The 288,358-nt window shown below is 39.7% G+C and overlaps 1 protein-coding gene across 2 annotated transcripts; it reads right to left on the minus strand.

Annotated features, from left to right (window-relative positions):
• Positions 1 to 16,291: 16,291 nt before the first annotated feature.
• Positions 16,292 to 173,465, minus strand: BEGAIN (brain enriched guanylate kinase associated). Of its 2 annotated transcripts, XM_086613562.1 has the most exons (9): positions 172,539 to 173,465; positions 133,866 to 133,894; positions 94,148 to 94,237; positions 80,183 to 80,344; positions 78,513 to 78,569; positions 72,725 to 72,791; positions 25,349 to 25,456; positions 20,943 to 21,026; positions 16,292 to 17,665 (listed from the first exon to the last, which is right to left on the minus strand). In XM_086613562.1, exons 1-9 carry the CDS (start codon positions 173,463 to 173,465, stop codon positions 16,292 to 16,294), a joined length of 2,898 nt encoding a protein of 965 aa, XP_086469688.1. The 2 variants fall into 2 exon arrangements, with proteins under 2 accessions (XP_086469688.1, XP_086469690.1); XM_086613564.1 differs by lacking the exons at positions 78,513 to 78,569; positions 94,148 to 94,237.
• Positions 173,466 to 288,358: the final 114,893 nt, after the last annotated feature.

Here is a 288,358-nt window from a genome sequence, read left to right on the forward strand (position 1 = left end):
CAACGATTTTGTGTAGTGCTCATATTGAGCATGTGCATGGCTGTCTTCAGAGATGTGCACGGGAGGGCAGGAGGGCAGGGTGGCAGGACACCGTAAGAAGCACAATCTGTAAAGCTTTGTAGAACAGGAGGAGATTAGAAGGAAAAAGGAGCATGTGCTTGGAGGCTGAGTGGCAATGTCAGGTGAAAAATAGCATAAGAGAAGATAAGAGAAAGGTGAGATGAGAGCAGAGGAGAGAGGTAGTCAGAGCCGAGAGCTTTTCTTTGGCCCATACTGCACCTGTCTGTAAAAGACAACATAAATTTGCCCTAAGTTTGTGGCTGTGCTTGCAGGACTTTAGTTCTCAGCTAGTAAACTCTGGTGCTGCTGTAGCAGTCTGGTCACGGCTGCTTCAAGGTCAGGTGAGTTGCAAAATTCAACTGCAGAGAGCTGTGTACTTCCTTGGGTAATTGGCATTTTGAGAGCTTTACAGAGAAGGCAGCGGTGACATTGTGTCATTATTAAAATAAAGACAGTGCTTTTGGGATTCCAGCTTCCCATATAATTTGCATTCGGACCCATGGTCACTACTTCAGAAATGCAATTTTTATTAATATTTTTATTAATGATGTATAGAATGTTTTCCTTGTTTGCCAACATACTGGCTGGACTACAATGTTAATTATGCGCCTAGAGGGATTTTTGCTGTTTGGTGCATTTTGAATGTCCTTCAGAGAGAGGGAGGGTGGCAAGTGAGAAGTCTGATAAGGTTTCTCTGAGAGAATCAGCAATTTCTCCTCTTACTTTTCCAATTGCTTATGTTAAGTTGCATGTTCTCTTTGGTGCAAATGAACTAAATGCCACTGGAATGACTGAAAATATGTCCTTTTTTACAAAATAAAATGTAACCATGGCGTAGGCAAAAAACCATCCTTGCCTTAAATACTTGTATTTTGGTCAACACTTATGGATAGAATCATAGAATCATAGAATCGTTAGGGCTGGAAGGGACCTTAAAAGGCCATCTAGTCCAACCCCCCTGCAAGGAACAGGGATATCTCCAACTAGATCAGGTTGCTCAGGGCCTCATCCAACCGGGCCTTGAACGTCTCCAGGGATGGAGCATCCACCACTTCTCTGGGCAACCTGTTCCAGTGTTCTACAACTCTCATGGTAAAAAATTTTTTCCTAATATCCAACCTGAATCTACCTCCCTCTATTTTAAAACCATTACCCCTTGTCCTATCACAACAGGCCCTCCTGAACAGCCTCTCCCCATCTTTCTTGCAGGCCCCCTTGAGGTACTGGAAGACCGCTATAAGGTCACCCCGGAGCCTCCTCTTCTCCAGGCTGAACAGCCCCAACTCTTTCAGCCTGTCCTCATAGGAAAGGTGCTCCAGCCCTCTTATCATCTTCGTGGCCCTCCTCTGGACCCTCTCCAACTGGTCCATGTCCTTCTTATGTTGGGGACTCCAGAACTGGACGCAATACTCCAAGTGAGGTCTCACGAGGGCAGAGTAGAGGGGGAGAATCACCTCCCTCGACCTGCTGGCCACGCTCCTCTTGATGCAGCCCAAATACTCAATACAGAAATCCTGTAATCAAATCTGGATGTGCTCATACAAATACTTGACATGCAAAGTGACCTTTGGAAAGGGCCACTGAATGAAAACTCTTACTTTTCTTCTCCAGTATGACTGTTAGGTGAGTTTGGGCCTTGGCACTGAAGAGATTGCTTTTCTGTTCACCTTATGTTGCCGCAGGAATGAATAACAGGTAGCCCTGAGATGGATTCCTTCCCTCCCGCTTTTCTCTGCCCTCTCATTTGCCATATAATTTAAAGGATGTTGAAAAATTCCCCTGGGGACTGCAGTCCTAAAAAAAAAAATGAGGATATTGACCTTTTCAATGTGTTTTAAAATGCCTTTTACTTAGGTGTCTGTCAAGGGAGACCTTTGAGAGAAATCACATTCTTCACAATCTGCACTGAGAGCTGATGGTAGCATTTTTATTCAAGTTAGGAAGCCTATCGGTACTTAATTTTCTACCAAACTTCTCTAGTTTAATGAATTCCCATTAGTTTTGCATTAATTATTCCTGAACCTGAGATCTTGGAAGGTGGCAACAATATGAGGGAAAACAAAATAATTTTGTAAGAGAACTTGTCAGAGGAAAATTTTTGGCAGTAATTTGAGTAAATTATGGCAAAAATATCAACGGGCTCTTCAGATATTTTCTACAGGGATGTTATTTTTCTTCATAACATAAGGGCTCATCATTTGCTCCTGAAATTAATAGCTCTGTTTTTATTTTTAGCATTCATAATTAGACATTAATTTGCTGTCTGAATGCTTACATTTCAAATTCTGCAATCATTCCCTTTTGAGCAAGTACTACTCTAAATCTGTGAGAAAAATTTGTGACGATTAAGTGCATTTGAAGTGTCACTACATTATATGGGTGATTTATTTTTACGTTTACATGGGGTACGGTCCAATACATGCTGAAGTCGCTGTCAATCACAGATGACTCAACAGGAATTCCAATAAAGGCTTCCACACAACGTCACTGCGCAGGTCTAACCCTCACAAGTTCCTACATGAACCTCTTCTTTCTGCTTTTAATTTCTGCCACATATCTCGCAAATTGTTTTAAATTGCCCCGTGTTTTCTTGTTATTTTTTCCCTCTGCTTCTATTGTTTCTCTGCTTGTTGGTCCTTAACGACTCCTCGGGACAAGGACTGCCGCACTGTTGGATGCCTGTAATGCACCCGTCCCATCATGGGCACAACCACTAAGAAACCTGATGCTGAAACACTTTCAGCTGTTGGTTTGTCTGGCCCATAGAGAATGTGCTAAAGCATGGTGGCAGTAGCTGTGGCTGGGAATTTATTAAGTACATATCAACACAGCAGCAGCGTTGATTTCTCTATTTTGAATGCCATCTTTCATCAACCAAATAATATGATGATTTGTGAAAAAGGGATACATGAAACAAATTCTTTTCTGTTCACCCAGATGTGGTGCCTAGTACTAGCTTTCAGAACAGCCTGTCATCCAGGCAGCTATTTGGGAACATTTTCTAGTGTTATGACATGCATCAGTGAGATGGTAATGCTCGTTTTTTCTTTAATTCCTGTTTGACCTATTGATGCATCTAAGACATAGGTGATAGGCTGGAACCTATTCTACTTTCTGTCTGTAACACACTGTGAAGGTAGAAGGCATATGTTCTTTTTATTATATTGTTTATAAAACAGGAGGTCCTGAAGTCTTGCTCGCAGAGACTTCTCTCTTCATAGGAGAAGACTTAAGGGTGAAAAACGCATAATGCACTTACCACGTCTCGTAACTTCCTAGGAGAGCCCCAAGTGCAGGATTTCGTTTCAGATCCCTTGTGATCAAAGGCTGTGTACCAGAGCGGTGTCCTCTTAACGGCAGAGACCCAGCTCTGTCTGAGCAATGTGTCCTCCCTGGAACGGACAGCTCTTGCATGGCTCCTTGCCTTTGTGCAGAGCCCTGTGCAGGGAAGGGGGAACCAGGGGAGGCTGGAAGGTGCAGTGAACATAATTTTTGCTCCAGGAAGGCTGACACCTTTGAGTGCTCAGCCATCGCCTGCATCCTCATGCAGCTGAAATACCCTCCATGGGGCTAAGCTGAAGGCCTTCGTAATTGAAAGTGTTTCTGCCATATTTGTATAGGGCTTCTCAGACTGTATTTTGGAAATTGCTCTTATAGGGTTTTGGAAGATGTTTTAAAAGTATATGCAGGCCCTGCACTAAACATTCAGCACATATTTATGTGTAATTTCAGAGAGAAGTCTCACTGGCATTGGTAATCCCCACTAGTCATGTAGTCTGCAGGATCCTAAAGGATATGCATGCCATGGGGTATTTACATACATCATCTTTAACTGAGAGATTGATCTTTGCCCCATCAAAGCCTCTGACAAAACCATTCCTTTGCAGAAATGCTGGGAAACATAAAACAATCTAGTATTTGGGGAAGAAAAGTGAAATGCTATGCACTTTTGTATATTAGTAGCATTTTCAGGCAGTGTTTTGAACACTTTAGTGCAATAAACAAAAGAAGTAGAGGTTGCCTTGCACCTTTATTATGAAGAGGGAAATAATCAGTAGATCTCATACTCCAGGAAGCTGAAGACATCAGGTGACAGTCTGACATAATGAAATCTCTGCTGTGGGCTGCACAAGAACCGCTCTGCTACTGGCAACCATGTCAGGTAAGATTGCCTTCTGCAAGGAGAGCAGTTCAGGGGAATGAGTTCCTCATCTTTCAAGGAATTGCACTGCTTAATCAACACATTTGTGCCTCACTATAATGTTATTGTACAGTTTTGCATACTGGTTATATTCTGTCTTTAAATTGGGCTTTTATTGGTGTGTTAGTGGCCTGCATGTAATGTCTCTTCTGTGGCTGAGGTAAGAAATGTACATCTAGGTTCTATAATGCAGCCAATTTGCTTCTTGGGTTTCAGATCAAATGCTATTTCTGTAGGCCTGAAACTCATCTAAATTATTAATAGAAGGTTTTTAATAGTAAGGAAATTGTCTTTATTTAAGTATCAGGAATAATACATGTAAGTTTGCAACCTCTATGTAGAAAACATCTTCCTCCTGATCAGGATGTGGGTGCACATGCAAAGATAAACAGGCCAGCAAAAATCTCTGCTGTTTTTCTAGGCAAACAATACAATACAGCAGTTAAATGGAAATTTGTTTGTTAAATAGAATTCAGAGCAGGCTGCTGTAGCTGCTGGGGGGTTATGCTGACAAGGATCGAGATGGGTAGTTTGTCTGCAGTGTGTGTTCTAATTTGTCTTAATTCCTGAATAATTCTAATGTGATTCAGATGTGTAAGGCAATTAAATGTGACACTCCACAGCCAGATAGCACAGTCTGTGTATCATCAGTAGGTTTAAAATGACCCCTAAAGCCTTTATAAGATTTGGTGTGTGGGTTGTCCTTAGGATGGCTAGAGGCATGAATTGAATGTACTCTAAATAAACTATGTCATGAAAACTTTCACTAGTGTCCAGAGAGGAGAGAAAATGCTGATGAATGTCAAACTGATAGCATTTGAATGCAGTTGACAACTCCTGCCTGACGCGCATAGGGCTGGAGCAGGGGAAAATGGATTAATTCAGCCAGCATGATGAGGGAGAAGCCTGATTCTGACACCACCATGAATTATGAAAAATTTTGAGAGGTAAGTCAAGTTATATGTTTTTTTTTTTTTTTGTCTATGTTCTATGTTTCTGAGGAGCTGCTGGTGCCTACTCTGCGGATATGGGACTACGACACAAGGAGGCACAATGGTTTTCTCATGTCTGCCCACAGACTGACAGTGTGTGGGAAAACTCAGAACTGATCCTCTCTCCTGATTTCCAGGTTCTATTACCTGCACAGCAGGCAGCAGGCTCAGCAATGGTAATGGTACATCTACCTGTAGCCTGGATTCTGAGGGTCTGGGAGGTCTCCAGGTCTGGTTGCTGTTTTCTCCCTTGTTCTCTGATGTGGCTCACTTCATTCTGGTGTTTGTCACTATACAATCCTAAGCTAGGGTTGTATATACCCCAAGGCATGAAATGTAAACATGGCTCTTTCCCTCTTGCGATCTTGCCTTATTTTTTTACTTTTTTGTTTGTTGGTTTGTTTTTCAGTATTCACAGATTTGCAGTCCCCTTCCATTATGCGTGCTACAAATGCCAAAACCTGCCCGGACAACCCCTGGTACCTTTATCGCTGATGTAATGAGCAAATGTTGATGTGTGGAGTACAACTAATGCTACATCTGTACAGCAACTGAGACCTTTAAAGGAATCGTCTTAGATTTGTACTGGTGTAAATGTGATCAAAATCTGGCTGTCTCCAGCCTCTGAAGGAGCTACTGAAAAACAGCCTTTGCTTGTTGCCATCTGTCAACAATATTACATTTATGAGGCTTCTTCTAGACTCTTGCTAGTTAGCCACCTGCTGAAGAGAGTGAGTGTGCTCCGCAATGAAGTGGGTACCTCTGGAAAGTCTTTCTCAAATGATGGGTACTTCCTTGTTGTCTTGTTAATAGCTGTACCTGTGCAGTCCAGCCTCTTTGAAGCCTTCCCTTTGTTTTTTCCAGGAAGAGCTATTCTTTCAACAGTTGTGTGAAGCAGTATCCACTCAGCAGGAGAATATTAAAAGATTCAAAGCAATCCATAAGTACTGATGTCAGGCTAGCGTGGCTGGCACTAATGGAAGAAGGTGGAGATGTGTCAAGGCAGTTTGTGGCAAGGGTGGTGCCTTTTTTGAATAGATCTTTTGCGTGGATTGATAAATAGCTTTGGCCTGCAAGCAAGTGGAAAAATAAGCTGAAAAGTGTTAAGAAATGTGATACAAGCAATGTCAGTGATACATGCCTGTAGAAACGTGAGGTGGAGCCCAGCTACTCGGTAGTAATTTTTGAATACTGTGCGTTGAGATGTGAGCTCTGTTTCAGTTGAAGGGCTTTGTAAGGAGGAAGAACTGGCCAGAAAAAGGGACAACTCACAGTAATGGACTTTCTGCAAGTACCAGAGGGCAGTCAAAAGCCAATGCCAGATCCCCTGGCTCTGAGGAGCTCTGGCTTTCATCTTCTGCTAAGCTTAAAGGACTGGAAGGACTGCAGTTGGGATCATAGGGGATGGAGCGATTTCCACAAACACTCTCTAGAGACAGGAAGAGTTTCTTGGGGGCACTGGAGCGAAGTGTAGGCAGCCACATGCACATCAAACAAAATCATGCTGTCTGAGGGGGGTCTGCGAGAGAGGGGAGCGCACGTGTAGCTGATTGCCATTTTCAGACATAAACAATATACTTGGCCTTGGAAAGCTGAAAGTCTACCATGTCTGCTCCTGATCTTAGAGAAACGAGGGGGACTATTTGAGCTTCATCCAACGTGTGATGTATGCGTAGCTGTGCCATGAGGTATTGTAGCCCAGGGACTGACCTATGAATCAGAAATTTTAAGATTTCACATCCAAAGGGAAAAAAAAGCTAAGGATAAGAAAACATGGTATTTGGTAAAGCTAGGCAGGTAATGCAATATGCGTGGCCTATGCAATTACAATCAAGAGACTATTATGTCAAGTACTGTATAATCAAGTAATAAGAGACAATCCATCCTTCATAAGCTTACAGGATACAAAGACAGAAGAATTATCCTAAATTTTCGTAAGGATAAAATACAAATGTTGGATAAATTAACTATTTGACGGGGCTTGAGAATTGTGTGTGTATTTTCATGAGCTGCCAGGTAGACTGTCTGAGTGGGAGCAACACTTTCTCTCTGAACGGAGCAGAAATTAAAGCTCAAAACAAAATAGTCTTAGAAGTGAGAGATAAGTAGAGTTATGAGGAGCTCAAGCAAGAAATCAGGTTTAATTGGTGCCTTCTAGAGTGCCAAAAAGTGCATTTCATCTTCATCATCAATAGAGAATGAAAGAAAAGAAAAAAGGCAGTCTAAACCTATTTTAAATAAAATACTTGTTCGGGGTCTTTACGAAGTGTGACTTCAATGGTTTTGTTGTGTTTCCACACCCTGGCTTTCTGGGCTCTGAGATCTCAGTACTGAGCTGCTTACTGACATTCTTTTCAGTTAGACCATTTCTCCTTGAGTAACAAATGTTCTTCTGTTAAACTGATTGAATCTCAGGATTGTTTTTTGATACTGACACAAGTCAGGTCATTGTAGGCAGGACCGACAGCTCTAGCAAAAAAATCCTATATCACAGTAGCTTGCAAAACATGATTTTTTTTCTCTTTAAAAAGAGGGAGCAAAAAATGAGAATGAAAGAAAGTAGTCTGTGTTGCTAAAAGCCTTTTCCTAGGACTTTTTCATAATGTACCCTAAAGATCAGGGGAACACTGTAAATGCTGTGACTGGAATGTTTTATTGAATTTTATGCTGACACAGCCATCACCCTTGCTCTGCCTCCATTCCCTTATGTATCTAACTTGGCAGAAAAATTCAAGCTGGTCCAAAACAGCAAGCTGCAAGTTCTGAACTCAGTTACATACTTCCTCTGCACAGCTGTGTTGTGTATATTCTGTGGGCAAAATACAAAAAGAATCTGTTTTATTGTACATTGAGCACTAGCATCTTAGAAATGATTTGACATTTTAAAGGTTTAGATGTACAGATTCATTTCCGAGTTTTCTTTCTTCCAGTTTCAGGTCTTGCCTTCCTCACCTTCAGGCTATTGTGGACTCTGAAAACACAGGTAAATGAGGATGAACCAGAAAACGATGATTCCGTTCCCGTGCTAAGACTGGGCTTGAGAGATCGAACTTTCATTTTTTATCTATTTCTCAAGTTATAACATACGCATAAGGCCCAGCTCCTTAAAATCTGCTCATCTAAAGTAGCTAACTCCTCACTATCTTACTGGGATTAGGCATCTCATCTTAGTAGAATCTGCGGGCTTTGGGGATAAGAGCATTTCCTTCACTTGTGGAGGATAAAGACCGTGAGGTGCTGAAGGTCCATTGAAATAAATTGTCAAATTATGGTCAAGTGAATCAGAAACCCTGATTTATCTCCCTGCCAGAAACAATCCTCCAAGACACTCATAATTTCTCAGTTAGAAGTGCTGCTACTGTTGTCCCTACCTCCTTGGGTTGGTGGCACAATAACTTCCTTGTGGTGAGAGGTTGCATGCTCTCTGGCTATTCAGTATAGGCTTCCTCCTCATATCACCCTACACAATTGGTGTCCAGAATGAGAGGCTTTCTACTGTAGGAAAAAGCTAAAAGAGGGCTAGACTGGTAGCCCAATGAAATTCATAACCCTTCTGTGCTATGAATACTTTTTATTCCTTGTGATCTGTTTTAGAACGTCACATGTGAGGAACTGGAACGGGAAAGGATGCTGACTGACATTGACATTACAAATTTAATTAATCTAGAGCTTGTGGCTGTTTCTCTTCTAAATCATAGAGCTGTCATTGCTCAGCTAGGTACAGTAGATATTGCTGTGGCTCTGCAGCTCATATGTGTTTCTGGTCTGATTCATAAACTACAAAGAAAAAATCTAAATGGGTGGATAAATTTAAATATGATTTTACTAGAGCTGACTTCAAAAATAAGAATTTGTCTGAATAATCATGATTAGAGTATTACTGTATGTATGTCAGTGTTGGGCGTGCTGCTGAGAAGGTATTTAACTCCCATCAGTGATCTTTTCCAGTGATTGCTTCTTGTATCAATCACAGTTTTGACCCTTGCTGATGAAGACATTCTACCTACTCTGGGATGTAATAACTGTCTGCAGGGATGATCCTTGCCTCATCAAAGGAGGGGTAGGGGTGGGAGGGACCTTGTCACTTCCCACAAGTGTAGGATGTGAGGCTGTTGGCAGCCTTGAGGAGCTCCCGTCTGGCGGAAGGCAGAGTGCACTTCTCTGCAGCATGGATGCAGCAGCATGGGTGCTGCAGAAGCCTGGAGAAGAGAAAACTCAGGAGGCTCCGAACAGGATCCTTCCAAAACCTGCAAGGAGGTTATCAGGAAGACAGAGCCAGGCTCTTCACGGTGGTGCCTTAGACACTAAGCTGGTGTCTAAGCAGAACTTTTCGGGTACAAAGCTGTCTGGGGATGGCTGATGGATGGTCACCATCTGAGCCTTCTGCCCAACTCTGTTGCAGATGCACGTTTTACTCCTGTATCTCTCTGGGACTCTGACTTGTATGGCTAGCTGCCATTTAAGTCACACTTTTCAAGGCTTTAGGAAACTTTGTCATCTTTACTGCCATCTAACACTAGGACATTAGGATCCTGTTTCCCTTGTGATTCCTAGAAAGGGTGACATTCTCATCTGCTCTGTCTTGCTAATCAGACCTTTCTGGGGATTTGGCTTTTGGGTATTTAGAGATGTTTTATAAGGCAAGTTACATTATAAAGTAAGACTTTATAAGGTAAAATCTTAATAAATCTGTTTGCACTTTGAAACCTAAATTGAAGACCTGTTTGTTTGTTTGTTTGTTTGTTTTACTGTGGGGAATGTCATTTTAACACTTTTGAGGCAATTAAGAGTTTATGGGCTTTTGTAGTTAAAGTGCAACATCAGTGTAGCTTGACATGAAGATTGTTAGTAGCTATTAATTAGAGACAGAATATATGTAAACCTAACTACTGCTGTAAAGGATTTTATTGCTCATACTTAGGCAAATTCTCATGGCACATAGTGGATCTACAGATCTACAGATCCACTATGTACATACATCCTCTCCAGCCACATCATATAGCACTTTGTTCAGCAGAATACTTAAGTACACAATCCTGAGGTCAAGTTTCTTCTCAAGCACTTATTACTTCTTTTAGAAAGCACATATGGAGGAATTAAGACAGACTGTGAAGTGATAATTGTGGCTTTGTAATGGAGACAGCCCTTGGATCCAAGTGTTATAAAAGATCCTGCACTGAATGTGGAGAATAATCATGATAGAAGCTTTCTCAAGCAAGGGGAGAGACAGACATGTTTTTCCACAGAATAAAAGTGTAAGACCAGCCAGTGAAAAGGGCAAGATTGAATGTCAGTGGAAGTGCATTCACTGCACAAGCAACAAAGCCTTTCATTGTGTGAGAATTCAAGTTATTCTTTTTAGCTTCAGCTGAACAAAAACTCTCAGCAGCTAAGAATAACTTTGCTGACAGTCATAAGAAAATACCAACGAGAAAACAACATGAGAGAGGAGCTGGAATGAGTGACAGACTGTTAAAGAATGACTGAATTGCTAAAGTTGTTTTAAAACAATGGGGTTTTTAGAAAAGACATGGAGGAAAGATTGGGAAAACAATGAAAATCTTCTGATAATGTTGATATAAGACCACGAGACAGGAACATGCCATGATTTAATGCATACAGATCAGCATGTCTGGCTGATGGTCATCAGAAGCTGCTGCTTACACTGAGGACTGTTGTTAGACCCAAGGTACTATTGAAAAGCTGCCTTAGCCCTTTTCTAAAAAGTGACATAGATCTCTAAGGCTAGAAATGGAACTGCTGTATGAGGGATACAGGCTTAGAAAACATGGTACTGAGGAGCATCAGATCTATTTATTTTGGGAGAGACATTAGATCCTAACCAGCCTGCAACTGAAACTCTGTGCAGGACTTGAAAACAGCGTAGCTCAAAACAGATCTTCAAACTTACAAGTAATGGAAGATGAAGATTACAAATCAACCCTACATGAGCAAACCCAAAGTTTCCTCATGAACATCCAGTTTATGATGCCTAAATGCTGAAGAAATTACAGACAACATGGAAGGGAAATATATTAAAAATACTTTTCAAACGCACTGATTTCTAGGAGACAAGCTGCCGTTCTGAAAACATGGCCTGGAATTCTTTGCATCAAAATTCAGATCTTTAAATTCGGCTATATGAAAGTACATTTTTGTTTGAGTGAGGCTTTGCTTATGGACTCTCTGACCAACTATGTAGAATTATTGAGAATTTCGGTGCTGGGAGCATCACATAAGCAGTGTCTCTGATCTGCGTAGTCCCCTCTTTTCCTTGTACTGCTTTTTTTGTACAGTACGTTTGAACAATTCAGAGTTCATGTTAAAATATTCTCCTGTTCAGCAGTAGAAAGGTGGGCAGGATATTCCTTGAAAAGAATTAAAAACAGAGCCCTGAAGGGAGTTTCTTCCAAGGAACTGACAGGACTACGCCTGCACAATTTAAGCCACATTTAAGAACAGATACCATAATAGTCTATAAGGATTACAAGATTATAAATATGAATGGGGGATAAGAATTTTATACAAAAGTCCAGAGGATGTCAATTACTATTTAAAGTTAAACAAGGGGAAATTAATCTAAGTAGCTGTATAATCATGCTCTGTGATAGATGTTGGAGTGGAAATTCTTTTTAATTAAAATGCTGGAAGGGGAAAGGATTAGTTCGATAATTTTTCTATTTTGGAGGAAGTTAGAAACTGTTGAATTGAATCTACCTATTTTGTGGCTTGCTATAATTTAAACTTAGAAATTTTAGCTGTTTCTAGGCTTCCAAAAAGTTTAAAAGAAAGTAATACATGTTATTCAAATTTATTGAGATTTTACTTGTTTTAAAATACCTTAATTTAGAGTGAGAAAACTATTTTCACATCTCAAAAAATGCATTTACTCTTCATGATTTTGTAATACTCATGCACTGTTGTTCGTAGTGAATTGTATCCTATTTCTCTGGTACCTTTTTTGTATTCTTATCTCTTCAATATGTGATTTGATATGCCTCACTCTGATCTCTTTCTGCTCCCTTTGTTTTTCCCTGATCAGTGTTCTGTGTCATGTACATTTTGCTTTCAGTTTTCAGCCATTAAAATGACATTTCTCATCTTCCGCTTCACTGCACTGTTGAGGACTTGCCACTTACTTTCCTCACCCTCTCTGTTCTTATTCATGACAAATGCAATAATTAATCAAAGCAAAACCACTCTACAGGTACCTACAAACCCTGCATACAGAATTTGACTACTTCAGATGTCACTTGGGAAAGTGAGGTTTTGTGGCAACATGGAGACACTTCATCATTTTTATAATGCTTAAGAGAAAATTGGGCATTTACATCCTTGGGAAAAGGTATTTTGAGGCAAATTCTCAGCCACTGGAGTAGAGGCATCTGCAGCCCTTTTCTTTGGCTGAAGATTTGTTGTTTTGCATTTCTGGAGTCACATTTGTCATTAAATGAGCATAAGAGTAGAGCCAAGTTCATCAAATCACACCTACTTGAATGAAAAATATACGTAAGCTATTCTGAAGACAGTGTTTCAGATGCTGCTCTCCATGGGAAATGTCCTGCAGAAGGCAAGTGCTCTGAGGAACACTGGAGCAGACAGGTCTACCACCCTTTTCACCTGGGTCAAAGCATATCTTCTTCTGAACAAGATATTATTGATTTGTTCGCCCACCCTTTACTATTTTGTCTATTTTTAACCAGGTTAGATCTCCTAAAATATGTACTCGAGACAAACAGGTTGGCTGGTGGCACAACAGAGTCCTCCTAAAGACACAGTGCACAACGATGAGTCTGGAGAGGCCAAGTGAAGAAAAGTGAGTGGTTGGTTTTAAATATCTCCAATGACATACTCCAAAAAGCTTCTCTGTGACAGGATTTTTTGGATGATTTTCTCTCAGTGTGAAAATCAAAGGTAAGTAAAAAATTAATACACCATCACAGAGAAAATGTAAATCGATTGTAAAAACACTTAGTATCTTTCTAGTCTTATGTGATTATGTAGTCTCATACTATGTCTTATGTAGTCTCAGATCTCTCTCTGTGGTTGTCTCAAGAAATCAAAACCGAATGTGCCAAAAAAAGAAGCGATATTTTATTACAGTCTTTCAAAGGTCTTTTTGTTTTGAAAAATTAAACCAAACCATAGTTAAACCTGTAAACCAGAGAAAATTTTGATGAATTATTTAAACTATTTTTTCTCATGTTCATAGAAAATATGCAAACTCACTGTCAGTTTTTATGATTATGGAGAAATTAAAATCAACACGTTGAAGTTGAATAACTTTTCTAGCCATTTTGATTGATTCGGTGGAAATTCGTTACAGAGCTACATATTGTTCTGTAACACAATTCCTTACAGAAAAATGTTACAAGGTCATAGGCTATTTTACAAGGAAAACCCAGTATTAATTGGATGGAAAGGCTGCTTTTGATCTACATATTGGTGCACATAAGCTGGGAAAAAGAATAAAGTGAAGCATAGAAGCAGACTTTGAAACTGCAGTAGTATGAAAGAACATAATAGAACACGATGTTAAATAATCAGATATATAATATCTAGCAGAAACTTAATTTTGTGTAATTGCCAAAATAGCAGTTTGAAGTCAAATAATGAATGCTATTATAAAAGGATTAGTCTGATACTGTGTTCCAGTTCATAAATGTCACAATTTATTGTTCCATAGTTTACATATTTTCTAAGGTGAGATAACAGTTAATTTTCACTTCTTCCATACAAATCCTTGCATTCATTGACCAGAGAAATGAATATCTTGCTTTAGAGATTGTCTAAATTTTATATACCTGAATAAGTCAACAGGAGATTTTTTCACATCTGTTTTCTGTCTGAGTGTTTTGAAGAGGAAATAACTTTTCTGGATTTCCAAGTCTATTTACTGCAGGTCAGATTCTGCCATAAGAAACAATTTGCCTTGGGGAACTTTATTCTACGTGTTTTATATGGACTTTGTGGAATTCTTTGTGGCATGACCTGCCACTCACACTCACTGTGAGCAAGTATGGGAGCATAAAAGCACAAGGTGTGTTACAGCTTTTGTACTGAAATAAGCCTCACTTTAGAGTCATGTTGTGCCTTACCTGTGTGACATTATTAGCTGCCATTGTTCTCCACAGTGCTGCTACAGATCTCGGAGGTACTGTAGGCACTGGATGCCATATCTTCAAAACAGCACAAGTACTTGCACACATCGATAATGGTAAGATTTTTATATTATCCTGAAGAATAGGGGGAGCAGTGGGAATTGATGCCAAATGCATCGAATCCGTGGGCTCATGATTTAAGATACTTATGTGGGAAATGAGCAGTTTTATATTCCTGGTTCATAGTTACTTGCCACGTGACTACTTTCAGAGAATCAGCAGAAAATATGTATTTTTTTAATAGGTATCGAATATGGTATCATTATTTTGGCTTTATAAGGAACTATTTTAGACTTCCACAGTGATCTCACTGATTACTACCACATACTGCACTAAGTAAGGTCTTTCCCCATGCATGAGCTGGTCAGAGTCAGTATTTCAGGTATAGGATATGTGTTCAATTAATACATCTTAAAAGAATTATTAAATACTTATTGTTGTATCCTGCCAGTAGCCAAGCAGCAATACTGAAGCCAGGAAGGAAATCCACAGGATTTCCCTTTCTCTCTTTTTTGTTTTTCTCATCTCTCCTTTTGCTCTTTCCCTTCTGCTGCTGTCCAAGTTGTACACTCCTTAGTGGTGAAATGGTGAGAAACAGAAAGCTCTATGGAGGAAATGCAAAAACTACAGGTAAAACTATGGCTTCTCAGAGCCAGGGGTAAAATTCTCATAGGCTACTGAAGGCCAGGCTTTCCTTAGGCTTTAGAAATAATCTCTTTGTTATAAATACTACATATGAAGCTACATATGAAAAAAGGGCAACTGTGGAAGGTAACAGTCCCAAAGTTCTGAAAGACTGTGCCAAGTACCTATGTAATGGAGGAGGAGCTTAAGGCACAACTTTCCAAGTAGTTTTCAATCTTCTTTTCAGTGTGCAGAGCCCTGCCTAGGGAATTCAAGCCTGTTGATAAACAGTTTGTTTTCCTTGTTTACTTTTCACAGCTGAGGAGAAGCTGCCCTTCCACACCCAGGGGCCGAGGAGTGAGAACCAGTGCTCTGGAGCTTACAGAGAAAGAGAGACTCCTTTAGAAAGCAATCTAAACCAGGAGCTTTACTCATTAACTTTTGCTGGACTGATGCCACCCAGAGCAATCGCGTGTTCTATTGTCCAGGGTATGTTTTAATGAAGTAAAAAAACTACCCCAAAATATCTCCACTGGTGTCTTTTATTAAGTAACGCAAAATACAGTATTAATTATGACACTGCATGCACTTTAGACAATATAAATGCAAGCCTACAGAAAATGTGACAAAGAAACCCTCAATTATTTTTGAGGTAGTATACAAGGGAAAATAGTAAAGCAGAAACACAGTGGATTAAAAGAACAAAATATTAGTATCACTTTGTGCATACATTAGTCACTCATAAATACATTTGTATGAAATAAGATACAATTCCATTCTTGTTAAAAAATATACTTCTTCAAATTCACCATTCTTGTTTGTTTTGTTTTCACATGACATTTTATGGTATTTTTTCAGGTGGATTTATTTTTTATCACCGCCGTCATGATTTTACCCTTTTCCTCCAAGAGTTTAGGCACAGATGGCCTCATGCACAAAAATAAATAAGAAACCTGCTTGAAGGGAAAAGAATTCTGCTCAAATAGCTTAGGAGAGTCTAATAAATACCATTTTGTTTATAAAAATATTTCAGGTTTATAAAAGAGGGGAGGGGACCTTCTCCCATGTGGAAAGGATGTTAAGTGAAAAGTGCTGTATAACATTTTTGAAGAGATTTTTATTTAAACATATAGTACCATTATGAATATATATTTTATAATAATCCTGTTTCTTAGAACCTCATTGTTCACTAGAAGTATCAAATGCTGTTCGCTTCCTTTTGTTTGTTGTCTTATTGCCATTTTGGAAGATGCCTAGTTCAGAAGGGTTCCGTATAATTGTGCTTTTGTAAGGCTGTCCTTCCGACTCAAACCAGTACTCCCAGTCCGTTGAAACTGCTGCTGTTTGCTGTGAATACCCGAATGGCTTCCTTGCTCCATGGAAGACTGGTGGATTTCTGAAGCCTCCATTGAACTCTGATTGAGGGACTCCGCTGAGCTGTTGGGGCTCACATCCACGTATTCTCTTTTCAATACTGGGCTATTTTCGATGTTTTTGCTACTGCATAACTGAACGGTGATCCTTTCATTTTTTTGGTCTCTTGGTTCTTTTGTTTTGTAAGTCGGCAATTTTTCCTGTTTACAGCTAGTGCTGATGTCAATATTCAGGCCACTGTCTGTTCTCAGGAAGCAAGAATCCACAAGTCTGCTTTGGCAGATATCGTCTCCCTCCGAGCAGCTATCTGCTTTGTAACTAGCATAGATGGGGCTTGTTCGACTGTCTCCCTTCTTAATAGGGCTGCTGTAGTACTGCTCTGAAAAACTACAGGGCGACAGCCTGTCAGTGTTCCTGTAAGAGTACGCACCAATGTCCTCCACACTCAGTTGCCTCCATCGCCCAGGCAAGTCTTCTTCTGAAAGCTGGGTGCTCCTGCACTCGTTCCTCATTTTCTGATTTGCTAAAGCCTGCTGTGGTGTTATGGCTGAGAAATGAAAAGGTTCGTTTGCATAAGGAGGCAGAGTCCTAGTAAAGGTGGGCGAGTTCTCATTGTCGTCGGCAAGCTCCATGTGCTGCCCAGGTTTGGACTTGGCAAACCTGGGACTTCCCTGATGCTCGTAACCTGCAGGTGACTTTCTCTCAAACAGTTCATCTCGGTTGCTCATGTAGATTGCTTGCTGAGAGGCTGTCAGAGTGTTGGCTTGGGCGTTCTCCTTCTCCTCAGATGTGACGCTGAAGCTGGAATAGGAGCTGGAGGTTGGCAGAGAGGTAATGTACTCTGGGAAGGCTTCGTGAGAGAAGCTGGAATGGAAACCGTCTTCTTCGACAGTGCTGTCCGTGGAGTTCTGGGACCGCAGGAACCCCACGTCTTTCACTTGTGTGTCCACGCTCTGCCTCCTCTCCCTCCGCCTCTCCTCGGGGCAGTAAAGGGCGGTGTCACTGCAGTAGATGTCCGACTTGTACTGAGGCCTTTGTCCGAGTTTTCCAGCAGAGTCCTGAAAATTGAGATCCCTCGTAGATGGGCTTGACAAGTGTGAAGACAAGCTGTTCGGATCCGGTTTTTCCAGTACTTTGGCAATGACGCAAGTGGGTATGGTATCAGCGTAAGACGTGTGGCACAAGGGGACAGAAAGGCTGCACCCGTGTTTTTCCAGATGGATGCTGACTCTTTCCTGAAAGTCAGATGGCAACTGTAACATAAAGAGGTGGCAAAGGGAACAGGAGAAAAGGGTGCACATCAATACCAGTGTCTGCTTGGGCTCATGCAACATTGATGGATGGGTGCTGTTTATGACATTACGGAGCTCACTGTATATGGTTCTTTGATTACTGTGATGGCCACAATCTTTGTGCATTTCTGAAAACGAATGTAATCAAATGACTTTCATTTATTAACATTTAGAAATCTTCATCTGCTTCCTCTCATGGAAAACACTGTGAAATGGAAATGTTTCCTCCATGTTAACTCAGGTTGGATAGGAATGATGTAAAGAATGTACTAAACAACAATCTTAAATGGCAGGTAGGGAATTAGAGCCTTCAGTAAAACTTTCCAGACTACATGCATGGGTGTGATTTGCAGTTGGAGTGTGTGATGCAGAGGTCTCTGCCACGGTGAGGAAAGAGAAGGAAGAGATCAGACCTATTCTGTTCTTCTTTTGCCTTTCTTTGAGCTTGTCTTGCATCCAATCTAGTGCCAAATTGGCTCCTACCCTCCAGTGTTGCATTTGATGAACAATAGCATTTGAAGAGGCAGGAAGTTGGTTTCCCTGATTCTTAAAGCAATGGTATCGGCTGCTGTGACAGGAATGTTCCTGTGCTGGGAAGAAGCAAATCAAACTGGCTACCTTGCCCCAGCACTCAGACACTGCTTGTCAGATCAACCATTCATATAATCCTCAACATGTTCCTCCTCTTTTCTAGCAGCTGCTAGCTGACTGCTTTTCTAGTTTCTTATTACACTGGCAGAAATAAGAGCTAAGACCTCAATTTGTATTATGATTCCTGTGACAGACTGGTCAGAATTAATCGATAAGTCTGGCGTGCATCAGAAATCACAGTTTTTGGAGAAAGTCAGGATCAGCTCTGTGGTTGGTGGTTCCACCTGCCATTCTGTCATGTGGACCAGAAGAGATTGAGAGACTGCATGCCTCGGTGTGGCTCAAAAGTCTGGTAGGTAATGCCTAGGCAGGTATCGCCAAGCATGCTTGCCAGTCCAATTTTATCAGTCTGCCTTGCTCATTTCAGATCTCTATCAGTGATCAAACAGGGATATGAGGAAGTGACGCATGACTGCTGTCTCTCAGTATTTTGTGCTGGAAATCAAAAGAACTCATGTTTGGACTAAGTTTTGAGTTTGTGACTGTGATAGATCCTTTGATACCCGTGTTGATTTACGCCACTTAGGAATTTAGCCCTTCAATACTTGGCTGAACTTTGATCTACTCAGCACTTTCTTCTTATAACTAGAAATCAAGTTGCTCTTTACCAAATAATCAATGGTTAGCCTTCTAGCCCTAACAATCTCACTCACTCCTTAATTTTGTTTCTCTAGAGGAGCAAACCTTACAAATACTGAAGTGCCCCCTCCTCCATTTCAGGCAAGAAATATTTAAGGTGCCTGCTCCTTGTAATGATCTCACATTATATAAGATGGGGAGCTCCTCTTTTAGCTTCACTGGGAAGTTTTAAAAGTTGGTTTAACCCCCAAAACTCAATGTATTCAAAATATGGCATGTTGTGAAATGGCATTCTTGTTAATGTGGAGTAGGATGAGTGTTTTTTCAACCAACAGTCCTTCCAGGATATTTTGGACTAATCATTACGTTCTTAATTAGCTCATATATCTTCCATTGGAAATAAAGAGTATAATATTGCTAATCTGCTGGCAGACAGCAATATTAGTCATAGTAAGTACAGATGCAACAAAGATTGAATAAAGAGGTTGTAAAATAGGGCTGCTGTAAACTGCCGCAGAAATGAGGAAAAGAAATACAGTTCATTTAACATGAAACTGCTGTATGGGGCAGCTATTATTTTAGTACCCTGTAAAACCGTTCGATCTATTTTTTTTTACATAATTTAGATTATGAAATGCGTTAAGAAAAAGAACACCATTTTCTGGGCAGTGCACTGGAAACTGAAGTTACTAAAACGATATCGCCGTCACATTACTATATTGTACTATAGTTTAGGCTTCTGGATAATATACAATATTTTGCCAGGCAATATTTGCATTTGTAAGGAAATTATTGGCTGTGACAGAATATTCACTCTTGCTAAATTAATAAATACTTGGACTTACGAGTGGAGACTTTGCCTATTTAATTGAGTGTATGACAGTCTGGGAAATTGTGGGGACATCCCACATTTGTGATAGTTTTCTGCAAGTGAATCACTAAGTATTTTTAAGGTCCTAATTCTTGCTAAAAGGTAGAGTGCTTTCAGGTGTAAGTGATGTCATGATAACTCCTGGGTATGAATTGCTAAGGCAATTCAGTTACTAGGAAAAAATAGCAGGACCAGGATAATGGTTAATTTGTAAGTTCTGTCTCGGTTCCAGAAAACTATTGCCCATTTGACAGAAGTGTCTTGCTTTATCCTTATTCACCAGGGATGTTTAATGCTCTGAAGCAGTCTACTAGCTTTGAATGGTTTATGTGTTCCACATTCAATTTTGCATTATTCTGTTGCAGAATTGCACAAGAGAGACCATTTGAGGTGACATTAACCTGCTGGAATTGATGAAGGGAAGGCTTTTCTCCATGGCCTTCACCAAAGCAATACACATGAGGAAGGTGCTATTGCTTTGTGAAGGGCATGCATCCCTACACAAAGGGAACATAGTGAGTCTTGCTCACTACAATAATATTTGCCTACCCTTTAAGGAGTCTGCTTCTCCAGCCTAGTTTCCTTGGAAGCAAGGATTATTAATTAAAGTTTACACCTTGGAAATCAATCATTCAGTGCTCTGGTTGCTTTAGAAAAAGATATTTGTTCTGTCAGTCCGTTTTAAAATCCAGGTTTAGAAATTAGCTGGACTGGAAAATAGCCTCAGGAGGAATATTGATTATATCAGAATCTCTGATGCCTGCAGCTTGCCAATTCCCTGCTCTGCTCTCACCCCGCCATCCCCTCCAGCATTTTACAGCCTGGAGTTCTCAGCACTTTGGCTTCACTAAAACCTTTATTTTTCATGTGATCAGCGCAATCCCATTCTACTGGATAGCCGAGATTTTGGGGAAGAGAGAGAACCTCCAAGTTCCATCACTGGCTGTGATTTTGTCAGCGCCTCCCTCAGCTGCACAGAATACCAGCACGTGCATGAGCCCTCCTGTTGCTTAAAGGTGGTGATGGGGAAATCAAAGCCTTAAGGGCAAACAAGTTCTGGAATGGATACATGTAAAATAACCTGTTTTCCATAACATATTTATTTCTTTGAATATTCACCAAGTTCAGTCACGTTACCTCAGAAAGCTTATGTGCCCTGTCGTAATTCTTGCTGCACTGGAGCAACTGAGCAGCTAAATTGCAGTCCTTCCTATAGAGCTCCTAGAAAAACAAAAAATAGCCTGTTTTTTAAAGCTTGCAAATGGCTTGTGGCTTTCAGTCTTTCTCCCATGCCTGAGTAATCTTTTAAATTGACTTTGGGGAAATTTGGAGCATACTTTAACTTTTAAACAACACGTGTTTCTTGCATGGTCCTGAGATGTTTGCCCCTTTTCTCTGTGGGGGCTGATAAAATTACTGAAAATAAGATTTTGAGAACTGATACTACAGAACAGTAATCTGAATTCCAATAGGTGAGTACTTACCGTTAGGAACTGGACTTTATACTGTAAACATGCATGGCGCTATGAAGGCTAAAATAAACATGATCTTTTAAGCAAAAAGAAAATTTAAGAACAGACAATTTTTACTAAGCATGATCCACATCAGCACTAAAATACTACTATAGGAAATGCTGAAATAAACTTATTAGACTGTGGGAGAAATTCACTGCAGAAATAGACATTGTATTGTTTTTCAAAAAGAAAGCCTTTGTCTCCTCATGAAACTTTCTTGCCAGCTCCTGGCTCCTTTCATATCTTGCAGAACGCAGTTATAAAATATAGTAAATCTCACAGCAAATATTTAATGCTACAGAACAGGATATTTTTACCGGGTAAGGAATTACCATGAGAATTCCACACAGGGAAAAAGAGAATTTAAACAAGCTGCTTATACTATTTTCATATTGAATAGCTCCCACAGCCTATTTAATGGGAAAGTTCAGTACATACATTTGCCCTTCATCTAAATTTAATTTAACATGCATGACTGTAACTATATCCTTCAAGTAGCATCTTTGGGTCCCTGGAGGTAAGAGTTGTATGTTCCTTCTCCTGATCTAGGGGCCATTAAAAACAAAGTTGGCTTCAGAAGTTGACTTTATAGGTGACACAGATGAGATAGACAAAGCATAAAGCTGCTATGGACACTAGGCTGTGTTAACCTGTAAAAATTAGAAAACTTTTAAAGAGAAAAAGTGTTGAATACTGAAATGATTTGAATTTTCTCTAGCACTAATGTTATAACTTTATTGCATGCAGATTTTTACTGTTCCACTTGTTCTTTTAAAAACTGATAAAGAAATATTTTATGAAAAGGAAAGGTGGAAATTCCCTCTGTTTGAAACACCATTTTAAAGAAATTCTGTAATAACAGGTGCAAAAGATGTTTCTGGGAGTCTGTGAGGCATGGGATTAGTAAATGTAGTTTTCCTCTGATCATTAGTTCATTATATCTTCATATGCAAAAGCATTTAGATACTCTTGGTTTGTGTTTTGGTTTGGTTATTTTTTTGTGTGTATGTCTGTGTTATCTTTTATACATACCACTTCTTCCTGAAATGTACTGAGGAGATACATCGATTTACGTAGGACTTAAATTTTATGTTAGTACACACTATTTTTATTCCTGAAAACAGATGCAAACAGTAGGAATCCAAGAATTCAATTTAGAAGCAAAATCTTTTGTATGTGCATTCTGACATGTTACATGCACGTTAAACACATAATTTATTGCTGCACAATGTGGAGCACAGACAAGCACTCCAAGTGCCATGTGGCATTGCTAGGCACACAAAAATGAAATCACTCCAAAATCTAATCCTTTCTTCAAAAGCTGTGATGCTCTGTTTCTGTGAAGCGGTTGTCATGGAGAGTACAAAAGGCATTTCTGACACTTTATTTTTAGCAGCTTTAAAAATTACTACAGAAAAATTACATGTGAGTTGAATGTGCCATGTGTACTTTGTTCTCAACACGTGGAGACAGGCCGTGCCACTGGAGTGACTTTCTGCCCTTTAATGTTCATCTCAATAGAATCTAGCCACCTCCGTGGCAACTAGAGGAATAATTGGCAATTAATGCCAAAAGTTCGATGGTTTAAAAAATGTTTTTGCATGAAAAGCATTGTTTTACATATCTATTAGAAGAGTAAGGGGAAATATTAGAAGAAAATAATAGAATTTTACATATTCTATTACAATAAATATAATATTATATATTATAAAAAATTAGAATAATTATATATTATAAAAATAATAATTATATATTATAAAAATAATAGAATTTTACATATTCTATTAGAAGAATAAAGGGAAAGGGACGTGGGGGTCCTGGTGGACAGCAGGATGACCATGAGCCAGCAATGTGCCCTTGTGGCCAAGAAGGCCAATGGCATCCTGGAGTGTATTAGAAGGGATGTGGTTAGTAGGTCGAGAGAGGTTCTCCTCCCCCTCTACTCTGCCCTTGTGAGGCCGCATCTGGAATATTGTGTCCAGTTCTGGGCCCCTCAGTTCAAGAAGGACAAGGAACTGCTTGAGAGAGTCCAGCGCAGGGCCACAAAGATGATTATGGGAGTGGAACATCTCCCTTATGAGGAAAGGCTGAGGGAGCTGGGTCTCTTTAGCTTGGAGAAGAGGAGACTGAGGGGGGACCTCATTAATGTTTATAAATATGAAAAGGGTGACTGTCATGAGGATGGAGCCAGGCTCTTCTCACTGGCATCCAATGATAGGACAAGGGGAAATGGATATAAGCTGGAACATAGGAGGTTCCACTTAAACATGAGGAAGAACTTCTTCCCAGTAAGGGTAACAGAACACTGGAACAGGCTGCCCAGAGAGGTTGTGGAGTCTTCTTCTCTGGAGATGTTCAAAACCCGCCTGGACACGTTTTTGTGTGATCTGATCTAGGTGGTCCTGCTCCGGCGGGGGATTGGACTAGATGATCCTTTGAGGTCCCTTCCAATCCCTACCATTCTGTGATTCTGTGATTCTGTGAAATATAATCAAAGGTAGAAATATTGGTGAGACAAAAACTTCCTATCTCCATGTAGGATTCTTCAGTTTATCACTCTCTCTACTTATTGGGTATAATAATGATGGTTTGTTTCAAGTTATTTTAAAATTTGAAATTTAACCTTTAATTAGTCATGCTACATAACTAAGGGTAGAATTTTGTCTGTGAATTGACCTCATGTATGAAGAAGTGGTACTGTTATTTGAAGCTTCTGGGCCATGCTCTAATGTTCAGAGTAGTTCAGAATAATTCTTGGAAGAAGAATACTCCATACTCCATCTGGTCTAAGCTGCCTTTTAAAAACTATGAATATTGAAACATTTCTTCAAATATGGGCTCAGACCTGACTGAATACTTATTGGGATAGTTTTACAATTCCCTCCCATCCCCCGTTGTACATCTGAAATAACTCCCCTGTTTCAGCTGAATTATTCTGGATTTATACCTGTGTTTCTAAAACCTAAATTTAGTCTGTTTCATTTAGCAGGTTCCTTTCGTTACAGCTATTAGAGTTATGAGGTAGCCATTGTTTCAGCACAATTTCTGTAAAAATAAAGGGTCAAATTGTGAACTCTTTGTTTCCGTTGGAAAGCTATTAATCACATAGGCACAATTCACATCAACAGGCATATTAATGGAATCAAATGCTCCCTGCTATGATTAAGAGTTCATATGAAATATGGGAGGATTGAATGTAAGATGCTGAAAAATAAGTGCTAAGAGAAATATGTCTTCTGTAGATGAATTTTTTATTAAGTATCTAAGGAATGGCACAATAATGAACTAAATGCCTGAAATCTTCCTTTCTTTGCTGGCTGTTTTAGGTTTGTCCCTGGAAGGTTTTCATGAGCTTGGTAGCTAGCTGAAGTATGCCTGCCAGTTTTCAGCAATGTTTAATGAGATGCAGGGTGACAATCACCAGAGATGTTCCCTGTTTCATTCCACACAGAAATAGTTAGTTACACATGAACCACAGCTGGAAAAAACCTGGCTCCAGCTCCCTGCAATGATCTGAGTGACTAGGTTGGGTCCATCTTGTCCTCTCCTAGTAGAGCTCACTTGTGCTGGACATCTCATTTCAGTAAGCAAACACTGAAGGATCAGAGGAGCTACAGGAAACGTAGGGCTCTACGTTGTGCCTAAAATCCTTGTGATGAATCCTCACTCCATACATGTGTTCACGCAATAGCTCTGAGCATGTGCTTCCACCAGTTTGCTGTACTAGACTGAAACTGATGGCGAAATCGATGTGGCAATACTGCAATTTCTTAGAATATGTTTTTCATCAGTTTTAGGTTAGACATAGGAAAAAAAAAAATCAAGGAAAAGTCTCTCCCCAACCCCATACCATAAGGAGAGCTGAATTTACAAAATGATGGGAACAATAAAAGATGAATTTTAAATGTCGAGGTTATAAGTTACAGTTTATGTAAACAATAAGAAATTATTCTATAATCTCATGGGAAGTGCATGGCCTAATTTATTTCCAAATATAACCTTAAGATGTATCCATAATTAAATACTTACATTGTCTTCTGACAACTTATCTATTGTCACCTTGGCCTCTATTAAGTGATTATTGAGTGCAATTATTTCATGGCTCAAAGCCCGTTTTTCCTCTTCGTAATGTTGACCCTGTGTAGAAAATGGAGTAGTCAGTATTTTTTCTACTGTCAGAATATTTCAGAAAAAGGTTCAAAGGTTGATGTCATTCTCAAATCCAGGGAAAAACATGACAGACCAATATATTTTTTTTTTTTTTTGCTATTTTCCCTCAGCAGATGAGGCAATTTATTTTGAAAATATGGAGGTCAAATTGAGCTCACATTAGGAACCTTCACAAAAGGCTGTAGCTAGCCTGTGCAAAACATTTGCTTGAGCATCAACTATTCCTTATTCATTACAAAGCAGGGTTTCTAACCTGGAAGTGACTTGGGCTGCTTTTGGCTTTTGCTACAAGAATATTTCACTTATGCCATTAGCTCCCATTCTCACCAGGGAGGAACAACAATATTTAAAAAGGAAAGTAGCTGTTTGAGCCAATTTCTTTTTAGCTGTTGACTGTGCTGGCTGCTTTAAAAACCTTGAATGAGGTTGCTCATTTCTCAAGATGAATGTTTGCCTGATTGTGGGGTTAACGCTCACTAGCAGAATGTGACCCACCGTGGGATAACAGGAAAATAGTCTGATTCAAACTGCTTGCTGCCCGCTACTTTAATCTTGTTACCAGTGGGCCGTAACTCTTTATTATGAATGCAAGGAAAACAGCAGGAAATGCAAAGTGCCACTGGCCCTTCCCATAATGTGTCCCATTTTCATATTGCAGTGTTTATTGCACCACCTCATATATAAATAATTATTTTGTAGTTATCATCTATAACCCTGCCTCCAGCCTTACGTTAGTATTATAAAGCATGGTAGCTTCTGAATGCTCCAGCTGAGATCAAGGCATCTTCCTTGTGCTCAGAGATGTACAAGACCACATGACAAGAAGGTTTGCCAGTTATCCAAAGGGATCTTTTAGAAAGCAGCATTGCAGTAAGAACAGAAAGTAGGGTAAACTGTAATGTACATCTATTTTATTTTGCGAACTCAATCCAGCGACAAATTCACAATCTCACTTCCCATTCTAAAATTGTTAGACTAATTTGTGAAGGACTTTCTCCAGCAGGATAATCGTATCAGCAACTGAAATTTCCCAAATGTCATGTTGCCAGGGTCACACAAAAATCTTCCATCAACGCACAGTTGGCACTGTCAGCTAATTGACAGCAATGGGAGTTGTGTGTTTTGAAGTCCAAACGAATATCAAGGTTAATTATCCAGCTGCGAAGCACCAGGCTATATTAAGGAAGGGTGATTAAATTGGAAGTGGCAACTCTCATCCTAAGTTGCTATTTAAAGAAAAACACCTTCTCAAATGGTTTAAGCAAACCCACAGCTTGCTTTAAACAGAGCAGATATGATTGAATGTCTTTGTGAAGGTCTGGACTGGCCTGTTTTGATCTCAGCTTTTCTACGGGCCATCTGTTCCTCACCATTGAAAGACCTTCATCCTGACAGCCCAGCTCTGCCTGGAGGCTGGTTTGGGCTTGACACCTTTCCCATCCTCATTCCCATTGATCAGGTGCTCCTGCTAGCTGCCTGGGGACCGTATCACGGAAAGCCAAAGCGTAGTTTTGAGAGCTTCCAAGAGCTTCAGTCTCACTGATTTTAACTAGACATGATCTTAGGGGCTGTGTTTTTTAATTAGGCAGATCGACGTGGTTTTATATGAGGCCTTAACTGTCATTGATTTTATTGTGAACTAAACAACTAGGGACTGTAAACCTCCTGGACATCTGTGCATCTCTAGAAATCTGCTTCCTTTGAGAGTATGACTGAAGATTACATTTTCAAAGGTATTTAGCTGTGTAATGAGGTAGACAAGTGCTATGTTGGGATCTCCAGCTACATAAGTATCTGAGAAAAATGTGTCCCCTCAATTTTCCAAGTAATTTCACACTTTTGAAAAATCCAGACCCATTGAGTACAGACTTACTCTTCCGAAAAACTGTTCGTATTGAAGATTTTGTTAATCCTTGTATGATAAGTTGTCGTCAATGCCAGTGCAGCTGATTTGTAGGACCGCCTTTTGCTCTAAGTCTCTCTGATCTCAATGAGTGTTGCTCTTGCCTAACCAAATTGAACATGACTCAATATATTTTACAGTTCAGGAAATATCATCTGATCAAGGATTCATAGTCTTTGGCACAGAAAGGATCTCATAAATAGGGAAGCAGATTTAGGCTTTGGAAGCAGTACTTTCCATTGCAAAGTAATGCTGAATGTGACTGAATTACGGTTTCATTTTATTTCAGTTACTGATAACTTTTGGGCTGATATTTTCTAGACTTCATATCTGACCAAGTGTGACTTTAAAAAATATTTTATATTTGTTGAACTGTAAAATTTGCCTCAGTCCAAATTTGTACTGTACAGGTCAGCAGATAGACACCAAAGTCATAAACATCTCAGCAGCACTGTGGAGGAGGGGAAATGATAAAGAAAGGCCATTTCCAGTTTTCTCCACTGGTATACATTGGCATCTTTCTCTTGAAATCATGGTTGTTGATATCAGCAAAGAGTCTGTCCCACTATGACAAAACGAGGGAGCCTAAGGGTGGACACGACCCTGAAAGACTTTGGCATATTGACTACATACTGTGTGTCCATCTTAAAAAGTTCAAGGTTCCAGCCAGATGTTACTGTGGTTCAGTGTGGCAACAACAGGACAGAGGTTTAATCCTGACACCACCTTGGGGAAAATGGTGCAGCTGGAAGACATGGCATGGTAGTGCTGGATCACTGCATTAAAAGAATTGCTGGTTACCAGGGACTGCAACTTTGACCTCTCCAGTTGCATTCAGACAATCATATTTTTAGCATCAGCTACAGATGACAGAGAGGGATGAAAGGAGGACAGGAATTACAATATCAATGCTATGACTGTGAGTTGCAAATAGAAATGCTTATTTTACTTAAACTACCTTTGGCAGACCTCTCTATATCTGGTAGTAGTTTAGATGCTTGGTCCTCCTGCTATTCCATAAGGCTGGTGACCTCTCCTCTCTCCTGGCACTGATTTCTGCTCTGCAGGTGCTAACAACCTGTCTCTCAAAACTCAGTAACAGATGAAGTTAATGGTGTTATTGATATGCCAATAGCTTGCAGCTGGGCATTCCATTCCAAAATTCCATAGTTGTAGGCTGCAACGGGCTAAGCTTCTGGTGGATCTTTGTTCACAAGTCCTTGTTGCATCAGCTTGGTGCATTTTGCCCCTGCCTTCTACCCAGCACAGACACATTATAGAAGAATGCAGCTCCATAATGTCTGACAAAGTCGACAGAACTGCAATCATGTGCCCATGACTGAGTCAGATCAAATTCTTACTGCTGGGTGACTCCAGCAGTGCACAGCACTGATGTTAATGTTGGGGGAGCCAAGCGCTTGGAGGACGGATTTAACACAAGCCTCATTACTTTCTTCTCAGATCTGATGAAGGAATTGGATATCTGCTCTTCACAATGGGATCAAATGATATAATAAAAGATATCATCTCTGCCTGGAACCTTGTTTTTCTTGTAATTTGTGTTTATCACAGTGACAACATCCCTCATATCTTCACAGATCCATAAAAATATAGGGTGCGACTTTTGAAAGTGTTTGGTGTCATCTAGTCCCTGCACCTGTTTCTGTGGCATGAGTGAGGTGAAAAGAGTTTTGGTAGGTCAGTACAGCATGAGATAATTAATAAATTAGTGTATTTTGGAAAGTAACAAATGCTGGATGAAAAGATCTGCTTTTCTTGTGTACTAGTGGATCCTACTCTAGTCCTTCAGCAGAAATGGAGCAGCTTAAAAGTCGACTGTCTTGCTAGTAATGTTTCAGTCTCCTTTCAGTGCTTTCCAGTAGCTGAAGAGTGTCCTACCATAAAGCAGTGTCAGCCTATTAGTCAAGGCTAGGCTGCTTACTGTCATCTCTACCATCCTGCGGGAGCTTTGAGATATGTGCAGACCTTTTGAAATCAGTCTCAATTTTGCAAATGAGCAGTGCTGATCTGTGGAAATGTCAGCCTTTTCAAACATGGCAAAGTAGAGCTGTTCTTGGTGTTCCTGTAAGGAACATTTCAATAAATATCATTTCAACGTTAGTGTGAGAATAATATAACGGTAGTAGTGACCATCAAGACAGGCCAGCAGCATTCCTTTGGAAACATCTCTTAATAAGTAACACCTGAATGACAGACACAAAGAGAGAGAGACTTGTTCTGTTACAAATACCTCTGAAGTGGCACTGGTGTCCCATCCTGAATGCCCAGAGGTTTACTGCAATGTTTTTCAATGCCGAATTCAGGCAGAAATTACAACAAATACAACGTCTGTATATTTTATAATCTCATTGAAATAATCCTATGAAGGGTAAAACAGCAGTTGCAGATGATGCAATACTGGGAGGAGTGGCTGGTACACCAGCGAGTTGTGCTTCCATCCAGAGGGACCTCGACAGGCTGGAGAAATGGGTTGACAGTAACATCATGAAGTCCAACAAGGAGAAGGGCAAAGTCCTGCACTTGGGGAGGAACAACCTCATGCACCACTGTATGCTGGGGGCCACCCAGCTGGAAAGTAGCTTTGCAGAAAAAGATACTGATGGACATTAAGTTGAAGGTGAGCCAGCAATGTGCCCTTGCTGCAAAGAAGGTCAACGGTAACCACAGCTGCATTAGAAGAAGGGACGTGATCCTTCACCTCTACTCAGCTCTGGTAAGGCCACACCTGGAGCACTGTGTCCAGTTTGGGCTTCTCAGTACAAGATGAATATGGACATACTGGATATAGGGTCCAAGAAATGGCCAGGAAGATGATTAAGGGATTGGAGCATCTCTCTTATGAGGAAAGGCTGAGACATTTGGGACTGTTTAGCCTGGAGAAGACAAGGTTCAGATGGGATATCATCAGTGCATGTAAATATCTGAAGGCAGAGTGCAAAGAAGACAGAACCACACTCTTTTCAGCGGTGTCCAGTGACAGGACAAGAGGCAATGGGCACAAACTGAAACAGAAGCAGTGCTGTCTGAACATCAGGAAACACTTTCACTGTGAGGGTGACTGAGCACTGGCACAGGTTGCCCAGAGGTGTTGTGGAGTTTCCATCCTTGGAGATAATCAAGAGCCATCTGGACATGGTCCTGGACAATGTGCTCTAGGTGCTTGAGTGGGGATTTGGACCAGATGACCTCCATAGGCACCTTCAAACCCCAATTATTCTGCAGTGCTGTGAGTTCTGTAACAAATTATAGCTACGATAACCCAATTGACTGCTGTGATAACTTGTATACAGCATTTGGGGTTGTCATGATGTAGGGTATTTTAAAATCCTGTTATTAGCAAATACTGACATCTTCCATAGAAGTAAATGCTTCTATTGTTATGCAAAGATGTTTTAATATATAATTAATACATGTCTAGGTCCTAATAAGGAACAAGTATGCATTGAATATGATATGAATTCGCTTAGGTTTCTCCCTGGTATTCCATCAGGACTTCAAACAGACCTCAGGTTAGACTTGGTGCATGTGAAGGCATGTCTTCTGGAGTCAGTGAAGCAGCATCTAATTATTACTGATAATTACACTAATAATGGAGGATGATGAGATTGTATTATCTATCACAAAGAAAAGGCACTCAGATGGTCCATGCATTCTCAGTGACTGTTCAGTGATAGTACTTCAATGATTGGTGAGGATGTATTTGTTTTATAGCATCTGTCACTGCATATCTTATATCCTGGTGAGAATAAATAAAAAAAGTCATCCTTTATGGAACTGAAGGTTGGGAGAGTATGCAGTAGTCTTTCCCACCAGGTGTGGAAATGTTCATTGTTGCAGAGGGTAATAATATAGCTTGGTTCAAGCTTATGTGCTTCTTCCCGTCCAGGTGTGCCACGGTCTCTGCTGAGCAGGCACAGTTTTGAAATACAATGTTTGAACCAAGAGGCCTCTTAGCTTGCTAACAGAGTCTTAAATAGAAATTAGGGAGGTAGGGGGGATGACTAGGCCATGGGCATATCCAACAATGTAAAGAAAACAAGAAAGAGAAAACTTGTGGTGGAAATAAAACCTTTTTTTCTATTGTAGCTCTTAGAGTTAACAGCTTTTCTATTTACAGTACTTCCTCATAGCCCATATGTTTTATCAATTGGTTCATAAAAAAGTTAAAATATGGTTTAGATTTGCAGATATTACTGGGTATTCTCTGCAGTAATTCATGATTTTAAGCATTACTGCATGTCAGTTTCTGCTCTGCAGAACTTCATGTTATTATGCCAGATTACGCATTTGGGTGTGTGCATGTTTATGGATGTGTTGAAGCTATGTGAGTTTACCTGCCAGTTAAGAGCCTACCTATGGATATCCCCTGCTCCCACTTGCTTGCACCCATGGGCAGATACTGTAATAAAAACAGTGAATTGACAAGATGAGGACAAGTAAGAATAATGAAAGACATTTCAATAAATAATGAAACCGTATGAATTGGTGCCAGTTCATGATGTGATCCTTGGGATGCGGGATTTGATGCTGATTGTTGCTTGAGAGCATCATTCAATATGTATTGCATTTTTGGTTTTACTTCTTTGTTTAACAGTCTTATTCGGTTTAACAACAAAATGAGTATCCAAAGGAGCTATTCACTTACAGACTCACTGAACCCACAAGTCTGTTTAAGAAAGTGCATCTTTACCAGCAACTAGAGCAAAAGAGCCAAACATTTAGCTAATTTATTAGGTAATTCTTTGTCAAGTTACAAACAAAACTGCAGGAACCTATAGGGATGTATATAGAGTTTGTGGCAGCATCCTGGTTGCACTCCATGATGTACCACTGTCCCATCTTTGCTTCCTACTGCAGTAATCCCCAGGACATTCATCCTTATCTCAACACCTCTTCATAATACCAATCGAGCCTGGCTTTCAGGAATGCTATTACATTACTGTAAAGAGTAATGACTAATTCATTATATTTATTCTTTGGTATATTAGATATTTATTTAAAGTGATTTTCTGTTTCCAGGCTGCCAAGGGCACAGGAAAGGGTGTGTTCTTCAGAAACAAATTTGTGGCATTAGGGATTTTAAAATACTCACTTTTCTGGGACAGTCAGAGAAGATATGTTGTTGATGTGTCTTGTGCCAGGGGCTTGACCTACTGTAAAAAGCTATGTCATGCTGAAGTTCTTCCACTTAAAGAAGATAGTGGCAAGAACATTATTCCAATGTGACAGGCCTTTCTTATGATGAACTTATGGGATAAAAGAAAGTGACAGCTGTATGAGCCTTGGGTTGGCTCAGGAAGAGAGTAGATTGTCTGCTCTTGCCATAGCTTAAGGTTTTTTTTTTTGTTTTGTAATTTTATCCAGGAGCACATCAAAATAATTAAAAAGAATTATATGGTCATAGTGAAATGAAAGGAATAGAGACTTCAACTGATCTACTAGTAAGGAGGAAAATATTTTGCAAAGATGAAAAAAAGTTATGTGAATGGGTGGCAAAGGAGAAGTACTCTTACTCCAGGCCACACAAGGTAGGCTCATCAGGCTTGCAGCTTGAAGCTATCACTCTAATGACTGATTGTGTGATGCTCAAACTTTCTAGCCACACGGGTTCATCTGTGGAAATGGAGAAATTAGTGGACACACGATATTGGTTAGACTCTGCTTAAATGGACTGGGAAGAGAAAGTTGCATTAATTTCCCTCAGTAAAGCAGTAAATGGCCTAAGAAGGAAAACATGGAATTCCGAGTTTTGGAATCTTATATTCATTCATGTTAATTTCAGATCTTTTTAATATGCAAGTGAATTCTAATTAGAATTGACTACTTAAGCACGGGCAATTTCCCAACCAAACAACAAAACTAAGGCTAGAATCTTTACAATACTTTGCTCTTAAATACTTTGTTCTGCTCTATGAATTTTAAAATTCACATTTCCTGTCATCTTTTGAAATTTTTTCTTAATAATTAGTTGTGTAGAAGTAAAATGAAACTCCCCTCCCCTTCCCCTTGTAATTGCTCTCTTAAAATAACTGTTTAGCTAAATGCTTTCTCTTGGGAGTTAAGATATTTCTTTCTCAGAAAAGTTTGCTCTGATTTATCACACTCCTGCGGCAAGTCTGGCTTTTCCTCTCTGGGTTTATACTTGCACTTGAGTGCACAAGATCCGCTTTCGGCGTGAAGACTTGTGCTGAGCCAGATTTGTGTCCAAGCCTGGCTCGGCGGTGCCTGGCCAGCTCAGAGTCAGGCACAGCAGGGCTGCTCTCCCTGCAGCGCGTGTCGTGACAGTAATCCTGATATTAGTCTGGCTGCTGTGTTATTGTTACCCTGTAGGCTTCTGCTTCCTGACCACCCCAGTTCACATCCAGGACTCTTCCTCTTGTTGAAACGGATCCTTATAGACATATCCACATCCGATGCACGTGTGCCTTTATATTTTGCTCTTCTGTACTGGTTTTGGCTGGGATAGAGTTAATTTTCTTCACAGTAGCTGATACGGGGCTGTGTTTTGGATTTGTGCCGAAAACAGTGTTGATAACTCAGGGATGTTTCAGTCATTGCTGAGCAGTGCCTACACAGAGCCAAGGCCTTTTCTGCTTCTCACACCACCCCGCCAGTGAGTAGGCTGGGAGTGCACAAGAAATTGGGAGGGGACACAGCTGGGACAGCTGACCCCAACTGACCAAAGAGATATTCCATACCATATGACATCTTGCTCAGCAGTAAAACTAGGGCACATGTTGGCTGGGCATTGGTTGGTTCGTGGTGAGCAATTGTTTTCTTTTGCATCACGTCTTATTTGAGTTTATTTCTCTCTATTTGTTATTTTCCTTTGCATTAATTTTTATTATTATTATTATTATTATTATTATTATTATTATTATTATTATTATCTTCACTATTATTCTATTTTATTTTTAATATAAACTGTTTTAATCTCAACCTATGAGTTTTCTCACTTTTACCCTTCTGATTCTCTCCCTATCCCACTGCAGGGGAGTGAGCAAGCAGCTGGGTGGAGCTTAGTTGCCAGCTGGCGTTAAACCATGACATCTTCTTGTCTCTTAGATGTATTTAATATACACTGAAACATCAACTGGGATATTGATTGGAAAGATTTGGTAAGCTGGCTGAAAAATTGCAAGTGTAGTACAGGGAACAGCCATAATGTAGTTGTGTCTTTTCTCTGTGAATTAGTCTGTCTTTTTTTTTCTTAAAAAATATCTCTGCTATTTACTTTGTAAAATCTCATGTTGGGTAAAGCAATTTAAAGTTTGGTAGCTTTCTTCCCCCTAATCAACCCCAGCTCCTTGGGAACATTGTGAGAAAATCCCTATAAGCTCTTTTCAAGGCAGAGCAGGGGAAGTTCATTAAAGTAGAATGCTCTGTTCAAATATGCAGCCCCTCAGACCCTGCCAAACAGTGTCATCTTGGCAGCATCCCAATTCAAACTGCCATAACCAAATCTAATGACTATATTAAACAACTAGTGCAAAAGAAGTCTAAAAAAGAAAAGAGTCTTTATGTAAATTACTTGAACAAAGGGAGAATTTTGCTTCCAGTCCTGCTAATGTGTTACTCAATCTCCTCTGCCTCCTAACACAGCTCTCTGCAGAGCTGTTTTGGTGGTTGTTGTTGTAGTGCTTTTTTATATGGGTTTAATCATGGGTGTTTGGAATTGCTGAGAAACCCTGGGTGGAGGGAAAGGCAGGTGTGTTCTAGCGAGCTGGAGTGAAGTTTGCTGCATGGTTGTGGTCACGTGAGGCTTTGCTAGATATTGTCACACTTGATCCTCATACACAGGCCACTGTTTCTGCTGACTAGTGTTTGAGGAGTAAACGCTCCTGGTACGAGGAAAGGCTGCAGAACGGATCTCTCAGTGCACTGATTAAGCTTTACTATGAAGGAAGTGCAACATTTCCTCCCCATCTGACTGCTGGGATCAAATCCAAAGAAAATAAAACATGAATATATTTTTATGAAAGGATTTGTTCCTACAAGCAGATAGGAAACTCGCTGCTCTATGTTCCTTACATTGCTGTTCAGGGTGGTCACTTGAACCGTTGTATCCAGAGTTTGTGTAGCTGAGCGAGACTCTGCCTTTTGGTCAAGAGAAATGTCATAACCTTTCTTTCGTGTCATAAGATGATTGCTATATGGCTCTACTGTCTTACTCAAATCAGCTCTGCACTGTGCCATTTCAGAGCTATGCTGGAATTCCATTTGCCTCCTCAACTATTCTGCATTATACTGTAACTTCACAGTCCTTTTTTTCAGTGGTGAATCTGGTTTAAAAGGCCTTTGCTGCCACACAGCAGTTCACGGCCCCATCAGCTGTGCTAGCACAGCTTTGTTGCCATCCTGAAAGCTAAGCTGGTGAAAAATAACCTTTTAAAATGGAAAAAACCTTTGTTTGGGAAAGAGATCCTTTAGGCTGTCTTTGCCATTAAGGAAAGTGTACACTAATTCAATACCCCAGTGTTTCCTTGTGACATTCAGAGATCTGGCTCACAGTCTGAATATTATCTTGTTGTATCTCAAGATTCAGTTTTCTTTCACTCTCGAGCTTTGCAAAAATTTGAACACTGTGATTTCTTGATACCATTTATCATAGCTATTCATATATCTCCTAATAATATTAAGTCTCTAAAGCATTATTTTCACAGCAGCTTATAAATATTTATGTCCTCTTCAGCAGAGGTTAAGGCAGACCTTCCCTTATTTATATGACTAGAGTGTCGTTGTCCAAGTCTAAGCCAGTCACCTTCCTGCCTTCCTTCAATCAGCACAGAGATGTCTTCAAAGAATTAAATTCCTTATTGTATAATGATTTTTCTGAGAATTGTCAGGGGAACAGCTCTCCAGCAGTGCCTGCTTCTCTCCACTGCTGTTAGAGATGCTGAGGATAAAAATGCTTCAGACATTTACATGCTAAATAGACATCTGGCTTTTAGATACCTGAAACTAGGTAAAATTAAGCTTACTTTAAGTAACTAGCTCAATAGCATACAAATCATGTTTGGCAGAGTCAAGGACTGAAACTATATCTTCCAGGACATAAGTCTTGTAAGTTGCGGGAAGCTCACTTTTCTGGGTCTGCAACTGTCCCCAGGGAAGAGCAACATGAAGGGGTTTTGCAACTAATGTGAATCTAGCTGAGACAGGCTTTCAGTAAGTTGATTGGAAATGACCCGTTGCCAGTTTTGATGGGAAAATGTCAAGGAATGGACAATATGCTACTTCCCTGTGTAACAGGAGCTCTATGCCTCTGCATTTGCAAACACTTTTCCCCATTTGAACAGTCCTGGTTCCTGCATGTAGCCATCATTTGTGTTTTGTCTGATTAAAAAAGCTGTCTGATATTTAGCATTTTCTCCCTGCGAAGACATTTATATGTCAGACGTCTTTCTTTGCTACACTAAACAAGTGAGCTCCTTGAGTCTCTTGCTGAGTCATATTTTTCAGTTGTCAGTCAGCTTGAGTGATTTTCTATGCTCTTTCAAAAAATGTAAATATCAGAACTTCATCCACCGTCTTCAAACTGGATTTTCCCTTGTCTGAAACTGTGGTGAAATCACCATTCTACTCCATTCACTTTTCCCATGGTTATACAAATACTACGTTTGTCGTCTTTGTCATGGCATACTGCTGGGAGCTCATGTCGGATTGTTCAGCCAGCGTGGCTTTCAGAGTCACTGACCTATCCTGAGTCACTGCTTTCCAGAGCATGGCCCACTCCCTCTGCTTCCCTCTACCCATTTTTTGGATATAGTCTGCAAAGCATCTCTGTAGATTTTATGCTTCTAGTTGTCTGTGGGAAAACATATTTTGACTGAATGGGCACTTCCTGATCACCATTTAACAATGTTGCTAAGCCTTTTTATCTCATTTTATCAGCATTAATTTAATGTTTACCTTTAGAATACTGTTGAAAACACTGATTAGTGCTGAGCACTGTACCAGTCACTGGGCTGTCCTGATCCAGCCCTTTGAAAAAATTCTTTTGTAATGGAAATACCCTGATGCCAGCTATGTTTTGAGGTGGCTTTTAGTCATTTTGCAACCCATCTACTGACTGTATTTGATATTGTATAATGGTAGGTTTTTAATCAGAATCCTATGAAGTCATACTCATCATGTCTTACTATCCAAATACATCTACTCAATTGCCTTTGCTAAAGAAATTGTGGTTTATTTAGCAATTTTTCATTAAAAAAATGTTGATTTTCATTATTTATACTCCTGTGATTTAGTTTTCCAGTAACTTAACATGATATGCAATCACTTTGTATTTTGTATAACCTCTATTTACCCCATTCTATGCTTGACCTCTTAGATGTTAGTACAGATGAGCATTTTTTTTCAACCCCTCAGTATTATCTCAACATTCAGAGACTTATTTAAAATAAACATCAGCTTAACACATTAGTATGTATTTTTCATTTAGCTTGGAGCAGGAAGCTGGGAATCTGTTCAGCCAGTTCTTTTAGGTGGAAGCTTATGCAGGCTGCTGTTTTTTGAAAAAAGTTCTTGAAAGTGTTCCCTAGGACATATCACTCAACATCGTGTGTAGTTTCCATTGAATTTAGTAGTTGGATTGCCATCAGTAGTAAAAAATGTTCTGGCTTAAAGCAAAGTGTGGCCCAAGAGCTCTGCCTCCTGCTAACAGCACCTGAGCGAAGACAGAAAGATACTCATCTGGTTTCTGGCCCATGTGGCAAGGCAGGACTTGAAGTGGCATGAAATGCCCCAGTTAAGTCAGAAGAAGACATTTTCCAGCACAAGCAGTGGGGATGGTGGCTTTGCAAAGCTTTTGTAAGCACGTGACAGTTACACTATAGTCAGGAGGGAGCTGCTTCACATTTGGACAACACAGGGCCACAGAGACAAGGTGGGGGGACTTCGCCCAGCAGTATTGCCTCTGAGTTTTGAGGTACCCCACCAGCAGAAGCATTTCGTATATCTCTGGGTGTTATACCAAGTGATTTTGAAAAACTCTTCTGCAAAGCATCAGAGATGGAAACTCTGTGATGAGCTTTTCAGTCTAACCTTAATGCACTTGATTTCGTTTTTTAACTATGGTGTTTGTTGATTGACATTACTCTGAAAGTTAATTATTGCCTATAATTAATTCATTTTCTTTCAGGCACAGTTTTCTAGGGAAACGAAAAACCAAGACTCAAAACCAACCCAAAACACAAAACTTCCTGGTAAACACACAATGTTAAAACAGATCGATTTTAATTTTCTCTTTTAGTAATTTGGTTGGTTTTTGGTGGTTTTTTTTCGTTCTGGTTTGGTTTTTTTTTTCCCTTCTCTAAGGGATGGTCCTTCAATCATGGATGTTGAAATCATTGGACAGTGACTTCCTTCCTGCCAAGGGAATATAAAAGGTGCTGGGACCCTGTACGTAAACTATTCTCTGACATTTAGAAAATTAGATTTAAATGCCATAACCAAAGCCTCTCTCACTTTGAAGAGTAAAACTTCATTGGCTTATGGAAAGGTAAGTTTTGGGCAGGATGTTAGACCCCCGAACCTGTCAGAAAAGGAAGAAAAAAGAATACATTTGTGCTTGAGAACAGTGCTGGTTGATGCTTATGGGTTTGAACTTAGGAAGGAACTTTAGGGGAACTCTTTTTAATCATAAAGTTTGGGAAGGAATGAGAAATATTTGTCAGAGAACAGTGCCACAAAATTAAAGGTTGGAGGTGAGACCCAAAGTCACCGTTCTAGCCAAGTCCATATCCTTCTCCTCCTGTTGCTTGCCTTCTGATTCATTCCACCCTCCACCTCACTGTTGTTCAAAAGTATTTCTAGGAACATAATTTTAAATTCAGGGAAACTTTTCATCTAATTAGTCTGATTTTGTCCTTAACTTTGGGTTTATGACTTTTGTTTATGGCTTGGTTTATTTGCTTTCATTTTTCTTATGTTTCCACATTATTCTGTTTGAATGTATCCTCCACACAATGTGGTACATTGCATGTAGTAGTTGTCTTCAGAATTGACATCTAAGTTACCGGTCCTTTTCTAAGGCTTCCTGTCATAACATTTTATGCTTTAAAAGTAGATCTGTAATTTGCTTTTCAGCTACTGAGGTCTGTTTATTGAGAGAAACGTTCTAATGTGGAAGGGCACTGAAGAACTGTGCTGATTCTCATTGCTGATAAGAAATTTGTCTCAAGGCTTTAGACAAAATCTCTGATTGTCGAAAGGGCTCTTTTATCCTAATTTTTAGCTGTGGCTTTGAATCTTAACAAATGTCCCTTAAGTTTCGCCACTCCAAAATAAGAGAATGAATACTCTTCCCATGCATGAATATATTTGAGGCGATTAAGATGCTAAACTTCGGGCAACCTGACTGCTAGAAACTAATGTTGGATGCCTCTGAACTAGTCTTAAGGTTCAGCAGAAGTCATTGGAATCATTCTCAGAGGTGAGAAGGTCAAGTGCATTCTGGATCAAAATTGTTTAAATTCCCTTCTCTAACCTGCGGTGGTCTTTGTGTGCTCCATAATCTAGCTCTAGTAAATGGCTTAAAGTCATCACCCAAACTACAGCTTGATTCCTTCTTAATTTACTTGGTATAGCTGTAGGAAAAAATAACCTAAGACAGATATTTTTAAATATGTTAAAATATAATTTAATATAGGTAAATAGGAGGAAAAAAACTTTCATTGCAGGCAACAGGAGATCTACACTATTTAAACCTCGTCACAACCAGTACTAACTGCTTGTGGTGATAAAACTAGGCACTATTGGAAAGTACAGAAATAATTCCTACCACTCTGGCATGATTTCAAAGTCCACATTTTCCAGCAGATTAGATACAGGAGGTTGATTCTAAGCAATGTCCTAATTGCTATTTGATAGCTAACAAAAATGCAACTTAAGAGCTGGCATGAGGTGCCATGTCAAATTTTAGGTTCTCTAGATCTGTCTTGTGTGAAAATCCAGGCATTCATAAATAATTTAGCCAACCCAGTCAAAACAACATGGTTTTTTTAATAGCTTTTCTCTGCTAGTAAGAAGACCACTGCGATCAACTCATCTGATCCACCTAGCTCATGTCATAAACATTTCAATCAGCAATTCCCGTGTTTGAAGAATGCATATTTTTTTTCTATTGGCGAGTAACTGCTTGAAGATCCTACTGGCTGATGGAAGATGAGCTGGCTAATGCTCATGGCCCAGTTGAAGAAGGCTTAGTCTATACATGTCCCCTGTGTGTCCCAGTGCAGCAAGAACCACCCTAGAGAGGTCTCACTGCTCCACACAGCTGAAGGACATTACCAGAGCAGCCTGTCTGCTCCTTGGGTTTGGCATTTTGTGAAAGCTTTGAGCTGTGGTGGGCTGCCCTGAAAGGCCACATGAGTCTGTCCAGTCTTCCCTGGCAAAACCTTGGCAGGGATCACCCCCCATCAGCCTCAGTGAGAAGACTGCCATTGAATGGGGCCTAGAGTCAGCTCATTGACATGAGGGTGAATGGGAGTGTGAGGACTGTATGAGAAATGGAAATGAAAAATGAAAGTAAAACAGTGAGATCCTTCGACTTTACAACATGTTAATTGTCAGTATTTATCACTGTCAAGTGACCATGGATCTGTTAGAAGTTTAGAATTGAAAACCTTAATGTATTCTTTATAGGAACAAAACCTCCTGAATTATGCAGCAGCCTAAAATGTTCCTATTACAGGTGACCCAGCTTCTTTATGCATTATTTAAAGAGTCCTACGATATCAGTCTGCTGCTATGTAACTGCAGTCTATATCACCCTTTTTCACTGGCATTTTTCTACAAATCCCTAATTTTAATTGCAATCATTGGAAACAGTCCTACTAATGAACTTCTGCAGTATGCATTTATCTTCATCTAGCTTTGTGGCTGTCTCCAGCATATATATTTTAAATTTATAGTAGCACTGATGGTGACTCCTTTCTAATTTTGGAGAATGAAAGCTAGAATTATATTTGCATTTCTAGTCTAAGAAAAGATATTTCAAGAACATCTATGCTGGAGGATTGTCTGGAAGATGTGGAGCAGCATCAGAACAGTGGGTTAAGATACTCAAGTTCACTGTGAATAGGAAGGAAGAGGTGGAAGCAGCACTTTGCAAGTGTTTAAACTATCTGTGAAGACAGAGCCTTATACCATGACTCAGGTTGGCGTTTTAATGTTAATGTGACGCAGACGCAGAAAAATCTTGAGTTATGGCTTCTCTTCAAGCTTCAATCAGAAAACCACTGACCAGAAACCACATATCTCATACCACTTCAACAACTTCTACATCTCTGGAAGACGTATTTTTATATTATCTTGGTTTTTGTAGTGCTGCTTAAATAAAGTGATCTGAACATTTAAAAATTGTTAGATTCCCTCTAAGATTCACTTTCCATTATTCTGTGTTACTAAAAGATTTTCTTCAAATTATCTCTATAAAAACTCTCTTCTGTATTTCAAAATGCAACGGACAAAACAGAGTGTTAAAATAGAATTTGCTTTCCAGGCTTAAAACTGAAAAGTGTTTCTCTGTGCTCCTAACATGAATGACATGCACAACGTTTCTATTAAAGAAGGATTAAAATCCAATAATCTCATTGGGAAATATTATGGTGTCAAAACAGAGTTGATGAGAGAACCCTTTTACCACTTGTTATGAGAATGAACAGGAATTTCCAAATTAAAGAGCCAAGCCTGCGTGTGTGTGTGCAAAATCCCTTCAGCCTGAACCTTTTCATAACATTGGTGTTCTCTCTTCTCCCAAATCTCATTTTTAAAGGCACTTTTAAATTCTTCTGAAAGTGGGGAAAAAAATGTGATTGGTTGTTTCTGTAGTGATTGCAGAGGCTGCCACCTCCTGACTACTGGGAAGAACTGCTGGATAAGAGTCCTGAAAATTGAGTCAGAATAGAAAATGTGTTTGTTTTTCAGCTCAACTACATACAACAGTACTTCTTGATGATATTTACTATCAAGACCCATTCTCAATGTCACTCGAAGTTACTCTGTATATTAACTTGTGCAGGATTCTGAAAGCCCCACTGTTCTGGCATTTCTAACTATGAAAAATGAAGGGTTAACAAGTGCTGAATACGCTCCTGCTCCCTCAGGTTGAGCATAAAGGAACTTTAGTGATTAAATCTGGAAAATGAATGGCCTGAGAGTGCTGAGGAACTGCTTAATGCTCCTACCTTCTGAAATGCCTGCTGAGATTAGGACAAGTAAAATGTATTCTGCCCTTTAGGAAAAATTTAAAATAATGTCAATTATGACAGTAATACTGGAAGAAAAAAATGCAGGTGCCATATGGTGTTATGGCATATATAAGCAATGCAAGTATGATCACTGACTGAAATGAATAGGAATTTACTGCTGGGATGTTTTTGCGTTCCCTAGTATTGAAATAGTGCCTGGGAGCCTTATTCATGGAGCAGGACCCCAGTCAAGCGCAAATGCCATGCAGAGAAGAAAAATGAAGAGATCCCGACATCGGTGGGGATCATTGTAGGTCTCAACCGCCTAAACATACCTGAGCCAAATCCTATATTCTTGTATAAAGCAGCCTGGTTTTGTTTGTTAAGAGAACCCTTTAGGACTCATGCTGTTACATCTGCATCATCCCTTTGGATTCATCCTTAAAAGATGATTCTTGCCAAAACCACACAGTTTTCAGACCTCTTCAGCTGCTGGAAAATCTGGCAGGTTTCTAATATGTCAGCTAATATAGACAAATTTTGTATGAACAATGCTTAAAGAGTGAGGGGTGGGGACTGCTGCATTGCACAGGAGACGCTGTCACAGAGATGCTGATGCTTACCTAAAAATGTGGTAACATGGTGGTATTCAGAAGAGGAGAAATTACCTTTTGTGTTCTATTTTAGGCTCTGTTTCTGTGTCTTTGTCTGGATATAATAATTCTGTGTCAAAACTGAGTATGTTGGTAACTCACAGTATGTCCTCTTAGCCTTTATCAGTGCTTTGTTTTCTGGCCCCCCACTACCTGCTCTTTGCAAACAACCAGCCCCTGTCGTTTTTGCCTCAGCCAGACTCAGTCTGCAGCCAGCTGCTTTTCAGCTGACTCCCTGACTTCTGTGAAATCTGTTTCCTCCAGTTTAGATTATTTGGTTGTAAGCCTTTGGTATCCTTTATTTTCCTTTCTGGCACAGAACATGGCCCCTGAAAGAGCATATGATAAGAACGAAAAGTTATCATCTGCTGAAGAACAAACACATTCAGGAAGATGTATCCCAGAAAACTAGCCCTATGACTGCAGGCTGCTTCTGAAAATTTGGCCTTTGTCTCTGCAAGGCACAAAAGTCTTTGAAAATCTGGCACTACACATATAAATACATTGAATAGAGTGTAATGCTGAGAAAATGCTCAGTTCACAAAGAGAAATGCTTGAGGCCAAAGGGGCACTAGACTAAAAAGGGCCTTGTGAGACAATGAGTCCCGCTCCTTGCCATTGCAGGCAGCTGTGCTGGAAATCCTAACTGTAAACTGTTCACGCCTCAGCATCAATGTAACTAAGCAGTGGAGCTGCCCCTAATAAAAGTTGTTCTAGTCCTCCGGGAATTTGCAACCTTTATCTAATATTCAGGCTAAATTTATTAATGGCTAGTGTCTATCCATTTGTTATTGTAGCAGCAGTGTCTTTTAGTTTAAATAGCTCTTAGCCTCTGCTAAGTTTATAGAAACTTAGACTGATGAGTTTATAGAAAACAGTCAGAATCCCCACTACCTTTATTCTCTTAGTCTGAACAAGCCTGCATCTTTAAATCTCATTTCAGAAGATAAATTCTTAGTTTCCTTGATTATTGTAGTCCTGTTACAGACAGAATTAATCCTCCTTGCATCTGGGTGCTCAGGACTGCATATTGTATTCCAGATGGCCTCATCATGGCCTTGTTTTCTAAAAATGCCTCACAAGGGACATCTCAAACCGAATGAATTTTACAGCTATGATTGACTAATCAAACTAGAATTTTCTTCCTTTCTGGCACCTCCAGTGGGTGATTCCTAATTTATAACAGATTTTTTTCATTAGTTTGAGGGCATAGCTTTGTCCTGCCTATGGGTGAGCACATATCTGAGCAAACTGTTGAAGCATAGGGCCCCCGCTGCTCATGTAGTCAGTGGATTAACATGGCCAGTTGCTCCAAGAGACCGATTTGTGTTCTAACTGATGCTGCAAGTGCCCGTCTTTCCATGTTGACTATAGAAGGAACATGAGAATTTCATGGTCCTAAGTTATGTTACTTGGTTAGGTGGGCTGAATCTGGGCCAAGATGTGCAGCACGCACCTTGTAGTGTGCACTGCAAAAGTTCATCTTGTTCCTAAGACTCGGGGGCATCCATTCTCTCATATGCTTTCCAGTTCCACCAACAGCAGCAAAACTACTGGAACTGATGTAGGACAAGCGATAACTGATTGTCAGTCCAGATAAATATTCCTCTTAATTTATATGAATTCTACTGTAAAACCTAAAAGTCAGAGCTGCACATACAAAAGTGACATTACTCCGTCTCTAAGGTATCTCTCAACAAAGTGTTTTTTCTAAACATTAATTTAATTCTTTAATGATAACCATGTGAGTGTTTCTGCAAGTTAGTACTAGCTGAGCTTCTCAAACTACCTTTCCATACTGTAGATCATATTACATTTACAGGTTTGTGAACCTTTTCCGTGCACTGATCCCATGGTGCCATAATAGTGACTAAGTAATCTCCTTTAATTGCACTCTATGCTCTGTGTGGAAAATGTCTTCAACAGATATTCCGATAAAAATTAGTAACAAATAAGGAAGAAAAGAAATAAACTTGTGTTCTACTGAACTTCTAACTATGGCTCTAGCTGTTTCCCTGACAATGGGTGAACTTGTTCCAACCTAAGCAGTACCCTACATTTCTATTTACTGGATTTTGCTTACTTTTTTGATTTTATTGGGATAATTATGGAAGAAAACACTTATATCATGGGAACTGTTCTTCCAGGCAATTCACTTCACTATGGAATGAACAATTTCTCAGCCCTCTCTCTAAGTTCGCAAATACAGCTCAGATGAAGTTGTATCTTTTGGCTTGATGGGGAGGGAACGAAATAAAAAAATAGGTAGTTTTTACTCACATCTCATTTATCTAGCTAGGTGACTTTCAACTAGGCTAAACTAATTGCCTTGAAATCACAAGGTGCCTAAGAGCAAAAGAAGTTAGAAAGTGTATAGATTTACTTACTGGGTTTACAGTACTATCCACGGCAAATGACTATCTCACCTCTATTTTTCCTTACAATTTCTTACTCAACTGGGCTCTTTCCTTAGGCATATGCGGCTGTCCTAATACACCAGAGACTGGGTAGAGGATCTTTAAAACTCAAGACCTGAGTGTCGAGATTGAGCTAAAAATCCTTCTGTACAGGTAAGGCCTGGAGCAGAATGGTGACATACAGCAAATGCTGACCACTAGGTTTCAAGTGCTCATTTAAAATAAACCATGGGTTATGGGCTTTGGCTGACAGCTTATTTGGCTGACAGTTTAATTGCTCTGGTGTGCTCGCTTGCATACTCTTTCTCTCTCTCCTCTTCTCCCTCCTTCCTCTCCTCCTTTCCACTGACATTAAAGCTAGCACCTTGGGGATCCATATTTGATCACCCAGCCAAACTTCGGTGAGACATGTTTGATTTCTTTCACAGTTTATATCTTGGGATGTTTGGCTGAAGGTAATTTTAGCTCCTTGAACCATGTTAAAGCAGGGCTGGGATTTCAGCTATCCTTGTAGGAACTAATTAATAGGTAATAAACATGTCACTGGAAGCAAATGTTTACCCTTAATTTTGAAAAGAAGGTAAATTTGGAGATTTTTTCATCCTCATAGGAGGAAAAAAATCTGCTACAACACCAGTTCTATGTACCTTTTAATTAGGTTATTTAATCAAAATGCTTTTGATCTGAACATTATTGTTCTGTATTGCAGTCTGGAGGGACTGATCAGTCTGAGATTCAGCTTCCCATGGATACCCAGCAGCCCTTGGTTGCAAAGCAGGATGATCTCTTAAACTACCTGGAAAATTCTCTTAAGAGCTGCCTCAGAATATGGGGATTAATCTTGACTGTGTATTTCAGCTCCATTTCAATTCTTTAACTGTTTGCTCACTGGAAAAGAAAATAAAACTTTACTGCCATTCTGAAGGGCTTTTATGCAGGCATCTGTGCTTTCAAGCACATAGGAACTTATGTAGAATACAAGCCAGTGATTTAAATAGGGTTGTGGGAATAGCACTGGGAAAGGCTGAACAAATAAAATGGAACTAGTTCGTTCATCATTTTAATAGCATTTAGCTTGCCTCATAAAGAAAGTGGCAGCTTTTATTGCTCGTACAAGGACTTATGCCACCATTAAAGAACAATGTTTCAGCTACTTCTGCTCTAAACTGCAGAGTGTGACAAACCTCAGTGAACTGAATTCTGTTTACTACATAGTACCTAAATGCTAGCTGATAAAGCCAAGTGGAAGGGCAGTGTTTGGAAACAGCAATTGAGATATTTAAAACCTCATGGTAGGGAGAAGAATAATACCTTAAACAAAAACATTTGGCTCAGTGTGTTGAGATGTTAGATATTTCCAGATTCAAATCTGTTGACTTTTATGACTTCATGTTGCATTAAAACAGCACAATGTACTAGGACTAAAGCTTCATCAAAACACAACTTCTGCTCTAAAAAGTTTAGGTGATGTGACTCTCGGTCACTGTGCAGAAATCTTGGCAGATTCACTCCTAACTCTTCCTATAACTGCCACTGATTTTTACCCAATCCCTGCACCCAAAGTTTTAAAGGAAAGTCTGTCATCACTGACAAACCATTTAGGCTCCCACAGATTCAGGGCTTGTGCTGCAAAAAATGAAGGATGAGGGAGAGAGGTGAACTCTCTGTTTTTGGCTCAAAACGTCATTTCAGAAGTGCTCCCTCTGGAGAACTGCAGTGTAGATAGCTCCTGCATGCTTCTGCTTTGTGAGATGGGATCCCTGGACTGCTGATGTATTCTGTAGTCTATTTTTGCTCTGAATCACTGCTGTACCTCGTGGGACCTGCTGTTCATTCAGGACAGATGGTGAGACAAGGACCCAAATGACAAATCCCTGAGACACTTTGGTGCCATTTCTGACAGAGTGTTCAGTTGAGTTTGCAGTTACAAACCAAACACCTTTCAATTACTTTCTAAATGAAAAGTTGAAGTTTGCCCTTAAAAATCTGACACTATCTGAGACAAAAAAAATCCAACCTCACCATTTTGGATATCAAACAGCAGACTGGGTAATTTTCCACTGAAAAAGAGTTAAAATAAAACTTTTCTACCAGTCTTATAGAAGGCCTTCTAGACTTTTATTCTCTGTTTCTACTAAGTTAAAGTTTTCCACTCCTCCAAAGAGCAATATGAGTGTCTGTCTGTCTTAGATGTTTCTAAATAATTTCCAAACTCTGATTAATCTTTACTGATACCTTTACTTCCGTGTTTCCCCCTTGTGAGTAGCTGTGGATAGCTCCTAACTTACTGCTGAGCCCCTCAGTATAAATGGAGTAACAATTTGCTGACAGGCTATGTAGAAAAGGATGGAGTAGGAAAAGCTGTGGGAAGTGGATATAAAAATATCTAAAGGTATCTAACCAGGACAGAACAAAACACAAGCTATTCCTCTCTCAGATTTATTTTATTATCATGGTTTACCCTTCTGACCTATTGGTTGCATCAGCTTACATTTTCCAAACTAAATATTTTACTGAAACCAATAACAGGTCTAAACTACGGAATTATACTAGTCAGGCCAGAGGTGCATGTAGCCTACTATCTGTTTGAAAGCAGACATGCCCAGAGTAGTGTACAAGAACAGAGCAAGCACAGAGTCATAATTTCCAACAATATATTCCCAGCCTCTGGTCATTTGCAATTTAAGGACTTCCTTACTTATGGGTGATACTACACCAAAGTAGTATCTTCTTATCAATTTCTTAATCCAAATGTGATTTTAGCATCCATAATATCCTGTGGCAGGAAGATCTTTAACTAGATGCTGTGTGGATAAGTGCCTCCCATTTTTATTTTTGAATGTGTCACTTGCTCCTGTCATTTGATGCCTTCTGGTTCTTTTATTGGCTGGGATGAGAAATCATTTTTGTTTACTTTCTTCGCTTTCCCATGGCTTCTCAGATGTCTTTCCTGAGATCTTCCTCTGTCATTTCTTCTACAAGCTGAAGACTCCTGTTCGTGTATTTGCACTTTGCATGGAACACACTCCACAGTTTTCTCATCCTGTTGCTCTTCACTGTATTTTTCTATTTCTCCTATATCCTTTTTGATATGGAGAAAACTAAGCCACATAAAACAGTCAGCTTATGGATATACCATTGCCTTTTACGATGGCATAATGACGTTTCTCGTCTGTTCTTCTCGGGTGTACTGGTGGATGAGAAGCTGGGCATGGGCCAACAATGTGTGCTTGCAGCCTAGAAAGCCAACCGTATCCTGGATGATCAGGCCCAGGCAGCATGGGTTTATGAAAGGCAAGTGCTGCTTGACTAACCTGATCTCCTCCTTCTATGACAAGGTGAGTCGCTTAGTGGATGAGGGAAATGCTGTGGATGTTGTCTGCCTAGACTTTAGTAAAACCTTTGATACCATTTCCCACAGCATTGTCGTGGAGAAACTGGCCGCTCATTGTCACTCACAAGAAGGCTTCAGCTCCAAAGCAGGCTGATACACCTCCAGCACTCAAGAAAAATGCCCTGCTTTTAGGAGGAAACACCCCACCTTAATTAATTACAAATCCATATATATCACGTGGCTTGAAAGATGGGTCAAGGCTATTGGTCGCTTGACCATCCACCTCCCAGAGTGATTGGCTGAACGCTACGACACCTGTTTCAAAACAGCTTTCCCAGTGTAACAAGCTACAGGTGTTTCTCAGCCAGCCTGCATGGGGAAAGAACTTTCACAGGATGCTGCAGCAGCTGGAGAATTTCTCTGCTTCTAGCTTTTTTAACATCCACAGCTCATGGCTTGGACAGGCGTACATTTTGCTGCATAAAAAGTGACTGGATGGCTGGGCCCAAAGAGTTGTAGTGAATGAAGATAAATCCAGTTGGTGGCTGCTCACAAGCAGTGTTCCCCAGGGCTAGTGTTGAGGCCAGTTCTGTTTAATATCTTTATCAATGATCTGGACGAGGGGGATCGAGTGCACTCTCAGTAAGTTTGCAGATGACACCAACTTGGGTGGGAGTGTTGATCTGCTTGACAGTAGGAAGGCTCTACAGATCTGGACAGAAGGGATAGATGGGCTGAGGGCAACTGTATGAGGTTGAACAAGGCCAAGTGTCAGGTCCTGCACTTGGATCATCACAACTCCATACAACGCTACAGACTTGGTGAACAATGGTTGGGAAGCTGCCTGGTGGAAAAGGACCTGGGGGTGTTGGTTGGCAATTGGCTGAACATGATCCAGCAGCGTGCCCAGGTGGCCAAGAAGGCATCCTGGCTTGTTTCAGAAATAGTGTGGCCAGCAGGACTAGGGAAGGGATTGTCCCCCTGTACTTGGCACTGGTGAGGCTGCACCTCAAATACTGTTTTCAGTTTTGAGCCCCTCACTGCAAGAAAGATGTTGAGATGTTGGAGTGTGCCCAAAGAAGGGCAATGAAGCTTGTGAAGGGTCTAGAACACAAGTCTTATAGGAAGCAACTGAAGGAACTGGGGTTGTTTAGCCTGGAGAAAAGGAAGCTGAGGGGAGACCTTATCGCTATTTATAGCTATGTGAAAGGAGGTTGTAGCAAGGCGGGCGTCAATCTCTTCTTCCAAGTAACAAGTGACAGGATGAGAAACGGCCTCAAGTTGTGCCAGGAGAGGTTTAGATGGGTTATTAGGAAAAATTTCTTCACCGAAAGCGTTGTCAAGAATTGGAACAGGCTGCCTAGGGAAGTGGTTGAGCCACCATCCCTGGAGGTATTTAAAAGACGTGTAGATGTGGTGCTTAGGGACATGGTTTAGTGGTGGACTTGGCAGTGCTCGGTTAATAGTTGGACTTGATGATCTTAAAGGCCTTTTCAATCTAGACTATGATTCTATGAAAAGAAGTGTGGCCAGCAGGCTGAGGGAGGTGATTCTACTCCTCTACTCCACTTTGGTGAGACCCCATCTGGACTACTGTGTCCAGCTCTGGAGTCCTCAGCGCAGGAAAGACATGGAGCTGTTGGAGCAGGCAGAGGAGGGCCACAAAAACGATCAGAGGGCTGGAACACCTCTCCTGTGAGGAAAGACTGAGAAAGTTGGGATCGTTCAGCCTAGAGAAGAGAAGGCTCCGGGGTGACCTTATAGCTGCCTTTCAATACTTAAAGGGGGCTTATAAGAAAATGGGGACAGACTTTTTGTAAGGCCTGTTGCAATAAGATGAGAGGTAATGGTTTTAAACTAAAAGAGAGTAGATTTACGCTGCATATAAGGAAGAAATTTTTTATGATGAGGGTTGTGAGGCACTGGAACAGGTTGCCCAGAGAGGTGGCAGATGCCTCACCCCTGGAAACATTCAAGATCAGATTGGACAGGGTTCTGAGCAACCTGATCTAGTTGAAGATGTCTCTGCTTATTGCAAGGGGCTTGGACCAGATGACATTTAAAGGTCCCTTCCAACCCAAACTATTCTATGATAACATACAGAATAATTTTAAGCTAGTGTTTTATTCGAGGTATCTATAATAACTCAAACCCTGAGTGGTAATAGCTAGTTCTGAATCTCTCGGGGCATGTGTGAGGTTAGAGCTGAGTTTCTGACATGCTGTCAGACACTGCTCAGAAATCCTTCTGCAAATCCCATGACCTTGAGTAGCTCACTTCTGTCAGGGAATGCTCCCATTGCACTAGTTGTCTGCCTTTTACAGGTCTTCTCTAAACATGTGCAGGGGCCTTCTGTACCTTTTCTACGTGGAACATATGTCTAAGGTACAGCAAGTTTCTAACAACAACTTCTATGCCTTTATTCTGGTTGCCAGTAAGCACTGCAAGGGACATACTGTGATTTCTACACTATGCATTTCTGGTGCAGACAATTAGAAATAATGAGCGTGAAGATATGAATCTGGAACTAGCCAGTTTGTTTAGACATGTAATTGTGTCATATCTGTCTGTGTGTCATGTCCATGTCATCCTGTTATCTCCCTCCTTTTTTTTATTGTGGAGAAGTTTTGTCTTTAGCTGTTGAAGACAACTGGGAAAGCAAAGGCTATGACATTGCTCCTGGACCCATCAGTCATCTGCTTGGTATCCCATTCTGATTAAGTACGTGCACTGCCAACTCGAATGCTCTAATTTTCATGTTTTGCTTAGTGTTTGGTTGGAGAAGAAGTAGGAATAATTGGCTGTAATAATGGACTGTGCATGCCTGCAAAGTAAAATGAACACATTCATGGGATCACTTCCTTCTGCTGTTGGTGCAGACTGCTTTATTCAAGCTGATTTGCAGTAGAAGGCTTATCTCTAGGTTCTGGCTGTGAGAGGAAAAGTAAATAAGCCTAAGCAATTAGAGTAATGTTTGTGCAGGTGCAAAGAGCCTGCACAAAGCTCTATTTACTCTTCCCTTCAAGCCCCTTTAATCATCATTGCAGAGCTGAAGTTGTACATGAGGCTTTTGTATGGTGTATTTCCCACATAGAGCATTTGAGTGTTTCTATTTCACTATAGAAATTCTCAGCCCTAGAGACATATCTGGTACCAAAATAGCTCTGAGCATCTTCTCAGTCCTTGATGGAATGAACTACTTCAGTAATGAGTGGACAAGCTGTAGAGTGTCCAAGGTCATTCAAAGGCTTATAGTACTGCTATAGTAGCACTGTAAAAAAGAATAATAATTCTGATCTGTGTAATTCTACAAACAATAGATAAAGATGGGAAATATAAAATGATGGGAATCAAAGGCTTTTGAAAAACATCCTCACTACCTTGCTAATTATCTGCACATCAAATGAAGTGTAAACCCCTGTGGAAACTAATATACTACTGGGATTGCCTGTTCTGTAACTTAATATTTTTAATATTTTTTTTTCTCCGATAGTGGAATCTCCTTTTGTTTGCTTGCCCTACCGCTACTTTAAAATTCAGCAGTTAAAACTGTGTTGCAAGGTTTTCCCAAAAAAGCTTTACTCATATTACAGAAATTCACAATAACCACTTCTTTCTTTCTCTTGTGGTTCATCCTAAAATACCAAAGCACAAATGAGCAATTTATCTGTTTAGGTTACATTAGTGGTGGCCTGAGGGGATAATTTCAGGTAGAAATTCTATAATATTTTCTGCAGCAAAGCTCTTCCTTTAAGAGCAGAAAAATCACAAGGCTCTTGAACCTATGCTTCTATTCTCTGGAAAACTATGACAAAAGAGCAATTTTAGCCCATTTATTAAGAAAAGCTTTAAGTAAAAGCAAATATTTGAACAATGTGTACTTTGTTTTTGGATAAAGGATATGTAAAATTGACTGAGTCATAGATATTAGGGTTTAAAGATAATGTTAAATCAGCTAATATAATCTCATTTATAAATTAGTTCATTGAATTCCAGTCTTGCTCTAAGACCAATAATATGTGTTGACTGAGGAACATCTATAATGTATGCAAATTTGGTTGTACCTCCTGTCAAAATACTCCTTAGTTTCTTGTGTGTGTTTATCTTTTCTTTGATTTATTGTTGTTGTTGTTGCCCCCCCAACGCATGATTGATCTCAGACACAGAACTTAAAGGTAGCTGAATATTTTGGGCATTTATCATCATCCCTGGTCAGTTATCAATCTTTAACTCCATCTGCTATCACATCTCTTATCAGTTTTATTCTTCTGTGAAAGTCTCTGTGTATCTGTTTTTCTGTTGGTGTCTTCTCCTCCCAGACTGACAGGATAACACTTTTTTTTTCTCCCAGCCAGGATATTACCAGGAGGAGAGAGGAAAATACTTTAAAAAGGGAGTTGATGAAATAAGGTAGAAGAGCCACCATCAAGCCAGTCTTTTTATTCACTTTTTCCTTTTGGGAACTGGAGGCCAGCCTCATATCTGAGTGGCAAAACTGGCGCAAGCATCTCATTGAGATAGGTCATATTGGGATTTTGAAAGAACTGTAGATGGTGGGGTAGAAACAGGCAAGGAGGGAGGACCCACACAAGAGTCTTGGGCTCCTACCCTTTTTCCCTAATTCCTCTCGAGTATAAGACTTCATCTCTTCTCACTGCCATGTAATTGACGATCCCTACCATTTCCCATAAGAACCACCTTGGTCTCTCTCCTTCTTTCCAAAGTCCTGGGAGAGGATAAGGAAGATGGAGGAGGTGAAGGCCAGGGCCTACTGTGAAGAGAAGGAGAAAGGAAACTAAGGACAGCACTGGTGAGTCAGGCTTTCTGATCCTGATACTATAAGGAGCAGCAGGGACATACAGTTACTTGAGAGATATATTGGCTACTGTTCCACGTCCTTCCCAGGCCATACCATAAATGTATGCTCTTCATGTTGTCTTCTGTTTCATATGCTTATGCCCTCCTCCTAAATCAGCAAATTTAAAACCTTTTCTAGACAGAAAAAAGTTTTTCTAGACAGAAACCTTTCTCAGGTTTGCTAATTTTGCAGTCAGTGGTACTAATTTCCAGGAATGATGACCGAAAGATATGAAATAGTAATTTTGAAAATTCATTTTTACTGTGTCCATTTTCCATTTCCTTCTTATTTCAGTAGTACGTATATGTAACTTCCTTCTGTTCCCTGTGTGGAACATATCTGGCACCTTTTCTTTAAGACAGTTTTAACTTCACTTCTTGTTTGTATGTCACGCAGTCATTTTTTTTTTCCAATGACTTTTGTGTCTACCCTTCCACCCAAATCTATCCTATTCCAAACCTATCACCCTGCAGGCCCATTCTGTCCTTCTTGTTTCATAAGGAAAAGGTACATCATATGCCTGAAAGCCATGTGTATCTCTCAGACACATTTCTGTTGTAATTCTTGCTGTTCTTCACTAATTAACTGTCATTGTGTCCTGCAAAATCACTAATTCTGCTTCTATGGGTAGAGATACTCAGTGTTGTCTGGGTTGCTGTATGCACATGATAGCAGAATAAAATACATACTTGTGAGTAGAGCTGAAGGTAACGGGATCCAGATCTAAAGAACACTAGTAAAAGCACCTCACTGGTAGGTGGTTCTACATTCAGTCCATGACTAATAGCTGAATCATTCAATACTTGCTTGAAGAGGTATAGAAGGCATCCGCTTTAAGGAGTGAAGGATGGCCTAAGTCATGCACCTTTTTGGTAGAGCCTTAGTTGGTCTGTGCTTAATGGGTTCATATATTTTCCCAGTTACATGTTCATGCTAACCTGACAACTGAAATATAAGATTTACTTGTCCTTTATTTTTAACTTTTGTACAAATATATCAGAATTATCCTCTTTTTCATAGTGCAAACGTAAGGAGTTTTTTCAATTATCATGAGAAATTAATCTTGTAGATACCTGGCTGATGACTCTTGAATTATTTGACTTTAACACTTGTTTATTAAAAAAGCAAAAATTATGTATTAAATCCATCAGCTATTTTTTTGAGGAGAGATATGGTGGAAAAAATATTTGAGAGTTGCGGGGTTGGCAAATGCAAGAAACTGCCCTTTTCCATGTTGGACATTTTTCATTCTTCATTATAGCAAAGCAGGTGTTGGAGTTTCAGCCTTAAACCTAGAAGATTGCTGCAGGCATACAGCCACTCACTTATGAGTAACTGCTATTATACTTTAAAAAAAAGGTGAAGGTTTTGTATAGAACACATTTAACAAAGGCTGAAGTACAGCACTGTCTAGTTGAAAAGTGATGAGCAAGTTGCATTTTTTCTTTGGGAGCATATAGCAGTTGGAGAGATCTCTGGGACGGAAAGTTGATGGACACAGGGAGAGGTGGAAGATGGCTGGGAGAAATAAGCCTGGAGTCCATGGAGGACAACCACACATGGTAACTTAGGAGTGAGGCTGTGGTTCTTCAGATCCAGTTAAGCACTTTGCCACTCAGCACCCACACTTGGAAATATCAGAGATATTCAAAATAAGAGATATATCAAATATCTCTTATATTTGCCATCCAGAGGGACCTCGACAGGCTGGAGAGGTGGGCCTGTGAGAACCTCATGAAGTTCAGCAAGGCCAAGAGCAAGGTCCTGCACGTGGATCAGGGCAATCCCAAGCACAAGTACAGGCTGGGCGGAGAATGCATTGAGAGCAGCTCTGAGGAAAAGGATTTGGGAGTGCTGGTGGATGAGAAGCTCAACATGAGCCGGCAATGTGCACTGGCAGCCCAGAAAGCCAACTGTATTCTGGGCTGCATCAAAAGAAGTGTGGCCAGCAGGTTGAGGGAAGTGATTCTGCCCCTCTACTCTGCTCTCGTGAGACCCCACCTGGAATACTGCATTCAGCTCTGGAGTCCCCAGCAGAAGAAGTACATGGAGCTGATGGAGCGGGTCCAGAGGAGGGCCACAAAGATGATCCGAGGGCTGGAGCACCTCTTCTATGAAGACAGGCTGAAAGAGTTGGGGCTGTTCCGCCTGGAGAAGAGAAGGCTCCAGGGTGATTTTATTGCAGTTTTCCAGTACTTAAAGGGGGCCTACAAGAAAGCTGGAGAGGGACTTTTTACAAGGGCATGTAGTGATAGGACAAGGGGCAATGGCTTTAAAGAGGGGAGATTTAGATTAGATATAAGGAAGAAATTTTTCACTCTGAGGGTGGTGAGGCACTGGAACAGGTTGCCTGGAGGACTTGTGGCTACCCCATTCCTGGAAGTGTTCAAGGCCAGGCTGGATGAGGATTTGGACAACCTGGTGTAGTGGAGGGTTTCCCTGCCCATGGCAGGGGGGTTGGAACTAGATGATCTTTGAGGTCCCTTCCAGCCCTAACCATTCTATGATTCTATGATGAATCTCTTCTCTGGAATGCATTCTGTAGCCCCTATTTATAGGAAAAGTGCTGCTGAAGTCACACGTAGGATAGCAGAATTCTCAGACTGGATTTAAGTGAAATAATGTTAAAACCCCTATGAAGTGCAAATTAATTGGAAAGAGTTTAATTGGGATCACTAGTTTATTGGGATATCTCCCAAGGAACTGCTTCAGTCTAATGAGAACGGATGGCAGTATCTGCTGATTAACTGGAAGAGCGTTAGCATATGTTGAGCTTAACGGGAAAGGCTCTGGCAAGTTTTAAAGCATGTTCAAGGTTTTTCCTAGCTCAGAAGGGTAAGGTCTACTTTGTGTTACTATTGTCAGAAGAGATTTTATTTAGGAATGAATCTTATCCGGACTGTTTTGCATACAAACTCTCCCTTCCACCAGCAGATTCCCCAGCTGTGATATAATAAGGGAAATGTATATTTTTGGAAAGTCAGACCATCTGTCTTCCTACAATGAATATAATTAGAGATAGCTATAAGGTACCTCAGCAGAGAGAGGAAAAGAAATTCTGCTGTCGATGGACACAGCAGACAAGACAGGATTGATAGATGCTTGTGATATTTTAACAGCTATGTCCCTAGACTTTTACTCTGTCTGCCTCAGTTGGGTGCTAAAAAATGATTCCTACTTTGATCACTTCAGGGACTTATTATTGTATTTAGCTAATATGCTTAGCTTTATATAATCACTGAAAGCCCAGTTAGATCATGAATAAAATGTTGCCTGTAAGTTCCTTTAAGTGCTATGTCCAAGATACATCTTCAGTCCTTTGTGCTTATACTGACCTTTCATATCATTTCTCTGTGAAATAGTCTGTGTTCCTCTAAAATTCTTGGCATCCTAATTTAACATAATTCAGAATTTCTTCTGCAGTGTATGTTTTAATAAGCTAAGCCTTAATAACTATTGATGTTGCCCTCCTTATTTGCTTGTATAATGTCGCTTAGGTTAAGAGCTTTTACTTTGAGTTTAAAAACTCTTTCTTTGTACAACAATATCCTGTAGCAAGGGTTCTGATTTTAAGACCTCCCTCTCTTTAACTTGGCTCATGCTTAAATATTTGTACTGCTGAATTTTAATTCTTTGTACTGTACCCAGGGATTCAAGACAGAAAACTTTGAGTGCAACAGTAATATAAAAGATTGATACAGCTTCTATCAAGGTTGCCAAGCTTGCTAATCTCTATATTTGCAATGTTAATGTTTTCTATAAAATTGTCAGTTAACTTGTCTATTATGGTATTAATCCTGTCTGCCAGAGCGAAGCTGTGCAGAAATCAGCTACACAGTTATTAAACACATTAAAGTAGAAGATACCAACAAAGAGCACTTTCCCTTCCTCCTGGCACCTTTAATTTGATGCAGGCGTTTGATTGTATTTCAGAAATTCTTGGAGAAAATACATGAAAATAAGTTATTCTCCAGCATCCTGTTATCCCATAAAGACAGCAGTTTATACCACCATTTTGCCCCTTCTTCATTTCTGCTGTCAATTCCTGTTACTTCTTTCTACTTCACAATCTATTTCACTCTTCCCATGTGAGACCGGACCTCCCACTGACAAACTGTGGACATGGAGAAACCATTCCTCTTTTCTCTCTAGCCATCATTTTCCAACCACCAGCCTGTTCCCATTAAGGCTGTCAATCATCTGAAGACTTCTTGGATTCAACCCCCCTGCCTGGACTCAAAGCTTTCTTCCCTGTCAGTGATATCCTGTTCTCTCCTCAGCCTGCTGTAAGCATGATTTCTTTACTTTTGTACTGACACCACCCTCTCTAGGACAATAGCTGGTCCTGTTCTGTAACTGGGCACCTGCTGAGGCCACTTTTCTTGCGCACCTCATGCTCTCGCTTCAGCTTTCTTTTCTGCTCAGGTGACTCTTTATGCATTACCAGGACAAATATACAGCATACATTTCTAATCTAGGGGGAATGTGTTTCCTACTGCATAAGAAGTAGTTTAAATTTATAAGAATTTACAGACTTTTTGAGTCTATACAAACAAACTGCATTGTCAAAAAAAAAAAAAGACAAAAAACAACAACCCCCTGCCAAGAACCCCTCAATCTACTATTTTCTGCAGGAGCTCTATGCCAATAAAAGCATTTCATACTCCAGGAGAGATGTGGGGTGGAGTTTTGTTTTTTGAATAGAAAATCATGGATCTCATCAAAAGGAAGTATTCATCCAGCTACTGAGTAATTTTCAACATGAAAAAGTTGCAGCTAAGAGTTGACTTTGGTACCTATATCTGTCCCGCAGAGTTTTGCTATTGAATTCTATGGATGTAAGGTAATACTTCAAAATACTGTTACACTTATACTATGAAACCTACATTTACATTATTAAACCTGATCTTGCCACTCTTTCTCTTCAGGCAAATACTTGCTTGAAACTCACTTGAGAGTGTAATGACGCAAACAGAAAGTCTTAAGAAAGTCACTCATTTAGAAGACAGAATCTGTAATCTTGGTCTCTCCTAATGGTGTTAGCAAATTTTGATACCATGAGCAAGAACTTTCCATCCTGCAGTATCAACAGTCTCTGCAGAGTTACTTAGGGCATCTGTTGTTGATGCAGGAGGAAGGAACAGAGGATGGGAAAAAATACGTGGACACACTGCAAACTCATCACACAGCATAGGACTACAACAACTCTTCAAAACCCATTATGCTGCTACAAAGCTGAGCTGGCTTTAGTGTGTTTGGCAGAAGGAGGATTGCAAGCAAAGGTGAGAGCAGGTGGAGAGGCTCAGAAAATTGTAAGAGGATCTTTGTAGAAATTACCTTCCTCTGAGGCTTTCTCCAACAGTTGAGACCTTAGGAGAGGATGATCTAAGCCCTTAGAGCTCATCAGATTTTGATTTAGAAACCCACAGGCTTTAAGCTACCAGGACACCCTTCAGGTTGAGCAAAGGCTTTGTTCACTTCATGTTAAATCTGATCTCTTTATAATGAATCAAAGCTTTTATAACCCTTAGGCTTTGGTAAAGGAACTGTTTTGTTTTAAAAACACTATTGTAACAACAGGAACAACTAAGCCAGAAAAGAACAAAGATGAGATTTTGTACCCTGCTAAACATAGAGTGATATTTAGGGATGCTACTTGTACAGGCATCTATACGAGACCATATTTCTCACCCCAACATACTACCAGTTATTAACATTGAACTTAGAGAATCATGCCTGGAATGTAAGTATAATGTTTAGATAATGTATGTAAAAACAAACCATCTGAAATGCTCATCAGAAATACCCTAGCACTGGATAGCTATCCGCTAATTCTGCAGTGCTCTTGGCTTAATAGACCACAGTAAATATGAAACCCATATTTAGAAAAGCAAGTATGCTTCAGGCCCTTGAGGAAAGCTCTGCATATTTAAGTAATGATTCTTGACTTGGTTTTAATAATTATTTTGCTGTTCTTCCCAGTTTGATACACTGTTTTCAAGAAAATCAAATTTAATGGCCCGACTTTTTAACGGATTGGGATATCTCTTTTGTGCTCTATTTAAATTTTTGAAGTCTTCAGTCTTTTTTTCTTCTTAAGAAGGATTATTAGGACACAAAAGAAGAAACACAGATATCCAGGGTGAACATGGGAAGGGATTCATAGGTTCGACACCATGAGTAAGAACTGGTAATCATCTCTCAGGACTTAACCTCATCTCATCATCTAGAAGTAAGGCACTGGATGAAGCTGCTTATCTAGTTTCTAGTCAGTGCAAGAGATGTGTCTGAAGGGTGTTTATGCCCGTGTGCTTAGACACCTGTTTTAAGAAGATACAGTCACACTGTAGAGGTGTTTCTATCTCTTATTTGACTAGAGAGGAGCCCAGGGACTAGCCGAGCCCTTATACTTAATTAATAAGCTAAAAGTAGGTGACATGAAGCACGTATTTTATCTTAAGTTCTGATTAGTGCTTCTTGTATTAACTTTGTTGATAATCTAGTAGGTGGCTGAGAGTGAAGCTCTTAGGAAAAAAAATAAGACCTCTAGTTCACTGCTCATTGCATTTCTATTTTTTGTATAATGGCATACTCGTTTTCTTTCAATCTTCTGGAAATTCTCCATGGTTCTCAGACCTGTTAGTAATACATATTAAAACCTGAAATGTATGTTTGATGTGGTCATTTCAAAACTAGAAACTGCATCTATAAAGATATATATTTAATATCATACCCACTGACTGTCAAAATACAAAATATTTTGTCATCTCATGATATAAAAATATCTTTCCTGAACACAAAAAGCTTATTGACTTTGCTTCCATTATGGTACTAAAGCCAGTGTGCACTCCATCATGTCTAGTATGTAAAACATCCAAGTAATTGTTCAAATTTCTCCTACTTATATGAATTTCAGCTACATTATTATACCTAATGGCTTACAGATTCTTTTCTGTATCTTTTTGCTTTCTTTAGCTATTCTTTATATTTTAGAACATCTTTGGTATTAACTGCTATCAGTTTTTCTTTCCACTTGCTACTTGTACAATTTTCTTTCTACGTAGCAATTTTTCCTTCTCTTCAAGTTTTTTAATCATAGCTTTCTTCCCTTTTGTTCCTAAATGTGAGATCTGTTTTTAGCAAAACAATGTGAATGGTGATGGATAAGTGTATAAAATCTTGTCTCCCAGGTAGTTTGGCTCAAAATAATTATCAGTTTTGCAAGATTCACTCTTTCCTTTTGCATTAAATGTGTGTATCATTTGGATTTTATTCTATGTACAGATATCAAAAGTAATAAATTCATCATGTCTTACCCTTAAGCTACAACTCATTTTGGTTCAAAGATGAGTCCCTGTATTTATCATAGGTGAAGAGAGAATTCCTTCATGTTTAATGCAGCATTTTCATAATCAGGAAATGGTCATTATAATTTTTTTTTAACCACTTCTAAAGAGCTCTGTACTGGCTGTGTATGACCATCAGCATAGGTCATTAAAGGTAAAGACGATAGCACTTTTTTCCTCCTGTATGCTGCAAATAGCTGTTTGTAGAGATATTGCACAACTCATTGCAGTGTGATGGTCTGTAGCAGACACAGAGCAGCATGTGATCTGCCTCTGCCTTCTATTAATAATTCAGGAATATTCATAAGTACTATTTTAGAGTTGCCAGGCACAATACTGAGTGCCATTCCCAAGCTCTGCAATCCACGTGATCTATCGCAAACAAGCTGATTTAACCATTTTCATTGCACAAGCCTTCTCCATGAGCTTCAGTTACAGTCTGGCACTGATGCACACACATTTCTTCCAATACTTCTTGTTTATTACTGGATTCTTTGTGGTTGCATATAGGCAGATAGAGAGTCTCTTTTCATACCCCTTGGTGACTGGATTGGTTTTATCCTTGACACCTTGTTTTTATGGCAAATGAGAACACTTTATTTTTTCCTTTCAATCCCTGTTTTGTTGTTTAGGTTGATGTCTGGCTGGTGCAGCTCGCCACTTCCGCAGACTGTACTTTCCTATTCACTTTAGCAAAGTACAGCTAAACTGAACAGCTTCTTTTCCTCATGGCAAATGGATCAGTAGTCCACAGAGCCCAAATCCTCTGCCTAAAGCCACATGCTAAGTTAGTAATTCTCTTCCTAAGCATTCTGCTTTTTATTTTGTTTTACCTGTAGGAGAGGAAGGCTCTCTGAGCAGGAGCTATCTGGATGACTCCTGTCTTTAAGCAGTCTACTGGGAACTTTTCTTCTGGACACAACAAAGCTAGCTGGCATTAACCCCTGTGGGGAAAATATCAATAACATTCCTCATTCTAACCTCTGACACTTTAGAATTGTGTTAAATCAGTTTGAGTATATGTAGTTAGAAAGTTGGAAAAAGCAGTCAGATTCATGCTCCTTTACCACTCTCTTCCAAAAGGGCTTCTGGCCTGTGTTTCTTCTTCCTCATGCAATACATGATACTCTTTGTTTTCATCTCTGACTATTTACCCAGAAGACAAATTCCTGGAAGCTGAGCAATCAAAAGCTGGGCAAGACCATGTAGTGAGGGTTTATCAAAATCTCACTGCAGCAGATAAAGCCAATTACGTGTGGCATCACGGAGTAAAAATAAGCTTGTTCAATTGCATTTTCTCTCCATGATGTTATATTTACTGAGCTCCTGTGTCACTGCAACTCTGAACCCTGAAATGTAAATACATCAATATAACAGTATGAAAATTCACAGAGGAGCAGAGCAGGTACCGGGTGAGCATCGAACAGGGAGATAATTCTCCAGTCACCCTGGGAAAGGAAGAGGAGGCAGCTGCTTTCCTTGGCGCAGGGTGTCACGCAGAGCTGTCGGCACTTTTCCTTCCTACGGACTACTTCCCTCCCCAGTGCATTCTAGGAAGAAATATGTAACTGGGGAAAAAAAAAGAAGTGGTAGAGTGGAGACATTCAGCCTGAGGAGAAAAAGTTCTGCTTCCTGTGACCTGGTGGCAGTACCCAGCACAGGGGTCTCTCCTGCTTGAGGGATGGGCTTGTCCCAGGACTCTGGCCAAGGACAGAGGTGTCACCGCTCCTGGGGTGGCTCCAGGGGAGGGTTTTGCTCTCAGTTTCCTCCTCATGTCAGCCCTGTAAAGCCAGATGTCTTGAGCTTTACATGTGGGAAATCTTAGTGCAGCAGGTGGACATGGCCATATTTTGCACTCCCTACATTTTCTTTCTAGACTGTTTTTGGAGATTTAACAAAACTGAATTCCTCATTGAGACACCTCTCATTAGCATCTTGGGTTGAGTATTTAATGGTTGCACCCTATTAGAAGGAATTAAATCTATCTTGATAAGGTAGATTTAATAATTGATAACTTAGACATCTCTGATGGCCTTTAATCTGCTTCCCTGGCATCTTGCATAGGAATTAAAGTTTTCCTTCATTTGATGTCTTTTGTCTGTATATGCACTGCATTTTTTGATATCTCTCTGTATCCACACTAGAAATTTGAAAGAAAAAATTGCTAAAATAAAAGAATCAGGTAATTTGAGACAAAAGTGTACTGTATTGTGCTCTCTTCAATTAGTCTTGCAACACAGAAAACTACATTTTGTGACAAAACAGAATCCATTACTACTTTAACATCAGCCAGCATTGGAACAAACTTCGTTAATATTTCTACAGCTGGTGCATAAAGATTCATTCAGTAAATTAGGTTTTAAAAACTGCATTGAGAGACTTGGGCTAATGTTATTAGAGGTTTTAATTCTGATTCTCTGTCTAGTAGTTGGGTAACTGTAAAAGAACTATTTATTAATTTAAAGCTCATACAGCTGATCGATGCATGCTAATGCAGTTTAGATTTAATAATCACATCTTCCTTAATTGAATTGTATTTGCTCAGACAGAGCATATAATTAAATCAAGTCCTTTCTAATCCTTCTCATGCCAGATTATTCTATGGTACATTGGGGGAAGAATAGTCAAAAGCACGCATTTAGTTAATTTAATCTCATTGAAAAAATCTGTTGTCACATTGTGAATGATTGGGATATTAATCATTTTCCAAAATAAAGAGATTTATTTTTCCATACGTATCTTCTGCAGTAATTGAGAAGTCTATAGAGGCATCAAGACTGAAAATACAGCTAGGAAGGAAATAGTTTCAAGAAAAACCAGCAAATTTATACAGCAGATAGATAGTAAAATCTGTATGCCACATGACCAGCAAGCTATTTCAGAAAATTGCTCTCAAAAGCTGTTACGGAGAAGGAGAAGGTGCTATCACTCGGGAACGTTCACTTGCTTCTGATGATGTAGAATTAAACAAGGCTATCAGAGAGAAGACATAGAAAAAAAAGCCAAGACATAGCTAAGAAGTCACAGAAGAGAATGAGAAAATGCTTAACTGAGACACTCTGATGTGCTTGTGTATGCCTGGTCAGTTGTTTCCAAGATGCAAGTTCAGGATCAAGGGAATTCCAAGACATAAAGGATTAAAAAGCCTGACTTGAATGAGAGGGAAAAGTCATTAAGAGTTGGAGATGGATTTATCTGTCAGCTGAAATTGTCATAATCCACTTTGCCCCTTTACTAAAAGAGATGTAAGAGGAGAAGGGTACAGTTTAGGTATACAGAGGTTTACTTTTTTAACACTTTTCTCTGATTGCTATGGACCTTTTGATAAAAGAAAAATGCAAGAATATAATTCTTAGTGGGATGTTTGAACTTGGCATTTTCTTCTTTTTATGATAGCTCAGAGGAACTGGATATATAGATGTGCTACCAACACATCTTCTGTATCCATAACACTTTAAAGGTTTATTCTGCAAAATAGAGCTATGTAAATAAGCAGCATCTTTTCTCTGATGAATGATGGATTGCCTCAAGTCTAAATTACTGACCTGATTAATTTGTCCATCAGATTTAAATTATAGAATTTATCCTTTTTAATAAACAACACTGGTTGTTGATTAAAAGATGACCTGCAGCACAATCTGGTTTCTCTTCTTGATTTCCAAACAGTATAATGTTATTAAAGACAACATTGCAGGGCCATAGTGTTTTTTCTGAGAATTTTGATCTCATGCTCTATTGCATTTCACTTGAAAAATGATTTGCTCTTAATGTCATATTCAACCTTGTACTAGCAAAGGTCTTATAAAGATTTGTTTCCTCGACTACTCTGTGTCACAGGCTTGAAATTTAATGCCATGGCAGTAACAGAAAAAAAAAAATTCAAAACTAGTGTATAATTAATAACATATCACAGAAAGAAATCTGGTTAGCGAAATGCTGTCAACGTGCTGCTTGTGAAGTAAAGGCATGCTTTTCTTTGCAAGTGATTTGTAAAACATATGCAGGATGGTGATTGTCTTCCCAGTACAAAAAAGTACTAGTGTTGATCTTTAATGTTTCTTCACGTGGGGCAAGCATGCATCGACTGAGGTCAATAGGAATACTGACTTTCTGAGCAGGGATATCGGTTCACAGGGCTTATCACTGCCTGCTTGTGATAAGGGGTAAAAAAAAGGGGGTTGCTCCTTATTTGAAATAAGGCCAACCTACACAGCATACACCGTGTAAAAGGACATTATAATAAAATCGCTTACATCTACATCTCTTGCTAAAGGTCTTCTTGTCACAGTGTCATCCGGAAATATTTCTGAGGTTTTCGGTTCAATGAACACCCCGTGTTTTACATGAGTTCAGGGTAAAGGCACCTGTCACCTCCTATCCAGCTCTTTTGGAACGAAAATCTGAGCAGCAATTTCAGTTAAAAACAGGGATAGGTTATCTAAATTCAATGACTGCAAACACACATGGCTCTAGGCCGGGGATCATTCCTGGCCTGGGTTCTGCTTAGATGTACTCTTTGATATAAAAAATGGATGAACAGAGTACCACTGCACACGCTGATTACTCCTCTAAGCATGAATTAACTGGCTGCTCATCTTTTTCAAGCGCTCAGGACTTTACTCCAGGCACTAGATATCTTCTGTGGCAAAAACTTTCTTCCGAGTTTATAACTGTTTTATCCTGCTGTCTTAGGATGAGTTCTTTAGGAAACCAGCAGATGCTGTTTATAATTGAACATAATCAGTTCGTTGCCTAACCCCACTGACAGCAGGACCATCTTCGTGGAACCCAGAGGGGTGGTTTTACTCGCCATTACCTTCCTTGGTCTCCCAGCATTGCAATTATGCTTGAAAGAAAAATCTTACCTATCAGGTTATTAAAAGCCTTTCTAAGATGGTTGGCCAGCTTTACAGCCTGTGCTCTTCCTGCCAGCAATTTAGATGAAGCTGACAAAACGTGCTTACAGTCTTTCTATGTACCTATCGTCTCTCACATTTCGCATCAGTGGCATGCCTTGCCAGGGTAGAGCTCTGCTGGATAATAAAATGCTAAATAAATTATAGCTGGAGGGAAAAAAGATGGTGTTGATTGATGCTAATTCCCAGAAGTCGATGTAATAGTATCTTCTGAGGCTGTGTTAGTGACAGCACATTGAAAGAAGAAATGTTTGTTTCTGGGGGAAAAAGGAAAATAAAAAAAAGTAAAAGATTACATATTACATCTCTAGCAAGCAAAGAGGACTCCGCTGGAGGTACATGCCACTCGTGGTAACAAAATGACTGAAGATTTTATGATTTTGATGATCCTACACACCTGAAGTACTGTTCTGTGAGCATAAAGGATCCAATTAGAACAAGACAATATACAAATCAGTCTTTCTCCATCTCTTTTAATTTTCTCTCCACAAAAGTCATTGTCTTCTTATCTCAATTAATTCCACACTCCCTCCTGTACAGAAAAAATAACATGGTTTTGAGTTCTGTAGCTGCTATACTACTTCCAAAAGGTAATCTGCTTTATTTAAAAATAAAATAGATTATAAATGACAGAAATACCCTATAGGCACCCAGACTAAATGAACCAATACTTTGTTTGTATATGTTTCATTCTCTTTCTTTTTTTTTTTTTAAACTGTGATAAACCCTATCTTTGCTATTTATTTTGTAAACAAGAGATAAGTATCTGACATCATAAACCAGATCTAAGATGATCTAGGAAGTCCTTTGATCCTTTTTGTAGACAGTGCATTTGAACAAAGAGACCTAGGAGTTATTTGGATATTTGCTTCTTGCTTCCTGGTGACCTTGGCCAAGACACTTCACTTGTCTGTGCCTTGTTTTCCATGTTCATAGATGACACCAGCTTCGTGAAGGACTCTGAGATGTGAAGTGCGTGCTACATGACACCTTTTCAGACTTATTCTTACTTTTTCTTCCTTTCCCTGCTTTTGGTGACTTGGCATATAATCAGGCACTTACAAGGAAGGCACAGGTCAAAGACATCCACACCCCTGAAATATTTTTGTTCTTTTTCTATTTTCACTATTCTTTGTTCTTTTTTTTGGTGAGTCTCTTGGAAAGAAGGATTGCCCTGCCAGTCACATGATAATGGGATAACAATGGGAAACTAATCTCTATTCAGAGAGAGAGAAAGGACTGAGGAATGTCTGAAAGCCTGTGTACACTTCTGTGCTTGTGCAATGTGGAGTCGTGTTCCCAACATACCCAAGAGGATTCATTTATTTGACTGCAAAACTGACGGATCTACTCAGTCTGAGCCTGTGTGTTAATGTGTGTGGGTTTAAAAGTCCGGTCTTATTGCCCATTTGACAATATTTTTTGACCTGGGAAATGAGCATGAAAAGAGTTAGTGAGAGATGGAAATGTTTAGTACAAAACGCCTGTAAGCATAAAAAGATGAAACCTAAAGGCCTCTTAGAAATGCATTTTCACAACCACTATTTTTATAAATTACTTGTTTCTGTAGCATTTATGGTCATTTCCTTCCTTAGAAATGTTGTTTTGCAGTTGTTTTAGTCCACAAAACATGGACCTTTTCTGGCTTCTGTCTTAACTAACCAACCAGTATAAATTTCTCCTGAAATTCACAGCTGTCTTCACTGAATGTGAGCAAATGAGTCTGTCAGGTTGAGCTGACTCTAAACTTTTCTTGTCTTTGGGATGCAAATCCTTTTAAGTATATTTAGGTCATCTCTATTTGATTTTCATGGGACATACAGTAGTGGGGGAGGCAAGTTGTTCTTCATAAAGGAAAGAAAATGAAAAAGACGTGCTTTAAATCACTCCATTGAAAGTTACTGTCAAAGTTGCCATCCTCCATGCAAGAACCTAAACATGCTGGGCTTCTGCTTTCCTTAGGTTTGTGTCAGAAACATGCTTTTTCTCCATTGCCTTTGTCTTTCACTTACGATTTAAACCATATTGGAGGGTGACTGGTAGCTGTCATGGGAGACTCAGATGCAATCTAGTTACTGGTTTAAATTCCAAAGCACGGGGCTCACCCTGGTAGTTAGATGCTTTAATGCCTCACTGAAATTGTTCATCAAGTTCCTCTCCACTTTCCATATTCTTTATCTTCCCAGCCTTGACCCCCAGCAAGCCGCTTCCTTTAAAACAGCATTCCCTTGACACAAAGTCTCACAGCACTGCTTAAAACTGCTCAGCTCATATTTAATTCATCTTTGGATTTCCCCAGCTGGAGATGCTTGGGTACATATTATGGCCAGCAGACTGGAAAGCCCCAGACATTCAAGAGCTGGTTAAATAACTCTTTATAACATAGAGCATAAAGTATTTGCTGTACCTCTTAGTCCTTCTCTGGCACATGGGCAGAGGAAGAAACAGGACAAAAATCGGTGCAGTGCTCAAATAGTGCAGCGTTTCAGACCTGATTGTCCTTAACACAAATCCCTCTTTACTTCTGGTTTATGTAATAATTTCTTCCAACTTTATGGCTGGGTCACACACCCCCAGCCTGCCTTAATATGATGAAAAGTCAAGGATTAATGTGATGTAACAGTTTTCATCTTGACAGATGATAAAAATGTATAACGCCCTGTGTGTAGAGGCACGATGCTGGCTTGGCAGAGGAGGGAACCAAAGCCTTAGTGGCTGGGGCTGTGCTGGGTAGCCTGGCAGGGCTGGTGGAGCTGAGCACCAGCATCTCCTACACCGCAGAACGTAGGAGTCCAGTCATGTCCCTGATATCTGACGGCATTCACTTTTGCCTGTGCTTCAGAAAGGTCCTGAATCGGCACTGAGAGAGAAGAAAGCAATTTCCTTCCTTAAAAGCAGTAACCAAACCTAACAGGACTGGGGATGACACTTGAAGAACCAGAGGTTTCGGTCCGGCAGGAGCCTTGGGTCAGCAAATCGAGGGGTATGTGGGAGTAATGGTTTACAAAGTGGGTGCATCGATCTATCTCTTAGTTCCTCTGGTCATCAGAGGGCTTTCTTCCTTACCCCAGGGCTGTCACCTTCCCTGTCCGCCTCCAATGCTGCTGCGTACTTTTGTCTTAGGTGCAGATAGCATACATTTTAGACCAAGCAGAGGATAATATTCTGGCCTCTTGAAGGACTTTGCATGAGGAGTGAGCTTATACCATCAAGCAGGCTGGTTGTCAAACTGTTACTTTCTAGTTACAAAAGACATATTTTAGGGTGTGTTTGGATAATATGGTCTCATGACCTCTTTGCAGCTGGATTTCTGAGATCAAGTTTTCAAGAACATTCAAAATGCGATGGGAGAGGAGAAATGGGTGTGATTTTCATTAGCAGTTAGGTTTATTAAGCAGCTATTATTAGGTGTCTAACAGTTCTTCCCAAATGTTAGATACTATTAAAAATCTGGCTTATGGCTTTAAAGGTGAAATTACAGAACCAACTGCAACTGAAAGCCTTAAAACTTCAGAAGCGTTTTAAAATACATTGCTTAATTCCAGTGAGGATTGTATGTGGGATACAGTTGGATTGAGATCATATAAAGGATTTCTTAACATGTGGCTGGGATGACTTGCATAATCTACTTATAACTGTGGTTCGTGAACAGCAAGACCATGGCAGAGCATCCTTGGGAAAGTCAGACCAGTGCCAGGGAAAGGAAAGACTACTGTTGACAACTGGAACTAGATATTATAAAAAGATTTTCAATTGAACAACCCTGTGATGGAATCACTGTGCAAAATTTAAGGACTCTGCTTAGTCTTTTACCGCATCTTAATGGAAAAAAAAATTATGAAGCTTAATTATTTAAGAAGTGAGCCTGTATATTCCCTTGCTTCACCAGTGCTTACAAGACCAAAGAAATCTTCTCCAGTTAAATCATAGCATCATAGAATGGCTAGGCTTGGAAGAGACCTTAAAGATTATCTAGTTCCAATGCCTTTGCCATGGGCAGGGACACCTTCCTGACTGTAGTAAGCACCAGACTTTTATGAGTAGTGACAGCAGACTTTTCACTCTGTGCTACATATGTTTCTACAGGTGTTTAGTCTTGCCCAGGTTAATACAGCAAACTCTCCACTGATTTCAGGATTGCATTTTTTAGCTCTTAGGCAAGAAAGACAGTGTGGTTTATATTTTAAATTTTTATTTTGAGTTCTGACGTGATAGAGGTTTCAATTGGATACCATTTGCTGTGATCAGAAGTGTGCTTTCAAATATTTTTAAATATTTTATAGATTAGCACTCAAAAGGAAGCAGAGCCTAGCAGAGAAATAACTGCTACTTCAGCTTCTTTTCTGTGACTGCTGATGAATTAATGATTATTTTTTACACCCCTTATACCAATAGCAGACATGAAAGGCTTTACCATTCAGGATACCCAAAAACATTAGAAGAAGAAAGCCAAGGTAGAGTCCTAGATTAGTGGTGACAATCTAGGGTCAGTCACTGGGAGAGGGGAAGCTGTGGGTCACCTGTTAGGGCAGGGAGAAAGGGGTCTCCTGGGAGCATCTCAGGTCACCCACAGGCAGGGGGAGCAAGGGACCACTGCCCTGGGGGTCTTCTTTTCCCTATTTGTTGCATCCGGACACACTAGATGGTCAAAACCTGTGTAAGAATCTGAATGTGTCTATATGTGTGTGTGTGCGTGCATACATATATAAGTGTGGGATGGGATAGGGGAGAGAGGGAGAAAGTAAACACATGGTTTATGTATTTGGATTTGTATAAAGGTAAAGAAATTAAAGGCTTTTGATTTTGGAATGACAAAGTGACTAAATTACACCAAAAAAAATAAACACAGCTGTTCCTCCTAAGCAGGAAAGGGAGAGAAAGGTATCCAAGAGCCCAGTCCACCATAAGCTGTTGATAAATCAGACCAGCTGTTATTTAACCAAACTTTCTCTGAAGTATTGATGGTTTCTAGAGTGCCCTGAAAATCAAATGGTTTGGCTTATCTAAACCAAATATGGTACTATTTTCCTCATCTTTTTGTTTTTAATAGAGTTTCCATTAGACATTTTTTTTGGTTTTGTTTTGTGTCTTCACTTTCAGTGTTTCAGAAGGCAAAGCAGTCTAGAGTTAAGTGGTGTACAGAGCCTCATTGATCTCCTTCAGGCTTCTAAAGCTACCTTCAATGACTGTCATATCAGTGGGATGAAGAAAGGTACAGTGCTCCATAGAATCAGTCTTCTTTCTTTCTGTGTGTGCTCTGAAATCATTGCTCAGGGTTTGAAGTGGATGCTGAAACATCCATTTAAAAATTCTTTGCTTTGATCTGAAATACCTGATAAAACCCCATGGATTTTCTAGAGTCCTTCTTTTTACGTTTCTAATATATTTATTTCATTTACCAGTCAGAATGCCTCTACTTTATTTATCTTTTGTAGTGCCTATGTAATAAATATTAGGCCACAGATGAAGACAAAATCCCGAAGTGATTTGAGTAAAAGGAAAAAGAATGTAACAAAGGAAGAGTGGAGAAAAAAAATAGTAACATGAGATCAAGTGTTATTTATGCTTGTACAGTGTTTATACATATATTTATGAACAAACATTAGCTATAACCCAGCTGTAACTTTGCCCTGTTGTCACTTACAAAAGCATCAGTACTCTATTCATTGTCAGCTGTTTAAATAGACTCCTGAGATAAGAACAATGACATTTTCAAAAATTTGTTTCCCGTTTCTTAATAAAGGCTGATGTCTCTCCAGTATTTTGCCATATTTCCTATTTACTCTCAAAGCACAATAATCTGTTCCCCTCATTCCAAGCTGCCCACTCATGTAAGTGTTACATATAAGACCAGTGTAAAATGTAGACTTATCCTACCTTCCTTATAGCTGTATGTCAGGACTCTGACAAGTTCTTGTAACAGTGTGTATGATGTCCCAGTAGAATTAGCAATGAGCCGGGGCACTAAAGGTGTTGCCATTTCTTTTTAACATCAAACTACTTTGAATGAACTGTTCTGTGTCTTGTGGTATTAGTCCTGGACTTGAAACCCATAAATGATGCAGTGATTTCCTCACTCAGATACTAATTGGCCTGTGACAGTGACATCAACATTGTGGTTGCAGACACATGCAGATTGGAAATTAATACATTGAGATTGATAGCTATGACAGCATATAAAAGTCAGACCATCTAAGCTCTATTAAATCACTTAATAAAAACTGAGTGGAAGTATTTAAGAAGCATGAGAAAACCTTGGATTACCTTATTTAAATTTGTTATTTAATGAAAACATAAATATCTAAACCCCATGAAGTTATTAACTAAATTAACCAGAATTATTTTAAAGATACAATTTACTCAGTCAGATCATCAGCCAATGCAATCTCCATTTAAATTGATGGAGTTACGCCATCGTACACAGCTCGAGTTCTAGATCATGATACTCATAAAGTCACATATCTTTTTTAAGCAGACTGCATTTGGAACATGAGGGGTTTTTTTGTGACAGTTACAAATACATTTGTTCTATGACTTAAGAATCGTAAAATCACATTTAATATTCAAAAAAAAGTTCACTTATGATAACTTACCATTCTATAAAGTTTGTCCTCCAGATCCTGATTAATTCTTTGTAAGGCTAGGTAATTGTTTTGTATCCTAAAACAAAGATGATATATAATTGAATGCATTGTTTCTCATGTTGTTTTTTACCTGTAATTTTTACATCAGTACAAAACCTTGGCTTGCACTACTTGAAATCTATTTTTTTATCACTCCTGTTGCCAGTCAGTGGTTGCCTTTGCAATGTAATTACCACCTACTTCCTAAGCAAAACTTCTTTGTCATGTTTGCTTACTATATTTAGTAGTAAATTCCATCTGGAAGTGAAAATATGTTTGTCGTTCTGCACTTGTGTGCAGACCTGCATCGCAGCATGGGAACTTGCACAAAGAGGTTGTAGCTTTACACCAGGCTCGGGAATGGTAAGTTAGAGAGGAAGCTTGAGCTGTATGCTTAGAAAGCACAGAAAAAGATTTATGGAGCTCTCTTACTATGGAGAATTGCAGCAGAAATCTAATGACTGTAATAAAAGCAGCACGTGGGCATCACCACATGACTTAAAAGAGAATATTCCTTCTTTTGACAGAAGTTCAAGGAATTACCTATTCTCAAGAGCTAAACACACCCCCTTTCTTCAAGAAACACATTTAGATAGTTTAGCCTGGAAAAGATGGGTATTTATTTTTATCAGGACTGAGGGATTGAATGGACTCACAGCATGAGACTTCCCGGCTTATTCCAGAGCAATACACCAAAGAAAAGTTTCAGCCTGTACATCTTTAGGTTACTTAGATGGTAACATTGATATTGCAATGAACAAGCTGCGCAGTGTGTATCAAAAATATCACTATTTTGGTAGTAGCTGTGCCTTTCTTTTCACAGAAGGTGAGGAGGGAGCTCTTTGTTCTTGTTTGTACATATCACCTCAGCAGGATTTAAAACAAATGTAAAGCAAATGTTAGAAGCTTAGCCATGAGAAGTTTCTCTGAACTCATCTATATTTTTGTACTGAGAATGTTAGGTCAATAGGTTAAAGTATTTTGAGTGTCGAGTTGATTTTAGGTAATGGGCAAGTGCATTCACTATAAGAGTGAACTCAGATGTAATACACATTCATTCAGGAGAAAGCCAGTTCCTCCAAGAAGCCTGGGCCCGGGTGTAGCTGCCACGATGATCAGAAGGGACTGGGATTAAAGAAGTCTCTTTGGTTTATTGCATGGCTAGGAGTGGCTGTTGAAATCAGAACTAAGACCTGCAGTCGAACCATGCCATGGCTGTGAATCGAGAGGTCCAGCTCGCCCCTTCCTTGCATTGAAGCAACGTGATGGTTCAGGTCTCTCCCTGCTTCTGTTGCCATGGAGATTTTCCTTCCGCTTAAATGATCAAAATTCTCCCTCTGGGGGCAGGCCAGCAGCTTGCGGTGCCCCTCGCAAGGCACGCAGAGCTCCCAGCGAAGCTCCCAGTAGTACCATACCATCTGCTGAACGGACCTGGGAGGGGAGGTCTGTGCTGAGGACAGCTGCTCTGTGCCCTTAAATAATGATATTCCCATGGGTGAAACTCCCCGGAGTTCTCAGGGCAGCCGTTTCAAACACGCATTGCGAGTCTGGGGGAAGTTTCAGCGCTGTGTACTTTTTACAGAGCTGCTGAGCGGAGATATCCCCCTGTAAGGAGGATCTGCGGTAAAAAGTGTTTGCTAAAGCGGTGACCCAAATGGGCTGAAAATCTGAGAGACCTATACTAACCTACGTCTGGTAGGTTAGGTAACCTACTAACCTTGGTCATCAGTCACCAGTTCTCCCAGTGCCTAACCATTCTATGATTCTATGATTCTATGATTCTATGATTAAAAGTCCAGGTGACTTGAAGGATTGACTGAAGTTTATGGATCTCTGCATTGTCCATGCTCCTGTTAGATGCAGCATTTGCCATGAAGTCTCTGTATAGATGTTTATTTGTGCAGCTATAGGTATACTTGGGATTTTCACAGCTATTTAGACAGAGTCTACGGAACAGAGAGAAATCTTAGGGTACACTGTGCCCGGCTTGTCATGGCAAAGGGGAAGGCAGAGATGATCTTGGTAAATCAGAGGAAGCAAGTAGGCTTAAACTGACTTTACCTGCAAACAGCTACTCAGCACTAACATAGTTACAGTTTTTGCTGGTAAGGCTGTGTGCCGTGGCACAAGCAACAAGAATTTAGAAAAACAAGACAGGGTGTGCTGGCTGAGACCAGAGGTCCACCGTTATCTTGTCTGTCATGATCTGTAGTTTTTCTCTGGTAAGGCAGAACAGAAATGTGCTTTGCACCTAGGCAGCTCATGGCTCAACTACAAATGGTATAAAACCCAGGTAAACTTTTAGTATGTGCAATCTCCTAAAAGTTTGCATAGGTTCAAAAGCATCTGCATAAATTCCTGAAAGAAAAAGGGGAAAAAATTATTGGTTCAGGACTTTTCTAGCTCAGGCATCTCTGTATCCTAGTCTGTTCTGCAGCATAGACCTATGTGGAGAGCTCAAGGGAGACATTGAATGTTCCCTTTCCACATCTTTAAGATCATGAATTACCAGCAGTAATCGATATTTGGATATCTGGCTTATGACTGTGGTAATGCATCACTGGGTTTGCTCCTTAGCTTCTGTTGACACTGTTTTCTCTTGATATGGATGACTGGAAGATTGGTTACCATTAATATGATTTTTCTTCACTGGCAACAATTCCATGCAGTAGATTGTAGAGGAGTTTTATATAAGCTTATTGTAATCTGCTTTTCTCCTTGTAACTTCTCTTGTCTTTGCCTATCAAATTTTCCTCTGTTGTATGTTTAGGTGAAAGTAGCCCACAAATCCTAGTTCTCTAACACATTCAGTTTACATTGAAAAAATTGACCACTTCCCAGTAAAATCAAATCCAATCTAAACAAAAAAATCCACAGTAAGTAGGAAGCTGAGCTTCAAAAAGTGTTTCTATTGAGAACATTACGCAAAGATAGTCAAAATAAGCACAAACACGTGCACACATACACAAGCACATACACATGCACATATACACATAAAACCTAAATTAGAAAACCACTGTGCCAAAAGAAGTGTCAGCAAATGTGGGTGGCAAGGAGAGAAATGGACCCAGAAATATATGAAAGAAGGTGTAAAACGGATAAAAGAGGAACAAGGTAATCGAATCCATTTTTGGGCAATAAAAGTAAAATAAAGGAGGAGTAGGGAAAGTTATTCCAATTTGAAAATGGACAAATGAGCAAATGGTAATTTAACCCTGTTTGCAGAAATAATACACTCAGATAGCCTGAACCTTGTGAAGTATGAAACATTTTAATGTTGTAAATCTGGTTTCTTTGCAAAAAGAGTGAAGTAAAGATCAGCTTCACTACCCTCTGAAACTGTTTTAAGAATAAACTCCTGTGAATCAATAGCTTATTATAATTTTTGATAGCTTTTTGTGTTGTTCATACCATTAGGTGATAAGTATGTGCCTCCAGGTGCATATATCTGCATGCATTAAATGCAGGAATTGGCTGGATGGTCGCACTCAAGGAGTTGCGGTCAACGGCTTGATGTCCAAGTGGAGGCCAGTGACAAATGATGTTCCTCCGGGGTCAGTATTAGGGCTGGTGCTATTTAACATCTTTGCCAACGATACGGACAGTGGGATCGAGTGCACCCTCAGTAAGTTTGCAGATGACACCAAGCTGTGTGGTGTTGTGGACACGCTGGAGGGAAGGGATGCCATCCAGAGGGACCTTGACAGGCTGGAGAGGTGGGCCTGTGAGAACCTCATGAAGTTCAACAAGGCCAAGTGCAAGGTCCTGCACGTGGGTCGGGGCAATCCCAAGCTCAACATGAGCCAGCAATGTGCACTTGCAGCCCAGAAAGCCAACTGTATCCTGGGCTGCATCAAAAGAAGCATGGCCAGCAGGTCAAGGGAGGTAATTCTGCCCCTCTACTGTGCTCTCGTGAGACCCCACCTGGAATACTGCATTCAGCTCTGGAGTCCCCCACACAAGAAGGACATAGAGCTGCTGGAGCAAGTCCAGAGGAGGGCTACGAAGATGATCCAAGGGCTGGAACACCTCTCTATGAAGACAGGCTGAGAGAGTTGGGGCTGTTCAGCCTGGAGAAGAGAAGGCTCCAGGGTGATCTTATAGCAGCCTTCCAATACCTAAAGGGGGCTTACAGGAAAGCTGGAGAGGGACGTTTTACAAGGGTGTGTAGGGATAGGACAAGAGGCAATGGCTTTTAACCAAAAAAGGGTAGATTTAAATTAGATATAAGGAAGAAATTTTTTACAATGAGGGTGGTGAGGCACTGAAACAGGTTGCCTGGAGGACTTGTGGCTGCCCCATTCCTGGAAGTGTTCAAGGCTAGGTTGGATGAGGCTTTGAGCAACCTGATCTAGTGGAAGGTGTCCATGGCAGGGGGGTTGGAACTAGATGATCTTTAAGGCCCCTTCCAACCCTAACCATTCTATGATTCTATGATTCTATAAATTAGGGCCTGATGAAACGTATTCTGACCACATTGAACATTACATATCTGTGCTCTAACTCAGCAGAATACACATTCCTTTCTAAGACTGTAGATCACCACTAAAGAGGAAGTCTGCAAAAGCCTCTGTTTCTCTGCTTCCACTCAACCTCAAGCCCTCTTAAGGCCATGAAATATATCTAAAGTAAAACATAGGCTTGGGATGACTTTCTGTAAAGAAGATAATTTCACCTAGAGTGCAGTTTAGTTTTGAAGAGTGACTGTTAAAATAGTAACTTCTTGTTCAAAAATCTTTTCCCTGTTATCACAAGTTACACCAACTTCCTTATGAAAACAAGAGAGTTTTTCCCCCATTTATTCCAAAGCTAATACAGCTACAGGATTCCTGTTCAAAACAACCCTTCAGACTGTGAAATGTCTTGTTTTTGGTGAAACAATTATGTATGAGGGCTAATCTCAGTGCTAAATATATGCCTGTATGGGTTTATTTCTCGTGTTTTAAAATAACTCTACTCTCTGGTAAAAGCCAGGATGAGGACCTCACTGAGTTGTTACCCAGGGTAGGGTCTAAAGCAGGAAACTCAGCATGACCTTTGAAGATCATTTTTGGTTCCAAGATTGGTATTTGAATATCTTTTAAATTTTAACTTAAAAAAGCCATGCCAGGCATGTCAGATAGGGGATCACTCTGAGGTATGTGAAATCTACAGTCTGTTTTCAATGACTTTTCAAAGTTGAACTTATGCTTTACAGTTAATATTTTCAAACCCACTTCACCACTGCCCTGATCATGCTCCCTGTGTGCCCAAAGGAAAAGGCAACCTCTAAACGTTTGTAGAGAGGTTGAAAACTTGACCATCGAGCCGTGTAAATGACCTCCCCGCTTGGATAAGAGAGGGCAGACCTAGCAGCAACACAAGTAATTCTGGATAAATTGAGACAATAAACACTTTCAGGAAGAAGTAGAAAAGGATGGCCATTCAGCCTTTAGGAAAAATTCTGCACTTAACAGTAATGGAAGTTTAATAACAGAAGCGTTCTCTAGTATACAAGTGGGATCTTGTTACACAGGGCTTATTTATTAGGGGGGTTGAATTTCTCTCCCTGTGCAGTGAATAAAGCAAGAGACACATTATTGAAACTAATTCTAGTTCCTTGTTTTTTCTTACACTGATTTTGCTCTGTGACATGTTGCTGACACGCTTTTGGATGACAGATTTGTTTCAGACATTACCCTTCTCCAGTCTGAGAAATCTAGTTGTTCAACTTGCAGTACGCCTTGCTATTCTCAATAGAAACATTTTTAAAGCTCACCTCGTTAAATATTTTGGGCTTCCAGTATGATATGTCTTCAGGGGAGTAATCACCTGCCTGAAACATAATTTTTAATATAAGTTTTCTTCATAATATGGTACAACGTTCCATTAGAATATTGGAAAGTCAGTTCTACTAATCTGATGTCTGGTAAGAGTGCTAGACTTTGCCATGAGCAGAAACCAGACATTCTGGCCTAAGTTTTGAAGGGTGCTTAACTCATCAGTGCCAAATGGAGTTGATAAGAGGCTTCCTACTAACTAGGAAGCCCCTTTGTTTTAACAGAAGTGGGATGGTCAGCCCCTCTGCTAAATATGATGCAGGATTTATGGCAGCCATGCCTGAAATAATGTTTCAGGAGAAAAGAATATCAGCATTCCCTATCCTAAAAGCTGAAATATATTGGAAAAAAAAACCATGCCAAGAGCGAAGTTACTTTCAATAGCTCTGCTCTAAGTGAAGCAATAGGAAAAACATCGCTGGCAAGAAAACAATATGGAGAATCTTCTGATTGTTCTTGTTGTGTGTAGATTTCAAGATCATCATGACACCTGCTAATTTCAGCCTTGTTTTAAAAAACTTCTTCAGTTAGGGAAGCATTTAATTACAAGACCACACTAGGATGTTTCCTAATTTGAGGTTTTACAGCCTCTTTCTGTTTAAAATTCACATAAAATGCTTTGGTTGACTCTGTTGGTGGTTCTGGCTTTGGTTTGATTTGGTTTGCTTTTTGCCTTCTGCAAAGAATGAAAAATATTTCTTTGGGTATAGCCCTGGAATGATTCATTCTGAATTTCACTTTGACACGTCCAACGAACTAAATCAAACAATTCAATTATCTACATCAGTTTAGGAAAGTCCTCACAAGAAATGCAAATACATTCCTGCATAAATGGATAATTATAGGTTCAGAATTTTTGCAAACAAATGAAAAAACAGGTATTAAGAATCACTGATAAATGTAAAGCTAGATTACAGACCATTTTAATCAGTGCCAGGAATGTCAGGAGTGCATGCTCATTATAATTTGTCATTAACTGGGCCCCTGATTTACAATAGCACTGTGCAGCTTCAACAATTTTAAATAATAGGTTCTCAGTATCGTTCCATTCTACTTGGGACTAAAAAGTGAATGATATGCTATAGCATAATGTGAAATGTCATAATGCTATTTGAATTGAACATAGTCTCAGCTTTGAGTGATGGAGGGCCAAATTCTGTTCTCTTGTATCAGTGCAATGGGAGAGCAACAACAGAAAACAAGCTGCCAAGCACATTAAAAACATCTGTCTCTCTCTATACATATGGTGTAAGTGTATTTATGTAGCATGTTTATAACCTTTGTACATGTAACAACATGGCACTAACCTACATGTATGTTTACACATAAATGATGTCATATATGTACCTATGTACATATATTTCTATTTGCATGTTTACTTTCAATACAGACACATCTTACATATCACATGTAAATAACTTCATGCTGTATGTAATATATATTCAGGTGAGTGAAACATATATTAAATGTGAAAACAGTGTGTAATCAATAAATAATAAATGATGCATGTTTGAGCCTATATGCTTATATTTTCACTTACATATATCTTTAACATAGCCACTTGTAAATTCCTACTAACTCTGTTTATTTCAAAAAGTTAGTTACTAACCTTCTCAGTTTTTCAGTTACTTTTTCAAGTTCCTCCTGAGCACGTCTCAATTCTATTTCGAGATACTGACGTGTAGAATCAAATTCCGTTTCAAGCATTTCCAGCTTATGGGTAGTGTACGATAGACGCTTTCGTAATTCCCCCTTCTGTTCTTGCAAAGTACTAGAAAAACAAAGACCACAGCTGTAGAATTTAGCTGCTCCTGAAAAGCTTTTCATGATCCACTCTTTGGCCAATTCCCTACAGTACAGGTTGGCATTCAGCCAGAAAAGTGTGCTTAGTAATTTGTTTACTGCACTTTGAAAATCTTCTGATTTAGACAGTTGACTATCTTCCCATCTGTCCTTTCTAGCGCATTTACTGCTAATATCTCATTAGCCATAATGGAATATTTTGTGAAAGAATCCTCATTAAAATACAAAATGCAGTCTAGAGTTTGATTTCACACAGGACCTTTCATTTAGAGTTATCTTAAAATCTATGACTGAAGTAGCAGATATCAATAGAGCAGCAACTCTAAATAAACTGTGCAAAAATATTTCCTTGCCAATAATCCAAGTTATAATCTATTTTGTGAAGAAAGAAAATTTTGTCTTATTTGATTAAATTTTCACCCCAATCCCTGGCCATAGAATTGCTAGAGATGTTATTCAGCATTTCATCTGCAGCATGGTAATCAATTAATATTATAGTCATTTTAAAGTCATGGCTCTTTCCCCATTTCCCCACTTAACTGAGAGCAAAGACTTCCCAGGCTCTGGTGTGACCCCTAATTTTTCACAGTTCTTTCACTAATGAACTTATGACCTGTTGTAAGCTAGCTTCGGTTACACTCTTTGACAAAACAAAGCACTCGGTACAGAACTTGGAAAGAAGGCTGGTTTTTCACTTTGTTGTTTTCTCTTTATTTTAGAGATGATGTAATATAGCATAAAGCCAGGATATGCAAGCAAAATTTTTAGCATGAAGGTCAAAGTGCCATCTGCACTCAAATCGTCCCTCCGGATTTGCAGCGATGAATCTGGGGAATCCTTCCCTTGCTTTACTAGAGCACAACTGTGTGATTTCAGGTGAGCCAGTCTGCACTTCCCTCAATTCTTATCTGCACAATGGAGATCTTTTATCCTTGTCTATTTAGTTTTTAAGCTCCTCGGTCTTGCGTGTTTGCCAGTTGCACAGCAGGACACGGATCCAGTCAGAGCTGGTATCTCTGGAGGTGGCTGTAACTTGGTTCAGATACTGCTACCTCAGTATTGAGCTGATCTCTTGGCTTCAGGTGGGACCTGAGGCACTACAGAGCTGGAATCTGCCATCACCTAGAGACAAAAGGGCTACGACATGATGCATTCTGAAATACCTTGTTTGTTTTTAATCATATGATAAAAGTAATTTTTCATAAAAGAATGACAAATCTTGATTTCCTTTGATGTCAAGTGAGTACTGCCATCAGCTTCAGTAGAATAATGTTTTGAGTCTTTAATTAGACAAGAGAGTTGGGAACAACATGCCATTCTTCAAGAAACACTTATCTGAGCTGTCTTCAGTTTGACTGCCTTCTCCTCTACAGATAGGAGCTTCAGTAAGTTAATGCAAAAGCTTTACAATTGCTGCTTCCTTGATCCATGCAGCTTAGAGCTAGCAAACAGTCTAATGTTTTGCCAACACAGTGCTCTATTTCAATTACACATACTGCGTGGTTACAGTTATACTTAGATTACCACTTGTAGTTATATTCTCTTAAAATAATGTATTCTAATTCAGACATTTAATGCAGCTCCAGTTAATGCAATAATTTAGTTGCTTAAATTAAACTAGAGAGACTGCTTAACGAAAGAAGAAAAAGAGGAAAGCTAATGGTCCTCAATAACTTTGTTTTCTGCTTCCTCATGTAGGTACTTTCTTGCTTCGGGATTAGTTATGTGCAGATAAGATAGGAGCAAAGCACCTGACTCCTTAAATGAAGTTGCTTCTGCATATATTTGTGTGCCTAGATCTGTCTATGTGGGGAAATCTGGGCTTCAAAATGTGAGTTCTGGGTAAATCTTGATCCTCAGGTGGAAGGTAATGCTGGTCTGAAATGCCAAAATGTGCTTTGAGATTTAGGTCTGGAGGATTTTGCAGGTTTTGGCAGTCTGAAGCTTGCGCTAGGGCCCCAGCTCAGCAAAATTTTGAAGGACAAATTTAACTTCAAACTCAGCTTTCTTTTTTTTTTCCTTGAAGTTCACTTTGAAATGTTTGTATTCTTGAATTCTTTGTTTTCAAAATGGGATTATTCATTTCATTAAAATCAAGCCTATTTTAATGACCTTTACTGAAACTAGTCTACATACATGCATTCTTCCACATAATGCTTTGGATAGTAAAGCATAGCTGTAACTTCGTGAAAAATAAGAAAAAAAACTCAGTGGTTAAGGCGTAAGTTAGGCAACTTTAAAGATCAAAATTATTCTCATTCAGCAAACCATAATCCCGAAAAAGCACTACTTGTTTCCACCCAAGCTGGAAAGATGGGATAACATCCTGAAACCCTCCCAAACCTAGCAGAACTCCTACTCAGTGTGTACTTTGGTTCATCTGATACACACAAAACCAGCTACCTGTTTTTAAGAGGACTTAATATTTTTAGCCAGGAACAATCATACCTGGTTTATGATGGATTTATTTAACATGTACTAGTAGATACATAAGAGTAAATCATTATTAATATAAAAGTTATTAGAGAGAAAGTTAAAAATTTTAGAAACAAAGAAATCCTGTTGACAAGTATATGCTGAATGGCAGGAAACTTCTAGACACTTTTGGGAGAGGAAAGAAAGAAAAGAACTCAATTGGGGAAGCACTTGACCATTTGCTTTAATACCTTTCTTGAGCTGAGCCAATTCTGAAAAGATAGCTAAGTTTAAGCAATGAGACAAGGAAACTTATACGTATGATTGGCACAAATATGGAAATTTCCCTGAATCTGAGACTGAAACCATTGAATGGGTACTAACAGCTGTAACACTGTGAGCAGATTTCCTAGAATTCTCAGGATGGTTTTGATTTCTGCATGAATTGAGCTTTATCTAGATACATTACTGGTTTCAAGTAAAGCCTGTTGTTTTCTCTTGCTTTCAGTTATATATGAGCAAACACCTAAGAAGCAAAGGAAAGGCAAGTGAGAGAAATGGTAGAAAGAAGAGCATGCAATGTGTCAAAATTAGTATATCTAATAGAAGTATCAGAGGCTCAATTTTTGTTTTATACAAATCCAAGGTATTTTATAAGCTTTCCTTTTTTCTTTCTTTTTTTTTTTTTTTCATTTCTCATGAAAAAGATGTTCTTTCTCTGAAAACCTTTCCTTTATTGTTAGCTTCCAGTGGTATCATATAATGCCATGCCTGAATTCCCTTTGCTTATGCTGTGTTGCATTTTTTTTTGTTCTAGAAGCCTGGGTTTTTCATAAGGAGTGCTTAATTTTGTTGTGTACACCTGCAAATTTGGTAGTGGTAATTTAGACAGGGTTGAAAAGAGGGGAAAAATAAGAAGTCAAAAGTAATGAAGTCAACCATTTAGCATTTCTCCTTTTCTCTAAAACAACAAACTCCAGAAACTAGCTGCATTTTGTTTCTGCTTCTCACATACCATTTAATCAGAAACGTTCACTGCACAATTTTTTTAATGATGGTAAATCAATATATTTTAAATCATAATTTATCTTCTATGGCTAGTCATTCATCATGTTTCTACATTATATATATAGTAAAGAATACATATGTATTCAGCAAATACTTTTGTTTTCATGTATATATATATTATTTCTTTAGTTTAAAGACTAAGAAAATAATTCAAAGGAAAAAGTACAGCCAGGAGAAATGAGAGGACTTATTTGCAAATAAAAATTAGTCTTGAGAATCTTTTAGTTCTATGTCTTAGAAAACATCAATTCGATATTCCATGGACTTCCTGATACTGGCGGCTGGGAAGAGTGAGGAATTGCAAGAAGGGATGAAAAGTCCTGTGGAGAAGAACCTTCTGCATGAATGGTTCTCTCTTTCTTCTAATGATCTCCAAAGTCCTGCTCCTGTGACAATACAAGTCATTATCCATTTTGCTTCATTAAAGCATTTCTCTAAAAACAAGGACAGTAAGTACAACATTAAATATTTAGACTGGTGAAAGAAAGCCTCTTGAGAGAAGCTACTTTAAAGGTTATTAAAAACAGGTCTTCAGACTTTCCAAAGTATTATATTCACCAATTAGCTTTGTTTATACTCTTTGAAAATATAAAATAGATATGAAAACATATATTGGCACAGAAATTTGTGCCCACAAACATTGTAATTCTGTCAGTAATTGCCAGGTTTGAATTCTGGAGTTTCTTCTTGCAGAGAAATTTGAAGCCCTCTTCCCTTGGGCAGTGCTCCTGCAGAGAGATGCTGTTGTATCCCATTGCTAGAGTTGATCCTCAGAAATAAATCAGCGGTGGTTCAGGAAAGATATTACCAGGAGGGAGTTAGCACTACTCAGGCTCTAAATTTAGTGAAAAGTGCTCTATTTTACAGGAGAAAGATGAGAAGGCTGTGCAGGCAAGTTCAAGTACCACCAAATACTCCTGGTGCTTTCCCAACGTTAAAATTTTGCTACCCTAGCTTGCACAAGAGTTGAAGCAAAGAGATGTTTGCGTTCCTGAAGTCACCTCACCCTTTCCAATAGACCTCTGTACACAAAGGGTGGTGAGTGGTCAAAATGGATGTGTTTATTTTTTTCTAAATATTCCTGCCAGCCAGTAGTTTAAGCTGAGCATCGGTGCCACTTCGTACACCTTCAGCCTCAGGGAAGGGTGTGCAGGTCAACGAGCACAACTGGAGGCCAAAAACATGTGTCTATCCGCCTGCAGACATTAGGCAGGATTTGTCTGTAGCACTGGCTGGAGAAGCTCCAGGTGAACATATTTCCACCACAGCATTTCAAGCAAAGCTAAGATGCTGTGTGGTGACGGCTCTATTCTGAGGAAGGAGTGCTGGAAAACAAGTAGGTTTTCATTGTACCTGTCTGATCTTCTGCCAGCTCATCTGCCTGGCAGATGGCCTGATGACAGAGGAGTGCTGGCATGCAAAGTTGGGGCTGTTCAGCTGCCTGGAGGTCGGAGGATTTCTAGAGCTTGATGTCTTTGGACAGCCCACAAAGAGGGTGCACTCTGAGAGGTGATGTCTATGGGGCTGCCCCATTGGTGGAGCATCCTAGAAACCCCACGTCTCTGCCTCCCTAGTCAAACTGCTTTGGTAGAACTTTCATGTCTACCTGCCACCCCAGGGCTTTGTTTTGTAGATGGTTCTGCAATATTGTTTAAAACCGGAGCAAACTCATTTTTTGAATTATTGAAATTCTCCCTGAATGGACTGATTATGTTCCTTCACATAGCTCTAGGAGCGAGTAAAAGAAAATAAGATTGATGATGTTAAGAGAGAAATTAGCAGTGAAAGAAATGCATCCTGTCTCGGGAGAAGGAACATTGGAACTAACCCGGACTGGGGTTTGTGTCTTGGAATCTTGTACCTGGGTTTGCTGAATGTGCCTGGTGTTATATCAAAGAGGTGAGTTAAGGCAAGACTGACTCGACCAGAAGCCCATGTCAATACTGCTGGTCAGCTCTGACATTCTGAGTCAGTTGTGACCAGCAGGCACTATCAGGATGGGATTAATCTGAGCTATTTTAGCAGCCTACTTTTAGATGAGGTGACGCAAATCTGGAAGTACCCGTTTCCGTTAATTACAAAGGGAATCTAGTCAAGTAGCTCAGACATAGACAACCGCATCTCATCAGATAACTCCCCCTCTTCCTGACTCAGTACTGTGTGTATGAGATGAGGTAATAGCGTTCCCTTTCTTGTTTGCTTAGATTGCATGGAGGCCCACAAAAAAGAACTGCTAAATGCTTTTAAAGTGTTCATCAGATCTGTTTCGTGCCTGTGATGCGTCACATTCTAAAAAAGGGCTTCATAGGATCAGGAATTTGGGAGCACTGAGGGAAATTAAAAAAAAATATATTCCGGAACAGAATTTCAAAAGGCATATTTTCTTCTTCCACTCTGTGGGTTTTTATCTAGGGGAAAGCAAAAACGGTCAGCCCTGCACAGGTGCTTGCTGTGAAGCAGTCTAAGGAGCAGGAGAGGGTCCCTGAGAAGGGCAGAGGGGCCATGCCGCGCCAACCGAGACCCCCAGGAGCAGCGACGTGGTGGGCAGGCGGAGAGCACAGGGGCAGCTTTGCGCACTTGCTTTTCTGGAAGTGCTTTCCCAACAACGTGAGGCTGCTGTGGACCTCTGTGAAGGCATGTTCTCTTTGGATCAAGGAGACCAAACAGACACATCCCTGGTTCTGTTTCTGATCTTTAAGTGGAGTTTATTATCACAGAGGCAAGGGCAGTCAGCCAGGTGGGAGGCAAGGCGCTGGGGGACCTGTTCCTGACATGTAGCTCACACCCCAGGGAGCAGTGAGCTGGGACAGAGAGCTCTGGAGATGTTCACAGCTAGCAGAGAAGCCAACAGGCCCTCAGTGCCACCACAATGCTACTCAATGGAGCTGGACTGCGTTGTCAACTTGATCTTGGGACTACCGAGGAATTTTGGCCTCAGCAGCTCCTGCCGATCCATGGCTGGTGGTTTGGATTACCCAAGACCCAATTCCAGCACAGCTCTGCTGCTGGTCATGGGGACGTGGCTCTGGCATGGGTCATGCTAGATCTGCATGCTGCCCAGGGTGGACATGCTGCAAGAAAAGCACCCACATCTTGGCCTGGGAGGAATAGCTCTGAGATGATAGTTGTGTCATTGAATCAGATCCCTCAACAATGCTTTTAGATTTGTAGTTGTCGGGAAATGAAGTTCAAGCATTTTACAAGTGTTTTCTAGATTAATGAAAGATCTTTAATGAATCACTAATTGGATTTCTATGTTAATCAAGTTTTGATTATGTGTTACATGCTCAGGGTCACCGTTTCAAAAGGGTAATGTCAGAATTATCTTCCTTGTCTGCAGTTTTTGTGGCAAACCTTGCGCTTGCTCCATCTGATTAGGAGGGGGATGGGATAAAATTAAAAAGTCTAGATTCAGATTCTAAGAATCCAACTACAGACTTGAAATTAGTTTTATTGGCAAAATAGATTACATTGCTGCAGCTCAGACCCAGAGCTCAGTCCACGAGTCCCAGTGCTCTTGTGCTCTTTATTCAGCAGCTTCATTCGGACCCAAACAAATGCCTCAGCAAACAGGGATGGGCATTTTACAATGAATTCAGGCTCACACGCACTTTGTTCAGCTCACCTATTTTTCTGCAAATTTTCACAAGATCTATCAGGTTTCTTTACACTTCAGCACATCCACCAAATTTCTGCACTACTTTCAGAGAAGTTTGCCCTTCAAATTGCATGCAGATTTTTCCTTCCTATAAATATATATATATTTATACACACAGATACATATATAGATAAGTTATCTTTTAGAGTTTGCTTGTTGTTTTTGTGGGTTTTTTTTTCCCCGCAACCATTAAACCATTTGAATTTTCTTTCCAGTACTCATTTTCAAAATAAACAACCTGAAGCTGGGTTTGGATTGTGAGAGGGAAGGCCTGCACATATGTTTCAGAACAAATGTGTGGGTGATATAAATCTGGAGCTCAGATAGTTTCCAGCTGACTGATGGACACATAAAACAAGTATCAGAATCCTTTTCTTAGGTTTCAGGCATTCTGGCAGAACTTAAATGAGAGAAGAGGGATGCTTTAGCAGAAACATTAAAGCAAATCATTTGGAAGGTAGGTGGGGGAAAAAAAAAAGAGATGTTTTGCAGTTGAAGTCTTAAGTGCTGTGGGTCAGATCCTTAGCATTAGAGGTTATTTAAAGCACCTGGAGAGCTGATACAGCTACCTTGAAACAGAAGTGTTGCTGGATTTTGGAAGGTAGCTTTTCTTCACTTATAATGTGAGTGCCTGACTGTTGCATAATTTGCATAATCAAAAATTCAGATCAGGTAAAAGGTATTATATGGTAAAAACATCTAAACTGTTCTTGGTTTATTTGTGAGAGGCAGAAAAGAGATATTTATCTTAAAAATAAAACTGAATTATGTTTAGTTATGTTGGTCTGACAGTCTTTCATTGCAGAAGAGGTGACTTATGTAACAAGTATCTGAAGACCACAGACACATCTATCCAACAAGAGCATTCAACATTAACCATAATACGAGGCGATTAAGATATGAAAATTCAGTTACATGTTGACATGCAAAAAACCCTTAGAGGACCAGGTGTCAGCGCTGAGTTGTCTTAAGTGAATGCCAGTATTGTCCGTGCAACGCGGTAAGATTTTTGAAAAATGCACACAATAAAGATATACTAATTTTCCTTTATTAAAGGTACTATCTATAACCTAGGGATCTGAATGGACTGAATAGAAATACCATGAATAAAATTACAGCTTTCAGAAATAGACACTAAAGGTGTTTTGATTATTTTAAATGAAGTTTCTTTAGCAGGCAATCGGGATTCCCCCAGTGTGCTGAAAACTGTAAAGCGCAAATGAAAATGAACAGTGAGAATCCAGACCTGCATCAGGGAGCATAGTATTGTGCAAATAACTAAGGACTTCAGGCTGCAGCGCAGCTCATGGAGAGGGAACGACATGGACTTACAAGCTCGGATGTGCCCTGTCCACCACGAGCAGCCGTGCTGCCTAGCCCAGCACTGTGCTCGGTACAGGGCTGCACAGAGACTGCAGAGCTGAGCCGGCTCCCTGAGGACTAATTTAATATTTCTGCTAATTTGATTTGTATCTAGAGTCTTCAAAACAAGTTTCTGTTTCCTATTAACAAGATGACCACTTCTGCTTATGGGGCACTTTTGAGATTAAATACCTGAGAGCAGTCGGGCTGGCTGTGTGCAGGGAACGAATGCAGCGCACAGGGAAAAAGCAGGAGACTCGTGCCCAAATTCAAACGTGACTAAAGCAGAGTGAAACAGTGGAAGCAGCAGAAGCTGTTACAATCTCTGCTTTCTTCCAAGCTACATCCTCGTGCCTCTTCTAGGCTCTCCCTAAAGTCTGTGGGGACCAACTGATTTCAGCTCCAGCAGGCAGTCTCTCAGAGTCAGTGGCTTAAATGCAAAAAATTAGGTTTGGGAAGTGATCCTACAGAAGTCTGAATCAAGGCTGTCTGGGTTCAATTTGTTTCTCTGTGTTGCTAGAAAATGAAGGGATGAACAGGTGGAAAATAAGGTTGCAAGAGAAGAAAAAAAAGCATGAAATTCAAGAAAGAATACGTGTTTTCTGACTTGTTCTCTGGAGGTAGGAAGAGTATGTTTATTATTAATGGAGGACTCTGTTGTTGTTCGTGCCCTACTCCAAAGTGTCTGCATTGTCCAAATGTTGCCTGGTGCTCTGGACCACATCTGAAATGAATCAGCTGGTGAGAGCAGGGAGTTAAATTCTGGCATGGCAAACTTCAGCCAGCATTTGTCCAAGAGACCAGAGACATAACGACTCTGACCATTCCTAGGGATGAAGGGATCTTCGCACTGCTTGCTGCCCAGATTCTGCTCTTGACATCACTCTGCAAGAAGTTTCATCTCTGTAAGAGCTGCTATTTTTTTGGCTTTCCAGAGGCTGATATGTTTGCATAAAACATTTGGCTAGAAGAAATGGTGAGTTACAATGCAGAGTTGCAGGGTATGAAAGGATAAGAAAAGCAGGAGAAAGGCTGATTGCAACAAATACTTCTTGCTCTAACAAAGGCTATTTGGGGGGGGCTGCCTCCCACAGAAAGTGATTTGAAGTTATTGAACAGACGTTGCCTGCTTTTTAGTGTCTGGCAGAGTCCTAGCAGTCTGCACTGCAGCTCACTAGGGAATTCAGGGTACTAAGCAGTGATGAGAAAGGAGAGAAAAAAAAAAAAAAGAGTGAAGTGTTGAGAAATGGAAGTAGCAAAATTAGAGGTAGACTTCAATTTATGATTTGGAAGCCAAAAAGAGCTCTCCAGGCGATTGAGCAAGCTGCCTTCAGTTGCAGCAGCTCTCCTTACGGCTTCGAGTGGCCAGCTTCTAGATTGCTTTGGTTTGTAGTCACGGATAAGCACTCCCTCTGGAAATTACAGAAAGCAGCCTGCCACATCAGCTCACAAGCTTATTAAGTTATATTTTAATTGTGTTATTAAACCTTTCTCACTTTTGCTTTTGTCTGTTTACCTTCCTGATTCATCTGGATCAAGCTGTGCTGGCACAGGAATGTGGTTCCTCCTGAATTGTGCTGTTTATTTGTAATAGGACCTGTAATGAGAATGGGTGACACCTGCTGCCCAGAAGAAAGCTCAAATTTATCTTACTCTTTCTATTAAAGGACTGAGGTTGGAGGTGAGGTAGGGGAGTGCTACAGAAATGTGCTTTAGTAGTAGGGAAAGAATTTTGTTTCTGTTTCATTTGATATAAAGCATCAAGAAATAGGTTGATGGACAGAGGTTATCATCTTTGTTCTCACCTTAGCTATTTCCTTCCTTTCCCAATCTTTTTCTCTTTCCTCTGATTTGAAATTCATCTTTGGCTCCAGGGACTCATTTTGGTGGGCTATCTTAGCACTTCCCATACGAAAGATTATGCTAAGCAGTCGAAAAAATTAAATATACTCTTTTGGCTCCAGGATCAGACAGATAGAATTACTACTGGGTCTGGAGGGAGGAGGAACTGCAGATGCCACTGCTTTTTTCCTTTATAAGCAGCAAATATTACCTCCTTTGAGTGAATTACTGAATTTTATTTTGAATTATATCTGGTCACAGTTGCATTCTCTTTTGTCATACAAGATAGAAGCTTGTGTTGTATCTCTAACTTAAATCCATAGGAGCTGACCTTTAAAAAAATGCCTGTGCTTGCCAGATGTTATTACTAAAGACTATAGGAGATAACACTGCTATTGTTTAGTGTGAGACACAGCACTGACCCCTCAGACACCTTCAGTAGCCATCGGTGCTGTTTTATTGCAGTCTGTTCTTTATCATTTGTTTCCCCCATCACCCACAGCTGTACGACACTGCTAAAGCAACACGTCACAGAGGTAGGCTCCAGGGACTTTTTCTAGCAGCAGAATAGATCATTGATTTGTTAACACAAGTAAGCAATTAAATAAAATAAATTAATACATTGATTTAATACATTGATGAAATAACATACCTTAGCCTGGACATACTCAAACTCTCAGCTGTGCACATGTAATTCAGATTCGGAGGGAAACGATTACTACACAGAGTCTCACGTATAAGGTGTTGAATAGGAACAATGGGAGCAACTGGCTGTTATCTGAATGAAGTTATTTTGCCTGAATATTTCGAGATATTTTTAGTTTTCCTACAATAACAAACATTCCCCAGCTCTTTGATCAACTTGATATTACAGCGAAAGAAGAGAAGGAAAAAAAGAGAAAGGAATTGCCATCTGTCATCTTTGGCTAATTATTTCAAGCCCTCCCTTGTTCTATACACTGCAGCACACTATTTTAGGACTTGTTAACTGAGAAGTCTTCTACTCTGCAAGAGCATAAATGAGTTCACCTCTAGCAAGTTCCCTGCTGCTCAGCATGTTGTGCCGTCGTTTCATACAACCTTCCTCCCAACCTAACATCATGATTTATTAGTTCAGTCAAGTCTGGTTTACCCTTCTCCCTCAGCTGAACCAGCTTTTCAGTGTGAGACTGTTTTGTCGCCTTTTTTGTGGATGTATGGGGAAGAAGAGGGAACAGGTCTGCATTCCTCCAAACCCGTTAGCAGTCCAGCACCCTGACATTAGCTCTTCTGTAGTTTTTGGAGTGAGCCAGTAAATGAAGGAGGTCTCTGCAAGTGTGGAGGGACCAAATCAGGCAGCAGGCCTTCCTCTCAAAAGATGCTTGTAGTATTTGTGTGAAAAGCAATATGCAGTGTGCTTCTTCCACCTACCCTGCGGACATAGCACCCCAAAGAACCATACAGAGTGAGGAAGCAGCTTCATTACTGCAGACTTTCCCGAAAATTCCTCTTGAGCCCCGAGATGTAGATTACCTAAACAGAGGCCACCTTTTTTTTTTTTTTTTTCCTTATAACTGAACTACTTTAGCATTCTGGGTGAATTGAGACTTGTTTTTTTAACTCTTTTGCTGAAATTTTTGTTGCTTTCTCATTAGATTTTTAAAGGTTAAAGTGCATCACGATGCATAGAATAGAATCTATCCTCGTTTTGTAAGTGCTGACAGTTGTCATACCATCTTTCATTTTCACAGAAAAATGTGGTTTCTTTTTTAGTTCCTTCAGCAAGCTGATGGTTTTTTTTGCAATATAATTGGAAAACAAGTTTTCCAGATAAATTTTTACAGTCTGGATATGTTGAAACAGTGTGATTAAGATTTGAGTTAATTAATAGGAAAGAAGCAAGCAAGCTTTCAGGAAATACCAAAATCTCGCTAAAAATTTAGATCCTTGTGAGCTTTTTAAAAAGCAAGGAGGGAAATTAAAATTATCTTTCAATGGCTTTTTATTTTTTTAACCAAATGACTAAATAGTCTGAGCTAAAATCCTGGCTTTGTGCATTTTAAGCTTTGGTATGCTTGGAGATAAACCATGGTATTGTCCTCCATTAGACTAAGAGTATTTTCTTTGAAAGTTAACAACTACAAGTGGACAGTGATGGTAGGAAGAGAGATTTTTTTTTTGAGAGAGCCCTACAGAATGGCTACTAAATGTCATCCTAAGACTCTGAACTTCTCCATGGACATCCATTTAAAAGCACCACATAAAATCAGACTCAGTGATTACACTGCGGCTGTGTGAATTTGTTCTGAATTTAAAAGACTTCCAAATATTCATTTAAATTGAATATTTATCAAGGGTCAAACATCTTGAAAAACAGTTTTATATGCCCTGGTTATATTTCACTTCACTGGTCATCTGGTTTTAACAAGGACAAGCAGCAAAGCAAAGCTATTTTTGGGTTTTATCTAAACCCAGGTAAGAGTAGACTGCATGTGCAGAGCCCCAGGAGACTGAAAAACATGAATTTGAACCACTTTTCCAAAACCGTTAGTTTTTTTTTACTCCATAGAATGTAGACCGTGCCAAAAAATACCAAATGAATCTCACTTATGTCTTTCCTACACTAGCAGCACTCTTAGGCTGAAAATTCACACACATTATTCAAAGAAAATTAAGAGACTGCAAGAAGGCAATCTAAAGCTTAACCTGCCTTTATTTTTTTATCTAGTTGATTTTTTACTTTGGAGTATATTTCAGTATTTTATATGTCATTGAAAACTATAGGATCAGTGAATGACATTTCTTCTACATATCTGCCACTTGAAATAAAGCCAAGACACAAAGAGCAAAGAGTATATTCACGAGAAAAGTATAAGAGAATCTAAACAAAATACGGAAAAAAAATAAGTCATTACTTAAACTTATACTATGTGCTACACAGGAAAGTAAACTGTAATCAGTCACAACTCCTCCATCCTCTCAATATCTCTGTACCTATAACATTGAAAAAATCCTTACTTCAGGAGATCGAAGATTAATATAAACCTGATAAAGGAGAGACAATATATACATACCAGCAATTAAGAAAGGTGGGTGAACTGCCCAGATAACTGTCGCATCAACAATGAAATACAATAAATCTGTATTATCAGAACTACTCCGTCAGAAAAAAATATTAAGTATTAGTAAGCAGCTGTGCATTTTGCAGCTTCTTAAACAATTTTCAATTTTTATACACGTTATTAACAATTATTACAGGCTTGGCTGAGGCAGGCATCTAGAGGACTATGATAAACAGACCTGCTGCTCTTCCCCTAGTTCAGAAAACATAGCGCAACTGAACGATGAGAGACTACAGACTGACATGAAGAAATGAAACATTTTTACAGACATCAGAAAGTTAGAAAGAAAGCATAACTTCACAAAACATCACTTATTATTAGTTACCTGTCCCAGAGTGTAGGTGAAGATTTTGCGAGCCTGCCCTGGAGAATTCTAGGTTGCCATAGGCAGGTTGGCACCCAGGAATTTCGTACCCTGCAGCATGAATAGAGGATAAACCATGGCTAGGTATGGCTCATAAGACATACGAGTGATAACCTAGCTAGATTTGCTGCATATTAGTAGGCTATGGCATAATTTGGTACTAATTATTATTCAGGATATCTTACTTTAAAGCAGTATTAAAACTACAAAACAAAGTGATGTTACAGCACACGCATTTAGTGATTTTCTTGTATGACTATTGTAGGTCAGAATAAGTATTTATATTTGACCTTATGATGACTGTAAATGGGTGCTACTCCACTTGTTTTACCAGAGAAGCATTTGCTCTTCAAATTTGTGAATCAAGCCCTTATAGTTTTGCATTGTAAAAACATCAGATTAAACAAATTTATGCTTCATTGAAAGAGGGTCAGCAAAATTCCTTCTGAACACCGTAGTGAGAACATGTTTAATAGTTTTAATTAAATCTGGGCTGAGGTTCAAGTTCCACATACCAGGTTCCATGCACATCTACCAGCAGCAGAACAATAGCTGCAAAATATTTGCTGGAAATGAAAAGCACAAAGAGAAGCAATCTGAACTAGCAATATAAGCTATGAATAACACACAGCAAAAGCAGATCCAGAGCCCGGGAGAAGGCCAACGAGGCAGGCAAATTAGCAATGAGAACTGTTGCCCAACGCTAGCATCAGGCAATGTTTTTAAGATTCAATACACTCTGCTCAGTCAAGCAACTTCTCACTCAAATCAAAGGTGGCTTTTCCTGAGTAAAATCTGAGTAAGGACTACAGCATTTGGCCATGCAGAATACCTCATACAGTATAGCTGTGTGCCTTTGCAGTATCAGAAATGCAACATAACATGCCTTGAAGGATAAACTCAATAAAAGATCCATTTTCCTCACTCAAGTATATTCATATTTACGAACCAGAATTTCTGCATAAGCTTTCCCTGTGGTCAGTGATTGCTACACATGTAAAAAATCCTCCCTTCCAGTATTCACCATCAATTACTAGTGTGTACTGCAAAGTAGGGACCTTCTGGACCATGAACACATCTTTATATACAGGATACATTTCAGGAGCAATAACTGTGCTACAGAGAGCAGCAGAGAATCTCAGTGTTTGTGGGAAAGGAGAACTCTACTGAGTCTCTTGCCACTGCTGTAAGTCCACTCTGAGACTGGCTTCATGTCAAGATCTACCATCAGCCAGGTGATGCTCTTTAAGCTGCTCTGAGGTAAAACACTAAGTGAGTTCCAGCATGTTACTCTAGTTGTGCCGCTGAGTTGTTCACTGAATAAGGAAGGAACATTTAAGTATCTTTTAACTTCTTCCATACCAGCCTTGGATTAAGTATGTGAAGACATTCAGGGATGACTGAAAAAATGAGCTGGCCTGAGGTTTAGATGTTGTCATCACATGAATTTACAGCAATATTAGCTTCAAAATTGAAGTGGAGGTGAGAATAAATCTCTGCAATCTGTAATACCTCAGTATTGTTGGTTCTGCAGTGAACTGTCAATATTACTTTGGATTATGTATCTCACAGCTTTTCTGATGTTCTCAAACTGCAAATCTCATAATCAATAGGTGTGTACTTATTTAATACATACCAGTTCTGTGGTACTTCACTAGGTATTTTTATTCTCAACTAATGGGTGTCAGGAAAGCAGTCCCTTGTAGGAACCCAGAATGGAAAATGATTTCTACCTAGCTCTCCGTTTTGTATCTGCATATTTTTAGGTACAAAATTGTAAACTGCTCCTAAAAATAAGGTCTTTGAAATCTTAATTTTGAAAAAAATCAGTAGAGATTTTTCAGACCAGTGCATTTTGCATATTTCTCTGCACTTCACCAGAAAACCCTCCATAGTAGTTTTCTAATGAAATAACAAAGCTTGCAAATTCTGGGATGGATGAAATGAAAACATTGGGCTTTTCAAGCCCCCAAAATTAATTAAATTTGAGCTCTTGGAGCAAAGAAGCCATCTGAGCAGGGAGAAATCTCTGCTATCTTCAGATCCAATACTGGCTCTTTTCCATGTAGTTTTAATCTAACCTGTCTCATACCTTTTACTGGTATATAGCAAATAGCTTTGCTATAGACAATCTTGACAAAACATTTTAGGGCTATGAGGTTGTGAGATGTTTTGACAGAGAGGGGAGGGGTGTGAACTCCACTTTAGCTGATTGCTTAGGTGTTTTTTCCTGACATCTTTTCAGTAGTTAAGTCCCATGTAATTGCTCCATAAATGAGCTAATGCAGAGAAAAGGTCTCTGCTCTAAACATGGTGGATCTTTCAAAAGCTCCCCTAAGGGATTTAATAACATCCTGTCTCAGATAATCAGTGTCAGTTGTAGTCAGTCTAATCACATTCTCATGTGCAAGGTTGAAAAATATTTAGTAATGGTAAGATTTATTTATTTGCCTGATACACAAACACAAAAATTAATTTTTCAGCTTCTCAATTTACATGGGATATTGTTTTATCATTGGCAAATCAGAAATCAGCAAAATATACATATATTTTTCTCTAAAGCAACTGTAAATTTTAAAGGAACCAAAATGGAACATGCTCCCAGTTCTGTTCCTGTGTTTCTTTCCTGAAATAACAGTTGTGAGAAACTTGTAAGTACTGAAAATACTAGAAAACCATTTTTAAAAATAATATTTTATAGTCTCTTTATGCAAATCATAATTTACTACAGGAAAAATATCAGTCTCCAAAAACTGATGATAAAGTATTTCAGATTATCAAATTTTAAAATTACTTTTTCTTACCCCATAGCATGATAAAGTAACTCATTTTCCTTTCCTTTCTACAGAGCTTCCCTTATCCCTCACTGATGTGATTGAGACAGACTCCAGTGTCAAGTGAGGTTCGAATTTGGGCATGCTGTTGTAATAGCTTGTGTTTCCTTGTCTTGTTCTAGAACATGAAGTATGTTGCTTCAAATGCTGCCTGTGGCTCATTTGACAATAATCACGGAAGATACTTGCAGACCTCTAGCCAATTTGAAAAAAAAAAAAAAAAAAAAGTGGATTTCTCAGTGGAACTTGATCAACACTTATTTCACTGTCTAGAGAAGAACAACTAACAGATCATCAGTTTTGGTGGCAGATGGTGATTGATCCACTGTGCCTGGAGTAGACTCCTACAGAATGCTTTGTCTGTTTAAGAAATAATGTTGTTAGAAAAGTAAACACAATGCCCCATATGCTCCGCTCTCCCTATTTCACAGGTGAGTAAAATTTTTAGCATTTCATATATATAAAAATCCCTGGTTCACATGCTACATTTCAAAAACATTGCTCTTTTTGTGCTAGAATATACATTGTTATTTTGTAAATGCCAATGTAAACCTGAATGATTTTTCTGAAATAAAGTGGTTTTCAGAAGTTTTAGAATTTCATAGTCACTTCACTTGTGAGCAGAAAGGACTTAGTGAACAGACTTTAGTGGTCTCTAAGCAAAAGCCACCCCAAATCTTTCATCTGTTAAAGGGAGGAGGATTTTCTGTAGAGCAGGAAAGAATGTGTCCTGATCTGATTTTAGCTTAAACTCAGAGCTCTTTAAGACCCGAAGAGGATTTGAAAGTCACCCTTAAACTAGGTTGTGCTATTATCATCTCTGTACTTGCCCAATTTAGCCGTATTTTACCCCACTATGAAGAAGTTAGGCACAAGAACCACTATTTTTGCTTCTGTTAATACCATGCAGCTATTTTCAGAGCATTCTTTTATAAACACTAATAACCCCAGATGAAACATTGACAGAGCAATCTGGAAGAACTGCAGGGACACCTCAGAACATATTGTCACGATTCTACCTCCACATCCCGTCCTCATTGAAGAGGCACGTGGTTGTGATGCTGATTTAGCATCACAGACATGCAAAATTCTGTCAGCTGCTACCTACTTTCCTGCCAATGTAGGTAACTGGCTGTCATCTCCACGGAACAAAGGCTGGAGCTAATAAAAATGTCAAACCATCCATTTTCTGAGGTCTGTTCCTGGAGTTACTCAGAACTATCTATGACCACAGCATTAAATAATGTAAAACTGCTGCAGGGACTGCAACAATGTATCTTAATGAATATTTTAAATATGATTCCCTAATTGCAAAACAGAGTCCTACGGAATCATGCATCTACCAATTTGGAGTAATCTGCAGGGACTGGACCAGCAGCTCCACAGTGCAGTCACAGATACTAACAAAGTGCCTGGGAATACAAGAAGGCTGGGTATGTCCATCAAGAAGAAAAAGGAGGAAGATGTCACCTGCTTTTGTCACCTGCTGTCAGGGAAATTATTATCTATTTTCTGAGAGTATAGGAACACAGAGATGTTACTCTGCCAGCTCAGTCTAACACATTTTAGGAGACGGTGTTTCACTGGCAAAAGACCTGCTCACTTGGGCACCTCTTAGTATCTTTCTGACCAGGCACAAAAATCTACCCTTTTTCCTCATTCCATTTCTTGTCTTTTTTTGCCTCACTCTTCTAACAAGCTCCTGCCATGGCTTCTCATCTCCAGCTTTGCTCATCTGTGCAATCCCCATCTACTATGTTTCTGATGTAGCCGCTGGCTACTCTTGATGCATCAGCTCCTGCAGTAAAGACCACTTCTATGTCCCCTCTTGGGAAGCCAGACATTACACCAAGCTTCATCTGCCAGGAAGGGTTAAGGAGGAAGTCTTGTTCAGTCTTGAAACTCTGGGACCAAGAATACTCTGAGATTGAACCTATGTGAGATTTAGTTGTCAAACTAATATGTCTATGTTTACCAGGTATAATCTTTTTTTTTTTTTTTCCAGATGCTTTTGAAGTGTGCAACTTTGAATATTTATAAAAATGTTATATCACAAAATATTGACACTCTGGAAGGCTCCTTGGAGTATTTTAGGTCCCAGCTCCAAAGCAGGCAGGCTGAGGGCTTCTTAATGAAAAAAATCATTGGCTATTTTTATGCTATACCCACATTTTTTTCCTTAGTTATATTTTCAGAAGTGTCTAAGGCATTTTAATATAAAAATATGGCATGCAACATTCCAATTGATACATCCAAAATTTTGCAAAGCATGAAGCAATCTATCAGTGGAAAATTTTGAGTGACTTTGGCTATCAGGAACGCTACCCAGTCATCATATCTACCTTACCTAGCTACTTATCTATATTTAGCAAACCATGCGGGCAGCCTTTTGTGGAGTCAATGTGTATGTATACACACACACACATACATGTGTATGTACATACTTTAAATCCATATTTTCAGAAAATGTATGTGGTAAATAACATGTAAAGTCTTTAGAGTTAAACTTCCATGCTCAGCTATAAATACATGAATGAATAATCATCACTGTATTAGGCATATTGTGAGAGCAGTTGTGGTAGGATTGGAGCTACTTGCAATGTTTGATTTTGTTTGTTGATGCCTTCAAATATATGTGTAGCTGAAACACAGATTATCTTTCACTCAGACACAAGGCGGTTGGTTCAATACAGGTGTATCAACAAAATGTAAGGATTTATGACTAAATGAATTAATGAACTTCCTGTTCTCAAAATGCTTAGAGAATACCCTCTGTGAATAATGGCACAGGAGGCAACATGATCTAGTTGGAGATGTCCCTGTTCCTTGCAGGGGGGTTGGACTAGATGACCTTTGAAGGTCCCTTCCAGCCCTAACCATTCTATGATTCTATGATTCTATGAGCTAATCAGTTTTACATAAATTCCTAATAATTAACAAGTGGTGTAAACTCTCAAAAGAATCTGTGGAAACAGACCACATTTTTCCAAACTTTTGCTGACATTATTTATTGCATTAATTGAGTACTCTAGTTTGCATATGAATATCCACCATTGTCTTGAATCTAGTTATGTATTACAACAAAATCCAAGACTGTGTGAAGCTTTGCAAACTTGGCGATCACTTCTCTTGGTATCACTGTGGCATTTTATTGTGGCCGTATGACTTCATATTTTGTCAGTCTTTAAATGCATGAAATATACTAACTGATCTGAAATTTAACAGCTGGCTGAGTGCAATTTTACTGATGATTAGATTTGGGGGAAGAGAAACAGGTGCAGAAACACTCCCTCCTGCAACCACAGAAAAATATGATAGGAATTAGTCATTCAGTATCTGCATGGAAATAATCATAAATTGTTAATAATATTTCATTTTGAGTCTCCTACTTGGGAAGCGGATCATCTGCATATTGCGAAAAGCATTAGCTAGCTTTACTGTCTTGCGGCTTATAAACTATTGCTATAGAATAAAAACAGTCACACTTTTCAGAGTTATAGATCATCTTTGCAACATAATTCAATGACAGATGATAGTTTGTATACTACTTAAATGCATTTTGTTATTTCCTGTGGGAATCAATAGCCGTAAATGCATTGCATAGGTGCCAAAATACACCTGTTGTCTGTAGACACTTCCCATTGGAACTATACTTGCTTATATGTTTTATATGTCTCATGAAGTTTCAGTATTAGTAATGGCTCTCCAAAGCTGTCGATCATAACATCCAACAGCTTCTCTGAGGCATTTATTCTGATGATGAGTTTCTGTATAACGGCAGAACTCAGTTTTCACGAGAAATGGTTTTCCACGCACAGGAAAACAAATACAGACTAACCTAAGGGCTATCCTTTCCTCCATTTCCCTTGGGTTCTTTTCTTCAACTAGCTGAATGTGTTGTTTCTAATGTAATTAGGCCACCACAAATAATTTCCTCCCTACTTGTTATCTATCATAAACGCTTTGCTCCAGTGTCTTTGCAGCAGATCCATTTTTTGCCCTTTTATATGGTTTGACTTCAGGCAATCTTTATGCAGCTCCAGCTGCCCTCTCTGAGCGCACTTCACAAAGCTTGTTTCAACATGGAGAACATTATGGGGTAGTTGTCAGTTAGTATCTGGCCAAGAAGACTTCTGTGTCTAGAAGTGAATTTTTGCCAACCTTAATGAGATGTCTTTGGAAAGATGTTTTGGTTTCCTAATAGGGAATATTAGGATGCTTCCGGTATTAGCTGCATAAATTAGGCATACATTAAAAGCTACCTTCTAAGTCCTTTATTGCCAGTGTAATTCTCCCTTTTACCCATTTTTCCACAGTCTTGGAGCTTCTAAGTTTGGGAGCTTTGGATAATCACTGACTCATTTTGTCATCTAGGAATGAACTATGTTAGAGGACTTTTCTAAATATATGGATGTATTTACTGCAGACATCAGCTGTGCTTGTATTTACATTTCATACCTTTTCCAAAATCTGCAATGATGTTTTTAACTAGGCATGTGAATGTGTGAATAAAATCATACTGAATATAGAGTAGGATTAACTTTACTGAGAATAGCAGCTCTTTTGTGCAAAGCCTTGTTTGTGCTTGCATGGTTCCAGCGTTCCATGCCTGGTGCCTCAAGAGAATCTGAAAGAACTAATAATTACAAGACATCCCTTTAAAATGACATGTTTTACATGGTAAGTCAAATAAAGCTAACACTTAAGACTGAAATATACTCCTTTCACCCCAAAAAGATATCCTAAATTATATCTGATTGCTCAATAACTTTCATTTATTCATTGAATATATAGGCTAAAGATCTCTTTTCTAAGCAGTTCAGTAAACTATCATGTGAGATGTTTCAGCAAGAGAGCGACGTGCCGGCATGCTGGGGAAAGGGCAGTGATGTGTCTCTGGGAAAGCTATGCAGAATTCTGGTCATCGGTTTTCAAGAGAGGGATTCACTTTTGAAGAGATGCACAGAAAAAGCTTTTTCAGAGACTTAAGAGACATCTTAGAAAACTCAAAAGCAAAGCTGCCCAAAGATCAGTTCAAGAAAAGAAAGATCGAGTGGGATATGGCTGCCATTTTATACACAACAAGGAGAGGAGAAAAATTATCTTCTCTAAAGAAAAGCAATGGCTTAAGAAGAAAGTGAACAGAACTGATAATGATTACATTTTCTTCTGGAAATTAGAACACTTCTAATGATGGAACAATATGATTCTGGAACAACCTTTCAATAACAGTAGTAGATAGAAAACCACTTAGAAGATGGAGTATCTGCTTGCCTGTAACTGCAGATAACTGTTCCAAAATGTCCAGGTTCTTAAATGTCTTTTTTTCCTAAATTACTTTTTCATGAAAAAGCTATTGTCAATAGATTTATTCTAACAATAGATCTCAGCCCTTCCAAATCTACTCCCTCCAGTGTTCGATGACATTCCAGTAAATTGGTACTTATGGGAGAACAGAACCAGGCACCAGCTCAGTACTGCCAACAATGGGAGTCAGAAATGGAAGAAATCTTGTTGAGAAAGCCAGTTCTACCTTCCAGAACCTGATGCAGCTAATGACTTAGTCATTGGATCTCTGCTACCAATGCACTTATCAGTCCAACATTTTCACGTGTTTACAGTACAAATGCACTGCAACAGAGCAGTTGTATTTTCAAATGAGAATACTATGATTACAGAGATAATATCTAGAGATACATTCCCAGGAGATGCTTCCAGGCAGCCTAAAATCAATAGAAATGATGAGTATTTTACATCTCTCCAGGTTTTGCTTCTGGTTCATCTATAGAACCCTTATGTTCTGCCCCCGAAGAGCATGGGTGTTTTCGCTGTGGATGGATTTCTACATTCCTTTTGCTGAGAAAATTAAGCACTGAGTGATCCGCTTCAGAAATCTGCTCACTGGAGAATTGGTAAGTATGCATGTAAACAACTGCCCTAGAGTATAATCTGAGCTATTTTCGTGTTATAGCTTGGTAGGTTAGAAGAAGGAATTAATTAAAAAAAGAGAGACTAGATTTCAGTTCAGAAATTGTTTTTCTCTCTGCTCAGAAACACAGCTGAGTCCTCCTCTCCTGCCCGCCACCATAGATGTAGATTATTTTTGCTAAATTCTGCTCTTAGTGAGCAGTTCATCACTGACTGTACCTCTGATGAAATAATTCAGTGGAATTGCCTGGGTTGGTTAACATGGAGTTTATCCCTTGTATATCCATACAGGTTCTCTCAGTCCATCTTGCACTCTGTGAGGCTATTTGAAATTGATTCCTTTCAGTTTTATGCGTCTTCCATTATAAAGGACAGATTTTCTGTTGTTTTAGAGTATTCTACATGCATTTTGAAGACACTTGTCTATGCCGGGAACTGTTATATTGGACTCTTGGGTATGTCAAATGAACAATATGGCTCCCAACATAGAGAAAACCCGTTCACTTCTCTGTCACTCAACTTGCTCTCGTATCCTTTTCCTTTCTCATCCATTTAAAGTACGAGTTCATTGAGGGAGAGGAAATCTCTCAGGATCTTGGGAGAACAGCATACAGTATAATGAATCCTTAGCTCAGTATGGGACTTCAAGTGATATAGTAAAAAGAAAACGAGAGGGAGATTCTGGTGGAGTCGCTTAAGTGGAGAGTCTTTTGAGAAATCAAGAAAAAGCCTAGAAACAACAATATCTGAAGGACGGAAGTCCTTGAGATGTATTAAAAACATCCTAATACTCTCAGATTTTGGGGATTAAATTTCAGATTAGCTAAAGGGAATATTTGAAAATTATTTCCTTATCCTTAATACCATTTTAAACTAGACAAATATCAATAAAAAGGTCAAATCCAGGACAACATAGGAGCCAGAACAGGCTCAAAGGTAAAGACAACGCAGAATTTCACCACACTGCTGATGAGCACTGCCAGTGCAGGGGACAGTGCTGGGACGAAGAAGCAGGTGTGGTGCTCCTGCTGTGCCAGAGCGAGGGGCCATGACTACTGCTTTTGCAAGAGGGATGAGCAAGTTTTTAGCCTCCTCACAGCATCCTTTCCCTTGGCAGTAACAGTGGCAGGTCTCTGGCAGACGCCAAGCAGGCAGCTGCCCCAGCAACTGCGTACTTTGTCTATGTCCAGAGCTGGCTCTGCAAATCCCATTCCATTTATTTCAGGGCTTGAACCATATACTATACCTGGCGTAAGGCCCATTCTATGCTTTGAAAGTGCTTTGGGGATAAAAAAAAAAGTGCTGCAAAACAAAATTGCCAGGTGTGAGCAATCAAGAACACAATTAAATCTATTATGAATGGAATGAATTATCACCTTAAAAAAATATTAGCTGTCATGGAACATTTCTCATTTAGCAATTAAAAAATGTATATGTTCAGGTGAGTCTTATTACTGCTTGGCTAACTCCTGTTATGTGCTTCTAAATATTTTCTTTTGCCAGAACTGGCTGTGTTGCAGAAAACAGACTCAGTCTTCAGCCAGATGTACATCAGTGAGTCACGGGCACAAGACTGCTTTATTCAGTATAGACAATATCTAACTATGATAGCTGCAAACTAAGGATACTTTTAAAATTAGAGAGATATAAAGGCAGAATGTAGAATGGTGAGAATTCAATGAAATGGAATACACTTCTCGAAGGGAGAGCATTGAGGATTAAAGGTGAGACAGACTCTGAAGTAGTACTTGGCTGAAGTGCCGGTCTTGCTTTCAGGACATGAATACAGAAAGGTTATTCTGTCTAATCAGTCTCACAGACACCCACATTTGGGATTCTGGAGTGCCTTGGGAGACTGGACAGACACTAAGCTGCCTGGGGCCGAGCAGCTGAGCTCCCCGGCACTGCTGTGATTCCTCTATGAGGCAAAAGGTACAGATCCATGGAGGATCTTGACGCATTCACAGTGCTTCAAATCCACCTAACCCTTAGGCACAGGTAGTACAGAGTTAGCTCAAAGCCCAGTGGCTGTGATCTCTTTTTTAAGGACTCAGAGTTGGCAGTATAGATCACATTTGGTGATTTAAGCAGGGAGCACTGATTTGTTTCAATTTGAGAGACCTGAGTCTTGTTTCTACTTTTTCTCAGGATATATCATTGCTAGGTGGCTATCGGCACAGATTTCCATGCTTTCCATTGGAAATTGGCAGTGGATAACCAGGAATACAAAGTCATGAAGCCAGCAAGAAAGAAAGAAAGAAAAAAAAAATCTGTTCTGTGTTTTCTTGTTTCCTTGCCTATATATAGGCAATACCTATACGGTATTTCTCTCTTTCTTCAGCTGTTTAAGGATTCAGGGCTCCTTATTCAGGTGGTTTGAAAGCCCCCTCTGGACACAGGGATCTCTTCTTGAAGCAATGCAGTGTCTGTATTTTGTGCCCAGAATATGATTTGGCTCAGGTACCAGAAGAGCAAGCACGCGTGACTTTAGGTGCTAATGCTAACTAGGCTCTGCGAATAATTGAACTTTGAAATACATCCCTTTGGATTTGACTGCCAAGTGCAACTAATGGCTAATTGGGCCTGAGGTTTGTAAGAGTGCTAACTTGTTACATTACAAACATGGCAACCAGATAGTCTGATATGGTAGCTGAGCTCCTCAAACAAAACAAAAACATGTACAGGAAGCTAGGGAGGCAGAATTTCTAGTATGATAGTGGGGCCAAGACATATGGAAATCTGGTTCCTACTTGTGCAAGCTTTACTGGCTATAAGCAATTATAATCAAATTCCCACCTCAGCCAAAAGATAGCATTGTAATAATCCCTAATGTATACCAAGGCTCTAGATCAGTCCTGAAGGAGTTGGAAGAGTACCATGTGGCCCATATAACCAAATCTTTTACAGATGCAGAGGTCAAGTGAGACTGTTAATTCCAGACTGTACTGCCTTCACTCTCATGTAATTCCGGATCCACTAACTTTCCCATGGCCCCTGATAAAAGGTATATCTCCATTGCTAGAAATGTGCTACTGCTTAGCAGCTGAATAATGGGTTTTGTCTCTTTGTAAAATACCAGCTTCGGGCTCCTGTCAGTTCAAGACCAGAGCTGCAGCCTCTTGGCTCCTACAAGTGTAGAAGGTACTGAGTTAAACCAGGGTAGATCAAAGGCTTGTCTCTAGGTAAAAGAACTACTTTGCTTGACTTCTGAACTGGGGAAAGCATCATGCCTGATGAATAGACACCACAACTCAGGTAATGAAAATGACAGGGAATGGGTAGCACTTGATTAGTAGGTAGCAGACCATCCCCACTCCAATCATCTGGCAATAGGCTAAGTGGTATGTGCAGAAGTTGGTGACCACTTACATTACAGTCTGCAAGTGACCCTTGGGAATGTGAGATGCGAGAGGAAGTGTTTTTGAGAGAAAGAAGCACTAAATAAGTTGAATGACCCTATGGCCATGTTTAAGGTAGCTCAGGTGTGAAAAAAGTAAGTCCCCAATTATCAGATAGTTAATTCAGAACAGTTTAGGTTTTCTTTTTGCTGTGACATGTTCTCTTTGTTTTACAGAAAGAGAATTTTGGGAGCTGAAGGGCTACCTCCCCTCAGCTTCATTGGTCTTACTTGTACATTGTTTATTCCTAACACCCCTGTGATTTCCTCTGCATAATGAGAACTGAGAGTATAAAATTAAGAGAGGTTTAACTTTCCCATGTCCTTGTATTGCATAGGTACAGCACAAGATCACAGAAAGAACTGAAATTTCTGCTCTGTCTGAGCTGTAGCTGTTCTGCAGGAAGGGTGACCACCTTGACTATCACCAGAGGCTGCTCTGACTTACTGTTAACCACTGCACCATTGCAACTGGTGAACATCTGAGCTCTTGATATTAGAATTCAGAATTTTTTTACAACATATTTTTCTCTATTTCTCTGCCTCTAAAGCATAGCTAAACAGTGCATCTTGTTAGTTATTTCAGCAGCTGCTGGTCACTTTCTCTCAATCTATCCACCTTCTTTTGGAAAGAAGCTGCACTCTTCCATTGCTACTGGAAAGTTTAAGCCTGATTCTGGCAGCTGTTTTACACCTTTAGATGAGCAATCTTCCTGAATACTCACAGGAGTATCCAGTTAAGGTCTTTATAGTTTTTTTTGAAAGGATTTTTTCTTCATGACACTCTTCCTCTTTTGCAAAGTATATTTCAGCTTCATCTCTAAACCTCCTACTGGCAACTACCTCTTTGCTGAGAAGCGACATCCTTTCACGGTCTAATGCCTAGTGTCTTGTTCCTGTCTTGTTTTCATGTAATCTACTTTTAGCAGCTCCAGACATCTTGGCAGGAGGGCCGAAGCACACTCACTAGCTGTATTTCTTGGCCTTTTTCTGGTAAGACTCAGAGTTCCTGTACTCCCTATGGACCTTTGAATGAACGTAACAGAAGGGGAATGCAAAATCCTACTCTCTTTCTCCCTTCCTGTGTTCAAGTGCAACAGGAATGGCAGTTCCTGCACTCCTGGGGATACAGACAAGCTCAACTGTTTGGACAGCAAGAGAGTGGAAGAGCGCAGGCTGTCCTCTGCCTGTATCACTGGCCAATGTCTGAGAGACCTCCATGGGAGTCTAGCAATGAAGCTCCACAATTCCTTTTTCATATTATGTGTCTTAAAGGCACATTTTGATGTTTTAGGAGGAATTCCTGTCCTGGTGAAGTTAATATTGAAAAGCCAATGGCAATTTTGGTTTGAGTTTCTTCTCAGATTTCTTGTGAGGTCTTTAGCCAAACCTGTGGCCAAAGTTAATACTTGTAACTCATGATATGACATGAGCTTTATGCTCTTAGGTAGTCTACTAATAGGTTATCTATCTATACCCCAGAAGAGCCATAAGCTGCTACTTTCTGGCTCTTGAAGACTAATACAGGTAGATGATCAGCTCTGCCACCTCATATTAATCAAACCTGAGTTAGCAAAAAACCCCGATATGTTAGAGTGCTCTGATATTTGGCTCCTTTTCATTGCTTGTCTTTCTTAATATATTTCAGAAACATTTCAACCAAACCATTTGTCTTGGACAATTAGACTGAGATAAGGCTGCAGAAATGGGAAACTGAGGGAGAAAAAGGAAAACTTTCTTATTAGCTAGTGCTGCATTCAGTTAGCTGTGAACGTTTCTGGTTTATAGCATGAGTTCAAAAGAATTAGTACATTGAGTATCAGTAGTAAGTACAGGAACGGCTCACTAAAACAAACGCGGTTTTTATACACCTTGTGGAAGTTGTGTGACAATTTCTAAATTCTCTAAATACTTCATTAAATGTTAAGGAAAATAAAAATTTTATTTCCATTTGTAAGGGGTTTACATCCTGGAGTGAAAAAGCCTTTCATTTCAGGCAAGTCTTGCTCTCTGTTTAACTCCTAAGGGTAGGGCAAAAGTATTAATAGATTTTTCTGTCTTCACCTCACTAATGTTCAATCTCAGGTTCTTTTCAACTCTGCAGTTTTTTAGAGGACAGTAATTTGCTGAAGGAATTCTTAGCAAGCTGATGTCAATCTAATTACAATTAACAATATGTTCCATTTCCATTTTCCTCCTTCAAATGAGGTTGAATGATGGCAGTACTAGTCAGTAAAAAGATTTCAAATAAACTGAAGTCTCTCTAGATTTTTTATAAATACAAGGTTCATTCTTTTATGGTAGGCAGCAATTTTTTGTGTGTATCCCAACACTTTTCTGTTCATTTAGATTTGACAAGGTAAATGAGTAATAAAAATGAAACAGGAAAGGTAGATGCAAAGAAAATGCAGTTGTCTGGATTTATTGAGCCCCCTTGACTATGTTGAAATTATTTTTTTCTTATTTTTATAGCCATTAATTCTGTTCAAGCTTGCTAGTGTATGACAAACACCACATGAATGAATAAAGAAACAAGTCTTTCTTATGTGTTAATAGAAATGATGTACTCTAAAATTAGTATGTCTGCTGTGGCATGGAATAATAGACACTGAACAACTTGTTCTCTTGTCCGTAAATAGAATTTAAATATAGATATGAAATATAACAGCTTTTAGTTAAAATGGATAGTCTTACTAATTCAGAAGGTAGATGGGTAGCACCACTAAAGACGAATAAGAAGCAGGCAGGTGAACCAGCACTAGTGCTAGGAAAGTAGTGCATAGGCCAGGTGTGTTGGTGTATGCTCCCAGCAGCCTCTGGTGGCCACCAGATCATCAGCCTCTGGTGGTAGCAATGGGCTGTAAGAGTGTTTTCCCGGGAGGCTTAGAGTTGCAGATTACCTGCCACAGGTGGGCTGTGGGGACTGACCCGGAGGAAAAGAGGCTCACTTCCAGCGTTGGCTCCCTCTAGCATTTGCTGAGGACTGTCTGAAAAGCTCTTGAGAGATATCACTAGGATTTGGGAAGTCTGCAGAAAGAGATGCTCCTGAGAAGGCTGTTGGAAGCCCACAAGTGTGCTGCTGCAGGTGAACTGCAATGGGGAAAGGTCTGGGCAATTCCCACTTAGAGAGCCTGGACTGAAGCAGAAAGGTTAAAGGATGGAAGACAATGTATGGGGACAGAAAAAGAGAACTGCTCCTTTCTCCAACAGTTTGCTAGGTGTTTGTGCCTCCTTGTACACTACAGCTGAGGTGTTTGTTGCCTGGGGCAGCTCTGGCCTCATCTGCCCTCTGCAACGCTGGAGTGAGCTCCGTCAGTCACTCCATCCCTCCTAAGGCAGAGATTTCTACCCTCATGGAACCTGGCACAACCAGTGAAATCTAAATCTAAAGTCCCCTGCAGGGAAACCTTAGGCTGAACCCTCAACTCACAGGACTGATGTTCTCGAACCTACAGTAACTTGTACCAGGTAAGCTTTTGGCTAATGATATCGCATGCTGTCTTAAAAATAAGGATGATGTTATGGCTTTAGGTTTTGTTCCTCGTTTTTGTTTAGAGTGACTGGGAGTACTTAGAAAAATCTGAGGTAGAGATATTTTAAGTATCTGTAGTCTTGGAACAATAACTCTACAGTAAGGCATCACTGGTGTGAAATACTCCATTATGCTAATTTAGAGGTAAATTTGCATTAGAATTTGGGTGTTTAAGGTTAGGGCTATGTATGGAACCTTGGGTAAAATCGGTCCTTTTGATACTGAAATGTTGATAGCAGATAGAAAACACTTCTCTTGTGGTAAATGTCAGACACAAAGGTTTTAATCAAGTTATGTACTTTGCTAGACTTCTTTTTTCTTTTTTCCAATTTATGTGCTTTTTTTCACTTTTTATGGAAGCTATGTTTGTATCACACAGTCGGTGAAGAAACCTCTGTACTTTAACGAGATAGAGGCAGCATTGGTGTCTCTCTGCTGTGGCCCTGAAGCACTTTGGGTGTATGCAAATGCTAAATGAGCTAAATGAAACACTTTCTGATATGTACCGTAGTGAACAGGCTGCAAACTCAGTCTTTGGGCCAAATTAGCACTGGTGCTTTGGCCAGCAAACGAGTACATTGCTGTTATTAAAAATGAATACAGTATGGTGTGTTTACCTATTTTTCAAATGTAGGATTGGTTTATAATCATTAAGGGGCAAATTATGGCTGTTTCTGTGTGGTAATATGGCAGAGTCTGCTTCATTCTTGTGCTTCACGAATGACATAAAATATCACAGGCAGTATTTGTGGAATGCAAGTGTGGTGCTTCATTTTTTCCAATCGCCACCATCCTGGTGAATATAAAGCTTTGAAATTTCAGAACTAAAGGAAGGAAGGCAAATATTAGGACCTTTACATTATAAGCATATTCTGACCCACTGTTTTACATGAAGGAGGCACAGAAATAAACCCCTAATGGACACTCAATTGTTAATTAGGTGGGTACTGCTGCCCATGCTAAAGGAAAACAGTTTATTGCCCTAATCTCCCTTTCCCTTGTTCAGGAGTAAAGAAAGATCATGTCTGAATGTATATCAGATCTACCTTTTATCACGTAGTGTGAATAGACTGGGCTATACAGTCTGTCTCCCTCTGTGCTCAGTCTCTCTCCCTCTGTGCTAGATTATTTGCCCTCTAATGCTGTTTGGCCATGCTTTATATCCCTGTTTCTCTTTCTTCAGCTTCTGATCTAATCAAATCTCACAGACAATCAAAACAGAAAGCAAGGCACAAAGAAACAGTTAAAGAAGGTAGCAAAAATATTACAGTAAAGCCAAGACTGAAATAAGTGCTTTGGGCCACAGAGATGTGCTCCCTACTACCATGTTCTGTAATTCATTTAATCAACTGATCAGGATTTTTCTTAAGAATAATTTAGTTTTAGTCTTTAGCCCCATTTTTATGGTTACAAATAGTTCTTCAACTGCAAGACTAAATGTATGCCTGCTCAGTTCATGCTCGTTTGTTTTCATACCTGTGCTGCCCCATAGTTTAAAGCATTTATCTGCCTGTTTGCTTGTTCATGCCTTTTGTCTACTTATAAAGAATAGGAGCAGGGGGAGGGTAAGGGAGGAGGCAGCCAGAAAAATTACTTGGGAATAAGTGAGATTTAACAAGAAATCTCCAGGTGGTTGAGGTGTTTGGTGGATTTGGAGATTGACCTTTTCTTCTGCTTTGTCCTCCTGCTAGTGTTGGTTTAAGTTGGCTATATCCACTGATTTGTGAGGTTTGTCTCTGTGAAAAAGGAATTGAAGATACCCAACTGAGGGAAATGTAAGGACAACGTGTAAGAGCACCCTAACACCTCGTGGGGGAGGTTGGAGGGGACTGAGCAGGTCAGGACAGGGTGCTGGGAGTAAGGGGCTGACCAAGAGTTGTGTGAGAGTGAAGAGCACTTCTGCTCTGTTTCTATGTTTCTGCTATAGAGAGACTGATCTCCTACTTGAACTATGGATGTTTGCTGTTGTCACTAAAGCCTTTTCATAATTTCAATAAAGATCAGATAGTTATTTTGGTAGTTTTTTGATAAGGGCTTGCTGATTGCCTCAGTTGGCACTCTGCTTCCCATGTTCTCCAAATTAACGGTGTAAATGTTAGTTCACTGCTCCCAACATCAGAGAGCCTTTATCACCACAGTAACAATGCAATGAGGTTTTTTAAATGCATCGTCTCTCCCAGTAAAGATGAGAGCACTGAGCCAAGGAGACTCAAAGCCCAGTGTCAGAGCCAGGGTGGCAGCTAAGAGCTTCCTGCCCTCGAATTCTCTGCGCAGCACTGATGTGCCCCTTTCCCCACGTGTCCATGGTTTTGCCATGCTTTGTAGGTAGGCCTGGGGAGGTGACAGTAAAATTAAAAGCTTCATCAGAAATCATGCCTCTGAAACAACAACATGTTCTCTGCTTAACAAGGCTGCATGCTTCCCTAGAAGAGAAGAATCCGTCCCTTGGCTTAAGCTAAGGTGCTTCCAAGGAAGAAGCCTCCTTTATGGCAGAAACATGTGTTGTAAATGTCAAATCACTGGAAGATTTGTATTTTGTTGTGCCGTTTGTAGCACAGGCTACAACTATTTTTCATTCAAGTAATACATCTGGGCTGAGGAGCTGATAAGGAGAATCTGAGATGTATTTATTTTATTTTCTACCTTGCAGATACTTTCTGTGTGACTTAATCCCTTCCAGTCCTAAGGAAAAGCTTTGATCTTCTCATGTATTCTCGTGAACTGCACAAAATAATCTCAAATAAATTTTTGGGCTTGTGACCTTCATTGTTAGTGTTAAGTTCTCTGCCTTCACTGGTCCAGTGAAGTTCAAAATTCTGACAGTGGACGGCTGCACTTGTTTGCTCTGAGCAGTCCCATTGATTGCTGGACTCAGTGACACAACTGTCCTTCCCATCAGTGCTTGTGACTTTTTTCTTTTTTTTTTTTTTCCAGGCTGCTTTCTGATCTTCATTATGGCTTATTTTTAATAGCAAACTCAGTTCTCCGGCGGACGTTTTTATAGTGCTACAACCAAGTAAACCTCCTTTGCTCTTGTAGGCTGAATCCAGTACTGAGATGTTCACAGACTGAAAATGTTGTTCAACTTTGCATGTTGGGGAAACAGCATTTTTGTGAGGTCACAGAGTGAACAAGAATTTTCAGTAAACAAAATTCAAACTAAAGACTTATTTCAGGCTGCTTTGGAGGCAGTGCGCTGATTATGGGATCTCAAGCAGGGTTTTTAAAGATTTCCTCACAATACTAAATCAATATGGGTTACTGTAAGATCTCTTTGGGAAGAAACTAAAGCCTCTGGCTTTCCAAATAAGTGCTTCCTATAAACTGAAATTCATATGAAAAACTTTTAGTGAGAAGAGCGCAAGAAGGAGCAGGGATTGGCAGGCTGATTACACTGTACTGGAAGACGTATTGATTGGGCAGTGCATCCAGTTCAGCACGTTTAATCATTTTCCACTTTGTGCAGGCTGCCTCATAGCCCTTGAGTTGGCACGGTTCTTGCCTGCACATGTGGGTGATGGAAAAAAAGCAAAGGGCTCTGAGGGATTCTTGAGCTTGAAGAAACATCATGTACTACAAGTAATAACCTGTCCTGGGTAGGTGTGTACAGCTTGGTAGTGGGACTCTTATTGTTATTTTATTTTACAGCACCTGGTACTTAAAAACTATGCCTGGAACCACACAGCTAACATCCTTGTTATAAAAAATGACTGTCATCTATCTGTAGTAGTAATGGCAGTGCCTTAGCAGTGCTAACAGAGGTGATTGGAAAAGGTGTCTGTGTTAATATGAAGAATGTCACTGTTTAGTTCCAAGCAAAAACCAATTTTATACAACTGCATGCCACACACCAATTAATTTTCTCCCTAGCTCTGAGCTGTAGCAAATCTACGTATTTGCAGCATACCTATTACTGCAGCATTTGGACATTTTCAGATTTGCTGCTTAGAAGTGTTTGAGGTTTATTTAACTAATTGGAGAAAATGCAGACTATCCACTTTCATAAATGAAAGAGCAAAAATTAATCGAAGAGTAACCACATTATTCTGAAGCACCAGATCAAGTAAGTTAAAATGGAGTTCCACGCTAAGATAAATTATGCTCTGTGCATCCTGTTGAGTAATTATGTTCAATAAAAATCATTCCATACAATTCAGTACAAGCTGCCATTTAGCAAGTATTTAGTGGTGTGTAATGGGCTGAGATGCACACCCTGATGCGTTTTATACAAGAGACTTCCACAAGTTTGCTTCATTTAGTCTCTGAGAAAAGATTTCTGCATGTTCATGGGAAATGCAGGGCCTGGCTTACCTGGCTCTTTGGGGACAGTGACATAACAACTGTGCCCAGCAGCGGTGCTTTTCTGGTAGCTGGAAAAGCACTTGCCCCTGGGCAGTGGCTCTCAAATGGAGTTTTTTCCTCTCATGTAAGTGCATCCTGAGGAAGCGAGTGTGCTCAGGGACTGGGAAGCATACTGGGAATGGCATGGGAGAGATGGTGGTGTCAGGGATGGGACAGAGGGTTTCTTGTGAGACACTGTGATGAGAAGGTGCAAGGGGAACCTTTAACTTACAGAATCTTCTTGTGCATTTACTGTTGTGACTATTTCCCATCCTTGGTTGGCATAGAGAGACAGAGAACAGGATGCTCTCCAGTCTGACCGAAGCAGACTCCTCTCTGATGCTCCAGGTTTGTTCCTGTCATCCGTTTTTTACTCTGTTCCTTGCTATTTTCTCTAAAGCCCCTCAGATCTAGTCCCCAGATAAGAAAAAGGCCATCAAATGTATCCCATTATCCTCGACAAACACTGACCCTCATACTCCATCTAGTTATCTTAAGTACCTTCTTTCCCGCAACTGGAGTTGTAGGGGTACTCTCTTGACATTCTTCCTCGAAGGACAGGTATCAGACCAAGAAAATATTCATAAAGATATTTCTAGAACTATCACCTTTTAATTATTTAGCATAAGATGGATGAAAGGGTCATCAAGCACTGGAACAGGCTGCCCAGGGAAGTGATTGAGTCATTACCCCTGGAGGTATTTAAAAGATGTGTAGATGTGGTGGTTAGGGACACAGTTTAGTGAGGGACTTGGTGGTGTTAGGTTTACAGCTGGACTCCATCTTAAGGGTATTTTCCAACCTAAATGATGCTATGATTCTGTGAAAATAACATGTACATGCATTTGTTCCCTTCACTTTGGTTTCCTACAGTCCTGGAAAAGATTTTTCTGAGCTCTCTGGGACCATTTTTTCACTTTGTTCAATTCACCCCAATTACGAACACTCCCTTGGGGCCAGACAAGTTCTTCGCTGAGACCTCCTGCTGTGAGAAAGTGCTACCCAAAGTATTCATCTGATCTTCCCACTGCTTTTTGCTTTACTCTGAACAAGAACCAGGCGCTGGTTTTGGCCAGCAACCACTGGCCAAAAAGTGGTCTGCACTCCCTGCAAATCTTTTCAGTTACTGTGATGCTCAGTGAGGAGTGCAATAGAAGTATTAGGAGTCCTGCCAGAACACATCCAAACAGATTGCATTCAATTGTGTTACAACTTTGTATAATCACTTTTGTCAAGCAACCCATATTCTGATGTCTTAAGTGATTAAAACTTTTCTATAGATGCTTTGGTGCTTACTCGCCAGGTTTGTACTCTGACTCTCAGCTATATTCTTACATTGTATTGACTTCAATAGGGCTCTAGTTACTTCGCCAATGTCAGACTTTCAGCTCTTTTCTTTACAATGATGAAGAGGAACTTCATCAGGTAACACAGCACACCATATTTCATGTAGGAGCATGAGGATACACAGAAATCTAACACTGGTATGTGCAAACATGGAATCAGTCCCCTAACTGACCATGGCTACAAGCACAAATATGATGTGTATACCTACACATCAGAAGTGAGTATGTGTGCCCATGTCTTCCTATTTCTGCCCACAAGTTAAGATTTCTCAAGGAAAATAGGGAACTTGCCACAGTTATTTCTGGGTAGAAACACTTTGTCTCTTTTTGGTAAACGCTCTTCTTTAAATGAAATAGAGTTGCAAAAACACATAATTACAACTGATTGAGCTTGATGTTTATCAGAAATCACTCTGCTGGATGGCATCTTTCACGGGCAAAGAAAAGTAAATACTTATGTCCTTAAATTGAACCATGTAAAAGAAAGACTACTGAAATTAAATACATCTGCAGTTTATACAGATGTTGTCCTTAAGACTGCAATTCCCTCCGGTGGGAATTACAGGGTATAAAGGACCTGGACTGGGGGTATGTAGAATTGTAGTATAAATTGGGCTGAAAGGTGCTTCTGGAGGTCATGTGATCCAACTTCTTGTTCAAAGCAGATTTTCAGACTAAGGATGCTTAGGGCGTTGTACAGTCAAAACTGGAATATCTTCAAGGATGGAGGTTTCAAAACCTCTCTGATAAGTCTACATCACCCTTCCTCTCCCCTATGGTCTAGTCTAAGTCTGTTGCCAAAAGCAGGATTAAACCTGACCAAAATGCACACCAAGAAGAAATATTAAATTTAAAGAAATCCAAAACCAGTGGTCTCACAAAATTTTCCAATAACTGTTGGGAACATCACTAGTGAAAACTGGTGAAAGGAGGAGAGGATTCAATAGCAAAGCACTGAATGTGTTAGAGAATTTTGGACTTTCACAACTGCTTTGCAATTTCTAGTGGAAAGTTTGGTTGGACTAATTCTTGCTTAGCTTTGAGAGTAGACATGCCCACCTTATGACTTAAGTGAGCAGACTCAGCCTTCCAGAACAACTTATCTGGTCTTCAGCATGTTTCTTGCTTTCTCTTCTGACATTCTGAATAGTTTCTGCCTGGTTTGACACTCCTTTTCCCCTCCTGAGAGGAGAGTGGCAACTTTCCTGTCACGGAATCCCAGTGCAGGTGGTTCTCCTGTTTTGTGACAGAGGTAGTTGCTGGGATCCAACTATGGAGGCATTGATGGGAGCATGACTGGAATGGAATCAGAAAAAAAATAAACTCTTTGTGCTTGTCTTTTCAGTGCATTTAAGACACTCTGGCTGCTCCGTAATGAAAGATTGGACATCCCTACTTTTTTGGTTAATTTAAAATTTCTTCACTGAACTCAAAATAAATACACTGGATTAAGAAGGAGGCATATCTGTAGCAGGCAGTAGATGATCCAGTTTTGTTCTTGTGCTTTAGCACTGGTGTGACTGCAGGAATGGTCAAGAAGACAGCCTTTTTTCCAGTTGTGTGCTCTTTAGCTAACTAGTCTCAGTGCAGCTGCAGCGTTTATTCATTCTTATTCCAATCTTGTCTCCTTCGATATCTTTTTAATTGGATGCATGACACTTTCTCTGCTAGAGCAAAATGCCACAAGCAGACAAGGTGCTCACTTGTGAGGAAAAGCAGCCTGATCTGCAAATCACTTTCTTCAACCTCACATAGATATTTTCTTCTGCCCCTCCTGATGGAAAGATAAGGCTTACTGCTAGAATTGCACAGCATTGCAGAGTGCAAGCACCTCTGTTTCAGCATTATTTTTAGGAAGAACTTTTTAAAGTGCATTTTAGAAAGACTCCAACGGCAGTTTGGAATGGATGTGTATATAAGAACATGCACATATTTGCTATGTACGCAAGCCTGATGCTTGAATGGATGCAGAGCTGGGACAGTTCCCTTCTTGGAAAACACAGTAAGCTAGGAGTGTCTGTCTGAGAGCCACACATAAGGAAAGAAGGTGAGTGCCTTAGAAAGCAGAGCTGAAAGTTGCAACTGCAGAAAGAGGACCTGGAGTGCAAGGTTCTCATTGCTGGGGCCGGGTGCTCTCACAAGCTGCCCGATGGCTATGAGCTTGGAACTGTCACCCATAGGCTCTTAGATGCTGGGCTAGGGGAGCTGCAGTTGTTGAGCTTATTCATGTAAATGCTGAACGTTTTGTTTTAAATTACATGCTTAAAATGTCCATTTGTTCCCATTTGAATATACTCCATTCAAACTTGCCAAGATTTATGTTCTAAAATGGGAACTGATGTCCCATTCTTTACAATCACTGTATTAGTACTCAGATAGTCTTGCTACCCAGCTGGAGAGTCCTTTGAACAATCAGAGCACCTAAATATGGGAGACCCATATCAAGAATCCAGTTTATCCTGAAGAACTTAAAAGTCCGAACAGTACTTCTGAGGATGAGGGCAAAAGATAAAAAGATTAAAAAAAGTCAAAGTAAAATGCACTGTTTCTTTCCAAGTCAAAGCAAGTAAATAACTTCAAATGTGAAGAACTATACCGAAAGTACTGTAATACTATATTTATCGAATGAAGACTGACGTAAATCATGAGCTTTTAACGATGTAGCATCAAATAGCAAATACTAACTCATTATGCAATGACTGTTCTGCAGATGTGAATCTTCCTCTTTTGTAGTACTACAAAAACTCCCATATCCTACCTGCACCTGCTATATTTGAATTAGATGATAACCACTTTATGGAGGTGCCTCATAGTTTTCTATATGCTTAATTCATGTTGTCCTTTTAGGCTGAGGGAGAGCTCTCTGTCATCCCCATTTTTCGGATGAAAACAGGCCTGAAAATGTTGAAAGTCAGATCTGTAGCCATTCCAATCTTGAATCCTCTCTGAGATGTTTGCAGTGGTTTGTTTTGGTTCTTTTTGAGAGGTAAAGTAAATTTATTAAACTTGTCTGTTTCAAGAATTTGCCTGCAGAGATGTTTCCAGCTTGGGTACAAAGTTCCCTCTTACTAAACAGCTCCCTCGGTTTCTTTAACCTTTGCCTTTTGGACGTGTAAGGAGAAGCCTGTGCGGTGCACCCTACGGCATCAGCAGCTTTCTGCCAACAGCCACTGCCGTGCTTCTGCTCCTCCAGCCTGGGCACAGCACCCATTACCCTCAGTGACTGGGCAGCAAAAATGCCTCAGGTTTTCCCACGTGGTAGAAGACTCTCTTTGCTCTGTTACATCGCTCTAAATTCCTCCTCTAGTGGTCCCTGCAAGAAGAAAAGGATCTGAAAGTCTCTTTGATTGATATCTCAATCTGCCTTTTGATTTCTCCTGCTGCCTCTTTCACCTAGCTTCTGTCACTAATAATTTGCTTTTAAATGTAATGGATAAGCTTCCAAATCATCCATCTCCTCCTTTAACCACAACTCCTTTCAGCGCATTAATGACTGAAAAGTTACATTTTCATTTAATGTGAATTTGCAAAGACACCTTTAGATAATAGGCAGCTCTAATATTCTGACATCTCTGAAGCTATTAGGAGAATAAATCAAAAGAAAATTCTCCTGCTGCTGCCTGCACAAAATGGGGAGAAGGATAGGGTAGAGGCCCTGATACTGTGATACTACACAACAGCAACTGCCATAAGCTGAAAAGGGACGAGAAATGGTAGAGTTGGGCTTCTCTCTTTGAAGATGGAAGATGTCAGGAAGAGGCTGGGAAAAACACACTATTGAAACTGAAGTCATGTTAATTGTCTTCATCTCACACTAAGTTTTTTTATTTCTTATTGGCTGACCTTTTTTTAATGCACAGGAAAACACCAGAATGAATCAAAGACACTACCTGTAGAAATTATGGTAACTATTTTGATCTGAATGCAGTTGACTCCACTCACACTGGTGGTGGATTTACCTCTTAAAGCTACTGCTAGGAGTTCTTTGCTTGCAAGAATGCATGCAGTGATGCTTATCCAGTACCCCTAAGTGATACTCAGAGCCTGCATCTGTGCAATGAGTAGCAGTGATTTTGGGGGGATTATTTATACCTGGGGACAAGTTAAGGACAAGTCTGTGTATATTGATCCTTCCTCATAAGAAGTCTATACCACTGTGCTGTGGAGAGGAAATAGCGATGGGGAGAAAACCAGTCACAAATGACTTCTGAAATCACTTGTGAAACAGGGAAGAATCAAGAAGTACCATGAGCATTTTGATTTGGCTATTTGACTGAGGGATGTTCTGCTTTGGAACTTGTCCCTGCTTCTTGGCTGAATGAAACTGCTCATTTCAGAAATGGTTATTCAGCTCTCAGAGCACAAACATCATTCTCTTGGTCTATGGTCTCTGCCGTCTTTGTCTTATGGCAAATAACTCGCATGAACTCTTTTGGCTTTAACAGAAGCCCCTCAAAGAATTTGAAAAAGTCACGTAACCATGCTCGGTCTCACCTTCAAGGCGACAATAGTGTTTGCAGGAGCCACAGAGGTCTTCTGAGACTTGGTTGACATCTAAAAGTGCAAATGTTCCTTTGTTGGCCAAACAAACCTACTCAGTGCAGAGGCAGAACGTAATGATTTCAGATTTCTCTCTCTGCTATGCTTCTACTCCTTGTTCGATGAAGGGCAGGCAAAAAAGGCATGCTTTATATTTCTTTTACATTACAACTCCAACACAGCATTGACAATTTTAATGCTTCGCGTGCTGATCTAGTGCTTTTTTTATGTGACTGATGTTCAAGTACTTTAATGATTACTTGCATCACTCTCATTATGCAGGTAAACAATGTATCTACCTTTGCAGGGCAGATAATGCTGTACAGCTGACGAGGCTCCAGAATCATTAGTAACTTGACCTTCCTGTCTGATTCGTACTTATGAATCTAATAATAAATAATCACATGTGGAAGAGTCAATAGAGAAATAATGCAGCACACTTCTTTTAGTACTCTAATTCAATAGAATAAACCATGAGAAGCATTTCAGTAATTTACTATAGTAAGTGCTCTCAGCAGCTTCTGTATTTCAGCTGTTTGGTGCTCCAGCATGAAGATAATTATCTTGGTAATTAGTTATATTGTTATTTAATAGTCCCCAGACAATATTCTATTTTTTAAAGGAACAGGCCTTTCCTTCTACATCTTCCTCCTCCATTACAAAAAATGTTTATCTATGAATCTTTCCTCTTGCCAAATATTTTTTTTTCTGTTTACTATTTTCTCCAAAAAGATCTCAGTTATTGAAAGACAGTTTCTGCTTAGCAGCTACATCGATGGAGCTGCAGGAGACTCCCTCTTGTGTTTGAGAGCTCCACAGGAACCACTCCTTAACATGCAGGGCTGGTGAGGGGAGAGCAGCACTCAGCAGCGACGTGGACCGAGACCACAGAACTGTCCACTAAAACCTGTGTTTCTCCTCATCTGAGCTTCTAGGGAAACAGGTAAAGTGAAAAGGTTCATGAAACGGACTGACATTAAGGAGAATAGTGAAACTCAGTCTCTGAAGTTTGATGAAAAGGAATGTTTGTTACCGTTGCATGACCTCAGACAGGGAGTTTTCAACTGCTCCTGGAGTAACAGTGGTGAAAAACAACAGTTTGAGGGTAGAAACCAGGACGAGAAAGAATGAACTACTTCCTCGGAGGACTCGAGCTTTAGTAGCTTAAATAAGCAATTAATCTCCCAAAAGTCGCTGGAGTGGGAAATGTCTGGAGCCGACATTCTGCAGACCTAAGTCACCATTTGAGGATGGAAAGGGGTGAAGGTGTTGATGGAGAACCTCTCCAGAAGGTGAAAACACCTGAGGAAAAGACACAAGGCTAAGGAGAGGTGGGGAAAAAAGATGGAAACTTTTGAATTTGAGCGTAGGTGGTTATGACCTCAATAAAAAGACACTTCCCCCAGTGTCACCCTCCCTCTCAAAGTGATTTTTATTCCTCCTGTTTAAGAGGAACAGACTGTCGTCTCTCTTTTTTTCTGTCTCACATCACTCCCTCTGTGGTACTATTTCTTACAGCCTTAGCAGGAAACAGCTTGTTTGCATATACCTCTTATAATAAACAACATAGCTTCTAGTTTATTTAATGTCTCCAGATTCTGTTCTTTCTGGGTATTGGCCCTGTTGCAGTTCTCCTTTCAAACAACCTCAGTTCTATGAAGCCAAGCTTTTCTCTCTAACTTTTTGACTGTATAGAAGATGGTCTTTTTTTTTTAATTTTTTAAAATTCACTTAGTGACTCAAACTCCACAAAGTACCGTTCCTACTTCTCACCAGCTGGTGGTCCATATGTTGCTGCATCTCCACTCTTGTAAATACAAGTTTGAAGTCATGCTCACAGATCAGACTTTTGGTGGTTAATATGGCAATATGTTAAAATGTCAAATGATGCAGAATGAGTGAGTCGGGGGCATGGTGGTGGGGAAGCAGTATTTTGCACACTTATAAAACTTTCCTTCCAAGGGGCTCCCAGTGGTTTGCAGACATCAGGGGATTTCTGCAAGTCTGACAAGGTCAGCACAGGACTGGGATTTGGGATCTACAGCATCTTAAGAGACGCATCTGTGACAGGCAGTGGCTCCCAGCTCCTCAATGTTGTCTACCAACATGTTTAAGCTCTAAATTAGGAACAAAAAATACTGTCTGGCACATTGCCCATAAAAGATTGCCAGCTTCTAGCTGAAACTCTTCATTACTCTAGAAAGGGCGGTAAGTGTTCCGCTGAGGAGATGGAAGTTTGTGACTTATACAGTGCTAAAAAAAAAAAAAAAAAAAGAAAAAAAGGGAAGAAAAAAACCCAAAGACAATCCTTTGAACTTTGACAGTACTTCGGAGAGAATCCTAATGGCTGTGGCTGTAACCCATGTCTGTAGAGCAAAGACTGTCAGATCCTTCGAAGATTTAGACCTCAGTCCATGCCTCAGTTGTGGCAACACCTTCACCACCTGCATTTCAAGCAGATGTACAATCTCTGACCTGTTATGCTTCCTCTTTCCATTGCATAATTGCCCTTAATTTCAGCAATCAGGGCATGACTCTGCAAGCCAATGCCCTAATTTCTAGTGCTGAAGAAAATAGTCAGGGTAAGAATAGAAAATGCAACTAATAGCTTTCTGCAAAAGAGCTGCCACTAGTAAAGAGATAGCAGTTTTCGTTGATTTTACTTATTCTGCTGTTAATAAGAATACCTTCTGCCATTGTGAAAGTTGTAGTTAACTAGTCTCCAGTTCACTGTCTCATAGCAAAGGTATAAGGAAACAAGTTCTAAGCGGATTTGGAAAACCTTGAATAGTTTAGTAGTTTTGTGCCATGAACCCATGCTGTAGGTGTACACCAGCTATGCCAATTGATGTAGACTTGTAGCAGGCAACATTCTAGACATGAGTGACAGAAGTATCATGCAAGTGCGTTGTTCTTCACATGAATGTAAAAAAAAAAAGTATAAGTAACATTGCCTTTTAAATAAAAGAATACATTGCTTTCTCAAGTCTCTTTCTGATTCCATTAATCTCTCTGCAAAAGTCTAAAGTGTTTTCAGCTTCTGTGTGGTCTGTACAAACCAACACGTAATGTAACTAATCTATGCATAATGAGGTAGATAACACTCAAAAAGGAGTTGTAGTTCTGGGAAAAAATTGGAGTCCTCCAAGGATGCAGTAATGGATTCATTCAGTTACTTAGAATTTAGCATGCAACCATATCTATGCCTATTTATATCTTAAGATACTTTCCCAATCTTGTGTATATAGAGAAGATGAATAAGGAGATGGGACGGTCTACAAATCCAGGCTGGCAATTTAATCAGAACCGTCTGCTCTGCTTGCCATGATAATTAGTAGTTCAGTGCTATAGGAAATGTAAGATGAAAATCCTGGTAAATTTTTTTTTACTGTGCCATAAGATTTGGAGAGTTCTTCAGGGAACAGAGTTGAGAATGCAAAGCAACTGCAAAGTCACAGTAGAGAAGTCCAGTTCACGTTATATTACCAGCAAAGGATTCATTAGAACATTACTATCAAAACTGTAACAGAAACCTTACATGTTACTTGAATTCAAGTAACACGTAGCTGCTGTCACTTATTTGCTACATATTCTTAGGTTATAGTAAAAGTTGTTTTCCACAGTGGACCATAGGAGGCATAGCACTGCATTTAAAAAAAAAAAAAAAAAAAGAAGCTTTTAGACCAGAACAAATGTTCTTCAAAGCAAAGCGCATTAAGCAAAACTGGCTAGACTAGCATTGTTTCTCTCAAATGGCTCCAAGTGCAATGTGTGCTGGAATTAATGGGATATCTGTCTCTCGGAGATTTTTTCTTTTACATTTATATGCTATTCAGTCCTGGTTTGTAAAGAAAACCCTTCAGAAGCTCATAGCATGTGAAACCTGTCAGTTCTAGTAACTGTATCTGCTGAGTCTTTGTCAAATTAGAAAGAATAACACACTTGAAGGAAAGCGAGTTGAAGTCTACAGTTACTGTAAAAATCTGCATCAGCAGCTTTGTCAAGGTGGAGGGAAAAAAAAGTTCCTGTTGTTGGAAGTTACCTGTTATCTAGAACTTTCTGCATTATATGCAGTAGAGAAGACAGCTTTACTCCTCCAAACTGACACTTGTTAGCATACTACCTGTTTATTGCTATAATTTCACGTACTTTTAGTTTCTCAGAAAAAAAAATAAAAATCATGACTTTTAGGTTGTGATTTCTCTTGTAGATTGAGAAGGAGGGAAGGGGAGTGGAGGGGGGAAGTTGCTTTGTTACCAAACAGTATAGGTCAGCTAAATTTGGCCCAAAGAGCCTCATGTCAGTCTTCTCTATCTATGACTCATTTCTTCCCTCTCCTGCCCATATGTTCTGTTGCCAGAGCTACCCCTGGAGTTATACAAAGGGCTAATTAACCTTCCTCATGGAAAAGCCAAGACTCCTGAATTTGGCCCTTCCTTCACATGGGAATGAGGAGGACTGTGTATCTCCTAGAGCCTTCCTGCTCTTGGTTCCTTCATTAGTGAAAGAATTTGATAAACAACATTTCATATAAAGACAAGATAGAAACTGGCAGCATCTTGTGAAAAAATAAAACAAGACCAAAGAAACATGAAAACATGCTTCAGGAGACTCCACAACTGGGAATGTCATTTTAGCAAGGAGTCTCAGCACCTACCACAGCAGTTCCAGCTGCAGGGCAAGGCTACTGCTTTGCCTTCCACAAGTGGGAAAATGGAAGCAAAGTGAATGACGAGACTTTTTATCAGCCCTCTTTACATCCCCTCCCCAACAAGCTTGCCAGGAATCTAGGTGCTCCAGAGCAAAGGCTGGCATTAACTGGGCTATCCTAGACTACATTTCAAAGCATGGGCTGCAAATCTCCCCAGGAGCCTGCCTCTTATTCCCACAGCACTTGGTGGCATGGGTACAGTAAGGACAGTGGTAAGCCAGGAAGATTTTGCTCTTCCTTGTGTGGGATCAGAAATGAAGCAGAACTGCTGAGGTTGAGATTTGGCAGGGTCACGCTGCTGATGTGGGTTGAGAAACCGGATGCTTCTCCACATGGCTCTGCCTGGCACTGTGTTTGCAAGGATGTAAAAAGATGGCAGATTGGGGATACCAGGGCCAGTGCTGTGCAGATTTGGACAAAAATAAGCCAGGCCAGTCATGCACCCCTTTTAGCAAAAGCCTGTCTACGAATTAAGCATTGGAAAGGTGCAGGACTGGAGGCCTATTTGGACTTGTGTAAAATCTTCTTTTGCTGTTTTTCTGACTAGGACAATCAAATTTTCCTGTGTGTTGAGCTATGGCATTGCTTTCCAAGTAATTTACTTAAATATCATTGCTGCTCTGTCTTTTGCCACTCTACCTGCTTTGCTTTGGGCTAGTTTGCTGGGTTTCTCATTTTTAACCAGCCTTCAGAGTATTTGACTCACTTGATCTTTCACTCTTTAATCGCCGGTCTCTTATCAATCTAAATCAGAACGAAAATACAAATAAAAACACCATTTCTATTCACAAGCTGAGAGTCAAAACTAAACATACAATTTATTTTGAATTCAAATAGAACTGTTGTAGTGCTATAGATTGTTTGTATGCAGTCTAAAAATCTTTATTTCCCTATAGAAAACAACACTTTCCCCATCATGAAGGATGTGCTTCTGTTCATGAATGTACTTTGTTACTAGTTCCCTGCTGAGTTAAGAATATTGGGTAGTGCTGCAAAACCTTCATTTTTGAGCCACTCATGGATCTGCATGTAGTCTTGGAATGTATTTGGTAGGTGTTGATCCGGATTGTTTCTGATTAACTCCCTGGAAATACTACTTCCTTTTTACAGGTTAGAGATAGGATTCATACTAAGAGGAAATAATATCTCGAAGGGCAAGTGACCCAGCAGTTAAGAACTTAGTTAAATATGCATTACAAAGTCTTGTGCGAGGCATTTAGTGCAACTTAAATGTCATTTCAAGCACCTACATCTGTAGGACCTCTTGGCAGTCACACGAATTATACAGGCATATAGACAATTTCTTTTCTAATCTGTAGACTACTCTGTACACGCGAAGCATTGAAAACTGTGTTAATTTGTGCAGTACCTTGGTTAAGCCAGCATCCCTGAGTTAAATAGCAACACAAAGATTTAACACTTTTTAAATAGAAATGCACGGAAAAGAGGAGTGCTGATTGCTTATCTCTTCAGATTGCCTACTGCAAGAATGAGCTCTTGGGGGATGGTGAGGGAAAAGATTAAGTTGCCATCCATTGTTGGGAATTCCAGTGTAGCTCTTGGAGGCCTTAAAAATAGAACAGCTTCTTAAACTGACCCTCTTGTCTAAACAGCAGCTACAGCTAACAGAAACATAAAATAAGCTCATTTGTTTGATCTTATTTGTACAGAAACTTCAAATTTAAGACCCTTTGCTCTGACGTGGATATGAAACTTGGTCTTGTTGAACAGAAGGCAGCAATTTGAAGTTGTTGAGTCATGAGAGCTTCTTGTGAACATGAAGGTCTTCGTATCACAGCCGGGAGTCCCCGAAGAGCTCAGTTTCTTCCAGAAAAAGTTTGAAGCTCCTCCTCTTCCTCTTCCACCTCCTGCTTTTAAAGATGGGCAAAATCAAGGTGAAGTGGTCAAAATTTGCGTTTTGCTCTGAGTAGCTGAAATGGCATTTGTACAGTCAGTGTCCTAGTACGTCACGTAAGTCAGTCAACTACTACTTTGCTAACAATATTCCTCTCAAGTACCCAGTTACCCTCCTAGATGCAAGTCTGCTGCATGAGGCATGCGTATGTTCCCTCACACACAATTTCTCAGTTATGGTTTTGCTGACACAATGACAGTTGGGCAAGCTCAGGATGAAAGCTGGAATTCCCAACACTTTTCAGAGCTTTTCGAATCGTATGAAGAAAGTCATGCTCTAAGAGGCAATATAACTGTATGTGACATGGAGATCCCTTTTATCCCAGTAAAAACATTACTACAAACCAAGCAATGAGTAGTGACTCTGTGCACTGTTCAATGAGGTGGACCTTGTTACTCCTGGAACAGCTGAATAAAAAGAGTTGCGCAGTTCACATGAGTGGTAGGATAGTCACACATCAGAGAAATCCAGCAAGGAATTATAGGCACTTAAGATCCTGCTATCCTGCTCGAGGGCTCTCTAAATTATACAACCCTCCTATTCATGAATTCCAAAAAGCATGATTATAGCTCACTATCTACTGCCTGTTTTTCAGTACATTGTACTTCATGCTGAGCTGGCTCTAGGTCATCACTAAAACATTAAGACAATTCAGCCTCTTCCGTTTTTTTAATGTGAAAAGCTTAATAGTTTTGAAATATTTCAGATGCTTTTGATTTTTAAAGAACATTGAATCAAATGTGGTGATACCAAGTTTTTATTTGAATGCATTCTAAACTCACTGGTGTGTAAATCAAGAATTGATTGGTAAATTAAATTGCCTAAGCCATGCCAGGAGCAGCAGAGCTGGCAATTGCAAAAGCCTGTAATAAAGTGTTGCAGACAAGTTATCTCCTTCCTTTCATCAGTCTGTGCGCTGTAGCAGCAGTAAACGTTCAAATTGTGCTTGATTTCACCACAGAGCACCCTCAAGTGTGGTTCACAAACTATACTGCCCTTGAACCATCCAGGGTTTGCAGCTTGGAACCTCATACATCCTTCAGCTCATAAGATTGTTTTGTTGCTGCTGCAGTCATTGCTGCTGTTTGCTTTCTGAGTCGCTGCTTTCGCTGTTCAGCGCACATCCTCCGATAGCTTTGGTCAGAGCACTTACATAAACTAAGTCGAGTTGCTGTTAGTGATATAGGCGATGCAGAGAGCATCCGATTTTCCCACCTTTGAATCATCTGACCATCAAGCATCATTGCATTTTGAGGTGAGGGGGTGGAAATCTAATAAAAAACCCAACCGAAAAAAACCCCACCTGTTCCGGAAGCTCTGCTCCCTGTGCTACAAAGTTTTTGAACTAGTCACAAACACTATAAGAAATGGACCTTTATTCTTTTCTTAAATATTTGTCCAAAACGCCGCCTCCTTTTTTTTCCTAAGCATCTTGCAGTATTGCTCAGAGATGCACTTTGCCTTGCAAGAAAGGGGTAGGCAAAGCATTATTTGTAAGCTCAGTATCGCCTAGGTCCAGCCTCTTCCCCATGACTCACGGCAGCTCCTGGGTGATGGCATGGCTCATCTCCTCCTACCTACTTCCTTGGTCTCTTCAGATGTTTGCTCAGCTCCCACTTGTCCCTGCAGGCCACTTTACACAGCTATAGCTGGTTTCATTCAACTTGAATCTATTCTGCCCTTTGTTCCTGTCATGTTTCTTGTTTGCTGGACACTTTCACTCCACTCAATATTTACCTAGAGCTAAAAGATATTAGAAGGCAACACCAGCAGGTGACTGGAAAGGATTCCTTCCATACCAACATCACTGCCTGTTAGACCACTCTTCCAAGCAGCAGACAGTCATTTGGACACAAGATTGTAGGACAACATAACAGTAACCCCTCTGCCTCAGCTAGGTATTGCTGATTTGACTGACTAGCACAGGTAACAGTAAGAGTGGAAATAGACGTGGCATGGACTTCAGTATAAGCTACAAAAGCATACTGTGTCCCTGGCAGCATTAATAAAATTCTCCAAGGTGCTAACATAAGTAGATCAGCATGGCTCTGCGCCCCAGCCGATCCCAGTTCCAAGGCTATAGTTCCCCTGGGGGCTGTGAAGATATCTTTGAGTGTTCATTGCTCCCGTTGCTATGGTTGACAAGCACCAAACTTAAAGCCGAGCACAGTCTCTGGGGGGGCGGAGGGGAGAGACGTGTGGTTTAGCTGTGCTGCAGTCACACCTTGGGTAGCAGCATGAACAAACCAGATGTGCTGAAAACAGCACTGCAGGGCTGTCACTGCTGCTGGGACTGTCTGGGAGATGAAAACAGCTTGCAAAGCAGAGAACAATGAAAACCTGCTTTACCTGTTTGAATAAAAGTAGGCAGCTCTCTTTTCCTTTTTCCCTCCATCTTTCAAACTGTACCTAACATTTACCCAGCTAGGTGACTTTTCTACCTTAACTTCTAATGACCCCAAACTCACAGCCCTTTCACGTCAGCATTTCCTGATGCTCTATTGCTTCTGAGCTCGCCCTGTGCCATCTCTTTACCTATGTCCTCAGCTGGGGTTTGAAGTCCCAGCATCAGCTAGAGCCTGCAGACACTGCTGAGCAGGTGCTGGAGCTGCTGCTTGCGCAGCACTGCTGCTGTCCTGTAGCATCGTGCCTCTGTGCAAGGCAGCGGCTCCCAGCATATCAGCTGTGGATACGAAGACAAGATCTAGGGTAAAGTAAATCATATTTGTTTGTTAACTTTCTGGAAAAAAAAAATTCCTCTCCTTGTGTTCAAATAACTATGGTAAAATTAAAGTAGACACAGGCTGAGAGGAGGAACAAGGACAAGGTGGGGATGGCAGGAAATTGCAGTGTGTTCATTAGCATATGAAGAGGGCTAAATTTATATCAAGTGCAAGGAAGGCAGCATGATCTAGTGGGCATTTAGGAAGGTATTCATATTTTCTCTAAACTGCCACAGAAGCTTTTCCCTAGACTTGCACGTGCCTCTCACGTTCCTTGTGAAGAGACTGATATTTCTTACTTACCGCAGATGAACTCAAATATGCTTGAGAAAAGTCCAAGTCTGAAAATTCAAAAGACTTGGATTGAGCTTCTGACTTACTACCAGCTGTGTGTGCAAAACAAATCACTTCACTTTCGTATGTTCTGAAACAAGGACTGCAATGAACTGAAGATGTTGCCTCAGAGGTTCCTTGAGCCACAGATCACTGCTATCAGATATCCCTAGATGATTAGTAAAGTACCACTAATGATGCTACCAAAATAAAGTAATCCTCAGTTGAGGAATACCATGGTTACATTGCAATCTAGAAAGCAGAAAGTCAGCCTCCTTACAGGCACTAATTAGGTGAGGCTGGCAGTTGATGGTGATGATGATGTGTCCAGTTCTACGTACTTTTAGATACACAGTTCAGCCTATTACGGATCTTGAAAGCTTAGAACTAAGAATATTGATTTACAGAGTTTTTAAATTGTCGCCGAAGTTTTAGGAGTGTATTTAAAAAAAGAAAAAGCTTTTATTGAACAATATCTGTCACTTTAACTGGCATGTCCTGTAGGGTGAGATAATCTTCAGGATAAGAAACACTGAGAATCTGGTCAATATTTGTTAACAAAAATCTGCCTGGAGATCTCTTATGCCAAACCTCACAACACTTTCACTTGAAAGGTTCAATGTTATAACCCATATTCCAAGCAGAATTAAATGGAAGCAAAGAAAAAGCTACGAGGAATTGCAGTGGAACCAGTCTTTTTTTTTTTTTTTTTTTTTTTTTTTTGCACATCTAGTCATCGTACGGATTAAATCTGACTTGAAGGAACAGTTTCCTGAGTATTCGCAATTTTGTGTGCCAGCCACCACAGATAGGCAAGGCCTCAGACTTGGAAGGCGTATGCTCCTCTTGAATTTATGCACCGACGACAGCACACTGCTAAGAGTCAAAATAAGATAGTATAGGTATATTTGAAATTTACTTTAATTAACTAAGACTTTCAGTCCTTGTTTATAGACATGAAAAAGAACCAGATCCAAAAAACTGTATTTAAGAGGTTGTAGTCAGAAGTAATTAATGTTTAAAGTGACTGTATAACCATACACAGCCAACCTACATAAGTGCAGATCCTCAAGAGGTTTGTGATTAGTAGTTAGCCTTACTTCCTACCTAATATATTGGTACCTTGAGATGTTATAAACACTATGTACTGCTAAGAATTGTTCACAGTGTGAAGATTTCATTGCAGTAACTGATTCTTCTAGTCAAAGTATTAGCACAAAATAACATGTTTCCACTTCTAGAGGAAGTCCTCCCTGTGTCAGGCTAAATACCGATAACCTCCCACCTCTGCTTCCTACTGTTCCTTCCACCCGTAATGCTGTCCCAGCAAGTCCCTGCTGAAAAGGACAGGACGTGACACTGCAGGTCACAGCGGCTCCTTGATCTGCAAGGGGAATCACTACTGCATTACGTGAGATGAATCACATCTTCCCAGCTAGATTCTGAGTGATGGAATGTAACACCAAGAAGCGTGCTAGTTTGCTGCACCATTGCTTGTACTGCCCTGGCTCGGGGAATTCAAGGCTGGAGTGGATCAATTTTGCAGGCTCCTGCATTTGTCCCTCTGTCTGAATGTGCCTGGTCACCTCATTTTTTGGGGGTGCCCCAGATGCACTGGGCTGGAGAACGTGCAAAACTCACCCAAAGACTTCCAGAGCTGCTGCCTTAAAATATTTGGACCTGTGGGCTCCCAAAGGCTGTCAGTGTGGAGCAGCTCCTCTGGAAAGTGTGATTCTCTGCAGCTGTTCTTCATATCTAAAAGACTTCTTATCTTGAAGTACACTGTGGAACGCAAACTTGGATTTCTGTAACCCTGAGGGTTTTGAACCTGGCTGTGCAGGTTGTCCTGTGGGTATTCACCTTGCTCCTGGTCTCCTGTTTCTCCCACAAGGGTTTGGTTTGTTTCCTTTTTGCCAATTCCAGCACCCTCACAGCTGATGTGGGATGGAACATCCTCAGCTGGTTGCAAAAAGAGAATGGGAAAGGAGCTGTGCCCAGAGGATAGGGCAGGACAAATTCAAGTACCATGTGGCAATGGCTTTTTCTGTGATGTTACACTGGTTTCTACATGTGGCAAAAAATGTCTTTCCTCCTGGCCTGTCCTTTTCCCTCTTGTTTCTTTCTTCCTTCCCCTGGCTTCAGGCTATCTTTCTTCATGGCCTCTCTGAAGCCACTGTGCTTGAAAGACAAGGCAATCTGTTTTTCACCTGGGTGCCAGACTAGTATGAGTTTAGGAAAAATCTAATTCTCTCAGGTCTGTGAGTTCACTGGCTATTTAAAACAATAGCTTCAGAATTGATTACTGTTTGTAATCTGAGGGTTCTGTCAGTTTGCACCCAAGATGATGACTACAGACAGAGAGCCTGGAAAAGTTTGGGATAGAGCAGCGCAGCTTCTGTACTGGGTCCTGCCGGAGCCCTGTGCTGGTGCTTGCCAGCTGCAAAACTAGGGTACTAGGAAATGGAGCTCTATGGTTATTTACTCGTCATAGCAAATTCTTCTTCAATACATTCCTGAGCTCATTCTCCTGGGCTCTGCAGCCTGTTATTGCAAATGTGGCAAGAGCCTGCCTACTGAAAGCAGGGGCCAAGGCATGCGTAGGGGGAAGCATTACAAGTATTGTACTGTGTTTGCGCACGCATGCTTATCAAGCAAACGTGAATATATATTTCCTTGCATCTTCTAAGAGCATAATTCATGACATGAGTGTGCATGTACCATAGGTGATCTTGTTTGTGATTTTTACTGAACGCAGGACCACACACTGAGGTGCTTTCTCAGTCGTTACTCAGGAAAAACTCACAGCGTTAACATTATAGTGCTTATATACATGCAAACCCATAATAATTTGCACAGGGTTTTTCTTTCAGCTCAAAAGTTGTAATAGTCTCATCATCACGAGACAGTACAAAAAATGTACAACTGAAGCACTTTATAAATAAATTATATTAGAAACTTTTGGACATGCCTCTTCAAGTCCACTGTAACAGAGTTAACCTCCTCCTCCTTTTCGAATGAAAAACAGGATTTTGTTTCCAGCCCAGAATTCATTAAACACTCAGTCAAATCTCTGTTCTTTCACATTTGCCACTTCTTCCCCAATTATTCCTAGAAATTTAGAACTTTTCTGTATTTTTAATAACTTGGGACAGCCATTCCAAACTCAAGGAATCTAAAAAGTTGTGCTTGGACAATAGTTGTCACTCACCAAACTGAGTCACCAGGTCTGGAGAAGGAATTTGGGCTTGTCCAATAAAATGAAACAAGAGCACGGTCAGATTTTGGGGTTATTAAAATAAGCTCCATAACACACTTAAAGGGTAGTAAAAAGTTCATCTTTTACCTACCACTTTGATAATACCTAGGGATTTTATTAATAGACAGGATTTGATTTTTTTTTTTAATTTATTTTTTAAAAAGGGCTAGAATGCTTTCTTCTTTCTTTTTCTTCCTTAACAATGTACACAAAAGCAATATCCCCCAAAGCAGACTTGCACTCGGACACGAGATGGAAAACTTATGTTTATAAAAGCCATCTCCTTTTGCTTGAAGCAGAGAGATGTGCTGAGAAACTGGTACAGTATGACAACATTTTAAACACAGAGGAGACAAGATTTTTCTGGCTGGTATACAATATAAAACAAAAATCGAACACCAATGTTACAGTGTTATATTGAAACAAACCACAATAATTAGATGCTTTGAAGTCAAGCCTATATTTTCTTCAGCTTTTTCATGAATTATTGATCCACTTTCCTCATTAAACGGAATGGCAGGCTCTTGCAGTAAATGGACAAGTGACTACAACATTTATATAATCAAATATCCTCTGCATCTGGCAATAAAACATGTTTGTGTAAAACATCCTTTCTGAATTGACATCCCTGCAAAACAGATTTACTAGAATCACCACATTCCTTTTCTTTTGTCTCTAAAACACAGCTCCCCTTGCATCATCATGCAGTCCAGTATTTTACACTGATCGTATTAAGCAAAGTATTTTCCAAGAGCCTGTATCATCCATTGTGCAACAGAACATTTCTCCTCTATAATGAGATGTAAATAAACTGTCTCACTTACCTTATTTTCTCCATCTCTGCCGCAGAGGCCTACAAGAAATCAAATAATAGGAGCAAGTGAATGAAAGAAAACATTCACTCTGCAGATTTATGCATAGTTAAGGCTTTCCAAACGGTTTTCGGCAAGTGTCTGCAAAGCGACGGTAAGCGAACCCCACATCTGCATCAGCCGAAAATAACACCGACAGATGAACTGGGAAAGAACGCAGCACGCTGCGGGAGCACCGTGTACCCACGAGCCACGGGCGAGAGAATGACTCAGTTGTAGCGCCGAGGCAGAAAATGGGGGGGGAGGGAGGGAGGGGGGGAGGGAGGGAAGGGGAGAAAAGCCGAGCGAGCGGGCGGCAGCCACAAGTAACAGGTTACTGTGCCTGCCGGGCTCCGGAGGGAAAGTTGGACGGCGGTGCTACCCTCGGCACGGCGGGCACGGCGGCGGCGCGCCGAGGGCTGGCCGCCACCGTGACTTCATCGCGCGTGAGCCTGGGGTTCGGTTCATCATCTTCGGCAGAGCCCGACAGATGGCGGGGACAGGAGCTTGCCTCCTTAGTGGGAGTTTGGAGTAATCAAATTACTTTCCTCAAGTAAGGCACTGTCTTGACAATTAGCATCTCAATACAGGGAGGCTTTTCGTTAACCCTTTCGCTGCCGCTTACCCGGGCTGTAGCTCACAACTCGGGTAACTCCTCGGGTCCCTCTGCCTGCCGCTGCAGCCAGGCTCCCATTAACCCTCTGGCAGCGGCTCAGCACCCCAGTAGCCCTCAGTCTTCACACCCCGGCAGAGCCGCAGGTGGCCATTTCATTAGTCTCACCGGTGTCTTTTTACTGTACAGGTGCTGGAAATCCCTACTTCTCTATAGCATGGAGGCTCATTAATCTCTCTGAGACGACTCATATCAAAAGCATAGTCTTGTTAACCCTTTGATTTCTATTTCGTCATTATCTCCCGTGGATCCTTAATAGCTGCTTCCGTATCATTTCATTTCATTTCATTTCAACACACTGCTGGCACAGAATCTCATCAGTCCTCCTGGTCCTGCTTTATTGTAACTAAGGAATGAGCGCTCTGAGCAATCCTGCAATCTCCAGAGCCAGATAAATCACAGCATCACAGAATCACTTATTTATACTGAAGGCATTGCCCATTAATCATGAACACTTTAAACCTTATTGATTAATGGCCAACAATCATATTTGAGTATGAAATAAATTAAAGATTAAAAATAGAGAAATGTAAATTTAATCAGTTAACCAGCAGGAAATTTGTCAAACTGCCTAATAAAACATCACAAATGACAAATTGTTGGTTCTTCATCGGGTCACTCCTCTTCTCTTCTTCTCATTTACTTTTCATTTGCCCGTTAGATAAATTGTCAGTCAGGCTGGTGTTTGCATGATAATTTGTGATGACATACATTAAGGATTTTAGGCATTCACCATAACTTGGTACGCAAGAAGCCAGCTGCAGGAAAAGCCCTCCTCAGCTTCCCAGTAACAGATGTAATACATATTTGCGTGGTCCTTGCATGTCTGTTGGAAGCACAGGATTGCCCATGGTAAAGCCCAGATTTTGAGATTAAAAATCTAACCTAGGCTACTGGCAGCCCCATGGGCTTTTCAGTTTGGTTTTCTGGAGATGAACTCTCAAAAACTGCCCCAGTCATCATGTTCCTGTCACTATGGTGAGGCAGGACATAGTCTTCTCCAGGGCCACTCACTATTTCTTTGCCTTGAAGTGTGGGAGTCACCCATGAGGGAAGAGAGAGTACTTAGAAGATTTGATTTCAGGGGAAGCTGCTTGGCCTTGCTTTTGCCTAGTGCTTTGAATATTGCTGTACTCACGGGGTCAGGGTGGGAATTGTTCTGTGTGATTAAAGCGCAGGGTGGAGAACAGGAGCTGTAGGCTGGCTTTCTGGCTACACTCATCTGAGAACGCAAGTGAGTCATTGGCTGCCAAGTCCAACAGGAAATTAGTGAGGAAAAAAAGCACAGCAAATGCCTGACACCAAAACAAACCAGAAAACTATACCAAGCTGCAATTACTTCCATATGAACTATTCATATGAACTATTCACCTGTTTGAGTTTTTTTTAAGAGTAGGGTTGGTTTGTTTTTTTTTTTTTTTACCTCTTCACAGTAAAAGCTGCTGGTTTCATGGAACATGGCCAATTTTCCTTTGGATGATTGGGGTTGTTTGCCTCTGCCTTTCCCTGCCAACCTGTGCAGTGAAGAGAGGGCTCCTCTGATGTGGGAGCAATGGGTTCAGATCAGTCCTCCTCAAGGAGGATGCTCTGACCTGGGTCAGAGCTCTTTCTGGGTTGCGGTGCTGCAATGCTCTTTTGATGGGGATCCACTTCTAGTAAATAAATAGGAGCGAGCACACAAAAGAAATAGAGCTGATGTGTTTTTCAGGGGAATGCCCTAGCTTTCAGGCCTGAGAGTCAAATGAGCATATAGGAACTTGAGATGGTGAAAACAAAGATAAGAGCATCTGTAGAAAAGTAGCTTTCATCCCAAGCAGTTTATTTTTTCAGAGAATTGTGTTTCTTAGGAAAGTCCTTTTTTCATCTTTTTCTTTTTCTTCTTCTTTTTCTTACTTTTTTTTTTTTAAGTTTTTCTTTCTTTTTTTCTCCCTAAAAATCTTTAGCAACTCAAAATGATTTTAAATTCTGTGGTTTTCTGAAGCAGCGCTGCTTTCACAAGGTGACATTTTTACTAAGGCAAAATTGCTGTTTCCTAGCCAGAACCCTGCCATTGGTACAGCCTGTGGCAGTTCAGAGGCTACATCATCCTCCCACTGCTCTCCATGAAGGCTTCTATCTGAAATACCCTACTGAACTGATTTAAAAATAGATTTTAAGCAGCTCTGAATTGGCCACCTTCAGGACCAATCTTGTCCTGAAAGCCTTGTGGGACCTTATTTCAAGCAGAAGAACTGAAGTAAACATTGGTGTGAGCATGTCCTTTATAGCATGTCATTTATAAGTTGCTGCTTGATAGTGAGTTGATTTATTTCAAGTTCTTCTTGATGCCTGAACTAAGCAGTGTGATTGAAGCTGTGTAATTTTATTTTTAAAAAAAATATTTTAACTAGGATCAGTAATTACCTTTAGTTACAGAAATATCAGATGTGATTTAAATACCTACTAGGTCTTTTTTCAACAATATCAATGTAGTGTGACTAAAGAATTTATTTAATTAGCCTAAAAATAACAATTTTTTCTTTTATCAAAAAGGTTGGCCTTGGTAATTCCATATCCTACATTTCCATATAGAGTCTCCTACTTAAAATACTGAGTCTGGTTTGAAGATTTTCCATTTTACAGAAGTACTTGGTGTGGCAACTTTGCCTGGAAGCCCTCTCAGGGCTGGTAGAAACTTGACTTGTTTTCAAGTATTTGAAGAAAGCAAGTGCAAAACACAGAGCAATTGACAAGAGTCTTCTTTTCTGGAAGTGCTGAGCATTTGAAAGCTCATTTTGGAATAGGTATTCAAAAAGAAATTCAGTTGTCTTTTTTTTAAAATCTCTCCCCTCCTCCCTCTTATTCTAGATTGCAAGCTGATTTTCTTTGATATTCTTTGAGAACAAAGTCAGTTGCTGACTTGAATGAAAGCAGGGATGCTGTTCACGGAAACCCCAGGAAATTTTACTGTGGCTTTTTTCCCCTTTAGAATACGGTTACTGTTTTTCAGACATCATAACAACCTCTCAGTTGTTTTCAAGTCAGCAGAGCGAATGAAAAATACCATGATTCCCTAATTTTTATCTCCCCGTGTTTGATTAACGAGTCAAACAACCTCAAGACAATGGCAGGACATTGTTTGTCATTGACATAAATAAAACTCAATACAGTGATCAAATTCTTTGATTCTTTTTGTTATATGTTCGGTGTCTATAGTGCCAATTATTGAAGCAAAACCTTTTTAAATAAAATAAAAAGTCATGCTAATAGTCTATCTATCATTCGCTTACTGACTGTACTGGTAAAATACTGTGATTATGATTTCTTTCCTTTATAGTATTATCACTTTCTGAAGTACAAGCAATCATGAGATTTCAGATCTTCCAGATGTCTAATGAATTTTCCTTCCTCTAAGATCTTGAGGTCAATTTTCATCCTTCTATCTCTTCTCAATGTATGTGTGAAAAAGGAGGAATACCCTGGAGGTGAGGTGTTTTTTCTTTTGTTTTGTTGGAAAAAGATGTTTCATTTTAGAGGGAGAAGCAGGACCTGGCTCAATGCTCACTGGTCTTCTCATTTTGTTCAGTGGACTTTGGATTGACATGTTGGCTAGTTGCTACCAAAGGTACAAGAGAAGAAAGAGTAGCAAGAAATTACTACTGCTCATTTAGTCTATCTGTTATTATTCTGACTTGTTTAGTATTGTGGGACTTGCTTTTATTTCTGTGGTGAGGAGAGCTGTAAATGAGAGTGCGCTCACAACTAAAGTCATCTGGACTTGTGGCACGTTTGTAAACTGCCGGATGTTTTCAGTCACAGCTATTTCACTTCAGCATTTCTTTTGTGCTCACAGTTGTACAGAGTGTTATTGATAGGGACCTCTGTGGCCATTTTCCTTTTTTTTTTTTTTCCCTATCGGGTGCAAGAGTAAAAGATTTGATTTAATAAAAATTTACAGACTACATAATTTGATAGGATCAATCTTTAATTAGACTCAATCATTTTTTAGAGATTTCTTTGTATGGGCTTAAAAACGCCACTCAAATGATGCCTGAAGACTAAAATTTAACCTATCAAAACTTTAGCAGAGCTGGAGAAAGTGTCTGGCTGCACTTGATTTGACTTCATGTATTTAATGTATCTAGTAGATGTTTATGAAAGAAGAAGAATCTTTCTGCAAAACTTTTGCCTGAAATCGTCAGGGAGATACAAAGAAATTTGAGTTCAGTTCTTCATGGTTGCCACTGTAATACATGTTTTTTTCAGAAAACACCTCCTCCAAGTATACCTCCACACCACGGATATAAAACACCTTCAGTATTCTCAGACCACCTGAAGATAGATATAGAAGGTGAGAAGTTTAACATTGAGAGAAGAAGGCACATTAAGACTATCATCTATATCCCTGCAATATTAAGGAACTTGTTGGATCCATTGGACACTTTCCGCTGGAAAGGGGAACACGACACATACTAGAAAGAATGGGAGGGTTTGATTAATCTGTGGGTTTTTGCATGTCTGACCTGAGGAAAAGCATCTGTCAATCAGTTTAGACAAAAGTAACTATGTCATACCAAATCTCTCAACACCGCCAAGAGCAGCATTGCACCTTCCCAGCATCCCCTCCCTACCTGGGACCAACTTCTGATGCTTCTTAGGATGAAAGAAGAAATCCTCCACAGCAAAATTAGATGATAAATAGAAGCTCAGATGTTTGCGACTAACTGATGGCTAAGTTCAATACTCAAGAATTTTTGCCCCACACCTGAATGTGTATCTCTAGAACATCACTACTCTGTCGTGCAAGGTCCATAAGGCTGCTGGGCTCCATCTTGAAAGAGATTTTTTTTTTTCCCCTTTGTGTTCCCAAACACTATTAAACTGATTGAAATTAGATAGTGATTCCAATCTTGTTAAATTTTGTATGACCACTTTAGCTCTGTTTGATCTTTTATCAATCTTATGTTTAAAGCTTATTAATTCCACCCTGTTTTTAAATTGTTATAGGCATTTTGGAAGAGATGTCTTATTTGAAAGGGAAAACAAGACATGATTCTTTGACTGCTCTCAGATTATGCTCCTTTCCCTCAGTCATGTTAGTATCCCTTCTCTGCATCTATTCCAAATTAACTTAAATCTGATTTGAAAGTGGTTGATCAGAGCTCTGTATCATGTACAAAACACCTTGGCAGTACCTTGTACAGGAATATGAATACTTCAGTGACTCTAAAGAAAATATATCTGCAGTGGATCTTAGGCTTGTCTCAGATTTCCTGTGGTCCTGTCACACTGGAGGCTCAGAGCTGTTTTATGATCTAACTGTACACCTAGATCTCCATTTCTCTGCTGCCTCCAAATGAAGTGTCCCATTACATGAAGTCTTTATGTAGGTGTTTTTGTGTTAAATTTCATCCTGTTTCCGTTATTCTGCTTATAAATAAAACAGTTCTTATGCAAGCTTCCTAATTGTTGTCAATACCTCCAAATGCTTTTATCATTTAGGCAAACCTGTTTATTGACTCAAAGTCACTAACAAGTATTTGTAACAAGATGTATCCAAAATCTTTTTCCAAAGTTCCAATAACCTCTTCCCATTCCAAAAGACTTCCTTTTTAACATGTTACTTTTTAAAAGAAAAAACAATTTTCATTCAGGTTAATAATCTTGAATTACTCTCTATTATATCAGTTTTTGACAGTAATTCTCAGCTGAGTACTTTATGAACTGCTTCATGCAAATGTAGATAGATCAGGACATATCCCTTGAGTATGAAATCAGTTCTCTTAACAAAAAGTCACTTTTGCTAAAACTGTTGTGTTTTATGCCACTTCTCTGCATCCTTGATTGCTCAGCTTGCTTGACCATGAACACTTCACTCCACTTCGTGTTACATTTTCTCTTTACCAGTTAGAATATCACTTTTGAACCAATGCACACAGTGAAAAGCTTTGCTTCCGAGCTTGCCGCTTCACGTGTCAATCGATCAGGATTTTGAGCTGGGGATTACCACAGGATTCCTGATATCACCATGGTGAATGGGCTCAGTTTGCTCCTTTCTTAATTCTGTTGGTTTCTGTTAAACCTTCTTCATCCTTAATCAGATAGCCTACAATTATTCCCATATTCACTATCATTCTTAGTGAAAGATGAGGCAAAGTATGCCTTTAATAATTGGACCACATCTAAGTTACCCTGAACTTCTCCCTGACCTTCAGCATGAACTAGGTCTTACTTCTTTTCTTCTTTTTCTGTCTGTATGGTTGCAGATCTCTTCAGTGCTAGTCTTGTAAAAATCTTTAGCAAGGTCAAACTTCACTGAAATTTTGGCTGAAAGGGACTGGGGAATAACCACAATAGAAATAAGATAAAAAGAAATCTCGGGCATTATCCTCACGATAAGTCTTTAAGTCCGCTATGGCATATACTGCATGTGTAAACATGTGTCAAATAACCACAAATTAAATTGAAACTATAACCTACAGGCTTCTCTTTCACATGCTTGGGAAAACATAACATTCTCAAGCTGTTTCATTTCCTAATATTTTAAGATCTTTGTTTTGCTTCCTTGGTTTCATTTTCACTCTGTAAAGTCTCAGAGCCAGATTCCCAACAGCGGTATATTAACGGAGCTGCAATGAAGTCAAGCCTTGCTGAGTTATACCACTAGAGGGTCTGCTCTTAAATGGCTCTTTCAGCGAGTCAAGCTGATTTCTGTCATACCCTGTAGTCTCAAATAGCATGAAATGCCATAGTCCCTCTCAAAAAACAGTCCCAAAAGAGCCCGCACCTCTTCTCTATGTCGCTTGACAAACCATCCAGTAAAGCCTGAACAAAGACCGTCGAAAAGAAGAGACTTCCTGCCTTAAAATGACAGCTAAGACTCCACTTGAATTGTTCAGTAGGCTTTTTCTCAGTCACATGATTTGAACCTGTGCGTATAATTAATCTGGCTAAAGTGCTTATTTGCATTAAAATAGTCCTCATAGCCATCAGCAGAGATGAGGGTCCATGGTGCTAGGAGTTGTACAAATTCCTCCTATGAAGACGAAAGCTTTTCCTGCACAATCTGACCAGCTAAAGTAGAGACAGATACATGCGGTATTTCTGTTTCCTTTACGATGCAGCACTTGTGTCTTGTGAGAATGGGTTGATGAACTAGGTTTTCTTTACACTTGTTCAGCGTCATACGATGCCTTAGAATTACAAAAGGTTAAAATGGTGAGGTGAAGCCACACTGTTGTCCAAATGACCCTCTGTACACTTCACTTCCAGCTAGCTTGAATCCAGTGGCATCCCACCAGCTACAGTACATCCATAAATGTAAGTGCGCAGAGACTGAGGAGCGGGAGGAAAATGGAATCTAATTGAGTAAGTGGAGTCTGTGTCTCTTAAACCAATACGTGGCACTACGGACTGCACATTGCCAGTGTACTTATGGGAGTGTCTATATTACAGACATTGGTAACTGCAATTACAGACATTATTTAGCCACAGCAGTTGCTATTTAAAAAGCTGCCGTTTGACAATATATAATATGAAGTGGTATATGTGACAGTCAGGAGTAATTGCAATATCCTGGAGCACTGACTCCTGACTTGTTAAGGGTGGCCATGCACTGACTGGGACCAAAGTCTGAGTCATCAGGACTCAGGATGGCATATGAATTCTGACACAGTTGATCCTATGCATTTCTGTGTTTGCATCTTTATACCTCTACATATGTCTCTACATACTGGAGATGTTTTGTTCATGAATATTGGCATTCGTGGAAGTGAGATGAGAGGGGGAGCAGAACTGCTATATTCCTACGTCCTACACTTGTAGAGCTCTGGTCATTACAAAACATGGATTTTCTGTGCTAACTGAATCTACATCTGTCTAGGTACCAGTGGTCCTGTTAAACAAAGCTTTACCTTTTAGTTTTCTCAGTGTACTCACTAGCTTTATGCCATTTTCAGCACCACCTCTAAAGGAAAGGTTCTAAGGAAGGCAGCCGGAATGCTAAAACAGCTACAAAACTCTTGTTAGCAAAACCAAGACTGAAACGAGTAAAGATCATTTTTTTCAAGGGAGGAAAAGATGGCTGCAAAGCAAAAGGAAATCAACCATTTTCCATGTTCAGTGTGGACTGAATAGGAAATAATGGGCTCCAAATGAAGCCAAAAGATTTAGAGAAAATGTTAAGGGAACTGTTTTAATCACTGAGATAGTTATGCACTGAGAGGATTGCCCATAATAGCTGTGGGATGTCCCACAAAGTTTGGAAGGGTTCGCATACAGCTTTCCTGCCTTGAAGCGAGAGGACAGACTAGACACCTTTCAGAGTCCTTTCTGACTGTGACTGCTCCTCTCCTCCACAAAGAAAGGACAACATAAACTAGCGCAAACATTTCTTCCAACAAACAGAATTTGCTCTTTGCTTTACTGCCTTTACCATGAGTCAGTTCCTCAGGCACCATTGCTTCCCTGGGACCCATGCACTGGGGAGTTGAGTGAGTTTCCTAAAAATAGGACATTTATGTTCATGCTTTTGTCACTGGTGAACTTGTCTGTGGACAGGGAAGAGTAAAATAAACAAGGTGCAGCGATATACCCAGGCAATGTCACAGATATTTCCTTGAAAAGAAAGCCAAACTTCAAAGCTTTCACTTCTCCTGTCACACAGCACTGCTGGAAAACAATATCTGTTTATTGATTCACCTTATTTTTTATCCTATTTTCAACCAACGTATGTGGTGCTTCAAAGTCAAACTGGTGGGGCTATATCTATTTCTGGATCAATGGTTATTCCAGTGAATAAAAAGCCATGGCCTATGATAGATCATTTGGATTTGTGCCTGTAATTGTTTAAGAAGAGAACTTTACTTAAGCAATAAAAGAATGAGGCCAGAGAATAATATTAAGGAGGTCTTTGATCTTCCTCCTTCAAACCAGTCTCTCTCTTCACCAAAGGAATAGAATCTTCCTAATAATATTATGGATGAGATAAAAAAAATCGTCTCCCCAAACCCACAGCAGACTAGAAGGGAATTAGGATGTTAGTTGAATCAAAGGAACTGGTTCTAGTCACTGCTTTGGCTTATGTGCCATGAAAATCTAAGTATAGGAAAGAAAAGAGAAGACCATGTTTCTAGAAGTGCTGTTGGTTGATGCGAGTTTTCTTTTTAAAAGACACCAGTGCAAAACCTACTCTGTACATTTGAGCCCCCAGTGATGTTAAGGTACATGCAAAATACTCATCTGTAAAACAGGCTTAAAAAGTTGCATACCTCAGTCCTTCAGTGTTAAAGTTGTAAAATGTCTTCTGCTATCTACCTGGAGGTTAAGAGATGATGAGGGACCATTAGAAATTCATAGATTCATAGATTTCTAGGTTGGAAAAGACCTTAGAGATCATCGAGTCCAACCATCCCTAATCCCCATTAAACCATATCCTCAAGTAGCTCATCCACCCTATTCTTAAACACATCCAGGGATGGGGACTCAAGCACCTCCCTGGGCAGCTTATTCCAGTGGCTGACAACCCTTTTAGAGAAGAAATACTTCCTAACATCCAACCTGAATCTCCCCTGACTAAGCTTATGCCCATTTCCTCTTGTTCTATCACCCATCACTAATGTAAAGAGCCCTTCCCCTACCTCCCCACCATCTTTTCTCAAGTATTTATAGGCTGTAATCAGGTCTCCCCTCAGCCTCCTCTTCTCCAGGCTAAACAGCCCCAACTCCCTCAGCCGCTCCTCATAAGTTTTATTTTCCAGCCCCTTGACCAGTTTAGTTGCCCTTCTTTGGACTCGCTCCAGGAGCTCAATATCTCTCTTAAAGCGAGGGGCCCAAAACTGGGCACAGTATTCCAGGTGCAGCCTCACCAGTGCCGAGTACAGGGGCAGGATCACTTCCCTGCTCCTGCTGGTCACACTATTCTTGATACACGCCAGTATCCCATTGGCCTTTTTGGCCACCTGGGCACACTGCTGGCTCATATCAAGCCGGTAGTCAACCAACACCCCCAGGTCCTTCTCCGCCAGGCAGTTCTCCAGCCACTCCTCCCCGAGCCTATAGCGATGCTTGGGGTTTTTATACCCCAAGTGAAGGACTCTGCACTTGGCCTTATTAAAGCTCATGCCATTGGCCTCAGCCCAACGATCCAGTCTGTTCAAATCCCTCTGAAGGGCCTCCCTACCCTCGAGCAGATCGACACAGCCTCCCAGCTTGGTGTCGTCCGCAAATTTACTGAGGGTACATTCAATCCCCTCATCCAGGTCATTGATAAAGATGTTAAACAGAACTGGACCCAGCACTGAGCCCTGGGGAACCTGAGCCCTGAACATATTCATAATATGTATCTTATAACGTGGAGATATATTTATATGGATAACTTACTGAGAGCCTCAAGATGGTGAATGTTAATAACCGTCAAATTAATCTATGAGATAAGACAGTGCTTAGAGAGATACCTATTTTACAGAGAGCTTGAGTTTCTTAAGGGAGTCCCAAGGTCAGACAGTGATGTTAAAAGGCAGAAGAGGCTTGAACTTTACTCTCCCAAGTCTTCAGCCAATCTACTTAATCTATCTCTTTCTTCACCTCTTTTCAGGTAGGGTATAAAAGTAAGAAAAGCTCCTTTTGCCTGCTTCCCTCTGCACTCCTGCATAAGAGCCAGCCAGATTCTCACTCCAGTATTGTCTAGTAAATAAGGTAAGATATTTCCTAAGCTGCAGTGATTTTGGTTTCTGCAAAGCCAGTGTTACTAGTCTCTGTCAGCATTGCTGAGTCCAGTTGTGTCTTTGTAATAATTTTAAGTATAAGGTGACTTTTACACTGGAGTGAGATGGTGTCTTAATTGCTGCAGGGTCATAAGAGGTCTTTTCTTTTTATATTCACTGCGTTATGCATTAGCATTCTTCTCAGGGGTTCTTTTCTGTGAGTTTAAAGAAGTCTGTTCTTACTCCTACACAAAATGTGGAATTGTTAGGCTTTACTGTGGAGACATTAAATCAGACTCTGGAGATCCCTTTGTGGAAAAGGAAGCTGTATTGTTAAAATTACATCTGGCTTTTGCACGTGTCACATTTCACTGGAGCATTGAGCCCATATTATCTAGCGGCTTTGCTTACAGTCTTTCTTCATGCAGTGCTATTTTTAGATTTTCATCCTGTTGGAATTCAATAGTCTAGTTGTCAAGGCAAGCAAGGGAAGATAGCTAAGGTTGAATTTGTCAATGATTCAGCCATGTTTGTTGTTACTATTAGTATATAATCTTACTGTAGTGGAGGACAAATACCACATTCAGGACACTTAATTGCACGGCACAGTCAGGTTTTAGATTGAAATTATAAAGTGTTTAAGTATAATTACAAACCAGATTTGAATCATTGCAGAATAAGTAGAAGGTTATCAAAAGACTGGGGGAAGTTGTAGTTTTGCTGAAAGGAACAGCAGTCCCCCATGCTTTGACTGCAGCTAGAATTTTGCCCTTTTTCCCCTCTCCCCTGCCCCGTATGTCCCCATGGGCACTTTATTTCATATACTTTACTGTCATGTAAAGGAGAAAAGAATTTGGCTGTGGTGTTAGATGAGGACAATGAAGGATCAGATCAGAACATTATTCTATCCTGGTGGACGATAAGAAATGAGGGCATTTGCAGTTAAACAGAATCAGGCTCAAAATCCATGAAAAGGCTGACTCCAGTGGGCTACAGGTTGGGGTTCAATATTGTGATGTTACACTGAGCAACTGAAAAGCGATGGATGAGAAAATAAACATAATTCTTCATAGGTGAATACCTTCATAATGCATAGCTGTTTAAACAGTACTAAAGGTGATGATCCGGCAAAGCACAAAACCCATATGCAGTTCTGATCACAAGTGTTATTCCACTGAAAAAACTTTGTGCTTAGCATAGCTTCTGGGTCATAAAGAATATAAAATTTTGAAGATGACCAAATTCTAGCCCTCAGTGACTTCTGAGATTCTTACTATACCCTCTGACACCGTAACAAAACCACGCTAATTTAGAAGATGCAGGATATTTCCTCTAATGAAGCCAAAATTAGCAAATGCAGTCAATGTGGCACAAACTCTACAATGGCACCCCTGTCACTGGGTATATGTATCCTGAGAGGTTTAGGTGCTGGGGCGACAAATGCACTTGCTGTTGCTGTAGCTGTAAGTTGGGAGGCCCCCACGGTGCAGGGAGCTGCAGTTGGTAAAGGTGCTGGTCTGAAGCTTCTCAGGGTGTAGATCATGTGCATGTATGGGAATGGAGATGGCAGGCCTGGGAATGGAAAAACTTTCTCTCTGAACTGTCTTAAAGGAGCTCAGCAGTCTCTATGCTGGCTGAAAACTGCCAGTGCACTGAAACTAAGTTTCTAGATATCAGACACCCAAGGTATTACTGATTAAAGAAAGACTTAAGGGCGGCGTATTACAGATGCAAGACAAAACACCTACTTGCAGAAATTCAACAACTCTTAAATTTTCTTCTTTTACACATTTAAGGTTAAATCATAATTTTTACACAATAAGCCGTAAACTTTGGTTGTTTGAGTGCTGTCTGGCAGGAAAACCTTATTATTGCTAGTTTGCTCTTTGCAGTGTGGAAGATTTGCAGGACTGAAGTACCAGTCTCCTAGCAACCACAGATCCTCTAAGAATCTTCTCTTTGATAGTCCCTAAAATATGTTAATGCCACTAGATATTGCAAAATAAAACACTGGGACCTGCACCTAATGAAATAAGGAATTTTGTTTATATCATCAATCCAGAATAACAATGAACTAGCCTGCAACTGTAGCACAGTTCATACAGTGACTCAACCCAGTTTGGGTTGCTAGCCATTTTTGTTTTGTTTAGTTAGTTTCTCATTACTAAATTCCAATAGTACAAATGCTTATACACATAACTGTGAATGTGAATAGTCCCAGTGAACTTCGTATGACTATTTATGTGTTTAATTACTCACTGGACTGAAGATTTACTGTCTGAATTTTAGCAGATAATGTTTTAAAGGTGCTGCTCCTCTCTCTTCCCCTGATTATCTACATGCATCTTATTAGGAGATTATTCTCTGACAATGTTAGACATATGCTGAGAAATAGAGAATTTAAATCTTGAAAGCAAAGTTCAGAGCTCACATCCTCATGGGAGATTTTGATTTAGCAATTATGTTGTCCTCAGAGCATCCACAGAGTGCCTCACCCATCCAAAGTGCAGTAAATCTTTCAGGATATAGCCCTGAGAGCAGGAGGGCAAGAAAAAGGAGCAAGCATGTTAATCAATTCAAATTCCTACTATGAGGGACAGCTGCAGCGGTGTGCCAAGAGACATCAAAAGGGCTACACAGATGTTAGCCAGCTCAGGATGCAAGGCTGAATTTAATGTAGAATCCCAAGGGATTCATGCTGCTGCATTGCTATTTTTAATGAATGAAGCAGGAAGGACCATAGTGCTAGGCAAGAGCTTGTTGAAAGGGACTGAAATTCCAGATTTCTGAAAAGTAAGGAGGAAAATTCACAAATATTTTTTAAAAAGGATTTTTCCCCCTGGACCGTGGCTTTCTGAATACAAAAGAGTTCAAAGAGAGCAAACTGTACAAAACAGGTTCTCAGGAATCTTGGAATTAGCAAAAATGGATCCTCCCATGTGAAGCTGTGCTATAAAGAACACATGTATCCTAAGTCTCTGTAGGGCAATTGTGATAATTACACAAAGGACATCATTTCTCATACGTTTCTACTGATTATTGTTTAAGAGCCATAGAATCTCACTAGTTTAGTCTTTATTACATTCATTATAAAGGCTTCACCAAGAAGAAAAAAGGTTCCTTCCCTTTCTTGCTTTTATAGGCAAAATATTCTGTTTGTGGTCAGAATATTTCATTGGTTTCTTTTAGAGTGAAAAAAGAGGTGATAGAACAGAAGTGGAGCATATGAGAGACAGTGTCGTGTCTGTCTCCTCCAGAGCAGCCCTGCCTGAGCTCTTGAGTGCGAGAAGGAAGGGAACTTTCTTTCTATTTAAAGCACTTCTATTTGTAGCATGTTGAAAAGAGCTGCCACTGATTTTGATGCATGTAATCAGTAAGCAAAATACAGTAAAGTGGAGGGGAATCCTCCAGGTGATGAGTCCTCTGTAGTTGAGGACTATGGCCTTTCTGGATTAATTATGAACAGGTACTCCTAGATCTTCTAGATTTCTGAAACTGCTAAGAAATATTGCAGACATCTGATTGTGTGCTTGTATGGAGCTCTGACATTTAGTATCTATTCAGAAGTTAATGCAAAGGCAAGGAAATTTCTTTCTGTGAGTTCTCTGGTGTGTGGTGTCAGTAGATACAGCCAGTCAGATGATTACTGCAATGGTCCAAAAGGAAAGCTCTTTACAATCTTCATTTATTTATGTGAGATTATAAGTGAAAAACCAAGATCATAAACAGGCCTAAAGTGTTTCTCTATCTTTATCCTACTGCTTAAATAGCAAAAGATGATGATGGAATTTCATGACTGTAAAGAAATATCTTTTTTCTCTGTTCAACAACATTAATGCCTGCATCAATATTTAGCAAAACAGTAAAACTTGTCCCCATGTCAGCAAAATTGTTTGATTTCTTGCTATATGGCAGACACGTTACACAAACTGTCCTCCTTTGTGACCCCAAATGATTTCTGAGCCATAGACCACATGTGAAGCAACGCTATTGACCAAGGTCAGTCAGTCTTCTGTTCATATCCCAGGTGAACCATTGAGACAAGCAAAAGGGACTGAAACATAAGGAGAGCCTACCAAAAGGCTATTGAGAGGAGAAGAATGGGGAGGTATCAAATAATGACAGCCTATACCTGCAAACATGTCATGTTGCACTCATGAAATTTTTAAGAGAAGTATTATTGCTTTAATAATTGTCTTCCAGTGCTTTGCTAGGCTAATGGTTTTCTGATGAATACCTGGCAAAGATAGGTGGGGAACAGAGAGGTTCCGGCCTTTCCTGAGCTGCAGAGACATTACAGAACTGCTGTCTTTCACCAGAGGTCAACAGAAAGTCACTGAACTCCGAGTGCTTGTAGAAGAAATGCTTTTAATACAGGCCAGGGAGTGTTCTCCCTTGCCAAACGGCAGTGAAAGAGACTGAGCAGGCCACATCAAAGTGACTTCAGATGGAGTGTCATGTGGCGTGTGGATGTTAATTACTCCAAAAGAGCTTCTGAGGAGATACAAATGGAAAGAGAGTGAGGAATTTCCTTCACTGCCACCAGAACTGCATTTTGAGGGTGCATTTTTTTAGTTGCTACTATTTCAAAGGGGCTGGGCATCTTTTGAACTGTGTTATATCCATCACTACTAGGGGAATGGCAGGTTTGGGCATCAGAAAGACAAATGCATAGAGATGAGCAAGGACAGGCACTTGCAGAGACTCGAGGATATTGCATGGGTTTGGAGAAACAACGAATGTCTAAGTAGGACCCTAATAAATTAATGAGCAGTGCTTTATAAATAGTGTGACCACATGCTGGCTTTCCAGTCAAGGTTAAATGAAGACACAGTGACTTCTTTTAAGAAGTCAGCTAAAAAGGGAGCTGGTGTTTCAAACAGCAAAGGGGATGTTAGCAACCTTGGTTCAGTCCTTCATCTACTTTGCATTTCCTTTTCAGTAAGCCTCTTGAACCGTACTACCGCAAAAAAGTCTAACTGTACTCACATGTGGAAGTTTTGGCTCTAAACCTCCATGTATCCTATAACTTACAGTGTACCTGCACTACAAATATCACTGTTTCTGCCTGTATATTTATGTAGCATTTCATACAATGACAATTGCAATAATTCTCTTTCAGTTAGTAGAGCTGTATTATTACTGCACTGATTTGATGAAAAAGGCAAGGAAAATACAACTAATAAAGATTCAACTTGTTAAGCTCTGTAAACTGAAATATATTTAGTATCTGTTAAAGATTCTGTTTTCCATTTAAATTGAATTTTTGCATTTAAGAAGGATGAGGTTGCTGTGGTTCAAGTCTCCATTTCATCTAGCTTCCCGAATCTTGCTTTTCAGGTCATTCTTTGCATGACAATGGCGCTAGTCAGGAGATGGATTTGGGTCTTAGTGTCTCTGTACTGATATCTGTAAAACAAAGGTTGTAAACAGTGCTTCCCAATATTACAAATATGCAGAGAGAAGAAAAGAACCAAGGACTGTGAAATCTTCAGAGAAAAAGGAGCTGGACTCAGCAAAACAAAATCATAGGCAGTGTCATATCTGTAAAACACTTACTCCTGACTATGGCAAGGAAATGGGGCATTAAATTAGGTATAAATTAAACTGAAGGCACATTTGTATTGGTAGTGGTCTTTGGTGTGACAATATAGTTGTGAATATAAAGCAGTAAAATAATAGCTCTTGTGCAGAGATAAACGAAGGGAGGCCATGCATTTGCCAAATGTTTTGTAGCAAGGTAGATGGGATTTTAGTGCTGAAAATCTGCTTGAGAAATTAATCAGCCTGATAAACTGGGGATAGGCAGACTGATAAACAATAAAGCATATAAGCAACTACAAAGCATGCCCAGAGAAGCTGTGGAGGTTCCATTCCTGCAATTGTTCAAGGCCAGGTTGGATGAGGCTTTGAGCAATCTGGTCTAGTGGAAGATGTGCCTACTCATGGCAGAGAAGCTGCAACTAGATGATCTTTAAAGTCCCTTCCAACTTGAACTGTTTTATGGTTCTATGATTTGGTATTTTCTTAAAATAGCATTCTAGATGTACAGAAAAGAAAGTGAGAATCTGAACCTCAAGGTAGAGTGTTAACATCTCATGCAGTTGTACATTTCTTCTTTGAACAGTGTAAACATGAGGAACTGAGGGAAGAGAACCAGGGAAAGAAGCATTGTTACCAGTGTGGCAGAAAAAAGTATCCCTTGAACCAAAAAATTCATATGAAGCATAAAAGGGAGTGAGATAACTGATTAAAATAAGGAAAGGGTTAAAAAGGACATAGCTAGAAAATCTAGGAGTAAATGGAAAGTAGAAGGCTCAACAGTCAAAATAGAAACTGTAGTATATAATATTAATATAACTACATAATTACAATCAACATGCCAGGAGCTTTTATTCACATACACAGCAGGAAAACACCAGAGCCAGTCAGAGAAAGCCTGGATCTAAATTTGTAGACTGAAGTTCTGGCTCTATTGATCTCTGTGTAATTTTTATTATTCAATTTGACTGTTACCAGAGTTTCATCCAACAGGCACATTCCTCTGGGGTAGAGAATTCACTTTAACTTCCAGTATTTTTCAGGGAGAGGATGACATCACTCCTCTCTCTTAAACCAAAGGGGACAGCAAGGATTTGCCTGTAAGCCTGTACTCCAGACATCACTGGAAAGGGCTATCAGATCGTCTCCTCTTTAGGCTGCAGTGAGGTCAGTCTAGCAGCCCAGCTATGACTACAGAGCCAAATGAACCCTCAGAAAGAAATATTTCATGCTGCCAAGTCATTCTTTCAAAAAAAAAAAGCTGTTGGTTTTTTTTTTTTCTCTTTAGAGCAATAACTAGCACATATGAAATGAGCTAGCCAAGTTTTATAGGCAGAATTAATATATTTTACTACACCAGTTGGTACATTCTGAGGGACGAACAGAAAACCTATCATGTTCCTGAAACTTTATTTGGAAGAAACAGAGGTTTAAACACATAAAAAGACTTTGTTCTTGTTTTCTTTCCCAGCTGTATGACTTGGTGCCATAGAAGTTGCAAACCTGCAAACATTGCCTGTTTATAGCTTTACGTTTTCAAAGCTAGAATAGCCCTGTGGAAATGTGTGGTATGGATGTTGTGTATCCTTCCGTATTTGGCTACTAATGTATATGGTTGTCTTCAGCTTACTGATGACCTAAACACTCCCCTCTTTCCTAATCTTCCACATCAATGGTCTCCAGAGGGGCATTTTGGAATTGATGGCTCCTGGTATCATAGCATTTAAACCAAAGGTCTTATCCCTAATGTTTCACAAGAAAATGTATGAAGTAACAGAGTGATTATGGAATAACCTGTAAGTAGGAACTCACTTTCTAACTCCTGTCAGGTAGAATTTGGATTATACCTTGCTGCCTGAGGATTTATATATCTTCAGATAAATGTCTAACTTTACTCTGATTCCTATTGATCTTTTAGACCTTCAGATTGTTTTGTGACAATGAGCTCTACATGCAACTTACCCTGTTTAAAAATCACTTCTTTTGATCAGTTTTGAATTTACTGCCTTTCTGTGTCGTTTGAGTCTTTCATTCTAGCATTATGAAGGTAGAAACTGGAGCACCTGACAATCATTTTACTACCCATGGTTCTGTATATATTTCTCCTACACTTAATCCATTCTTTTTTGCTGTCTTTTCTAAAGAGGTCTGTTAACTACTTTTAGTTTCTCTTTCCTAAAAATTTTCTCTTTCTGCCTGGTGTTGGCAAGATGAAGACCAGAATTTTTTTCAGTACTCTAGACCAGATTTATATGGTTACAAAAATATTTTTTTTTCTACCAACTTTTTTGACTCCATTGGTGTTCAGCAAATCTTCCTACTGGGTTTTCCATGAGGGTTTTTTGCTCTGTTCCTGCCTTTTCCCCCACAATAAATTTAGGCCTCTTCCCATCACGCACACTAGAATTTATCACTATTGAATTTTGCCTTCCCTTGTGCTATGCCTTCATCGCGCTCTGTTAGTTCTCCTTGAAATCTATCATCTCTTGATTTTGCCTGAGTAAGTTTGCACTGTCTTTAAGTTTTTTTTTCCTTCACTCTTCATGTGCTTTTCCTACCTTGTAGCTAAGTATAACTCACCAGTCACTGTGTTAATCTATTATTAACCTTTACCTTTTATTAACCTCTTGGACCATTTAGTGCTACAATTTCTTTTTCTCAGCTTGTTTTGAATGTCAACTAAACTTTACTTCTCTCTCACTCCTTTCTGTCTTCTTGGCTCAGCTAATAGAAGCTCATCTCTACAGAGCTCCCAGGACCTAGCAAATGTAGCATATGCAATCTTCTGCAATGACTTGAAGAACGCTAACTTTAAGACAACTTTGAGAAGGAAGAGTTGTGGAATTAAACACCAGTTAACCTCGCCCCTGTGCCTGGAATGACCATGGAGTGCACCCTCTTTGAATCCATTTTCTTGCACATGAATTTCTTCTGGTGTGGGATAATTCTCAGGTCTCTTCAATGCCATCCTTGAATTTTTTGTTAGGCTTTCTAACACTGATCTTGTTTGTTCTGTGTGCAGACGTGAAGACACCTCTTTAACATTCCTATCCCTCTAGTTTTAAATCCAAGGTCATGTTAGCTTATTTTCAGCTACATAGTCAGAACTCCTTAACCCTTATCAGAGTCTCTTTTACAGTCTCCTAGTCTAAAACTATGAACTTTCCTTCTTATACCTAGATGTATGATTTTATCATTGACTATATTAATGTTATTTCAAAAAATTAAAAGTGAGATCACTTTGTTCTGATCCCATCAATATTTAACACACTGTGAATGTTTGCATTATCCAGGAATTAATCATAATTTTAAAAACTTTCCTTGCAATCACGAGTGAAAAAGCTTAATATTGTTTGGCCTGATCTGAGATCCTTGTAGGGTGATCTCCTTTGAAACAACCCTTTAGAGAGCTGTTAGCTCTGTGTTCACTGAAAAAGTGTTTTATTGCTATTATATAGCTCCATACATTTTTTAAAGAAAAATATCATGTCATATTAAATTAAATATCTTTAAAAGGCTATTACAGCTGCACTTTTAAACTTCTCAGTCCTTCAGAGAGTGTTGGCCAGAGTGTGAAGGTGGTTTTGTTGATAGGGACAGAAACAGCACAGTACTTCTTATCAGAGTGATGATGTTTTATAGAACTCAGTTTAATTCCTTGCTTCCAACCTGCTGTGATTATGCAAGACTCAGACTAGAGCAATGGGTTGTTACGATTATTTAGCAGCACAAATTGAGACTCTGCTCTGTGAGGACTGTGCAAACACTCCTTTTGGGATGTCCTTTCTGTTCAGATTGGGGACTGGACTGAAGCATACTGTTGCTTCCTTCTGGAATAAGCAGCTGGATTTTCCTCCCATGAAAAGCATGACAGCAGTGGGAGAGAGAATGCAATCCAGTCTCACATGACATGGAATCAGAATTACTGGGGACACGTATGTGGGAACAAAAGCATGGAAATTTGCCTGAAATTATCATCAGGCAAAAGAAGACATAAATGGCTCTACTTAAATATGTGGGTAATTCAGAAGGAAAAGCAGGATGGGGGAGGAAATGCAAAAATAAATAATGGAAATATGTTATCAGATAAACAGCCTGAAGGCAAAACACCATTAACGAAGAACTACTGAAATTCTCATTCAGAATTCTTGAGAAAGTTATGCCAACTTAAAATAAAAAGGTGTTTTTGAAGTATAAACAAAGTTTAAAAAGGCCTATTCATAAAAGAAAGGGACCTTTTTCCAAAGGAATGGAAGCATGCCTTGTTTTGGTTTTTTTTTAAAAAAAAAGGAAAAAAAGAAAAGCTGCAGCAAGATTTTTTTTTGAACATTTTTTTAAACCAGCTATTCCAAAAGATTACAAGTCACTTCTAATTAATAACTTATGTAGATAGAGTTTTAAACATGCTGTTGCTTTGAAGACATTCTTACCTCCATACTAAGTAGTTTAGTTAAATAAATGATCAAATATAAGGCTATGAAGTTCTGCACATTTATCAAAATGTTTCAAATCAATGCTGGGTAAACTATTAATAACCAAAGTCATAGGAGCAAGTTATTTTTAAACAAAGGGAATTCTTAACATTCCTTATCATCAGATATTAAAGCATCTAATTCTTGGTGAAATTATGCCCATCATGTTGTCTACAAAGGTTGTTAGCGGTGCCAGGTTTTCTCCCATGGCTCCTGAATGGAAAAGCTACATCATCCTTTTCCATTAAGAAATTAAAGGCTCAGATAAATGTGACCTCCACTGCATGTGCCCTGCTCCCTGATCCTATATAAACTTTCTCCATGTCTTCTATATAAACTTTTCTCCATAAACATTCTCCGAGAGCTGTTACTGGACAGTTTTCAGAGCGTTTCAGGACTGATCAGCTCAAATGCAGAGCCTGTGCTGATGAGATGGGCAGGAGGGTGTCTGGCAGCAAGGGTTTGGGGCGATCTAAATCTGTCTCCATGGGAGAAACAAGCTTGTGGGGGATGCATCAAGCTTACCAGGTGTCGTGGTTTTAGGCTGATCCAGCAACTAAAACTCACACAGTCTCTCCTTCTCCAGTAAAGTAGAGAGGAGAGGAAAAAAAACCAAAAAACAAAGGGACTGAGGGTTGAGACAAGAACAGAGGGAGCACCCACCAACCATGGTCCTGGGCAAAACAGACAGGGCTTTCTCAAAGCAAAACAGTTTATTAATGATTACTTAGAAGGACAAAGGGAAACAAAAACCGATTACTCGAGAGGACAGAAAGAAACAAAGCCAGATCTTAAAACCGACACCTTCCCCCCCCCCACCTTCCTTTTCCTCCCGGCTCTACCTCCTCCCCCCAGCAGCACAGGGGGCAGGGACTGGGGGAGTGCAGGTCAGTTCATTCCGTGCTGTTACTGCTGCTTCTTTCTTAAAGGAGAAGGAGTCCTTACACCCTTTTCCCCTGCTCCAATGGATCCCCTACCCACAAGGAAAAATCCACAAACTTCTCCAGCGTGAGTCCAGCCCACTGGAAACAATCCTTCCCCACAGATTGCTCCGGTGTGGGCTTTACCACAGTCTCGGGTACTTAGGGAGCTGTAGCCACTCGCTCCGGCGTGGGTCGTCACGCAGACTCCAGATGCCTCTCTGCCTTGCCGTGCACCCCAACACGACCATCCTCAGGCTCAGGCATCTTCTCCCCACGGGCTGCGAGTGGGTCTCTGCTCCACCGAGGCCGTCCTGTTTGCAGGGGGGCCGCCTGCTATCTCACCATCAGCCGCAGGGGAAACTCAGCTCCGGCACCTCCTCCCGCTCCATCCTCACTGACCTGCTGTCAATGCGGCTGTTTCCCTCAGATCTCAGTCCTCTCCAGGTGAACTCAGCCCAGTGGGCACCCCGGGAGTGGGGTGCCTCCGAGTTCCCCAGCTGGCTCCACCGCCGCCATCCTCCGTGGGCGGCGCCGGCCCGACGCAGGCAGCTGCCCGGCCGGGAGCCAGGGAGCGGGGGCAGTGCCCTCCTCCCTTCTCTGCTCGATCCAGGGCAAAGCACCTTTTCCGGTCCCTTTGTCCTGACTTAAATAGGGCAATTCGCAGAGGCGCCCTATTGGCTCAACCCCGAGGGGGATGGCAGTCTGATCTGGTGGCCAGAACTAAGCCTATCCCGGTTCCAAAACCGGGGAGGTCACAGGGACCAAAACCCCTCTCATGCCACCAGAACCACCCCCCCTCCACATCAAACCATGACATTAGGCTGCTAAGGCTGAGCAGCTCATATGTGATGAGATTTAGGGAAACCACCACCATTTACCTCCTGGGAATCAGTTCCAAAGCTATTCCCCTCTTACCTCCAAGCAGTACCTGCCACCTGCATCTCATCCAATTTTGGTACACAACCCAAAGAATAAGGAAGAGTGGTGACTCCAAGCACATGCAAGTACTCATCTGCCTGTGTTTGTTTCGTTGCCTAACACATCAGAAAGCACAATGCCCCACAGTGAGTGTTGTGAGATTAGGTTCCCATACCCTACTGCTTTGCCTTTGATTTCACGTCTCAGTAATGAGCAGTTCCACAGTGGACATAATGTATTATACATTGATAATAACAGCACAAGTATCATTAATCTTTCCTACTTACAGTATTTGTCATAATCCTCAAATCATATTTTTCCACAAATAAATAAAACCCAGTGATAGATGATTTCAGGCTTTTATGCCAGAAGTGCATGAAAAGCTATAATTCTTTTAACACTTGTTTCTTTTTTTCTCTGTGTTGTCTTTTCTGTTTTCTGCTTTTGATATTTTGAGAGGTAAAGTGTTAACATAAAAGACTAACATGGCTATCACTTAAGTTTTAATATGTTCTGTTAAGTGAAGACAGGTGGAAATGCATCACTGAATAAAGAGAATTTATTTGAAGTACTGTAGGCCCATTATGAACGTGAAACACCCCATTGCACCAGTTGCAAATAAAAAATACAGAAAGTATAAAGAGAAGCAGAGCTGTGCAATGGTCTGCTAGATCAGGTATTTTTGGAAATACAGAAGACAACTGGAGAAGATATTAATGGTGCACCTATCTGTGAAAATAACAGATGACAATGGAAAGCAAGATAATCAAAAGGCAGATTTATTTCTGACAGTAGCAAGTTCTGCTGCACTTTTACTGAAGTTAATAGTTTTCAGTTAATCCAGACACAGTAATTTAACTGTAAAACTGCATTACAGAGGTTTGAGTGCTGTACTTGACACAGAAATGTAGGATATTTTTAACTTTGAGCTATAAAAGGAAAGTACAAATATAGAAAGTCTGTGACTGAACTAAATCTGAACTGCATCAGCCTCGCAGTTCAGAGAGGCTTCAAGTTCTGGGACATGGCTGGAAAAAACAGCACTGTCTGCTGGAAAATTCAGGACAAACCTTAGACAAGACATTTAATTTGCTATGTTATGCAGTTATTCCACATAGATCAAAGTTTTCAGGCTTGACCGGCATTATAGATATAACTGGGAATTGAAAATGTTGAAAGAAACAATACTTGATGAGGATAAACATTATCAAGCAAGACCTGTGTTGAATTAGACCTAATGTAAAGATAACCATATGCCTGGACATAAGTGATAAGAGTATTTTTTTAAGTATTTGGGAGAGTTTGAAAGCATCAAATTAGATATGTCCTTTAGAAACAGGACGGTGACAGCACCACAGATTCAGTTGAGTGGGTGATGCTGCAGCAGAAGACAACCAGGAAGCAGAAAGGATGTTGTTATTTTAAGTCTGATATCAGATCACAAGCCTTGGGATTCCAGAAACGTTGTTATTGGCACATAAAGTAAAGCCACAAAATAGTGGAAGGCAGAGATAAAGATAGAAGCTACATATATGTGTGCATAAGAAAAATAATAAGATGCATAGTTGTACCTGGTGTCAAGAAGTATCCTGTATTGCATTGAAAACATGGTTAATTCTTTGTTTTATAGAAGAACTGTTATATGGGAGGAAAGGCGCAAAGATCCAAAACAACTGAGAAAGTGTTTGGAGATGACTGTTAGGCAGTAGAGAAGCTCAAAACAGACACAGAGACACACAGAAATGCCAGTAATACCTAACTATCCTGCCATTTGTGTGTCTGGGAAAAATCCTAATGTGATTGCAGAGGTCCAAAGAAGATCTGGTTGGTCTGAGAGTGAAAGTGAGGTTGGAGGAAATAGCTGAATAGTGTGCGATCATTGAAGAGAAAAGGACTTGATTTAATTTTTAGTTACATGCATCCCAACTGGAATTGTGTAAGTAAAAAGAAACTATTTCTTCAGGGAGAGAAATTTAGATGGGACACTTGGGGGTTAATACGTTCATAGATTTAGATGTCCTTAAAAGACCAATGAAGAAAGCATTGCAGACATATTTGTGCACATCCAAAACCTTTCTTGAAAAATACTAAGTCATATTTTATACCCAAGAAATCTCCCTAAAAAACACAACACTCATGCTATTACTAAGGCTTGCAGAGATGATGTCCTGATCTGGAAGAAAAAGAATAAGTTAATGTGATAATAGGGTATAGATGACTCTGGAAATTACTAGAGTTGCTGGCCTGGAGTTAAGAACTGTTTACTGTCATATAGAAATTTTCCTTTCAAGAAACTGAAGCAGTCCAGAAGTTATTCATTCCCTAGTTTTTCCTTCCTGCCATCCTAGAGGGACGTAGACTTGCTTTTCTAAAATTCTGTTATGACTAGGAGTTTCCTAAGCTACATAAAGTGTGAAATAACAAAAAGGTATTAGTGTCATGATTCACTGTCAACCTGTCTGCTCTGGTAAAAAAAGAAATATGTATAGAGGTTTGTGGAAGCAGGTTAATTCTTTTAGCGAATGCGTGTCTAATTGAGTTACTGAAAGAAGAACCTGGGAATGACGCTCATGCAAAACTGCCCACTGAAAAGGGCTGCTCGCTTTAATTAATTTTAGGAAACTGATGAGTAAAATAAACAGTTGTCCATGTCTTGAGGCATTGTGACAGTAAGTACAAGCCTCAATTGTCCCTCAGGGCCTCATGAAGCTTCATCCCATGCTTCCACGCAACTAAAATAATACCTTCACCTTTAAGCGTCTTGCAGCGCTATACCTTTACCTTGCTGACCAGACTGCACACAGTATTGTTAAAGTTATTACCTCACAGATATTAAGATTATATGATACTCTAGCACTCATCATAATTTATTTTTCTTCTCTCTAGTTAGGAAAAGTGACCGTGTTTTCAGTAACAGGTTACTTCTTAAAAGTTTTTTAACTAAGTCAAAGAAAGGCATAAATGCTTAAGAATAGCAAGAACAGAAATGCTCCTTGACAACATAGACCAAGCACTTTGGTTTTATATTTGGTAAACACTACAGGAGTATAGGAAAAATTTCCTATATGCACTACAGTATGACCGCCTCAAACGACGCAAATAAGGAATTGATCATTCTCTAAGTGAATTCCTTTCTGAGGTATGTTTTGGCCATACTCCATTGCAAGCTCCGTTTTTGGAGATGATCTTGAAACACTACAGAAATGCAATTGCTTTAAGAGTTATTCTTGTTTTACAGCTGGGGAAACTGAGGCAGGGCCAAGATGGGCCTTTACTCAAAGTTACACAATAAACCAGCGGACGCAATTATAAAAAAAGCCAGTATTATGCTCTTCCTTGTTTTGACCATCTCAGGAAAGCTTTCATCAGCCTCAGGAGCTTCCATTGTCATCCAGATTTGACAGAGGGTCTCACACATAGTGGTAAAGCCTATAAATCTATGTCCAGTTTTACCTACATTTTGCAGCATCACTTATCCACAAAGAAGTTGTCAGCACACAAAACAACAGTCAGCACTGGAGCAGCTGTGGTGTTAACAACCGCTGTTCAACAGAAAGTAAGGATTTTAAAGACCTTTGTTAGCTAGTTCTTCCTTATATATTACAGCAGCGCACATACAGTTTCATAAAATTCCATTATAGCTTAGGACACATGCTAATATTTATTATAGCCATTAGGCTTTATAGTTTTGAGAAATGCAAGAATCAAGCTATTGATCTGTCGTACTAAAATAACTGTTACTAGAAGAGCTACCTGTTATTTTTCTTATGATGATAGAAGTCCAATAAGAGTGGAAAATACCTAATCCCTAGTTGTCATGATGTTTAGCTAATTAATGTGTTATTAAATAGTGCCTCAATCAGAAGGTTTAATTTGTTTCTTTCTTCTCAAAGAGCCAGAGGGGTTATGCAATGAGAAAGTGAAAGCTGCAACTTTCTTCTCAGCACCTTGCTGTTTGTCACTTACATTTCCCAACATGGGGGAGAGATTTATTTGCTTCAAGGAAGGAAGGAACACTGAAGATGTGAATGAATACAAGAAAAGCAGGAAACCAACCATAGCTGTCAATACACAATTTATAGAGCTGTAACACTGCTGTGGTAATATCAGACAGAGACAAAACAACCTGTAAAAACGATTCCTGCAGACCTGAGCTCAGAAATGAAGCAGTTAGCTGTGTTAGCACCCAGCATTTGTTCTGAAGGCCTGGTGTTTGGAAAACAAAGCCTCTTTCCTTTCCAGGTTGCTTCCTGAAATGTTAGCTCCTACACTCCGAAATGATTGTGAGCAAGGTACAAAAAAGCTGCCAGTAGCTTGTGAAGGGAACAGATTTACTTCTTTCTGCCTTTGCCTATTTCCAGCATAAATAAACAGATAAATAATAATTTGCCAACAGCTCCTGCTGTAGAAGAATGTTTCATGTTATGTTGGAATAATTAACAGGCTTTTTGTTATTTTCTATCACCATATGCTTCTTTCCTGCTCTGTATTTGCAACTCCTCTGTCCAGCTCCCAGTCTTGCAGCACTGGGAGTAGAATGGCAGATTGGCTGGGGATGGTGGGTCGAGCAAGGGGAGCGTGGGAAAGGGAGGCTTATGCACTTACACCCTACAGCTGGAAGGAGAGCTGGAGGAGATGCCTAAGGTCTGCTGTTACAGCTACCAATGAAGTAAAAAACCGTTTACTTTTAACTGGGGACTGAGTGGCTCAACAAAAGAGCCAAACTAATTTTGGTTTAATTATTTATTGTGTTCCAATTCTCATTACTGTTTCGGTTTTAATTGTATTTTTAATTAACTGCATCGATTGTAATGAACTGTACGCTTCCCTCATGTAACTTTGCTGACTGGTTTAGGATCCATTTTGGTTCACTACAATATCAACAAGAGAAGCAAGAGGAAACGTCAAAATACTGAAAAATGGAGAAGATAGGCATTTCCAAGGCAAACAAAGGGTCTTTTCTGCATTTTAGTGCTTAATATAGGCACCCACAATGACAATTTTAGCAAGTTTTTGTTACCAATCTGTTACTCCATTTAAATTCCTTATGATGAGTGCGTAACTCTGACTTAGTATGGTTTGCAATGTGGCAATTCTGTTTCCTCTTCGTGATAACCTGTTGCGTACTGGGCAATATTTTATCTCCTGCTGCTGTTCGGGGATCGGCTCTGCTGGAGTAGCAGCAGGCGAGTGTCTGGCAATGGGGCGCTGCCTCCACCCGCCTTGTGTTGGCGTGCCCCATTGCAGGGCCAGGGACTCCCTGGGGCTCTCCAGGGTCTGGCAGGGTAGGGCAGGGCCGTGGGGAGCTGAGGCCAGCTCTGCTGCCACTGCTGGGGCAAGGACTGATGGCTCCGAGGGGCTGACATGGGGTCTTGGGCTGCGGGCAGGTGGGGGGCACCTTAGGTGGTCAGGGCCATTAAGGACTACTGGTGCCCCATGGCCCCTGACTGCTCTCCAGCGGCTGTCGCTGCTTTGTTCCATCTGGCTGGTTTACGGGCAGTCCTGGTTTTCTTGTGGCAAGACTGTGATTCAGCTCTGAGTCTCTAGAAATAGGACATGCTGGGTACTTTCTGCGAGCTCGCAGCGCAGCGCAGCATAGCAAGCGGTGCGAAGGTCTGGCTGGCTGCTATAGAAATAAGTGGTTGTGAACCAGTATGTGAATCCTCAATAGCTGCTCATTTTAACCGTGTTCACACAGCAGGCTTTTGTTACTACAGTTATCTAGGGAATAGCTGTTCTTTGGGGGAAATGCCTCTTTATTTTCAAGAGAACAAGTGTTGCTGTATGAACAAGCCTAGTATTTATTCCTTATACTCTTTTGTTTAAAATGCTCTAGCCATCCAAGCAGGAAGCAGGAGGCAGAGGCTGCCATGTCACTGATCGTTCTTGCTCAGCTAACATCAAATATTAATGCAAACAGCTCATAAGCTCGACAGGTACAGATGTGTATTTGAATAATTCTAGTTTGTCTTTGCAGGTATTGAATTTACTGTCAGGAATTGAGAGCTGTTGGCCAACAATGTCATTAACAGAAGGCTTTGCAGGCTACAGTCTACAAGCTAGCTTTTCATCAATAGGTGCTCCAATGCTATTGTATCCAGCTCACTGAAGTTTTTTAAGCATTATGCTTCTACCAAGTTCTGGAATATCATAGAATCATAGAATGACATAGGCTGGAAGGGACCTCAGAGATCATCTAATCCAACTTCCCTGTCATGGGCAGGGACGCCTCTCAACTAGACCAGGCTACTCAAGGCACCGTCCAACTAAATCTGTTCTCCTTTTTGGTAGTGAAAAAGGAAACTAATTTAGTTGTAGATACAGTGATGATGGAGAGACACTGTGCATGGGAGACACAGTGGGATGTTTAAACAACTTCTGTCCATTCTAGGTACTGAATAACTTTTCTATGACACAGAAAAAAGTCTGGAAGGATTTTCCACCAGGGCTGATTTTCAGAAATGGAAAAGCTTCCTTTAAACTCGATAAAGTGCCTGCTTCTTCTTGTGAAGTCATCGTTTTGGAAATTTCACAAGCATCCTCTCAAGAGTATTGCACAGGGGTATAAATGCACTACTGTAATTTCCAAATCAGACAAATGAGCAGAATTGCATGTTTTACTTACTCTCTGTAGATAGATAGCAATAGTATCTCAAAGCAAATGCATCCACTTGCTAATATCAAATACTATTGATCTTCCTGAGACTCCACTCACAACTGAATATTACAAACCACCCTCCTAATAAGATTTCCCAATCAGTTTGCATCTACCATTTAATATTTTACCCTATATTTTCCCGGCTTGCTTATGAGAGTATCATGGGAGACTGTTTAAAAGCCAAGATTTATGACAACTGCTGCTTCTTTTTTATCCATAAGATGTGTTTTCCTGTCATTTAAAACTCCTGGCACTGAAGAGTTTCATCTGAGAAGGTCAAATTTAAGCCCCTTTGTAAAGAGGAAGTCATTGAAACAAATGTCTGAGCTAGTCTGTGAAAATGCCATTTTTTAGAGGTTCATGAAAAAAAAAAAGTATTTTGTACATATAAAACGGGTTTCCAAATGGGGTCCTGCTTCTCCTTATCAGACCTCAGGTCGAAGCTGGCAGTTCTTGATATTCTGAGATATGAGTCATGGTGTTGGGCAGGTAGGCTTCATTTCTGAGGCCCACATTTAGTATAAAACCCTACAACCCATCCTGTAACTCATAAAAGTTTCTGCTCTTGAAATTTGTCAGTCTCAAAGTTTTAATGCTACAGTTTCTGATGTGAGGCTAAAACCCACGGGCCACCAAGACCTACAGGGAAAACAGTATTTCAAGTGCAGCTTTGGCACAGTAATGTAATATTGATTCCCTCTTTTCTGTCTTCAAAATGCACGCAGTGCTAGGTTCGTATTAAGAAATGAACTTCTATTTTACTCGAGTTAGATGTTAGGGCACGGTGAGGAGGGGACCAAGGTTACATCTGTGTTTCTATTAATTGCATGCAATGTGTCAATGGGCAGAATTTTAATAGAGCTGAAAACCTTCGAATGAGTGGGGCAAAAATATCAGTCACTCGCAAATGGAAAATAAATCAGAGCAACCTCCAGCTCTGGGCAGTGCCTTGCAGTTGATCTTCTCTTGGTAGTATTCAGAGATTTTCACTATGTTGACTAGACACAGCAGTTGTGTTAAGTATTGCATGTGTCTGTGGAAAAGGGTCACTGCGTGCTGAGGTCTTCTGCTTATGTGATATACCAAAGACATGCTATGGCAGGACAAAAAAAGCATTTTATAAACATGACAGACACAGGCTGCTGGCTGAAGGAAGAAAAGAAAAATGGATTGAAACACCTTTAAAATCTGTTGTCGTAAATTACACGGAAAGGCTTTTAGACCAAACCTGGGCCAGAGAAGAAAGATCTATTGGTCTTTTCTGCCTCTTGCTCTTTTGCTTTCCCTTGTCTGGCTCTGCAGTTTTCAGGGATCTCTGCTGATAGTAATTGTTATAAGCCTGTTGTAGCTTCCATTACTCTGAAAGTACCATTTCTTTCTAAAGGCACCCAAAGATAGAGAGTGCCATTGAGAAGTGATTTTCAAGCTCAAAGGAAGGGGAAAAGTCATGTTAACAAAAATCACTGGAAAAGGAACACTAAATATTTTTGATTGCCACTGTTGCTTTCCTGTTGCTGGTGCCAAGAGATATCAAAATCAATGTGAACTACATGCATTCAGCATTTTTATCTGGCTGAGTAGCTGCCCTTCTGAAGGCAAATAGTAAATTTGGCTGAAAAATGGTTTTGTGTTCTGGTTGGAGCCTTGAATCCCATGCAGAAATCCACTATGATAATAACATCTGTTCCTGTATCCAAACATCTCCCTCCTGACTGACTTGCTGCTCCCTTTCTTTTCTAAAAATGAGTGGGGGGTGCGGAGAGGCCCCAGGGAGGGAGGACAATCCAAGAACAAACCCTAACTTCAAAAATTGCAGGCTTTATGGTGAGATACTTAATTTCATCAAAAACACAGTCTTTTTATTGTCAAGCAGCTCAGACTGTCTTTATTTTATTCTGTCTTGAATAAATAGCTTACTCTTTTGAGTACTGGCTTGTAGATGTCTATACTCTGTGAAGAAGATTTTGATCTAATTCGTATTTGATGAGCTGAGAAGCTGTAAATGACCATATGCATCATCTTGGGAACATTGTATCTTTATGCACTCTGTTCGACTAGACGAAGGATCCATTAGTGACCCAACGGAGGTGTTTTAGAGCAGGCAAGGAGAACTCTCTAAACACCATCTGCTCGCACTGTTGCTTGTAAAACGATGTCACATCTGCTGCTCTAAAAACAAAATGCTGATCTCTCCTACAGTACATGACTGCTGCACTCCTCTTAGCAGTGGGAAAAGAATCAATGGCACATTATTGGGACAAGAGGTGTTAACAGTAGATGAAATTGCACATGGCCTTCTTGGCTTCCCGTTATCTTGTGACTGTACCATAAAAATCACAAACAAAATGAAGAAGAGGATTCACCACTATATTTAACTGATGAAACTGGGTAGATACTTGGACAGTTAGTCTTTTCTGAGCTCCATTTTGCCCAGCTTGGCTGCTACTGGTACAACTAGTACTACAACTTTCTTTAAACCTAACACGGCCAAGTCCTTTCAGAGATTGAGGAGATATTTAAGATAAATAGCTTGATCAGTGGAAAATGAGGTTTGTCTTTGACTTCAGATGGAGTGAGGATCAGAAAGCACTACCATTTCTTTAAGCCATCAGATTTTATAACTTATTTTAAACCTAATTGACCTATACTGGAAGCTCCAAGTGTACACAACTGCACAGATTTGCAATATTACTCATAACTACTGCACTCAGAGTTGCAATTTTATAACAGTGGTGTATGGAATTAGAAAAACAGGCAGTGTTGGTTATCAGAGGGAGAGAGGTTATAATAATGCAATAGGAATCGTTGGAAGTACCGAGAAACTGCAGCCCCAATGGACTAAAGATTGTGGTACTTGGCTTTCCACACTCAAATTCAATTGTTTCGACCTGTGGTTCTTATATAGTATTACCAAACACAGGGACTGATTTAAGGGATCTGCAGATGAAGAAAAAATAACAGAGTGAAGTTGTTATGGTTTATATTGCTAGCAGCTCATTGACTATGCTCACTTCCTATGATAATGAGTTTAAAGCTAGTAAATCTGACAGTTACTGTATTTGCCTGATGTCTCTGAACAGTGAAAAGAAGTGATCAATATCTTCTCTCAGTCAAGTTTTTGGTAAAGGAACTAAGCCATGTATTTTAATTTCTATTTTGACAAAACATTTTTAGACTACTAACAGCCTGATGGTCACCTCCAATTTGCAAGACAGAGGAGAGCAAACTTCTAAGCAGTGTCATGCAAGATAGCAAGTCAAGAGAGAGGCCAGGGTACCAGGAAGGGTGGCCACATGCTGTTTTCCATTGCCATATGAGACTCATATGAGGCCTTCATAATATGATCTGTCACGTGCATGTCATACGCTAAAGAATTGAAGCATCTGATATAGTTCTCTTTCTCACCTTCCTCTGGTAACGTTGAGTTACCAGAGCTATGGATCAGAGCTTCATTATTTCTGCTATTGAAAGTAGTTTTACATTGCCTTGCCTGCCTGAAAGAGTAGGAACAGACCAGAAAATACGACACTGGAAGGCTTTTCTGGCCTGTGTTCTGCTGCTGGCTTGATCAATGACCAGGGCAAATCACTTCATCTCCCTGCACTTCTGATGCCACCTCTTACTATTTCTCTTTTAGCGTATTGCATGCATGAGTCAGTGAAATAAGATACTTTCCATTATAAAGTGTTTGAACCCAAAACTTACTTCTAAATATCACTAAATAAATGAAAATGAAAGATTTGGCATTCATCCAAGAACAAAGCAATTGCCTTTTTTACAGCATGGTAGCAGGCTGGAAGGGCTGAAAGAGGACTGAAAGCATTCTTATAAAAGAACTTCAGCCTAGAGTAACAAAAATAACCATCTTGTCTGCTCTTTAAGTAAGATTCTGTTAGAACTTGGGTGCCCTGGAAACTGGGTTTCTTTAGAAATGGAAGATTAGTTACATTTTCTACTGTTCTGGCATTCTACCACAGCCTTTGCAGGACAATCTTACTCTGCCTCAGGTTCTTTCATGCCTGGGAAGTTCACATGTGTGAGCTGTAATTTCTAAAGGTGCCTCTGCACCTTCAGAGAGCCATTCCCATGCTAATGCATTCTTCTTGCAAGCGAACCTGTAATGAACAGCAGGAATCCTCATGCGTAACAGGTAGCAGAAAGAGCTAAAAATTGTATCACTCCTTGTTTGTGTTAACGTATATGACACTTCAGTATGCTACCTATAGAGTTGCTTAAGATTAAACAGCCTACCTAGATTAGATATATACATCACCAGGATTTGAATCTTCTTGACATCCTAAATAAATGTCTACATTGGTCGTATTTATTCTTTACAATAATTATTGTAATCTTAATTTCTTGTGAGAGGAATGCAAAAGAGTGTTATTCTAGTTTGTGCTTCACCATCTGCATTTTATAAGGACACAAACCTTTGTAAAAGGCATTTATCCCCTTCCTTCTCGAGAGCTATAGAAATTAAATACTTTAGAGCATATGTTGATTGAAATCAGGGTGAGAATGAATACTTTGTTTTCAGATAGTTTTTCTGAGACTACAGGATGGAATTGAATTGCTTATATGGAACCAAAGTTTGGCCCTTTATACTAAATCACACAGGAGGCAGCATGACTGCATCAGTGACTTTCCAGGTGCCTTGTCCTGACAAGCAGCTGTAGCATCAACCTGAGCTGGGTGGTGAGACTAGTGCAATTCATTTGAGAGATGAAAAACAGATGGAGATGTGAGACAAGCAGGGATGCAGTTAGCTTGGTAGCTGTAGTATGTCAAATATGGAAGGAACCCTGAAGCTGGTGCCAAATCAAGCTGAGAAGTCCACCTTATGTCATGCCACATAGACACATCACTCTGGGTTCAGAAAGAGTCTTTGTTCATGCAAAGACGCCGTCCAGGTAGTAAGTAATTGTTGTTGGCTCTGCCTTCATTGGTGCAGCTTTGCATGGATGTGGCTAAATTATTTGTGGACATGGCTACATAAGCATGGTTAGTTCCCATGGAGTAAGGCCATGTTTCTGCCCTCTTAAACTCCAAAATGTTTTGCAGAAGTGCTATTATCCCAACTCAAGCTTGCTTTTTAGTAAAGACATCCTCTGCACCAAATTGAAACATTGTATTGCTAGCTGCAATATCAGTGGGGATATTGCAGCTTACTAAATTGTTTGTATTGATCAGGCTTGACCTTGCTTATTCTGTGTGATCTGATAATGTCATGGCCTTAGGTGACAAGTACACAGTTCCTTAGGATATGTGTGCATATAGTTGCAATGATGAGGTCAATACTTAAGTGCTTCTAAGACCTTTTGCACACAGAATGTGTACTACTGATAGTTTATCATAAGGTGGAAAGATACAGCTTTTCTAATAAAGAGGACTGCTTTCCTGTGATTGAGAAAAATCAATGTCTAATATTGTGTTATATAGTAATTTGTGCAGGCAAAAGTAGGTACATAAAGACAAGATCTACATGGAAAGTTGATCCTCATTCTTGTATGACTAAAGCTAACTGAAATGCAATGTTCAGGTTGATTCAAATCTCAAGATGCTGCAGACTTACTCAGATCTGAAGTCAGTTTCCTGTATGATTAATTGAGAACTAAATTTTTACCCATAGTTTCCTCCTGGAAAAATAGCAGTGGTATCCAAAGCTTTCCTGAAGGCATTGGTTACTTGGAACAAATGTATTTAAGATAAAATGTGTATTAAAAGACAGAGACCAGTCTCTTCTCGTGCCTAGCTTTCTTTGAGATGTACTGTGGATCTGAGGAAAATACGTATTGTTTGGTCCCATCTACGTTTCTCTCTGTGTTGATCTGTCCTTTGACAGACTCTGACTAGCATGTCTTCGCAGTTCTGAGAGACTTTCCAGTGGGTACAACCCTTTTTGAACTTTTCCTGCAATTTTCAGGCTATTGAACTGGTCGTTTTATTTCAGCCTGGAAGTACGATGTAATCTCCATTTCTGCACCCTACTGTACATTGGTGTGGATTCAGAGACTTGCTTTCATCTAGTTAAATCATTTGCTTTCCCACTTATTTATCCAGTGACTCCAAATTTAAATCAATACATAGAAATGAGAAATAATTTAATCCTGCTGATCAGGTTACTAAAATATTTAGATCATAGCAAGGCCATGTCCATCATATTTTGTAATTGCTTCCTACCTATCAGAATTCCCTTTAACTTCAGTCACTAAATGGAGCATCCTTTTTGATCCTGCTAGCTGTCTGGAAATTCCTCTACATAGATCTCAGTGAAGGTGTTTTCTTTGTGAGATTTCATTTCAGTGGCAGCTGTTTGCAAAGAGCAAATACTTGCTCCAGAAATGTCTCTGCCCGTTTTGACCAGTTCTCAGAAGTCTGAAAGTTGAAAACCACTTTAGTAGATCTGGATCCGATATACACACATCAACTACACTGCACTACACTACAGTGCAGACACAGTTGTGGACACCTCAGGAGTCTTCAGAAAACCTAACAGAAGGAGGCAATGTCACAGCATTCCTCTTCTAAGTCACGTTGTTTTCTTACATGCAGCTTGTTTAACCTCAAACTTTCCAGCATGTTCTTTCATGCTCTTCAGGATGTGCGTTGTTAATACCTCTGCTATCCTGCTTTTATATTTAAGTCAATGTAACATGATCTATTTCTTTCTCTCAAAGATTATCTTCTACACATGAATAATAACTTGGCAACTGAAAAATGAAACAGTTTCAGGCAATGTTCTATATGCATATTCAAATGAACATTACATAACCAAGTACTTTTTAAATATCTTTACAGTAATGGCACCCAAGACTGTACAGTTATCCTTTTGCTTCTTACTAGGCATGCTTCAGGTGAGGACTTGCACTAAATAAATCGCATTGAAGTCAAAGTTTTTGCGTGTAGGAGACATGAATTTGTAGATGTGGCTGAACGTGTTTTGCTTTTGTTTTTCATCCTGCCACTCCTTTCTCTTCTCATGTCGAGCTCTGCAGTCTGAGGCACACTTTGTTGAGGTAAAATTCTTGGTAACTACTGTGTTTAATTTAAATGACTAGATTTAGAGCAGGCTCATGCTTAAATTGGAGTAGACTAATGCCTACATTAACTGAGTGGAATTACAAAGCACTCAGGAGTGTTTAGTCAGTTAGTACTCGATTGGTTGGACGTTCTAATTTTTACAGTATGAACAAGTCCACTGGAAAAGATGCTCTGACAGATAGCTAATTGAAATGTGAAAAAAGCGTATCCTGCCATATGCTCAGATGGGAGCCTCCTGACCCCTTTGCAGGACAGCTCCTACTGTGGAACTGTGGCATGACACTATATGCAAATTCTCTCTGTGTTTCATTATTTTTCACCTCTTCTCCCTCTGGCCATCTTTGATATGGAATAATTAGAACATCCAAGGACATCCTATAAAATCCTAAGCTTGCGTTGCTGAAGATTGCATGAAATTCTTAAGACTGAGATGTTCTCCCACTTGCTGCAGTCCTCTGTGAAAACAGACAACCTTTTGTTTCTTTGTTTTAAAATTTGAATAGACTTTTTAAAGAATAATGCAGCTGTAGCAGCTTCCATTTTAGCAACATCTATGTACATGTCTATAGTCTTAAGCAACAATTCCTGGACCTTTATTGTTTTAGCAGGATTACAACTACTGCTCTGGAGGCATAATAGCATAATATATCAGTTCAAGGTTTGGCAGCTCAGGATTTCTGACAATACTATGCAAGCAAAGAACAACAATTTCCCTTTGCCTCCCTCCATTGGTGTAAATACCTATTCCTCAACCAAAGAATCTCGGAAAAAAAAAAAAAATTGGCCAAGCCGTAGAAGAAAGATTCAGCGTGTTTTCCTCTCTTTTTCAGAGGCATTTTTTTTTTCCCCAGAAAAATCAGGAAAGACATTTTCAATCTAGCTGTGCTAACTCCAGACACACAAACCTTAGCAATGTTTTCAGGTGGCAGATCTCTCACTAGTACTTAAAACACACTGAGTGAGCCTGTTTAGTGTAGAGATACCTGAGTAAGTTCTAAGCTAGTGAGCTTGACTACCTGAGTAGTCTGTCAAAGTACCTTCTTCACCCTTTTCTGAGAGTGCCTTGACTGCTCCTATCAAGCTGACCTGATTAAGTATATGCTTCATTGCAGTGCAAGAATCCCTTTCTTGTTTGATTTCATCAAGTCTTCCTTTAAGACACCAAAATAAAAGGACTAGGGAGTTGTATCTTGTCTTTCCTTCCTCCCATACCTATTATAGAATCATAGAATCACAGAATGGTTAGGGTTGGAAGGGACCTTAAAGATCATCTAGTTCCAACCCCCCTGCCATGGGCAGAAAAATCCTCCACTACACCAGGTTGCCCAAAGCCTCATCCAACCTGGCCTTGAACACTTCCAGGGATGGGGCATCCACAACTTCTCTGGGCAACCTGTTCCAGTACCTCACCACCCTCAATGTAAAAAATTTCTTCCTTATATCTAATTGAAATCTCCCCTCTTTCAGTTTGAATCCATTACCCCTTGTCCTATCACTATATGCCCTTGTAAAAAGTACGGTCCCTGTCCAGCTTTCCATTAGTACTGGTTTCTTCAGCTACTAAAAATAAAGCCTCTGTGTTTGTTCCACCCTGGACAAAAGTTTGTGTACATGGTAAAAGCCCACCCAGGAAGACAGAAACACTTCTGAAATAATGGGAATACAAATGCACAATACTTGTGCATGCACAAATACTTGTCACATACCACCCAAAGAAGTGATTTAAGAGAGAGCTCACCATGCTTGTACTTCTAGGCAGAGACGCAGATTTTGTGGCTGGCATTTCTTTGCTTTGAGAAATCATTATTTCTACAGGCAAGCCAGATCTTGTTCTGCATGAGGCACTGTTATCAATTGACCTGAGAGAGGGACTTGTATCCAGGGACAAGGATTTCTCTAACTTGCGTGTTCGTGCTCCAGCCACGATGTCATCACTTCTCAGGCTCTCTAAGTCTACTTCTTCATGGGTTTTTCCATCTAGAATGTTCTCTTTCCAGCTTTCAGGAGACTTTCTCTTAATATGCAAATCATCTAGGCTTCTCACACTGGATGCAAAGGTATTTTTCAGTTTAGCAGCTCGGTATGCCCTCAGGCTCATGGGATCAAGCACTCTGAAAGTAACTTCATTAATAAATTGAGAGAATTTGAGTTTAGCTTCTATTTTTTCTTCCACAACAGACAATGAACTTGATGATCCTTGACTCATCAAGCTTAAATCAGATGCAGAGGAACTGCTCTTCTTGTGAGTCTTCTTCTGCCTGTGGAGCTTTTGGGTTGCGTTTTCCACTTCTGCTGGGTATAGAGAAGAGTGTTCCAGTCCGTGGGTTTTTTCACCCCCTTTCTGACAGTGCTTTGATCGATGGGGTCGATAGCCTTCATCCTTATTTTTGCTTTTAACAAAGCTTTTAGCTTCTGACCTTGCACTACCCTGTAACTCAAAGCTGTCCTCACTGGAGCTGCAGCGTTTTGAGTAACTGTTCATTGTCAAACCTCCGGAGAGTTTCCTGTCCGCATCAGTTCCTACTTCTGGTGCACATGCAGAGGTGGATGCACTGCATGCTTTTTCTTCAGCCACCCTGCCAACCCCCTCTTGCTTGGTCCGTCTTCCCGGCACAGTACCCTCTGGCTTAAGAGAGGAAATGGAGCCCTTTGACAGTGACTCCATTTACTTTTGTGCCTATATGTCAGCTTGCATCAGTGAAAGTGACATTCCCATAAATCCTTCTCTATCTTGTAAAACAACAGGCATGACTCTGAAAGGCATAACAGTGCAGCCACCACGTTTTAGCCCATATGCATCCCGAATTATGCATATGTTTCATAATTAGATCAATAAGTCATTCTCATCATTTTAATTAGGCATACTAATGAACAGAATCTATAGGACATGCAAATTTTCCAGGGTATTGAATACTTTGTGGATGAGCGTGGGCTTTCATTGATCCAAAGCAGCATATGATATATTCCTGTCTGTTGAACTGGAAACCAAACTACCATGATGTAGATCAATTTTCGCTAAGTAAAGTCTGGGATGGTTCTGTTTCAGGGCTTTTTAAAATCCGATAGTGGAGAAGGTCATGCTATATTGTCCTATTGCTCGTAGTGTTTGCTGTTCTATTAGAAAGCTTAATGACAGATCTGATGGACCCAGAAAGAAAAAAAGAGAATGTGATTCTCACTTTCTACCTGCTTGTTCTTGCCATAATTTTAATTCTAAAAGAATTTATGAAGGTTAGAATCCAAAGCAAGGTGCAATATTTCAGCATTGTAAATGAGTCTGGGGTAGTAATGATTTCTTCCAGTACATTGCACGTGAAGCTCTTCACGTTCTTTACTGTCTTTGTAGACAGGCAAGTCTAAACTGTGAAGTGCAGAATTTCTGGTTTTGCTTTGCATATGCACGAACCTAAAGGCTAGTTTAAGTGAGGTTAAGGGCTATAGTCTGACTTCATAATTGGCGTGGAGGTTTGGAGTGTCCCAGTGATGTGCTGCCACAGGAACTGACCAAAGAATGAACTGACTGATAAACTCGAAAGGATTTTTTTTTTTTTTTTTTTTTTTTTTGCATTTCTTTAGCATAAGGATGAAAGCAAGCAAGTCATTTAACCCTTTTTGTCTGGCGGGAATCAGGCTCTGCTTACATCACTGTCATTGCCACCATTATGGCTTTCTGACTGATGAAATGCAGCAAGTGGAGAAAGAAAAGAGAAGTGAATCACAAGCAGAAACTTGAGTGACTTTCCTTAAACACTGGGGCAGGGTAATATGATGAAAATCCCTGGAAGGTATTGAGGAGTAGGAGAAGGTGACAAGGTAGGGAAAAAAGGTGATTTAAATGTAGCATACATAGATGACAGATCAGTGACAGCCTGGGTTGTAATGTAGTTAGTTCCATGAGCTTTTGAAGCAGACATTGTATTTAGGTCCATCATTACAAGTCACTTTGCCCACTGCGCAGAATTTATTGTCTCCACGTTGGTAATTCCAGGACTCATTTAAATCATAGTTCATAAAAGCTGCTGAAGTGTTGCAAATCTCTCAAATTAACATAGTAAGTGCATTAATTTTGCAAGTAACAGGGGGACAAGAAGATCCTTTTAACACATCAGAAATCAATTGCTTTTGCTGGAATTACTTCTAAAATGCTTCCATATTTTCTATGGACTGTGCTATTCCATTGCGTGTTACAAACATTATCCTGATCACAGAGACAATGTGGCTTAAAATGCATAAATCCTATTCACACTATCTTGTTTTAGATTAATTTATTCCTCTCTCACTTGAGTGTGAATGGTGACAGTTTAAAGGGCTGGTGAATGCTTTCTAATACAGTACTACTCTTTTCTTGTGAAGCCAGAATTTAGGGCTTTTTTAGTATGTCCTACTACAGGTTTCTGCAAACGTATGGTTACTCATTGAAGCAAACAAGGCTCCCCAAAGAGGTAGGGTCTATGCTAATGCATCTCAGGTCTTTTGCCTTCCAGGATCCATTAGAGCTTGGCAAAGTGAGAGTTCTGCATTCTGCAATTTTAATGGTCTTTATTAACATGTCTGTTTCAGAAACAGAACAAGCCTCATTGTTGAGCCAGAATCTGTAATGGCTTGTACACATTTGGAGAAGAGCTTTTTTTATTCATAAGGGATTTGGCTCATTTATGCATGAGCAAAGCTATGTTAACTACAAGCACAAACTCAGCTATCCGTTGAATATGTGTAAATTTTAAGGTGTGAATCTGACAGAAGTCTGTGGTACAGCCAACAAAAATGGCTCATATAATTCTCTTCGATTGTCAAGAATGAGCCCATTTGCTCTGAAATATGTCATCTGTATAGCAGTCAAATATATATTTTTTAAAAATAGGAAAAATATCAGGTTGTAGGTTATGGGTAATCTAGATAAGGTATGTAACACTTCTGTTTTTTTATACTACTCATACTGCTGCTTCTCTTTCTTCAGATGATTTCTGCCTAATGACTTTAGGCATATGACATGGACATACAAAATTATTAAGAAAAAAGTTTAAGCCACAGCTGCAAAATGACAAGTCTTCTTACCTGAATGATGTACATCTTTTCACATCATTTCCCCTAATTTTTGATTGAAATAGATGTTATCAAGGTTATAATAATAATAATTATTATTCAGTGGTCTCTCTTAAGTAAATTCACCAAAATATTCTCTAGACACTACCTGAATCGCAGACATTATTTCCACTAGTCACATATACAAATAGAGAAGCTGAATATTAAACCAAAATATGCTTAAGAATCTGGATGTTCAAGACTTGGAACTTTTTAAGAATAATTTTATATTTATGATTTATTTTCGATATGTTAAGTGACTGACTTGTTAAAGTGTTAAAATTATTTTGCCTTGTATATCTAAATCTCTTTGAAGACATTGCTGATAAAGAGAATTTATCATTCCAGTGCAAACAGGTATGCCTGTGAATAGCAATGCATTGCTGCAGTAGTCTGGGCTGTACTCTTGAAACAAATAACTTCAGAGAGCTCAAATTCTGTTATTTCTCACTACAACATACCTCTGCTAGGTGGATGTTTGCCAGACTTCTAAGTTCTTTCAAAACTGTCGCATTAACATTAAAATACACTTAAGTGAGAAACTTAATTCCACTAATTTTGCCCTATTTTAGAAATGGTGAGCACAATTCTTGGAATAATACAGTATGCCTGTGCAAATCAGTTGAAAACTGGCAGACCTAAGTGACAGACTTCATAGTAAATAAGATGTCCTTTGTTAGCAGCTCTGCCGTTACCTTATTAGTTGATCTTTGGTGAACATCTGCACTTTCTTTTATAGCCACCATTAACTGTCCTTAAAAATTAGGAAAAGACTACCTTTTTCTATGTGTTGGTACACAGTCTTGCATAATGAGACCCTGATCCAGGTGACATCTGTAGGTATTATCAAGATGAACATAGCGATAATTTGTAAGTGAACCATTTCTAGGGACTCAAGTAGATTCATTTTGTAATTTTGTGAAGTGCAATGGCTAAGCTGTTCTACTCTATTTTAGTATTAATCTAAGAATATAAACAGAACAATACTGATCCTTTCCTATTAAATTCACTGCTGAATCTGAAACATTTATAACAATGATAGCAAAGATCACAGCTTAAATGGAACTTTAATAATGATTCAGTATTTCATTTAACAAGACTGAAGCATACAGGGACTTCTCTAGTAAACTTGTTACTTAGGAAAACACATGAAGATTTTTCTAAAGATTAGTTTAGGCTTATTTATATTCTGAGTGTCATTTTACACAGATATTATTAGAAACCCATATATTTTGTATAAAAATGGAGCATGATAGTTACCTCCAAACATGTCTTGGTGCAATGCAATGTATCTACAGACCACTGTCTGAAGATTCAGAATTGAAAGCTGAGTTTTGTGGAATTATAAAAAAAAGTAATTTTAATTCCCCCTTCCCTTTTAAATAATACATTTGTTTTTTAACTTCAGGAGATTTTATTTTTTGCTAATAGTATCAAAAGAAAATACAAGCTATCTATGTAGCAAAAAAGCTGCAGTAGGTTGTTATGACAACTGGAAGTTTCTTTGTGTAGAGCTCTAGAAGATATGATCATTTTTAGGTCAAAGCAGACTGCATTCAACAGTTCTCGTACTAAAGAAGTGTGCAAAGTTTTTTTATATCTAAAATTATGCCTTTTGATACACTAATGATAATGTATTCAGCATATTATCTGCATTAAAAAATAAGCAATATGAAGGTCTTCCACATTTTGCAATTTGTAAGAAAATTTTAGGTCCAAAAAAATAAAGAAAATCTGATTTAAAAAATATGGTTTATTTTAATTCCAATTAAGATTGGTTCCAGAGCATTTTGTAGTCAGTGAGTAGACTCCAGGATTTTGGATCAATAATTACACTGTTCTCAGTGCTGTTCTTGTTGCAGCAAAGGGTGAGTTTTTCCGTTACAATGCAGTGTATTTCCTTTAAGTGATGTTGTTGCTAGTTTTCAGTCAGCCTTTCCACTGCTCAGAAATACTGCCCAAGTACCAGAGCCAAACTCACCAGAGTCGGCAGGAATTGCAATTCATTTGAAAGTTCTCAGTTTGCTGTCTGGATGTGTAAGTCCTTCAGCATACAATCCTCTGTCAAAATAGCTATATCCCAACTCTTCCAGTGCTCATTCTTGTTCAGATATACTTTTCCTCCTGCCTTTAATGAAAATTTTATCACATCTTATCCACTACTATTTGCACTTTATGTAGTTCATTTTGGAGTGGTTTATGGGACCTTTCTGTTTTAAAATGAAGTATATCCATTTAAATAATACAGATGTTCCTCTCTAGATTTCTTTCAGCAAATAGTTTCTTTTTTTTTTTTTTCTATAATGATTGCCAAATACGAATTTGTTTTTAATGCAAGGTTGTCTAGCCCAGTTTCTTCAGCAAGGCCGTGTTGGCTTAAAGTCTTCTTAGCATTGTTTTATTTAGTTATTCTCCAGAAAGTCTATCACATTTCCAGATTAATGGGAATAATGTCTATTCCTAGGATGCTAGATGTCACCCAGAAAAAATTCCATTTCACTGTGTCTTACCTTCACTATCTTTTTTTTTTCTTTTTAGAAGAAATCATTTCTAATGGACAGGAGTCACAGCCCTCATTGCCTGTAGTCATTTTACCTCATTAGATTCTGCTTGAAAGTCCTGCAGTCCTAAGGAAAATTCCTGCAGACATTTGCTTTAGCTCTGTAAGATCCAGTTGTCTTCAGGACCAGTAGAATGAAAGTTCAGTTTGTTCATTTTAATACATGACTGTTAATGGGAATGAGTTAAAAATCTTAAAATGACTTTTCTTTGTCAATTGTTGATAGCTCTGTATCATGTAATGACAAACAGAAAATTGGGCCAGTGCTGCCACCATTAAGTCAATCTAGGTTCTTAACAAATGGTAGGTTTTACTGGCATGAAAAGGACATGAAAAGGTACTGTGTTGTCTTACAGACCAGAAACATTTAAGAAACTCATACTCTGTGCAGGAATCTGCATGGTGGACAGTGTCTGCATCCAACTTTGAATCTAAATCTAAAGATCTAAATTATCTAAATTCCTCTAAATTCTCCTTAATTTACCTTTCCACCATGATAAGGAAAACATTTATCTGTCTTGCAACTACAGAGTGACCAAACACAATGCAACAAATTACTGTGCCATCTTTCTTGCCAACAGTAACAAATCCCGTTCATTTAATTTATAGCTGTATACTAGACAGAGCTAAGTACAGTGCTAAGCCTGTAAGAAGTGTTGAGCCTTAGAGGAAAGATGTTTTTTAGCATATATTCTGCACCACCCTGAAAACAGAGTCACTGTTCTCTGACAAATGCTACAGCTGCAGTAGAACTAGAGCCAGCCACCCGTTTAACGTGCAAACTATATTTATAGCTTTAAAAATGAATTAAAATTTAAGGAAGAGAAAAAGTGTAAGCACAAAATATTTTAATATACCAATTTAAAATTATTTTTCTTTTCATTTGACACAGGTCCTTACTGCATTCAGTATCATAGTGTCAGAGCACCTACCATTATTGTGTAAGCAACCAAATTAGTATCAGTTGTAAGCTGTTGGCTGCTGTGTCATCTGCTCCCTAGCAGTAGAAAATTGCACTGTGGACACATGTTGCTGTTTGTATTTTTAAAGCTGCTCAAAGAAATATAGCAGGCACTCGCGGCATTAGATAATGACATTTAATTCCTGAGGGACTTTGTCCTTTTCATTCTCCCATGAAGAGAAATTTTAATCGTGCTGAGAAAAGCCAGAGAAATGAAGCTGCAGACTGTGATCTTTTTTCAAGGGTTTTAAGTGATCTTTTATTTATCCACAGTTCAGACAATGGACTGCTTTGAAGAGAGGAATACAAAATGATATGGAGGCTGATCTACAACATAGGGAACACATTTGTGGTCTAGTTAGGCTGAACTTCAAAGCATATAAACCATAGCATTTTTTCTGTGTTGGAACTTCTTAGCACTAAAAGCTTGTGATATCACCTGTCCGAGAGGTTGTTGTCCTCATCCAAGAGAGATGGAGTTTCCTAGCTAATGGAAGATAATAGCATCTGTGAATAACAGTTTTCTTATCAGATTAGTGTTTAGTGACCAACCGCGGCTGCATACCTTGACTGTGAATGAGTCCTCAAAATGCTTTCTGTCCTCTGCCAACATCATCTTTCTCTTGCTGAACTTCTGTTTTAACCAACTGCTCCATGAGCTCTTCTTCATGCGCTCTACCTTCTTTGTAGCCGTGCTGTAGGATGGGTAGAGCTGTAGGTCATCTGCATTACACTAGCATTTGATTCTGTGTCTCCAGTTCACTTTGTAGTGGCTTGGTGAAAAGTCAGCGAATTAATTGATCCTTCTGAGAATACACTGATCAGGAGTCTTAGTTTCTTCCACTGCTCCTTGAATCTTTTTTGTTTGTTTGTTTTAGGAAAGTGTCATATTTTTGAGTCTATTCTTAAACCTGTCCTTCTTTGAGGTAAGATGGCAGTGTCATGTGGCTTTCCGAATTAGGTATACTATTTTCCTCATTTTACTCTCCCTTTTTTCTGTCACTATTTCCCAGCCCCTATATCCTATAATTATTATTATTTGGCAAAAGAGGAGGAAAATTAAGACAGTAGAGAGGAAAAGTGAGTGGAAGAATGGAATTAGTTTCTCATGCGAAATCGGATGTGGAATAAAAATACACTTCCTTTTCCTTTGGGCGGAATGAAAATATTTCCCACCCACTGAATTCTGCTTTATTTTAAAATTCATCATATTTTCTATATCCATTTAATTTCTTTTACATAAATCCATTCCTAGTTTGATGCTGGATGCCACAGTCTGCACGTCCTTGCTGTCTCTGAAGTCATATAATGTCCGTTTTTGATGGGATACCACCTTGCTGGTGAATTAAGGCTACCCAAAGTCCATCCCAGTGATGCTTCCAGGAGTACTGAAGAGATCTTTCGGTACAACAACGTTTTTCTTGTCACCTTTTTTATATCTGCAGGAATATGTAATTCTACTAATTAACGTTAAACATACAGGAAAGTTTAAGACTGGGAGGAAAGTCTTTGTCAAATGCATAAACCACAAAGGAATAAAATGTTGCTATGATATTCTATTTTTCCCCTCCCTGTCTGGTAAGCTTATTCAAATTAGTAAATTCCATGTTAAACTAAGTTGTTCAAGAGCATATTACAAAAATTCACGGTTATTTGTAGTGGATCAAAACCCTTGAGTCTTCGACTTTCATAAGAACAATTGACATGTAGGATTTCATCAGGATCATTCTTTTGGAGGATTAGGAAATCACAAAGGACGAGGAAGGAAAGGCATCTCCTTGACCATGAAGTCATCATTTACCCTTGGAGGCCTCACAAATGCAGCCCTCTTCCTCCTCCTCACCCTCCTAATCTGTCTCAGAAATAATTACCAATGATTGTTTCCTCTTGTTGCTGAATAGTAATAGCGGTGGAAATGATCAAATCTTGTTAGTGTATTACTGCTCACTTCTGTCTCCTTTAGTCTCGTGGGGATGGAACCCTAAGTTTTACTCCTTACTGGCCTTGTTGTAACTACCCTGTGTTTTCCTGAGATTTTGGGAAAGGCTGTGGGATGTCAGGGTAACCCTCTCCTTTATTGGCTTCTAATTTATTAGGCTGTTCAGAGCTGGCCCAAAGAATCTTAGTGTTGCTTGCTAAAGGAAGTATATATTATTGTTCACCATAACTGTAACACAGTAATTTTGTTATCTCTGCTTTCATTCTTTATTTCTCCATGTGCGTAATCTGCCAGAGACTTTCTATTTCTATTACACAGTAAATAAGGAAATGGTTGTTCCATTTCCGTGCTTCAATATGTCCTGGAAAAGTTTGCTTAAAAAATCTTGTCTATATATGAACGAGTTGGCTTGGCAGTATGCTTTTAAATTTGTTGCTATGAATAATTTGAAAATAACTTGGAGAAATAAATGGTGATTTCTTGACTTCTGTTGTCATGAGGTGTTGGGGTATGGATAACTTGAATGAGAGGAAAGTATGTAGTTTTCTGTGGAAATTAATCCAACAATGGGATTTTTTGCAGAACATATTTTCCTACATAATAAATTATTATAAATAATATTATTGGGAGGTATAGGGAATGTTTGTGTTAGAAGTTTCCAGGATATTAGTATCAGAGCTGTGATGTCTCATGCAGCTACAACATAGTTTTGCTGAGTGCTGCAAGCCTGCGCGTTTGCATTCAGATTTGCATGTCATGGGAATTGGTGTTAAGCAGCTAGGACTAAATGAGAAAAAAAATATATGTCTGCATGTGGCTATATGGATGTTTGCACACTGAATGTAAAGGTAGCCCTGTGGGTTGCCTGTTCCTAACTCCTTTCTGCTACAACAGTTGCAATTTAAACCTGATGGAAAATATTGCTGTGCTTTTTTCCTTCAGTTCCCATAGTCCCACCCCGTTTCATTATATTAAAGAGACATGTTCATCAGAGCTGTTTAAACACTCTAGCAGAAAGAATGCTACAGTATGTGCTGTTTGTTTTGGCAAATGGCATGCATTTGTTTTGTTTTTCATACAAACAATTATTTCATCTATACTCTGTTGGGTTTAACAATGATTGACTAATACTTTGTATAATTACGTGAAGTCATCGTCACCCATTACAAATATTTTCCTTCAGCATTTAGTACAAACCTAAGGTGGGTTTAATGTGTACATATTAGCTTTATTAATAATATTAATGCCACTATCTGATTTTTCCCTTTCTTGGAGATATAAATGATTTTGCTAATTTCATACTTAATCGCCAGTAGCATATTCAGAATATATATACCAGTTCTGCTGAGATTAAATAGACATGTTCCATGATGTGTATTATGTAAATAAAAGACACATAACTAATTTTTAAAAAAACAGATCATGACAGTCAATTATAAATCATTCCATTAGCTTTCCACAACTGCAGCTTTGGGAAGCTTCATCAATATAATTTGCTGTCTTGCACCTTAATGTATTAAATATTTCTTTTTTAAGACAGTAATGTCTGCCAAATGAAACAACAGAGCATATTAATTCGTGTTTAAAGCAGGCATTCACATGTCATATTGCAGCACCACTAATTCGATGCTGAAGACTTCTTTACTACCTGTTACACATTTTAAATAAAAAAAAACAAACGTGCTGCTAAGCAAAAGCAATACTTACTTGAAAAAGGTTCTGCAAGCTCTCTTCTGCTAGTCCACAGTCTGAAATGATGGAGCCAGATTTAGAAGTAGCTTATTAGGTGCATGCTGCTTCAACAGTTACAGCTTTTCTTTTTTTTTTTTTTTTTAACTGAAAGACAGGATCGTTTTCTTTTAATGAAACCAGCATAGAATGATATGCTGTCCATGTTGCTATGACAGCATAAACCTGCAGATCAAAGTCAAGCACTTGCAAAACAACTTACCAAGGGTCATTCACTATCAGCTTGCCAGTGCTTTTCTGTGTAGTCACAAACTTAAAACAGCAATCAAGGAGAGTCATGGTATGTCACAAATACAGGAAATTACTGGTTAGTCATGAACACTCGAGATTGAAAGTGCCTGAGTCAGTATTGTTTGTGAATATAAGCAGAAAACTGGGTAGAGCCAAAATCTTTCAATCAAAACACCCTCTGACTTCCCTTAAGAGGGGACAAGGCTCTGATTACGATCAAAATGCAGTACCTGCTACTCTCCTTGGCTCTGGTGCTTGTATGCTACTTCTAGAGCTCCAGCCCTGGGAAAGGAGTGTAGGAACTGTCCCAAAAGGATCACACAAATGAGAAAACTAAGTATTTTGTTTTGCCTTTGATATTTTGGGAGAAAAATTTTTAAGCATCACATTTTTGAGTGTACACAACACATTGTAATTATAAAGGCATGTAATTATGGTTATAAAATCATCCATATGTATCTATATATTTAATATATAAATCCATACACACTTTTGGACTTCTAGTGACACCACCATTTAAAGTATTTAGATGCTTTTGTTAGAATTCTGCCTTTGTAAAACTCAACACAAATATGTACATCTTGGTCCAGTAGTCAATTATATCTGTGGTATTGCACTGCAGAGAAGAAACCATTCTTCTTTCATTTAGCCTTTCATTTTGAAACATTCTACTTTAAATTGTCTTTTGTCCAAGGCCACTTTTGGATAGGGAGAGATCTCTGATGTATTTATCAATTAGAAATTACTCTGAATAGTCAGGGTTTGGCATATCCTGATTTGGCTTGTCCAAAAGACTGGACCTTTCATCTCTAATGTGAAGAAAGAGGTGAACTGTGTTATTGCCCACGCTCTGCATTGTTAGCTTGCCAGCATGAGGTAGGGACATGGCTAGCCACACCTCCATGCCTTGACTTGAAAAAAATTAAAGTGTTAGGGGAAAAGGAAGGATAATTGATTACATTAAGTAATTGCACTGTTGCTGTTGAGTTGCTGCATGCATCCCAGACAGAGTGGGCATGCTTAGAAGCTTTCCATTACAGTTGCTACTCATCAGCTGCCAGGAGATGTGGGTTTATTGATCCCACTGAGTTTTGAACATTGAACAATGTGCAAGACCTTGGTTTTCAAGGAGGCAGATGTTCCCAGCCATCCTAGAGGCAAACTCTTCACAGCTGCACCTTCCTTTCATCAGAAAAATACAGACCTTGCATCTTAAAAGGCAAAGATTAATGCCTCTGGACTGACATGGAATTCAAAACTCAGCAGGATCTGCTGAAATCCGGCACTTGTTTCTTGTAACAGCTGCAAGATACAGAAGTAGAGCAGAGGTTTCTGGCTCACAACTCCTGGTGGCTTCAGTAGTAGAATGGCTCCTGTAGCCATAGGATCTTCTAACTGCATCCCTGCTTGTGTTCCCATTTGCTTTAACGACTGGTAGCATGGAAAATATTTGGCTGCTCTTTACTTTTTAGTTTTCCAGACCAGTGAGGCCACTGCATAGCTCTGTAACTAGTTTTTCTATTATAAGATCTTTTGACTAGCAAATTCTTCCCTCAGGCTCCATTATATCTTAGAAGCAGACTGGTGAGTTCAAGCTAAATGGAAACAGGCAGTCATTATATGCCAGGGCCTCCAAGATATGTATGAGGAAGGGAGGAAGAACTTTGCATTTCTTATGAGAAATGGCACTTTTTTCCAGTGAGCTGACATGAGAGGAGTGGAAACATGACTTTATTGGCAGATTTTGCTTTAGCCACTGCCACACTTACAGTTGGGATGTTAGAGAGACAAAATATTGCCTAGCCCTGTGTGTATACCCCTTTTTCCTTTGGCTCTTCCAGGTGTAAAAAGATTTTTTCCAGGTGTTAGTGCTTGATTCCAAATTGACCCAAGGAAATTTTAGTTCCAGTTTCCAAAGGAAAGTAAGGCAAGGCAGAGAAACTCCTCATCAAACAAAACTTCTGTCATGAACTACAAATAAACATTTTTCTACCTCCTTTTCCATTTCTCCATCTTCTTGGCTTGCTTTTCCTTTTGCAGACAATGCAGTGCTGTACCAAACAAATCTCCTTTCTCTGCCTTCCCCTCCTTGAGCAGAGCTTTCTCTCGAATCCATAATCCTATTGTGAATTCCTGTACAGGACACGTGAAGCATTTCAGAATGAATGGCTGGCACAGCCACTGAGCTTGGGGAAAGATACAGAATTTATGATCACTAGCCTGGCTGAGGGAACAGTAATATGATTGATTCTAAGTATATCTTACAGAACACCGCTATCTAACCACTCATTCTTTCTCATTTTTTTTTTCTCCGCCTCCCTCTTCTCTCAGTAAAATAATTGCTAACAATAACCTCAGCAGTAGGAGAAGAAAGTACAGTCAAGGCTCAACTTTGAATTTCAGCAGTAATGTGACTGGAATCTTTGGTCTTGCCCTTTTATGGGATTTGAACTGGATATTTTAAACTCACTCGGTGTGAGGAGAGCAGGTCTTAGACAGGTGCGAGAATGAATGTAATGAAGCAGTTATTTCTAAAAGTTGATCCTCCAAAAAGTAAAAGCAAAAGTCTAGGTCAAGACTGATATCATTGCTCAGTTGGTCATTGGTTGTATAACTTAATTTGTTGGTAACTTCATGTGGACATCATGCAATTTTATTGCACCAAGTAACGATTGACACCTCCATTACATTCCAGCTCAATTTGAATGAGTAACAGCAATTTACACAGAAATACTCCCAGACAGGTGGCTGCCCACGCTGAGCTGTGCCACTCAACTGGAGATGGCCATGACAGCACGGCTTGGAGAGCTTTGAAGCACCCTCTGGGCAGAGTTTATCCTGCTGGGACTGCCGAGGTTCGTCAGGCGCAGCATGGCTGCAGCGGAGAGAGGACTGAGATCTGAGAGCAATGCCCATGTGGACACCAAGGTCAGTGAAGATGGAACGGGAGGAGGTGTGCCAGAGCTGGGAATCCCCTGCAGCCCATGGTGAGATGGCAGCGGCCCCCCCTGCTGCCCGTGGAGATTAACGGTGGAGCAGAGACTCACCCACAGCCCATGGAGAACCCCATGCTGGAGTAGAGATCCCTGTGCCTGAAGGAGGTCATAGAGATTTGTCTTAGTAGGCTGCTAGAGACTGATGACAAAGTAGAGATGCATCTGAAGTCCATGGAAAACCCCACACCAGAGCTGGTGGCAACTCCCTAAGAAGCCTTGACTTTGTGGAAAAACCCTGTGCTGGAGCAATCTGATGGGTAAGGATTGCATCCTGCAGGAAGGACTCACATTGAAAAAGACTGTGGACTGTTCCATGAGGAAGAGATCCATTGGAGCAGAGGAAAAGTGTGTAAGAAGTCCTCCCTCTTTAAGAAAGGTATGGCAGAAACAACGTGTGACAAACTGACTGGCAACCCCCCCATTCTCTATCCCTCTGTGCCACTGGGGGAGGAGGTAGAGCTGGGAAGAAGGGAAGGGTGGGGGGAAGGTGTTGTTTTTAAGATCTGGCTTTGTTTCTTGTTATCCTCCCAAGTAATAAGTTGAACACTTTGTCCCCAAGCCAGTCGGTATTGCCCGGGGCCATGGTTGGTGGGTGATCCCTCCCTATTCTTATCTGGACCCTCAGGCCTTTTGTCACATTTTTCTCCTCTCCAGAGAAGGGAGAGTGAGCGACCTCATGATGGCAGAGCTGCTGGCTGGGCTAAGCCACTACATACATGTGAAAGCAGTTACAATGCTTGAAAGATAATAGAAGCTTTGGAAAGTTTTGTGTCTACTAGTGCCGCCTTCTTTCAGTGTCACCTTCTTTCAGCGTCATGTTTTAAATCCTTGTTGTCGTTAATACTCTCATCACCTCAAACCTAGATATAAAATATGCAAAAGTTAGAAGCTAGAAAACTATCCGATGCAAAGCAAAGCATTACTCTTAAGCAAAGACAGTAATTTTATCTCAGACAAATCACTACAGTGTGATAAATTCTTGAGCATTTCGAATTTTTCGTAAGTTTGTAAGTGTATGCACACACACATATATAAATGTACATATATATGCACCTCTTTTGTTTTGCAAAGTAATTTATGCTTCGAGGAAAAAAATGAAAAACTCTTTTTCCATTTACTTTCTTCAGACCAAGGTATTGCTAAGACCAAGGTCGCAGTAAGAGTGCTGATAGTGTGTTTGAATGGTATCTTACAGTTTCAAAAGGAGCCTATTTTGTGGTGTTCACTTTATTTCCTTCCCATTGTCATGTTCAGAGCTCAGAAATGTGTCTTTTAAAAATCTTTCTTTGCTATCTCATGAGAAAAATATCATGAACATGGTAAAACAGAATGGCTACTTGTATTTGAAAATTGTTTTTTTCATTAAAGTGACCAACCATTACGGTGAATTTAATGTCTTTAATTGGTCTCGCTTATCATACCTTCATGGAATGATGTAAGCAGGGAGTTTGGAGAAGGAAGTTGACTTCAGCTCTTGTGTGGGGGGATTATTTTCTAATGCTAACACACAACATAACAGAAGACATTTGACAATGGCCTTCAAAATTCTTCCCTGACGGTTCAATGGCAGTCGTGTAAAACGTCACAATCTCCAGTCTCCGATAGGGAGGGAGAAAGAAAAGGGGCATTGGTGTTCCTTTACTAACTCAAAACCTACAGAGGAAGACTGTCAGGGTGCAGCCAGGGCTGGAGTCTCCCAGGGGTGAGGAACCACAGGAGTTTCCCTGGGGCTGGCAGGGCAGGGACCTCACCAGCCAGGGACTTGTGTTTGCCCTGTAGTGCCTGTGTACATCTCTTGGGTGGCCTTGAGGAAAGTCATACATGCTTGGTGACTGGAGTGGCTCGTTAGGAGTAGAAGTCTCAGCAAAGATTAGCCCTGCAAATGGTTTACATTGGTGCAGCAGGGCTTTTGGATAAACATAAAGCCATCTGTTAAAAATTGAAGATCTGGCTCAAGCTATTTGCTGAATTTGACCTTAGTCTAGAAATAACTTCAGCTTCTCTGAACCTGCTTTTCTGTGCAAAAAATAAAAATGCCCAGTTTGTATCCTGAAGACCTAAGTTGTACCTTGGCTGGGGGATTATTCTGTTTTTCTAAATCCTCTGGGATTATTCAGCAAAATAAACGTGTCTCATCTGGCTGCAGTCCTCATCACTCTGTCAAGTGTAATCAAATATGGGGAGAGGAAAGGGGAGATAACCTTGAGAGTGGGGGTGTGCTGCGAATGCCAGCAATATATAGCAAGTTCCATTTCACGTGTGCAGTAACCTTTTCTCCCACCATGTTTATCATTCTCCACACATAGCCTGCTATCTGCACATCAGTCACGCTCAACTTTAAGCAGCCTGGCTATTGCACACCAATGCACAGATTCCCGCAGCCTTCATTCATTTCACATTTGTATCAACGTCTAAACACCTCTATGGAAACCACAGCATACACAGAAAATGAATGTTGTTAATGAGTGTGTTTGCAAGGAGACTTCTTTGTTTGCTGGGACATGGTCATTCTGGACAATCTTGAGGTTAGATTTTGTGTTCCAGTAAACCTTGCCTCTTTTATTTAAAAGAAAGCTCATGCAAATGTCATATGCAATGACTTTTGGGGAACATAAACTTTACTGTTGTCACAAGAAACCCATAGGAATTTGACGATGTCAAGCTGAGAACATTATTAAAAATAGGGGATATAATACCACTCTGTTGAAGCTATTGACTCCAATATAGCTCATAGCAAAAAATACTTAACCTTGGGTCAGCACTGCTAAGAACATGACCTCTTAGCAATCTCTATCTTTAAATTTCAAATGTATTTTGTTAACTCTAGAAATAAATGTACTAAGCTGAAATGCTTTTAGAATTTATGATCTATTTTTGTATCCCATTCTTTTTTTTTCTGTTGCTTTGAGTCTTTATGGATTTTCAACAAGATAATGTTCTTTATACCATCTGTAACCAGCTTTTTTCCAATATGTTGCCAATGCTGCTTCTCTGCTTATTTCTCCTAAAATTGCTTCAAAAAGATGTAGGGAAGGCAAAATAGAAGAATCAGACTCCAGATGCCAAATTGACTTGCAGAAATGCATATGCCTGTTAAGCTCTATTTAGCCAGCGTTTTGCTAAGTATATTTGTTGTGCATTGTTAAATTTGACTCACTTGAAAATGAGTCTCTTTTTTAGACACTTCAAGGTAGAAAAGGGACATTTACAGCCTTATATCATGCTAGCTAATGTGAGAAAATAGGTCTTCCAAACCATAAACATCTGTCTTGTTTCTAAAGACAAAGAAAGTACGTTACTTCTTAGAACTGCCTTTTTACCATTTTTCTAACTGGTCTTTCCTCATCTTTATCAACAGTAGGAATAGAAATGAAATAGTATAGAGTATTATAATGCATTAGAGGTAGGAAAGATTACTTGTGATTTAGATGTAATTTTCTCACTTCCTGGTATGCAGAAGTTGATCACCATAAAGTTCCAAAATGATGTTTTCTTCCTTGAATGACTGAGGAAATGCCAATTGCTTCAGGGTGCATGTTTCAGCCCAGGAGATAATATGGCTATTGCTTTAGAGCCTTACTTTGAACATCTTGCTTTTCTCTTAGAAGGGACTACAAAGAACAAACAGATATTTGTAGGGGCTGTAACTCACCAAGATCTCTGTGTAACTGTAACCTTGTCCAAAACCCAAGCATACTCATCAGCTCAGAAAATTGACAATTCTGTTTCAGGGCAGGTGTCATTAACATGCTGCTAATGAGACATGACATCCAATTCTACCTGGTAGTATGACAGTTGCAGGGTGGTAATAATGTGGGCTGTTTTCTTTGCTGAAATGTAGCATCTCTCTTTTGGGGACTGATGGATGGTTTCTGTCAACAAAGAACACCATACCTACTGACTAAAGGGAAACGGTACAAGATCAGTATTCTTAAGGAAATTCTTACGGTGAAAAGAATTTTTCAACTGTTTATACCACCTATCATGTAAAACAGCCCTTTTTCTTCATCTCTCCATCTTATAAAATGTACTGTAGTTTAAATACCCCACAATTTATTTGCATTTCAGCTCATAGAATCATGTGATTCTCGGATTTCACACACAAAAAGAGGAAGGTGTGCTTTAGCAGGAATACCTGTTAAATGTTGCATCTGCAAACATACAGAAGTAAGAAAGTCCTCAAAAAAGATCCAACATTTATTTAAAACTGTAATTAATTTGTATCATGTCGGACTCATAAAACTAGTTTTCATAGCTGGAAATGATGGTTTATTGACATTGCAATTTTCAGTTTAAACATGTTTCAGGACACCATGTAAAAAGCATGACCCCTCAAAAAACATGATCCAGCTTCAGATAGACTTGATGTGTTGGAAAGTGCTGATCTAGACTAAATCAAATCACTCTTGAACATATTTTATTCTACTGAGGAAAAATAATAGCATCTGTTGCAGTAATGATTAAACTCCAAAATACAAGTTCTAGGTGATATCTTGTAGGTGTATACATACTAGAGATACTTTTAACAAGCTTTTAATAAGTTTCTGGCAATGAGGTGGCTCAAAATTACATCATCCAAATGGCAATGTTTGGATTAATTTTGAATTTTTAGTCTTCCCTGTTCTGATTTTGGCTGCGGCAGAGTTAATTTTCTTCATAGTAGCTAGTATGAGTTTATGTTTTGGATTTGTGCTGAAAACAGTGTTGATAACACAGGGATGTTTTAGTTGTTGCTGAGCAGTGCTTACACAGAGTCAAGGCCTTTTCTGCTCCTTACATCGCCCCACCAGTGAGTAGGCTGGGAGTGCACAAGAGGTTGGGAGACGACACTGCTGGGACAGCTGACCCCCAACTGGCCAAAGGGATATTCCATACCATATGACGTCATGCTCAGCATATAAAGCTGGGGAAAGAAGAAAGAAGCAGGATGTTCGGAATGATGGTATTTGTCTTCCCAAGTCACCGTTATGTGTGATGGAGCCTTGCTTTCCTGCAGATGGCTGAACACCTGCCTGCCGATGAGAAATTGTGAATGAATCCCTTGTTTTGCTTTGCTTGTGCGTGTGGCTTTCACTTTACCTATTTAATTGTCTTTATCTCAACCCACGAGTCTTCTCACTTTTACCCTTCCAATTCTCTCCCCCATCCCACTGGTGGGGAGTGAGTGAGTTGCTGTGTGGTGCTTAGTTGCCAGCTGGAGTTAAACCACAACATTCCCAAATATTCAAGGAGCTTCAGAAATTTAGTCTGAACTTGTGACTGAACTGATAGATTTTCCATTTAGGATTGTTACATAAGAACGCTACTGGATAGACCTGATGCCTTATCAGAAGTCTGCCACATCGTGTGGTGTTTCAGTCTTCCACATGGATTTTAGCAAAGCTGTGCTTTACACAATAGTCCATATTTCATGCCTTAGCTCCTGAAGAATTACTCTGTTATTGCTCTTGACCTCGATGAATTTCCCTGAAGAAATATATTGTTTAAAGAGGCTTTCTTCTGCTAAAATATCTTTTCTTTCTGGCAGCTAGTAAGATCATCTCTTACTTCTGTGCTGTCAAGGGGATTATAATGAGGTAGGCTGCATTAAAAGATACAGAATAGAAATTCATGATCAGTCTGGCAAAAGTATTCGGATACTGGTGATGGACTGTAGTGATAGATAGTGGACCAACAAAACAGCACCTGTGATTATCGCATTATCTGTTTTTTGCTGTAAGGATGCTTTCTCTTCCCTCTTGTGAATCATAAGGCTTGAATTGAGTATTCATGTTTATTTTGCTCAATGGAATTATGAATCAAAATGTTTCTGAGAGGAGAAAATTTGTTCATGGGGAAGCTGGATTTGCACTTTGATACAGTATGTTGCTCCAGGATTTTGAGGATAAATAACTTCTACCTGCATTCCTACTCGGAGAAGTGTAATGAATCTTCTATCGTTATTTTTACAAGGATGGATAAAACAATATTTTACATGGAATTTGTGGGATATGCACCTTTTGGGCCTTTTATTCCTGCAGAATATTTTATAATTCTTGAGTTTGAAAAAGAGAGAGAAGGAAGAGGCTGAGGAACCGAAGCACGTCTACGAAGTTCAAAGGAGCTGTTTCAGAGCTCACGGGAATGGCTAAGCATGTTATATGAAATATAGCAGTCCTTGTTGAATACAGTAGCTATGTGGACTAGCACTGTGTCAAATCCTAGAAAGAACAGAAATGACTGGCTGCTGAAAATGAACTATCTTCAAAATTGCAAAAGTTGCCTTCAGTAATATAGCAGACCACAGGCTAAGAGAGGCAATCTAGCAGGAAGGAGGAATTGCTTAGAGAGATTAACACATGTGGAATACAATTTTTTATTAATTTTTTTATTAATACATTTTTTATTAAAAAAATACATTTTTTATTAAAAAATGAAAGCAGGAAGAGTGGATTCATGAAGGTAATGAATTAAGGGAATGAATAAATTCTCATCCGATCTAGCATACTTATCAAATAGTAATCCTGATGTTCCCAGGGCAATTTAGATGAGGTTGCTTTGCTGATCTGAATGCAAACATAAGTATTTCAGACAGTTCAAGACTTAGAGGATGATAATCTTCAAAAGTGCTCAATGCCACAGCTGTTGAAAATTCAGTCCAATCCCTGATATTTAAATGTGATAGTACCCAAGCATCCAGCACTGGATTTTTTTGGATCCTTGATAATACGCAGAACAAGATGAGTTGTTCCCTCAGTAAATTTGCGGACGACACCAAGCTGGGAGGCTGTGTCGATCTGCTTGAGGGTAGGGAGGCCCTTCAGAGAGATTTGAACAGACTGGATCGTTGGGCTGAGGCCAATGGCATGAGCTTTAATAAGGCCAAGTGCAGAGTCCTTCACTTGGGGTATAAAACCCCAAGCATCGCTATAGGCTCGGGGAGGAGTGGCTGGAGAGCTGCCTGGCGGAGAAGGACCTGGGGGTGTTGGTTGACTACCGGCTTGATATGAGCCAGCAGTGTGCCCAGGTGGCCAAAAAGGCCAATGGGATACTGGCGTGTATCAAGAATAGTGTGACCAGCAGGAGCAGGGAAGTGATCCTGCCCCTGTGCTCAGCACTGGTGAGGCCGCACCTGGAATATTGTGTCCAGTTTTGGGCCCCTCGCTTTAAGAGAGATATTGAGCTCCTGGAGCGTGTCCAAAGAAGGGCGACTAAACTGGTCAAGGGGCTGGAAAATAAAACTTATGAGGAGCGGCTGAGGGAGTTGGGGCTGTTTAGCCTGGAGAAGAGGAGGCTGAGGGGAGACCTGATTACAGCCTACAAATACTTGAGAAAAGATGGTGGGGAGGTAGGGGAAGGGCTCTTTACATTAGTGTTGGGTGATAGAACAAGAGGAAATGGGTATAAGCTTAGTCAGGGGAGATTCAGGTTGGATGTTAGGAAGTATTTCTTCTCTGAAAGGGTTGTCAGCCACTGGAATAGGCTGCCCAGGGAGGTGCTTGAGTCCCCATCCCTGGATGTGTTTAAGAATAGGGTGGATGAGCTACTTGAGGATATGGTTTAATGGGGATTAGGGATGGTTGGACTCGATGATCTCTAAGGTCTTTTCCAACCTAGAAATCTATGAAATCTATGAAATCTATGACTGCTGTCTCCTGGTTGTGCCTGAGGCATCAACAGTTTCTCAGAGGACAATAGATCTCCTTGCTTTAGCAATGTCTTTGGGCTTGGCCTTCTAAGCCTTTAAGGAAGAGTTGCTTATCAGAGACCACCTGGGCTACAGTGACCATCCCAGATCCCTTCATCTCGCTCCTTTGCTTACACATAAAACTTGGCCAGTAGTTTTCTGGTAAAATCTATTACCATCTTTTCCAGATGTGAACAATACTGCTGTTTGAATCTTTGTTCAGAGAGGAGAAACAAAAGAAAATATGCTGAATGCCTGAAGTCTGGCAGACATGAGTTATGGTCTATGAGCCTCTACATGACATAGAGTCAGCTCTATTGGGTCCATGAAAAGCTCTTCAAAGACGCAGCCCCTACAGGAAATTTTGGGAAAATTATATATCCTGCATGAATAGAATTATATATCTCACTTGAAACCTTGTGCCATAACAAATCAGGCTGCTTTGGAGGAAGGCAAAGTACCTTCCATCCTGTAGCATGTTTTCTCTAGTTGAAAGTATTCAGATCCTATATCCTAGTAATCAATAGTACTAATAACCTTACAATAAAGCATAAGAGCTACACATAAGGTACTTTATCCACTCAGTTGCTGCAAATGAGGAAATAAATATCTTCCCAAATGCTACACGATATTTTGCTAAGATTGGATTGTGGTAATAATGTATTTACAGTTACCGGTCTTTTGCAGGATAAGTAAATTCAGAACAAGCAGAGTCGGAATTTGTCAAGAGTACAGAATACCTAGTTAATGCATTTTTATGTGGGTGAAAAGCCCTCATTAGATTTTGACCGAAATACACTAGTTATAAAAGCTAAAGTACTATTTATCAGAGCAATGTACTATATTTAATACTAAAATATATGGTATCAGGAAGATCGATTCCTGTTTTACTCTGACCAAGAATTGTTTAGACTAGACCTATTCTCAAACTGCAACTGGGGAAATTTCATTTTCCTTTCATAAGTCTTTCCCTTTAATTTCAATTTAAGAAGGAGATTACTTTTGCCTGCTGCTTAGCTAGAACTGCTTATCTAGTACTGTGCTATGTAGCAGTTCCCATGGACTTTCCTGAGGTGCCTACAGTCCATGATGGATGTAATGATCTCTGTGTAAAAGAAGACGTGTATTTCAGTGATTAAAATGGCATGAATTCTCATAAATTACCTGAATACTATCACTGTGCTCAGCATGGTGCAAATATGCACCTTGTTTCAAAGAAAGGAGAGCTATAACTTTAACTGTGAAATGCTTACTCGAGTTAGCAACTGGCCATGCTTCATGCCTTTTGCCATTTATGCCTGTTTCAGTGCTCTGCTCAAGATGGGTTACCCAGTAGCTCTTTAGACAAAATATTTGTTTGGTAATTACTGTGCAATGTAACCTCCACTCCTGTGCTCGTCATGCCTCTTTATGAGACAAAGTGTTTTGTTCCTCAGGGAGCACATTTGAGGCCAAGCTTTTTCTCTCCCATGTTAAACATGGTTTAATCAACACATTTTTGGTATTAATACCTCTATTTTGAAATATCTAATTCGCTGAACTAATCATAGAGTCTTTTTTTTTCCAGCACATAGTAAAGGTGCATTATACTTAGTCAGCATAAGGTAACTTACATCCCTCATACATAACCAAAGAAAATCATTCTTTTGAAATTCTTTTTGGATCACTTCAACTCAACAATTGTTGAGTCCAAGTCCTACGAAAGTGATGAGCAAAACTACTTCTGGGATTGGGTCTGCAGACTCTACTTTCGCAGATCAGACTTCCTATGTCTATATGCTAGTAAATTAACATTTCTAGCATTGGGGTTAATGGCACAAAATAACTTTGTCTGTACTGTTGATCTCTCTTAGCCTCCAAAATAGGAAAGTTATTTAAAACTTTCCTACTCAGAATGTTCCTTTGTCCGTATTAATTCTTATACTGTGACCAGGAATTATTTAGGAAATGGCTAGTAATCTTGAGTCAAAGCTGTGCTAGGCTATAATGTCATTATAAGGTCATAGACAATTGTGTTTAATTGCATAGGAATGTTTCTTTATACTGCTCACTAACATAGATCTGGTCTACCAGGAAGTCATGTATTCAAACTGTTTATCAAAAAAACCACAGGTCTCCATTCTGTTGCATTTTTATTTTTTCTCCAATTTTCAGCTATCTAAACTCAGCTAAGATAATAACCTTGGTATTACTGCTGTTTATTTTATAGAACTATGCTGTTGCACCTATTTTCATTATGTCTAGATCTTGAATAACCCGGTGATCTCTGTCTATTCAAGAGTCACATTCAAATTGTGGTTTGGGGCTGTTTTAATTTTATTTTTACCTAGCTAGTTTCACTTAACTTCAATGCAACATGATGGTTCAACTCAATGTTAGGAATTCCTGAGTTTCATGCAGAAAGTTCTCCTGGGTAGCTGCTTCTCTCACCTTACCAGCATTCGTCAATTCTATGATGCTATTTTCCCAGAAGTAGCACTAATTTAATTTTTTATTATTTCTATTCCTCTTTTCCCCACCTCCCCACCTGTATTTTTGCACTCATCTATTCTGCTCATTGCTTAAAACAAGTACAGTCTAAAATCAGCATGCTCTTCTTTTATTCCTTAGTGCATGGATTAGAAATTCCAACATTAGATACCTAAGTTGAATATTGTGTCACCACATATAGATATAATCCATGCCTAGGAATAGGCTAGCGCTAGAATTCATAAGCTTGTCATTGCTGGTGATTAGTAAATCCCCCCAAACTTAGTCTGAATAATTATTTTTTCTAAGAAAGTTTGCTATAATGTTTACCAAACTATTTTTTATGAAATTTTCAGGAATGTTTTCTTGACTTCTGTCAAGATCTGGTGTCTCACCAGGGCCGAGTATTGGGGAAGAATCACTTCCCTCAACCTGTTGGCAATGTTCATCCTAAAGCAGCTAAGGATGCAGTTTGCCTTCCTCATCATAGAGGCACACTGCTGGCTCACACTCAACTTCTTGTCTACCAGGAACCTTAGGTCCCTCTCTGAAAATCTGCCTTCTACTTTGCTGGCACTCAGCCTGGACCAGAGCATGGGTTATTGCTCCACAGGTGCGGGAATTCCTTCACGTTTCCCTTTTTTGAACTACATTCTTTGCCTATTTCTCCAGCCTGTCAAGTTCTCCCTAAATAGCAGCACTATCATTTGGTGTATCAAACTGTTTTCCCAGTTTTGTATCATCTACAGACTTGCTGTGGGTGCACTCAGTACAATCATTCAGATCTTTAATGAAGGTATTGAACAATATTAGCCATGGTATCCATCCCTGAGGTATAGCACTAATGACTTATCTTCTATTAAAGAAAAAGAGAACCAATGTACTTGTGCATGACAAAATGAGTAGAAAAGGTAAAGGAAGTGGAAGGGAACAATGGAATTTTGTCTATTGTGCTTCTAAGACTGCCTTTGCTGCTCAGATACCTTGGTATTTCCTGTTTTGCCTGCCTTTCTTAAAGATCAAAATCCTGCAAGAGGTATACACATATGGGTTTCAAGAACTTGATAGAGAAGAGGAAACGATAGAGTTTACATGCATCTACTATATTGACACTTGGAAGATCAGTTTCACTTACTGTGAAACCTCTAATTGTTTCAATCTCTTTTACAGCTAGTGAACAATAAACCCCAGTGCAGAGGAGAGTTGACAAGATTCAGATAAAGAATGAAGTATCTTGAAATTAATTTTTACATATCCAAGTACTTAGAGAACAGTTCTGGTCAATTAATGTAGTTAGTTCATGGATTGTACTGAAATTGAGTGAGAGGAACAGAGATGCTGACAACAAGTCAAAGTAGAAGGTACTTATTTGTAATTTCATAAAATAAATGAATGGTTTTCCAGCATAGCTTCTGAACTTTTAAGAAAGGTCACTCACTCACTGCAAGGGAAGTTGTCTTTCAATCAAGTGCTCTCTTCACTTTGGCTTGATTTATGTCTTATCATTGCAAGTATCTGAAAATAAAAAAACTCCAAACATAATGCTATAAAGATGTTATTGGAAAACAGAAAATAGCATCGCTTCCATTACTGTTGACAAGAAACCAATCTGATCTGTGAATAAAAGCATTGCAGCTGATCAAAAGCTCCTATTTTGTTGTTGCCACCAAAGATACATCTCAACATAGCATCTCTCTTTGAGGTTACTTACTTTATTTTCAGTGTTGTTCTTGCAGAAAGTGTTTCCTTATTCTGGGAAAAATTAAGGCTCATTATTGCCCTAATACAAACTTACAGTAGTGGAGACGCTTTTGGCAACAAGACAAGCACTGAAGTGATCTGAAAGAGGAAAAAGGCATTTCCCATGTGGTTAAGTGAGAAACCTTTCCAAGGCTTAGGAGGCAGAATGGAGAAGGAAGGGATAAGATAGGGTGAGATGGAAATATAGGATGCAACTGTGTAGATTAAAGGTGTCTTGGTAGATAAGGTGGCCTTTAGAATGGACATGCACCTTCCACTACGTGCTGTGTGAGCTTGAGAGAGCCAGTCAGTCTTTGGTACCTCAGTTATCCATTTCCAAATGTGTAATTACCTTGCAAGGATAAAACCATGCCAGATGATGGAATGCCCAGGAACTATAGAGGAGTTGTAAGACCCCATGAGACATGAGGTCGACATATTATGACACACTGACAGCAGACAACTAGGAAGATGCTGAGAGATGTTGTTCAGTATGAAAGGAAAGAAACCCAAACACGTGTGTATACTCTGCTGCAGTTTATACACCGCTGCATTGCACAAATTGGTTGGTGTGATGCACCCAAAGAGATTTTCTTTTACAAATTAGAAAACAGGAATATCAGGAGCTAAAAATGCTGAACCATCATCTGAAATGGCGAGTTTTCATGGTTGTCTGGATTTAATGTCTTTTTCAAAAAGCGTAGATTGGAAAGAAACATTATAAAGAATTTGAAGATAACGCACTGTTTTAAACAGTCGTCCCTCTCTTCAGCCATGTATCTGGGCAGTATGGTATCTGACAATAATGTATTCTGTAGAAAGAGTGCAAATGCATTCTTCAGAACAAACTGCAGCAGACAGAACTTCGCTACATAATTACTAAAACACGCTCAGGCTTCATTCCCCAAAGCACCTCTGTCAATCAGCTGGTGTCATCCAGTGACTCTCAAACATGTTGACTGAATATAATGAATAGTTTAATCACTGTTTGGAGAAGTACACTCAGTCACTAATGCATTATTATACACTCATGCATTTGGTTTAATGTTATCATTCATACTGCAAGAGATAGGTTTTGGCTGAAGTCTGCTACTTGGGTTTAAAGATTTTTTCCTTCTAAAATGTGTGATATTTTGATTGTTCACTCATATTAAGCTAAGACAAAAGAAAGCTGTCAGCTTTCTGTCCATGAGATCATTACTAAGTCTGTTTTACAGATGACACAAAATCTCTGGCTCATCTTTATAGAGTGCCTTGTAATCTGTTGCTCCAGCAATAAACATGATTATCAGTGTCAGATCTCCAAGCAAGCTGCTGTAAGACAGTTTGAGTATCCTATGAATTGCATGATCCTGTCATTTTTCTCTGAAACACAATGCAGAATAAAGATGCAAAATGAAAGGCCTACATATGGCTTCTTGTATGATAATGAAATACTGGCAATATAGTAAAACTCTTTTGTTTTGTGGCTTTGGAATTAAAAATAGAGCTTGCCATGATTAAAATCACTGTCAAATACACAACTTGTCTTACTTGTGGTATTTATTCAGCAGACATTTTCAGTGTATTTGGGAATACGATCGTTCACTGATGAACAAAACTGGCTATATACTGAAAAAAAGATGACTGGCACCTTAGCTTCGAACATAGATAATTTTTATACCCACTGAGCTGCTTGTGCAAATGCTGATAGGGAATCTGACATGGTGCTGATGTCTATGCAGCGACAGCTGGAGATAAGAGACTGCGGTATAATAAAGTTTACTTCTGAAGTGGAATTCGTCGAAGTTAGGGCAGCATTCAATAATCTCACCTGCCTGGATTGTAGCTTGACCAATCAAAAAGTAAAGAAAACAGTTCCACATACATGCTATGTGCATGTTTGATGAGAATGCTTATCTTTTTACTGGATGTCTTCCTCCTTAAGATGACTAGCAGGAAAAAAGTATAAGAAATAACTATGTAGGTGAAAGGAAAAGAAAATTTTCTGTATCTTCTGTCCCTACACTTCGTGGCACTTTTTTGTTTACTAGTACAGAAGTTATTTGAGAGCAAGGTCTTGCTTGCTAAGGTCTTAATTTTAGACATCAGGATAAACTGAACTGAAACATTATGCTTGGATTGTGTATATTAAATAATAACAAGGGAAGAACTACTTTAATAGATTATTTAGACAGGGATTGTTTTTTTTACAAGTTCTTTACAAGATTTTGACAAAGCAGCCCAACGTGCTCTCCACTTGCATCTAGAAATTGTCATGCTTTACTTTTACAAAATAAATGGATGAGTGGAAATCTGAGCTTTGACATAACCCCTAAGATCACAAGATACAAGTAGTACCTTACACAGAGTAAAAATGAATCTGACTACTCACATGTCAAATTCAATGTTGAAACTAAGATATTTACAGCTTTGACCTGTTCTGCAACGCGTTGTTGATTCAGAGATAAAAAGGAAGCTGTGTCCTGTCCTGAGCATAAAAACTGAGTCTGTACATGTGAGGGTGGAACTGTTTCTACTTTGTGCGGATTGACACAGAAGAGCATTTGTAGTACCTCTTTGCTATAGTGACTACTAGAAGCTGAAAGGTTTAGGAAGGAATTTTTCCATTTGAATCTATCCTGGCACTAGAAGAATACCTTTACAGAAATAACAACAATGTGCTTAAGATACAGACTCTTTCTCTGTTGGGCTTGTGTCGCTACGGTGAATGGTTTATATTTAATGTTCTCCTTAAAGACATTTCTTTGACTTCACGGGTGTTAGTTGTACTGGACAAAGGTGTAGGTTTGTGACATTTGTTTCCAGTTCTTTAGTATGCGGTCATTAAAGAAGCTTAAATTATGTTGTAGGGATAAGTTTTGATCCCTCATTCTTACTAATAAAATCTCAAAAATACTGCCTGGGAATGTTTTTTGCAGTGATATATCTGAGGCTACAGACAGCTTCAAGCTCTAACTTTCATGGGAAAGGCCTTCCCTGGATAAAGCCAGTGACTATAGCCTACAGCAAAAAGCAGACTCTTCCCTTGCCTCCAAACCTCTTCCTTCAAAAATTACAGAGCGGAAAGGGGATACAAACGAAAAGGATCAGTTCATAGGCCCGAATTCCACTTTTGTTGTTTCATCAAGTCTGGGAGGCCATCCTATTTAAAGAGGAAAGAAAGCATTTCAAGTTGGTAAAAAGTTGTAATTCTAATAACGTTGAAAGTCTAGGTTAACTAATTAATGTCTTATTGTGCCTGGACTGAATGGTCAACTTAAAGTAAAGCAAAAGATTAGGAGCTATGGAAACATAAACATTTCATCCTGCAATAGGGAATGAGAAGGGTAGGAGACCTTTCCAGGGCACAGGAGACTTGCAAAGAGACATCTATTCAGATCTCTGTGCCAGAGGACTGTGTTAGTCTTCCATTTTCTGGGCATGGCTCAGAGCTGAAGCAGTGAGAGACAGCTAGTAGCTAAAGTGAGGAGGATCGTCTCCTGGGAGCGGGTAGTGCAGAAGAGAGAGGCACTCAGCTAGGCAGCCGGCAGCATGAAGGCAGCTCACCATAAGATCAATGGCAGTCTCAGTTAAGCTTTGTTGACAGGCGAGACCTGACAGCCCTCAACCATGAAGTAAACATTGCCCAAGATTAAAAGCAACCAGCTGGCCTTGATGGAGGTAAAGACTGTGAAATAACATTGGTTCCACCATAGAACTAGGCAGTGCTCCCCCAGTTACCTACTGTGTTGGGGCTTTCTTGTCTTCCTTTAATAAGATATTGTGAAGGCAATTGATTCATGTTTGCAAATGATGAAAATTAGCTCATTAAACACCAGGTTTAACTGTCTTAGATTGATTGAGTGTCTTGTGGCAAAGTTTTATTGCAATTCTTTAAATCTGAACCTGGGCCTTGCTGCTGTTAGTTAAGACTGATCACAAGAGTTACAGCTGCCCATGTTTGTCTCAATTAGACACTAGTGACTGCAGCTTTCTGGCAGGTTGGTGTAACTATGAGTTCAAAACACTGAGGCCTCTTAGGTTGGTTCAAAAGACTTATGAAATGAAAATAGTGTTATTTTGTTTAACACAGTGTTTTATTGATGAAGTTTTAAAGATAAAATGCTCTATCAAGCTTTTTCCCTATTAACTGCCCTAGCAATTAGGTTTTAAGGCTTAAGGGAGCTTGAGGCAAGTCGTTCTTCTTATCTGGGGCGTCCAAGCTTCTCTCAGAGAATTGCCTTAACAACCATACTAGCAGAGTTTTAGAATTTGGTTGCCCTTGATCTTTCCTGTTAATGCTGTTCTGTTAATTCTCTAGGTTGAGGGTGCATCCCACCTTTTGAGGCATGTAGGTTGATGGTCACAGTTCTGAGGTGGATCTACAGCTCTACAGTTGCAAAGCATAATGCTGAGGTTTTTCTTCAGAAAGTAAAAATGAGTGTCTAGACTAGTGATTTGGGCTTTTACCAGGGAAACAAAAGGTTTTGGTTTCTGTTGCTGATTATAAAAGCAAGTAAACATTTTCTAGAAGGGAAGAAGACCAAAAACAAGGATTGCAGACATATCCCCAGATAACTACTGATTTTCATCTTACTTAGAGAAAGCTGGTAGTTAGGAGATGTGGGCTCAATTCCCCATGTCACCAAAGGGGACTGTTTGTCCCATGGCCCGCCTAAGCTGCCAAGGAAGGAGGCAGTTGTTCTTACTTGCTCTAGGGTTGCTGGCCCTTCTAGTACAACTAATGTGTCTAATTAAAACTGAATTGGAATATTTCCAGGGTAACTGCATTGTTAGTTGAGTATACTGTTTTCCATAAACAAATGCACTAAGTGCCTTGGATTGAAAACAGTGCTATCAACTCTCCCTCAAGAGTGCATGTTTGACATGAAGAGTCTCATTTGTTCATCTAGGCAATGAGGGAGCTGTACCAGTGAATTGGATGCTGGAAGGAGAAGAATGCATGCTCTTTATCCCATCCTCAGTAAAGAGATAAGAGGGGTGACAGAATGGAAGATGGAGATGCAGCCTGTGGGTCAGGCTGCAAGAAGTTGTCTTGCAGGTAATCAGAATGAGCTAACTATTCCAGTCAGGGATTCTTGGATGTGCAGCCATTTTAGCTGACTGAGGAGAAGAGCTGCCAGCTGGACAAGGAGTCTGCCTTTCGCTGTTTGCAGCTGAAGTGCTTCATGCTGGCTAACCCACTGCTGCTTTCCCTTGGCTCAGAACTGGGAGGAGACAGCTAGTGCTTTAACCTGACTGGATCTCTGGAAGTTTCTGCAAATGAGAATTTATACACAATCAATTCTAAAACCAGTATGTGCAATGTATTATTTGCTGGCCAGCAAAGTCAAAGAGTCATTGCTCTGAATTCCTATGTTTCCAACACAGCATTTCTTCAACAACTAAATTAAAACAATATCACTGGTATATGACTGTTCTAATCACCTATCTAAAGGTTTCAGTTATTCATTGCTCCCTAGTAGAGGGGGTCATTAAAACCTTGACACTCTGGTGTTTAATTAACTTTTGTTTCCTTATTCATTTAAGGCCATGTATTTCAACACTAACAGCAAGTGATAGGTTTGCCTTTACACAATATCATTAGAGAATAAATTGCACTGTGTACTTTCCTTAGTCCTAATAGTCTGGAAACTTTGAGCTGAATTAACTCAACTGTAATTGCAGTGCTGTGGTAGAGGCATTATGAAAAACAGAATATGTTTTAGATAGTCATTTATTTTGAATAAACATTCTGGTTATTTATATGTAATTTTTTAAGGTGGAAAAATGATGGCGGCTCAATATAGCTTTTAATCTGATGTACTGTATCCTAACCAATACTTGCTTAAAAACTGGCGTTCTTTGGCTGGAAATCTTCATGGGCAGAACTGATTCAGTGGCTTTTCTGAAAGTTAGTCAAGCTTTCAGGTCTTTGTAATAAGAAGATAAGAATAAAGTTTGGCTAAATGTTAAATGATAGTCAATCTTGGGAAAGAAAACATTCCTAAGAACAAACTTAAATTAAAAAATAATTGTGGTAAACTTGCAAAATATTGATAATATCTCTAAGCTCTTGAACTATGATTTTAAATTTGGCAGCAGTGCCTTTTGTGTCAGAATGTCTGTTTTTCAGTGCCTGAAATACTGCAGAAATTTAGCTAAGGTACAAGTCTTCAAGTAATTGAAGTTTGCACAAGCTCAAGAGAGCCTTCAGTTTTATTGGCTAATATGTCCAAATATTCCATCATGATTGAATATAGTCAGGCTTAGGCTACAGAAATAATGCGAAATTGATCTGTAATAGCTCTTCTGGAGCAGGATAAGCATGGACATTAAAGCATGGAGCAGGGAAGCTGTCTTTTTCTCATCTCCTATGACATCTATGCCCACATCAAATGAAAGAGGAGGGGAAAGGATACCTGATGCAAAAGCAGAGAGAACAAAAGCTGAACTGCAAAATGGAAAGATGAGGACAAAGAGTCCCATGAAAGCGGGATGATGAAGAAATTAAGTGAAATGGGAGTTAATTGAAATGGTAAAGAAATTAACTGAAAATGAAAAGCAGATAGGGAGTGATTGCATAGAGACAAAGAATTAAGGACACGGACATAGCTAAGGATAGCTAAAGTGTAGTTTACAAATGGAGCTGTTGAGAGTTAGTATAACTGCCTGCAAAAGAATGCTGATGTAGGGAAGAGAATCTTGAAGAAAGAATATTGAGTATTTTACAAGTCAAAATAGGAGACAAAGATAGATTAAAATAAAATGTGCCTGTTTCTTCTGCCATGTCCCGTCTGAGATATCAGAACCTGAAGAATACTTAGAATTAGATGGTGCTTAGGTTTAGCTTTCGTTGATTTCAACCACTTCTGCAAGCACTCAAATATGTCTGTAAATCCAATCCTATGATGTCCACCTGGATACTCAGAAAATGAGGCATGTAGTGTGGCAAAGGTCCTACAAGACAACTCTTTTATGACACAGGGTTTAATGACATGATCATATCTACTTATACCAGGCAACATCGTTCTAACAGTACAGGCGATTTCTGATACTTTCCGCTGGACTTTGTGGTTTTAGTGCTCATGTAGGCATGTACAAATACGTTTACTTCTTGCATCGGAACCTTTTAACAGTGTGCTTAAGTTAATCTGTCTTGTAATATAGCTGCACTGTGAATATAAACTATTATAATTGTGATTTCTCTTGAGCTGTGCTTGAATTAACCTCACCTATTTACTCAAACACCTTATGATCTCCACTACAGCATGAGCACCACCGTGCTTCCTTTTAAATGTATAGGAAAGGACTGTATCCACAATACATAGCCAAAGAGGTAAATTCTGGGTCTCGTGTCACAAGCTACCTCTTGGGGAAGCCTGCCTCTCCTCTACAGTAATATCTGCAGAAGGGGCCAGGCTCTTCCTTTAAATACACAGTTGCTTCCTGGCATGAGCAGGAGTCGCTGGACAAGAGAGCTTGGCTCCCCAGCAAGAAGGAACTTGTTTTCCCTCTGCCCGAGCAAAGGTGATGTACACCTGACAGCCTCTCAGAGGCACAGAGGAGGAGATGAGAGACTTTCTCTAATCAAGCCTTGATGCTAGTGCTTCTATTTTTGAAACAGGCTTACTCCAGTCCTTGAGCTTAAATCAAAACAAAGCTGGGGTCCTGTGAAGCTAAATGGATTATATTGTCACAACCTCCTGTTCTAGCAGCATAACTCCTTGAATAGTTTTTCATTATTTGATCTTAGATAAAGACATCAGCTTATTACTCCTGTGTAGCAGTTCTCCATGTCTGTAACTTCAATCTTTAACATTTCCAAAGGGCACTTGAACCACTTGGCTTGCAATAACTCTTTTTTATCTAGACTCTTACAGATAAGATTTTTATTTTTCCCTGAGAACAGTACAACATCATAGTTCCAGAAGCTAATAATCAGTAAAGGCTTTAACCACACTTATCCTTTGGAACATTAGTTGTTTCTTCTCAGTATCTCAGATTTCTCATTAACACTTCTGGGTCACATTAAACTGATTTTTTAACCTGCAGCTTTTCTCTAATCATTTTGAAATGTCTATAATTAAAGGAAATCCTGATTCTATGCCAAATATTTTCTCCAACATTATCGTTTGGATTTGTACAATCCCAGTGAGCAAGTTAAACATTACAACTAGTGCAGCGGAAAAAATGTCAGGTTTTATGTGAGTCCTTCTCCTTCCCTAGACTGCCCCCAGAAACAACTCACGTGACTTTTCTAAAACTATATTATGGTCCAAATTATCTGCATTCTTTTTTGCTAGCTGTTGGGCAACTTCAATTGATTAAATTCACTTGTTTATGTCTGAGCTTTGTTTCTCTATTCTGGGCTCTGCTGATCAATATATCCTATGCTGAATGAGTTCAAAATGGTTCAGACTTGCTCAATGTGGTTTTGGCAAAGTGTTAGATTATATTTTTTAAAAGAGAGAGAAAGCAGTTTTTATTTCAATTTCTTCCTTTGCATTTTGGCCTGCATAATTAATTCTAGTCTGTGATTTGGATTTTGGTTTATCAGAGTTTATCAACAAACACCCTGGCTCCTTGTTGTGGTATTTGATTCCAGTTGTCAGAAAATCAGCCATGTTCCCTCTTTCCTCCTTTTCTGTGTAGTCACCAGAGTAGAATGGTTTAGAAATTTTTCCGTATGCACAATAACACTTTTTTCTTTACATATTTTTTTCTCAGCAATGATCATGCATGATATAAGGTAAGAAAGAGAGTGTGGATTTTTTTGTTTTTGTTTTGTTTTGTGTGGGTTTTTTTTTTGCCAACTATCTCAATAAACTAACTGTAGTATTTGAGACTTTCGTTTTGTTTCTTCTACGCTAACAACAGGAGCAGTGATTCCCACCAGTGAGATTCATCACTTATATTTGTATCAAAGCTGTCTGACACAGAAAGAAACCTATATTCTGGTGTCACAAGGGAAGCATACATAACTTTGTTTCCAACTCTTCCCAGATCAAGTTTGACATTTTTAGAGGTCTTAAGTGTATAAACCGTGTCTTAAACATCAATCTTATTTTGTCGTATATAACCGTGATGTGGTGAGTGGAAGGAATAATTCCTGATCTCTGGAATTACCTTTGCATTCTTTTGTCCTGTCATATAGGTCTCTTCAGCAACTGTACTGCTAAAGATGGTTGTAAATATGGAGAAACACTTTCTATCCATCCTTAAAAAATACTTTATCTCTCTATACATTTCTGAAGCCGGTAGATATGTCATTATACTTGCTGTTGGTGTCAGAAAACTGCAGCACAAATTAACTGACACATTCTCTAGTTTTATAAGGCTTTGCTGAGGAGCTGAGAATTGAACATTGGTTTCCACAATCCTGTGCGTTAGATGCAAGTAAGGGGGATGATGAAAGGTGAAGAGGGAAAGGCACTGGGGTTCTACGTTAAGCTTCAGCTGTGCCGTAGGTAGCTGATGGAGAATGCCGTAAGCTGAAAGGCTCTGTCTTTATTCAAACAGTATCCATCACATATATGTGACTCAGACTCCTACTTACTGTTAAAAAAGACACTTTAAATACAGATTAAGATGCTTCTTCTACTCTTCCTTCCTCCCTTCCTTAAAATAAGCTTCTAAACCTTTAGAGTTCCTCGAAGTATTCATTGGCAGTATGCTGCTATGAGCTTAAATGTCTCCAAACTTGCACACCTTTCTCACATAGAAGGGGTGAGTACAAACTGACTCACTACCAGTTGGGCTTTATTTTTAAAACTGAGTGTGATATCTACCAGATTTATGGTACAAATGTTCACACACAAATCTGTCTCAGATTAGTAGTGTCTTTAGCCTTTCAAAATCTATATGCTGTCATTACAAAATCTTTTGAAGGAAAAAAGCTCATTTGTCCCCAAAATAGACAAATTGTATTTGTCTTGTATTAATATTCATGATGCTTTCCAGAATAAACATGAAAATTGTTTTCTTTATGATTTTTAAAGGCATATGATTATCTCAGGAATGATTCACAAACACAAAGTTTTTTCTTTTGCCAAGCAAAGCTAATACTCCTCTGTCAGAATTTTAATCTTCTTGCACTCTCTGTTTTCTATAATAAATGATGTTGCATATTTTACAAAATGACAGAATCACTGAATAGGAAAATTAGATTCAGTACCTAGTGCAAAATGGCATTCAAACATTTATATCTGTGGACTTAAGGACTCTCAACCTAGTGCTCCATAGCAAGATGTGAGGGACTCTGAAAGGTATCTCCATTGCTCTCTTCCCGGAAGCTGCACATGGATATTTTTTGTTAGACATGTTGGCCCTCTGCATGGAAAACAAATAAGCAAAATTATCCTGGTAAGGGATTGTCAGAGCAAGTGCCTTGCTGGTGGGAGATGATGGCTTGTGTCTCTCAGAGAGACGAAGCAAATCTGTTCCTGTCGTTGGGATGGACCTGTAATCCAGTGCCACAAAGCACAAGGAGCAGTGCTTCCAAAGGAGAATATGGCGTCTTCATGTGGTGGTGTCTGTGCAGAGCCTTTTCCTCAGGTACTGCTAGACAGGGGCAATCTGTCCCCTCGTTGCACCTTCCGTCGCTGATGTGTACTACTCTGGTGGCACCTGCCCAGAAGACCAGAGGAGGTCTTGTGGCTGCCAGGCTTTGGCTGTAGCCATGCTGTGTGCCAGGACAGCTTTGCCAAGGTAAGCAGTGTGGGGTTCTGGGGATCACAAGTCGTGGCTTTGTGAGACCAGTTCTGCCACCTTCTATTGGTGCCACTGGAGAGGTGCTGGCCTTGGGCGCTATGGAGCTAGGCACCCTCTGTGACTCATTTGCTGGCCATTGCTGTCATTTTCATCTCATTAGACAAAGAAGGACATTGATTAGGGGTAGGAGAGTCCAACCTCTCATGTCAAATTGAGTTTTTGCCCCAGTGACACTTGGAAAGCCTCAGATTTGGAGTACGCCAGGGGGTAAATCTGGGTTATTTTGGACGGAGGAAATGCAGAGCATTGCAAAACAGGGCAGTGTGTTGAGAACACTTTGGCAGCATCCTGTACTTCTAGCAATCAGGGTAAATTTTCACTCGATTGGACCTGTAGCAGTATGCCATGAGCAAGGGACCAGCACAAACAGCGTGGATTCAGGTTCCATTATCCTGAGTACCACACATGAGAGAGATGTTAAGGGTTCATTGGAGGGGGGTGTTTAAAATCTCAGTGGGAATTTTGTCTGAATGAGAGCTGAGGAAAGCTTCAATAGTGGGCCTGGATACAGGAATGTAAATGAGTCCCCAGACTGAGAAGGAAGCCTGTGCCTGTCAGACACTAAAATAACAGTTGCTTAGAGCCAACTGAGCCTCTATTCATGATATAAAGATTAATAATCTGAGTGGCAACCAAAAGGTGAAGTGATTCAGAAATCTACTTTTCAATTTTTAGAAATATGGAGCAGGCTGATTTTTATGGCAGCAGATGTAAGAGGGGCGGAGGAAGGGGCAGGGCTGTGAAGGAAGCTGCAAGATGGTTTTTAGATTGTATGAAAAGCGTTTGGCTGTGAACCAAAGAAAGGCATTTAAAATTTTTTTGCCCCTTGAAGATAATCAAAGATCTATAGAATCAAAACCCATGAAAAGACAGTTCGCATGTCATGAGGTCAAAGCAGTTATGTAAATGTGCTAAATAAGCATCCTTTGTAGCCCATCTATAAGGAGATGTGGACAACTGCTCTGCAGTTTCTCAACAGTACAACAAGGAGTGCAAGTGGAAGGTACTGTGCGATGTGAAAGGAGGGAATGAGGCAGCAAGAAAATGAAGTGATAGTGGTCAGCAGAAGGTATTGTTACTTCAGTCTTAATTTAGAACTGTTACAGCCAGTATGACAGAGTCAAATCACCGGCAAAGATAAACATTACTCAGAGGGGTGATGAGTCTCTTGTGCTGCTTTGAGATCTTTCTATGTGCTGTGGTTGCTTAAGTTATCATTAACCTAAACGTGGTCATTACCAGTCAGGGTTTCTTCTTCTTCATGAGCCTTCCTTTAACACCTTTCTCTCACCTGTAGAAAGGTGATTCCTTATCCCATGGGACAGATGATTGAGGGAACTGCTTTCAGCTTGATCCTAGCTTGGGGGCAATGGCCATGCTGGATGCCTGAACAGTGCCAAAATGGTTTGATCATGTTGTGTTTGGAAGTGCGTGCTCTAGCATCGACATGAGAGACCTGTTCCTTGCCAAGTCAAACACAGAGAAACATTTATAAATGTATTTTAAAGAATTATAAACTTTTCAGTCCATGTTTTCAGTCACAATCTTCAGTTCTATGTACTCATGTTCACACATAACACCCATTTTCTAGGGTAAAGAATCCTTTCAACAAGACATTGAAACTTCTCATTTTGAGTATTTTTATCAAAAAAATTGATAAAATGGTCAAATAGTGCTGGCTCACTCTGGCTAATGGTAGTTTGGCACCATTTAATAACCATTAGTATAATTTAGTATAATTTAGTATACCATTTAGTATAATTTCCAACTCCAGTAGAAGGTACACACGCAGAAATTCAGCCTTACATGAGACCTGAGTGCAAACCAGCTTCAGGAGACCTAAACTCCGTCTGCAAGATTGAAGCTGCAGCTGACTAGTTCTTTCCCATAGTCTGTCTTTGTGATGGCGCTCATTAAATGTAAAGAGATCTTATTTTTAATTGCTGAATTCCTATTTTCTAGGTAAATACTTTGTTTCAGAACTGCTCCACAACAGAATTTGAGAAATTCAGGGTTTCGACACCTTCTAGCACTTTACGGAAATACATCACTGCATGTCAACTTTGTTTCTCAAAAGCAGCATGGTTTCTTGCTTTTTTCAACAAGCACCAGGGATTGGATCAAAACTTCAGTTATCTTCTTCATAGTGCTCCGTGCTGAAAATATGAGATGGAGGCACTATGTGCAGTAAATTGGTTTCAATACTCAGCACAAATTATGGATTGCATCTGGATTTTTTTGAAATGTGATAGAAAACCAAAGAGATGACTGGATATAGAGCATGTAAAAGATTCTTCTCCAACAATTTTGTTTACCTTAGCATGATAAACTTTGTAGACAACTGTCAAAGCAGACTGGCCACAAATTCCCTACATACTCATTCAAAGAGTTTTCCCATCTTTTGTCTTTCTGCCAGATGCTTCAGATGTGGATAAGAGGGGAGGAAAGATGAGCTATAAAGGTCATCCAATGTAGACTATTCCCTGACAAGCTTCTAGGCTCCATTCCATTAAAGCCAGAACTCCAAAATGGCACAGGTTCAGATGTCCAGTGTTCAGTCCTCAAAGCTGTGGCCAGATGTAACATGCTCAGTACCCCCTGGCTTCCAGCTGCAACATTCATGGCTGCATTTCTCAAAGACTTTTTAATTTATTAAATATTACTTATTAAAATAATAACTGTATTCTTAAAACCCAGCTTTTTATACAAAGAGATCTAAAAATGAGTTTGCCAGTCAGATGATCTGAAAATGACCCAAGCAGGCAAATACTTATTCTCTAAATTGCAGTAAAAATGGCAAGAAGTTTCTGTTGTGCAGGGGAAGTGAGTCTTTCTTTTCTAGTTTATTGATTGGTTGATTGATTTCCATTTTTAATATCATACAATTGTGGTTTCTTGGGGGCTTTTTCCCACTCTGATCATTTTATTGCTTATTCAAACGAGCAAATATAATATTTTTTTCTAATATGTCATGTATGAGTATGCTGTTCTTGCCACTCTTGATCACTGTATTCCTATGCTGCTCTGAAGCAGCCAATTAAAATAATTACAAAGGAACCAACATCAGCTTGGAAGAACTTGTGAGCTTTTTTTTTAAATTTTAATTAAAAGAGAAATTTAACTGGATTAGTGCTATGCACAGTCTCTGGTCCCAAGGGGCATTCAAAGGGAGAGTGAGTGCATAAATTCTACTTAGAGTAAGGTTGCTGAGAATCAGATAACATGCAGATTACAGGTTTTAAATGGAAAGCTCTACCAAGGGTACTGCTCTGTAGTTCTGTCAATAAAAGCCCTAATTGGTCCTGGGGAAATTCTAGCTTGTTTAGGAGTAGAAGTAGCATGGAGAAATGGTACGTAGAAAGGAGAACACAAGTTTCATTTATTCCCTCAGCCTTTTTTTTTTCTGTCTGTTTCCTCAGCCTTTATTTTATTTATTTCCTCACAACAAATATTTTAGACACCGGCAAAAATTTTGTGGGCAGAGGGCAGATTCCTCCCTTAGTTTTTTCTTTGTCTCAATTTTGCTGAAAGGGTTAAAGTTTGTGATTTTTTGGTTTTTTTTTTTTGTGCTTGTTTTGGTTGTTTTGTGTTGGTTTTTTGTGTTTTTTTTTTCCTTTCCTGTAAGTAAGAAATCAGTTTTCTGGTTTATGGCTATTCAGAAAGCTTCCTAGGTTACTTCTGCAGACACTGGAGTTTAAGGAATGAATTCAGAGCAGGAACTTCATCTACAAGCCTGAAAAGTGTGAATCCGGCACTCTGTCTTCTTTTCTGTCTTCTTTGACCAAAAGACAGAGATCAGCCTTGGTACAGTAAAGTGCACCTTTCTGAGTGTTTACAGACATGGAGCCAGTGCTGAGTGCTGGTTGAATTGTACCTGTCATCATTCAGAGGTAACGATTTGTAGTTGCACTATTAGAGAAATAATTTTTAAAATTTCAGATAAATTGTATGAATACAAGGGGAAAAACAGAAAGACAGACCAATGGCAATCCACAGCTACCTTTGCAATGCAGTGGCTGACTGTGTGGGAGTGGGAGTGGGAGCGGCAGCCAATATTGGCCTGACCACATATACCCATCTTACTTCATTAGTATGTGCCCTCCATGGAGAAGATAAAGCTTTCATTTTTTTATGGTGCAAGCTGTAACATCCCTGCTAGATGTATTGGATAATGAATGGGTGCTGTTTTTACTGACAAGAATGGTCTGAGCATCCAGCACTTCCTCACATACCTGAGATGGATATGCTGCTCCTGCGAGGAGCATTCAAAGCCAGAAATACTTCTTGACCACTGCACCTGCAGCAGCAAGAGAATAACAGGCTTCCAAGGAGTCTGTCTCCCTACTCACCAAGACCTAGCCCATTACAATGGTTGATTTAGGGCTCAGCACTGCTGTTCTCGCTGTTCTCTTCCTTCCGTCTTCAGCATCTCTCCGTTCTCTAGCACCAAGCAACCTGCTGTGTATTTTTTAGGGGGAAAAAATCCTGGCTATTTGGGCAGAAGGCTTTACATGTTGCCTCCACAGCTCCCTCAGATTTGTGCTAAGGTAGCAATAGCAAGACCTGCCGGTCCATATAACATATATGGTTCTTTGCTGGGCTGTTGCCCCCTGCTTTCCTGTGGAAGTGACTTTCAGCTCTAAGGATCCAGTGGCCAGGAGAAAAAAAAGCAGGGCAGGTGTCTGGGTTTTCCTTTCCCCATTCTCTGTGGATGGGAGGACACTTGCATCTGTTCAGTTCAAGCCTTGCTTCCAATTTTTCTCCTTGCGACCATGAGAATCAAGCATGTGATTTTATTTTTTTTCTTTTAATGGAAGTTAAGATATCCAAGTTTTCAAAAAGACAAAATGGAAGCTCTAGGATAACAGGGGACAGATCAATGAATTTAGAGACACAGATAAATGAAAAATCTTGACTGATCCAATGTTTACTTAATGATATGCCAAGCATTAAAAAAAAAAGAAAAGGTCAGATTACAGCTAAGGAATAGATTTGGAGGCCTGATCCTTTAGAGTTTAGTAGAGTCATTCACTAACACCCACTATTACATTTAGTATAAGTCTGGATCCTCATTTGCCCCTTCCTGGTGCCTTTTTCCAGACGGTACTTCGTTCACTGCTATAAAAGTGCTGGACAGAAAAGAGACAAAAAGAATACTTCACAGTAATGGAGAGGAAAGTTGTTGGCCTAACTTTTGGCCAAGAAGAGAGTAGGAACATTTGTTTGAGACACAGAGAGATCACATAAGCTTTTAAAAATCGTTTTACACAGCAGCTTAAACCACATCCATACTGGTTCCACAAAGCAGCAAAATTAGTCAGAAATAACAGTCTTTCCCCCTTTTTGACTCCAAATTTAGAGATTATGAAACGATCGATTCTATGATTGTAATGTTTAAATTGTTTTTATGATCAGAAATGGGTCATTTAAAAAAATATGAGCTTTTAATTTTGCAATGGCTGATTTGTTGGTTTTTTTTTTTTTCCTAAGGGAGAAGATGTAATCTGTCAGTGCGGCTAGATTTGGCCCATCATCTTAATGATGCATCAAGGGATCTATAAGGTGCATTTTGCCAAAGATTTGCATTCTCTGTGCCTGCTGTGAATAGTCTACTGTTTGCCCTTTGGACGTGAGTTAAACAGCATTGGCCTCAGAAATTTCTCTGTATCAGGATGCTCATGTGTTTCCCATAAAGTGACCAGAAAGTTTCACAATCTTTTGCTCTCTTACTGGCTCTTTTTGTTTTAACTGAAGATGGAAATCCATATTTTAAGTCTTCTATAGCCTTTGAAGTCTTCATTGGAGAAAAGGAGAGGAAAATTTGTTAGCCTGAAGTATGCACAGAACATTTAATTAGCAATTTTTTTGTAAAGTTGTCTGAAAACTGTATTCTGGCACCAAAATTGAAGGAATGACTTTTCCGCCAAGGTACATTTTAATTAAATTATTTATTGGGTGGCATTTCAAATATGGCAAAGGTTTGCCATACGGTCCCTTTAAATTTCTTGACATTTTGAGTGTCTGAATCCCATAGACTCTAGCATAAACTCAAAATGCTGACCTGTTCTATCCCCAATGGTTATATGACAGAAACATAATTGCCTAGAAGTATTAGTACTAGAATCATAGAAATAAGAGATGGCACGAATACATAATGTGTTCAGTTGTTAATATGATTAGCCGGTACTACAGTAAATACAGTGAAAAGCCAAGCAAGAGCACGGCTGCATTAAGAGAGGTCATACATGTAACACAGAGATGCTAGGAAGATGACTTGCTGGAAGTGTTGCAGAACAGTTTAAAGCAATGTAAATACTTTAGGAAGCCCAAACCGATGGGGGGGTGTCATGGTTTGATGTGGGGGGGGAGGTTCTGGTGGCAGGAGCTGGCCACCAGACGGGACTCCCATCCCCCTCGAGGTTTGAGCCAATCGGCGCCTCTGCGAATTGCCCTATTTACATTGGGACAAAGGAACCGGAAAGGTGTGCCTTTGCCCAGGAGCGAGGAGAGGGAAGGGGGGCGCTGCCCTCGCTCCTGGCACCTGGCTGGGCGGTGGCCCAGGCTGGGCTGGCGCCACCTGCTGAGGATGGTGGCGGCGGAGCCGCTTGGGGAACTCCGGAGAGCCCCGTTCCCGGGGTGCCCGCTGGGCCAAGTTCTCCCAGAGAGGACTGAGATCTGAGAGAGACGGCCACACCGACACCAGGTCAGTGAAGATGGAACAGGACGAGGTGTGCCAGAGCTGAGTTTCCCCTGCAACCGGTGGCGAGACGGCAGGCGGCCCCCCTGCAGCCAAAGACAGTCCCGGTGGAGCAGAGACCCACTCGCAGCCCGTGGAGAGCTCACGTCGAAGAAGAGATGCCTGAGCCTGAGGACGGTACGCATCTAGAGTCCGTGGGATGATCCCCGTCGGTGGGGGGGTGTTTTGTTTAGAGGAGATGCCTGAGCCTGAGGACTGTCGTGAATCATGGGCACAGGTAGAGACGCATTTAAAGTCTGTATAGAAACACATTTAGAGTCTATGTGATGATCCACGCCGGAGCAAGTGGCAACAACTCCCTAAGAATCCGAGACTGTGGTAAAGCCTGCACCGGAGCAATCCGTTGGGGAATGATTGCATACTGCGAGTAGGACTCACGCTGGAGAAGTTTGTGGATTTTCCTCGTGAGTAGGGGATCCACTGGAGCAGGGAAAAATGGTGCAAGGACTCCTCCTTTAAGAGAGGTGCGGCAGTAACAACATGGAATGAACTGACCTGCACTCCCCCATTCCCTGTCCCCCTGCGCCGCTGGGGGGAGGAGGTAGAGCCGGAAAGAAAAGGACAGGGAGGTGGAGAGGTGTTGTTTTTAAAATCTGGCCTTGTTTTCTTTTTATCCTCTTAAGTAACTGGTTTTGCTTGTCTTTATTCTTTCAAGTAACTGTTAATAAATTGTTTTGCTTTCAGAAATCCGAGTCGCTTTTGCCCGGGACCATGGTTGGTGGGTGCTCCCTCTGTTCTTGTCTCGACCCTCAGTCCTCTCATTATATTTTTCTCCTCTCCACTTTACTGGAGTGAGAGAGTGGCTGTGTGGAGTTTAGTTGCCGGATTGGCCTAAACCACAACAGGGGGGAAGAAAAAAAATTGCAGGCTATTTTGTTTTATTTTGGTATTTTAGTGAGTTCTTGAAACTTTCTGAATTCAGACAGGTATGTGAGATTTTGTGTGATCAAGGGGTTTTACTGACCTGAGTAAAGTGATTGACTAATTCAGTTTTGTATCATTTTTAAGTTAGGAAGTTTAAAGGTATATGTGGACTAGACAGCACTGCAGGCTTCCCCCTGTTACAATGTCTCCTGTTGCTCTACTAAAACTATAAGGATGTTTAAATTCGATGGATTTGCTCAGGCAGCAGATCTGACAAGTAATGACTTTCAACCATCCTTTCCATTTTGATTTTCTGCAACATTATGCAGTTTTTTCCTCTTTTTTACAGGAAAAATTGTGGGGAGGAGCCTGATGGGACCCAAGAGCTTGTGCCTTTTGTTTGTTTCCAAAGGTCAGTTTGTAGCATGCTGCTGAGGAAGCTCCGAGAGCAGAGCTGGGAGCAGTGCCAAGGGCAGGAGGCTTCTCTGAGCTGATTTGGGGACCAGCTCCTTCTGCCCTATTCACTCTCAGGCCAGAGGCATAAATGTCTGCTGACGTATGGGGAGATGTTTCTCACTACTCTCTGAGACTAACCGATAAACTCTACTTTGAACTGACAGCTTTTCTAGGGCAAGTTATCCCTCTGTGCCAGTGCAACAGCATTGTCAACAACCACTACTTGACAAATGAACACATCTGCTCATGTGTGCACAAAGTGCAGGAGCAGGTCAAAGGATGGAGACTGTCTGCTTTTAACTCTTTCCCTATATGATGTTCAGACCATGATTCTGCTCCCAAAGCCACAAGCGGCCCCTCCTAAAAGGTTTCTTGTCATGTTTTATCTCTAATTCAAAAAAGTAGTAGATATTCAGAAATAATAAGTAATATATTTGGCTGCCTATGGTAAAATTTGGAAAAAAAACTCAAACAAAATACTTTAAACAAAAATTTATGCCCTCTTTCCTAAATTGCCTGAAATGCCTAACATAGTTGAAAGCCTCTAGCCTTGATGACGAGCTTGAGATTGATGGCTCTAACATAACTGACTTTTTGTGAGCAGATCTTCAGTAACTCTTTGAAAGCATTCTGACTTTTGGTTCCAGAGCCCCAAAACCAAACCAACCACACTCCCATGCATAGTATTCTTAGACTTTGTTCGAAGCTGCCTTCTCTTTGTGGTTATTGCAGCTGGTAGCAAACAAGGTTATGTATTAGCAAATTGGTTATGTTTGCTGTGAACTTCTCTTTGCAAGTAGAGATTTAGGCTTCTGCACTGGCAGCTTATCTTGGTGATAATTTGTCATAATGACTTAGGAGTTCTTTAACTTTACAGTAAAATGAACTCTTTCAGATACCTGATTGATACAGCAAAACTCTAGCCTTCACTTAGATGTGCAGTGATGGCAATCTTTCCTTTATGCTTTGCCATGCCAAAATATGTGTATTAGGCACATAAATTTTTAACTATTAGGAATCTATAGCCTCTAATGGGCTGGAAAGACAGCTGGAAAAGAAACTGGACTATAAGATTACCATCCTTTTATAAACATGGCCTCAACCTCTGCCAAGATTAATTTTTAAAAAAATCTAGGGATGACCAAGAGTCCTGGCCTCTTTCCACTTCTAATCTGACTCAGCTAAAATAAATATTCACTTGTGCTTTATTTTCACTTCAAAAGTTCATAGCAAAAAAAATACTGAAAAAAAAACCCTTGTGCTTTTTTCTCGTTCAACTCACAGTCCATGAGTCTCCTGATCAGATCCAAAGAAAACCTTTTTGATAATATAAATCAGACAGCGAGCTCACTACAAATCAATTGCAAATTTAAAATTTTTCAACATAACCTGCAAAATGTGTAGTCAGCTCCAACATCTTGGTTTGAAGTTAATAGTGGGTTTTTGTCTATAATAAAGGATAGTAGATCACTAGCTGGTGTGTACTGGTATTGCTCTAAGGAAGCTACTACAGTGAGGAGAACAGTGAATGGTAAAAGGGAGCTAATATTTGCACTGATGGCATAAAGGCTAGATAACATCAAGGAAGATCGCCTTAATAATTTCTGTCTTTCAATGTACTGACCATGGGCTGGTGATACCTGCAAAACACATTTGCATGATCATCTTATGATTTTTGTAGATGTGCTGATTTACACTAGCAAGGCATCTGATGCAAGTTTAAATACTGAACTTTGTATCAATAGCGTGTAACATTAATTTTTGAGTCTCTCAGAACAACTTTCACGGTTACCTGTTCTGGATTCTTGTGTTTTGGCCTAGATGTATAGGAAAACCCTGATGGTCTTCAAGGAGCAGCACACAGAGGGTGAGGCTGCCTGCTGTTCTCCCCACATCTGTGCTAACTGTAGTGTGAAAGAAACAGAGCTTGTCACACCAGCCTACATGTTGTATTTGCTTGAGCCATAGGAATCCTGGGCTAGGATTCTTATGCTATTGTGCTATCATACTCAGACACTAACATGAATTTAAATGAGGTGAGTCTGATTCAGTCTTACTGTAAGGAGACACAAACAATTATTTCAACAGAGTTATGCCTACCACATAGTTACCCTGCAGAGTATGCAAAGTGCAAAGTACCTCTTGCTTAAATTGAATAAATTCCAGTGAGTGTAGACCTTTCCTGAAAGCCCAAACTCGCTAATTGTATTATTCATAAGTCAACTCCCAAAAGTATAAAACAACACATATTACATCAAGTACAGTGAATCCTGAATAGAGAAGGGAATTTTAAAAAATAAGTTGCACCTAACTGTGCGTGAACTGTGAAATGTGTTTGCAAATTAATTTTTTATTTCCCCTTGTCATTTCTGATCTTGAGTGCAGTTGTAACCATCTTGTACCCATCACTTCTGACACACTAGGTACGCCAAAGATGAAGATAGCAACCCTTCTAAATTTACTTCCCCTCTTTCCTTTCTCCTGCTTACCATCTATATTAATAAAAACCTTTTACTGGGACAATTGCCTTTTACTGGGAGAAAGCTGGCCAGAGTTTTCATAATCATCCTTCTCTGATGATGGCACTTGTGACTGATTCTGAGCTCCCCTACCTTTCCATTTTTGCACAATGTGGGAAGTAATTGCACCATCTCACCTACCTTGGTTCATGGCCTTACAGTACAACTGAAGTCATCTTATAGCTAACTGCCAGCAAGAAGCGTGATCTTGCCCTTGCCCATCTCTTTCGGATAGGATTTTCAGTACTGTCCTTTCTACTGACATTGGTGGTCATCTGATCCCAGAAGTAAGTTAAGAAAGCTAAACCAGAAGAAAGGTAAAAGAAAGGTAATCACTTTTTCCTTTTTTCACCCCTTTCTTCTTTTTCCTTTAGGGTTGGTTCTCTGCTGGTAACACACCATAAAACAACTTGGCATGCAATTAGACGAGTCCCAGGGAGGAGTCAGAAGCACATGGCCAGGCCTGGAGCTGCAGGAGACCGACTGGACTGTCCCTGTGCACAGCAGCCAGACGCTAAGTTGGCTTGGCTAAGTCACAAGCACAGCATTCAAGTGCCTGCATCAGGTTGGTCTGCTTTCAGCACTAAAGTGGAATTAAAAAAAAATACTCTCAACTCCCATTAAACACCTTTAAATATTCAAACGTTTAAATATTTAGGCGACTTGAACTGCTTCTAAGAGGCTCTAATTGAGGGACAAGAGTTTGCTAATTCAGGTTCCCATTCCTAATGGCCCGAGCACCCCTGAGCAGAGAGAAATGTAATGATTTCTGATCATTTCAGAGTCCATAGTAGCAGTTTGGTTTGGAGCATTTGTGTGGTTCTAATTTAAAGCCCATTTCCCAGCTGTTCCCACTTCCAATTGTTGGTTCAGTTCAGGATGTCTTTACATCCTATGTTAATGATAATTTTTTTTCCTTTAAATAATTCAGGTTTGTTGTCCAGGCCAGATCTGTTGTAACAGAGTCCATTAATTACTTGAATGCTATATCAGAGATGAGTTTGGTCCAGAGATATAAAATCCATTAGGAAATGTTTAAATGAAGAAATACTTTTATTGGAATAAATTCTACTGAAAGACTATGAATATGCAGAACAGCAGGTAGAGGGAAGGATAGCTCAAGTAAGTCAACATTCTAGTCTCTCTATGTTCTTTTTATTCATCTTCAAATTACACTGTTCCACTTTTTAATTTCAGTTATTACTGTGATAATGGCATTCAGATTGTCAGTGCAGTATGAGGATTACAGTAAAGAAATTATCTCTAAATCTTCAGAAGGAAATTCATCATTCAGTCTAACATGTACTCCTGCCAGCATAAGGAGAAACTATTGCTTTTATTCAAGTGACCTGCTAAATACTACGTACCACATCAACCAATAAAACCTTGCCTCAGCAAATTAGCTCTTTATAACACTGCAGAAACTTGCTGTTGTTATCACTACAGCAGCTGCTTTGATTTTAAATCTTTTTTGGTGGAAAGAGCTAACAACATCTCTAGTGAATGCAAGGAAGTTTACTAGATTTACAGTGAGCATGTCAGAGGAAACTCACTCAGGCGCAGACTTACTGGAGAAGAATTGAAAGAATACAAACCCTACCACTAGTTCCTGACTTCGGCTCCTCTGCTTGTTAGCTTCTACTGCCTACTGCAAATTTTCTTTGAGCTCCCTGTATTTGATACGCAGAGTGGGGAAGATGAAGAGAAACTGTAGCACTGCGCAGGAGTCCTAAGCTTCTCCTTGGCTTCTGCCCCATGTTGCTGCCCAGCCCCATCAGGTAATGGCCCAGCGACGTGCCCCTGTTTTCTAATAAGGCTTAATTTAAGTGACGTCTACATTTTGCCTCTTACAGTGTAGACATAATTTCAGACAGTTGATGCACTACTCGAGGTCATCCTCTTAATTACAACAAAAAATCATATGTTCTTGTTCCCACTGATGCTCCTTGTTATGGTTTGGTGATGTAACTCACCGTATTCCTGCCTCGTCTCCAAAAAAACTTAGTTATGAATGGAAATGTTGAATGATGTGTAAAGTTTTTTTATCTCTGACTGGTTACAGGAACTTTACAGGTAAATCTGTCTCTATTGTGAAAGCCTCATCACCAGGACTTCCTTGGGCTTTGCTTCCCATCCTTACCATTGCGTATCCAAATGAACTTCTGGGCTGACATTGGATAGACTGTGTAGAATGAAGTGAGGACAGAATGAAGCATTTAGTATACATCTCTGCATATCCTTCATGTCAGCAAGTAATTTCCTAAACAATTTCCTGGATTCTGAGCACTCTGCCTAAATGGACAACTGTATGTCAAAAAGACTGAAGTATTTCTAGTATGAATAAAAAAAGTATTTAGAAGAACATCCACCTTTAGAATATCTCTCTGTTTAGACTGTTAATTTGCATTTACTCTGGGACTTGATGCGGTGAAATAGTCTGTTAGTCTCATGAAAATCCAGAATGCCTACAGTATTTACTGATTCCTAGTGTTTTAGTGCAATTTATTTTAATGAAACATGAAATCAAAAGTTGAGGAATCTTAAGAGGCCATTCTGGCCCTGTCCCAGCCCCAGGTCATGTTGATCTATGCTTCTATTATTCCTGATAGACTATCCCTCTTACTCTTGATGGCTCATGGTTGTGGAGATTTCAGTTTCCCCTGACAGCGTATTACATGCCTGCACTATACTTACTGCTTAAAAGTTCTCCTAATAGCAAACTTGAATATTCCTTGCAGCAATACATGCCCATTGCTTCTTGTTCTTCCCACCATGGACATCAGAAATGGCTCTAGACATCTCTGTGTCTGAATAGAAATTGGTATTCCAGCCAGGGCATAGACGGGAGAATTGCTTCACACATCTGGTGAGCTATTCCTATTAATAGAGCCTAATGCAGCGTTGGCTTTTCATTGAAACAGCACGGCATTGTTGACTAATGTTTGGTTGATGGCCTACAGTATCCATGTAATGCTTTTCTCCAGGACTCCTTTGAAACCATTTTTTTTCCTGGTTATTATTTGTGCGGTTGACTATTGCTGCCTAAATGTCTCTTACACCAACAAAATGACCCACTTTGATTCAGATTCCCCGAGCACATACTACAGTAATACGTCAGATTAGCAATGCAAGTTAAGTGCGTTTCTCCCTGGTTCTGCGCTCCGGTCCTTGGCTTCACATTCATAGCATGGGCAGGTGATGTCTATATCCTGACACTCAGATCTTTGGGAAGACAGAATGTGTTTTGCCACTTACTGGAGGTAAATTTGCAAACTGCAAATCAAGTCAGTTGTATCCATGGAAACATCACTTAAACATATGGGTGTGCAGTTTCTCCTCTAACCCTCTGATTAGGATCTGGCTGTTCTGCGGACCGAGTCTTTCTAGTTCAAACAATAAATAAATGGGAACATTTGTTGTATCCAAAACAGTCTGTGATCACAAAGAACATTTGTAGACTTTCTTAATTGCTTTCATCGCAGTTTAAGACACATCTCTACTAAATGATATTTTGTTAATTCACTATTTAAAGCCTAGTTTAGAATTCCCAAATGGGCTGATTTTTCATATCCTTTATTGAGCTCAACTGTCACAAAATTTAGGCTAGGAAGCAGAAATGTTTGGACAATTTCAGAGAGTATTTAGCCAATAAGTATGGCACCTTCTTTGCAACGGTGCTTGAAGAGCATACTGGAATCCAGTATTCACAATATGAACTGATATAGATGCTGCTCTTGGTTCTGTTTTACTAATTAGCAAGCTATTATGAAGTCATGAGCAGAGATGTGAGAGAACAACTGACCAGTTGATCTGGATTCTATTCCCAGTTCAGATACTAATTTGTGACCTTGTTAGAGACATTTTGTTTCTGCTACCCCGTTTTGCAGTTAGACAATGCTTTCTGGCTTCCTGCTCAGAAACTTACTACTTTGACAGCAACAAAAGTGGAGAATTATTGTAAATCTTCATCACTGTTGTTTTCCGTGAACAAAAAATATTAACTTTTTTTGTCCCTGAAGAGAGGAAAATTACTTTCAAAATTAACTTTTCAATGCAATATTTCAAACAAGTTTTCTATCAATTTCTATCAATCCTGTGACATTCACTGTTTTTCCAAATATTCTCATCACTGGAAATATTTAGAAAAGTGAATTCAGAAGAAATTCAAAAAGTGAATTCATAAGAAATTTCAATATTGCCAAAGATAATTCACTTTGAAATGTGAATGAAAGTGTATATATTATATGTGTTGCATACTTAGCTATAAAATTGACCACAGAACTTCAAATGTTTTGTACTTTCAAGGAAAAATTTCTGGGAAAGAATTTATCTGCAAACTGTTTTCATGATGTCCTTATGCTTTTTCCTCTTTAGGAAGTAACGATTTTTAACTTTATATGTCTGCCGAATCTGAACAGAATTCAGGGGACAAAGACAAGATACTTCTGAGCCAGATGATAATCCTGCTAAACACCAGACTACACCGGATAGTAGCAGTATGAGAAAGTGTCAAAGAAAAGTTCACAAAAATCCTTAATTTGAGAAGATACTTGGGTTCACATCAGATCAAGATGTGCTATGTGCTTCATGTGCATCGGCTCCACCTATATGAAGACTTGATTTTTCTTTCTGCTGCTATGAAGCTCTGGGCTAGCAACTTATTTCAGATTTCAGATTTGCATTTTCATTGCTAAATGTCCTTTTGGAAGGAGCATTTCCAACAATATTTTCTAAGGACAATGTTTAAACAGTCTTCCTGTCTATAAAAAGGAGAATGAATTTAAATTTTAATAAGAAAAACCTACAGTGTGTAGCAGCATAACATTAAAGGTTTCTTCTGATGCTTTTTGTCCTCGAGGGTTTTTCAAGAGATGGATATCATTCTAATATTAATTACCTTCTGTATTTCCTAAGAATGTTATGATTAGGATTTACAGTTACAATCTTTTTATTAGACAAACTGTTTCATATAGCTCAATAATTTGATTGTATCTAAAGCTTATGGGAGGAAATACATTCTGAAACAAATATAGGCAGGTATTTTTTTATTTTCAACTACATAACCCAATGCACTATAGATTAGTTTATTACAACATTTGTTTAAATTTGCTACAATTATGTTTAACTGAGCAAAGACTATGTTGGGTGTTGGCAAGGCATTGTTACCTTATCTTCTAATATTGGGCAATATCAGAAAATGACAATTTCATTAAAATATACAGCCATAATTAAAGTATGACATTATTTTTACAATCAGGAAAAAATTGAGCAATTATGATTCTCATTAGCGTGAGCTTTTGAGGCCTTTGCAGCACTGGTTAAAAGAGAATATCTAAAGCTTAATTTTTAATTGATGCAGTAATAATTCCACAGGTAGTTTCACTAGAGAGTACAATGTTTGGTGCATCTTCTTTTCCCTGTCACACAAAAGGAGCTTGCCCTTCTCAGAATACCTAAATCAGACTACGCTAAACTTGATAACCGTTTTGCTTCTTGATGGTTTCTAGCCAAATATTCAGTCCTGTTCCCCAATGAATTCACATGACTTTTGAAAATCCTGCTAAAGACATATCTGTGTGTTTTGGTGTCCAACTACACAGAAAACAATGTTGTACTATTTTGTGAATGTTTTTTTTTCTTTTCTTCTTTTGTGTGTGTGTGTGCATGTGTGTGCTGGGGTCCCAAATGAAGCTTTGTTGCCCATGGGGGAATTGCATCCAGCTTGGATAATGAATATCAATAGAAATGATGATTGCAAAAAGCAGAAAATGTGGGTTTGTTTTATAGCTTAATGTTTCTACTCCCTTCTGTTGACACAATGAAGGTAGTAAAATGAAGTAAATAAATTTTTACAAGAAGATATATATCTAAGGCTATCTCCTGTCCTCTTGTTAAGGGTATTAATTAAAGACTTTTAGCCTTCATTCTCTAAATGTTTCTTTGTGGAGACTTTGACCCTCTCAGAAAAAGTCATATTCCTCTTTAAGCTCTGCTAATACTGCCTGAAGTAAAAGAGGTGTAAAGAAAATAAAACTCTCTTCTCATTGATGTCTGTGGTCCTTCACACAGTTCTCTTCACCCAGAATGGGTCTGGTTGGAGTTCCAAGGAGTTAAATTATCATAAAAACTGTAGTCTGTATAAGTCTCATTTATCAGGCCAAATGCGGTAGTTGTAAATTAGTTAGCCTGATGTGTAAATGAAAGTACAATTTCTACACTTACGATGTTATTGCAGTTTAGCCAAGATTTGTTTCATTTTTGTGGCTGTGTGATATTGGCAGGAAAATACTGTTTAAATGCTCTAAAAGTTGGATTTTATGAATTAATCTTTGAGTTCAAGACTCAGCTTCTTACAATAATCTTAAAGTTTTCTGTGGGAGACTGCTTTATAATTATTTTATTTTTTAATTAATTGTTGTGTTCTTGGTGGCTTGTTATTATTCAAACTCTAGAAACTTAGGTAGCTAAGGAGACTGAAATTGACTTCAGAATCAGTTGGCAATATTTGTAGAAGTTCATTGAAAGTTTACATTAGAAATATCTGTTTCTCTACAGTTTCATTTACCCTTATTAATTCATAAATCTTATCATAAAAGGAGAGACAGAGAGCCCTGATCTGAAACTAGTTTTACTTCTTGACTGACCTGCTAGCAAAATATGTTGTGCCAGACTGTCTGTGAAACCAGTGGGCATTAATCACTTGTTTAATTCCAGCTCTCCTCTTGTTAAAAGTCTATCCAGAGCTCTGATACAACTGAGATCAAGTTTCTGCTTCATGACAGGTTGTCATTGTTCTCTTTCTAAAACTCTTTCATGTCAGCCATATGGTGAGAATGCAATAAACTGTAAATTCTCATTAAAAGACTTTGATTGCCTCTTTGTTAGGACTTGATGATTTTTTGAGACCTAAAGGGGAGTAGGTGTCTGGCTGTCATCAGAAGTCAGAGTAAGACAGCTAGCTCCCCTTGGAAGCCCTTGCCTTAATATTTTTGAAATTACTACAATATCCATGTGATCTACAAAGCATGTACTCACTTCAAATATATTCTGCAAGCTTCTAAAAAAGTCATACTGCCTTTAAACATATTCCTAAGGCTTGTTTGAATTTAAGGAATGTAAATCAATATAACCTCAAGTTGTCTTTATTTGCACAAGGATCTAAGAGATTTCTTGTGATGGAGAGAAAGCAATGACTTGTCTTTCAACAGACAATGGGCACATTTAATAGCACTTGGCATTTGCATCCTTTTACCTTGTCTGCAGTATGTTGGCAGCTTTCGTTGTGCCGGAAAGGTCACTGGACCAGAACGAGTGGGTGATAAGGACAGAAGAGCTGACTGTGAGCATCCCACATGTTTGACAGCAGTGGATTTGGGTGCTTTTGAAAAGGCCGATACAGGCTGATGCTTCCAGGATATGACTTTTACATTAAAGAGCATAGTGGTGCCTGGGAAGCTGTCTCCATCTGTAATGAAAGAATAAGCGTAAAAGTTATTTCTAAAGGGGTGAAAAAGGTTGTGAAGCCAAATGGAAAAGACTGATATGTTGAAATGTAGAGTGAGAAAAAGACAGCCTGGTTTAAATATGTTTATTAGACCTTCGAAAAAAATGAATTTAGTGCACATGTCATTCTCCAGTTCATCCAATAACTGTACAGAAAGCCTGCCTATGCCTTGCTATTGCTTTTCTTGGGTGCCTGACAGATAGATATCTGCTATGTATCAATCACACTTCGGTTTGCTACAGCAACAACAGTATTTTCCTGTGGAAGTTCCAGCACTATACATGATCAGGTCTCTGTTGTGAAATAGGCTCTGCAATCGGGGCAGTGCTGTGAAACCGTGACTGGTCCTGTTTGGGATCAGTAAGATAATCATTCAGACTAGCCAGCTCAGCTTGTATTTTTTAAGCACCTAGTATTTAGCCTCAAGAGAATACAGCTTGGATTCATTTGGATGGAGTTCTTTTGGTCACTCTACATCTAGATAAAATGCTTGATCTCATACTCCCTATTTCAGTTATTTAATTAATTTAGTTCTCTTTAATTCCAAAGCATGTGTGTTCTCAGAACTCTCTATCATTATTTACATCTGCAACATGTGTGCACAGGTTCTGTGTTTCTTCTTCAACATGGCAGCACATTCTTATTTACCTAAGAAATAATGTTAAAGGGAACAAGGAAGACAGCTTAGCTTGGCAAACATGTGGGTTCCTTTTGGGTGAAATATTCATGGCAAAGCCTATAGAGATTTGTTTCCATTTGTTTAGACATCAGAAGTCTCACTGGATTTGAGATGCTTGTAAATTATCTGAGCTTAGCTTAGGAGCTTGCCAGTGCTGTCTGATTTGGGATAAGGTTTCAAATACTGTTTATTCCCAGACAAGAACTGCAAATATGTAACTATTCTTGTTTAGAAGGAGCAATGCCCTGATTTTTTTATAATCTGTATAAAGGCTTATGTTTAGTTTGGTTTGTGGTTCAAGTGATAACATGCATTGACTCTTGTTTTATCCAGACATGTTTGCTGGTCTCTAATAAGGATGGCAATTTGTGTGCTCCTGAGAAAGCTTGCAAAGAAAGCGTATGGTTACAGCATTCTGTGGTACGTTCAGGCCTATCAATCCTCTCTTATTTCAAGCAGATGACTCATATAATAGTTTGATACCATGCATAATGGAGTGCTTTGACTAGTAACAGGGGTAAACAATCAAGTAGTGAGGAGTTAGATCTGCACTGTACCTCCATCTAGGAGTAAGAGAGGTAAGGCCTGAATAAAGGAGGATTCATTAGGCAGAAATATTTCTGTAACAAATGCATCAGTGCAAGTAACAGCATTGATATTTTGTACTGACGTCTTAATGTCAAAATACTAGTGCATAATTGAATTGAAGCTTCAGAAATTAATGTGCCTCTCAAATGTTTGCATGTATTACTGGCTCTGTGTTCAGTGGCTCTTAGGCACTTGCTAATACTTGCCCTTCATGTTTATTCACAATGGGAGGATTTGTATTTATGTACTGCCATTTCTGAAAATCCAGCCATTGGCCCTGGACAATGTGCAACATGCATTTCAGATGTGCAGCCTAGTTGTTTCAGACTCTGATTGCAAAAAAATGACATTAAAAATGTACAAGAAAGAAGTAATGTTCACTGCTGTGGTGGCATAGATTGTAGGTTTGTGCAGAGAATCGGATTTCTTGTCCCAGATCGAATAATATTGGGAATTCAAGTGTATAGTATTTTAATGAAGAGGCCTTTATTCTGCCTAGCTTCTTTGCCTCCAACCAATCCTTCTATTTGTAACCACAGCCTCGTCCATTTCAAGGTGTTTTTTGTTCTAGTTTATAGGGATGCCTGTTGCTTATTAACAAGAAGACAGAACAGCTTAATGAACTTGACTCCGGAATACTTTTGATTATCTTATTTTAATGGGTAGAACTCAAATGCAGTTAAGGTCACCAAGAGTGCTCTCTACTTGCCATTATTTATATTTTGCAAACACTTCTCTTATGTAGGTTTGCCAAGCTCAGAAACTAATGGGGGAACCTCTATAGAGATGGACTTCATTAAAGATATTTCCATTTCTTTCTTCACTGAGAGCTACTTTTTGAGGTTTGCAACTTCCATGGTCTTTGTTTACATAATGTGTACTTTAGTAATACTGCGGATACCTATTTTTTGTTGGGTTTTTTTTTTTTTTCAAGAGAATGCAGTAAGGTAGAAAAACAGCTTAACAAGTTAGGTGTATTTTGTAGTTGCTTATGTACATCAGACTTTTCTCCTTGTTGTTGTTTAACCCCAGCTGCCAACTAAGCCCCACTCAGACACTTGCTCACTGCCCCCAGGTGGGACAGGGTAGAGAAGCGGAAGAGTAAAAGTGAGAAAACTTGTGGGTTGAGATAAAGACAGTTTAATAGGTAAAGGAAAAGCCACACACACAAGCAAAGCAAAACAAGGAATTCATTCACGACTCCTGATTGGAAGGCAGGTGTTCAGCCATCTCCAGGAAAGCAGGGCTCCATCACACATAACGGCTACTTGGGAAGAAAAATGCCATCACTCCAAACATTCCCCCCTTCTTTCTTCTTCCCCCAGCTTTATATGCTGAATGTTCATGTTCACCAGCACACTCCTGAAAAATGAAATTAGTATTCTACAAATTCTATTTTCTATTAAAAGATGTTGATTGGCACTAATTACATTCCTGTCATTTATCAGCTAAATGACTCTTCCATTTTGGCAATAACTGGCATTCGACTCACTAGCCTATAGTTGCCTAGGTCATCTTGCTTATCCTTGTGGAGTACTCACAAGTATTAAGATTGTTCTTGTCTGTTGTACTTGCTACTTATTCCACAATTTTTTAATAAGATGGGAAGTTAGTGCCCAGGGCTCACCATGGAGAATTTGCAGGATTCTTGGGTGGAAGTTCTCAAGAAACACTTGCTTTAAAAAAAAAAAGTTGACCACTCATGTAGGGTATTTAAAATCCCCTTTACTAGTATAGTACAAAGTGTTCTTTCAGAATATGTATATCATCTGCTTTTTCCCAAGTATAGATTATAAATATTTTCAAATAGTGTTGCCTTCTCAGTACTACTTAAAATTTTATCATATCTATCAGTAATGGGTGGGTTTTATTGCTACCAAATCATATATCTTATGCATGTACATAAAAGTGTTGAAGCTATGTGTCCATAAATATTCCTAACGTTGTTTTTCTTGCTGGATGTTGGGTTTTCCCTTGTGTCCTTAGATTTTCTCATCAGTTTCCTGTATTTCATAAATTCTAATTTACACTGACATCTATTTCTCCTGTTTCCCTTTCTGTCATTTTCCATCAGTGGTAATTGCTGCCTTCATTCATCCACCAAGTTATTGCTTTTTAATAGTGTCTGATAAAATTTGTTTATTAAGAAGTCCCAATTTCTTTTAATATTCCTCCCACTAATTTTTATTAACTTTCTTGAGCATTGGAAAAATTAACCTTGATGAACTGTGCTTGTGTATGTGCAACAAACTATTTTGACATTATCTTACTTCAATCAAGATCAATGAGTTATTAACATTGCTTCTAATGCATCCTTCAAAATCAGTCTGATGATTAATTCATCAGGAGTTATCTTGTGAAGTGAAATTACTCTTGAGTTAAGAAACGATGAACTGCCCTACAGACTTGAATAATATTTTACTCTTTGACAGCAGAGTGCTTCCTGTGTATGCTTCCACAGTCAAAGTCCTTGCTAATCCAATTTCATTTCCTTCCAGATATATAAACATAGGTTTAAGGACTAGCTTACCCTGTTATCAGATTTGATTCAGTAGTGATTTATGTATAGTCAAATTTCTATAGATCAGGGTTATCAGTATCTCAAAGCAATTCATGGGATTTTTAATACAGAATGCAAGTATTATCCTCTCCTTTTCCACCCTCCCCACCTCTATTTTGTGTTTGTTCTGTTCTTCACATCTTAACCAGAAATGCACAGGACTGAACAGAAAAGTGCTTAGAATTTGTGCTAGTGTCCTGCTGCTGTTGCAAGTTCATATTGAGATTTTATCCCTGGTGTACTAGCACTGAAGTTAGTCACACTCAAGGTCTCAAGAAACTAAAGCCAAAAGGTAGAAACAGGAAGTTGAGTTCTCCCGCAAATTGCTCAAGGGCGTGAACCCAGAATTTAAATTTTGGCTCTTGTCCTTCAAAATGTAAGAGCCATGGGTTCATCTCTGCAAGCACAGCTAAAAAGGAAGCAATGCAAATGAAAAGTCCATTTCCTTAAAATAAACGTTTGATTTGGCATGGCATGTGGTGTTGAAGAAGAAAACATAATCAATATCCCAGGTCTGTGAAGTCTCCTGTTATCTTAAACACCCTTTCTAGTTGTCTTTCCATTGCTTTACTGCCACTGAAAATGTGGGTGAGCAGAGGCTACCAATATCTTCCAGAAATTTAACCTCTGCCATCTACTCTGAACAGTTTGATGGCACAAACCACATAATACACCCAAGTCTGTGCAAAAAAACAAAGATCTTTTTGCATCCTTTTCATTTTTTTAGTAAGCGCTTTCCAATAAGCTTATTTCTGTTTATTTTAACAGCAATCAAAACAATGTGGCACTATAAAATTAATATTTGTAAAAATTAATAAATGATACATTTGCTTATCTCCAGAGAATATGAATTCCTTCCACATAATTTCAGTAGTTGAGAGCAACCTTTCTACCTGGATTATCTGAATCTTCTGTCAGTTTTGAATAAAAAAGGGACTTTAAAATGTATCTGGAAATTTGTACAAGTTTTTGCCTTTGGTTGGTATTTGTGTAGCATGTTGTATATCATTTATTGGATGAATTAAAAGGCCTTTGCTGTGAGTTTTATTTTTGTTACATTGGAAAACTTTTATGGCAAAACCAGTTTTCACAGTGTTAAGAAGTAACACACAGTACGCTTTATAATGACGAAAGCTATCTTTCTGCCAATACTCACTAGAGATTGAATTTTCTTTTGGCAGCTTTCATGACACTTTCTGTATTCATTTTTCTATCACAGTTTGAGGCCCTGGGTTTGACTGCTGGTGAGCCATACAAAAATCCCAGCAAGTGTTGACTGGAAATGAATTTTGGAATTAAAAACCTGTTAGTATCATTCAGTGGTGAATAGACGGACTCCAGATACTGAGACTGAGAACTGAAAGAAGCATCTAGCAGACTGGGCAAAGCCATTTGTGATGGGCTCGGAGCATAGCAACACTGTAAATCTTTTTAAGGAAGCTAATTTTTTGCACTTGATAAGAATGACAAGAAATCTATGCTAGAATTGTAATGCATATGTGTGTATAAAGAGGATGCTGCTAGCTTTCATATTCTTACTTCAAGATTATCAGTCCAACACGCTTCACATTAGTTCAGTTACAGTGAGAATTCAGTTTAGGTGTAACTTGACTAGAACCATTTTTTTTTTTTTACTGTTTCCTATATTAAGTGCACAAATACTCAAAATTTAAAAACTTCAGCTGAAAAGAGCTCAATGTTGTATATTTTCTCTTGGCTGTTGTACCTCCTTTCAGCTAGAACTAGAAAGAATTAAACAATCTATCATTGCTCTACAGGAATAACTTCTGTTTAATTGAGTTGGTGTCTTTTGGAAACCTCTGTGTCAGACTCTCACAGCCTGTAGAACTGTGAGAGGAAAGGAGGAAACCAGAGCAGCCATGGAGTCCCCATCCTGCAGCACCTGCCAGCTCTGCAGGGGCCACCATAACAACTGTGTGCTGTCCTGTAGTAGTCCTGTAGTCCTGTAGTAGTAGTCCTGATGTAATTTAAATAGGTGACAGCTTTGTTTAGTAGGACATCTAGGGATTATCTGAGGCATAACTCAGCCAGTACAGGCCAGTCTGTCTAACCACCTCCATGTGAAGGTCGATGGCTTCCATCTTCAAGCTTCATAAATGTGTCTCTAGCAGAGTTACTGAGGGAAAAGACTCGTCTGGCTTCCGGGAGTGAAGGGGGTCATACGTTTGCAACAGGAGATCTACTTCTGGTTTTCATCATCTTTACTGAAGACCAGGGCACCTTATTGCTCATTTGCTTTCACAAACCCCTACAAATTTCTGTCTAAAACATAAACTACCAATGAGGTTTTCAGGCTGCTAAGAGGATGGTGAAAAGAGCATTGCTGAGAACAGTCTGCCTGTGGAGAGCGGCTAGTCTTCCTAGTCTTGAAATTAGCTTAGTAGTCATACAGAAGTCCAAAAGGCTACTCCATTTCTTGTAAAGCCCGTGCTGTTTGAGGAAGATGTTAACAATCTTCTGCAGGATTTCACTGGCATCATTACACCAATCTGCTCAAGGTTCCTCTCCTTAAGGATGCAAGACCCAGTGTATAGGCTCTCCTTAACAGAACTGTGGTTTTTTCTCACTGTTCTAATCCAGATCACTTTAATTCTGAGATAGCACAAGGAGAACAGAGGCAGAAAAGTGGTTTCTATGAACCCATATACACCTGCTTGCTTGTCTATGAAAATCAGGATGACTGCCAAAGAGCAACACTGAGATCTGAACAGGTTTGAATGTGCATTTGAACACTAGAGGAAGCTTAGAATAAGGAAGCAGTGTAAAAATAGAACAATGATGTTATTTCTCTTTACTGTAAAGAGGCACCATAAGCCAAAAGGCAGGATCATGACAGTTGATTGTGTTCAAACTGATGCATACCAACAATGGCATAAAAGCCAAAAGTCATCTTAAAATTAAAATCCATTGCTAGAGGAATAACAGATTTTAAGAAACCATTGTGTTTTATGCATGCATTTAGGCAGGGAGGCAGAGAAAACGGAAGCGACTATACGATCTTAACCATGGATGTGATATCCAAATATTTTTTGCAAAATGCCATTTGTGGTGTCACAATTAATTACTTGTCTCTGACAAAATACAGAGTCCTATATCAAGTATTCCTTAGAAATGACAATGAAGGAGTTCATATGGGAAGCAACTTAATATTTGTATTCAGGCCTGCTGTGTAGATGTTGTGAAGGGACCTTCCGCCCTACCCCTTGCATGCTGAGCCACTCAGAGACATGCAAGCAGGGCCGTTGATTGACATTGAAATTATGGCTTTTCTCAACCATTCTCCAGATGCCCATCTGCAGCAAGGAAGTGTCGAGCAGCTTTATAGAGCAGACACTCAGCAATAATTTCTCCAAATACCCCCTACCAGGTAATTATTTCTCTTAGACTGAGTCTAATGTGAAGAGTAGGGCTACAGGTCTGGTCTTGGATACAGCAGAGGCAGGTCATCAAGCTGTCTTTCAAGAGTGTAATTTACTCCTTTGGGGGTCTTTTATGCATTTTCACAGGTTCAGCTAGAACATTGTCCTCCAAATGCAAAGTACAGTATTTTATTATTTGTTTCTGTAAGCATGACTACTAGTTTTGTTTGAAGGAAGGAGAGGGGAAAGAGGGAAAGAGTAGCTGCAATAAGGGAAAAAAACTGATAAAGTGGTAGAAATACAAATTTAGAAAAGGTGCCACCACTTAGCCAGCTGTTCTGGAAAGCAGGGTAAGGAGTAGTTCAAGGCCAAAAAATTTTTTAAAGAACTTGGGCAAGCACAGAAAAAGTCAAGGCGTTACATGCCTTCAGAAGACTGTTTCTTGACCTGAGAGTACAAACCTGTAATTACGCTGACCTTTTCATTTAACAGCTAAGCTAAGATCCTAATGCTCCTTTGTGGGTGTAACACAGAAAGAATAGATAAAAGTTCTCCTGGAAAAGTATCAGCAGTGATCTTTAAGCAAGGAAATACCTGAATTTCTGATATTTTTTGAATTTTCTTTCAGAAAGTGAAAAGATGCAGCTCTCCACATCTGACTGAATATTTTGCTCCTTTCATCTGTCACTTACAAAGAGATATGAAACATTTATTTATTTTCCCAGTCTTCCCAGAATTGGTAATAAATTGTCAGGGCCAACCATTTATATCTGGTGGCTTTTTAAATAAAGGATTAGCCCTTCAATATTTCATTTTTCTTCAGTATTTCTCTGTAAGCTTGATGAGAAAGTGGTAATATGTAAAAGACTGTGTGGGAAAAAGCTGTTTGTCCAGTGACAGAGAGATGTGGACAAGCGATTCTAGGAGATACTTTATTTTCTCTCCCTCCTGCTCTGTGTGTATATATAGATGTGTGCAGGTGTGTGGGAGAGCTGAGGGAGACAGACTGGCTGTCAGAGCTGCCGGCTTTTGTCAACGTTGTTATTGAGGACTTTAGCAAGCCGGCAGCTTTCTGACAGAATCAAATCATGGATGGGAAACTATACAGGGGATTATATCTTGCTATTACCAATACGGATGTGTTCTTAGAAAAAAAAAAATAAGTGCTCAATAATATGCCTGGACCTTTCTTGCAGGCTGGTTTGGAGGCAAACAGCAGCCCTGTGGGGATTTAAAAGAACAGTTTCTATTGCTCTGAATCTTTCCTGTGCTTGGCCACTGTGTTTTCAGTCTAGGAAGTATGGGAGAGAACAAAATGTGGATATAAGAACATTTCTGACAAACAGCATGTTACTTTAGAAAGGTCACTGAAAAGTCTGTCCTTGGGGAAGATTCGCAGTTTCTACTTTCCAGTCTGGTGTCTGTCCCCAGGTGTGAACATGCAAAGTGCATGTCACCTCTCCGTGGCTTTGTGTTGAAATAGCTCTTTAGGAGCTGTTCCCTTGCATTCATCTGAATTTCAACTTTTATGGTCAAAACAGAAAGAAAGGAAGTTTACCTGTCTGTTATGTACTCTGTTCTCCCATGCTGCTCTCCAGTGATGAGTGAGATGCCATCAGTGTATTATACATGGCAGAAGAAATGTGAAATGACTGAAAAACATTAATGACCCTGCTGAAGCACATATCCTGGTTCCTTGGTTTTGGACGGATGACAAAACCCTCTGGATACAGAAAATACCATTTCCAGAAATCCGCTGCTGTGTGTGCAGGTCTGGTCAAAGAGAGTTCCTGCTTTTTAGCATCAAGGCTGGAATTTCTTCTGTCATCGTGAAATGTATTACTGCAGTGAAGCCATAATTTGGAGGTGTAGTGGCTAAGTAAAGAGATGAAGTTAGAAAGTGCAGTTTAGTTTAAATTGGACGTTAATTAAATTTAGCTGGAAATTTGAAGAGTGCATGAGTTTCTCAGATCTTACAGAGAGAAAATGCCAGTTGATACTTTCTCATTCCAGATGCTGAGCAGGACTCCCCTGTACACCTGATTAACTCTGCAGTAACAAGAATCACACCTATCTGTACTCAGCAACTAGTCTGATGATGGATGTAATGACTTTTTGTGATTTAAATGTAGAGGCAACTGAACTGTGAACTTGCAGTATCAAAGGCATAGTTATGCTCTGGTAAAGATTACCAAATGTCTTCCTGTCCTGCTTGGAAACCACAGCTCCCACCCATCTTCACCAAGTCTTTCCATTTCCCTGGTCATTTAACTGAATTTTAGGTACCTGAAAACATCTGAAGAAAATCCTGTCAGAGAGGAACAGAGAGGTTAACGTTGCAGGAGCTGATAATAGACCCCTATGTGGGGGTCTAGTTTGGTTTCTATGGGTGTACCAGGCTATGTCAAGCAAAAAGTGATGCATTTAATTACAACTCATGTAGCAACAAGGTTATATTGCAGCTTGCACTGCAAAAACTAGTACCTAGGTCTAGTCAAATGAGGCCTGAAGGTGATCAGGCAGAAAGGGATGGGAAAAGTGGTAGTGAAATATTTACTGTGACATGATGAAACCATCAGCAAACCCAGCCTGTTTCTCTGGAACGAGTAACAAGGTGCCGAAAGCCTCTCAGCTGGGTGGTAGGACTTTGGCTCCAGGCAGTGAAATTGTAGAATCTCCCTGAAGCAGATTAAGAACGTAGAAAAAGTTTTCTCAACCTGAGGGAAGGTGACTGTGCTGTCTGGTGTTACTGAGGTCCTGCTCACAACCGCTACTTAGAAGGCATGATCATGACTAAAGGGCTTGGTCATATCATGAGTTGTATACTAATGCAAAGTAGCAATAGCAAAGAAACCCTGTCCTTCAGGCTTCCCACTCTATACTTGTTTTTGCAGCAGGATCAGTGCATCTCCTTCTCTTACCTGAAGATGCAAAGCAAAGCATTGATACATTTCAGACCTCTAATAGCAGCAAGTTGGCTCTTACATCTCTTCTTTCTTGTTTCCAAGTCAGTATAATATAGCTAGCACCCAAACTGTCCTGAGTTACTGCTAACACTTCAGGTGCAAGAAAGAAAAGTAGGAATTGGGCAGTAAGGAATGTCTGTGAGTCACGCTACCTCCTGTTGTGCAATTGCAATTGAAATTGTAGCAATTGAAATTGTAGCAATTGAGACAGGCTCCACAGGAAAAGATAAGGTTACTCATACCCTCCCCTGTTCTATAGAGGATGATCTTTCAAGTTGTCTACTACAATAGCACTGTTTCTAATGTGTACAAATTATTTCATATAAAAGTTCAACAGTGCATATTAGAGACCTTCCAACATCTTATGGAAAAGTCTATAAAGTCTTTTCATTAAAAACTGCACTGTAAAAACTAAACTAAGTTGCTTCCTTATTCTTTATCACTAGGGACACTTGCAAGGTACTGTGAGTTTTATTGCTCAGAAGTGGTTTGTTCACACTGCTTATTCCTCACCTAAACTGAGTCCTCTTTTTGTAGCATTTGGTCATTGTAAAGGTGATTGTAGGGCTGTGAATGGTGTTCAATGTCACCAGGAGAAGAATAAGTAATAATAGCAGGTCATATCTCCCTCAAATTCCTCCCTGAGATGTAGCATTTTTGGCAGCTGGACCTCAGGTTCTGCTCTTCAGAAAAGATGCTTGGCTATGCTTGTAAACACATCTACCTGTTACAGACCATACAGTATTGTCTCATATGGAAGGGGAAGGTGAGTATTTCAGTCAAAGACATTTTAACTCTGGATCAACAAGAGAAAGCAAGGAGTCTTTGTGCAATATAACAAAGGATGTGTATCTGTCTTTTTGCTGCTGTGATCTGCTTTGAAATGAACAGCAACAGGCGGGTTCCTTCTGCACTTAGAGATGTGGCAAACGTTTTCGAAGATAAAAATGAAACCTGTAATATCTTCCAAAACAATTTAGAGCCTGTGGAAATGGGAACAGAATAGTTAACTTTGTGGATCTCATTTTTTCAAAGCCCAAATGTAACAAAAGTTTCACCAGAATTCCCCTATTCATTAATAAAACCAGGCAAAAGAGAATGCATTCTTTATAAGAATAAGAAAAATTGTCTCTTAATAGTAAGTATTTTTAGATGCTACGGCTCAATAAAATTTGTAATGTGCAGCTGCCATGCAATGCAGAACTTCTAAAATCAAGTAATAAGTCTGTTACGTGTTTCCTGTCAAATAAAAAGGAAGTTTAAAAAAAAGTATCTGATCTATCTGAACAGTTAAAATGTCATCACATAATCCTATTTAAAGGAGTTCGAAATGAAACATACTGAGGATAATGTTTGCTTACCCTTGATAGAAGTGTATCATGCCTGTGGCTGATAGGTGTCTTTATGAATACACTATCAGTAAGAAAAAGCTGTTTCATAGAAATCTGCTTATTATAACATTTTAACAAAACAAAACCACTTAAACAAGAATCACGCATGACTGTACTATGAAACGTCCTGAGGAATATAGACACGTACAAAGGAAGAGGAGATGCCTTTTCAGATACCCCACTGAGAAACAGAGAGCTGTGCAAGCAAACTGACTCAAAAACAACTCCTCTTCACCTCCCTTTTTTTGCTCTTTTAAAAGTGGCTCATATGTGATTTATTTGGTTCAGCTTTCAAAAGGGATTTATGTAGTTCTTTATTTTAGACTGAAATACAAAGATGTGAAAGGATTATGTTGTTGACTCGGCTGGGAACTCCATTTTCTACTGGTTTTTTGTTTGTTTCGTCAACATGAGTAATCACTACTCTGTGGAAGGTGTATTGAATTTTAAACTCACCCTATTAGGTGAAACATAGTTACTTACAATGATAAATAGTTATTAATTCTATTATAAATTACTAACAGTAACCTTCTCAACCTCCTCTGTGTTGCAAGATTAATTTCTCCATTCTCATGCATATATTGGGCTTGTATCACATAATTTCCAGTAATTTGAGGACTGAAGGACATATTAATAAGACTTAGGGGGGCAAATCCTTTGAACATTTGACTGAGTAAATGGGCCCAATATTTTTGTAAAAGCTTAATTTTTGGCTTAGTAGACTTTAAAAAGAATTCCTACATGAGGAGTGTAAGAGCGATGATGAAAACTATCAATTCTGCTGCCCTATTTCTCACCCAGTAAGAATATTTTTAATGCTTTTGAGCATTGCAACACCTGTGGTACTTGTTTTCTTCCCCATGCATTTATAGTACATATTTTACTAGCAGCCTTGGTAGCAGATATTTTATTATATCGTGCAAGGCCACAGCGCCTGTGTCAATCTGATGCCGGTTTCCTGGTACTCTTTCCTTTTGCAGGTTTGCTGAAGAAATCTGAAGGAAGAAAGAGCTACCATTGACCATCTGGCCTCCTTCCATGCCCTGTGTCCAACAGTTACCAATAGTTGACATTCACAAAAGCACAAAACATGTAACTCTTAAATACTGGGCTTCCTTCAAAATTAATGCCAAATTCATTCTGATAAAGGTGAGGACAGGATATTCAATAGTTGTCCATTTTCTTCAGGAGCCCAAACAATTGCAGGAGTCGTAGAGCTAGAGGAGATCTCATGGGTCAGCACACATAGGTTGCAGCAAGCATCTGTTTCACTCAGGGATCTCATAGCTCCCATTTCCCAGGGATGCAGAACGGCTCAATGCCATCTCCAGGGAAGTTAACCTAGCTAACAGGCTGCAGCTGCTGCCTTTAAATACCCATGGAGGTACCATGACAAGTCATTTTCTCCTCTAGCCAAGGCAAAGGTAGATTTCTCCTCCCTCATTCAGAGCACAGTGAGATTTTCTGGCCCAGGTGGGTATGCTCTGCACCATCCTCATCTGCTCTGCTGAATTTTGCCCCTTGATTGCAAATAAGAAAAAAGCAAGCCAGTGCCATAGGAAAAAAAGACTTAACTCCTCCCTGCCGCCTTGAGTTTCTCTGAAATGGCACTACTGAGAACTGCATCAAATTTGTGGCTATTGATATGCAGATGTTACAGTCTTTCACTGCATCAAGACAAAGATGACTGCATTTCCATGTCTGTTTTGCACATAAATATGTATATTATCTCAGTGCCCCCGCTTCCGCCAAAATGATAGCAATTGATGTTCAAATAGGACAGGCTATGTGAGACAAAAACCACAAATAAATTAGGCTCATGAAATATTCTCTTCCCTTTCCTTGTTTCTGATTTTTCTTTTCCTCTGCTATACACAAAGCTCAGACCAAGCAGAATCCCTCTGGCTATATGTGTGGGCAGCCAATCTGGTTTTCTCCCAGGGTGACAGCTGCTTGCTTTTCATTAAGGAATATGACTGCCCTCACCTGGTGAGAACAAAGCTTGGAAAATTGCCATCCCGATGATCTCACTGCATGTGAGCGTCTCTGTCACTTATGACAACTAAGTGATGCCTGCAAAGCAAAGTGTCACCCACTACCTAGGAGCACAGTTGCTAAAAGAAGATCTTTAAAACAGCTTCTGCTCTCTGACTTAAAATACAAACATGGTGGATTTGATATTATTAGATTAAATGAAAGACTGTTCCTGCATTTATTCTATTGTTAGAGATTTGAAGGATTTTAATATCCATATTTTTAATCCTATCATAAGTTTCTGTGATTATTATCAGAGACAGAGCTGGCTAATAAGTATTTATTTTCAAATCTGCTTAGTCTATCACACTTGATTAGATATTATTTAAAAAAAAAAAATAATCTCAGGGTGTAGTTCAGGTAAGTCAAAAAAGGTATTTGAAGAGTGTAAGAAAAAAACGTTAAAATGTCTGTTTTTCATTCTGCTTTTTTCAATGATGTTGCTTTGTAAGATGTGATTTTACAATGTTAAAAGAAAGACAAAAGAACCACCTTCATTGAAATATTTCTGATCAACTGAAAACAAAATGCCTTCAGTCACATTTTTGGTGGAGAATTTTGGAATGGTGGACTTTCATTTCTGTCTCAAAGCAGATTTCAGAAATCTTCAGGCCCTCCTTGAAACAAGAATTTTGCGCTCTTCCTAGTGCTAAGTCATGAATGTGGAACAGCATCAGAGATTGGAAATGCTAACTGAGGTGACAGTTCAATTTTTCACATCCAGTAAATTAATTCTGCCAGAGTAATAAAAAAGAATATGTGTTATAGTGTAACATCCAATTCTTGAATCGCTCTCTTGGAAATTGTTTACAGATGAGGAGCACCTTTCCCTATAGCGTTCAGGGAAAGCTGAGATACACAGAGCCCCTGGGATCAAGCTGACTCATAGACACAAAAGATGAGTCAAGCACCTTAGTTGGATTCAGAAAAATACCTAGCACCTTGTTACATCCATCCACACTTAGTAAAATGCTTAAGGAACATGTTTAAAGTTGAACTTGAATATTTCATTCAGCTGAGACCATTTGCTGAGTTTGAGAATTTTCAGACATATACCCCGGATGCTGGGAGGCAGTGCCTGTCCTTGCAGAAGATGAACTCTTGCCAACAGTGAGAATATGAAAACAACTTGAGTTTCTTTTTCCACATTCACTTCTTGAGACCTCACCCATTAATCTAATGATTAACGTCAAGTTGTCCACACCAAGGTTGTGACGGTTTGGGTTATTTATACATAGGGACTGTGTAGTGCAACTCAGTATCACATGAATCTACGCTTCAGGTCACTGATGACAGATTATTTATCCATTATAGAGAAATTAACTTGCTTGCAGTTATAGTGAATACATATGTGGTTTGCTGGTCATCTTCAACTCAATTATGTTTGTGTATACCTTTTTCCTAAACGGAGGAGGTTTCAAATAGGAAAGTGTCCCTTGCCTGCCCCACCATTATCACGACGCTTTTCTAAGGACCATGTTCCTTGATATTCCCTTGACAATTTGCTTTTCATCTCTCTTTGGGTGTCTATTATTTAATTTCTTGCATGTACCCCTTAGGAAAACAAAATTCAGTATAGTCCTTCATCTTGTGTCTGAATGTGTTTTCTGTGGTAATGGTGACAGATTGTGATGTGAGTGTTCAGCACAACAGCGTTATCGTAACACTGTTCAGATTCTGTTAGTTTTTAACTGTTTCATATCTCTGCCAACCTCAGAAGTAGATGTACCCACCCACCACTTTCAACAAGAATTGCTCAGTTCACTATGCAACTGTACAGCTCAATAACCTGATAGAGATTAAAATGATGACACTCTGAACAACACATCCTAAATAAAATAGTGAAACAAATACAACTGGTGAAGTTCAATTAAGCAGCTATACAGATAGCATCTGCGTTAAAGGACTTTTACATGTTAACATCCCAGAACAACGCACTCAAATAACATCAAACAGGTTTCAGAGAGTTAATCATTGCCCATGTCAAAGTATAACAATGTAACAATTCCTTTTAGGCAGAGAATTCTTATTGTTATTTTTTTCTGAAGAACCGAAGCTGTTGCTGTCACAAACTGTCACCACCCTCAAACTTTCCATTCTCTCTAAACCACAAAGCATTAGCCCTAGTTCTTGATGTGAAAAGGAAGAAATTCAGAAGCCGCAAAAGGATTCAGTTATTGTGTACTCCAGAAAGGCTGTGAGGATTTTTCCACTGCTTACCCGACCAGTGACCATGGTTAGGAAACTGATTATTCCACAAGAGAGTCAAGACTTCACCGCTGGTTTTGTGTAGCCATTTCTTCTGGCTCAACTTCATTTGGCAAAAGGGAGATTGCATGGGGGTCATTAGATGTTCTTCCCATCCCAGGTCATGTCCTTAAGGTAAAATTTTTCATCTGAAAAAAAATCACATTTCTTTAGGTGATGGCCACAAGCTTATGAGGGATTGCTTATAGAAATGAATTCTTGCTGAAAGACTTCACCATGTATTTGGGTCACCTCTAAAGACATCCAACTATCTGACTGACACACAAGACCCAGCAGACTTTGTAGAAACTTGTCAGTGCATTATATGAACTGGAAAGCAGTTCTTCAGCTTGTCAGAAGCCTTGTCCTGCTGTGAGAGCTGACTTTTCATAGAATCATAGATTTGGGTTGAGAGGGATTGGATAGTTTGTGGTCTGGATTTCTGTGGTATCTTCTGTTTGTGGAGAGCTTGCGGTCATCCTGCCAGTCCTTTCTGACAATACCAATTCCTTTTCTGACCTTGATAGCACCTCTCAGGAATGTCATGTGTTTCTCCAAGCCCTCCATCTGTGTATACTTCAGGACTAACAAGCAATTGCAAGTCTCAGTTTCTTCAGCATCTTCTGCAGGCATTTCACAGAATCATGGAATCATAGAATCATAGAATCATAGAATGGTTTGGGTTGGAAGGGACCTCAAAGATCATCTAGTTCCAATCCCCCTGCCATGGGCAGGGACACCCTCCACTACACCAGGTTGCCCAAAGCCTCATCCAACCTGGCCTTGAACACTGCCAGGGACGGGGCATCCACAACTTCTCTGGGCAACCTGTTCCACTGCCTCACCACTCTCAGAGTGAAAAATTTCTTTCTTATATCTAACCTAAATCTGCCCTCTTTCAGTTTAAATCCATTGCCCCTTGTCCTATCACTACACGCCCTTGTAAAAAGTCCCTCTCCAGCTTTCTTGTAGGCCCCCTTTAGGTACTGGAAAGCTGCAATAAGATCACCCCGGAGCCTTCTCTTCTCCAGGCTGAACAGCCCCAACTCTCTCAGCCTGTCTTCATAGCAGAGGTGCTCCAGCCCTCTGATCATCTTCGTGGCCGTCCTCTGGACTCGTTCCAGTAGCTCTATGTTCTTCTTGTGTTGGGGACTCCAGAGCTGAACACTGTATTCCAGGTGGGGTCTCGAACATCTTTGACTTCCATTAGTACATCCATATCTACAAGCTCAGGTCAAGCTAAATCAGTTCATTGGCCACTTTCATCCTCAAGTTCTTAGCAATGTACAAATCTTCAGAGGTCCTCTGTCAGTTTATGTAGCCACATTTTTTTTCCCCCTAGCTCTTAGCTATCCAAAACCACAATGAAGACAGGCTCCAAGCCATGCTATTTTAGTGCTTATCAAACAGTCAGTTCAGTATAATTTCTAATTCAATTTCTGAGTTAGATTCTGCAGCATATTTGTCTTGGCCACCTAAGGAAGCAGTGACAAATTCACCTTTGAGATTGTCTTTGCTGCCAATCAGTAAAATTATGTTAGTAGATTGAATCATGTAAATCCAATTACTTTTTTTTTTTTTTCAGAAATAATACATTACCTGAGACAAACCATTCTCTCTTCCCTGGACCTCTTCAGGTTAGAAATGGAGTTAAAAAATAGAAAAATTTCTTGCCAACTTATCTATGATGATGTTTGCATTGTAGGGATGTACGAAAAATTAACAGCGTGAGGAACCCACCTCTTCAAAGACATCTCCCCTGTTAGCAGGAGTGGAGAGGCTAAGTCATATCTGAGATTGGCAATGACTTAAGTGTGAGCTAAGAAAAATAGCAGCACCGGATTTGGTGTAAACTGCAGAAAATGAGAGGAATGAGTAAGGTCAAGGTAGTTGTAAATATAGCTGGTTTCCAGAAAAGATTTTAAAGGGCACATTGTCAGAAGTAAGTGGAGCCAAAGAGCAGAGAAGAGACTTTTGTCTCAGTTAGACACAATCCTGCGGCAATTTAAAGTGATGGATTTCAATTCGAACAATGTGACTGTCACGTTTAAAAGGTTAATGGAAAGGGTGCTTTCTGCAAGTCTCTGTTGGCATGTTGATTATACCTAGATGATACACTAGTGCACAGGAAAGCCCTTGAAGATGAACAGATATGTTCACAAATGCCCTGTGAGAGCTTTAGTATTGCTGCACGGAAGGGAAAAAAATAGAAGCCTTGTTTCCAATAAAGTAATTTTTTTGTTAGTGAGAAGTCTTCATACAGGATGTTAACTTTACAGGAAAAAAAGTAATCAGAGATCTTCACACCTATGGAAGTATTAACTGCTTTTTCTCATTGCTACATGGACTAGAGTTGGTGGGGAAAGTAGGACCCTCCTCATTCATTTCCATAGTAAGATGGCTGAGAAAAGCTGTTGTCTATGCCGGTCTAAAGTCAGAGAGCAGCTGAACTGGGCAGTGAAAGGGGTTTCATGATTTCTCTGTGATAGCAAGGAACTTTTAGCATGTTCCAAAGGAAAAACAAATACTATTTTGAGTCATGTGTGAAAGGATTATTGTGGAAGAGAAACTGCTTCTTGTGGATTTATTCAAAGAAACAGAGCTTTGCAAGTAATTGCCTTAAATAAAGATTACTGTTGTTTTTTGTTTTTTTTTTTTTTTTAAAGAGTACCCCCTCAGTTTCTGCTCATGGGAGCCACCAGAGAGCTCTGCCTCACTGCACTCATGCAGAGAGACAAGAGAGAATTGCTTCTTTTTGTACAAAGTATAATAGATGGTGCTGTAAGTTTGGGAAGGATAAGCGCTTCTCACTTTACTATGGCGTCTCTCCAGGTGCAGCGTACTGTGGGAAGGTAATAGCAGCTCTGCCAGACCGCTTTGAGATGTCTGACATGCAATTGCTTTAGCATTTCTGCTGCTTGAGGGAAGAGCATTTTCAGCTTTCACTATAGGAGAGCTCTATGCTTTCCCAGAGGACTTTGAAAGACTAGATCCATTTCAGCACAGAAGGCAAAAGAAATTCTCCCCTTGACTTCAATGAGAGTTGGGTCTGAGCCCAAACAAGGGCTGATGAATGAGCTGAATCAGCTGCAAGTGTTCTCTGCTCTTGTGATTGCCATCTTTTATATAGAGCTGAAAAGGAAAGGGGATTGCGTTTTTGTCCTCCTTTCACTACCTTCTGTATGCCTACTTGAGAAAGCTCAAGAAAAGGACATGTTTCACCCCAAATCTTAGCTCTTTGTTTCTTTGCCAGTCACTGCAAGAGAGCACCAGTAGCCTCTGCCTCCCTTTCTTCTGCATTACAGGCCTCTGTGCTACAGATCATTAATTACCTGTCCATAGTGTACTTGCTGTGCACATGCAATGTAGCCTGCATGTATGTGTTCTGGCTGAAAAACAGCATCAAATAGATTTCCAGTCACATATCCCATTCCAGTTCATCAGTAAATCCAACTACATTGTTCATTTACCCAGTGTTTTTATACTAGTTAATAGAATTTTTTATTACGTTGTTCTGAGGGCAAAGGGATTTGTTGTGTAGTCACTGCACATTCTCATGTCTCTGATATGAAAAAAATCAAAGGAATGATCAGGATATTTAAATATATAACAAAAATTTAGTTAAATATAAAACATTCTTTAGCAATGTATGTGCACTACAGAGCGCATTAGTTTAACTATATACGTCCTGACTAAATGTTGTTGGCCACAAGGAACATGGAAACAACAATTACTGACAACTAAGCTTCAGAAATCTGTAAAGTGTATTTTAGCTTTATAAAACTGACATTGCTGAGGGCAGCATACTGGTATTGTACTGTGGAAAGATGTGTGCTGCTAACCTGGCGCAGCAAGAAAATACTAGATCGTTTCTATAGGTATGTCACATTTGATATTGTCACAATCCTTGGGAAGATAAGGGCATTCTTTTTTTCAGAAGACTAACAAGTTCCTCCATAAACTTGCAAAAAAAAATTTGCATGGCCAGAGGAAACTGTCTGCTGAAGTTCTGCTTTTTCATGTTATTGAAAATGAGATTTGAGTTTAGCATTTGTGAATGGTAGATTTGACAACGCTGGAAACTGGTGGCACAGATGCATATGTCGAGCAAAGACATTAAAGTTTCCCTACCTGGGAAAGTGGCTTTCCTCCTGGTTGTTTTGGAAGGATATTCTTCTGCAAAAGAACAGATTGCTGGGCATGAGTTATTCTGTCAAAGGTAGCCAATCAACACCTGACACATTTCTTGCCATCACAGTTCATTTTAAATTTAATTAATTTTCAAATAAATCGCCAAGCACAGACCAATATAGAATATGTTTGGTCGCTCTTAGAAAAAGCTATTGCAAGGCTTTTAAATTAAAATTCTCAGTGTTCTTAAAAGAGCTTTTAAAATAAATCACTATATTTTTTTGTCCTTTGTGTTTTATTGAACAAAAGAAAGTCGTAGGTGACCTGAAAGAAGAGAAGTAAAGGAACTGACATTTTGTCCTCCTTGGACAGTTCCAAGTCCCCATATACACTGGGTGCTTTCCAGTCTGGTCTCTGGTGGGAAGTGGTTCCATCTCCATTTCCAGAGCATAATCTAATTTTACTTCCTAAACTATGTATTTACCAGCATCTGAATGGAGATGGAGATCATGGACTAGCTTCTCTCTCTGATCAATGATTGTAAATACTGATCAAGGTCTCCCTGCAGCTCAAGTGGTCATTTGGACAATGCATTCAATGCATGTATTTCTCTGAAACTGTTCTGCTTTTGAAAAGTGGCTTGGGAGACCAAGTGTATCCTTAACAGAAAAATAACCAGTTTTAATGTAAAACCTGTCACCAGTCTAAAGCTGAAGAGACTGGGGTCATTATTTTGTTTATGTGGGCCTTTCTGCATGTAGAGAATTATAACTTTTACAATTGAGTTAGTATTTCTGTAAAGTTACGTCCTTTGGGAAATTAAATCAGACAACAGTTCTTTTAACAAATCCTGGGTTGTCTAACAGCCAGCAAAGAGTGAGATTTTTAAATTGTCACCAGTCTAAGTCATGTATGAGTGTGCATGTGTTGAGGTATTTGATTGCCTTTTGACAGTGTGCTGAGTTGCATTTGTTGGACTTCCAGGGTGCCCATTTTATAAATTACTGGCAATGTTTCTTCTGAAAATGTAGTTCATGTTGTCTTATATTTAATTTTCTCATATGTGATAATTATCCTCAGTTCTTCCCTCTAAATGTGTTTCCAGATGCTTGGCAATCTTCTGAGTTTCTAAATCAGAGTTGTCTCATTCTCCATCACTCTGATTGTTTATTGGGAATCAATGGACTCTTTTCCCTGATATTCTGTTGCATTAGTTAAGGACCCGTTTAGGGTGCACTTCTATTCCCTGTGTCACTAAGTCTTCCATCTGTTTTCCAAACTCACCTGAAATTTCATTACTATCTTATGCCAGTGTAACTACAAGTTGCCATAGTGACTTGGTTGTCACCTGCATAAGCAAGGTGGTCAGATTCTCCTCCCAGCTGCAAGATGACTCCAAGCTAACATAAAGCAGGAGACAAGAATAACAGGTACTGCTCTCTTTTCATGCCAGGCTACTGTCAAACCACTGTTAGTTCACTGTAAAATCAATTTAATTATCTGTGAGATGTGCTGGGAGCAAGCTCTGTGAGCATGAATCAAGTGTTTAGAGATCTGTTTCAGTATTTTTTTCATTTCAAAATCCTAAATCATCAAATTTACCAGTTCATGCGTTTTCAGCTTTGGAGTAATTTTCCTTCCATTTTCTTTATTCTTTCTTTACTCTTGAACTTTCTCAAACATCTGATATTAAGAATTAGAGTTTAAAGAGGTGGGCTTTACACTTTCCAAACTGTCAGCAATACTTGAAGTATTCAGTAGATTGAGGGTTACCTTTAACTTATGTGATTCTGTACTCTGTGCATTCCAAAAAATTAAAGTTGGATAAAGCTATCAAAATGAGGAAAAAGAGAATGGTTTAGGGAAAATACCTTGGAAGTAATTTAGCTGATTATACTCACTAGTATAAGTGAAAAAGAGGAACAAAGAAAGTCCCAAAGAACAAAACCAAAAAAGAATCTCATTTTAGTGACTGATTTCAGGAAAAACTATAGTATTTCAGTACCTAAAAAAGAAAAGAAAATTCATCATTTACACACTGATTCCTCCTCTCTGACTGTTTTTCTTTGTTTCTCCATCAGACATAAATGGGCATTTGCACTGTATTGATAGCACAATGGTGCAGTTTCTGTGAGAATAGCCACCATTATAAGAAAGCGTAAAGCAGATTAGGAAACCTGTTAGCTGTAGTAGGAATTGAAAGTCCAAAATGATGAGATGCTCTTGTTCTGTGCCGTGTGGTCAAAGATGAATCACTGCCCAAAAAGCCATCCTGCAGATTAAGCTCCTCTTGAAAAATCTGTCCATGCTCTTAAAGGCTTCTTTCCAAAAAAGGCTGTGACAGACAACACATTTATTTTAAAGCAAACAATTAAGAAAAATAAAATAAAATAAAATTACTGATGACTAGTTTCTATCTTGAAAAACATCCTTTTTAATGCAAATTGATTAATTCATCCTGTTGGATTAATTAGTTCTGCTATTTCCTGTTTGAAAATCAATTGCTTTTTAAATATGTTCTTGCCATTTTCAAAATTGTAAATATATTGATCCATTGCAACATTTGAGGAAGAGTATTTATGACCAGGAAAAAACACAGCAAAGAGGGCTGTAGGATGATGGCCATAGCTGGCATCCTGGCCGTAGATCTCTTGGAGCAGGACAGGAAGGGGTGTCACTGCAGACGTAGAAGTACCAGAGTCAGCAGAGGCTCAAACAGGGTAGGAGAGAGAAAATTTTCATATGTCTGTATGACTAAGTGGCAATATTTATATGGATAGTCTAAGATACTGTTCAACTCGTGTCCTAAACCAGCCTACATGTTTCCATCCAGCATGCCAGTTTCTCTCCCAGGAACGTGGGAACATGTCTTGGAAAAGGATATCAGTATAACTTGAAGATATACCGTGTGTAATTTGGGAAGACTAGAACAGTCACGTTGCTATTTGCCAAATGTTTGCAGATCCCTTGGAAAGGCTGAAGCTTACACTGAAATATTTGGATGTTGATGACCTGTATGATTAAACTTAGAAAAACATTAGAATTAATTAGATACTTCCTACATTCCCTCATACTACCTGCTGTGCTGTCTTCTGCTGGGGTGTTGCAGTTTGGCAGTTAATCTATTACCGCAGCAGAGTGTATTCAAAGACACATTTGCACTGAAGAGACCTCTGAATTAGAACAATTTACACAAATGAGCAATATTACATAATGAAAATGGACCAGATTGGAGTCCTAACTGCTCAGTTTTTCATACGAGTCATGCAGTTGGTGACTGATTTCATGGAGTGTCTCACATGAGTAATAGCTCAGCACTGTGAGTAAGGGATCTGCAATCTGTCTTTCTATTATTATTTGTCTAATTATAACCTTTATTACTGAAATGCAGATTTGCAGTAGAACATGAACACACTCACCTGAAAGTTGCATAGGTACCGTTCAAAACAGTATGATACAGTTTCTGTCCAAGAAAGTTTACAACCTAGAAAGCAATTGTGTGCTAACAAGAGAAATTAAAATAAATAAATAAATGAGATTGATTTAATCAAAATCAAACAACGATATAGGTAGGATTAAGAAGGAGGCATTGAGAGCATCTTTTTAGATCTTATAATTGATAGCTGTATAAATTAAGAACATACTTTTATAACTTACTGAATGTATCACATGTTATGATTACTAAATTTTGATAAAAATGGCACAAGTGCCATTGACCAGATCAACATCTTTTTTTTTTTCTGTAAACTGTTAAAAAAAAAATTTATAGGACTTAGCCCATCATGGATGAATGGAAATAAATTTGATCCAAGAAAATTTTACAAAAAATTCATTACTAAGAAAGCTCCAGAACTCTTTACATAGATAAATACATTTGCATATATATTTATTTTTGTCTTGATGCTTTTTTTGCATTTGCTGTTAACACAGAAATCAGCCACAAATTTCAAGAAGCCATGCTAATTATTCTCTGTAGTAAAAACATTTTTTCACTTGCCTTAATCTTTTCTGGCATTAAACTGTTTGGGCTAATAATTCTAAATGATGTTTCAATGATTCTGGATAGTTTCAATGGCTTAGAAATATTTCAGCTAAAAGTAATTTTAAGGCTAAGAAAAATAGCAAGTTTGACCCCTATGGAGAAAAAAAAAATCTACTTCTTGTCCACAAACTATGTGAAATTTGGTATGGTGTTTGTTTCATGCTTGTTCTTTTGAAATCCTATCCAAATTGGGTTAGCTTGTAGGATTTTGAAAAACTACAGTTCAGATGTAATCTCTAGTTGATTTGAACTGGGGTTTTTGGAGCAAAGATTGGGACTGAGAGGAGAGGAGCGTGAAATGAAGACCATGAGATAGCTAAGACACAAGGCTGCGAAAAAGAGAGTTTGGAGAGGAGAAGGGAGAACGAGAAATTGGCAGGGAGAATTGAAGCTTTTAAGAAGTGCATGGAAATGAACTGGTAATCATCATTTCTCTGCTGTCACAAATATCTGTGAAAAAAAGCTAGTAAAGCGTCCATTCCTCTCTAGCACTGATTCAGACTGAGAATGACAAGCTCAGATTGCTATCCATTATTCCATTAGCTAAAATGACTGCAATCTCCTTAGCTGAGCCCAAGCCTCGAGCCCTTCTGTTGAGTCACGCCAGTGTCAGTACAATCCTAGATGATGCCATACGGGGCTCTGGCTTTTCAAAGCCAGGGAGTGACACTGAAAAGATGAACTCGGAATGGCTTTGCTGAAGATGGAAAATGCACATATGCTCTTGTTAAGAACTCCGGCGCAAAAGCTTCTTGAGCATCTCTATTCTGGCACCTTCTCGGCTTGCACGAAACTCCAGAGGCCACAGTGTGGGCTAGATTCAGTGAGCAGAATGGACAGTGCTCAGTTCTGGAGAAACTGCTCAATTTTTTATTTATTTCTCTGCTGTTCAGTGCAGGAACAGAGCTTTTTCTGAGAGCCAGGTGTTTCTGCCTGTTGACAGATTTATCCGTGCCCTGGGACAGGCAGACCAGCTGGGTGGAGGGGCTGTGCTTGTCCATTCAGTGAGCAGCTTGTGTTCATTTACTACATGGTGTTCAAACTCTGGCAACACAATTGCTTCCTCACAGATTTTTTTTTCTTTCTTTCTTTTTCAAATCATGCCCATTTTTGTATCTGAGCACAAGTCTTAATTATCTATTTTTACTGACTGTGAAATCAAGAATTGCCATTTATTCGTGAATGACCACAACCTGGGTTTCCAGAAGATGAACACCTTGATATTCTGAAAGCACAGTTCCCATTGATTCCAGAAGCAGTGAGGACTAGCCAGCTTTCCTATAAATATATATATTCACTATCCATAAACAGAGACACACAGCTAGTGCCCACTTTTGACACTCTCAGTGTACGTGACATCTAGTCCATCACATGATACAGTAAAGGCAGACATTTCTCCAAGGCAGTATTCAAATCTTTTAATCTTGAAACGATCCTTACTCTGGCTGGAGTCCCCTGTCTTATGCATCACACAAGTTCCCACATCTGGCACATGGGAGGGAGGGTCCTGCAGATAGGGTATTTTTATATGAAATTGGTAGAACTACATTATAGTCATATTGTTACAAGTCATTCTGAAAATATTAGCATAAGCATGAAGTTCAAGACCGCATCATAATTCCTCAGTGTTGCATAGGTGTTCTTAAATTTTGTGTACCTGATTCTGCAACAGTGGTGGTATTAATGTGGTGGTATTAATTAATTAATTATATTACACATAGAGAGAGATTCTGTGGACACCTATGTAGCATTAGTGAAATCTTGACAGGTAAATTCAGAACAAGCAGGCCTTTCTTAATATTCTGTCAATTACCTGTTTTTTGCAGACAAGTTATAAATTACTATTCTTATGCATTAGTTATAAATTAGTATTTTACATTTTTATTTAGATATTGACCTTCTTAATATATCTGAAACTTGGAATACCTATCAGTCACCGAAATACTTACCTAAGCAAGTGCAAGACATAGCCCAAAGCAGGTTACAGAGGGTCCGAAGCACATTACTGAAGGTCCAAACCACATTACTGAAGGTCCTGGGCCTGGAAAAACTTAATCATATATTTCATTGAATAGTTCTGTGGATGTAAATACACAACCTAGGATTAATCAGGTAAACACATGCTTGCAAGATCTAAAAATGTTAAAATAGCAAATTAGAAAATTTGAACAGTTTTCAAATATGATGATAAAATCTGACATATCTTTTCATAGGGAGATGATGGAAGTGCGTTACAGCAGCTATTACCACGTAATTAATATCCTTTTGAATATGTCAAAACCAAACCCAAAAAACTCCTCACTGAAAGGCGAAACCCCAATGAGTTGTATCTGGCCATTTTAGATTGAATTTCTATAATATACATAACAAATAAGGTGGTTTAGGGGTTGCCTCAGAGAAGCATATTATTGTGCTTTAACAGTAATTATTAATACTGTATTTTTTTCTGATTCAAATACTGGAGCACTGCAATTGCCTCTAAGTTTAGTGCTATTTCCTTGGCAATGGCTGAGGGTAAAACAGCACATTACATAAAATTACCAGTCACATGATTTCTATATCAACATTTGATTCTCCTAAAAATGAAACTGATGGGAAGATGCTGGAAAACGCACCAGAAATTAAAATTGCAAAATGTTACAGCTTATTTAATCTTTCATGTTGAAAGGCAGACTGAGTATCTAGATAGTTCCACTGAAGGTGTATTTGTTTAGAGAAAAATCTTTAACTCTGATAAATTATTGAAGAAATTTCATTAACCCTTTGACATGAATGAGGCAGCTGTCACACTTAAAGTTACATTGTAAGGAATTGTAGAAGTTGGAAGTATTTTTACACACTTTCTTCAAGTTATACTCAAGTAGGCTTTTCTGTATTTAGAGAATATATAGATTTCTTTGACACAGTGCCCTAGAACTGTGAAAGATTTACTTCTCAGAATGGTTCACTGGACATAGTTATATTCATTTACTGTTTTGTGCAGGCATTTTAGAGAGTACCAGATTTGGAGTGTAGCTGTTCAAACGTCTGAGAATCATAGTTCCTCAATACAGTACACATATTTTGAAACTTAAATAGGTTAGCAGTTATGTTTTGAACAATTTATCAGAAGACAGATTTACTGTGCACAAACAAGGTGTTGGAAAACAGATCCCACTGCTTCACTATTCAGCCACATTATTCCATTCACCAAAAGAATTTAAAAAACTATTCCTGCTCTAGGCAGCATGGCTGTTCTTATCAGCTTTTGCAGTCAGACAGCCCAGATACTGATGTGCACAGCCAATTTCCTTCAATTCCCATGCGGGACTTTTTAATACCACACACTTTGGGCAGAGATTGGTTAATTTTTGTGTCTAAAAGTCTCCTGTCCTCCATTGAGTTTTCCACTAAGTGATCCAGAATTTGGTGTTTTTTTTCCAGATGAAAGATTGCATCTAAAGAATTTGTGAAACATATTGACTTCTTATCAAAACACGATTGCATTTGTTCTGTGACCCAGCAAAGATAAATTACAGAACTGATGTTCCAGGAAGTCTACTTTCTGTGTAACTAAAAGCTTCAGTCCTAAAGTCTTAGGGTCTCACTCAAATTCAGAGCTGGATATTCATCTGAGGTAAAAACTGCACTGCATTCATTTTCAGTACATGTTGATCAGGGACACAGGGATTCTTTGAACATAATTAATCGTCTGGCTGTGGAGTTTTAATCTATATTTCAAGATGATACAAACCAAAAAGGCTCATGGTAAAAATGTAAATGCAGCAGTGGACCCTTAAGCACTGCATAATCGTGAATTGGGCTAACATGCACAGAATCTGTAATTCGTATTGTAGGTGATCATCGTTCATTATGTATTTTCTTTTTTTTTTAAAGCGACTTATTGTATACTTCAGGGTTTGTCAGCATTTACTTATTATAAACATCATTAATGAAGGCTTGCTAATTATTTCCAGAGGCAGCAGACCAAAAAGGATGGTAGCAGAACTCCTTAAAGAGAACTCAAGTGGTTGCTGTTCAGCCAGTCCCCAACTGCTAGTGGAAACATAACACATTTAAAGTTGAGTTGCCTCTGTCTATGCATCCTCCGTGTGACATTTTCACAGCTGATAAAACCACCTTTTCATTTGCAATTGTGTAAGCTGAGAGCAATTTCAGTCAGGGCCCTGTAATGGCACTTTTGTGAAATTATTCTTTGTACAGTCAAGCAAATTTCTCTTTCTTTATGATATCTTTTCTATTTAAAAAAAGTCTTATCCAGTTTGTAGGCAAAACCTTATGCGCAAATTTAGCGTTAGACAAGCAAAAGAGGATAGAGAAACTATGTTCAGGGTGAAGTCTGGACTTCGGTTTTAATAGAACGCCCAACCAAACCATGAAAGTCTGAATTCTCCATACCATTTGAAGGGTATTGTGAATCTGAGTTGAAGTACTCCATCTTTAGCCTGATTCAACTGATTTCAGAAGTATCATGTTGCAGTAAAGCTAGTATCAGCCATCTGCATTACAAGTCTGTACGTTGGCTTCGCATTCATTTGTGGGTATCTGCAGCACAAGGGGGTTCTGCACAGCCATCATCTTCCTGAAGCAATTGCAGATTTTCACTACTGGAAGCACTTACCACAGCCCCAGTGAAATCAATTATAAGGTAAGAATTTTCAGTTTGGACCATTCTGTTTAAAGAATCTATGTTGGAATGACATCTGTGATTGATTTAAGCCTGAATCTGGGCAAAAAGTCTTTTATAAATAGCAAAAAGGCTTTTATTAATAGCAAAATGTTCCCAGGGTGAAGAAATTTTAATACTAATAGACCTAACTGAAACAAAGGATATTAGCTCAAGAACAATTTGGAAATAGGTGTTCTACCTGACCATGATAATTGAGGTAATAATGACACATCTGTTCAGAATAAGCTCAAAATGCTTTACTCCCACCAAGAAGAATTGATTACTGCTAGATTTTTGCAGATGTACAAGGTCAAAAACAATGATGTGGCCCTAATCCAAAGCTCATATTTCTCTATATATTTGACCCATAATTCCTTTCCCTACTGTTGTTTCTTCCCTATTTATTACCTAAATACAGTTACAGGGCTTTAAACTAGATTTGAAGGGGGAGGGTGGTAATATCAAGATTGATAAAGATACGCTGGAAGCACCTGAAGACCAGCAGAAAGGAATTCCACTCCAGCCAGGAAGTCAGATTCATCTGGGGCCCAAGTGAAATGCCTCTACACTAATGCACACAGCATGGGGAATAAGCAAGAGGAGTTAGAAGTGTGTGCGCGCCTGTTGGAATACGATCTTATTGGCATCATGGAGGCATGGTGGCATGAATCCTATGACTGGAGTGTCAGAATAGAAGGATACAGGCTCTTTAGGAAGGACAGGCAGGGGAGAAGAGGAGGAGGGGTTGCCCTCTATGTCAAAGATCAGCTGGAGTGCATGGAGCTGAACCTGGGGACGGATGAAGAGCTGACCAAGAGCTTATGGGTCAGGATTAAAGGAAGGGCAGGGACAGGGGACATAGTAGTGAGGGTCTGCTACAGGCCACCTGACCAGGAGGACCAAGTGGACGAGGCCCTCTACAGACAGATAGGAGCAGCCTCACATTCACAAGCCCTGGTCCTCATGGGGCACCTCAACCACCCCGAGATCTATTGAAGGGACAACAGGGCATAGACAACCCAGGAGGTTCCTGGAATGCATTGATGATAACTTCCAAGTGGCAGAGGAACCAACGAGGAGAGGTGCTTTGCTGGACCTTGTTCTCACGAACAAAGAAGGGCTGGTGGGGAACGTGACGCTCAAGGACAGCCTTGGCTGCAGTCACCATGAAATGGTGGAGTTCAAGACTCTTAGGGAAGCAAGGAGGGTGCTCAGCAAGCTCACTACTCTAGTTTTCAGGAGAGCAGACTTTGGCCTCTTCAGGGATTTCCTTGGTAAAGTACAATGGGGTGAAGCCCTGGAGGGAAGAGGGGCCCAAGAAAGCTGGATAATATTCAAGGATCACCTCCTCCAAGCTCAGGAGCGGTGCATCCCAACAAAGAGAAAGTCAGGTAGGAACACCAGGAGGCCTGCATGGATGAACAAGGAGCTCCTGGACCAACTTGAACACAAAAAGAAGGCCTACAGAGGGTGGAAGCAAGGACAGGTAGCCTGGGAAGAATACAAAGACAGAGATCAGGTTAGGAAAGCTAAAGCCCTGACAGAGTTAAATCTGGCCAGGGACATCAAGGGCAACAAGAAAAACTTCTATAGATATCTCAGTGATAAAAAGAGATCTAGGGAAAATGTAGGCCCTCTTCGGAAGGAAACAGGGGACCTGGCTACCCGGGATATGGAGGAGGCTGAGGTACTTAATGACTTCTTCTCTGGCAAGAGCTCCAGTGGCCTTCACTAAGGGCAAATTCTACCTGACCAATTTGGTGGCCTTCTATGATGAGGTTACAGCCTTGATGGATAAGGGAACTGCAACTCCGCAACTGACATCGTCTACCTGGACTTGTCCAAAGCATTTGATACTGTCCCACACGACATCCTTGTCTCTAAACTGGAGAGACATGGATTTGACAGATGGACCACTCAATTTCAGTCTCCCAGGCAAAAGCTCTACCTACTACTGAGCATAATTTTAGCTAAATTTTAGCACTACTTCAAATCATAATATTTTGTCTTCTTTTTTGCCCTTTTTAAAAATGAGAGTTCTTTTTCCCCTTCTCCAGTTAGTGAGAACTTCACCAGACTGACACCAGTTGTCAAATATAGTGGATAGTGGCTTATCAGCTTCATCTGCCAGTTCCCTCAGAACCCACAGATGCATTTTATCAGATCTTATGGACTTGTGCACTTTCAGGTTCCTTAGATAGTCTCAAATCTGACCTTTCCTACAGTGGACAGTTCTTCATTCTCCCAGTCCCTGCCTTTCGCTTCTGCGACTTGGGCAGAGTGGCTAGAGCGCTTGCTGGTGAAGTCTGAGACAAAAAGTCATTGAGTACCTCAACCTTCTCCTTAACCTGGGTAACCAGGTCTCCTGTTTCTTCTGAAGAGGGTCCACATTTTCCCTAGTCTCCCTTTTAACACTGATGTACATATAGAAGCTTTTCTTCTTGTCCTTGATGTCCCTGGCCAGATTTAATTCCATCAGGGCTTTAGTTTTCCTAACCTCATCCCTGGCTGCTCAGAAAATTTCACTATATTTCTCCCAGGCTACCTGTCCTTGCTTCCACCCTCTGTAGGCTTCCCTTTTGTGTTCCCTAGGCAGAGCTCCATGTGTTCCAGCTGGTTATTGACATAGAGGGTGACACCTCTTCCTCGTGTACTCTTCCTTCCTAAAGACCCTATATCCTTCCATTCCAACACTCCAGACATAGGAGCCATCCCACCACAGCTCACTGATGCCAATAAGATCATATACCTGCAGGCGTCTGCACCTCTCTACCTCTTCCTTTATTCCCCATGTTATATATGTTTGCATAGAAGCATTTAAATTGGGCCTACAATGAACCTGGCTTATGGCTGGAGCATCTGGAATTCCTTTGTGCTGCTCTTCAGGTGTTTTCGCCCTGACCTGTGATCCTTCTCCAGGCTCTGGGCATCTATTGCTGGCTCTGGCTTCAAACTGGTAGGAGTGGAATGGATTAAGGTTCCTCTCCTGTAACAACTTGAGTTTAAAGCCCTCTTCACCATCTTGGCAAGCCTATGACTGAAGATGCTCCTCCCCTTCTCTGACAGATGGACCCCATCAGCCACCAGCAGACCAGGTTTCTCAAAGTGAGTCTAATGGTCTAAGTAGCCAAACCTCTGGCTGTGGCACCAGTCCTGTAACCTTTTGTTGATTTGCCAGATTCAACTGGCCCTTTCAAATCCCTTCCCTTTCACCCGTAGGATTGATGAAAAAACTGCCTGTGTTCCAGAGTCCCTTACCACCACTCCCAGGGCTCTGTAATCCTTCTTGTTACTCCATAGACTGTTCCTGGCTGTATCACTGGTGCTCACTTGAAACAACAGCAGCAGATAATAGTCAGTGGACCATACAAGGCTTGGTACTCTCTCTGTGGCATCCCTGATACGAGCTCCAGTAAGCAGCACACCTCTCTAGAGACTGTGTCAGGTTGACAAATGGGGGCCTCCATACCTCTGAGAAGAGAGCCATCTACTACTATCACCCATCACAAAGACAGCAAATTGTGGAAGTGAATTTCATTTTAAGTGAAAAAGCTGATGATACTGCTTAAGGACTGGAGAATCATAATGAAAAAAAAAAAGAGTTGATAGCTCAAAAGAGAAGGTCTTTCCTATGGATTACTTTAATTGCAGTAAAACCACACTTTCTGAGAGAAATTTCTTGGAGGGGGTGGGAGGGGAAAGTGCCAATGATTCCCAGGTGTTAGGCCCTAGCAATTCACCTTGCAAAAGTTATCTTGAGCAATGTCTCGGAAACTCCCTCCCTTCCTGATGTACTTGATTGCTCATGGGGAGAAGAATAGCTTTGTGCAGTGCCTCTTGTAATTATTGGCCACCTCTAACCATAAGATGCAGCTTTCAGTTCCTTATGGCTTTGTTAGATGTTACCTATTTGGACTAAAATTTTTGCACATAAGAGGAATCCAGAGAATGGAGATGATGGTTAATGAGAAGAGCCGACTGTGGCAGAGGAGCACAGCTGCCTCCTAAGGTACTTCAGAGCTTGAGGTATAAAAGCAGAAAGAGACTAAATAGCTGCTGAGGTAATGCTACAGCTGATGAGGCAGAAAGGTGAGTCCAAGAATGGAGTCAGAGAAAAGACATCAGCAATAGGATTGGGTTGTCTGCAGAAAAAAGAGGTCCAGCTTGGAGGACCCTGCGGCTTTGTCTATTTTTAGGCCCTCACCATCAATGTTTGCAAGGGAATCCAAGGCTTACATGGTTGGTTCTGAAAGAAAATATCTCTATTAGCAAAGCATGGTCCTCATCTCTACCTGACAGAGCAGGACAATAGCTATCAGTTGTTATTGCTGGCCAAACAATATTGTTGGACCTTTTCTTTTCTGTCAAAAGATGCCATAGTGCATGACTGCCGGAGTCAGTGATCCCTTGCTGGCCTGAGGATTTTCTGGAGCATCAGGAGTGCTTTTCATTTCAAATAAGAATTGGTATCTTTAGCCTGATTGGGATCTCCTTGAGGTTTTTTTTAATGATGGCATTAATCACCAATATGAGCATACTCCAGCTGTAAGCAGTCTTCACAAAGATGTGATGATCCTGAATGGCTTTTCTGAAACTGAGTCTTCTTGTGTAGTCTGCCCGTATATAGAGGAGCAAGTAAGCTTCCATTCCATTCCAATTTTGCTCAAAGCTGCAATCTGCCAGCGGATTTGTCTGGGTGCTTTGGCTCAGTATTTTAGATAAAGCAGAGCATACACATAAAAGAAAAATGGCTGGGATGTGGGGTCATGGGCAAGCATGTGGCAAGGAGGTGCTGCTTTGCAGAAAAAATATTGGCTAACAGTAGGTCTTTGAGATGCAGAGGATGCCTGCCTCTCCCCAGTTGGATGTGCTGGTTATCTGTGTTGTAAAGGCTCTGGGGGCTTCCCATGGCATTTGAGGTGAGGAAAGCTCACAAATCAGAGTGTGCTTTAAGGAGCACCCACATAACCCGTTGTGTGTGGTCAGGAAAGGTGGCTTCAAGGACATCAGGAGAATTGCAGTAATATGACCATGTAAGCCTCCCTAAAATGGGGGAGTTTATAACAGTGAGGAGTGCTTAAACATCTGGGAGGAGAGAAACAACTCTGTCAAGAACAGTTTGAATTGTGTGGCCTTGGGGTTTATTTATGGCACATTTGAATAAAAAGTTATTCAAAGCCAAAGCTCGTTAAGTGATGCCCCTTTTATTGACTGAATGAGGCAGGTGATTATAAAGTAATTTTTCTGTAAGATGCCTGAGTGAGGCTATGTCATAAAGCACATATTTAAACAGCCAAAAATGGATTTTTCAGGTGATCTTCAACAGATCTTGGCCAACTTTTAGGTTTAGAGTGTCCAACTTAAGCTGCTAAACACTTGCATAGTACTGACTTTAGTGCAATATATTTATGCATTTAGCTTTAGAATTGAGCTTAGAATTTGGTCATCCCCACTGTAAAACACAGCTTCCTTGGGAATAATTGTCTAAAATAGCCATTTTCAATAACCACTTTTAAGAGTTTTATGAGGAATTGCTCAGTGCCTTGCTGCAGAGTGAATTAGACTCTCAGGATCTGACCAGAATATTATTTTGTTCTTGAGTATCAAAGCAGAGAAAAGGACAATACATTCAGATTACTTAGTGCTCTTATTTTATTCCCATAGTTTTAGAAACATTGGGGTTTTTTTGTGTGCCTGTTATAAGAACAGACTCTTGGCTCCTCCATCTGGTTACTAACTACACATCATGAAGTGGTTTACTAAAGGCTAATCATAAGACAAAACATACTATTGTGCAATTTGTTGTGGGTTTGTGTTTTGTTTTTTGTTTTTCCAACCCCTGATTATCTTTATGCTTGAGACAGTGCTGTGGTATTCTAATACATTTTATACAACTTTAATAAGAAATATACTGCAAAACAATGTAATTATCTGGGTAGATATATTATCTTGCCAGTCTGGTCTATCATTCAGGAAATACTCAGATTTTATTCAAAACCACATCAACAGAAGATGCACTAATTTTTGAGGCCTTAGTAATGAAAGCAGTGGGAAAAGCTGACACTGTTTATTATCTTGTGAAGATATTCAAAACCATCTTATATAATGATAAAACAGCCCTCCCAAGAGCTCTCTTGAGAGATTAATATGGATGTTACAATGCCTCAGGATAATAATATGCATTTTCAGTAACTGTCTTTGGAAGGCTTCCTGTTAACAAGAAAGAAACATTTATTTTTTTTTACTTCATGTTTAAATAATATGGGAGGTATGAATACAGACTGGTGTAAATAAAGAATGCTCATATTTAGGCAATTACTATGCAACTGAATGCCCACATTGTTCTGGACCCCCTCAAGAATATAAGCCTGTAGTGTCACACACTCTTCTGCAGGCTATACTGCAATCTACCGTCCCCCTTTGTCTTTCTGTGTGATTTTCGTGGGTTTATCAAATCTCTTGGGTCTTATTACTCAACATGCAGGTGTAAACATGCAGTAAACATTCCAGCTGCCTATACTTAATCATAACTTACTACACTAGACAACTGCTTTGCCAAAAAAATGTAATGAGCAATGGCTCGTAAAATTTTCCAAAATTTGTGGAAACAATTTAATAAGGCCTCGAAGGATAGTTTGTCAATATTCTCTGCTTAGCCATTTTATTGTATGTGAGGTGTTGATTTAATAAGCTTCAATATATAACTAAAACTTGCACATTCAGAGGCAGTGGTAAATCTGTTGCCTGCAAAACTCACTATTGCTGTAGTAAAAATTATAATTACAGTTAAGTAGTCTAGAATGACAGCTTTGCTGTCCTAGAAATAAAATTAGTGAAAAATGTTTCTATGTCAAAGGTCCTACTGTAACAGAGTCATAACGGTATTCCATTGCTACACGAGCGCTAAAGTAGGACACATTGACCTAGGGACTTTATAATAAAGACATCATAATCTGAGATACTATAACAGCTAGCTGACTCCAGGAACCCCCAAGTTCGTTGTCAATGTGCGGTTGGCTCCATCCACTAAGAACTACAGAATGACAAGGATGAGAGCAATCGCTCCTCCCGATCCAAATGGAAACGCCCCTGCTACCTGGGTTGCAAAGCCAATGTCAGTTAGCTTTCATCAGGATGAGAGCTCTGATGGCACTACACAGTGAAAGCCCATTGTCAGAGTGGGGAGATACATACACTGACACTAGCAGAGAACTTTGTTACTTTTGGTGGAGCTTGGGCTTGGTACTGAACTAATTTCTCAATAAACTGAAGATTAATGTGGATTTAAACAAATGGCATGGTGGAAAGTGTTGTGGGAGAACACATGCTCTGTCACCTGATTTTAAACACATCTTAATAAAAGCTGTTATTTAGTTTTATCTGTAAAAATTTAAACCTTCCGTTTTTTTAAAAATAATGTATTATATGGTAGGTAGTACCTCTCATGTTTTAGGATCACATACTTTTATTAATAATTTGGGAACTATTAGCTGACAGGCTGTTGTTTCATAGAATAAGTCCTAGTGGATTTAATTATACTCTTTGAATGGTTTTGTTCTCAAATTTGACTTGCTGGGCACATATAGCTTTAACTCAGACAGTTCAATTTTCACAGTGTTTATTGGAGATGTGGGATGAAATACAAACCAGGCCATTAAACCAAGAAAGCTCATGATGAATGTAGTTCATGAGTCATGGGGCTGGAAATAAAGACTTTTTCAATGTTTAAGAAAACAAAACTTTTCCACATATGTTTTCTGTTTTTCATATTTTTTTTTGTAAGGAAAGAACATGACAGAAAGGGCCTGAGCCAAAATACTGCACCTCCTATCTCCAGGGAAAAATTTTCTTAGATACTGCAGCTGGTTGCTCTCTTTTCGGTGAGCCAGGTCAGCGTGCGAGGGCGGGATGCTCAGTAATGTTGCACATGCTGAGAACCTGAAAGGGACCGGAACGCCTGGTGGGTTTTTTGGATTCAGGACCCATGTGTGGGACCCACTTCATGCTCTTTTCTAACAGGCACAGCTGCTGCGCTTCTTCAAGCAACTGGGCAAGGAAGCCTTTTAGCGTGTGTAAGTAGTACCCTTATTTTTATTCATGCTCAAAGCAAGTTTCTGCTAACAGTAATTCCTTGTAACAGTAACTGTTTGAGTCCCTCAGGGTTATGGGAGCCTGTGGCCTTAGTTTCTAGCCCTTTGAGCACACTTTTTGGCTAGACAGTCACGTACCACTTCAAAGTATCTCTGGATAACTTTCATAAACCACCTGGTCATTCTCATCTTGTACATGTTCATTCTTTCTTTCTCCCTCATTAGGAAATTATCTGTACAATACATTGTACCTTAGTCTGTGCTTTCAGTCCAAATTTTGTATTTCGAGACTCTGTTTCCACCTGGTAGAGTTGATTGTGCTCAGTTTTTCATATTTTTTTTAATGTACATCCATGTTAATTTACAGAAAGAATATAAAAAATCTGCCCCTTGGTTTTTAGAATTGAATTTTTTTGAGAAAGATAAGAGCAATTTATCTTAAAATTATTATGTGGATGTCTGGTTAGAGGCACTGTCTGAGTGCTTGTTTTTCGGGATCTGCCTGACACTTCATTCAGTTTGTGTCTTTCCTTTTTTCTTCTTCCTCTCTTTACTGTTTCTGGAATACACTCACAGCTCCACCTCCTGCTGACTGGCCCCAGCTTTTGAGTTCACTGGCCTCTTCTGTGTTGTATGATGTTCCTCTTCTTTCACTTCACCATATACATAAAGAAGAATATACGTTGTGTTTTTTTTTCTCCAAGTGCAACAGTAAACATCCAAATCAGAAATAATTTTATCCGTGAGGAAAATGTCATAAATGAAGAAACAATGTCAAGACACTAGAAAACGATTTCTAACTCCATTGCATTTTATTCCTAAATAACGCAAGAAACATTTGACACATGAAAGAAATACAAAATCCCTACCTTCTCTCCAGCTTCAGATCCCCTTTCTCTCCAGCCCTGAAGTTCTTTGAGATAACCTTACTGCCTAGCCTGGGAATATATCATCTTCCTGAGCACTTCTTCCTCCTTTTTTTGGTTCATCTTGCCTTTTTGGTTCCTTCGAGAGTGGGATTCAGAGAAATCCTTGTCTTTTTATAACTTGTCTCTCCTGTAAGTGATGTTCTTCCATTCATTTTGAAGCCCAGCTGGGAGACCTGATTCTTAACAATCATATTACTCAAGTTAGTATTTGTTAGTGCTTTACTGGACGTGCCGTCCAAATGAACAGATGATGAGCAAGCAGAAAATTTTTGTTTAATTTTAGTGCATCTTTTCATCTTAATGTTGAGGCTGCACAAATAAGATAGGCATAAAACATTTTATAGTTAAAATAGAAAGCAAAAGGAACTATTTAGAGAGATCTGAATATATACAGATGATATACTGACCCATCATACTTTTCAGTGATATATGAATTTGATCACTGAATACAGTGAAATTACACTTAATATAACTTTGACTCTGGTTTCTAGAATTTTCCAGTGCTTTGCTTTTCTATGATTGAAATATTAAACTACCTACTTTACCTTTAACAATTTACAGCTACAATTTAAAGTTCAAAGTCTTTACATATGTTTTCTCTGAAATATTAATGTGAACTGTGTTTGGAGATTTTTGCATTGTAATCTCAAAATGATTTTTTGGGTTCTTTGAGGAGAAATCATTATTTAGAAATTATATATCCCTAGTGTTTCTATGGAAACACTTTCACCTTGTGCTAATGAAGTACAAATTATGGGGAAATAAATACTTTTCTTTTAGCATAGAAGAGTATTAAAAGAATATTTTTTTCAGATTGGAAAAGTTCAATGCAGATACCAGGTCAGCTCAAGCCTCTCAGCACAGCTGTCAGTACAGATTCAGAAATGGGTCAGGTTCAACCTGTTTCATGTTGAATTCCAGAAGCTGGATGGGTTACCATGAGGGTAAAACAAACATAGTGTTTACTGGCAATGACATGTCAAAGTCCTTTATTTTAATCTGAGTCTAGGCATCTGGACTCAGCAAGCACTCTGTCTATGCATGTTTCCTCCTTCAAATAATGTTTTTTGGTTCTTTGCCCTATCTGACACAATGTAGTTAGCATTTACTCGCTGTGATAATATTATTCTTCCTAGCACTGGGGAGTAGGAGGTAAAAGCTGGTAGCACTATTATAGTAACTAAGAGATGTTGGTTTTATTCCCAGTATTACCACAGGGGTAAAGCTGTGATCCATTTTCTTGCAATGGATGGCAAAATTTCTTCTGACTTCTGCGCTCAGCTCTTCCAGGACCTCTGGGTCCTCTTTGGGCTAGACACACTGAAGAGCGTGGGGTGGCTCTGAAATGGGGTGCCTGGCTGGCAGTCAGATGGGGAGCAGAACAAGCGGTAACCAAATGTTCTTTATCCACTGAAGTGAACAAAGCCCATGCTGTCTTCTCTTATGCTCCCAAGCAGAAGCTCGTGCTTGGGCACTGTACCATGGGTCTGATCTGGGAGGGCTCTGCACCCAGTGAGGGCAGATGTGATCCATCACTGCTGGGCACAGGCTGCCCAGGCAGTCGTGGCCATTTATGGCAGTCCTGTCACAAATATTTGCAGCCCAGTGGTCCCAAGTATCCTAAAAGACCATATTGGACAAATTTTCCAAAATGTTCTTGGACCTGATAGCAAGTGCAGGGGCAGGAAGTTGATGGTGCTTTCAGGGATTTGTGGTTGATTTTTGTTGAGTTATTTTTTTTTTCCTTAGGGAATTGTTCTGTGGGAAGGACAGGAAGGAAGGCAAAGTTTGGTTTGAAAAGTGTTTTTGCAATAACTTAGGAAAGTTATTCCCCTTTTTACAAAAAACAAGTAACTTAGGCAAGTTATTCCTCTTATCACAACAAAACCTCAAAATTTATTAAAAAATATCAAGGAATGTTATTTTTTAATCCATTTTTGTAAGGTAAGTTCTCTCTTACAGGTTCTTTCAGATCTTTTGGTCAGCAGTACTTCCACAAGAAGAAATTACATATAATCTGCTATGCTTTGTCATCTTTGTTTTTCATTGTGAAAAGTCTTTCAAATTTCCTTACATTGCAGGAGATAGATGTTACTGGATAAAGGCCATACAATGGTGTTTTTAAAAAGCACCAATAGGACCCTATTTGCATTTTCAGTAATATAAAGGGCTAATCAGAATAGAGATTATTTTTTCTAGTCATAGACATAACATGTACACACAAGACTTTAAGAACATTGGTTTTAAAAATTAAACATCTAAGTGCTTGTTCGTGTGTGTCATTACCTCATTCAGGTGTGTGCAAACACATAAATGGATATGCAGGGATGCACTCTTCTTTTTATCTCTTATGACATTTAATAAGGACTAAATAAACCAGTCCAGCAGGAAATTCATTGTTTTAAACTATATAACAGATCAAACATTTTATTCCATACTATATTTCTGCAGGTACAATGTTTCACAGTGTTTCATAGCAAGAGAAAAGCATACAGTACAGTAAGTTCTAATGTGTAACTACCCATACAAGAACATACACAGTGCTGAGTATGTTCTTGTATAGTGTGTTCTCTAGTGCTGAGCACTGTGTATGTAGTTGTAAATACTACACATGCTTAGAAAATACACATATCCTCATGCACCAATTATCTATGCAATTAGTTAGGAAGAGTTGCTTTCTCATATTATTTGTCCTTAAACAAATTTGAAATCACTCAACAACACTTACACAGTTTTTTTTTTCTTTAAAAGCAAGCCAGATAACAGAAATATCTACCTCATTCACACTAAGAACAGGCTGACTTATTAGGGAGTTTGGAGCTTTGATGAACCATGCAATAGCTCCTTGAAAAGCAGCCATAAGATGGTCACATGAAACTTAAGAATATGTTGCTGCCCGATGACCCACACAGATTTTACTAACAACGTACAACAACTATTCATCTTAAAAACATCAACGTAGTAGTTGAAAAGATCCATCAATAGTGAGGTGAATAAAGGTAAGAGCTACTATATAATGAATTTCATATGGAGAAAATGTTGCTGCTTGAGTGGCTGCTCTTTGGAAACAGCTATAATTAGAGTAAGAATTTACTCAGAATTTATTAGCCTAGATTTTGTTCATGTGACCAATGTGAGCAGACTCAAGCCCTTTGCAGTCACGTAGGTAAGAGGCAAATATAATCTGTAGCTCATTTAGCTATTGCTGAATTACACTGCTCTTTTTGGTTAGCAATGGAGAAGGAAATTTGCCCTGAAAATTTGAAACAAACAGCCATCAGTAGCCTCAGAAAGTTGCCTTTGCTGATAATTGTATTCAGCCAGAAAATTTCTGCCAATTCAGCCTCCTGCTGCCACCCACAGCCAGCTGTGTTTAGGAGTTCTTCAGCTGACAATAGTCAGAAAGGAGGTGAAGGGGGTTTTGTGTGTAGGGAACACAAAGTCTGGAGAAAAATCAAAGTTGTAATGGACTTACAAGAAATAAACACATTTAAAAAAAAAAGACAAAGCATTGTTTTATGGTGTCTGTTTTTTCCAGATTCAGAGTAGCAGCAGCAGCTGTTGTCTTTCTCTTGATCTTCTCTGTCAATGTACTGTATTCGATGTACTGTATTTCTGTTGCAGAGAATTTAGGCTGAGAGTTTCAATTTCTGGAAAATAGGGTTCAATGATTGCTTGGGGTCTTGGATAAGGCAGCTGCCAAAAGCAAAGCTCCTGAAACTGTATGCTTTTGTCGACTTTTCTCAGCCACCAGTGAGGCTCTTCAGTCCCGTTCCAGGCTGAACTGAGTCGTGCTGAACTGCTGCTCATCCAAGGACAGGATGCTGTCCCTGAAGTGCCTTTTGTGAGGACAGAATACATCTCTAAATAGACAGATTAATATAAATATATATCCAATAAATAGCACATTACAGCACATGATTGGTGACACCAGACCCCCCAAAAACTTGACAGATCACAGGGTTGAAACTACCTTGTGTGTGGAGCAGGATCTTTTTTCCTTTGTGAAAAAGGGAAAGCATTCATCTTCACAACTGCAAAAGTTTTTCTCTCCTCCTCTTGTAGCATAACATGAAGTTTTTATTCTGGATCCTTCAAAATTAGAAACTTGCATAGGTTGGTCCAATCCAGCCTCATCTCACAGGGAAGGGAGGGCAGAGCTGCCTGCAGGCTGCACTTTGGTCTGCTTGTGATAAAACTGTGACATTTCATGGGCACTTAACGGGTGTCTCCTCTGCACTGTAGTCTCTTATGAAGAAGCCCTGCGTTACTGAATAGTGCAATGAGAAAACAGAAGTGGAAGAAGAGTTCTTCAGCAGCTTGTCCAAGATCATAGAGGTTATTTGTGTCAGAACCAGGTTCAGCAGCTCTCCCAGCTTTCAGCCCAAGGCTCTGTGCAGGTTTCCTCCCTGTACCCACTTTGATGTACAAACTGAAGTCTCAGACTCTCATTTCTGCTGCTGTAAGCACCACCATTCATGTCTCTGTTCACAAGAGTGTGTTCATCTGGACAGAACAAGGCCCTGATGGGAATTTACTCCAAACAGTGAACTAGATTTGTTCATATGTCAAGGAACGGGGGCCAGGGTTGGCAAGGAGTACCTTGACTGGGTATGTCTGTATAATTTTAGCAGGAATGTCTCTCACGGTAACTTGGACATATTAAACTACTGTGGTTCATCAAATATGATATTCTGCTTTGACCTTTTGCTGTGAATGCGTGGGCTATATACTCAGCATATGAACTAAGCTGTAGTAATGTGCTTGTACAAAGCTGGTAGAGCAAAATCTTTGACATGGCTGGTTTGGCACATAGCTTCCTGCAAAGGCAGCATGGTGTCATCCACACAAATATAGTGAGGTTTGGATTGGGTTGTTGTTCATTTCTCTTGGGCGAGGGGAGGCAGTTGGTTAGATTTTTTTTTAATTTTTTTTTTTCTTTTCTTTTCATTAAATGCCAAGTACCTGACTTGGTCTTTCTTCAGCAAAAAAGTCCAGAAGAGTCATAAATCATAATGCTTTATAGAACAAGTTTCTACTTTTAGTTCTTTATCTATAAGTTGGTAGCTTCAGAGAAGGGATAAGAGATAAAAGGGAGCCTTTCCATTAATCAGATATAGCTTATTTGGTAGATTTGCTCAATCATTCAGTTTCAACCATTTATACTACTGCAAGTTGAGGTGTAGCAAGGTTAGGCTTCCAGATTGAAAGTATTTCACCTCCAAAGGTTGAAAGGAAAAGCTTTGGGATTAACTTCCCTAGATCTGGACCCAAGGGTTATGAAGATGTATATGTTTCTGGACCAGAGTTGAAGCAGGAAGGTTTTGTATTGCTCCTTTACATCAGGAGGAGCCTGGATTTCAAAAGCTCATGATGCTGATGTTTGGCACAAATACAGACAATTTCTTGAAATCATAGAATAATTTAGGATGTGAGGTACCTGTAAAGGTCACCTGATCAAAACCTTCTCCCTCAAATCATGAGAACTTGCATACCATTTATGGTCAGAAATGCATTCTGAAAATGTATGTATCGTGCATTTGGAGTATTTGTATATGACTTGGATTCTAAATTGTCATCCTGCCTACTCTTGATATGAATGTCTTTTTTCTTTTATGCATCTTTTCCTCAGCATGTCTTACATCAATAAAAGTCAATGCTTCTTGTGTAGGGTATATACAGATGTGTACTGGCTAATCAAGAGGTCAAGCCTGAAGGATTTACTCTCCTTATCTGTTAACAGTGAGCAGTACCTTAGGTGAAGCATAGAGCACCATCAGCTCATAGGTGGCAACCAATCAACCATTTTGGTGTCAAGTAGGTTCACTTAGGTTGTCTTCAGAGATCCAGATATTTAGGTGAAGATTGTCAAAGCAATGGTGGAAAAGTTCTCTATCAGAGGAAACTTAAAACAGGTAATCTGTTGGTCTGGCCCCAGATGAAGTTGAAAAATAAGTGAAAACTGAAGGGGCAAAGTAACAACTGCTGACCAAGGGTGTTCAGAGGAGGATGGAAGTGGCATTTGGAAAAGAGGAAGAGCTACAGATTTCCTAACTCAGTCAGTCATGTGGACATGGAGAAGGGGACACAATGATGATTCAAGCATTGAGTTCAGCAGCTGTGCTTTTTGGTGATTATGTGCACCAGTCCCTAATGCTGCTGCTGAAGAGGTCTGTATTTCATCTGATCTGTCCCTGTGCTTAAATGTTATGGGTAAGAGTTACCACTGACTTGTCACTAGGTGATGGGGCCAGAGGGGAATATTGACAGGGTGTGTTACCTTTCAGAGACCCACACTGGTACGTCATCCCAACCTCCATATCTTGGAAATACTTTGGGCTATAATTTGGTTTCAGGCAATGTGGGAAGTGAATAATATTCCCCTAAACCTTTTCTGCTCATCAGTATACACCCTAGTGTACGTGACATTTGAGGTGATACGTTTCCCTCAGAGCTCCAGCTACTCACCTGTCCAAATAAAGAATCAATGTGACATGAACACAACAGAGAATTGTGCATGAAATAAATTAATGTCCCTCAAGAACTAATTTATTTATTGGTGCTACATGGTTTCTAGTCATGTAAGGAGCCTAAACTAATTTATTCTACCTGCTTCTTTATATCTAACATTTCATGACAAAGACTACACTTTATTGCCAGCATTGTAATACAAGAATTAATAAATATGCAAAGTTATCTGTTATTGCTCAGAGTCATGAGTAATGAACATCTTGTATATCACACTGTGATGGCTGTTCTTGTTATCTGTCTTTGGCTGCTGTACTACTCAGATTATTTTCTGTTATCCTTGCTTTGTAATTTATATTTTTGCCTTGTTTTAGAAGCTCTCTCCTGTAACAACTGCTGTGTGTGTCTCTTGATCTTAAATACGAGTTACAGCGCATTCAATCTGCTCATTATTTTAAAATGTTTTGCATAGATGCTTGGTGATAAAATATATCTCATGCATTAGTAGAGAGCACTTATTTGTGCATTTGAATTTTGAACACCATGTTCAAAGCAAAGCTGGGCAAAAAAAAATGTAAAAAAATACCAAACAGAGGTGACTGGCAATTGACTTGAGAAACACTGACATTTACCCATGACTATTTTTCTAGTTACTGTCCAGTTGTAATCAGGTGAAAAAAGTCTGAGCTGATCCTTACAAAAACTAGCAAGCATAACAAACCACTCTTCCAAGCAATATTTTTAATGTTCTCCTCAGGATCTTTGGTTGGTCCCGAAGCCTAATTTTCAGAGCTGAGACTGTCTTAATGGTAAAGCTTCTTTCTAAACAGCACAAACTTATTTTCTCAATATGATTTGAATTTCTTCCTCATCCTACTTCAACGATTTTTCCAGAACATATCAGAAGCTGCATAGTTTTCTCTAATACTTTGCCAGTCTGGTTTTATTTATCTCTTAACTGACAAAACAATATTTAGAGTGAAGCCTTGAAATCATGCAGATTGTTCGGTCTGTGCAGTCTATCTTATACAGGGACTGACTCCAAACAAGAAATTTTTACAATCAGTTTAATTCTTACGTATATGATCTGCTTTAGTGTTTTCCTGATCTTTTCATACTTTCTTAATCCTTTGCTCACTTGCTATCTATCCAAGAGCAGACTTTGGTGTGATGATTCTTTAAATGCTTAATAAATTTCGTAAATTGTAATTTTTTTTTTTTTAAATCCTATAAGACACCTAAAAAGAGATCCCTTCATTTACCACTAAAATCCTGCAAACTGAAAGATAATACTGGCCTAACAGTAAATAATAATACCTAAACCACATATTAGCTCAGGAATATGTGATACCTTCCTTACCTTTGAAATTGAATTGAGTCAGCAAAATATCATCTCTGATAGGATTCTCTTATGGCTCCTGGCTGCTGGAGCCTTTGGCGTGCTGGGAAATGAATGGTTGTGGACTCCAGTGAGGGAGCTGGGATTTGAATCATAGAATCATAGAATGGCATAGGCTGGAAGGGACCTTAGAGATCATCCAATCCAAGCTCTCTGTCATGGGCAGGGATGCCTCTCAACTAGACCAGGCTACTCAAGGCTCTGTCCAGCTTGGCCTTGAACACCTCCAGAGAGGGGGCATCCACAACTTCTCTGGGCAATTTATTCCAAAGTCTTACCACCCTCGTGCTGAAGAATTTCTTCCTAAGATCTAACATAAATCTGTTCTTCTTCAACTTAAACCCATTTCCCGTTGTCCTATCAGTGGACACTCTTGTAAAAAGTCCCTCCCCAGCCTTCCTGTAGGTTCCCTTCAGGTATTGGAAGGCAGCTACTAGGTCCCCGCAAAGTCTTCTCTTTTCAAGGCTGAACAATCCCAGCTCCCGCAACCCGTCCTCGTAGCAGAGGTGCTCCAGCCCCTGGATCATCTTTGTGGCCCTCCTCTGAACACACTCCAACAAATCTGTGTCTCTCTTATGGTGGGAGCACCAGAACTGGATGCAGTATTCGAGGTGGGGTCTCACAAGAGCAGAGTAAAGGGGGAGAATCACCTCTCTTGACCTGCTGACCACGCTTCTCTTGATACATCCCAGGATGCGGTTGGCCTTCTGGGCTGCATGAGCGCACTGCCACCTCATGTTGAGCTTCTCATCTATAAACACCCCCAAATCCTTCTCTTCACGGCTGCTCTCAACCCACTCTGTGCCCAGTTTGTATTTGTGCCTAGGATTGGCCCAACCCAGGTGAAGGACCTTGCATTTTGACTTGTTGAAGCTCATGCAGTTAGCACTGGCCCATTTCTCAAGCCTATCAAGGTCCCTCTGGATGGCATCTCTTCCCTCAAGTGAGTCCACGGCACCACAAAACTTGGTGCCATCTGCAAACTTACTGAGGGTGCACTTAATGCATCCATGTCACTGACAAAGATGTCGAATAGCACTGGACCCAGAACAGACCCCTGAGGAGCACCACTTGACACTGGTCTCCATGTAGACATTGAGCCATTGACCACAACTCTTTGAGTGCGACCATGCAGCCAGTTCTTTATCCACCGAGTGGTCCATCTGTCAAATCCGTGTCTCTCCATTTTAGAGACAAGGACGTCATGTGGGACAGTGTCAAACGCCTTGTACAAGTCCAGGAAAATGACATCCGTTGCTTTACCCACGTCAACCAGCGCTGTAGCTTTGTCATAGAAGCCACTAAATTAGTCAGGCACGACTTGCCCAGAGTGAAGCCATGTTGGCTGTCGCCAACCACTTGGTTATTTTTTATGTGCCTTAGTACAGCTACCAGGACAATCTGTTCCATGATTTTACCTGGCACAGAGGTAAAGCTGACTGGTCTGTAGTTTCCTGGGTTGTCCTTGGTCCGTTTTTTAAAGATGGGGGTTATGTTCGCTCTTTTCCAATCTGTAGGAACCTCACCAGACTGCCAGGACCTCTCAAATATGATGGCTAGTGGCCTAGCAATGTCAGCTGCCAGTTCCTTCAGGACCTGTGGATGTATCTCATCAGGTCCCATGGACTTGTGCACCTTCAGGTTCTCTAGGTTTCCCGGACCTGATCTACTCCTGGGTGGTTCTTCACTCTCCCAGACCCAGCCAACATCCTCTGTTATCTGGGTGGTGTGGTTCAAGTGGTTGCCAGTGAAGACTGAGGCAAAAAAGTTGTTGAATATTTCAGCCTTCTCCATGTCCTCAGTAACCAGGTCACCTGTATCCTTCCGGAGAGGCCCCACATTGTCTCTCGTTTTCCTTTTTTCTCTCACATACCTATAAAATCCTTTTCTGTTATTTCTAATATCGCTGGCCAGATTTGACTCTGTCAGGGCCTTAGCTTTTCTAACCTGGTCTCTGAGTACACGAGCAACTTCCTTGTACTCATCCCAGGTTACTGGTTCCTGTTTCCATGCTTTGTGTAATCCCCTTTTATATTTGATTTTAGCCAGAAGTTCTTGGTTTATCCATACAGGTCTCCTGGTGGTTTTGCCTGATTTCTTCCTTTTAGGGATGCAATGCCTTTGAACTTGGAGGAGATCATCCTTGAAAGTTAACCAGCAATCTTGGGCTCCCAGTCCCTCCAGGGCTTTATCCCATGGCACACTACTAAGGAGGTTCCTGAAGTGGTGAAAGTCAGCTCTTCTGAAATCGAGGGTTTCAAACTTGCTGAGCTTCCCCCTCTTAGCTGCCCTTAAGATCTCAAACTTCATTTGGGAGTAACTCACTGTAAAAGGGGGGAGCAACACAAGCAGGTTGGCCTGAGGAGGCATTCTTTTATTATACTGGAAATTTTTTTATTTTACGTAACAGAATTGGATGCCAGGAGCATGAATTTCGCCTGAAGGTCTCAGCAGCTTCTGTACTAACCAGTTGAGGTTTATCCAGTTTGCATCTGTTTGGATAATGTCATTTTTAATAGTCAGGAATTTAAGCCTAACCTCTGGAGGAGGTTTTAAGCCAAAATTCCTGGGGGACAGAGAGTGAGGAAGGCAATCTGAGGATATTTAACAGTGAGGAGTGGCCTCAGTAAGAAGGCACCCAACCACGGATGAACTATGCTGCTAGTGGGAACACCGGGTGTGTAGAGGTGCCTTACCCAACCAGAGCTGTTTGGTATTAGGGGGAAAAAAAAACATTGGTCAGGTGGTCCAACACTGGAACAGGAAACCAGAGACTGTGAAAGCTCCATCCTTGGAGAGATTCAAACACACCTGGATGCAGCCATGAGCAACTTGATTTAACCTTGAAGGTGGCTCTGCTTTGAGCAAAGGCCAGATTGGATGGTTGCCGAAGACCCCTTCCAACTTAAGTTATTCTGCATCTCTGTGACTTGTGGTGGCCTGTCTGTCACTGCTTCCCTGTCACAAGCTTTCCTTCACAGGAAAAAAGATTTTTGAATCTGCTCCAGTCAGTTCCTAAGAAACATGCCAGTATTTGATCACTCTGCACAGCGCTGCCTTTTCTTTGTGAACAATATTTAATTCTCTTCTCTGGATGTTTTACCTTTTTTTGTCTCACATCCATGATCTCTGCAGTTCTGCTCGAGATGTCTGTTTGCTGACTGCCGGGTTGAGACCACTTTGTTCTGCTGATCACACTCCTTGGATAGTCATGTTGAAGGAGGTAGGATTGCTGACATTACTGAGTCCCGTATCACCTGCCATGTGGTGAATGGAGCTGCATGGATCTCACACACCTTCTTGTGGCAGCATCTGCCTCTGGTTTGTGACCTCCTGTAAGGAGATGAGCAAAGTCTGTAGGAAGGCAAAAAGTTAAGAGATGCTCCCCATTTTTTCAAATATCTTTAATTTTGAAAATAAAAAAAAATTATTGGCTTTTGTTAAAAAGGAATTTTCAAAACAAGGTGTTATTCAATCTTCACTGGGAAGAAAAAAATACATAAACCTAAGAACTTTCTGAAAATATAAATAAAACAGAATCACCAAGATCATGTGGTATTTACCATGTAATACCAGCAGATTTCAGAGACAAAGCTGCTGAGCTATTTATCGAGTGTGCTGTATAACACAATGCTTTAGATGGTCTCAATGCAAAGGAATAGTAAGGGACAAAAGTGACTATGGCACCAATCATTCTTATCCAGCTGGACTGAGTTGAGATAATGAACTACTACTAATTACTAATCAACTCAAGGTACCTATCCTGCCCACAAGAGGCAGGCCATTTCCTCCTGGCTGCGGAGGATGCAACAGTGTCCCTGGTGCTGCAGCCCAGGCTGGTGAGCAACAACTGGTGACCCCGACGTGATACATCCATGAGACCCTGGGAAGCCCCGACTCCCTCGCCGAGCCGAGAGCCCTGGCTGCAAAGGAGCCCGAGCCAAAAGAGCCGGAGCCAGAGCCGGAGCCGGGAGCTCGAGCGAGAGTCCTTCGGAGAAGGTAAAGCCGCAAGCCCTGACGTGGTATTCGCGGGAGGGAAGCGTGCTGGAGTTTGATGAATGGGCCGGGTCTCTGCTCACCCATAAAGCCTTTGTGAAAACAAAAATACTAAAACAAAAAGGGGGAATTATGGCACCAATCATTCTTATCCAGCTGGACTGAGTTGAGATAATGAACTACTACTAATTACTACTCAACTCAAGGTACCTATCCTGCCTACAAGAGGCAGGCCATTTCCTCCTGGCTGCGGAAGATGCAACAGCGTCCTTGGTGCCGCAGCCCAGGCTGGTGAGCAACAAGTGACAGCACTTAAAACAAAACAAAAAAAAGCTCACCCTAGAACAAATGTTAAAACTTATAGATGCATTGTTAGGCATATAGAGGAACAGCTAGTATAGCTATTGTAAAAGAAGCCTTGTGTGCAAATCTATTAGTTTGATGGAGTATGTTACTAAACCTCAGTTGAGATATATACAATTTTTATGTCTATATTTAGACCTTCAAAAAGCTTTTGACCAATTTTTCTTATTGAAGGCTCTTTTAGAAACCAAAAGTCATCATGGGATAAAAGAGATGGTCCTTTCCTGGCTTAATAACTGGTTAATGGATAGGAAACAAAGCGCTAGAATAAATGTGCAGCAGAGGAAGGATATCAATGACACCCTGCAGGGATCCATGGGAGAATCTGTGCTGTCCTGCACGTCTGTTCGTGTCTTGGAAAAAAGATGAAACGTGAGGTGGTAAAACTTGCTGATGAGAGAAAATTATTCAGCGTAATCAGACGGCAATCCAGCTGTGAAAGAGGAATCTTACACTAGTAAGTGTCTGGGTAATAGAACAACAGAGGAAATTCGGAGTTGACAAAAGCCAGATGAGCTTTCAGGGAAAATAACCCTAAATATACATACACGTCAAATATCTCTTAATTAGCTCTCACCATTACAGGAAGGAATCTGGGCATGATTTCAGCTAGTACTCTAGAAACACCACCATAGTACTCAACTGCAGTCAAAAAAGCAAAATAGGTTGGTAGGAAGACCTAGGAAAGGAGAAAAAAGCAAAATAGTTTGGTAGGAAGACCTAGGAAAGGAGTAAGGAAGTAAGCAGGAAACATGGTTATACTACTATTCAAATTCAGAGTGCACCTGCATCTTGAACAATACGTGCAACTTCGCAGTTGCTCCCTTTCAAGTTTCAGAGGAAATGAAAAACAATAAAGAATGACAGAAAGGGCGATGAGAAGCTTCTGTGTAAGGAGAAACTAATTGGATTACAACTGTTTGCCTGAAAAGATACAACAGAAGGCAGATATTCTAGATACGATATAGTGAATGTCAGTAGGAGATGGGTAGAGAATATTATTCACTGCTTCTGGGAACAGATTAACAAGGGAATAGCAAATAAAATGCTCAAATATCAAGTTGAAAATGAAGGCAAGGAAGTATTTCTTCCACGCAACTCCCACTGCTTGTCTGCAGGATGCTGTAGATGCCAATAGCTTAGTTGGGTTCAAAAAGCAATTACACATGCCAACAGAAGGAAAACCCAGGTAGGCTATTGTAAAGAGGAGACACAGCTGCTGGTTTCCGTTTTGGAGGATATATTTGGATATCTGGAAGGGTGTTTTACTGCACACTTACCCTGTCATTACCCTCTGTTCCATGCAAAGATTGGTGAAGATAACTATTATTATATTCTCTAGTAAAAACTTGTTCTGGGCTTATTCAGTCTTTTGAGCATCATACGTTGCAATTACAAGAGCAAATTTTGTAATATCATAGGTCTAACCCCAAACACATTGAGTCAATGCAATCTTTTCACTGACTTCAATGCTCTGCGTTGGGGCTTCAGGCGAAATCTCAGTTCTGTTACAAACTGTCAAAACGGACAGATTTCAGCAGGGGCAGGATTTCACACAGGTTCCTAGTATTTCTAAAGCATAAGAGGAATGTCTCCATTAATGTAGCTGAGTTTTTGAGCCATGAGGTTTCATGGGTTGGAGAGTAACAGATTGCACATTTGAAAGGAAATGGAAATGTGTTTGCCAAAAGATGAGATCACTGCAGATGCATTCTTCAGGATGGTTTCATGTCTTTCAGTCAGCTCAGTGTCAAGAACGTTGTTTCACACATTCTTAGGTAATTAATGTTCCCCTAAACAGATTACAGCTCTGACTGAGCAAAGGTAGAATAGCTTTTCTGGACTCAAGTGTATGCAAATACATCTTTTTCAGCTAATTTCAGATAAGGAACTTTTAAAAGCTGATGGGACAAAATGTTATGAGCCAAAGAGGGGTTAGTCTTCATTTAAGGTATGTTTAATATGCAGTAAGTATAGTTTCCTTTGAGTTATTTTGACATTTCTGCTCTCTAGGCCTAATTATGGACATTATGTATGCACACAAATAAGTAGGGCTCCTGGGCTACCACCTCTTGTGCATTAGCTGACTGAGATATAGGAAGATATAGGATTATAACCATCTTTCCTAAGGCCAGCTGACAGCTTGGAAAGCACAGCTGTGAACGCTGCTCCCTGTTGTGTGGAGCTGCTATGGCTTCACTCCTGTTGAGCACTGGAAAGATTTCAAAGATAGCTTTGTTTGGTGCTCAGTAGTAGGAAATGTCTGCAAGTCATAATCTTGCCTCACACCTAAAGACAGTGAGCCCTGTTTGTCTAAGTTGTGAAACCAATCTGTTTGAGACAATTAATAAATCTTAGTCTGCAATTAAGCCTACTTAAAGCCACTTTTACTATAAATAGTTTATCTGGGCTAGAAGCCATCTCCTGTTGTACGGCTGACAGGAACAACACAGGATAATAGCACAAAAGAAGCATCATTTACCAGGTTTCATTGGCTTAATAATATCTTAAAATATTTTCTGTGTAGAGTTAAGAGTACATGTTTAGTATAATTAACAGAGCTACAACAAGCTAAACCGTTAAGTTGTACTGTACAAAAATAGATACTGGAACTTCATTAAGACATGATATCTGTATGTTTTCTATAGTGCCTATAACTTCTATAGTTCTAGATAGACTTCTTATCAAAGTTAGGCAGCTGTAATCAATGACTTGATTAAAGCTAGAATGCCACACTGAACTGAATCATTAGTACCTAACCTCTAGTTACCCCTTCTCTTATGTGGAAAACACAAAGCCTTTACACTCAGAACTGCTGAAAAGATTTGTAAAAATGGCTTTGAATGCTTTAGCATCATATTCAAGTTTTTCCTTTTTCTCCCCTTTTCTGTTATATAAGAAAACTCAAATTACAATTATTACAAATCATACTTCTTAATGTTAGGTAACTGATTAAATAATGTGGATCAAAGGAAATTCAATAATTATGCATCTAAGTCTGCATCTAAGTTTTTAAACCCCCATGTTTTAAAATGATTAATTATTCACAACTCAGAATGAAATGGGGAATATTCCAACTTTTGCTTTTGAAGTGTCATCACATTAATCTAGGCCACTTTATGCACATCTATAGTCTTTTCATCTCTGGAGATCTCTGAAGGATGCTGGGTTTGTGTCGCTAAATTTCTATTGGCAGTGAGTCAAGAAACAAGTATTTTAAAACTTACAGTTTATTACTATTGTGATTCAACTAATATTCAGGACCCTAAAGGAGCTGTTAGCAATACGATCTTTGTTATTTTTCCATATTTTGTGGCTTCCATGATTTTCTTTTCTTCCCTTTAGTTATTTTATTAATGCATATTTGTTAGATTATTCTTTAATTAGCTACCCTCATCCTCATATATTCATTTTAACCTTTTCTTCCCTTCCTCCACTCTCCACCACCCTAGTCAGGCAGCTTTAATGTAACTCTGTTATTTAGAATATATATAATGCAACAGCTGGGCCCAAACTGAAAACTGAATACTTAAAAAGAAAAACAATTGAGAGAAATCAGCTCCAGATGCAAGTTTGTCGGTCAGTCTCTATTTCCGTGAGATTAAAAAAAAAAAAAAAGCGGGAAAAAAGAAGAAAGGAAAAAAAAAGCTTCATTCCAGTGCTACAGTTTTGTGTCTACTTTCAAACTTTGACAGTCTTTTTTCAAGAATGAGATATGTTTTCATTCAACACATTTAAAAGGATACCCTTCATGACTTTGTTAGATTAGCCTGTTACCAGGCAAGTACAAAAGTAACAATGCCATGATGTCATTTAAATAGGAGAGTCTCATTGTGCCTTTGCTATAACAAAATCCACGAATGACCTGTGGGCTTGCTAAATTTCACCTAAATTGCTAGGTGAGTAGGGTAAGACAAAAACTTCAGAGTTCCTTGATTTGTGCACAAGAATCTAATAGACTTTATTGAATAGTATATCATCCATAAAGATTGCAGTACGTTGTTATAATATGCTAATGATCTGCCTGCATAAATTGCTAATATGACCATCCACAGAAAGCAGAATATGCTGAACTCAGCTGCTTGTTTCAGTATAGGAAGGAAAGGGACTTGCAGTACCAGTCATCTACATCAGCAGTAAAATAACATTAAGAGCCTCAGAACTGCTCATAGTAAATGCACTGTGCGTAAAGAAATACTTTACGATTCAGATGTTTCTTATGTACTTCTAAAAATGAAGCAGTTGTTTAATAATTCTCAAAGTACTTACTAATGTCTTTCCTTCAAATTGTTCATAAAGATTTCATAAATATTTCAGCAATAGGATTTAATTTTCTGACGAATAGAGATCGACTTAATAATTCTGTAGATGAAGCAGTGCTCTTGAGTGATTCCCCTTGCTTGCTCTGAATATTTCTGTACAGACCAGACAGTTTTATTCTAGCTGAAGCATATAAAATTCTTCCTTAGGGACGTAGTAGACTAAATTCTGTTTCCACAATGCAGGTCTTACTACCAGAAACTGTGACTGGCCTCAAAAGCATGTGAGACTGGTGAAGGTGTTTCTTGCAAATCCCTTCCTCTCATCTCCATGGAAAGAATAATGAATGGCCCCGTGCAGGAGAAAACACCTCCTTCTCACTTGCCAAAGGCATAGTCGTATTAAATAACTTTAAGGAGGGAGAATAAGTAGTAGGTGCTAAATCTGTTTGGTACTGAGGCTCTTTGGTATGAAGCACACACTTTGCCAGGAGATTCTCAACATAAACCTAGCAAAATGCATATATGCCGTTGGGTGCCTAAGGTTTGCCAGCTGCTGATAAAGTTGGAAAGATTAATACTATGCCCCTTTCTTCCTTAAAGGGAGATAGGTGAAAATGAGGCTAGCTGGCCATCAAATAAAAGCTCCCTATTCTTTCCTTCCCTGAGTAGTTCAATCTTTGTTTCAAATATATTTTGTTAATTACTTCTACAATAATCATTACATTTGTCAGAAGAAATATACCAAATGTCCTGAATGCATTGTAAAGAGACTCCAGCTCCAGAGATGATCACAGCAGCTTTGGCAAGAGAAGACAGATTTTCTTCTTAAAAGCATGAGAAACGAAGCATCTGAACTCTGCACTCTTTGCCTGGACAGAAGGAATTTGGATTCAGCTTTATGGTTTGCAAACCTACACGGCATGGGCCTGACCCTGCTGGAACAGTACCATCTGTGTGGTCTGTGGGGAAGTGAGCATGCAGGTGGGTTATACAGTCATAACAAACCATTTGCTGGAGTTGTTATGCCAGCTTATGTCAGATTGCTTGGACAGTTAGGAAATTTTATTTGTCAAATATTCCAGTTCTTGTCTATGCAAGTAGAGTTCAGTGTTACCTGGTTCTGTAGGTTTTATACAAATTGGACTCAGCTGTACTTCTGTGCCAAATTATCTCATAACACTCAACTACTTCCTTGTGTGGGATGACTCATTTTATGATTTTAATAGTTTATAACTATGTGTGTCTTTTGACTACAAGCCAGTCAACAAAATAACCCAAGTCTATGCAAAACAATGGAAGGCTAAGAGGTCTATTCATTAGAGATGATGTATGGGTTTTTACCTACCATAGAATAAAGATGCAAATCTGATTTACACCTCACAGCCTATTCACTTGAACTTTTGACAGAGGACAGATACTTTTCTTAGAGATAATTAATTTAAAATATAGTATATACAGCTGTTAGGGACTGGGATGAATAATTGCTCAAAAGACAGCAGCTTTTTGCAGGACAAAAGGAAGCGCTTCCTTCCCTGACCACTGCCTTTCTCTTGGATTAAACGTGTTAAGAAATCTGTGCTTTATGTGACTTATTACAGATATTTACAAACTGAACCCGGAGTTTTCCATAGGAAAAAATATAGCTGTTTTCAACCTATATACCTTCTCTGCTCTGCCTGACTCTAAGTTAAATTAAACATCTTCCTACTTACCTTTACTTAGGATATTATTCTCATTTGAAATCATGCTGGCAATATAAATACAGGAATGCAAATTGGTGTTATACATTTTTCCTTTACCTTTTGACTCTAATACATTTTGCTGCATGAAGTGCAGAGTGCATTTGCCTGTCATTAATTTCATGTTTTTTTGGATATCAAGACATGGTTGAGCAGATCTCAAAAGCCATTTCAGACTTTGAAATAATATTTTGAGTGCTTATGGCTGTTTCCACCTGAAGACGATAATATTTTAAAAATGTGAATGGTTTCAAGCTCTAAAGCTTCTTCTAAGTGACATCTGAATCAATGTACTGATTGGAAAATATGAATCCAAGAATGCTGAATTACTTTCCTGAGGTACAAGAAAATCTGTAATACAGCTAGGAAGAAATATAGATGGTAATTTTTGACTCACTTTATTTGTGAGATACTTACAACTTGCCTGTTATTTGCTTCTGTTGTGGGTTCTTTTTTTTTCCACTTACCACATATGAGGTATGTCTAGCACTGAATTTATCTGCATTTTCTGACTCAATCACAGAATCACAGAATCACAGAATCACAGAATCACAGAATCACAGAATCACAGAATCACAGAATCACAGAATCACAGAATCACAGAATCATTAGGGTTGGAAGGGACCTCAAAGATCATCCAGTTCCAACCCCCCTGCCATGGGCAGGGAAACCCTCCACTACATCAGATTGCCCAAAGCCTCATCCAACCTGGCCTTGAACACTTCCAGGGATGGGGCATCTACAACTTCTCTGGGCAACCTGCTCCAATGCCTCACTACCCTCTGAGTGAAAAATTTCTTTCCGGTTTAATTACCGCCAGCTGAGTAGATTCAGGGCATTATTCTGTACTTTAGTTGGAAACAACATCTTAACAAATGGCAGAAAAAAGATCTTTGCAAAAGTCAGAGATAAATAATTTCTGCAATAGGAACAGGCTATATAACTTCTAGTTGTCAACAGCAAAACACTTAAGACTGCTATGCCAGAAGAGTGGAGATACCCCAGTTAAGTAGTTAAGTCTTTGTGTGACATGGATCTGCATGCGTGTGCATGTGAGAAAGCATGACTGGATAGTAACTTCCCTCATCCTCTTGTCTAGTTCTGATTGTTCCACTCTCTTGGTGCCACGCAGACATTTTGACCCTTTGATTTTTTGTCTTGTTTTGTTCTCTAGGAATGTATCTATAGCAGTAAATTAAGTGTGCCGTGAGCATTCCCAAGTACTTAAGCCAACTGTCATAGAATGACTTATGTCTGGGCTAGTAAATTAACTCACCCCTCCAAAAAGGAGCAACTGCATGCCTACTGCCCATCGGAAAGGTCTGTGGTGTACACTAACTTCTCAGCCATGCTCAGGAGCAGCTTTGGAGAGTCTTAGGTAGAACATGCCAAACGGTGTCTTGGACCATTCTAGCAGTTTCACAGTAGATGTTCCTGGGAATGCTTCAATTTCCTGGTATAGACATAACCCATGGAGGAGTGAGGTGAAATGTAAACTCATCAACCTGGAGGATTGTTCAGTTTTCCTCAAAACACATTCCATTACTTATTTTTTTTAAAGACATCAGCAGCAAGCAGTCAAAGCAATGTGAAGTAACTTTGGTAGATCTGAGGGAAAAATATGCATGAAATACTTGAAGTACATATGCAGCTTTGATCAAGCTCTAGAAGGTTCACAGCATATAGGTCTTCATAGATCAGGTATCCCTAAAAATAACAGTAATTACTCTTGCTCCTATTGAAGTCTAATGAAATTTATATTGTTCATTAGTGAGGTTTCATGCAGGATAGAAACCTTACGGGCAATGAGACCTTTAGGCCTCACAGATAAAATAACTAAAGCCATTTGGCACACATCTCAATCCTGATAGACACAATCATGCCATGACTACACAGAAAGATGAGTTGGGTCAACACATAGTCCATTCTACCTTTAAATTATAATTCTACAAAAGATGCAGGTTTTCAAAGGTATGCAGTGCTGCATAGCAGACTATTTTTAATGCAAAGTATTCTATTTCAGGTAGCTGTGAGCTCTGAAATATCATTAAGAAGAATGAGGCTGTCAGTAAGAGCATGATTTCGATCTGGCTGTTTGCCACACTGAGTCATGAGATGTGCTGCTGTGAACTCAAATCAGTTTTATATGCACAAATACTATTTTGAAAGACCATCAACTAGGAGACTACTTGGGAAGCTTCCTTTCCTCGGAAATTTGACACTGTCCTGCATGACATCCTTGTCTCTAAATTGGAGAGGCATGGATTTGACCGATGGACCACTCAGTGGATAAGGAATTTTCTGCATGGTCGCACTCAGAGTTGCAGCCAACGGCGTGATGTCTAAGTGGAGATCAGTGACAAGTGGCGTTCCTCAGCAGTTGGTATTGGGATGGTGCTGTTTAACATCTTTGTCAGCAACATGGACAGTGGGATTGAGTGCACTCTCTGCAAGGTTCATGATGACACCAAACTGTGTGGTGTGGTCAACACACTGGAGGGAAGGGATGCCATATAGAAGGATCTTGACAGGCTTGAGAGGTAGGCCCACACAAACTTCATGAAGTTCAACAAAGGCCAAGTAGAAGGTCCTGCACATAGGTCAAAGCAATCCCAAGAACAAATATAGACTGCGCGAAGAATGAACTGAAAGCAGCTCTGAGGAAAAGGACTTGGGAATGCTGGCTGATGAGAAGCTCAACTTGAGCCGGTAATGTGCACTGGCAGCCCAGAAAACCAACTGTATCCTGGGCTGTATCAAAAGGAGCGTGGCCAGCAGGTCGAGGGAAGTGATTCTGCCCCCTACTCTCTCTCGTAAGACCGCACATGCAGTACTGCGTTCAGCCCTGGAGTCCCCAGCACAAGAAGTACATGGAGCTGTTGGGGCAAGTCCAGAGGAGGGTCATGAAGATGATCTGAGGGCTGGAGCACCTCTGCTATGAAGACAGGCTGAGAGAGTTGGGTTTGTTCAGGCTGGAGAAGAGAAGGCTCCGGGGACACTTTCTAGCAGCCTTCCAGTACCTACTGGAAGAGAACCTACAAGAAGGCTGGAGAGGGACTTTTACAAGGGCATGTAGTGACAGGACAAGGGGCAATGGCTTTAAACTGAAAGAGGGGAGATTTTGATTAGATCTAAGGAAAAAATTCTTTAGTGTGAGGGTGGTGAGGCACTGGAACAGGTTGCCCAGAGAAGTTGTGGCTACCCCTTACCTGGAAGTGTTTAAGGCCAGGTAGGATGGATTGTTGAGCAAGCTGGTGTAGTGGAAGATGTCCCTGCCCATGGCAGGAGTGTTGGAACTAGATGATCTTTAAGGTCCTTTCCAACTCAAACCATTCTATGCTTCTATGAATGCTGGGTGGCCTCAGAAAATCAACTTGGTCCCTGTGCATGTACAGTATTATTTAATTCTGTTCTCACGTATTTTTTTCTCTCCTCTGACAGCTTGACCACTTCCTCATGCTTTGCATAGCAGGCATGCTGATCTCTTAAGGAACTATTTTATTATTTCCCTCGTGTCCCTGCTCTGCAGTGTCTGTTGTTCAAGAACATATATGAAGACAAATTAATTTCCATATAGAGAACTTCAACATTTCCAGCGATGTCTCTTCTCACAGAAATTTTTAATTTCCCTTGAAAATGATGGCAAAATTTTCAGCAGCAGAAAGAAAATTAAGTCTATTTCACAGGGAAGTTCAGTGCCTGATTGTCCTTCAGTTTGGGTTCACCTGCTTCCTGAAAGTTAAGAAACTTCGGTGCCGCAATAGTCTTTGACCAGGTCTTCCCAATTGGGCAGCTGAAGCAGCAGGCAAGTTATCGGGAAACCAGCCAGCCATGGGACCTGTTAGATCATGAACAAAAATGTACTTTGAATGATTAACAAAATTTGTTTTTTGAGAGAGTGTTGTCTTATGCTGGAAGTAATGCCACCTGTGATTGCAAAATACTGTACAAACAAATCCAAGTACTTGATGCACGGCCTTGAGCTTCACCCATCTTGTGAAAGAAAAGAAAGACTTGAACGATATTGCTCACCATCTTGTAGCATTCATTGTGGATAATGAATATTCAGCATGTTATGTTTCCAGGAACTTTGCTAAAAATATCACTGTATCCTTGTTTTAAAAAGTGATGAGCATAACTGAAGAATGACTTTGACGCTTTTCCTTCCTCTTCTTCAGTCTGGTTTGTTAACTCCTTGTATGATAACACTTCTGCTCACCATCAAACTGCCACCTCCTCAGCAGACAAACCAGAGAAGCGTGAAGGCACAGACATGTGCAAAAGTGAGGCTGGAGAGGAGTTCCAGGTGTTTTTCCCTCTGCTCTCAGCTTGGTGGTGAGATAAGATGTATCTGAGGCACTCTTGGCATATTTTCACCCAACACATTTTCATGAAATCTCCAGAAATGTTGCAGCTCTGCCAGTGCTTAATCCCATTTATATTTTCCATCATACATAATCTGTTGAAATCAAATGATGAACAAATACCTAAATCTGCCTTTTACCACCTTTTCTCCTTACCTCAGTGTCCAGGGTTTATGAAATCCTTACTCATCGTTTTTCTTTCCATTGGATTCTCTTAAGTTTGTAATCTTTTGGTAAAATGTACTGTGTGATTCAGTATTTCAGGTGAGTACTTCCCAACAGTAGCTACCCTCATTCAATTTATCTGAAATGGTCCCATTGATAAATGTCAGAATAACATTTGTCTCTCTTGCAGTGAGGGGTCCAGTAGTCTGGTATTAATTTGTGTTCAGTTTGTCACCTAATATAACATCCCCACCCCAAATCCTTCCTCCTGTACTACTCTGCCCAAGTTATATTCTGCAGTTTATACTCACTATTACAAGGGCAAGATTGCTTTTACTAACTTTCTATTTAATTTCATCATAGAATCATAGAATGGTTAGGGCTGGAAGGGACCTTCAAAGGTCATCTAGTCCAACCCCCCTGCAAAAAACAGGGATATCTCCAACTAGATCAGGTTGCTCAGGGCCTCGTCCAATCTGACCTTGAACGTCCCCAGGGATGGAGCATCCACCACCTCTCTGGGCAACCTGTTCCAGTGTTCTACAACTCTCATGGTAAAAAATTTTTTCCTAATATCCAATCTGAATCTACCTCCCTCTATTTTAAAACCATTACCCCTTGTCCTATCACAACAGGCCCTCCTGAACAGCCTCTCCCCATCTTTCTTGTAGGTCCCCTTGAGGTACTGGAAGACTGCTATAAGGTCACCCCGGAACCTCCTCTTCTCCAGGCTGAACAGCCCCAACTCTTTCAGCCTGTCCTCATAGGAAAGGTGCTCCAGCCCTTTTATCATCTTCGTGGCCCTCCTCTGGACCCTCTCCAACTGGTCCATGTCCTTCTTATGTTGG

The sequence above is a fragment of the Tauraco erythrolophus genome, chromosome 6 (assembly GCF_009769465.1).
Source record: "Tauraco erythrolophus isolate bTauEry1 chromosome 6, bTauEry1.pri, whole genome shotgun sequence".
NCBI classification, from domain to species: Eukaryota; Metazoa; Chordata; class Aves; order Musophagiformes; family Musophagidae; genus Tauraco; species Tauraco erythrolophus.

Coding starts and splice junctions, on each gene's coding strand:
- BEGAIN (XM_086613562.1), bottom strand. CDS start 173,465: ATGGAGTCACTGTCAAAGGGCTCCATTTCCTCTCTTAAGCCAGAGGGT. Junction 133,895..172,538: donor TGCCTAGAAGTACAAGCATG/GTGAGCTCTCTC, acceptor GATTTCTTGTAG/GCCTCTGCGGCAGAGATGGA. Junction 78,570..80,182: donor GTAACTGAAAAACTGAGAAG/GTTAGTAACTAA, acceptor ATTATGTTTCAG/GCAGGTGATTACTCCCCTGA.